The 288,358-nt window shown below is 40.4% G+C and overlaps 1 long non-coding RNA gene across 4 annotated transcripts; it reads right to left on the bottom strand.

Annotated features, from left to right (window-relative positions):
• Nucleotides 1–82,202: 82,202 nt before the first annotated feature.
• LOC138756335 (uncharacterized) lies at nt 82,203–224,866 on the bottom strand. 4 transcript variants are annotated; one of them, XR_011353000.1, is made up of 7 exons: nt 216,176–216,271; nt 207,428–207,507; nt 185,497–185,592; nt 175,748–175,831; nt 173,450–173,677; nt 94,120–94,334; nt 82,203–82,507 (listed from the first exon to the last, which is right to left on the bottom strand). It is a non-coding gene; the product is annotated as an uncharacterized lncRNA (long non-coding RNA). The 4 variants fall into 4 exon arrangements; XR_011352998.1 differs by lacking the exons at nt 94,120–94,334; nt 216,176–216,271 and adding an exon at nt 224,810–224,866; XR_011352997.1 differs by lacking the exon at nt 94,120–94,334.
• Between the last annotated feature and the right edge of the window lie 63,492 nt (nt 224,867–288,358).

Genomic DNA, 288,358 nt, shown 5'->3' with positions numbered 1-288,358 from the left:
TTAAACTCCTTCCTCTTCTTCAGGAGCTCAAAACTTATGTCTGGGTAGAAAATTTTTTTTTGACCTTTGTATTCCAGTGGCTTTTTGTCTTCTCTCATTTTTTTCATTGCCTTCTCCAATATATTTTCTCTTGTATATATCAGGAATTTTACTAGAATGGATCTTGGTTTTTGTTGTGGTTGTCGTTTTGGGGCAAATGTTCTGTGTGCCCTTTCTATTTCCATTCCTTCCTGTATTTCTGGCATTCCTAGGACCCTGGGGATCCATTCTTTTATAAATTCTTTCAAATTTTTGCCTTCTTCATCTTCCTCAAGGCCCACTATCTTTATATTGTTTCTCCTATTATAGTTTTCCATTATATCCATCTTCTGAGCTAACAACTTCTGTGTTTCTTTAACTTTTTTATCAGATTCTTCTAATTTTCTTTTTAAGCGTCCACTTCCATTTCTACCGTGTTTCTCGTTCTTCCACCTTGTCTACTCTTTTCCCTATTTCTGTCATGACCATCTCTAATCTACTCACTTTTTCTTCTGAACCTTTTATTCTTCTTTTTATTTCATTAAATTCTTGTGTCTGCCATTCTTTTACTGCTTCCATATATTCTTCAAAAAAATTTCTATCTATATAGAGCCCATTTCCTTTATCTTCTATTTCTCCCTCCTCTTCCCCTGTGTCCACTCCAGGACCTGTGTCCTCTACCTCTCTTCCTTGTATCTTTGTCTCATCCGACTTTCTTGTTGGGCTGTTTATCTCAGTTTTCAGGGTATTTTTTTATTTAATAATGGTGTCTTGATGTTGGTCCTCTTCCTCTGGGCTGGTCATCTGCTGTGTCTCTGATTTCCTTTTTTCATTCTCCTCCCTCCAATTCCCGTTATTTTCTATATCTTCCCACTGGGAGCCCTGCTGTCGGGTCTTTCTCAGCTGTTCAAGCTGGTCCCCCCTCCTGTCGGTGTGTCTTTATCATGCGCATCGCGCATGTGTGAGGAATCGCGCACGCACGGTTGCGCACCTCTGTTTGGCTCCGTGAGCCATCCTTGTAGTCCTGCGTTCGGTGGGTCGCGACCCTTCAGGATTTCCACCGACCTCAGGGAGTGGTCCCTGCTTCTTCGTACAGGTCAGGCCTTCACCTTTCTCTTCTGGCGTCTTTCCTTCTTTTTTTCTTCCCGTTGTTTTTGGCTTTTCTTTCTTTGGTGCCATTTCCTCCACACCTTTATTTTTTATTTGTTGTGGTTTGTGTGTCTGTGGCTTTGATTTTTCTTTACTTTTTTTCTTCTTTTCTGGAGGGGGCTGGTATTCTCCTACTGGCCACTACTCCAGCACGTGACTCGGTGCTGAAGGTTTCTTGATGGTATCAGACGTTTTGATCTGAACACCCAATTGCCAATGGATTGAACAGGAGTCCTTGTGGCTATAGAGGCTTCAGGACCACTGGAGACAAATCCATGGGCACTCAGTGTCTCTGAAGGGAATCTTGTGAGAGGGGCACCGTGCAATGCTAATGGCGACTCTGCCAATGTTGAAATATATATATATATATATATATATATATATATCTATGTGTGTGTGTGTGTGAGTGCTTTACACTCACACACCATACAGACACATTTATGTATGCATAAAAAAAAACACCAATGCTGGAAAAACTCAGCAGGTCAAACTGTGCCTTTATGTAGCAAAGGTAAAGATACATCACCAACGTTTTGAGCTTGAGCCCCTCATCAAGGTGTGGGGGAACATGAGAGATGTCCGAACAAAAGGGGGAAGGTGGGTGGGGGGGTATGTGGTGAGAGTTGGAAATGATAGGTCGAGGGGGGAGGACCGCAGGAAGTGGGGGGAGTGGGGAAGGGAGTAAGAGTCTAGGCTAGGTGGAGAGAGAAAGGAAGTAGAAACTGGAATAACTAGTTAAAGGGCGGGGTGGAGGGTGGTGGGAAGGGGGGAAAAAGCAAGCTGATTAATGCAATGCAGTGAACTCAATGTTCATGCCCTGAGACATGTATATATCTATCTATGCTTACACACACATGCACATATATATATATATATATATATATATATACCTATATATATCTATCTATATATACACACACTTCAAATTCTGTTTGTAATATTAGATGGTATATTGATTTACTTTGTAACATGTTATTGATTCATGTCACATTAATAGGAATGACACACAAGAAAACTCAGCTACGTGACTTCCAAGCTATAAATATTTTCCAGAAAGGTACTGTGTCCACATTCCAAACTATATATAATGAGTGTTGTCATGCACAAGATCTCAGGAAGTGATGTCATATAGAGGCCACATATTATTGGATGTTTTTTTTTTTGGGGGGGGTGGTTTAGCAGAGGTTACTTAGCTGTCAAAAATTCAGATTATTTTATATTTAAAATGGATGGTGCATTATGCTATGCAGCAATTCAAAACAAGACTATTTTAGCTTGGAAACACTCATTTCCATAATGAATGGTAATTTAATGCTTTCAAAATCCTATAAATAATCAATTTCCTGCTCATGAATCTGTTGAAGTAAAGTGCACAGCCAAAGAGAATAGATGTAAAGTTTTGTGCAAAAGAGAAAATCTACAGCTCTCCCCAAAGGCCTGTGGTCATGAGGCAAGATCTCTCAGGCACTGACATGTACGGGGTGCGGGGGGGGGGGGGGGGAGGGGGGAGGGTGAAGACATTTTAATGAAAAGGAATTTTTCCCAGAGGACAGCTTGGTTCCCAGACTTGAGTTACAAGCAAGTACGTCATATTGTCTTGAAAACCATGTAGTGAAAAGAAGGCATTAATTTCCTTCATTCAGGAAACAGAATGGAGAACAGTCAAAGAGGAGGCCTACTGGGCCTAAGGCAACAGTGACTCCTGATCTGATTTCACTCTGCAAAATATCCAGCATCTAGATTGGAGGAACATGAATGGATTTGAAACAACGTGTTTAAATGTCTAATCTTTCAGGCGGTCTGAATAGAATCTTCAGGGAATTACTTTATTTCTTATCTCTCTTATTTCTTTTGTCAGTCAGAAGGATAAAGAGATAACTCCAACCTGGACATTGGATAGGGAGCATTTCTTCTTTACACCAAACTAATGTCATTGTTCCTTAAAATTAAATAATGTTCTTAAACAGCTGCTAAAGGCTAAAGATCATGACTAACATTTCTTTGTGAACAAATATCTTTAATGATATATATGTAAGGATCAACTGCAGATCAAATTAAATGGCCCCATTAAGTGTACTTCCCGAAGTATAACTTTATATAAGGATCCAGTTTTGTGCAAATAAATTGTTATTCATTCCCTATGGCAAATTATCTCAATTTACTCCATCTAAGAAACTCAGTGACTTTCACAACCAATGCAGTCAAGATTATAAATTTTTCATAATATTCATTCCATCCCATGATTATATTTGGTTACACAGGATATACAGCATAAGGAAAGCCAATCAGACCAAACCATTTATTTATTAAAAGTCTACATCAACTCAGCTGAGCCTCTTTCTATCTTTCTTCAGCTAAAGTAACTCTCCAATCCCCTTACATTCATAAGTTTGTCCAGCCTCCCCATTAATGCATCTGCACATTTCACTTTAGCTACTCCATACTGGGGTGAGATCCACATTCTCACAATTCTTTGATTGAAGGAATTTCTTCTGAATTCTATACATGATTTATTGATACCTTTCTTAAAGACCTCTAGTCATGGCCCCCTTCCCAACTGGGTCAAATATTCTCTTGCATCCACTATTCCAAAAGCCTTCAGAATTTTAGAAACCAGGGGACGTGGCAAGATGGCATAGGGAGTAGATGTGAGATTCTACCTCTCCCCAGTTGAATACTTAATACCCGAATTTTTTAAAACTGTTAAAATATTAAAAATGCTCTTTACAAGATTTTTAAGAGTTCTGACAGTTATGATGAGAGCTATTAAATCTCCCTATCCAGATTTGAGTCAAGATGTGATACGTTGTCGGAAGGAATTCAATCTGGTAAAAGCTGTGTTATTGAAGAAGGGTTATCGGTTTGCTTTTATATATTTGAAGGTATTTTACGGAGATTTTCAGGCTGAGTTTTTTGATGATGAGGCTGATGCTTTGTCTTTTGCTAATTCTTTGCCAAATAATTCTCGGAATTCTGAGTTATAAAAATCAAAAGTAAATGGCTCTCCGAAATGTAATGGTGCCGCGAATGGGAATAGTAAGGAGAATGGTCAGAATCAACATTCGAATCGGAAGGCAAAGGAAGATTCATCTGTTGCTACGGTTGATGTTCAGGGGCAACCTGGTGGAGTTGTAGGGGTGGTAGATTGAATTGAGATTGATTGTTAAAGTGAAAACCTGAGATATATATATATATATATATATCAACTGGGGGGGGGGGGTGGATGGCACTAAAACTTCTGAAGTCATCTGCCACTTGTGTGTTTTTTTTTAGAGGGAAGGTTTTATTTAGAGGGATTTAAGGGGGGAGAGGACCTTTTTGTTTTCTTTTTTTTTTACCAGAGTTTGAGTCTGTTAGTGGGTTGGTTGTTAAGAGTAAATTTTTAAGATAAAATGAGTAAATTGAATTTTGCGATTTTTAATGTTAAAGGGATGAATCATCCAATAAAGCGGAAGAAAGTTTTGGATTACATTAAGAAGATGAAAGTGGAAAAATAGTGTAAAATTAAGTATACAGAGGTGGCATACTGAAATTCAATCATGTTTGTATTTAGAGAAAATTACATATAATTTGAGAAATAACTATCATTTTTTTTAAATATGTGGACTCCATATTTGAAATGTATGAAGTTAAATGTTATGTAAATACCATTTTTATTTGCATTGTAATTCAACCCACTGTATTTATATTTTTCAATACCTTTTTTTGTATGTTAAGCTCTGTGGGGAGGGAGGGATATTAAGGGGTGGGAGGGGAATAGGGGGTTGGAGGGTGGCGGGTAGGGGAAATAATAGTTTTTTTTATGTATGTTATATTTCTTTTGTACTGTTTTGCAAAATTTTAAATAAACTCCAAAAAAAAAAGAATTTTAGAAACCACTGTTAGATCACCTCTTGGCATTCATTTCTCCAGAGGAGAAATCACTTCTTGATAGATTCATATCCCAACATGAATGAATCCAAATCTGTCTCTCTTTTCTGGAATAATCTCCTGACCAGTTTAACCTTTCCCTGTAACTCAGTTTCTGAAGTTCGGACAACATCCTTGTAAATCTTCTCTGCACTCTCTGTCTTATTGATGTTGGGTTAAGATTACTTGTAATACTTCCCATTTCTCTCAAGTAATAAAGATGATCAGGCACTTGTATTCACTGCCTGCAGGTCTCCATACTGAGAAAGAAAAGAGAAAAACTAAAAAGTAAAGAACAAGAATGTAAACTTTCATTTTGCAGTACTTTGGATATAAGGTACATATTGATGTCATCTAAATAAGTAATATAATCCATCATCCAATATTATTTAAGAAGAAATTGAATAATTTTTGGATTTTTTTTAAGGAACAGGAGTACAACACAATCCCCCTCAAGCTTGCCCCACCATTCACTATGCTCCAAGCTAATCTATAACTATCCTATAATCAATTCCCTCTTCTATTACCAGTTCTTCTAATCCTTAATTCAAATATTTATCTATCTCCATTTTAAATATTTCTAATGATTCAGCCTCCACTGCCTTTGGGAGCAGAGAATTTCAGATATTCCTTACTCTCTGGGAGAAAATGTTTCTATACACATCAGTTATAAATAACTGGACCCTTCCTGTGACTTCCCACACTAGTGATGACAACTCAATATCCACCTTATTAAAATACCATTAGGACCTCGAGCTCCAAGATATACAGACAAAAGTTGTTAGGACAACCCTATCATCCCACTTGTTATACTTAAATACTCATTACCGCAGGAGAAAAATTCAAATTCAAAGTGGAAACGTCAAGATTGGTACAAGATTCATCAGATGATGTGACAGGGACTCTAAGGGACCACGCTAAAATTGGCATTCATATATTTAGAAAAACTCCAAAGGAGCCCTTTAGACTCATCAACTTAAAGGAGAGAAAGAGGGGAAATAATAGGATGCCCAGGGAAATAATCCCATGAGTAAAATTTTCCCCTTTATTTTCCCTGTAACATGTAACTTATTTTCCATTGCATGTGCTCACCAAACTTCTACTGACAGGAGGAAGAAACCCACTGGTGCATCAAGAAGGCTTGGCCAGGTGTTGCCATAGTACTTACCCACACCTGGATTTAGTGACTCATGTGATTTTGTGATTGGATAACCATTTTGATATTGTCTTTAAATGGGATGTCAGCTTTTGAAAAAAGGAAACAATACCAGGACTGATCATTCAACACTGACCCACGTCCATCCACACCTTTATGTCAGGATTAAGTTAACGCTTCATGTTCATGAGACTTCAGATTTCAGAAGACTGTTACTGGATCCAGCACACCAAGGAAGCTATGTTGAAGGCACACCAATGCCTCTACTTTCTAAGGAGTCTGGGGACATTTGGAATGTTGTCCAAAACTTTACAAAACTTCTACAAGTGCACTGCAGAAAGTATGCTAATTGGTTGCATCACACATTGGTTTGGTCATTCAAGTGCCCATAAACACAGAAGATTGTAGAAGATTGCAAACATAGGTCCATCACGGACTCTCACCTCCAATCTACTGTAGATATCTATGTGAGGTACTGCCTCAATAAGGCAACAAACATCATAAAGATCCCTTTCACCCTGCTCCCCACCTCTCTGCTCTCTTTGGGGAAAAAGGTACAGAAGCCTGAAGACCAACAACTCCAAGTTCAAAAACAGTTTCTTTCCTACAGCTATCAGACTCTTGAACCTACCTTGGTACACTAATCATGGACTGCTCCGATATCACAAAAGGATTGTCTACACTATTGCAGTCACATTTTGCACTAGAATTACAGTGAATATTTATTGTCTCTTTTAATTCAATTTGTTTACTTTTAAAATTTTCTTAACAAATTACCTCTTTGGCTACAGCAAGTAAGATTTTTGATAGATATGAATGTTGTACTTATGTGCTGTTGTGTGTGGAAGAAATGTGGCCTCTCTGACTGGAATGTATGTATTGCAGGTGGTTATGTGTCCTCTCTGAGTGAAACTTATTTGGAAGTCACATTACCAGTCAATCAAGGTTAGACTCCTGCCACCTTGCACACCTTGCCATTGGCTAATTTAAATTACCTGGGTCATTATGGTCCAAGCCTCAGACATCACTCTATACCAGGTCACTACTGTGGATATCGCTGGATGTGTCACAAGTAAGGTTTGCACTACATTGAAGCTGAGCTGTAATACTGTGATAGATCAGTAATTGTAGAGGTACAGGGAACTGTGTGTATGAGTGAAAGACCTTGTCTATAGAATACGTACTCAAGTGTGTGAGCGTGTAGAGTATAGGCAGCCACTGGCATCAGAGTCCAACCTGGGTCCGATGTGAAGGCCTATATAGTTGTTGAAGTAATATAGAAATCGAGTACCATTTGCATCCTATGGTTAATTAAAGTTACCTGCAATGGTAAACTTGTGTCTAGACTCATCTCTCTGAGAAGCCACTGAACCTGATCTTCCCAACACAACATATGTATGACATAAATTAATTATCATTATAATTCCAGGAATGGCAAGAATGTACTATACATAGATTAAACTCTCATGCTTCTTTTAAGTTTACTCTTAATGAGAGTTATAATGAAATTGTGAAACTGTCTCTTCTGATCACATTTCCCACATTTAATAAGATTCAAGGTTCCTTTGTTTATCGTGTACATAACTGCACAAATGTTATTCACTTTTGCTTACCCATAAAGGCACACAAAGAGGTGGCACTCATACAGTTTCCTACCAAGAAGAAAAGGGGAAAAGAAAGAGAACCTTGAGAGCCATTGAGGGTCCCTGGATCCCGCCACCTCCTCTGATGCTCCTGTCTCCTGTGCTTCGTATCCCCTATAGCATTACAGCCTCCAGTGGTGAACCTGAGCTTCAACATCCAAATCACATTCTTTAGCCCCATGTTCTGAACCCCCAGTAAAATTAGGAAGCTGTTAATGCCTGACGACCTTTGGGAGCTCTGCTCACCATCGGCACCTTCATGAATTCCAGTTCCAATACCTTGCTCCACAAACCAGGCTCCAGCAGCCCACAAACATAATAAATGAGTTAAACGCAGAAGTCAGCATGAGGTAAACAAAAAGCTTCAGTTTTATCTGATTTAATCTCCCTCCACCTTAAAATCCACTCAGTTCAATCCTCCCATTCTTTTCCTATATTTGGAACATTGACATTCTCCATACACTGCACTTTGTCTTTCTATCACTATATTACACCCTGCACTTTAGTGTTATTATTAAGTGTTAAGTATGCTCTATTAAGTACACTGTAGGTTAACATGTCTGAATAGCATGGAGAACAAAGCAACAACTTCCCTTATCACTGTCGTTTTGCATTTTCCATTGGGCTGTTATGCTGGGATATGGCGAGCATAATTTCTGTGTCCCAGTCAATGTGTTTCAAATGTTATTTATTGGATATAAAGTATAATGCTTTGAAAAATCCTCATGACACAACATGAGGCTGTAAAAATACCAATTATTTAATTTCTCACCTTTAACCTTCTTATTCATTCATTTTAGGATTTCTGCTTAGCCAATGACAATGTACAAATATCTGACCACAGAACCAATAAATATAGTCACCTTTGATATTTTGTCTCAAATATTTTGTCTTCATTTTATGATAAATTAAACTGCTGTTGCATTTAACTGGTCCCTTATGCAATGGAATTACCATATCACAACCTCTAAAAGACATTTTCATTGCCCTGTCAATTAAAAATTAGCATTACGTAGAAGATGAACATCAAAGAAGAGAAATATCTGATTAACCTTTCATTGAACTTAATTTTGAAGCATATCTGAGAATAATAGCCTCCGATAGTTCAGTGGTTTGAGCACTGCTCTTGAAAACCAGGGGGTCATGAGTTCTTTCCTGGCTGGAAATATCTGTGAGGGCAATTGACAAAGAGGCAACTCTCTGTCTCTCTTATGGTAGTCAAAGATTTCATGTATGTTACATTCTAAATGTAGTATTATATGAAAATAATGGAACCTTTACCTTTAATTGGCTTGGCTTCGAAACACCACACACTGGTAAAAGTTGCTACAGAAGACTATACTGTCTAATAACTAGTGATGTTCAGTAAAGAACAGGAATAGCTGGATCAGGAACATGGGTCCAAAGTATCTTCGAGAAATACAAAATTAAAAGAGCTTGGCAACTCACACTGTAACTAGGAAATCAACAGAGAGTGAAGTGCATCACAGAGAGGCACGGGTAGTCTAGAGGTAATCTGGTGCTGTCTCCTGTCTCCTGTGCTTCGTATCCCTGATAGCATTACAGCCTCTAGTGGTGAACCTGAGCTTCAACATCCAAATCACATTCTTTAGCCCCATGTTCTGAACCCCCAGTAAAATTAGGAAGCTGTTAACACCTGAGGACCTTTGCGAGCTCTGCATGTTCTCGCCATGTTGGTGTGAGTTTCCTCCAGGCACTCCAGTTTCTTTCCATCCTTCAAAATGTAGGTTAATTGGGATATTTGGATGGCACAGCTTGTGGGAAAGACTGTGCTGTATGTCTATATTTTTTAATGTTGTAGTGGCTACTACAGTAGAGCTACTGAAGTAAATCAAAAACACACGCCAGATTAGTCAACTCAAGACTGATTTATTCAGTTTACAAGCTTCTTTTATATACTGTGTGTCCCAGGCTCCACGGGACAAGGTGGGACGTCACTTCGAGTTTGCTGCTGATCCACGGGACCGGCAGGTTTAAATTAAGCATTGAGTGTCCCATGCCTCCCAGCAGGAGACTCAGCAGCTCAGCATGGTATTCTTCGGCACTCAGTATCTCTCATGTGTGGGCAATTAGGTGAGTATGCAGCCGTCCATATCATGGTTCCGCACGCCCGCAGAACTGCGCCAGCGATAGTTCGTGATACCACACTGTGTGCCCGCTCGGCCCACTGCATGGCCACTACAATGTCTACATTTTTAAAAAATGAATAATTCCATACTTTTATTGTTCAGTTTCTGATTTTCTGAAATATTTCAGATATATTTATCTTTTTTTAATTTGAACAAAGAAAGTAACAACATGAATAACATTAAAGTGGATTAAAAAAACGGTTATTCTACAGTAAGCCTTTCTGCCACAGATTAAAAGCAGTTCATTGGACAGCATTTTCTGTTCTATTTATTTCACCTTGGTTGCTAATTTTCCTTTGTATCAAGTCATAATTATGGTTCCAGTCCCTTAAAGATATTAACAGTTGTTCTAAGTCTCATCGAGAATCCAGAATTTTTATTCCAGTAATGTGAGGGACATTTTGGCCCCTTGGTGGGTGAAACTGTTGCAAATTCCTGGACTGTCAGATGAGGAGAGCTTGAGTTACAAGAACAATGAGAGATCATACTGAAACCTGAAGCATTCTGACAGTTTGGAAAGCAGGGAGGGATGTTTCCTCTGTCTGGTGGGTCAAGAACAAGAGACCACTTTCTCAAGATACACTCAGGATTGAGATGAGAAGAAAAGTCTTCACCCAGAATTTGAGTAACCTGTAGAATTCTCTATCACAGATGGTCATGGAAACAAAGAAATTTATTTTGTTGAAGAAGGAGCTAAATGGATTTTTAGATGGAAAAGGCATCAGGCGGAATAGGGAGAGTGTAGTTACATGGTAATGTAATGGAGGATCACCATGACCAGCTTGAAAGGTGCATCTCAGTGGATCGATTCGGGTCCTATTTTCTATCCTTGTATATTTCCAAACATATATTGGCATAATCTACGATAACACCATGCATTTTAACACATCAATTGTCAATATATCTATCCTGCCCTTTTCACAGTAGTTTACATTTCAATTCACGTTGTAACAGAGCTAAAGGCTTTGAAACAATCTGTGATAAGTCCTCAAAGCCCATTAAATTCACGTACTTCTCTTTAGCTACAGCTTTGTAGTCAGGTATGAAAACCACCTGATGGTCATCATTGTAGTCTTCATCAAACATTGCTGGGAATGTTTCATCTTGAATGTTTCATCTATGTGTGAGTTCTTAGTCAACACATGGATGAAGGAAAAGATTCTTTACTTTAAAGTAGTTGGTAACAGCACCATGAGGCATGTCATGAGGCCGTAAGCCTCCATTATGGATAATATACTGTGTGTCAGACCCCTGCTGGCAGCCAAGTTTAATAAAACAGTAAGGCATTGCTAGTTGCATTGCAAACATGATCACTATCATTACATCTCCCTTTCTTAAAACAAAAGTAGCTTACTTTTAACTAACATGTTTTCTTTGTATGACTGAAATTTTAACTTTAACACCAAGAACTTATATTTTCATTATTATCAACATTGTTGAAATTTTTAACCTTGTTTTGTGCGTTCACATTTACATGCACTAAAACTTGAAGAGCAAATAAGATAGTACTACTTCTTTCTATAACAGGAGTCTTTAAATTTGCTCAGTGAGTCTCTTAGGAGGATTCACGTGTCTTGACGATCTCCAGATTGATTGTCCTTGTATCTGAGTTGTTGCTTCAAACAATGTCTTCTCAGATGTGCTTTCAGTTTGTTCAACAGTATCCGTCTTTCCATCTACTGTGGCTAGTCTAATTTCAAGATCTCAATGATCTCTTTGTAGAACAGCACCTTCATCTGTCGGAATGGTGTATGATCTTGGCTGGACTTCACTAAGGACAGTTCTCTTCAGAGTTCATAAGTTTGTTTTGTCTTTTAGCCTTATATGGTTACCAGTGTAGAGTTCCGGTAGGATTTTTTCTTCCTCTGTCAAAATAATACTTTTTCTTTTCTTTCTGTTGTTCTTTGAACTTCCTCACTTTCTCCCCCTCTTTTGTTTTTAGGAGGTTCTCCTGAATGGGTAGGTTGGATCTTAGCCTACATGCCATAAGGAGTTGTGCTGGTGACATAACGCAATTGAACAGCGTTGTGCAGTATACTAGCATGCTCTGGTAAAAGTCTGTTCCACTGACTTTTGCCTTGTTCATCAGTCTTTTCACTGTCTGTACTGATTTTTCCACTAGACCATTGGACTGTGGAAAATGAGGACTTGACATGGTGTGTACAAAGTCCACTCTTTGGCAAACTGTTGGAACATTAAATTGCAAAACTGGGTCCATTGTCTGTGAAGACCTCACTTGCCATGCCATGTCTGAAGAATATGGCTTTCATATCTGTTACTACCGCATCTGCAGTGGTGGTGTTCAGTTTACACACCTCTGGATACAGGGAGTAATAGTCTGTGACTACCAGATAGTCCTTCCGTTGACATTTGAATAGGTCAGTGCCTACCTTCTAGTAAGGTCTGCATGGTGCTGGGTGTAGCTTGAGTAGTTCTGCAGGATTCCTTGCTTGATATTTCCGGCATATTGTACAGTTTGAAACTTAATTTGTTATATCATTCTTGATTCTTGGCCAGTGCATTACCTCTCATGCTCTTTTCTTACACTTTTTGATTCTGAGATGTCCTCCATGGATCTTTTTAGCATGTCTTTTCTCAGACTCTTTGGGATAAGGTTTTACTTCCTTTGTAGATGATATCTTACTGATAGTTCTGCCCTGCAGTTCCAGTACTCTGAAACATCAGATGAGCAGTCCTGCTTCATGTTGGGCCATCCATCCAAGATGTTTTTTCTCAGTAGTCTCAGTCATTTCAAGATCTTAACAATCTCTTTGCAGAACAGCACCTTCATCTATCTGAATATTTGGTTGTCTTTGACTTTATCAGCTCCACTTTTTCATTTAATACAGGCAGTGCCCTTGTGATCATGTCCACAAAGGCATTCACATCTTCATCCATTTTGGTGTTTGCAAGCTCTCTCATGTCAACAGCTCTAGACAACATGTCTGCTTACCTGGAGGGTACACTACATTCAGTGTATAGCGTTACAGCCTAATCATCATTCTTTGTATTCTAAGTGGACATTCATTTAATGGATTTTGGAACAATGCAAAGGGCTTATGGTCAGTCTCTACATTGATTGCTTGTCCTGACACAAATTTATGAAATCTTTCACAGGTGTATGTGATGCTGAGCAGCTCCTTTTCAATTTAACCATATAACCATATAACCACTTACAGCACAGAACAGGCCAGTTCGGCCCTACTAGTCCATGCCATAGCAAATCCCCACCCTCCTAGTCCCACTGACCAGCACCTGGTCCATACCCCTCTAGTGCCCTCCTATCCATGTAACGATCCAGTCTTTCCTTAAATGTAACCAATGATCCCGCCTCGACCACGTCTGCCGGAAGCTCATTCCACATCCCCACCACCCTCTGCGTAAAGAAATTTCGCCTCATGTTCCCCTTACAATTTTCCCCCTTCAATCTTAAACCATGTCCTCTAGTTTGAATCTCCCCCTTTCTTAATTGAAAAAGCCTATCCACATTTACTCTGTCTGTCCCTTTTAAAATCTTAAACACCTCTATCAAGTCCCCTCTCAATCTTCTACGCTCCAGAGAAAAAAGCCCCAGTCTGCACAACCTTTCCCTGTAACTCAGACCCTGAAATCCTGTCAACATGCTCATGAACCTTCTCTGCATTCTCTCTATTTTGTTTATATCTTTCCTATAATTTGGTGACCAAAACTCTACACAGTACTCTAAATTTGGCCCCACCAATGCCTTGTACAATTTCATCATAACCTCCCTACTCTTGAATTCAATACTCCGATTTATGAAGGCCAACATTCCAAATGCCTTCTTCACCATACCATCTACCTGAGTATCAGCCTTGAGGGTACTATTTACCATAACTCCTAAATCCCTTTGTTGCTCTGCACTCCTCAATTGTCTACCATTCAATGTATATGACCTATTTAAATTTGCCTTTCCAAAATGTAGCACCTCACATTTATCTGTATTAAATTCCATCAGCCATTTCAATTTGAGTGTATCGTGTCTGTCATTGAGTGTGATGCATTCGCAATGGGTTGCCAGTCATCATATTTTTGCAGAAGAACTGCACCGAGCCCACTACGTGATGTGTTTGATGATATCTTGATGGGTGTCAATGGGTCGTAAAACTGGTTCCTCTGTGAGCAGTTTCTTTAGTTCCCTCCATGACTTTTCCTGCTTATAATTCCACTCCCATTCAATGTTCTTTTCTGTTCATCTTCTCAATGGAGCCACCTTTTCTGAGATGTTGGATATGAATTTACCCATATAATTGACCATTCCATTAAACCTCTCTACGTTGTTGAAGATATATAGTTATATTTTAAATAAGATAAATTGGGGCAGGTTTTTTTAGTGCACGTCACATACACACATTTCAAAATAGATCTCATTTAAAATACTGGAGCTCTGCTCAAGCTAGACAGGCCAACTCTGAATGCCTTTTCAAAAGCTTTGGGGAGTGCCCAAGGGACTTCACTAATGGATTGCTGTATTGAAAAGCAACAGATGAAAGAACTTAGAGGAGTAGGTTTGGAGTTGCAGGCTGTCTAGGAGTGCTGCTTGATGTTGTAAGAGGGTTGTGTGGTTTTTTTCAAGCAGAGAGGGAGTCAAACAGGCTTTTCTCTGGGGGAGAGAGAGAGAGAGAGAGAGAGAGAGAGATCAGTTCTACAGTTTTATAGTCGAGAGAGCAACAGCTGAGACTGGAACAGGACAAGCTGGAAAGCTTGTGGAAAAACCCAATTTTGAATACGGGTTGTGAGTGCTTAGTTTAGCCTGGTTAAAGCCCTTGTGGACCATACAAGAGGAGAGGACTGGCTGCCTAATTTTTCACTTGAAATAAGAGAAACAAAAAGAACTCTGTGGTGACCTGAAAGAAATAAATTATGATCTGGAAAGCCCTGATGGGGCAAGCTTCTTCAGCAAAACAATGACGTGGCAAATTAAAAGGGATCAGTTTATGTCCAGGAACAACAAATCTCTCTCTGAAAACAGACAAGAACCTTCTTAAGCGGTAACCATTTACCTTTCAAGCACCAAAGCCTGGTGAACTTCATAAATGTTGAATTCTGTGCACAGTATAAGAATTGCCTGCAACCAGTAAACTTGGAGGAGTGAGATGTGAAATTGGACTGTGAATCAAATAACTTTTCTAAACTTACACATATATTACAAACACGTGCACTTAAAATTAGAAGGGGGTTAAGTTAGGTTAGTTAAGTTAATAGTGATAATTTAAAGTGTGATTCTGTTTTCATGTTTAAAGATAATTAAAAGCAACTTTTGTTTAAGTCACCATTTGTCTTGGTGAATATCTATTTCTGGGTTTGGTGGTCCTCTGGGCCTGTAACAATGTCCTTTTTGCATTGTGGCCTTGACATGTTTGCAATGGTGGACACCTTTCTGGGATCTGGTCTGATGCCTTACTGCCAATAATATCTCCTACAAATGTTAATTCTGTCACCCCAAGCTGGCATTTCTCTCTATTCAGCTTCAGGTTTGCTTTCCTTGTTGCTTCCAGCACTTTCTTTAGTCTCTCATTCTGCTCCATTCTCATGATTCCCCATACTATGATGTCATCCATTGAAACATCAACTCCATCCAGGCACTCAAAGACCATATGGATAGTTTTATGATACACTTCAGGAGCTGAGGGAATTCCAAATGGTAACCTATGTATCTGCCAAATGGACTATTGAACATGCACAGTCTTGAAGTTGCTTCATCCAATTTTAACTGCCAAAATTCTGATGATGCATCTAACTTGCTGAACAACTTTGCATTTGCAAACTGTGGCATGATTTTTTCATGCGTTGGAAACTTAAAAGTGTTCTCTCTTTATTGCTCTGTTTAGATCTCTTGGATCCAAGCAAATTCTAAGCTTTCCATTCTTTTTGTCCACAATGAGTGAACTCACCCACTCCATTGGCTCATCTATCTTCTGAATCATGTCAGACTTTCAATCCTGTCCAACTCTGCTTTTATTTGCTTTTGAAGCACAAATTGAACTTTTCTGCATGGATGTATTATCGGTGGTGTATGTTTATCCATTCTGATCGTGTATTCTCCTGGAAGGCAGCCTAGACCCTGAAATAAGTAATTGTACTCTTTCATGAGTTCATTATAGACTGTCTCTCCTTCACATTCCACCACGAGGACCCTTTTTACCAGGTTCAGTTTCTTACAGGCCTGTATGGCCTGTACATCCTTTGGTACCATGATGAATGCTAGCATGTGCTCTTGTCCTTTTGTTTCACTTTGACCATACATTCTCCTTGCACTCGTGTATTGGTACCTGAATATCCTGTCACCTTCACTTTTGTTCCATACATCTTTGGTCTGGGTCTAATCTTCTTAATATTAGTCTCTGATATTACATTAATTTGTGCTCCAGTATCCAATTTAACTGAAATGTATGAGTCATTCAATTTTAATCTCAACTTCCAGTCTCTGTTTTCTTTCTTGTTTTCAGTCACAACATCTACATAGAATTTCTCCATCTCCCTTTCATCTACTGCATGAACCTTGCATTTTTGCACTTGGTTCCTCCAGCAACAGCCATAATGGTTGCTTTTGCTGCACATATAGCATGTTTTACCATATGCTGGACACTTCTTTGGTAGGTGTTGTGCACTACATCGATTACATGACTTTCAATTGTCCCTATAATCTTTGTTCACTGGCCATGCCTCTCTTTCCACTTTGGTGTGCTTTCTGTTAAACTGTTTATGTCTGTTCTTCCTCACTGCATTGCAGCTAGTTTCACTGAACAGTTCTTTTGTCTGCAATTTTACAGTTTCTGTAGCTCTACGGAGTGCTATGGCTTTTCCCAGATCTAGATTGTGCTCTCTTAGCAGTCTTTCCCTTAGACTATTATCTGAAATACCACACACAAGTTTGTCTTTTAGCAGTGAATTGGTCAGCCCACCAAATTCACACTTTTTTTTTGCTTCTGCTTCTCAATCTAGTTACATACTGATCAATACTTTCTTCAATTTTCTGTATACATGTGAAAAAATTGTGCCACTCAAATGTCACATTACTTTTAGGTATGCAGTATGCCTCAAACTGTTCCATTATTTTTTCCAGTTTCATTTTGTCTCCTTCAGCAGCAAATGTGAAGTTATTAAACACCCCCAGGGCTACATCAACCATGACATGTAAGAAAACTGATGCTTTCACTTTATCACTTTTCTCATCAGCTCTGACTGCCACTAAATACAATCCAAAATTCTGTTTAAATCTGTTCCAATTTTCAGCCACATCACCTGTCAGCTGAAGTTTCATCCTTCCATTTTTCTCTTTCTTAATTTCCTTCACTGACTTTAGATTTTCCTCTCAAAGTATTTCCTTCTAATTTCCTTCACGCCACTTATGAAACTATGGATCATCTTGTACTTGTGAGTTCATAGACAACACATGGATGAAGGAAAGATTACTTTAATTTTTTTGTTAACAGCACCATGAGGATTGCCATGAGCTGCAAGCCTCCATTACAAATAACATACTGTATGTCAGTCCCCTGTTGGCAGCCAAGTCTAATCAAACAGTAAGGCATTGCTAGTTGCATTGCAACCATGATCACTATCATTATAGGGAAAACCACATTTATTGTTATAATTTCCAAATTGATCTTGCATTGACCTTGTTGCTCCATATTTCAGCATCTGCTGTCTCTAAGGTATCAGAAGGAGCTTGCAGGAGTATTTCAACACATAGATAACAATCAATCACACAGCTGTGGGTCTGGACTCCAATAAAGATAAGACTTATAAAGATCTCCAGTCTTCTCTAGAAATTAATGAAACATTTAGGTGTTAATGATCATTGTGGGGTGCCTTTGACGATCCAAGATTTTATTTCCAGATTAAATAATTAATTGAATTCACATTATCCAATTGTCTTGATGTTGATTAAAAGTAGATTTCTGAGTTTATTAGTCCAGATCAGTGGCTTTCAAACTTTTTCCTTAAGTAATCCCTATGCTATAGGTTGTCAAGTCAAGTCAAGTCAGCTTTATTTATCGATCATATCATGATCGCACGGTAGGATGAGATAGCATTTCTCTAGGACCACGGAGCATATTTACATAGATACAAGTTAGGAAAACAGTTAATGCATTAAAATATTGTCCACGGTACACTATCCACATCTGTACTGAGAGTTCAGGAGCCTGATGGCTTGGGGGATAAATTCTTGCCCAATCTAGATGTAAGGGTCCTAGTGCTACGGTACCTCCTTCCAGACATCAGAAGGAAGAAAAGTTTATATGTGGGATGTGTGGAGTCTTTCCCAATATCTATTACTTTCCGCCTGAATTAAGTGTAGGAAGGGGTTCCCCAATGGTCTTTTCCACTGATTTCACTATGCTGTGCAGAGTTTTGTGGTCCAAGGTGATACAACTTCCAAACCAGGTGGTGATACAGTTGCATAGGATGCTCTCAATACAGCCTCTGTAGAATGTCGTGAGGATGGAGGGTGGGAGATGGACTTTCCTCAGCCTTCACAGGCACTGCTAAGCTTTCTTGGCTAAGGACTTGGTGTTAAAGGACCAGGTGAGGTTCTCCACCAGGTGCACACTGAGGAACTTGATACACTTGATGACTTCAACAGTAGAGCTATCAATGGTCAGGGGAATGTGGTTCCCCCTGGCCCGTTCTGAAGTCAACAACAATCTTTTTTTTAAATGTTCAGATGCAGGTTGTTTGCACCAGTTCATTAGTGCCTGCATTTCACCTCTTTATGCTGCCTCCATGTTCTTACTGATAAGGCCGAACACCACTGTTACGTTGTCAGTGAACTTGATTATGTGGTTTGAGCTGTGTTTGGCTGCGCACTTGTGGGTCAGCAGAGTGAACAGCAGTGGTCTAAGCACGGAGCCATGGGGGCCCCCCGTGCTCAGTATGATGGTCTTGGAGGTGCTGTTTCCAATCTGGACTGCTTGAGGTCTCCCCGTTATGAAATCAAGATTCCAAATGCAGTCCCAGCAGGCCTAAATTCCTTATCAGGTGCTGAGGTATGATTGTTTTGAATACTGAACTGAAGTCAATAAATAGCATTCAAACATATATATCTTTTTTTTTCCACATGGGTGAAGCCTAACGAAGGGTGATGGCGATAGCTTCATCCGTAGAGCAGTTGGTTCTATGTGTGAACTGTGAGGATGGGGGCAGCAGGAGTTTAATGTGCCCCATGATGAACCTCTTGAAGCACTTCATGACGATGGACGTGAGTGCAACAGAGCAATAATCATTGAGGCAGGACACAGACAACATCTTTGGCACGGGGAGAATGGTGGTGGCTTTGAAGCATTGTACGGACCACAGCACTACTCAGGGAGATGTTGAAGACGTCAGTGAGAACATTTGCTTGCTGAGCCACACAACCCCTGAGCACTCTGCCGGGAATGTTATCTGGTCCAACAGTGTTTCTTGGGTTGACTTTGCCGAGTTCATTTGGAGGAGGGGTGGTCTTCTCCACTACCACACTGTTTTTCACCTCATGTCACAAGTAGAAGTTGTTCAGTTCATCTAGGAGAGAGAGAGATCACCAGCATAAGCAAATAGTGTAGTCTTGGTTAGTGATCCCTTGGATCCACTTCCACATGTGTCACATCTCTTTACTGTCCAGGAAGTGACTGTGAATGCAATGGGCCTACACACGCTTAGCCTCCCTGATGGTCTTAGACAACTTGGCTCTTGCCTTCACTAGGGCTGCTTTGTCACTTGCTCTGAAGGGTGCATCTTGGTTCCTGAGCAGCACCCACATCTTCTCAGTTGTACATGGCTTCTGATTGGAGTGAGTAGTGATGGACTTAGGCACAGTGATGTTGTCAGTACATTTACAAATGTAACAGGTCACTGTTGTCATGTACTCTTCCAGATTTATGCAGTCACCAATGGTTGCTGCTTCCTTGATGATATACTTAAGGTGGTATGTGAATGGGAAAAAAAGGGTTGAGAATGACTGCTCTAGACTCGTCTTTCTCAACCTTTTTCTTCCCTCTCACATACCACTTTAAGTATTCTCTATGCCATCGGTGCTCTGTGATTAGTAAGGGATTGCTTAAGGTGGGATGTGAATGGGGAAAAAAGGGTTGAGAATGACTGCTCTAGACTCGTCTTTCTCAACCTTTTTCTTTTCACTCAAATATCACTTTAAGTATTCTCTATGCCATTGGTGCTCTGTGATTAGTAAGGGATTGCTTAAGGTGGTATGTGGGTGGGAAGGGAAGGTTGAGAAATACTGCTCTAGACCGAATTGTTACTGAAATATTTTGCTTGAGGAAAATTGTCATTGGCCCATTTCCTTTAGAGTTATGAAATGGTGCACATAATGAGTCAATTAGGTATGATTAAAACAGTAGTTTTCAAACTTTTGCTTTTCACTCACAACCCACCTTAAACAATCCCTTACAAATCACAGAGCACCTATGGCTTATGGATTACTTAAGGTGGGATGTGAGTGGAAAAAAAGTTTGAAAACCACTGTTCTAGACCTTTCTATCACCATCAACTGTGGGCTCAGTTTGTAACTTTTCTCTAAGTTCAATCTATTTCAGTGGTTCTCAACGTTTTATTCCCACCAAGATACCACCTTAAGTAATCTCTTATTAACCACAGAGCATCCTATGCCTTTGGTGCTTAGTAAGGGATTATTTAAGGTGGTGTGTGAGTGGAAACAAAAAGGTTGAGAACCACTGGTCTATTTGGTTCAAGTTGCATTTTAGTGAACTGAGCACATACATTTAGATGAAATACTGAAGGAGTGCTAACATGTCTTTTGGATAAGGAACTTAATCCTTGAAGTTGACAGGAAAATGCTGGGGAAACTCAGCATGACACACAGTGTTCTTTATGTAGCAAAGATAAAGATACTTAACCAACATTTCAGGTCTGACCGTTCCTCAAGGTATAGCAAAAAGCAGGCAGCTACCTGAACAAAATGGTGGAGGGGAGGGGCAGGGAGAAGAACACAGGGCCACAGGCAAGAGGTCATAGGTGGTTAGGAGTAGAAGGGTATATGAGATAAAAGCTGAGGTTATAGGGGAGGGGATATTTCCGAATGGAAAGGAGGGATCAGGCAAGAGGAGACTGGAGGGTTGGGGAAGACGGAGGGGGAGGTGGAGGTCAGAGGAGAGTTGGAAGTAATGAGAGGGTCTGAAGGGTTGGGGTGTGGGGGGAGTGTAAAGAAAGTTAATCCTTGTACTGTATCCATGATTCACTCTCCAATCAACATTTCTAAATCATCATTAGATTGCAGTCTGTGAGAGCATATTATGCAAAAATTTGTTGCATGAATCACAACAAATATCTAATTGGCAGCAGCACATCTATGGCCTTTGCACCTGTCCTTCAATCTAAGTTTAACATAGTGGAGGGCACAGTGATTCACATTACTGGTTCTGAAATGAAGGCCACAGACTCACTTTCTTGCTCCTTGAATTAAGAAAATTGAGGTGATGCAGAGGTGTGCTTGCCTCTGCTACTTGTTTAAGCACTTTAAGGACATCAATATTTCTGGTAGACTTCACTAGCTACAGTTTATCCATTTTTGCTTTTGTCACGCAGAGTAATGGAGAGTTTCCTTGCTGGATCCTGAACCAACCTACAAACATCCATTTAATGTCCTGTCTTTTTCACTCTTGACTCCAAGAAGTTCTTAAAGGTATGATTCCAACTTCCTTAAGAAATAATGCAACAAATGATTAACTGTTGTGAAACCAAAGGGACTGATTGTAGAATCAATCATATAATTGAAGTCTTTGCATGTTTTTAACTTTTTCAAACTGTTTGAGCATTTAAGAATTGAATTTCAGTCAAATTTAAAACACACGTTTTTAATTTAAAACATCTATCAGCAGATTTTCTGTTAACTTTCCAAATCTTCGGGGTACATAATCTTAAATTACAGCGGAACATCCATAAATCATTTGCACTCTTGTGCAGTTTAAAAATATTGATTTCTATAATAAGTTATAAACTCTGAAAATGCTAGATTTTTAACGATAATTCTAAATTGTGCACCTGGGGATTTGTGCGTAAGTTAGGCATTGCCAGCTATATGTAATGTAAATCCAAACAAAAGCTTTGTGGTCCTTAATTAAACATTCTGAATCAGTCCAAGCCAAGAAAACAACTGTAGTTTCTTTGCAAAAACATGTTATCAATTGATAACTTAATTATCTTTCCGGCTCATGTAGCCAACAGAATGTTTGCAGACATTCACATGGCACTGTTAGCAAGTTACCAAAGGATTCTGCAGTCCTCAGTATAAAAGATGAAAATGATGAAATCATTATTTCTTTCCCAATCAATGTTAATTTTTGCCATGGGATTTTAACTGTTTTCTTGTCTTCTTTATGCCCATATTATGATTTTCTTTTTTAAATGCAACACTTGTTTATTGTGAAATGCTCAGATTTTCCACTTAACAGCTCACAGCTCCACTTGAAACCACCCAACAATTACCCATGCAACCAAATGAATGGACAGCTGATTGCACTTAGGCTGGGAAACATGCCTGCTGAACCCATGCCAGGTTAATCCAGAGCAATTTAATGTGCCCATTGATTTTAACTGGAAGAAATGACTATGGACAGATGGGAAGCTTAAAGATTTTTTGTATTTAATTGTGCTGATTTAAATTGTTTCCTAATGTTTATGTGTCTTAATTTTTTTTCTGTTTTTAAATGGCTCTATTTTTAAAATTTGTTAGAAATTGTTTTAAGTTAAATATTTTTGAAGTTTTGAATGCCAGGGACATTAACAGGCATTCAATCCCATTGACAGTTTAGACAGGCCCTTATAATTAGGAACAAGGCTCAACCAGCTCTTAAACCATTTCCAGCAAAAGTTTACCACATACATTGGAAAAGCTCCTGTGCTGTGCTGGGCCTCATTGGTTGGCTTGTTTTACACCAGGAAGATTACATAGATTGACCTCTCTGGGTAAAAGTAGTCTTTGAGAATTAGTGATTGGCTGGTTTTGTGGCTCACGGGTCAGCAGAAGATTATTGCTGGTGTTAATTCTAGGACTGGGCCGTAGAAAAGTGTCTATAGAAGCTTCTGTTGGGTTAATATATGGAGTACACACACCTAAAGGTGGTTATCGCAGAGTCTAACTTGGATTCATTGACCAAACACTGTACATCAACCAGCAGGCTACCTGCAAATGGGTCGGGTCCAGATTCATTAAGGCAAAAGCAGCTTCCAACACATCAGGGATATGGAGCCAGAAGTCTCGGGGGAGAAATTTGCATACCATGAGACAGGGTTCACTGCCGAACAACAGGGCATGTGATTACGGAAGTTACAATGGCGCCAGAAGCAGCAACGTCAGAGGAAGGATGAGATCTATGGTCTCTTGATGTCTCTGAAGGAACTTTTCTGCTTCTCTTTCTTGATTTGATAATGGTGCTGGAATACTTGATGACTTTTTTTGTGTTTGAAGGCCAAAAAAAAGGAAAGATTTTTGTGTATTTTATGCTCATGACAATGAATGTAATTTTGATCTTGATTACATCGCTTTAAACCTGCAATTGAGTTTGCAACAATTGATCTGTCTCATTCAAACAGAATTTTATTTGATTCCAGGCACCATCATCACCCATCTGTTTCCAAATAGCTCACAGACTTTTCCTTGTCAGTGGTGTGGACAATAATCAGATTAGACACACAGACATTTCGGCTCTTTTAAGTCAGATTTTCTCAGTCTCAGCTGAGTTGATCATACAGAAATGTTTTCAGCTTTTGGTGAAACAGATGCTTGTAGTAACACAAAGCCTTTCAGTAGCTCATATCCCCATAGACCTTGCAAAGATACTGAAATTTAAAAAAAACACACAGCATGATCAGGCAGCATCTGTGGAAAGAGAAACTCAGTAAATGTTTCGGGTCAGTACCATGAGATCTTGTTTGTTCCTGACATACAGCGACCAGTAATTGGTATATGTCCCTTTTACTCTCCAGAGGACTCATTTTCCAAACTGATTTTGGAATTAAACAGCTGAAGGGATCTTTGCTGAAACAACTTATGAATAATGATAATGAGTTTATCACCATATGCATAAATACAATGCACATAAGCACTGAAATCCTGACTTGCTATAGCTAAACAGGTATGTAAAATACACCAACTTCAGTAGTATACATTAATATACTCCAATACAGAAATAGATCATAAATTTAAAGGATTGAAAGATAAATGAATATTCACAGTTAAAATTAGTAAAAGAAAAACGTGGCAGAGAGGTCTTTGTTGTGTTCCCGATTAGTTTATGATTTGGTTAATCAGGGGAAGCTGAAGAGCCTGTTAACAATGGGATAAAATTGTCCATAAACCAAAAGGTCCTGGACTTCAGTCTTCCATACCTTCTTTCTGAAGGTATCAGAGAGAAGAGATTGTGACCAGAACACCACCATTTCTCATCATACTTTCTAGATTCATCAGTTGCTCAGTAACTTTTGACACCTTTAAATACAATCAGGAGTAATTAACTGATGTAAATCTACTGTACAGTGACTACACTTCCTGAGAAGACTAAAGTGGGAAAGTCCTCCAGCCACCTTTATTTTTTATATTTTATTTACTATTCTGTACATGCAGTAACTAGAATTATTATAATATGATAAATATAAAAAAGAAAAAATTGATTACATGAATGACAACTCTCACCCCACCCCCAAAAACCCTCCATCCCGCCCAATCACCCCCACTCAAAAAAATATACAAATTGAAAAAAAAATTATAGGTATATCAAAAAAGAAGAGAGATCTTTGGATTACAGAGAGAGATAACATCCAGCACAACTCATCTATCCGAACCTAAACATTCAGAGGAGAATCTCACAGTCCTGGAGGAATAAGATGGATATCACTACAAATTCAATCCCATTATTTGAGTATACAGGTGCCAAATTTGTAAAAAACATGAGTATTTGTTTCCTAAATTATAAGTATCTTTTTTCTAAAGGAATGCAACTTTGAATTTCAGAATGCCACCTTAGTTAAAGATGTATCAGATTTCCAAGTAATTGCAATACACTTTCTTGCTATCACTAATTTAACAAATTTCAATTGATACATTGTAAGTTTCAATTTAGAATTTGTACCTTCAATATTTTCTAATAAAAATAACTCCAGACTTTGCAGAAAAGCAATTTCTATAAGTTATTGCAGAAAGTTACGTAAAGCCGCCTAAAAATGACTTGCATTGGGACAAGACCATATTGAAGGTATAAGAGATCCTACATCTTCACCATACCTAAAAAGTTGGTCTGATAAATCTGATTTCAATCTATTCAACTTCTGTGGTGGAAGACATAATTGCTGTAACAATTTGTATTGAACTAATTTATGTCTTACATTGATATTATTAATCATACAATTCCCACATAAATTTTCCCACATCTGTTGATCTATTATAATATTCAAATCAGTTTCCCATCTCTGTCTAGTTCAATGTATCCTAGTTTAAGAGTTCCTGCTTGTAACAATAAATATATCAAAGAAGTACATTTTTTTAACAACCCCACTCCTAATGAGAAATTTTACCTCACTCAAACTAGATATAAATATGGTTGGTCCTAGTTTATCCCTCAAATATTACATTTTTTTGCTATTTTCAGTTAAGAGCATATACGATATATATTTATTTCTCAATTGCTCAAATGACATTAAATGATCTCTTTCATAACAATCTTGAACATCAACAATCCCTTTATGGTTCCATATATTCAGAACTGATATCTCTTGAAAAAACTAAAAGAGGATTAATCAATGGCATTTGAGGTTATATAGACTATCTACTAATATTATTTATTTTGTTCCAAACATTAAGCAAATGTTTCAATAATGCAACCAGCAAATTTGATTTCCACTTGTATATAAATTTGTGTGCTTTCTTCTCTCCTATTTTATTCAGTTCTCTATTAACCCATGCGAGTTTTTTAAAATTTATTTTCAATAAAAGAGGCCAGGAATCTCATCTGTGCCACTCATTAATAATTTCTAAAATTAGGAAGCTGTAAGCCTCCCAATTAATATTTCCATGTTAGCTTCTCCATAGAAACCCTTGCCATTTAACCTTTCCAAAGGAATATTCTAACTTGTTTATTTAATTCTTGAAAATGTTTTGAGGTATTAATATTGGTAATGTCTGAAGAACATATTGTATCCTTGGAAATATATTCATATTTATACAATTCACCCTTCCCACTAAATTTATAGGTAAATTTATCCATTTTTTAAATCTTCCTCAATCTTTCTAAGTAAAAACAAATAAATCAATTTTCATAAATTCTTCAAATTACTACCTGTACATATTCCTAAATATTTAATACTTTATTTTGGCCATTTAAACTGTATGTGCCTCTGAAATTGAGTATAATTACTTACTGTCAATGGCATAATTTCACTTTTATCCCAATCATAACCCAAAACTTTTCCATATTCTTCCATTTGGGCATCCATTCAGGGTCAGTCAAATATATTAAAATATCATCTGAAAATAAATTAATTTTATGTTCCTCCTGGCCTACCTGAAAGCATTTAGTTTGTAAATAAGAGTAAATTACCCGGGCAAGTTCTATAGCTAAAATAAATAAGGCTGGTGATAAATGACAGCCTTGGCTACTTGATCTCATTAATTTAAATTGCATAGACACCTGTACAATTGTTACTACTTTAGCTTTATGACTACGAGATATAACAGACTCGCCAAGGCAAATAGTGCCTTTGGAAGACTACACAAAAGAGTCTGGAAAAACAACCAACTGAAAAACCTCACAAAGATTGGCGTATACAGAGCCGTTGTCATACCCACACTCCTGTTTGACTCTGAATCATGGGTCCTCTACCGGCATCACCTCCGGCTCCTAGAACGCTTCCACCAGCGTTGTCTCCACTCCATCCTCAACATTCATTGGAGCGACTTCATCCCTAACATCGAAGTACTCAAGGTGGCAGAGGCCAACAGCATCGAATCCACGCTGCTGAAGATCCAACTGCGCTGGGTAGGTCACGTCTCCAGAATGGAGGACCATCGCCTTCCCAAGATCGTGTTATATGGCGAGCTCTCCATTGGCCACTGTGACAGAGGTGCACCAAAGAAGAGGTACAAGGACTGCCTAAAGAAATCTCTTGGTGCCTGCCACATTGACCACCGCCAGTGGGCTGATATCACCTCAAACTGTGCATCTTGGCGCCTCACAGTTCGGCGGGCAGCAACCTCCTTTGAAGAAGACCGCAGAGCCCACCTCACTGACAAAAGACAAAGGAGGAAAAACCCAACACCCAACCCCAACCAACCAATTTTCCCCTGCAACTGCTGCAACCGTGTCTGCCTGTCCCGCATCAGACTTGTCAGCCACAAACGAGCCTGCAGCTGACGTGGACATTACCCCTCCATAAATCTTCGTCCATGAAGCCAAGCCAAAGAAAGAAGCTTTATGACTATTATTTAATGCTCCAATGCAATTTTTAAAATTTTGATCCAAATCCAAACTTTTCTAAAATCTTAAACAAAAAATCCCACTTTAGTCTATCAAATGCTTTTTTTTCTGTATCTCAAGCCACTGCAACACTCAAATATCCTTTTTTTGTGTGTTCTAGATGGGTTATACTAAGCACTATAGCTACATTTTCCAAAAATGGTGTTTTTTTAACAAACTTTGTCTGATCCATATTAATTATATCAGGTAACACAATATTCATTCTATTTGCCAAACATTTTGCTACTATTTTAAAATGGACATTTAATAATGAAATAGGTCTATAAGATTAGGGTTTAGAGGGTCTCTATCATTTTTAGGAATCACAGTAATTATTGCCATTGAGAATAATTCTGGAAGAGTAGAAGTTGGTGAAGCCTGGTCTAGTACTTACATAAATATACAAATTAGTAAATCCTTAAATTCTTTATAAAATTCAGATTGAAAACCTGGATATTTATTACTTTGTAAAGAGCTCATTGCTTCTCTTTCTTCTGCGTCAATAAATGGAACATTGAGTTTATTTATTTATTTTAACTTTGTCTCCTAAATAGTCCGAAATATATAATTTCATACAGAAATTTCTAAAAGATTAATTTATTTCTTGAGGCCAATGTGTAATTACATTAGTATCTTTTTTAAAATTGCATTAATTATTCTTGAAGTTTGTTCTGCTGTTAATTGCCAGGCAAATTCTTTATGCAATCTCTCACCTAATTCACAATATATTTGCCTCTTTCTAATAATAGATTCTCAGTTCCATAAGTTTGTAATGTATTAAAATGAAACTTTTTATTAATCGTTTGTCTACACATCCTCAGAAATACATTCTGAAGGTCCTTTTCCAAATCTGTTATTTCTTTTTCTAATTGATCTACTTCTCCCATATATGTCTTTTTAATTTTAGATGTGAAACATTTAATTCAATCTCGTAGAAATGCCTTTAAAGTTTCCCATATAATAAATTTATCATTTACCGAATACAAATTGGTATCACAAAATGTCCAAATGTGGTTCCTTTTCAACAATAATGCGTTTAATGTCTATCTAAATATTGACTTCTCCTTGTCAGGCATTTCCACAGTTATTAATAAAGGTGAAAGGTCAGATAGAATCCTCTGTTTATAGTCTGCTTCAAGAATCTTTGTTTGTATTTGAGCCGAAACCAAAAATAAATCAATTCTAGAAGAAGAATCAAATCTGCTGGAATAAAATGAATAGTCTTTCTCTCCAGGGTGGATTCTTCTCCATACATCAATTAAATTGAAATCTATCATCAAACCCAATGTAACTTTAGCAGCTTGTGTTCTCGTCCCAATACTTAAACATACATTATGGATTTGTTTTCAATTTTTTAAGTTCTTTGACTTTAATTTTTTTTATTTTATCTAGTATCATTTCTCTTAATTTTTTTTTCAACGGTCTATAATTGATCAAGCCTTCTGTTTTTGGAAAGTAAAAGGAACCATTTCTTTTTCAGATTTGTTTATAGATAGTGTCTTAATTGTGGGTCATTCAGATCTCTTCTGGGGAATGTTTGACCTATACAAAAAGGATGGTCTGCACCTAAACTGGAGGAAGACCAATATTCTGGCAGGAAGGTTTTCTAGAGCTGTTGGGGAGGGTTTAAACTAGCTTTGCATGGGGGTGGGAATCAGAATGTGAGGGTAGAGATTAGGTAGAAGGACAATATCATGATTGAATGTGCTCTGAGTTGGAGAGAAAGGACAGGCAGGGGACAAAATATAAATGTAGCTAGTAAGAGGGTTTGAAATGTGTCTTTCAATGCTAGGAATATTAAGAATAAAGGGGATGAACTTCAGAGCATAGATCAGTACATGAAACTATGTTGTTGTGGCTTTTACTGAAACTTGGCTGGAGAAAGGGGAAGATTGGCTGATGCAGGTGTTTTAAAAAGAATAGGATGTGAGGTAGAAAGGTGGAGGGGGGAGTAGCATTACTGGTCATGGATAGTATCATGACCCTAGAAAGGGCGGGCATGGCAGAGGGAGTGTCCACTAGGTTGGTGTGGGTGGAAATCAAAAATAGGAAGGGAGCTATCACTGTGCTGGGAGTAGTCTATAGGTCTCCAAGTAGCTCCCAGGACACTGAGGAGCAGATAAGCAGGCAGATTTTGGAATGGTGTGGGAAATACAGGATTGTAGTTATTGGTGATTTCAATTTCCCTAATATTGACTGGCACCTCCTGACTGCAAGAGAGATGATGGGGCTGAATTTGTCAGGTGTGTTCAAGAAGGATTCCTGATACAGTATTGGACTGGCCGACCAGAGGAGAGGCCAAACTGGAACTGATTCTGGGGAATGAACCTGGTCAGGTGGCGGATCAATCAATGGGGGAGCATTTTGGTGAGAGTGACCACAACTCCCTGAGCTTCAACATAGCTATGGAAAAGGACATAAACAGTCAAACTAGGGAAGAGCTAATTGTGAAGGGATGAGGCAGGAACTAGCAAAAATAAATTGGAAACATATGTTTGAGGGTGAAAGCACAGATGTAAGGTGGACGAAGTTTAGGGACCACTTGAACAGGGTTCAACATGGAGGGCCAAATGGCCTGTACTGTTCTGCATTGTTCTATGTCTTTTGAACAATTATCTAATAAAATATAATATACCTAAGTCACATTTTTTAGACACTTCCAAATTAGAAATGTTCTGAATTCTTTACTGCCTAACTTTCAAACATCGTACCAACTGGATTTGGTTGATACTTTTTTTTCATTTGAAGCCATCTCATAAGGGTTTAATAGGTAACGTTTATAATAAGTTATTATTGCAATCAAATTCTAATGACAACATTAAAAGGGCCTGGAAAGAGGAACTTCAGTTACATCTTCTAGAGGATTCATGGGAGAAGATTTTTGGATTGGTTTATACCTCTTCAATATGTACTTGTCATTCTTTGATTCAGTTTAAGGTGGTACATTGGGCTGATATGTCGAAAGGAAAATTGACCCATTTTTTTTTTGTAATGTTAGTCCTATTTGTTCTAAGGTTATCCATGCTTTTTTGGTAGCTTGCCAAATAATGGTAGAGTTTGACAAACACATATGTTTTGATCATGCCCTATATTGTTGAGGAGTTTGATGATGGAGGAGCAGCATTTGTTCCTGAATCTGGTGGGAGGAGTCTTGTGGCACCTATATCTCTTTCCTGATGGCAGCAGTGAGAACAGAGCATGTCCTGGATCCTTGATGATTGCTGCTGCTCTCCAATGGCAGTGTTCCATGTAGATTTCCTCAATGGTGTGGAGAGTTTTGCTTATGATGTGCTGGGCTGTGCCAATTACCTTTTCCAGGGCTATCCACTCAGCGGTATTGGTGCCCTCATACCAAGACGTGATGCAGCCGGTTATCACACTGTCCACTGAACATCTGTAAAAATTAGCCAAGGTTTCAGATGTCATGCAAATCCAGAATCAGAATCAGTTTTGTCTTGAACAAGTCATGAAATTCAGTGTTTTGCTGCAGCATCATAGTCCAAAACCTTATACTATGACCCATCTTGCAACAATAAATATTTAAAAAAAATTAAAATAGTTGTGCACAAAAATTAAGGCAGTGTCTTTAGTTCATTGATTATTCAGGAATCTGATGGCAGCAGGGAAGAAGCAGTCCTTGTGTTGTTGCGTGCCTGCCTTTAGGCTCCTGGATGGTGAGCGTCTTTGAGGTTAGAGGCTGTTTTTTAAAGACAGCACCTCATATAGATGTCCTCGATGGAATGAAGTCTGGTGCCTGTAATATCACAGGCCGAGTTAACAACCCTCTGGAGTTTTTTCTGGTCCTGAGAGTTGGTGCCCCTATACCAGGCAGTGATGTAACTGGCCAGAATGCTCTCCACGGTACCCCTGTAGAGGTTTTTTAGAGTATTCAGTGACATACTGAATTTCCTCAAGCACCTCACAAAGTATAGCTGGTGGCAAGCCTTCTTCATGATTGCATCAATGTGGAGGCTCCAGGATAGATCCTTGGAGATGTTGACACCCAGAAATCCATTGCAACCTCCTGAGTAAGTTGAGGCACAGATGTGCTTTCTTCACAGTGCCATTAGTGTGTTGTGTCCAGGAAAGTTCCTCCGAGATAGTGACTCCCAGGAAATTAAATTTCCTCACCCTTTCCACCTCTGATTTCCCCCAATGATCACTGGATTGTATAACTCTAGTTTTACCTTCCTGAAGTCCACAATCACCTTCTTGGTTTTGGTATCATTGAGTGTGGTGTTGCTGGTGCACCATTTAGCAAGATTTTAATCTTTCTCCTGTATGCTGACTTGTTATCCCTTTTTATATAACCTACTCCTGAGGTATTGTCAGCAAATTTAGAGATGTTTTTGTTGCACTTAGTCATATTGCCATTGGTGTAAAGCAAGTCGAACAGGGGGCTAAGTACACATCTATGTGGTGCTACAGTACTGTTGGAGATTTTGGAGGAGATGTTCTTCCCAGTCCTCACTGATTGAGCTCTGGAGTGAGGAAATCCATGTTCCAACTGCACAATAAGATATTCAGATCTTGGAGTATGCTGATTAATTTTGAGGGGATGATGGTGTTAAATGCTGAACTGTAGTCAATAAAAATCATCCTGATGTATGTCTCTTTGCAGCCCAGTGTTCCAGAGCTTTGTGTAGAGTCACTGAGGGAGCATCTGCCATAAACCTGTTGCTGTGATAGGAGAATTGGAATGGATCCATGTCTCCGCTCAGACAGGAGATGATATGCTTCAACAGCAGCTTTTCAAAACACTTCATCACTGTGTACGTGAGGGTTACCAGCTGGTAGTCATTCAGGTAGGTTACCACGCTCTTCTTGGGCACTGGCACAACTGAGTTCTGTTTGAAACAGGTGGTCACAACGCCCTGTCAGAGTGTGATGTTGAAGATATCTGTGAATATATTGGCAAGTTGGCCAGCGCAGGTTTTGGATATTCGACCAAGTAGTCCAACCAGACAGAACGTTTTCCTTGGATTTACTCTCCTGAAGGCCATGTCATCTTCAGATACTGACCGTAGAGGATCATCAGGGGACATGAGGGTGTGCAGTAGTTCTTCCTTATTCTGGTGGTCAAATCGGGTGTAGAAGGCATTGAGTTCATCTAGGATTGATGCTTTGCTGTCTCCTACTGCACCTTTTTGTTTTGTAGCAGGTCATGTCATTTGTGGCCTGCCACGGCTGTCTGGTATCCTTTGTTGTTTCCATTCTCATCCAGAATTTCCACTCCGACCAGGAGATTACTTTTCCTCTCCCTCAGGTTCCTGTAAAACCTTTCCCCTCACATTAAACCTATGTCCTCTGGTCACCAATTCCCTGACTCCAGAGATCACCCCTCAGTCCCTTGTGCTCCAACGAATAAACCCTATGCCTGCTCAGCTTCTTCTTGTAGCTCAAGTCCCAAGTCCTGGCAACATCTTCAGAAATCTTCACTGCACCATCTCCAGCTTGACAACATCTTCCCTGCAGCAGTGACACCAAAATTGATTACACTCCTCCAAGTCGATCCTCAACATCATCTTGTGTAACTGAAACATGACCTCCCAACATTTATACTCAATTCTCTGATTAATGAAGGCTAATGTACTGAAAGCCTTTTTTAACACCCTTTCTAACTGTGATGTCTCGTTCAAGGTACTATGTACATATACTCCTAAATCCTCTGCTTTTCAACACTGCCCAGATCCCTGTCATACACTCTGTAGTTCCTATTCATGTTAGACCTCCCAAAATTCAATCCCTCATTTCTCTGTATTCAATTCCATCAACTGTTCCTCTGCTTGCAATTCCAGCCAATTAAGATCCTGATGCAATATTTGGCAACCATCTTTTCTATCTATGCCTGACAATTAATTATCATGTGTAAACTAGTTAATTATGGCACACACATTTGCATCTAAATTATTGACATAGATGGCATACACCAGTGGGTCCAGCACAGAACTCTATGACACACCACCGTCATAGGCCTCCAGTTCAAAAAGCAATCTTCCACCATCAGCCTCTGATTTCTTCCATGAACCCAATTTTCTATCCCTTCTGCTATCTCCCCTGAGATCCCGAGCAAATTAACATTCCTGAGCAGCCTATCATGCAGAGACTCATTGAATGACTTGCTGAAATTCATATATACAACATCCATAGCTCTCCCCTTATCAACATTCTTGGTTGCATCCTCAAAATACTCAGATTTGTGAGAAATTACTTCCCATTTTCAAAACCGAGCTGACTATCCCTAATCAACCTTTGTTGATCCAAATGCATGTAATGTATATCTTCTCTCAGAATACTCTCTAGTTACTTACCAACGAAAGATGTTAGGTTCACTGGCCTATAGTTCCCACAGATTTCCCCACCACCTTTTGTGATAGAACACAACATTTTCCTTCATATATTTAACCTAATAGAACAATGGTCACTGGTCCCATCCATGAATTCTTCATCCATCTGTCCTTCCCAATTTCCTAAGAGTAGATCAAGTATTGCTGTGACAGATTATTTCATATTTTATATTGTATATATGCATATGTTTTTAAGGAGATAAATTGTGGCAGGTCTTTTAGTTAGGTCATATACAGATACAAACACTTCAAAACAGATTTCATTTAAAATGCCAGAGCTCTGCTCAATCCAGACAGTCCAGGCTCCAGATGCCTTTCCACAAACTTTGAAGAGTACCCATATGGACTTCACAAGTGGTGTTAATTGTACATGCTGTGGAGTAATGGAGTATAGTTTTGAAAAGCAACAGATGAACAAACTCAGAAGATTGGGTCCAGTGCCGCAATCTGTCTGAAAGCAGTTTGTGGTTTTAGGTAGGTCATGTGGTTTTGCAAGCAAAGAGAATTAAACAGGTTTTTCTCTGAGTGTGACACAGAGGAAAGGAGAGAGAGAGAGAGAGTCTGCTGGTTTTCTGTAGTGGCTTTTGGAAACTTGTTTAAAACCCCAATTTGAAGATGGGCTGTGATTTCTTAGTTCAACCAGTTCAAAGCCCTTGTGGTCCATACAAGAGGAGATGGCTGGCTGTATAATGTTTCACCTGAGATAAAGGAAACAGAAAAGGAACTCTGGTGACCTGAAAGAAAAAGGTTATCATCTGGAAAACCCTGATGGAGCAAGTTTCTTCAACAAGACACTGAAGTGGCGGATTGGAAGGAGTCAGTTTGTGTGTGTCCAACAAGCATCAAATCTCTCTCTGAAAACCAACAAGAACCTTCCTGAGTGTTAACCATTTACCTTTCAAGCACCAAAGCCTGGTGAAGATTCATAAATGTTAAATTCTGTGCACAGTATAAGAACTGTCTGATACCAGTGAACTTGGAGGAGTGCGAGTGAGACTGGACTGTGAATCAAAGAACTTTTCTGAACTTACACGCATTACATACATGTGCACTTAAAATTAGAAGGGGATTAAGTTAGATTAAGTTAATAGTAATAAGTTAAAGTACATTTAAAGAAAATTAAAAGTAATTTTTGTTGAAGTAACCATTTGTTTTGATGAATTTCTATTGCTGCTGGTTTTGGGGTCCTCTGGCCCCATCACATTGCCCTCTCCCATGTGGAACCCTCTACATATTGCCAGATGAAACTTTCCTGAACATATTTTACAAATTTCACCCCATCAAAATCTTTCCACTACAATTTTTCCATCCAATATTCAGAAAATTAATACCATGATTATAACAAGCTTATCTGACCTAAAGCTGGCAGCAATCTCCTGGCATATTTGGTCATCTCTGGTTTAAGTTCCTCTTGAACAGATCACATCTCCCCCAGAAGAGATCCCAATGATCCAAAAACCTGAATCCCTGCCTCCTTCACCAGCTTCTCAGCCACAAATTCATCTGGCCAATCTTCCTATTTTTGGAATCACTAGCACATGGCACAGGAAGAATCTAGAGAACATTAACCTCAAGGTCCTGTTTTGCAGTATCTTAACAATCTGCCTGGAATCATTGTGCAGGACCTACTCCCTCTATGCTTTAATGTCCTATCTCAGTCTCTCATCATCAAAACCTCACAAACCAAAGGCCTTAAGCCCCACTCATAGACCTACCACTCCCATAATAGGCATTTAACTTGAGATAATTTCCTTTTATAGGCTACAGGGTCCCACTCACCTTCTCTAAATTTCCCATCTCCAGCAGCAATCACATCACTGAAGTCATGGGTGCAGTGAACCTCAGGAGAACCACACACATTCACCTTTAAATCTCCCACCTCCATGAGCAATCATGTATCCTATTGGCTGCAATGAGCCACTATTACTAGATAACTTTACACATATTTATAAATATTAAGACAATCATACCATCATTGTGGCCTCAGATATCTGTCCACATAACATTGCAGGACTCTTCGCGCCTCCCCCCCCACCCCCCGACCAGCCCACCCCCGCCTTTATACTGTTGATGTGCCTTTATTACCTCTATATTCCAGTCTGATTTCCCCTATACTTTGTATGAACAGGAGTCCATTCCAAACTCTGCTGCCTATGTCCTTATTTGTACCATCACACCAGCTCAACACCCTTATGTTTACTGACCCTTGTTGGGTCCTGTTTAATCCATGGCTCAGTTTTAAAATTCTTATCTGTTCTCAAATTCCCATTTACTCTGTCATTCTTTGCAGATTACCCATGTTTCCTTGACGCTAGCATTAATTTAATAGCCTGACCATTAACAGTAGAACCTTTAGTTGGAAACGCACCAAACTTCTCCATTTCTATTCCTAACTTTCCAACTTTAAGATGTTCCGTAAACCTTATCTCACATCAAACTCTTGATCATCGCCCCAAAAATCCTCTAACGTAGCAGGTTCAGGTGGATAACTTTTCATCAGAACTGTTGTGATGAGAGAATTCTTGAATCAAAATGCTACGTGACCCACTGAGCACTTTCAGCATCGTTTTTTTTTTCCGATTTCCAGCATCTTCAGTTTGCTTGCTGTTAGTTATGTTTGGAAACACTCCAAGAAAGCATCTTAGGATATTCTATGTTAAAATTTCTATAAATTGAAGCAATTAGTGTTGGTACATGTGGTTAGTCTCACACTAGCTGAAACCAAAAATTCCCATATGTACCATTTCTCATATGGAAGAAGTGTAAATTTTATCATAGAACAGGTTATCCAAATATGCGAATGTGAGGTAGAAATTCATCTGAACCCTTCACCTGAAGCAATGGACTTCCAGATTGGCCCTAAGGCTAAGGCCTTAATGACTTTTGAGCTGCCAGCACCTGTTAGATCTCCGCAAAACATCCTGGCCATCTGCCTTGCCGCCAGCAGTCCACATAAAATTGTGGACAGCAGGAGGTGGGGGTGGAGGATGATAGCTCCTTCTTACTCCACATGAATTAAAAGCCACGTCAAACATATTTCCTTTGTTGGCTTCTGTCTGTGAAGCTGCTCTACAGTTAGATAGCCAATTTCCCAGCACAGTGGCATGGTACATCATTTTAGTGGCAATTAAATAGCCAAACAAAAGGTTGTTTGCAGTAAAAAATAACTTTGCTGTCAGTTCCACAGGACTCATATTTGAACCTAACATCACTGATATCCACATGAGTAAACAAGCTTTCATTGTTTAATTTCAAATACACATCTCAAAAATGTATATTTTTAGTAAATCAATAAAAGGTCATCATTATTGCCTTACTAAATGCCTTATTATTCACAACTGAAGCATATGTTTGCATGAGTAAATGTTAAAGAGCTAACTTTCTTTTTAGTATTTTAACATTATAGAGAATACTATTTTAATAGTAATAGATTAAAAAATGCATAATATATTTTCTGGCCACATGAAAAACAAATGAGGGTCATAACTCATAAATGACAGCACATGACACACTGGCTCATTCTAATACCATTGCTGCAGTGTGTGTGTGTGTGGTGTTTGTGTGGTGTTTGTGTGGTGTTTGTGTGGTGTTTGTGTGGTGTTTGTGTGGTGTTTGTGTGGTGTGTGTGTGGTGTGTGTGTGGTGTGTGTGTGGTGTGTGTGTGGTGTGTGTGTGGTGTGTGTGTGGTGTGTGTGTGGGGGGTGTGTGGTGTGTGTGTGTGTGGTGTGTGTGTGGGTGGTGTGGGGTGTGTGTGGTGTGTGGTGTGTATGGTTTGTGGTGTGTGGTGTGTGTGGGGTGTGTGTGTGGGGTGTGGTGTGTGTGGGTGTGTGGGGTGTGGGGGTGTGGTGTGTGTGGGGTGTGGGGGTGTGGTGTGTGTGGGGTGTGTGGGGTGTGTGGGGTGTGTGTGGGGTGTGTGTGGGGTGTGTGTGGGGTGTGTGTGGGGTGGTGTGTGGGTGTGTGGGTGTGTGGGTGTGTGGGTGTGTGGGTGTGTGGGGTGTGTGGGGTGTGTGGGTGTGTGGGGTGTGTGGGTGCAAGAGATATGTTTCCACTATGATTCTAGGGAACTACTTCTCCTAATTCAGTGTGACATGTCAGGCAAAAATATTACAAATGCCAGATGTAAAGCAGTTTCCAATAATATAGTAGCCCTCATATCCACAAGATGTCCCAATGTTCTCCACACCTTATCAATTATTCGTGTGCTTTTTCAGTTTTTTATGCAAAGGAAACCATTTGGTTCCAAACATATGTTTGTAATTATGTTATAACATCTCCCACTGCTCACAAGTAAAATAATTTCTGATAGCAATTTTGATGAAATGTAATATTTTAAATATGCGCTAAAAATTAAGAATGGATTTCATACTCATCCAGTGCACTTCACATTAAGTTACCAAATAAGTTGGTTCAGACACCATTAAGGTGGTTTGCACCTCAAAATTATGTAGTAAAACAGAACCAATATCATACTCAAATGGAGCAGACTTAAGTTTAATGCACCTGTCAGAACAATGACAGAATGGTGCCAAACTTAAAGGTGCGCTCAACATGTTGTCTGCGCACCAACAACACAGTGACTGTGAAGAAGAGGAGGAAGAAAAAGAGGAGGAAGAAGAAGAGGAGGAATAAATATAATAATAAGACGACAATGTGGAGAGGGGAAGGAAGAAAAGTGAGGTTAAAGTGAAAAAAAGCTTCGATATTCATGCAATAATGTTACTCAAGATTTTGCCAAATAGTTGGAAGCCAGAAAGGATGTCTTAGAGTGCCAAGAATTAGAGGTTATCTGCAAGGTCACACTTAGAGGAATCTGGCAGGGGGACTTTTGTGGTTTTAATATGGTCAGCCAGGAATGACAATCCTTGAATAATGAAGCAATGTTCAAAGAACATTTATGAGCTGAACTCTGCTCTCCACCATCAGCAAGATGACAGAAGAAGCCATTGGCTGTGCTGTTAGGAACTCTCCAAAGCTTGTGCTTGATTTCACAGGGACCATTCTGCTCCAAATCTTTTTACATTCTTGGTCCAAAGAGCTGAATACCAGAATTAAGGTGAAAGTGACCGATCTTAACAACATTTGACCAAATATCACAGATAAAACCAACATCAATGGGCATTAACAGGAAAATATTCCAATAATTAGGACATAGCTGTTGGAGGTCAATCATCCCAGACCCATGCCTTTCTTGGGTCCAACCATCATCAGCTAATTAACTTTGTGCTATCGTTTATTGAAGTGTCAGAAACAGGCACGTTCAATGAAGACGCACGTTGTTCAGGTTTGTAATGATAGAGTGCTAGTGATCCTCCTGAACAGCTGAATGGAATCCCCCCAGAGGTCTGGAAGGCTGGCGGCAAAACTCTGCATGCCAAACTGCATGAGTTTTTCAAGCTTTGTTGGGACCAAGGAAAACTGCCTCAGGATCTTCGTGATGCCACCATCATCACCCTGTACAAAAACAAAGGCGAGAAATCAGACTGCTCAAACTACAGGGAAATCACGTTGCTCTCCATTGCAGGCAAAATCTTCGCTAGGATTCTACTAAATAGAATAATACCTAGTGTCGCCGAGAATATTCTCCCAGAATCACAGTGCGGCTTTCGCGCAAACAGAGGAACTACTGACATGGTCTTTACCCTCAGACAGCTCCAAGAAAAGTGCAGAGAACAAAACAAAGGACTCTACATCACCTTTGTTGACCTCACCAAAGCCTTCGACACCGTGAGCAGGAAAGGGCTTTGGCAAATACTAGAGCGCATCGGATGTCCCCCAAAGTTCCTCAACATGATTATCCAACTGCACGAAAACCAACAAGGTCGGGTCAGATACAGCAATGAGCTCTCTGAACCCTTCTCCATTAACAATGGCGTGAAGCAAGGCTGTGTTCTCGCACCAACCCTCTTTTTAATCTTCTTCAGCATGATGCTGAACCAAGCCATGAAAGACCCCAACAATGAAGACGCTGTTTACATCCGGTACCGCACGGATGGCAGTCTCTTCAATCTGAGGCGCCTGCAAGCTCACGCCAAGACACAAGAGAAACTTGTCCGTGAACTACTCTTTGCAGACGATGCCACTTTAGTTGCCCATTCAGAGCCAGCTCTTCAGCGCTTGACGTCCTGCTTTGCGGAAACTGCCAAAATGTTTGGCCTGGAAGTCAGCCTGAAGAAAACTGAGGTCCTCCATCAGCCAGCTCCCCACCATGACTACCAGCCCCCCCACATCTCCATCGGGCACACAAAACTCAAAACGGTCAACCAGTTTACCTATCTCGGCTGCACCATTTCATCAGATGCAAGGATCGACAATGAGATAGATAACAGACTCGCCAAGGCAAATAGCTCCTTTGGAAGACTACACAAAAGAGTCTGGAAAAACAACCAACTGAAAAACCTCACAAAGATAAGCGTATACAGAGCCGTTGTCATACCCACACTCCTGTTCGGCTCCGAATCATGGGTCCTCTACCGGCACCACCTACGGCTCCTAGAACGCTTCCACCAGCGTTGTCTCCGCTCCATCCTCAACATCCATTGGAGCGCTTACATCCCTAACGTCGAAGTACTCGAGATGGCAGAGGTCGACAGCATCGAGTCCACGCTGCTGAAGATCCAGCTGCGCTGGATGGGTCACGTCTCCAGAATGGAGGACCATCGCCTTCCCAAGATCGTGTTATATGGCGAGCTCTCCACTGGCCACCGTGACAGAGGTGCACCAAAGAAAAGGTACAAGGACTGCCTAAAGAAATCTCTTGGTGCCTGCCACATTGACCACCGCTAGTGGGCTGATAACGCCTCAAACCGTGCATCTTGGCGCCTCACAGTTTGGCGGGCAGCAACCTCCTTTGAAGAAGACCGCAGAGCCCACCTCACTGACAAAAGGCAAAGGAGGAAAAACCCAACACCCAATCCCAACCAACCAATTTTCCCCTGCAACCGCTGCAACCGTGTCTGCCTGTCCCGCATCGGATTTGTCAGCCACAAACGAGCCTGCAGCTGACGTGGACTTTTTACCCCCTCCATAAATTTTCGTCCGCGAAGCCAAGCCAAAGAGAGATCCTCCTGGGCACTAGATGGAGACAGAGACTGGGAGGGTTTATGGAATATTCAGTTGGATTCAAGATGGATGGCTCCACATAGTCATGAGTTAGTTCTAATGGTAATAAAGTATAGTTGTTTTAAAAGAACCCAAGTTTCTTTATTACAATAAAAGTAACATCACAAGGTTGTGGTGCACTGTTAGACAGAATCAGACACACACAAGGTAAAGACTGAACAACAGGCTTTAATCCACAAAAACCTCCACAGAGCCAGTCTGCATGTGGGTGCAGCAACTCAGTGTGAGGCCTCGGGAGGCCGGCGCAGGCTTATATCCTGGAGGGTGATTGACACTTGACTGAGTGGGGCTTGATCCATTCAGGCTGACTGATTGGCAGCTGGCCAGATGTTGTCCTGTGCCCTTATACTCCTGCAGGTACAGAGGTTTCCCCCTGCAGTAGGCTGGTGGTTTACCACCACATTCACTCTCTTCTTTAAAATTGTCCCAGATGGGGTGGGGCAGTAACAAGGAATCGCACACACTATGTACATACAATATTTACAGGTTGAGATGATTTGACTGGCTCCTGCTTACCGGTCAGAGGGGAAGTGGGGGGGTGGGGGGCTGGGGTGTGTGTGTGGGTGGTGTGGTGCCATGCGGAGGAGTGGCCAGGGGGGCCAGTGTTGACGTATGCGGGTCGTATTGGATGGGGGGGGTGTCCATCATCTAAGGCTGAAGCGGGCCCCTGGTGGTCAATGAGGCCCTGCATGCCCCATAGCTGCATGGGAACGGGAGTATATGCCCAGTCAACATCATCTTGGGTTGGAGGATGGCGTGGTGTGATGGGTGCTCCTGCTGGTGCCAGGTCCCTGGTTTAGATGGTGTCCTCCCTGCCACTGCCGAACCTAACATAAGCGTAGCTATAGTTTGCATGAGGGAGGAAAACCTGCTCCACCAGGGCCTCAGCCTTGTGTGTTCTTACATGCTTACGCAGATCCACCGGTCCCAGGGATGTGAGCCATGCTGGAAGTGACATTCCAGTCGCCGACCTCCTGCGGAATGAGAACAGATGTTCGTGAGGGGTCTCGTTGCTAACCATCCACAACAGTGACCGAATGGCATGGAGTGCCTCAGGCAGGGCATCGTGCCAGAATTCAACAGCCCACTCTTTTGACCTGAGAGCCAGGAGGACTGCCTTCCAGACCACCCCATTCACGCGTTCCACTTGCCCATTGCCTCTTGAGTTATAGCTTGTCGTGCGAATGGTCATGATACCCCTCGCCATCAGGTACTGGCGCAGCTCGTCACTCATGAAACTAGAACCCTAGACGTTGTGGATGAAGGCGGGGTAGCCAAATATGGTGAAGATCTGCCCCAGGGCCCTGATGACGGTGGCCGTGGAGGTGTCTGGACAAGGGATGGTGCAAGGGAAGCGTGAGTACTCGTCCACTACCATGAGGAAGTAGACATTTTGGTTCGTGGGAGGCAGGGGCTCTTTGAAATTGATGCCAAGACGCTCGAAAGGCAGAGTAGTCTTTACAACGTGGTCCTAGGAGGGACGGAAGAAATGGGGTTTACACTCTGCACAAAATCAATAGGCCTCGGACATGTCCCTGATGTCCCTGATGGGTATGGCAGATTTCGGGACTTAACGAAATGGTACAACCGGGTGACGCCCGGATGGCAGAGGGACTCATGCAATGCCTGCAAGCTGTCATCATGCATAGACGCGCAGGTGTGAGAGAGAGCATCTGGGGAGTCGTTAAACTTCTTGGGGCAGTACTGGATGTCGTGGCTGTAGGATGCTAGCTTGACTCTCCAGCGCAGGATCTTGTTGTTCTTTATCTAGCTCTTGTAGGAAGTGTTAAACATGAATGCCATGGCCCGCTGGTCCGTGAGGAGTGTGAATCTCCTGTCGGCCAGGTAGTGGTGCCAGTGGCATACCGCTTCCACAATTGCCTGGGCCTCCTTTTCATTGGTGGAGTGCCCTTGCTCGGAGCCATGGAGGGACCTGGAAAAGAAGGCAACAGGGCATCCACCTTGATTGAGGGTAGCAGCGAGGGCCACCTTGGAGGCATCGCTCTCCACCTGGAAGGGAAAGTCCTCATCCACAGCCTGCATAGTGGTGTCCGCGATGTCTTGCCTGATGCGGGTGAAGGCTTCCTGCACCTCAGGTGGGAGGAGAAAAGTTGTGGCTTTGGCCAGTGGGTGGATCTTGTCCGAGAAGTGAGGGACCAACTGTGAATAATAAGAGAAGAGGCCCAGGCACCTGCGGAGGGCCTTTAGCATGGGGGGAAGAGGTAACTCCATTAATGGGCTCATCCTTTCTGGATCTGTGCTGACGACTCATGGGCCATGATGTACCCCAGGATGGCGAGATGGGTAGTGCTGAACACACACTTCTCCTTGTTGTAAGTGAGGTTCAGCTCTGTAGCCGTCTGGAGGAATTTTTCCAGGTTAGCATCGTGGTCCTGCTGGTCACGGCCGCAGATAGTGACATTATCCAGATATGGGAACGTCACCTTCAGCTTATGCCGGTCTACCATGCGATCCATCTCCTGCTGGAAGATGGAGATCCCGTTCGTGACCACAAAAGGAACCCAGCGGAACAGGTACAGGCGCCTGTCCACCTCAGAAGGACCTCAGGGCTTGTCCTTCGGGTGGATAGGGATTTGGTGATACACCGACTTCAGGTCAATTGTGGAGAAAACCCAGTAGCGGGCAATTTCATTGACCATGTTGGTGATTCTCAGCAGGGCGTAAGCATCCAGCTGGATGTACTGATTAATGGTCTGGCTGTAATCCATGACTATCCTCGGCTCTCTTCCCCCTTTGACCACCAGAACTTTGGGGCTCCAAGGGCTGTTACTAGGCTCTATAACGCCTTCCGCCAGGAGTCGCCGCACCTCCGCCTTGATGAAGTCCCTGTCTGCAGTGCAATAGCGCCTACTTCTGACGGCGATCGGCTTGCAGCCTAGTCCAAGATGTGGGAAGAGAGCCAGTGCGATGATGGGCAGTGTGGAGAGACCACAGGCTGGCCAGGGCTGGTAGGTTGATGTGCTGTGCAATGTGAATGGAGGTTGAGGCCCCCCGAAGACAAGGGTGACACTCTACAGGTGGCACTGGAAAATCCAGGCCCAGGAAGAATGGTGCACAGTTTGGCAATGACCAGGAGCCTGAATCCTGTGTAAGTCTACCCTCCCACCGTTATATCGACCGAGCAGTGCCCAAGGGTACCAACTGTCTTATCCTTGGTGGTGAGGGCGATCGAGCAGGTGGTGGGGTGGACCTTTAACCTTAGGGAGTGGGCTACACTTGGGTGAATGAAGCTCTCGGTGCTGCCTCTGTCCAACAGGCACTTTGTTACTTGCCCATTGACTTGCACATCCATCATCGAGTGCCTGAGATCGTCAGGAATGTCCCTGGTCAGCGTGGTGTCAGCCAGGACCATCTCGGAGTCAGAGTCATCGCTATCCGGAGAGATGTGGAGTGTCAATAGGGCGGCCTGGACATTGCCCGTGTTGACCACATTGCCATCGGTCACTGGGTGTGGCATGCAGCTGCTGATGGAACCCGGAAGCATGGGGAGCATCGGGTAGAATGGCCTGGTCATCGCCTGTGTTGACCACGTCATTCTCAACGTCGTCAGGGGCCCTCTGTGTCGGCCACTGCCTGGCCCAAGATAGTGACTGCATGTGGGAGACTGCTGCGTGGCTGGCCTCCTTCCCCAGCTGTGTCCACTGCACCAGGGGAAGTGTCATTATCACGGCCAGTGGCAGTGACGTCATTACGTCAGCCGGAAGTGACGTCACACCGTGGGCCGGAAGTGACATCGCTGTAGTTCTCAGCGAGCGGTGAGGGCGAGGGCTGGTGCAGATGCTTGGGGCACACGCTGTGATGATTGCTGGCGGGGCCAGATTTTGCGTGGTTGAAGTCAGGGAAGACGGAAGTCGTTGCAGGACAATGGCGCCATCTGGCACGCACACATGGCGGGGTCTACGGGGGAGGTAGGGAGGTCATAGAGGGCCGCTGAGCTGCCAGCAGGTTTAGAGAGGCACATTTTTGCAAAGTGGCCTTTCTTGCCGCATCAAGAACAATACAGGTTCCTAGCTGGGCAGTTTTGGCGTGATCGTCGATCTGACCCGCACAAGGACCCACAGTACTTACAGGGGCGCAGGGCGCTTGGCATAGCGACATTCTCCTCCCCAGCTTGGCTTGGGACTGCAGCGGCAGTGTGAGAGGGCCATGAGGGAGCCTGGGGAAAACCGAAATTGAAGGCTTCGACGTGCAGGGCTGCTGCTTCCAGGGTTTTGACCACTTCCACAGTCCTGGTTAGATGTTGTCCTCCAGCAGCTTCTGTTGAATAGATCTTGAGCATAGCCCTCGATTTAAGGCATCCTGGATCAGCCTCTCAACCTCCTCTACACCTACCTCTGGTTCAGCCAGACACGGTCAGGCAAACTCTCGCAAGTGTCCCAGGTAAGACTCAGCCGTCTCTCCGGGTTCCTGGGCTCAGGTGTTGAGGAGGTACCTTGCACAGACCACATTCATGGGGGGCTTGTACAAGTTCTCATGAGCTTCCATTGCGTTCTTGTATGTGGTGTAGCCTTTGGTTACCTGGAAGGCTTGGGGACCTAGCTTTGACCGGAGTATGACCAACCTCTTCCGATCGGAGTCCAGAATGTCACCCTCGTGTGCCTTGATGATTGCCTCGACTGCGCATCTTGAAGCTTGTCTGGGCTTCCGAGTGGCATGGGTCGACCTCGAGGCTCCCTGCACACAGGAGTTTTTCCATGGCAGCCGTGGGAAAATTTTGTGGATTAAATTGTGGTGCGCTGTTAGACAGAATCAGACACACACACAAGGTAAAGACTGAACAACAGGCTTTAATCCACAAAAACCTCCACAGAGCCTGGCTGGATGTGGCTGCAGCAACTCAGTGTGAGGCCTCTGGAGGCCAGTGCAGGCTTATAATCCTGGAGGGTGATTGACACCCGACCAGATGGGGCTTGATCCATTCAGGGTGACTGATTGGCGGCCAGCCAGGTGTTGTCCTGTCCCGTTACACTCCTGCAGGTACAGAGGTTGCGTCCTGCAGTTGGCTGGTGGTTCAATCTTATTTCCTAGGCTCATGAACCTGCTCATGATTGCATACAGTATTCAAGCATGGGTTGATAAGATAAATAAAATTTGTGTTCAAAATATGCCAGGGAAAGAACATCTCTAACAAGAGAGTCTAACTTTGACATTGTATAGCATTACCATTGACAGGTCCCCCATCATCAATATCCTGGAAGTCAGTATCAGCCTGAAACTGAACTACACCAGCCTCAGAAATAAGATGGCTATAAGAGTATATCAGGGGCTTGGCATCATATTGAATCATCTCCTGACACATCAAGCATATTCACCAGCTACAAAAAAGAAGACAGGAGTACAAAGGAATACTCTCCACTTGCATAGATAAGTGCAGCTCTGACGTCTCTTAGGAAATTTGAAATTATCTGGGACAAGCAGTCTGGTTATCTGGTATTTGGTACATGAACACCAATACCCCTGACCATAAAGCCCTCCAAAACATAATGGACACAGCCCAGGACATCACAGGCAAAACCCTCCACACTATTGCGTACATCTACAGGGAACACTGGCGACAGGGCAGCAACAATTATCAAAGACCCTCACCACCCAGCACACCCTCTGTTCTTGCTGCTGCCATAGGAAAAACATATAGGGGCCTCAAGACTCACACCATCAGGTTCAGGAACAGCTGCTACCCTCCACCATCAGACTCCTCACCGACAAACTCAATCAAAGACTCATTTAAGGACTTTTACTTTTGCACTTTATTGATTTCTTTTGTTCTCTCTATTGCAGTCAGTGTGTTTATATTTGTTATTTGTTTACAGTTCTTATTTGTTTACATGTTTGGACTGTGTACATTTTACTTTTGCACTACCAGTCAGTGGTAATTCTGCTGCGCCCACAGGTAAAAGGAATCTCAAGGTTGTATGCGATGTCAATAAATCTGAAATCTGAAATTCCAGCAATCATTTAAAATCATTGTTGCCCTCTACCAACGACAAAGTATGGCTCCAATCGGAATCATTCACAGAGTTTGCTGCTTAGGCTATTCTAACAACATCTCTATTGCTAAGATAAATTAAAAAAAAATAAACATTATAAGTACATAGGAACTCCCCATCTTCAAGTTCCACTCAAAATCATACACAATCCTAATTGGGAAATATATCACTGGTATTTCACCTTCATTAAATTCATATCATGGAATTTCTAAAATACCTTCACCAAGCAAATTGGAAGCAATTCAAGAAAGCAACTTGGCACTGTTCCAAGGGACAATTGGAGATTGACAATAAATATTGGGCTTGGCAGCAACCACAAGATCCTGAGAAATTAATAAAATAAAAATGATAAAATATGTCATGGTGAGCCCCAGATGCATATAAATTCTGTTCCTCCCTTTTTTATCCACACACAGAATTTATTACATAAACTGATATTCTATTCCCCTCTCTCATGTTTCTCTATCCTCACATCCACACTATTCCCCACTCTAACACAGAGGCAAAGCCTCCAAAGTAAACATAAAGAGTGGCCTGGTTGGCGTAGCAGTTAGCGCAATGCCTTTACCGCACCAACAATCAGGACTGGGGTTCGAATCCCAAGCTGTCTGTTAGGAGTTTGTACCTTCTCCCCACATTTGTGTAGTTTTCCCTAGGGCTCTGGTTTCATCCAACTGTTCAAAATGTACCTGGGCATGTAGATTAATTGGGTGTAAATTAGGTGGCACAGAATCATGGACTGAAGTGACCTGTTACCGTGCTGTATGTCTAAATTAAAAAAAAAATCCAAGGTCACTCAATGTGCTTCATTGCCTCCATTTGGAGAAAGAAAGAAGGAAAATATGGAAAATGCGGGGCCATCATCTGTGCAGTACCTGCCTCTAAATAGGAAATAATCTGCAATTAATGGACAGAGGGGCCAAAACACCTCAAGGGAAAGTACAATCCACACTCTACCAGATAAGCTCTCAGATAAAGTTTTATTGTGGTGAGTGTATCCCCTTCAATTTAATCAACAGGATGGATCCATTTGTATTGCTGAATTATTATCAGGCTGTTTTGCCTGCCAGGATAAAAGGAGAGGGCACCTGATTCTTTCTCCCCAGAAGAAGCAGAAGGAGAAATGTTAGAGAGGGCAGAGAGGGGGACAAAAAACACACTGCACAATGCATCTTTCCACCTGATACCTTATTGTATAACTTCTGCACAAGAAATAGGCCATTTTTTTTGCCAACCATGGCATTTTCATTTTTAGTTCTTGCTGAGGTTTTAGTGTGATTGTGGCTTCCTGAACAACCTGAGTACACCCCCCCCCCACCCCCTCACCTCTTCCATATCTTCCTGCAGTCAGACCTGCTTGGGGTCTGGTCATGTTCAATTCCAACAGGAATTTGTGTTTCTGCTCTTGTATCAGGGAATATCCAGAAGTGTTGAAGCAAAGTTCTTCAGCACAACTTCCTGTAGACTGAACCAACTATGTGGAATCTACAAAATGTGCATAATTGTAGAAGCAGGCAGAACAGACAAAATAGAGACTAATTTTGAAGTTAATGGCCAGCCCTCAGATCAGCTTTACAATGCTGCTTTTCAATGTAACAATTCATAAAGTGCTGCAGGAACTCAGTGGGTCAGGCATCATCCACGGAAAATAAAAGACAGTCCGTCAAAGTCTGGGCCAGAATCCTTCATCAAGAATACCAAGAATTGGGCAGTGGCCCAAATAAATGGGTGGGGTGGGGGTGGAGGAGAGTAGTACAGGCTGGCAGCTGAATATTGGTGGGAGGGGTATGAGCTATGAGGTGATGGGGGAAGGGGCTAAGGAAGGTGCACTCTGAAAAAAGGAAAGAAGGGAAGGGGATAATGTCTGGAGGAAGGTAAGTGTGAGTAGCGTTAGGTCTGCTTTGTTCATGAATGAGTGAGACAAACACCAGACTGAGTCGAAATCAGGGTTCTTTGTTCTTTATTACCGGATTGTAACACTTGCGACTAACAAAGTTAGTCGGAGAATGCATTCTGCCGTTATCAGCAAAATGGTGTTTTTTTATACCTCAGGATACGTACTTAGTTAATTATCATACCATGACATTGTCCAATGAATAAACTGTTGCTACCCTTCTCTGATAGTCTGCTGCTCATCATTCTTGTTAGTGCAAAGCTTATCTTGAGTGTACAAGGTCACATCTGCATTCTGTTACTCCTTAGTACTGGGTGACTCCTTCTCCGGTCCCATCTCATGATGTTTTTACCTTACAGTAGTGGGCAGGTAAGGTGGGTTGTGGAGGGGAAAGTGAAGGAGAAAGGGGACCACAGAGAAGAGGGAAAGTGAGGGGGGGATCTGGGAGAGCGAGCAACCTATGTTCTGCCATCTGGGATTGAGAGGGGAAAGCCATAGCATGGAATTCCAAAATGATGGTGATGGTACCAAAACAAGAATTTAATCAGAATTTTCCTGTTCTTATCATTCTGCTGATTATTAATTATGCCAATGACTTCAAATAAGGCATCCATAGATTTCTCCTCAGTATGCATGAGTGCCATGTGGAGATATAAGGACCTTGAGCAATAGATGACCTTGGCAACAGTATTCCAGGGCTCTGTTGGTCAAGGTGGTGACACTAGAAAATTCAGCAGTGGGCCTCTCATCCAATTAAATGTGCATTATACCAACCAATTTTCCCCTGCAACCGCTGCAACCGTGTCTGCCTGTCCCGCATCGGACTTGTCAGCCACAAACGAGCCTGCAGCTGACGTGGACATTTACCCCCTCCATAAATCTTCGTCCGCGAAGCCAAGCCAAAGATACATTCTTGTGGCTGAAAGCTGAGGCTGTTGGAGGTAAGTGAGGGGATAGTGGGTTGGCAAAGTGAAGGTCAGCAGATATTAAAGTCAGCAGACCTGGGCTTAGATGACAATTAGTTAAATGCCCAGTGACAGAATGAGATAGAGGAGTCATGAATAGCAATCAGGAGAGGTCAGAGCCTAACAGAGCTAATCAGACAGTCAGTATGATGATCTGCAGTGGGAAGAGATGTCAGGGATTGTGTCAATCAGTCACAAAGTATGGGTTTGGTTCTATGTTTCATAACTGGAAGATAACAAGAGAAATTTAGGATTCATCAGATTGAGTTCCTGAGTGCCAACTGCCTGATCAAATTTTCAGAATAAATATGAAAAGACCTAGAAATAATGTCTATTGCATTTCACTATGTTTCACACTTTCAATCACAGGGCACAAAAATAAACAGCAAATATCTGATCAAATGTCAAGCAGCAAAATGTGAGCACCACTAAGCCCAGTTTCCCCATCAATGAGAAGGCACAGGTGATTCATGCTCCAATTGGAAGTATATTAGAAGGACTCATCCTCAAAGGGAGCACCATATGCATATATATTATAAATAAATGATTTGAAAGTACAGAAGGATACAATAAGATACAAGGAAAAAATCTATTTAGATGAACTTCAATTGGGACAAGAAGATAATCAAAAAAGATGTCCAAAGGAGGGTAGTTTTTAATCATGAGATACAGAATTGTGTTATTGCAAGATTTGGGTATTGATATTAAAAACACTAAAAATTAACAGCTGATGAGAAGAAATGAAGGGGCACAATTTAGAAGCAAAGACACATTGCTTCTTTTGTTCAGAGCCCATTTGGACTGCTCTGTTGAGATATGGATACTGGGAAAGGCCACAAAAGTTACATCCAGAGCTTGATGCTTAAACTGCCCCCTGAGTTCTTTAGACTCCAGCTGAGCTTTCGTACAACCACAACATCTGCACAATTCCATCGAGCTTTTCTGTCTGCACTGAGTTACAATTCCCCAAGCCTGTTAATTTTCATGAATTACCATGTACTTCAGAATCCAAATAGTTTGCAGGTAAATTATATTAACCTTGGAAAGAGTCCAGTGCAAATTGATCAGAATTACACCAGAATTTAAAATATTAAGCCATGAATGTATATTCTATAATCAAAGGCATGTGCTGGACTTAATTTATTGAGGATTACATATACTAAATATAATTGGGTGAATAAATACACGTGTGTTCGAAACCTCAGACAGATTATGAGTGAGGACTGGTAGGATGTGGTCATTAGTGTTTTGGGGCAAGAGCAAAAGTTCATACAAGCATCAAAATGGTCCTACAGAAAAGAATTTCTCTGAATAATCTATTTGCATTTTTTTAGGTGAAGATTGTGTCTGACACATCAAGAATCTTTTAGGCTCATCTAAATCACCACTACACTAAGTCAGTTGAAAGCAGAATCTGGAAGAGCACAAAACTGGCCCTACAATTTTCTAGACAGGGTGAATATGTTAAATTTTAAACACATAAATATGAGCCACTGGAAACAGAACAGCCCAATATATTTTGCATAACAACACTTCACTTCATTTAATTGATAATTCAGAATAATTATTATATCGTGTTAATGTCCTTTGATTCAATACACAAATAAAGCAATTGTTGGCATAAATCTTTTGCATTTGCAGCAATTAAAAAAAACAAGTTGACATGGTTATGAGTTAGTTGATAATGAACTATTTCCAGACTTGTGATCGGGCTAATTTGGCAAAATAAACTTATGATTTTAACACTTGTGAATTGCATCATTGAGCCCTCTGCAGTGTGGTAAGGATTGTGTAACAGCCAAACAATATTAAACTTTCAAAATTGATATTATAGTTGATCGTAGCATGACTGAAAATGAATTAACATGAGCTATGAAGGATATTTCACAAAAGCATGAACAAGACAAATGCACAACGCACAAGGTTAATCAAGACTGCATGCAGTAATACACAAGTTTATTTAAGCTTATATTGTTCATTTTGTGATATCTTTTTATTTTTCATTGAAATAATATGATGATGTGATGGATCAAGGGAAAGATAAAGGATGTGGGATTGTTAATAACTAAAGAATTGGTCTTGAATTTCTTTGAATTGGTTGTTCCTGCACACAGCAGGGCCTGGTGTTTCATACAGGCATCAATTATACCAGAGTCCAAGAAGAATGTTGTAACCTGCCTTAATGACTATTGACACTTACATCAACAGTGACAAAGTGTTTTGAAAAACTGGTGCTGAAGCAGATCAGCTCCTGTCTGAGGGGTGACATGGATACATTCTAATAAGCTTATCGTAGCAACATCTCACTGGCTCTACACAAAGCCCTGGAACACCTGGACACCAAAGGTGCATTCATCAGGATGCTCTTTATCGACTGCAGTTTGGTATTTAACACCATCATTTCCTCAAAACTGATCAGCAAACTCCAAGATCTGGAAGTTAACACCCCACTGTGTAATTGAATCATGGATTTCCTCACCTCCAGATCACAATCAGTGAAGATTGGTAAGAATTTCTCCTCTACAATCTCCTTCAGTACTGGAGCACCACAGGGCTATGTTCTTAGCCCCCTGCTCGACTCGCTTTACACCTACGGCTGTGTGGCTCAGTATCACAATTACGCCATCTACAAATTTGCCGATGATACCACGGTAGTGGGTTGTACAAAGGAAGGGGACGAGTCAGCATATAGAATGGAGATTGAAAACTTGGCTGAATGGTGCAACAACAGCCTTGCCCTCAATGTTTCCAAAACTAAGGAGCTGATTGTTGACTTCACAAAAGGAAAGCCAGAGGTAAATAATCCATTGATCATTAGGGGTTCAGAGGTGGAGAGGGTGAGAAAATTTAGGTTCTTGAAAGTTACCATCTCAGAGGATCTTTCCTGGACCAACACACCAATGGCATCATGAAGAAAATATGTCAGCACATATACTTCCTCAGGAGTTTGTGGAGCTTTGGTATGACAACAGAAACCCTGGCAAATTTCTACAGAGGTGAGGTAGGAAGTGTGCTGACTGGCTGCATCATGGTCTGGTATGGGGACACCAATACCCCTGAGCATAAAGCCCTGCAAAAGGTAGTGGACACAGCCTAAAACTTCACAGGCAAAACTCTCTCCACTATTGAGTACATATGCAAGGAGCACTGGCGTCAGAGAGAAGCCCCAATCATCAAAGAACCACACCACCCAGCACATACTCTGTTCTCACTGCTGCCATCAGGAAACAGGTATAGGTGCCACAAGCCTCGCACCACCAGGTTCAGGAACAGCTGCTACCCCTCCATCATCAGATTCCTAAATGACAAACTCAATCAGAGACCCATTTAAGGACTCTTACTTGTGCATTTCATTGATTTTCTTTTTGTTCTCTCTGTATTGCAGTCAGCTTGTTTTTCAGTCATTATCTGTTTACAGTTATTTTATTTGTTTGCATGTTTACACTGTGAACAGTTTATTTTTCCACTACCAATTAGTAGTAATTCTGCCAAGCCCACAAGAAAAAGGAATCTCAGGAAGTTATGTATGTACTCTGAAAATAAATTTGAAATCTGAAAAGGGTCTAGTTCAGGCCTTCCACTATACATTTTCTGAAACATCTTAAACTTTTGTCCTCCTTTTTAGTTGGCTCATAATCCTGAGGTAATAGTTGATGCAAACCGCTGTTCCCTTCAAATGGCTTTGATGAGTATTATCCATAAGGCTCGTTGTGAACACACTTAACCAAGTAATATGGGGCTGGTCCTCAATTAATGAGGTCATTGATGGGGAAAGCAGATGCAGAGCAGATGAGGTGATCTGGATGCAGATTTTGTCAATATCCCAATGCAATATTTGCATTAATTTTGCATGTTGGCACTTCTTCATATTTTAGCATTGACTTGGCCTTCAGAAAAGCAAAAATCTTTGCTTTAAGCATCATGAACTGCAGAAGAATGTGCAAGATTGCACAGGCAATTAACAGTAGAAATAGATAGGACCAGAAACTGGTATTTAGAAGGTTGCTTACAAGCACAGGTGCAGTGCCTCTCTATGGATCCTAAGGCTATTTTTGCAAATTTATCATTAAAAAAAAATCAAGGAACAGAGCACGCACCTATGTTCAGTCAAGTCAAATTTATTGTTATCTGATTGCACAAGTACAACCCTACAAAACAGCATTTTCCAGTCCTCAATGTAAAATATACAGACCACAGTCAGACAAACAATATATATGCAGGACAAATATTGATATATATATAAATAAATGAATATATATCATTTTATAAATATGAGTCTTTGATGGATAGTGTGAGTAGTTCCTTTGGTCCTCACTGCCCATAGGAAGAATCTGTTCCTCAGCCTGGTGGTGCTGGCTCGGATACTCTTGCATCTCTTTCACAACAGAAGCAGCTGAAAGATGCTGTGTGTGTGGTGAAAGGGGTCCTCAATGACTTGGCTCACCCTTTTCAGATAATTATCATGGTAGATCACCTCAAATCGGGTGAAGGGAGACTCTAGTGATCCTCTCTGCCACTTTATGGTCCTGTGGATCTAGCAACCATACCACACCGTAATGTGGCTGGCCAGAATACTCTCATTAGAGCTCCTGTTGAAGGTTGACATGATGGTGGCCGGTAGCCTTGCCCGCTTCATTCTTCTCAGAAAGTACAGCCTTCCTGACAAGTGAGAAGATGTGTGTCCATGCTAGGTCACTAGTTAAGTGAACTCCAAGGAATTTGGTATTCTCCATTGTTGATGTGCAGTGGAGGGTGGCCATTTCTGGTCCTCCTGACATCCACAATTATCTCCTTCGTCTTGTCCATGTTGAGGCTCAGGTTGTTATTCTCTCACTATATCACAAGATTTTCCACTACTTTGCTCTAGTATAACCCATCGCTGTTGTTGATGAGGCCACCTACTTTTAAATCATCTGCAAATTTGATGGCACTGTTGGACCTGGATCTGGTGATGCAGTTGTGGGGAGAGAACTGAGTACACAGCCCTATGGTGCACCAGTACTCAGCATGACAATGCTCATATATAGTCACCAAGTACAGTCATATATGGAATGGACCATCTATTCCGATCTGTGGGATCATGTTGATGAATGAAGTGGCTTCTGCTTTTGCTACAAAGCACTTTTAATTACAACCCTATCAATCCTCACTGATACTCTGATTAAGGTCTTGAATATGTCCACACTCATTCACCCAATTATATTAAGTATGTGTGCATTAGGTGCCATTATAAAGAGGATGAAACTGCATGCAAAAGGAGGGTAAAACATTGTATTCATATAACCCTGATGAGGTTACAAATGCAGAAATACACCAATTACCATTTAATAAGTCCATCTTCATAATAAATTTAGCCCTTCCAACCTTGTCCACACAATCTTCCACCCTAGGGATAGGATAAGCATCTTATTGCATTAACTTTTCAAACTGTCCTATCATTCTTTAATATAGATTAAATCTCTTGATCTATCAGTCTGCTCTTTTCAACATTCATTCTATATGGATGTTGTTTGATAGGTTTTGCATCTCCAACATCAACATCAACATCATCACAAGTTATTGGGATGGAAGCAGGTTCCTACATTTTAAAAGTAGCTGTTTCATTAGTTCCTTTTCCTGGGACTGAAGATGAGCCAATTTATCATCCAAATTCTCCAAATTACTTAAATTAGACAAACAAACTGGGACAATGTTTTGTTTGCAGTGACCCTCATAAGAGTCAGCCTGACCGTCTTGTGTTCTTTAGACTCATCGCCAAACTCCAAAACATTGTCTAACATGAGTGACTGGGCATCTCCAATATCTTGAATGATTTTCATTGTTACTTGTGGCGACCCTTCCTTCCACAAAACTAAACCCTCTGACACAACATATTTGAATTCATCCTTAAGGTCTAGAACCTTTTTGATTTCTATGTTTTTCATCTCTTTGAATACATGCATCAGGCACTGCCTCCTTATCTTTTTATTTTCTCAGCATGGAACAATTTGCTATCACATGACCAGTTTTCTTGCAATAGAACAAAGGGGACACAAAGGTTTTTTTCTTTTTCTTGCTTCCCTTCATCTTTACCCCTGTCACTACTTCCCAATTTATTTTATAACTTATTTGGATAGACTTTATATTACCCTTTATGAAGGTTCTTGTTGATATAAATTTAATTTTGTGGGTTAAAGCATACTCATCTACTAATTTAGCAGATTCCTGCCAAGTTTCCACACCTTTTTCATCTAAATATGCTTTTATGTCATTAGGACAATAGGACCTTTTAATTTCTTCAACCAACACCAGCTTTCTCAGTCTGTTATAATTATCATTTATATTTTTTGATGTGCACCATTGGTCCAAGCACACAATTCTATCATTTGCAAAATCTACTTAAGACTGGTTCACCAATTTTCTCAAGTTCTTGATTTTTTTCCTATTAGCTTCTGAAACCAATTCATAACCTTTAAGTACTGCTTGATTCATGGTCCCAAAATCAGGAGCTTGTTTGCTTTTAAGAGCAGCGTAAGCATGTTGTACTTTACCTATAATCACACTTTGTAACATGAGGGACCAATGGTCTTGTGGCTACTTTAAATTCTCAGCTACTTTCTCAAAATGCTGAAAGTATTTATCAATCTCAGCCTTACCTAACCTCCCTACTGGTCACAAACCTCTCACTAGGACCAGAAGGTAGAACTTTGGTTCTCATCCTCTCTCTCTCTCTCTCAAACTGCATTTGCTTCTCTACTTCTTGCATTTGCTTATGCTTTCTTCCTTTTGTTCTCTGCTTCGTTGCTTTCAAGTCTATGTGTTTTCTGTTTCTAACTCAAATACACATGGCTCAAACTGCCTTTTCTTCTCTGCTTCCTTCACCTCAAACTTCCTTTGCTTTTCTGCTCCCTTTGCCTCAGAAGTACATACTTTTCTAACTCAATGCTTTCCAACGGTAACCGCTGCTCACAGAATTTACTCTGAGAAAATTTTACTAAATCCCCTCTCCAAATTTCCCCACTTCTATATAGTGTTGTCCTATAATTCTCCTAGTCTCTGTCTTTCTCATAGACAGTTTTATCACATAAAGTCCCAACCTTTTGGCAATATCCACCAATATTTCACCCTCTGCAATGTTTTTTACACACACACACACACACACACACACACACACACACACACACACACACACACACACACACACACACACACACACACACACACAAGTCTTTCAAAAAGGAATTTAAACAATCAAATCAAAAACCAATAAGCTCCAATTTTGGTCATATTGCTGATGAGCTTCCAATTTGTTATGTCACAGAGCAGCAGCAATAGAAACTCACCAAGTGACTGTTATTGTTTTTCTTTTAAAACAATATATTTCAGAATCAGAATCAAAATTTATTGTCATGAACAAGTCATGAAATTTGGTGTTTTGCGGCAGCATCTAGAGCAAACATACATATTATAACCATCTTACAACATTACTATAAATGAAAAAAATTATATGAAAAGTAAAGCAGTGTATTTGGTTCGTTGATTATTCAGGAATCTCATGGCAGTGGGGAAGAAGCTGTCCTTGTGCCACTAGGACTGCTCATCTTTAGGCTCCTGTACTTTTTTTCTGATGGCAACGGAGTGACGAGTGCATGGCCTGAGTGATGGGGGTCTTTAAGGATAGGGGATGCTTTTTTAAGACAGCACCTCATGTAGATGTCCTCGATGGAGTGAAGTCTGGTGCCTGTGATGTTGCAGGCCAAGTTAACAACTCACTGGAGTTTATTCTTGACCTGAGAGTTGGCGCCTGTATACCAGGCAGTGGTGCAGTCATCCAGAATGTTCTCCATGGTACACCTGAAGAAATTTATGAGAGTCTTTGGTGACATACTGAATCTCCTTAGACACCAGGCAAGCCTTTTTATGTGATTTCATCAACATGGAGGCTCCAGGACAGATCCTCGGAGATGTTGACAAGCAGGAATTTGCAGTTCTTGACCCTCTCCACTACTGAACCCTTGATGAGGACTGGGTCATGTTCCCCTGACTTCCTCCTGAAGTCCACAATCATCTCCTTGGTTTTGCTGACGTTGAGCACAAGGTTATTAATCTTCTTCTTTGGCTTGGCTTCGCAGATGAAGATTTATGGAGGGGGTAAATGTCCACATCAGCTGCAGACTCGTTTGTGGCTGACAAGTCCGATGCGGGACAGGCAGAAACGGTTGCAGTGGTTGCAGGGGAAAATTGGTTGGTTGGGGTGTTAATAACTACTAATAATATAACAACTTAGCTAAACTTAAACCCAGCTATGTGCGAATATACCTGTGTGCATGTGTGTGTGTGTGCGTGTGTGTGTGCATGTGTGTGTGTGTGTGTGTGTGTGTGTGTGTGTGTGTGTGTGTGTGTGTGTGTGTGTGTGTGTGTGTGTATGCGTGTGTGCGTGTGTGTGTCACCCAACCATTACAGCTTAGGCACACTTCAGTCTTAGAAGTCTATAGTTAAACACTGACTTTTAAACTGTTGCCCAGAAGTAATCACAAAGGAGGTAGGAGAGATTGAGTGACTGGACTGCTGGTTACTCACCAACCCTTGTCGAGTTTCTTACTGAGAAATCTCCTTTTGTCATAACTCCCCTTTTTCTTGGATATGGGGAATGAAATGAGAGATTTTCATAATGCTTCCAAAATCCAGGCAAGTATCAGTCAAAATGACCATTACTTTTGTCACAATCCAATGCAGCAATTCTTCTGCTTTCAAAACTGGATGAGTGGGCCAAGCTAATTGACCGTTAATAACCACCACGGTGGTTAAATAATTTCCCCTGGCAGGGAGAATCAGCTGAATTGTTCATTTCACACTGAGTCACTCCACCTCCATGTTCATCAGATGACTGGTGGTCAGTAATAAAATCCTGTTTCTTTTAGTCTCCCATTTCCATGAATCTTTGTTTCTTTAAGTGTCCCACTCACATGGCTCTTTCACCACCTGTTTTCCTGGATAAATAACCATTGTTCTTTCTCTTCCTCCAGAGCATCAACTTTGTTTATAGTTTGCAATTGATGGTGCCATCCTGTCTCACCACAACTGTAACAGTCACACTAAATGTAACGGTAGCTCATAATACCTGACTAAATATCGTTTCGATTATACAATTGTTCCTGGTCTGTCACATCCTCTAGCAACTTGTTCCACATGCCCATGATCGTCTGTTCTAAGAAGTCTCCCAGCAGTGGTGGTACAATTGTGAGATAATTGCTTTAAGAATTCTCAACATTGACTGTGGATCCTCGGAAATGTAATGGCAATAGGTTATATTTGTGCAAGGAAATCCCCTGCTGATTACCACCAAACATGCTCCCTCCTTAGGCTGATGGTCAGGCAGAACACAACTTGGAGAAAGCACTGAGAGTGGTATGGGCACAGAATGTGTTTTGGTTGGGGGTCCTCAACCTTCTTCACCAAAAGTGGCTCAGTATTATTTCTATCGACAGAGCTGGCTGGACATTGCTGTTAGGTTGGATCAGGAAATGAGAAATCCAACAAGAAAGAAAAACTTACTTGATCTCGACCTTACCAATCTGCCTGTTGCAGATACATGTGTCAGCAACAATATCAGCAGGAGTAATCACTGGACCATCCTTATGGAGATGAAATTCTGCTCCCCCTCCCCATAGTGAAAATGCACTTTATTGTGTCATGTGGGATTACCATTGGATAATCTATGAACAGATAGAGTAGCCCAGAAATGTGTATCCAAGAGGTGATGCGGGCAATAACATTCAGCAGAATTGTACTCAAATCTCATGGTCTTGTATGTTCCCTTCTCTGTTATCACCATCAAATCATGGGATCAACCAAGAAGGCACATTAGGAACAGCACTAGGACATACGTCAGGATGAGGGATCAAGCTGGTGAAGCTACAAGACAGGATGACATGCATGTCACACATTATGAGCAGCGTGCAAGGTACAGAGCTATGGGATCCTGCAACTGATGCAGCAGATCTAAGCTCATTAGTTCTGGCATATCTAGTTGTGAAAGGGCCAGATAAGCAGGCTCCACAAATATCCTATTCTCAATGATGGAAAAGGTTGGACCATCAGTGCAAAAGAGAAAGCTGACACATTTCCAAAAAACTTCAGCCAGAAGTGCCAAGTGAGTGATCCATCTCAGCATCTCACAGTGGTTCCTCAGCATGTTAGATGCTGGTCTTCAGCTAATTCAAAGGCAACACAAGGAGAATTTATGAACACTAAGAGAAAAACATTAAATAATAGCTTCACGGTTGTTATATAATATGATACAGACAAATTACATTCTTTTAGAAGCATCTATAACTAATAAGTTTTGTTTTGCTGTGAAACATTGCAAACTTAATATCTGGAAAGGCAAATAGTAATTATGTTATCTTTGCCTTTAATGTAAATTATCATTAAATTATATTCTTGAAGGCGGCGGCGGACCCGGTCCGGGCAAAGGGATGGCGGCGGCAGCCCCGATCCGGGCAAAAGCGAGTGGGAGACGGCGGCCCCAGCCTCGGTAGAGCGAAGTAGGTGGAGGCCCCGGTCCAGGAAGAAAGAAGGAGGCGGTGGCCCCAGTTTCGGCACAGGGAAGGCGGCGGCGGCCCCGGCCCCAGTCCGAGCAGAAGGTTGCCCATTCAGAGCCAGCTCTTCAGCGCTTGACGTCCTGTTTTGCGGAAACTGCCAAAATGTTTGGCCTGGAAGTCAGCCTGAAGAAAACTGAGGTCCTCCATCAGCCAGCTCCCCACCATGACTACCAGCCCCCCCTACATCTCCATCAGGCACACAAAACTCGAAACGATCAACCAGTTTACCTATCTCGGCTGCACCATTTCATTGGATGCAAGGATCGACAACGAGATAGACAACAGACTCGCCAAGGCAAATCGCGCCTTTGGAAGACTACACAAAAGAGTCTGGAAAAACAACCAACTGAAAAACCTCACAAAGATTAGCGTATACAGAGCCATTGTCATACCCACGCTCCTGTTCGGCTCCGAATCATGGGTCCTTTACCGGCATCACCTACGGCTCCTAGAACGCTTCCGCCAGCGTTGTCTCCGCTCCATCCTCAACATTCATTGGAGTGACTTCATCTCCAACATCGAAGTACTCGAGATGGCAGAGGCCGACAGCATCGAATCCACGCTGCTGAAGATCAAACTGCGCTGGGTAGGTCACGTCTCCAGAATGGAAGACCATTGCCTTCCCAAGATCGTGCTATATGGCAAGCTCTCCACTGGCCACTGAGACAGAGGTGCACCAAAGAAAAGGTACAAGGACTGCCTAAAGAAATCTCTTGGTGCCTGCCACATTGACCACCGCCAGTGGGCTGATATCGCCTCAAACCGTGCATCTTGGCGCCTCACAGTTCGGCGGGCAGCAACCTCCTTTGAAGAAGACCGCAGAGCCCACCTCACTGTCGAAAGGCAAAGGAGGAAAAACTCCAACCAACCAATTTTACCCTGCATCCACTGCAACCGTGTCTGCCTGTCCCGCATCGGACTTGTCAGCCACAAACAAGCCTGCAGCTGACGTGGACATTACCCCTCCATAAATCTTCGTCAGCGAAGCCAAGCCAAAGAAAGAAGCGATATTCTTGAAGAACTAAACTCCAGTTTAATAATCTTCTGTTCTTCTTACTCAAAAAATGATGGTAATGTAAACAATGCTTAATCCCATAGCAATGCAAACATGCACCTCAAAACATTGCACAGCCAATACAAGAGACAACAATCACTTTCCAACAGCAGAATAACTCCCTTGAGGGTTCGCTGAACCTCTCAGACACACAAGCCACTGGATTCTCATCACCATAATAGCCATCCCCCTGAAATAACACAGCACCAGCTGCATTCCCACTGGCATCAACTACCAAAGCCAATGGCCTCTCAAAATTAAGTGAACTAAGGACAGGTCCATGACTTACCATGTCCTTCAGTCTGTCAGATGCCTCCTGACAAATAGCAGTCCAAACAAACTTCTCATCCCTCTTCAAAACATTAGTCAAGTGAAGAGCAATATCAACAAAGTTTTCACAGAACTTCCCATCCCATCCTATTCCTAAAAATCTCCCAATAACTTTCAAACCCGTGGGCACAGGAAATTCAGAAACCATCTGAATTCCAACCTGAACATGCTCCAATCCTCCCTGGCCAACAACACCTGAGCCTGACAAAATTCATTACCAGCTAATGTAACATTAAAATTGGCTTTCAAAAAGCTACCAAACAGCTGTTCCATAAAATGACTCTCATAAGAGCCCCATGCATTGTCACATCTTTTCCCGAGAGTTTCAACTATGCAGCCAACTTCACCCATCTTAGGTGTTATCTCATTGCACTCAGAAAATCTTGCTCTAAGATAATTAGATATTGTAGAGAACAGAATTAATACTTTATCTCCTATTTTAAAATTTCTCTGACTAGCTTTTCTGTTATTCCAAACTTTCATTTTAACTTGAGCCACTTTTAAATCCTCCTCAGATACCTTACACATTTTTTCCAGTGATCTTTAAACTTTGAAACATAATCCAACAATTTCAACTGCAAATGCTCATCAACCCACTGGTCTTTTAACACCATTAAAGGTCCTCTAACCTGATGTCCAAACACCAACTCAAAAGGGCTGAAGCCTAATGATTCCTGTACAGACTCTCTTACTGCAAAAAGAAGCAAATGGGCACCCTCATCCCAATCCTACTCATTATAACAACAATAGGTCCTCATCATGGGCTTGAATGTCAAATGAAATCTCTCGAAGGCTCCTTGAGTTTCAGGATGATGTGCCGATGCTGAAATTTGTTTAACTCCCAGTTTATAAATAATTTATTGGAAAAATCCTGATATAAAAATACTTCCTTGATCTGATTGAGTTTCCTTAGGCAATCCCACCAATGTAAAAATTTAACCAAAACTTTGGTTATGTATTTAGCTTTTATCTTCCTAAGCTGGTGGAAACCTGGAGGATGCACTCATAACAGTTAACAAGTACTGAGTTCCAGCTTTTCTCTTAGACACAGACCAACACAATCCACAATAACTCTAGAAATAGGTTCTCCACAAACAGATATAGGCCATAATGGTGCCTTTGGCAGCCCCTGATTAAGTTTACCCACAATCTGACAAATGTGGCACATCCTGCAAAAACTCACAACATCCCTCCTTAAACTAGGCCAATAAGACTGTTTTGTTATTTTATCTACAGTCTTCTTTACTACCCAAGGGTGTCCTATGGGCCAAGTTTGGCATTTCATTCCTATATGCTTTAGGAACTACAACCTAAAACTACAATCTAAAAGCTGTTCTGCCTTATCAATAATTTTAACTTCTTTATCAAGTTTCTTTCCAATTGCCCAAATCACTGCACAGGCCGGCTAGATTTCAAAATCTGTACCTCATCAATGTCTGGCTTCTCTGTCAATTTCACCACTTCTGCCAGTCTTTTCCTAAAATTAATGAAACTCCATCAATTGGTAAACTCTCTCAAATCCTTATAGTAACCATTGATTTAATTATTTCTGACTTCAACAATATCCTATACAAAGATACAGGCTCTGTTTCACCTCCCAAACTTCGGATTAAATTTATTTCACCCATGGCAGTGTCATCACCGAACTCCAAAACACTGTTCAACACAAGTGACTGGGCTGCCCCAGTATCTTGAAGTATGTTCACTGGCACTTGCGGTGCCCCTTCCTTTACCAAAAACAAACCCTTTGTCAAAAAATAATTAAACTCATCCCTAATGTTGCCAGAAGATCCGAAACTTTCTTTGTTTTCAGGACTATCGTCTTTTTGAATACAGGCATTTGGGTTTTTTTTCTTCAGTTTATAACAATTTGCCATCACATGACCAGGTTTTCTAAATGATGGCAAAGGGGACTTGAAAGTTTTTCCATTTCTTGTTTCCCTTCATCTTTAATTCTCACATTATTCCCTGATTTATTTTCATTTACTGGGATGAACCACATGAACCATTTGAAAGGTTTTATTAGGTATAAATGTAACCTTGTGAGTCAGAGCATACTCATTGGCTAACTTAGCAGAATCTTGCCAAGTTTCTACCTCTCTTTCATCTAAGTACAAATGTATATCTTTACGAACACATCTTTTGATTTCTTCAACTAACATCAGTTTTCTTAATCTGTTGTAATCATGCTTTATTTCTTTTGATGTGCACCATTGGTCAAAGCACATATATTTTTCATAGGAAAAATCCATATAAGATTGATTCAAAGTACTGAATTTTTATCTGTAAGCTTCAGGAACCAATTCATAAGCTTTAAGCATGACATTCTTTTCTATCTCTTAACCACCAGCTTGTTCTGTAGTAAGTGCTGAATAAGCCTGTTGTGCTTTCCCTTTCATAACACTTTCTAACATGAGGTACCACTGATATCATGGCGATTTAAACTTCCAGCTATCTTTTCAAAGTCCTGAAAGAATTTATTAATTTCACTTTCATCAAATGGAGGAACTAACCTCATCTCTCTTCTGGCTATGAACTTCTCAATTCGATTAGAAGGTATAACGCTGCTTTGTCTCTGTTCTGCCTGGAAATCCCTGTCTCTCTTTTCCTTTGTATCACACTGCATTTGCCTCTATTTTTCCTCTAATTCCATTTACATTCTTTTTAACTCAAACTGTCTTTGCCCTTCTTTTTACTCTACCTCAATTATTTTCAACTCAATCCTTTCGAACATCAACTGCTGCTTAATGGATTTACTCACAGGAAATTTCTCTACCTCCACCTCTTCAAACTTTCCATCTTCTACATATTTCCTTACAATAATTTCCTTAATCTTCTGCTTTCTTAGGGATAATTTTCCTTCAGTAAGTCCCAACAGTTGAGCAATATTCATCAAATTATTCTTTTTGGTCTTCTGCAACTCTGCAGGAGATGGTGATTCCAAACATTGTTCAATATCCATCGTTGTTTTTACACACACATTGACGCCTCTGAATTAGCTTGAAAAAAGGAATTTAACCACCCAATCAAACTTTATCAATTACAAAGCTCCACATTCTGTGCTGCCTTTTGTAGCACATGCAATATAAGCTGCCCATCTTGGTTAAGCTTCAATTATCTCCAAATGTGGTAAAATTCCCCAATTTTGTTACAAACCGTGTGTAACGAGCACCAATACACAATAAACCAGACAGTTTAATTTTAAAACACTAATTTATTTCTAACTCTTAAGCTATCCTTAACACTAAATTATCCCTAGCTATGCACAGGTGTGTGTGTGTGTGTGTGTGTGTGTGTGTGTGTGTGTGTGTGCGTGCGTGCGTGCGTGCGTGCGTGCGTGCGTGCGTGCGTGCGTGCGTGCGTGTGATATTACCAAACCTCCACAGTCCAAGCCAAAATCTAGAAAGTTACCTCAAAGTTCAGTGTTGAAGCGTAGGCCTTTGATGTCCAGAATTAACGATGAACTGATGGAAAAATTGCTACAGACTCACAAATTCTCCTTGCAATGCCTTTAAAAAAATATCCATAACACTCCTGGTTCTTTTGTAGGTGAAACCTGAACTGGGCAACCTCCACGAAGCTTCCAAGACCCTGTCACTGGTCTCTCTCAGTGACCTTCACTTTTAGTCACACTCAAAATGAAGCAATTTGATTCCCAAAAGACTCTCCTGGGACAGGTCCATCCACCAAAAAGACCCAGTCATTCACAAAGCATGCTTTTCTCTGAATTCAACAAAATTGCTGGCCACAAGATCAGCTTCAAAAGCTGTTTTCTCTTCAGCAGTAAGAATGGTTCTCCCTTTGCAAAATCATGATGGCTTTGCAAATATATCGAATTCTGGAACAGACTGTGACAGACCTTCCCTCAGTTCTTCCAATGTATCGAATTGTCACTGGACTGTGACTTGTATTATGATGGTGCTTATGTTAAATGTTAACTGTGACCATTCAGTACTTCCTGTCTGTACTATCCCTTACAGAGATAATCCCATTTTACTTAAATGGGAAGTTGTAATACCACTCACATATCACCTTAAGTAATCCATATGCCATGGGTGCTCTGTGATCAGTAAAGGATTACTTAAAGTGGTATGTGAGTGGCAAATAAAGGTTGAAAACGATTGTTCTAGACCCAATTGTTACTGAAATATTTTGCTCTAGAAAATTTGTCATTAGCCCATTTCCTTTAACATTATGAAACCGTGCACATAATGGGTCAATTAGGTACAATTAAAACAGTGGTTTTCAAACTCACATACTACCTTATTAATCACAGAGCACCTATGGCATTGGAATTACTTAATGTGATACATGAGTGGAAAGAAAAAGTTTGAAAACCACTACTCTAGAAGCTCGACACCATACAGAACATAGCAGGCCATGCAATAGGAATCCCATCTCCAACCATTCATTTGCTCCTCCTCTCTCACACACAGTAGCAGCTGAGTCACCAAGACTCTTTAGACGAACCCACAACTTCTACTAGCTGAAAGGACAAGGCTGATAAATGGATGTGAACAACACCACCCTAAAGTTGCCCTCCAAGCCAGATTGGGAAATGTATCACATTCCCTTTCACTGTCACTGTGTCAGAATCCTGAAACTCTACCCACACTACACAGACTGGTTCAGTTCAAGAAGGCTGCTCCCCACCACCTTCTGAAGGGCATTGAGGAATTGGCAATTAATTGCTCGCTCAGCCTACAAATCCCAGATCCCTAGAATGAATACGAAAAGGGCCATAATATTCTGTTACTATCATTCTCACTTAACCTCTGATGTCCATGCCTGATGCTGGACTACAAGAAGACTGTTCTCTATTCCAATTTAATTGACAGGAGGAAAATTGAAAAAGAGGAGAAATAGTTGAAGGTATAACCTTGAAAGATTAGGGTACTTCATTCAGCATTGGTCTATTGTTCTGCACCTGGGAGAGACATCATCCACTTCCACTTTTAGGTCTTTTGGTTTTGACTTTGAAGATCTCCTGGACCCTTAACGCAAATGACCTTCTTTCATGAGTGATCTCAAATCAGATCATATTTCAGATTTATTGTCAGAATACATATATGACATCACAAACAACCCTGAGTTTTCTTTTCCCTGCAGGCCAGGCAGAATTACCACTCACTGGTATTGAAAGATAGTCGGGGGATCTGCAACCTGCAGGAAGTCTCTGTGACTCACCGGTGACATTTTTTTTCATTCTCATAGGAATCTTCAGATTGTGGTCCATAAACTTACACACATATACTTACTTGCTCAGCAGTTCTCTAAGCCATATTATTTTCCCCATTATGGTGTGGTTTGGTGCTGAATGTCCCTCTCTGAGCTTGAGTGCTTTATTTGAGCTACATATGAAAGTCTTAACAACTGTGGGAACTTGAATTGGTCACCAAGTGGGTCTGTTTCCACAAAGGAAAGTGCTACTGCTTAAAATAAACACTTGGTCTATAACATCAGGATGACAAGTGAAAGCTGTGATCCTAATGTCATCAACCTGGTAGAGTACAAAGGACTGGTGTTGTTGATGTTTCAATGTGTTCACACACTTCAGTACCCTAATGATGTAAATACACCAATAAACCCAAGCCTTTTGATTTTTAAAAACTTGTGTAATTATGCCTCCCTTCAGGGTTACTCGGTGTAACTTTGTTTAAATTCTGTACCACAGAAGGCTATGGAACCCAAAACCAATACCAATAGGTTTTTTTTATATCAACATAAATTAAGGTACATGGGATAGGGCAGGACCAAAATGTTGAGGTAAAAGATCAGCCCTGAATGGCCATTCATCTTCTCCTCTTTCTTAAGTTCTTATATGTTACCAGAATCTCCAGAGAAATTCCATGTGTCTGTGTTTAATTCACCATTTCCCAACAGTCCTGTAATGATGGACAACTTGATGCATTTCCCACATATTCCTAGCAGGTGATGATGTCAAAAATGGTATTGGAATTTATTGCATTTTAAACAGAGGGGGCTGTTTCAGCTTAACATTAACTATATGTTCAGAGTCAATTTCATTACATACTTAAATGAAAACCTATCTCCAAACAGCTGTATAGAAATCATATCCACTGTGTGGCCCAAATTGGAAATCCCATTAATGGATACACATGTTTGTTGCAGAGCCAGTATTGACTTCACATCTGCAGTAACAATAGCACATCCTTCTTCTGAGGAAATGGATGAAGAATGTTTATTGATTATTTCCTTCAATCTTGTTAATGCCAATTCCTTTAATAACCTGAGCATATTGTTAGTGTAGTTAATCTTGGGATTCTGCATGCAGTAAGGTGCCAGGAATTAAAGTGTAGCAATTTACAGTAAAGTGCCATTGAAGCATTTAAGGAGTTTAAATCTCCTACATTCCTTATGATTGTGAGTATTCACTTTATAATTAATCTTTCTGTATTTTCCAAAGTAGGTATGCAGTAAAACTGGCAAATCAAGCTTTTATTTTGCAAACAAGAACACTTGATTATAATTATATCCATCAAATGCAAAATTAGCAAAGTATGATGCAATACTTTAAAAAATCTACGAAAAAGTATTTCTTCATTGTGTCTGAAGCTTCAAAATTGAACTTTAATTGACTTTAATAAGTTTTAGATGAAAGTCAGAGTGTCAATATGACAATATACTTCAAAATACACAATCACGCTCTTTGTAATTATTTAGATAAATACACATTCAATTAAAATGATTGGAAAGACAAATATTCAATGTTTACTCCAAGCATCTATGACATGATTGAACAGATGAACAATGTACTTCAGATTAGCCTGTCAGTGAAATGCTATTTCTGTTACAGTGTAATGAGCTGTCAAATTTTACATTTTATCAGAACCACACAATGGCTGTTTCAATATTCACTAGTGCACAGAATTTGGCTTTTACATTTTTTTAAAATATTCAGGGTATTCATTAATTTGCACAGACATGTGTTACAAGGTAACCAATACTCTAAAAAAGCACCACTCTTGGGAACAAATTCAAAGAGTGCTGACCCTTAGCACACAACTCCATCAGAGTAAACTCTTTTGTCTGAAAATTATACAACCTTCCTTGTCAAGATCTAGAAGTGGATTGTGGGTGAAAAGAAAGGGAGCTTTCAAAATAGGGACAAAACATGAACACATCCCCTTAGAACCACCTGGCAAATGGTACTTGATGGGATGCAGGATTTTTTTTTCTATTCACACCAAGAAATTTTACCTCTGGTTGGTCTAGTAGGATTTGCATATGCCAAAATCAGATGCAGGTCTCTTTGACTTCACATGAGGACCTAAAAATGAGTAGATAATGTTGTGCAGGTAGCAAGGTCAGTCCAGAAGATTGATTCCTCTATCACGGTAGGAAACATGAGACTGAAAATGAGGAATAGAGGGGAGAAGATGAGGTAAGCAGTAATAAAGTTTTCTACTTTTTTTTTAAAGAGACCTTGCATTCTTTCCAAGAATCTTACATGGCAGAACATGTGTTTTCATAAGCAGTGGATACAAGTGACAGTTGATCCTTTTAAAACTGATGATCCTTGACTTACAACCTCTTTCCTTGAACCTAATGATTTAAAAATGCGTAATCAACGAGAATCATTGTCATGTACAACTACTCTACTAGTTGATCCACTGAATTCAATATGAATGGACCTGCATTAAAATTGAATATCCCTTCCTTTACTAAAAAACTTCTCATAGCACTATCCACCTGACCTATGTAACTTTCACTAGCTCTGAACTCTAAAATAAGGTATTTTACATTGTCATGACACATCTCAGTTTCAGCTTTCAGATTTTCAGATATATTGTCAGAGTACATACATGACATCATATACAAACCTGAGATTCTTTTTTTCTTGTTGGTGAGGTAGAATTACCACTTTTTAGCAGTGCCAATAAAATTGATTCGATGTTCAATGCAAACAAATAAAGAAATGTAAACAAATTGTCTGGACAATACAGAGAGAAAAAAAATAAAGTGAAAAAGTAAGTCCTTGATTGAGTTTGTCGATGAGGAGTCTGATGGTGGAGGGGTAACACCTGTTCCTGAACCTGGTGGTGCAAGGCACCTCTTTCCTGATGGTAGCTGAGGGAACAGGGCGTGTCCTGGGTGATGTGGATCCTTGATGATTGCTCCTGCTCTTTGATGGCAGCATTCCCAGTAGATGTTCTCTATGGTCTGGAGGGTTTCCCCCATGAGGGCTTGGACTGCGTTCACTACATTTCACAGGGCTTTTTGCTTGGAGGCATTGGTGTCTCCATACCAGACCATCATGCAGCAAGTCAGCACACATTCCTCACACATCAGTAGAAATTTGCCAAGGTTTCCAATGTCAAACCTTTGCAAATTCCTGAGGAAGTAGAAGCACCAACATGCTTTCTTCACGATACCATTTGTGAGTCCAAGAAAGATCCTCCGAGATAGTGACTTTCAAGAACTTAAATTTGCTCACCCTCTCCACTTCTGATCCCCCATTGATCACTGGATTGTACACCTCTGGTTTTCCTTTCCCTAAGTCAACACTCAGCTCCTTGGTTTTGGTGACATTGAGTGCGAGGTTGTTGCTGGTGTACCATTCAGCCAAGTTTTCAATCTCTCTCCTATATACTGATTCATCGCCCCTTTTTATTCAACCCACTACTGTAGTATAGTCAGCAAATTTGTAGATGATGTTGTCGCACTGAGCAACACAGTCATAGGTGTGAAGTGAGTAGATCAGGGGACTAAGAACACAGAACAGGAGATGTTCTTACCAGTCCTCACTAATCGTGGTCTGGAGGTCACATAGTGGTGTGTTGAATACTAGGAGTTTATTGATCAATTTTGAGGGGATGATGGTGCTAAATACTGAACTGTAGTAATTAAAGAGCATCCTGATGTATGATTCTTTGCTGGTCAGGTATTTCCAGGGCTTTGTGTAGAAACAGTGAGATGGCAACTGTCGTAGACCAGTTACTATGATAAGTGAATTGGAGCAGATCCATGTCACCTCTCAGACAGGAGCTGATATGCTTCAACTCCAGTGTTTGATAAAAAATCATCACTGTTGATGTGAGTGCCACTGGTTGATAGTCATTTAAGCAGGTGGCCATAGTCTTCTTGGGCACCGGTATGACAGATGCCTGCTAGAAACAGGTTCTGTAGTGATTTGAAATTCCAGACTTAAATGGCTGCGATCTGGCTCTCATTAGGTTCTGGATTTCATTGTTCATCCAGGGTTTCTGGTTGGGGAAAACCCTGAACATATTGGTGGATCTCTGTGAATTCGTTGGTAAACTGGTCAGCACTGATTTTTAATACTCAGCCACTACTCCATTTGGAATGATTTTTTCCATTGGATTCACTGTCCTAAAGACATCCCACACATCATCCTTTGTTTTGGAGAGGAGAGAACCATCAGGGGAAATGGGAGTGTGCAGAGATAGCTCTTCCTTGTTCTTATAATTGAAATGGGTGTAGAAGGCATTGAGTTCATCAGGGAGAGAAGCTTTCCTATGCCCTACTGCATTGGATTTGGGCTAATAGCAGGATATGTCATTTAGACCCTGCTCGACTGACAGGTATCCTTTGTTGTTTCCATGTTCACCCTGAAACTCCACTTTGCCCAGGACATGGCTTTCCGAAGGTCATACCTGCTCCTTCTGTAGTGATTTGAAATTCCAGACTTAAATGGCTGTGATCTGGCTCTCAGAAGGTTCATTGTTCATCCAGGGTTTCTGGTTGGGGAAAACCCAACAAGTTGGTGGGGACACAATCAGTCACAGCTGTTTTGATAAAGTCTGTGATAGCCCTGGTGTAATCATTCAGATCCTCAGTGAATATGTGAACACCCTCCAAATCTGCTGATTTGAGGAAGTCCTGTAACTGTTCTTCATCCTCCTGCAACCACCTTCTAGATGTCCTGATATCCAGAGCTTCTCTTTTTGGGTCTGTCTATATGAAGGCAGAAGGAGCACCTGCCACGTTACCCATCTCGCCAAAATGCGATCTCGGAAAAGAACAGTAGGCCTTTCTTATCCTAGTGTATCAGTGATCAAGTGTGCTGGGACTTCTGGTACAACAGGTTACATGCTGGTAGCACTTGGGCAGGGTTTTCTTGACACAGGCCAAGTTAATGTTTATTGTCTTTTACAGAAATACAATATACAGATCCATCAAGATCTTTATTTGTTATGGCCACACAGGTACGTAAGATACACCAACTACAATGGTCTATATTAACTTCCCATAATGCTCCATTGAGACAGAAAAAAAAATTATAATTATACAAGTTTAGATAAATACCCATTTACTGTCACAGTTGGTTGAAAAAATGTTTTAACAGAGCAGACAGATATTTTATTGGTCTTAGAGTGGTTTAAATTAAGGGAAGTTTGGGAACGTTCAAGATCCTGATTGATGCTGGAAAAAAAACTGTTCACAAACCTAGAGGTGCTGGTCTTCAGGCTTCTGTGTCTCCTCCCTGAAGGTAGTACCAAGAAGTTCAATCACTCTGATTAGTTAAAATCTAGATTTTTACACAAAAATTCTGCAATATTGTTGAAAGGAAGACCCAGCATGAAGCCAGCTTTGGTCATTTTGGTTGAACCAACCAAAGTCGGAATAATGTTCGATCAGTGTGTCTTTTTACACAGCAAGTCGGCATTCTGGGAGCAAAAGAGGTGGGATGTATAACACAACAGCATTGGCATCGGGGTCTAGTGTCAGGTATAACATAGCATATTTGACGGCATGTTAGACCCACTTTTTTTTTCCCAAAAAATGGCTCAAAAATTTTCCCCCAGTCAAAGTTGAAATTAGGGTGATAATGGTGAGTGACGGCAAAAGTGACCATTGTCACTGCATGGCTCACTAGCATCACCACCATCTATCATTGGGGGCTGGTGGCGGTCTGTTGGTGGGGGGAGCGGGGTTTAGTGCAGGGGCTGGTGGCGGGCTTTCGGGAGACTTTCCCGGCAGACCACTGTCGGTCCACACACTGGTCATTGTTGTGTTGTGAAAGTGTCAGGTTCAGGAGAGATGAGTCTGCACACAAGGGCTTGCAATTAAACATTTTTTAAAAACACATAATTGATAGAAAAGCAGGGGAAAATCATAGCAGGAATAAAACACACATGTAGAATTTATAAAATAGTGTGGGGAAAATACGTGTAAAATTTAATAAAACATATGCACACAATTTATGGGAAATGTGGGAAAATCCATTGCAAGTATTGATTTATAGCTGTGGATTTTAAACTTTTTCTTTCCATGCACATTCCATCTTAAGTAATCCTTATGCCATAGGTGCTCCGTGATTAATAAGGGATTGTTTAAGGTGGTATGTGAGTGGGGAAAAAAGGTTGAGAACCACTGCTCTAGACCCAATTGTTACTGAAATATTTTGCTTGAGAAAAATGGTCATTGGCCCATTATGAACCTGTGCACATTACGAGTCAATGAGATACGATTAAAACAGTTGTTTTCAAACTTTTTCTTTCCACTCACATACCACCTTAAGCAATCCCTTACTAATTACAGAGCACCTATGGCATAGGGAATACTTATAGTGGAATGTGAGTTTAGGGTAGTAGTATGAAAACCACTATTGTAGATTGTTCAACCAGGGAAACGTTAATTGGGTAATGCCCGTGGCCAAGGGATCAAGATTTCAGTTAGAATCAGAATCAGAATTTATTGCCATGAACAAGTCATGAAATTTAGAGATTTGCGCCAGTATCGTAGTGCAAACATTCATATTATAAACCATCTTACAGCGATACTATAAAAAAAATTAAATAATAGTGCACAAAAAGTAAGGCAGTGTCTTCGAGGACTGGATCGTGTTCCCCTGACTTCCGTCTAAAGTCTACAATCATCTCCTTCGTTTTGCTGATGTGGAGCACAAGGTTCTTGTCATTACACCATTCAATGAGGTCATCTATCTCCTTCCTGTACACGTCCTCATTGTCGTTTGTGATCAAACAGACTGGTGGGTAATGGTAGAAGTAAATATGGTAGTCACTCTAATAGGCTTCCAACATGAATACATGAATATGCAGAGTACCATGTGAAAGCAGCAAATTTCCAGTTTAATTTGGCATCATTCAGGGCAGACATCATTGGACAGAGAACCTGTTCTTGTCTTGATTTTTTCTGTTTCTATGTTTTATATTGTTACCCAAATAAACCATAGGACAGCAATTTGCAGATGTTCTTCCAGCATCCTCATAACCTCTGCCTCAATTCTACCCAAACCTTCAGCTATATTACCAGTCCCATTGCACTTAGATAACAATAAGTATATTTTCTAAGCAGCAGGAAATGCATGAGGAAATCTTACATAGAAGTAGAAAGCCTGCAAAAAGTATTTTCTGAATTTTTAAGATAAAAATATACAAAACTGCATTTGTCCGCTGGTTACATATTAAATCTCAATGTTTCCAATGTAACTTTCCGATTTGTGTATTGTGAATTATGAAGGCTTCCTAATCATGTCAGAGGGTCAGATCTGAAGCTCAGTTTTCTGACAGTTTGGACTGAAGTCTGTCTGGCTGTAGAGTCTGCAGGAGCACTGGAGGTGAATCCGCAGACACTCGGTGACTCTGAAGTGACTCTTTTTTGCTTTTCTTTCAAGACAAGTCAAGTTTATTGTCACCTGATTTTACAAGAACAATATGATGAAACAGTATTCTCAGGTGCTCATGCAAAACATGCAGACACACAACTAGACATAACACACATACAGACAAACAATGCATATGCAGGACAAGTATTTCATCTATACAAATCTGAATTCAAATATTAAGAGTGTGTTTCCATGCAGGACTACATAAGGCAAAAATTCCCAAGGCCTTTAAATGCTGGGCTACCATTTTATGAATGGGCTTATAGTTACAGTGACTCAAAATATAATGATTTAGCCTTCACTACCAGTGGTTGGAGGCCTTGTACTGGTGAGGTACGTACCTGAAATGCTGCAGGTAGTTCTAGTTTCCTTACTTGAGAGAAGATATTCTGGCATTAGATGCAGTGCAAAAGAGGTTTATCAGGTCAATTCGGGAGATGTGCGGGGGGGTGGAGGGGTGGGGGGGTTAGCTTGTGAAGAGAGATTGAGTCACCTGGAACTATACCTGCTGGAATTCAGAAGGATGAGAGGGAATCTTGTAGAAATATACAAAATTATGAAAGAGATAATTAAGATTTAGAAAATAATTAAGATTTAGATAGGAAAGTTGTTTATAGTGGTAGGTGCAACTAGAACTCAGGACATAGTGTAGCTACACTGATTTATAACAACTTACAAACAAATAAAGAATACACTCACTCATTTCTTCCAGCACACCATGCAGTCAATTTTTTTATTAACCACTAGACACAACAATGCATTCTTTTCCTTTCTAAAACACCGCCCAGCCAAACATCTCTGACCTTCTCATTGGATCATTGCCACACGAGTGATCCTGATGCTATCAATCTGCTCTTCCTGCTTCCCAACCATCTCCATCAACAGATTAAAGCCAGTGTATATCGACGGTCCATATTCTGCATCAGAACCAGAGTCAGAGGACCAGTTGAGCCCTTGCCAGTCAGACTGTGCATTGCCTGTCTTGCACTATCGTACGAGGATGGGCTGAACTGTCAGCCCTCTGGACTGTTACATAGCAGGACAGTTTCAATTAGTCATTTCCTTGCATGGTTTGGAAGTGGGGGGGGGGGGGTTTGCAGGAGGAGCAGACCGATAGCATCAGAATCACTCGTGTGGTAGTGATCCAGTGAGCAGATCAGAAATGTTTGGCTGGGCAGTGTTTTGGAAGGGAAGAGAATGCATTGTTGTGTCTAGTGGTTAATAAAGAAAGTTGTCTTCATGGTGTGCTGGAAGAAATGAATGAGTTTATTCTTTATTTGCTTGTAAGCTGTTGTAAATCAGTGCAGCTACAACAGCCTCAATATTCAGGGGAGTAGAATTAGAATCAGAATCAGGTTTATTGTCATGAACATGTGCCACAAAATTTGTTGTTTTGCGGCAGCAGTATTGTGCAGAACAAGTTGCAAAATTACTAGAAATGATAATTCTGTAAATACAAGATTTAAAATAATAAATAACCAATGCAAAAAACTGAAAAAGTGAGGTAGTGTCCATAAGTTCACTGTCCATTCAATCTGATGTAACCAGTCAGCACACTTTCCACACCTTTAGAAGTTCAATAGAGTATTTGGTGATATGACAAATCTCCTCAGTCTTAGAAAGTAGGAGGGGACAGATTTAAAGTCATGGCTAAAATATGTGGAGAATTTCAGGAAAATATTTCATATAAAAGTGGTTGTGATATGGGCTCAATTCCTGGAAGCTTGATGGAAATGGTCAGAGTTTTTAAACAAACATTATTTTATGGAGAATAACTCACAGGGAGGGCTGCAGTAAACTGGGATTCACTGGTAGTGTGTTGTGTTGATGATTGGATCCGCCTCTACCTGCTCACATATAACCCTGGTTTCTCGCCTAAATGCAGAATCCTTCTGAAAACAACCGTGAAACCCTATCCATAGTTATAAGCTAATAAGGGCATTCGTTCTCCCTCCAGTCGTGAGAGCTTTTATTTGCACTCCAAGGGCAACGAATAAAGAGGGGGGAAATGGATGAACATCAATGAGGAGGCACAGGCTCAATGAGAGTCTTTGCAACATTCTTATCAACTCATCGCACCTTTGGCCCTTAAACTGGAGATGGAATACTCAGAAAGCTCATCATTTTGAGTCATCTTAATGTGGAAGCCAAGAAAAGGCAGAATACGGAATGCAGAGCTTGATGGCTTTCCAAGATCATCAAGCATGTGGTGCTCCACCAGTTGCAGTCATGGAGTCATATAGCATAGAGCAGGCCCTTCAGCCCCATTCATTCATGCCAACTAAGTTGGCATTCTAGGCTAACCCTATTTGCATGCAAGTTGTCCTTTTAAAACTTTCCAATCCATATATTTATCCCAACTGTCCTTTGAAAGTCATAACCATACCTCCTTTTATAGCTTCCTCTGGCAGCTCCTGCCAGGTATGGGCCACCCTCTGAGTGAAAAAGTTCCCCCTCTGGTCCCTCTTAAATCTCTCTCCTGTGGATTCCATCAGTCACCTCAAGACCCACGGATTAGGAGAAAAGTAGAGAACCTACAGGGGACAGTACTCAGCCCCCTACTATATTCCCTCTGTACCTATTAATGCATGGCCAAGCACCAATCCAACTCCCTCTATAAAGTCACATATGACACCACTCTTGTAGACAGGATCTCTAACAATGATGACTCAGAAGTGAGAGGTGAATGGCTTGGTGCCAGGACAATCTCTCCTTCAATCTCAGCAAGATCAAGGAGGTATTTATTGACTTTCAGAGGAGGGAGGCAGCTCACTCACCATTGCATATCAATAGTGATGAGGTGGAGACAATAAACAATTGTAAGTATCTCCAGTACTTGCACTGATCCACCCACATTGATCCAATGGCCAAGAAAGCACACAGGTACCTCCATTTCCTGAGAAGCCTGAGGAAATTTGGCAATCCTCTAAATAATCATTGTAAATATCCTGTCAAGATGCATCACTGCATAGTACAGGAACTACTCTAACATAGACTGCAATAAACTACAGAAGGTTGTGAATGCAACTTCGACCATCACACATACCAGCCTTCCCTCCATGAACTCCAACTGCCTTGGAAAAGCAACCATCATAATGAAAGACTCATCCCACCCTGGCCACACTCTTTTCATCCCCCTTGTGCTGGGAAGAAGATTTACAGGTGTGAGATCACCACGCGACCATATTCAAGGATAGTCTCACTCTCTTTGAAATCAGACTCCCAAATAAACCTCAGAATAGTAAAACTATGCTGCCTTTGCTTCATGCCATCTGATCTCCCACTCTATTCTTAACTCAAAAGTCATCTATGGAAGAAAAGTCATCTGCATATGAGAAAGGCTGGAAGCAAAGTTTAAAACCTAACCCCAGCCCAAAACTGAATTTACCTATCTACTCACCTTATGATTTTGTTCACTTCAATAAAGTTTTGACAAAAGCACCAGGCAATCTAGCCTCCCTTTATAATTAAGTCCACCAGTCCCAGTGACATTCTTGTGAAGGTATTCTGCACTCTTTCCACTTATCTTTTTCATATCTGCTGCCTTAGTTACTGACAGCACCTCAAAGCATAGATAGTGGTAAACTGAAAATGTCATTAATCATGCAGTTTGTATTCTATTATTGTTAACTGGACTCTTTCTACCTTGTTTACTGACAGAAGAAATAATTATTAATTTTCAATTGGGTAAAATAATTAATGTAATGATAGTGATCATGGTTGCAATGCAACTAGCAATGCCTTAAGGATTATAGCTCCCATTTGATTAGACTTGGCTGCCAGCAGGGGTCTGATACAGAATGGAAGATCTGTAATGAAGGCTTGCAGTCTCATGTGCTGTATAATTCAACTTTAGAATAAAGAACCTTTTCCTTCATCCATGTGTTGTCTAAGAACTCACACATACAAAAATAAGATGAAATAATTAATATGAGGGAACAACTTCTTCATGCAGCAGAATTAAAAGCCCAGCATTAGAAATCATTGGATACTTCTGAGTTATTCAGATGTAATCACATTTTTTTCAACAGTGAAGAGTTTCCTGTTGGTGAAAATAAATGGCATAACATCAAGACCCTGTTGTAATGTTAACTTTGGCAGTCACAGAATGAAGTAAAAAATTATATTAGACAATATCTGCAAAGAGAGTAAAGGTTAATATTTAAAGTTGATTTCCTGTCCTCAACCACTGCTAGCATTTTGTTTTCTTTTCAGATTTGCATCATCTTCAGTACTTCTTTTAATTTAAATTCAAGTCGACTGTTTATAAAATAATCAATTCCAACTGAGGAATAATTTAATGATGGTCATTTTGATTGTAAAGAACAGTCAGTGAAACATGAAAACTTGCCAACTAACTATTTTGGACTGTTATTTGACCAATATATTTTGCATTCTAGAAATTTAACTTAAAGATGGAAAATGCTAGGAATGCATATTATCTGAAATTGATGAAAACCATTTAAGGTGCAGAAAGTTATAATACGCTTGATTGAAAATTAAGATTTGTTATGCCAGCTTATGTTGAGCTTCACTGGAGCAGCACAGGGGGCAATGAGAAGCGAGAATAAAAAAGATGAATGAAGATGACAGGTATCCAGAAGCTGGATCCACACTTGCTAGAACAGAGAAGTTCTATAATATGGTCACCTGATCATTGTCTGGGCAGCAGGCTGCTGGAGACTGGCCCGTGGGGATCAGGTATTGGGATAGGATTTGAGAGGATGCCATAGGCAAGAAGGACTCCCAAAGGGGCCTCAGGCACTGAAAGCAAAAATAAAATGTTAGTCCTGCCAGAGCTGCTGTAACAGCAGCACTGCAGCTGGTACAGATCCACGGAGAGCAGGGTGAAGAGACTCAGTGGTTCCCCACAGGGTCAAAATGCCCAATCTGACTGTGGTCAGCTCTGTACAGGCTTTAAATTGCTTGTTAAAGGAGCTGATGGTGGTTTATCTTAAAATCCTGCAACCATAGGCAGTGCCTATGATCAGCAATGGCCAGGAGAGGTTGCAGACTCCAGGGAAGCAGAGGGCTCTAGAGAATGGGAGACCACACCTCCCTCCACCCCATTTGAGAAGATGCAGAGGAGATGATTCATAAGCTTGTGACTATGGCAATGAATCAGCGAGGGGCTCTGAGACTGAGGAACACACAGGTGGCAGCGAGCTATTGATAGCCTGAGGTGAGGAATCCATGCAGGCCGTAGTTAAAGGACTGACATCAGGCTGCTGACTGCTGGAGCCTAGCTTGAGAATGATTGAATGGGGATCAGGATGCGTGAGTGTGCCGAGGGTGTTGGAGGGTTCCTGATCATGTCAGAGCTTTGGATGTGGAGCTCAGGTTGCTGATGGTTTGGTCTATGTGGCTACAGAGGCAGCAGGGGCACTGGAGGGGAGTCCATGGAGGGGAGTGCCTCTGGAGGATTTTCATTTCCTTCTTTTACAGTCTGTGACTGAAAAGGGGTGCTGGACAATTTCTGCTGATAGTGAATCTTTGCCTTAGAGTAGACTAAAGGAAATTTCATGGAATATCACTTTTTTTGGTTTTATTAAATGACAATAAAATAATCTTGAACCTTGAATTGTATGAGTGGTTTGGATATGGAGTGTCAGGTATGCCAATGGATCGAACAGGGGCCGTGCAACCTTAGAGATTGCAGAAGTGCTGAAGGCGAATTTACAGACACTCAGTGTTTCTGGAGGGACTCTTCATTTGCTTCTTTGCCTTATTGTTGCGGCACCATGCAATGCAAGTGGTGCCTTTAGAGCAGGCAAAAATTGACAAATTTTGTGCAATATTACACTTCTTCTTTGGCTTGGCTTCGCGGATGAAGATTAATGGAGGGGTAACTTGATGCATCAGTATATGACAATAAAGGAATCTTGAATGTTAAATCTCCTCTGCATCCTCTGTAAATCTTCCACATCCTTCCTATAATGAGATGACCAGAACTGAAGACAATAATCTTAGTGCGGTCTGTAGAGCTGCAATTACCTCATTTTTTGAACTCACTCCCTCAATTAATGAAGGCCATCACACCATACACATTCTTGACCACTCTGTCAACTTACACAGCAATCCTGAGGACCTATGTACTTGCAGGGGATTAATAGTTTAATTGATCACATCAGTGTATTTTGGCAACACGGTCCTATTACTGCGCTGTATCTCTAAATTTTAAAATATTATAACATTGCAGTATGTTGCAGATTCAGGCTGAGATGTGAAATTCTGGCCATTTCAGCCTCTTGGGTTTATAAGGTCTCTAAAGGCAACCCATTGCTGGTAGAGCAGGTGCCCCTTATTACTGGGATCACTACTGAATGTCTTCATGTCATCAGAACATTGTGAAGATCAGAGTAGAATCTTATTGATGCATCCAAGCACTTCCATTGGTACATCCCTTTCCCTATCTATAAGGCAAGAAATTAACAGCAGGCTGTCATCTTTGTGATATTAAGCTCTTCATTTCTGAAGACCAGTTTTCCTTATGAGTTCAGTGAAATTGATCATATTCAATGTTAAATATCGGAGTTGACTCCTGTTTTCCTTTGCAAAACAAATAGCATTTGTATCCTTGGATTATCAGAAAAAGAATAAAAGAATAATACGGTGCTTATATTGCAATGGGAAAGGTTAATCGATTAGCGTCATCAGGACTCTCAAATATCCACTGTACAAAATCAATATTGTTGGAGCCATTGTGTGAACACATAAAAGTTAAAATACTTAATTTACAAAACCGCTGCAGTGTAAAATGGCACACTTTCTTTCCAATTAAAATTTGTCGCTGTGAAAGTATTTACCAAGATTTAGATATCACCAGTTGAACAAAGAATACAGTAAGACCTGAGGGTCCCCAGGTAATTACAATATCTAGACATGCTGCCACACCTGTCATCTTGTTCATTTTAGCTGTTGTCAGAAGTTGAGATTACAATATATAATATCAACAAAGCTCTTCTCAAATCTGGAATACTTTTGAAATTTTAATAATTAATTTAGAGTTCTTGAATGAAAAATTAAAGAAGGATAATTTACACTGACATGTCTGGAAGGACTGCCCCTACAGCAGTAAAGTAATAATCTCTATTGCCACTCTCTAATTTATAGCATATCATTTTCAGAGGGGGACACACAGGAGTCTGCAGTCTGAATTTAAACACACTCTGCTGGAACAACTCAGTGGGTCATTTAGCATCAGTGAGAGAAAACTAATGGTTGACATTGCGAGCAAAGCCATTATTGATACTGTCTGACCCGCTGAGTTCCTGCAGCAGAATTTGCTTAGCTTCATCTTCAGAAGGGCCCACTAGTCGGTGTTGTGCATGTACCAATCTGGTTTTCTTGCCACTTGAGACAAAAAAAAAAAGAGCCTTAAGGGGCAGTTCATTAGTTTTGAGGGAAGGTCTTGTACTTCTCCCAGAGGCTCCATAAAAGTAACATGAGCTGGAACTACACAAAGCTCTTCCCCCCTCCCAGGTGGCATTCCTTCTAGCCAATCCGCTCTCCAAACACCGTGACCCTGCAGCTCCAATCCTAACAGTGCACACAAACTCATTGGCAATGTGGATGTCTGCAATACTCAGTACATGCAAACTGGAGCAAGTGAGCTACAGCTGGAGCCCATTTGCCACCAGTCATATATATAACAGAGCAGGCATCTCACCAGTTAAGTATCAGATTAGACTACAGTGCTCTCCATAATGTTTGGGACAAAGACAGTTTTTTGTTCCTTTATTTGCCCCTGTACAATTTGTAATCAAACAATTCATGTGATTTAAGTGCACATTCTGATTTTATTCAATGTTATTCGTGTACATTTTTGTTTGGCCATGTAGATAATACAGTGCTTTTCTCATAGAAAATACATTGCTCCCCATTTCAGGGCACCACATTATTTTGGACATTTGGCTTCATTTGTATTTGTGATTACTCAGGCATGTTTAATTGCTTCATTGGTGCAGGAATAAGAGAACTAGGCTTTCTTTTAAGCTTTTGATCACTTTTGGAGTCTGTAGTTGCCATTTTTCCACATTAGGACCAGAGTTGTGCCAATGAAAGTCAAAGAAGCAATGATGTGGCTGAAAAACAAGAATAAAACAGTAAGAGACATCACCCAAACTTTGGGATTACCAAAATCAACTGTTTGGAACATCATTCAGAAGAAAGAGTGTACTGGTGAGCTCAGTAATCACAAGGGACTAGTTGACCAAAGAAGACCTCCACTGCTGATGAGAGAAGAATATTCATCATAATGAAGAAAAATCCTCAAGCATCCATCCAACAGATCAAAAACACTCTTCAGGAGGCAGGTGTGGATACGTCAATGACTAGTGTCTGCAGAAGACTTCATGAACAGAAATACAAAGGCAACACTGCAAGATGAAAACCACTAGTTAGCTACAGAAATAGGATGGCCAGATTAGAGTTTGCTAAGAAGTATTTAAAACAGCCTGCAGAATTCTGGAAAAAGATATTGTAGACAGATGAGACCAAGATTAAACTGTATCAGAATGATGGCAAGAGCAAAGTGTGGAAGCATAAAGGCACTGTCCAAGATCCAAAGCATACTAAAATAAGACATGGTCCCAAATATTCTGCTGAAGCAACAAAGAAGGTCTTTTTTTCAAAGCTAAAAACTGGAAAATTCTTGAAAGGCCAAGTCAATGGCTAAATCCAGTTGAGTATGCCTTCAATATGCTGAAGAGAAAACTCGAGGGGATAAGCTCCCAAACAAGCAGGAGCTGAAGATGGGTGCAGTAGAGGTCTGGCAGAGCACCTCCAGTGAAGATACTCAGAAACTGGTGATGCTTGTGAATCATAGACTTCAAGCAGTCATTGCATGCAAGGAACGTGCAACAAAATACTAAACATGGCTACTTTAGTATACATACCCATGCTCTATCCCAAATATTATGGTGCACTGAAATGGGGGCATTATGTATAAAAAGTGCTGTAATTTCTACATGCTCAAATCAAAATATACACATATACCCTGCAATGTGTACTTAAATCACATGTGAATTGTTTGATTATGAATTGAAAATACATGGGCAAATACAGTTAAAAAAAAGTGTCTTTGTCCCAAGCCTTATGGAGGGTACCGTATATCTGTCTTTCTGTGGGATATGTGAAGCATTCCTTATTTCAGCTCTACTAAAGCGTATCCCTCACCACTTTCTCCAATATATTGCTATGTTTCTTGGTACTTCTTTTTGCTCTCATAGAGAATTTTAAATATCTTGGTACCAACTTCTACTTAACACTCTTCCCCTTTTTTCTCAATTTCTCTCCATTTCAGGGGATAGTTTACAGACCAACATAGATGACAAACCCATGTCTCTCACAACGTTTTTGACTAACCAACCCTTCTAGATGAAGCAGTAATTAATTTGAAGGTAAATACATTGCATTTGGTAGTCACAATAAGGTCTCCGGTACATTGTTAAAACAAAGAACAGATGACATGATTGCTTTGCATTACACCTCAGTACAGCTCACCAGCTGGAATTTGATTCCCAGTTACTTGTCACCATAATTTGCCATTCCACTCCTACCCTTGCCTCCTATATTCTTCCTACCAAGCTCAATGTAAACATTGGGATAGCTCCTAACTTGACACATTCAAAGCTCACAAACCAAATAATACAGCTTGAGATAATCAACAATTCCAGTCATGTATTGCACATTTCCCTCATTTCTTATTTTTTAATCTCCTCTCCTGGTATTTCAGATTGAATTTACCCCATAATTATTTTCACTTTTTCTTTATTTAACTTTACCACCTTTTTTTCAACCTGTATCACACCTCACATCTTTTCATCTTTCCTGGTCTCCACACTGTTATCCATTTTTCTTTTTCATTTTTCCCCTGCTTTATTTCTCACTTGTCTAATTTCTGATGAAAGGTTATCAACCTACATTAGAACTAATGCATTAGAGCCTCTTGAATAGGCCTTCAAGCATCCGCTAGTTTGTATCAAAATTCTGGTTAATCCTCAACCTCAATGCCATTTACCTGAATCATCCTTATATCCCTTCATTCCCTTAATGTCCTGAATTTTATTGAGCACTGTTTTGAGTGGTCTCCACTGCCTCACTAGGTATAGAATTTTTTTTTCTCTACATGAAGAGATGCCTCCTCATCAATTGCCTATACCGTATTCTGAGACTGTGACTCATGGTTACACTCCCCAGCCTGGATAAAACAACTTTGTTACATCTAGCCTATCAAGCAATACAAATTTTGAATATTTGTTGAAATATTAAATTTTCCTTTTCTCTCTCCATAAATACTGCCTCACCCACTTAGTGTTTTCACCACTTTCTGTTTTTATTTCTTAGTTCAATTTAATTTAGTAAATATATTATAATTTGCTCACATACCAAGCAAAACTATAACCAAGCAATCTACAAAATGGATGGATGGAAATAGTTCTTCAATGTAATTTGCGTATCAGTAACTCTGCCACGCTAAATCTAAGTCCTGAATCTCAACCTCAAAAACAGACTTTTTCTTTTGCCAGGAGAAGTATTAACTTCAAATATATCAAACCTGATCCTAGAAAACTGACCTCTGGGTTTTTTAGAAGTAGATTAAGAGAAAACCAGCCAACCAACTCCCAGGACTCAGGTGAGATCACAAATAGTTAATGTGATGAGAAGCCTTGGATTAAAGATACATGTTTAACTCCACATAACCCAGCACTGACAGCTCAAGAAAAGTTATGATTTCCTCAGGGGATAGGGCTGGGTGGGGGGGGGGGGGGCAACAGGGTGATTGAATCCTCTCCATGACAATAGAAATGTACAGATTTTTATTAAATAAACAATCCAGGGAGTGTATTAATGCTGTAATATCACAATGAAGAGGACAGGCTGGCTTGACACAGACAGAAAAGATGAATTAACTTAAGTAGGCTTACATCTTAAGAAAACAATGTCCATAGATTATGGCATGAGAGGGGACTTCTGACTTCTCACTTCACTATTTGTCTTATCGTGATATTTGTTTCCTGACAAATTCTCAAGTCATGAAAAATACAAAGAATTTGCCCTGTGAGGCTATGATTTCTGGTTTGACTAAGGGAGCACTATTCAAAGGCAACAGTTTGTGATAACACTTACATGTCAATGCTATGGTATAATATGGTCACAGGGTGCAATAGTTATAGTACGTTCTACAATAGACCACTGTGCTTCATGGGGTGCCATGGTTGTGATATTTTGTGGTTCGATCTATCAAAGCCATGATATACCATAGGTGTGATGTGCAGTGTTATCATTTTGGTGTGCCATCGCTGTTGAACTCCATGGCTGCACATACAATACTATATAGCATGGCTGCATTGAACAATGGCTGCAGTGTGCCTTGGTTATAAAGTACCATGATTGTCATACACACCAAATGATGTGTGCCATAATTGTGGATGGCCATAGCTGGTATGTAATAGTTGCAGTATACAAGGACTGGTTTGACGAAAACAGCTAGGAAATCCAGGAGCTGCTGGCAAAGAAGCGAGCTGCCCACCAGGCTCACCTTACAAAGCCGTCCTGTCCAGAGAAGAAACAAGCCTTCCGTCGCGCATGCAGCCATCTTCAGCGCAAACTCCGGGAGATCCAAAATGAGTGGTGGACTAGCCTCGCCAAACAAACCCAGCTCAGCGCGGACATTGGCGACTTCAGGGGTTTCTACGAGGCTCTAAAGGCTGTGTACGGCCCCTCACCCCAAGTCCAAAGCCCGCTGCGCAGCTCAGACGGCAAAGTCCTCCTCAGCAACAAGATCTCCATCCTCAACCGATGGTCAGAACACTTCCAATCTCTTTTCAGTGCCAACCGCTCAGTCCAAGATTCCGCCCTGCTCCAGCTCCCTCAACATCCCCTAAGGCTAGAGCTGGATGAGGTCCTCACCCTGGATGAGACATATAAGGCAATCGAAAAACTGAAAAGTGGCAAAGCAGCAGGTATGGATGGAATCCCCCCCAGAGGTCTGGAAGGCTGGCGGCAAAACTCTGCATGCCAAACTGCATGAGTTTTTCAAGCTTTGTTGGGACCAAGGAAAACTGCCTCAGAATCTTCGTGATGCCACCATCATCACCCTGTACAAAAACAAAGGCGAGAAATCAGACTGCTCAAACTACAGGGGAATCACGCTGCTCTCCATTGCAGGCAAAATCTTCGCTAGGATTCTACTAAATAGAATAATACCTAGTGTCGCCGAGAATATTCTCCCAGAATCACAGTGCGGCTTTCGCGCAAACAGAGGAACTACTGACATGGTCTTTGCCCTCAGACAGCTCCAAGAAAAGTGCAGAGAACAAAACAAAGGACTCTACATCACCTTTGTTGACCTCACCAAAGCCTTCGACACAGTGAGCAGGAAAGGGCTTTGGCAAATACTAGAGCGCATCGGATGTCCCCCAAAGTTCCTCAAGGTGGGGGGGGGGGGGTGAGGGGGTGGCTTGGGAGGAGGGGGGGGGGGAGAAAAAGTCACTGTATATGTGTGAAAAAGAAAAAGTGTGTAGCATGGCTAATGTGATTTATGGTGTGAAAAATAAAAAAAAAACATGATTATCCAACTGCACGAAAACCAACAAGGTCGGGTCAGATACAGCAATGAGCTCTCTGAACCCTTCTCCATTAACAATGGCGTGAAGCAAGGCTGTGTTCTCGCACCAACCCTCTTTTCAATCTTCTTCAGCATGATGCTGAACCAAGCCATGAAAGACCCCAACAATGAAGACGCTGTTTACATCCAGTACCGCACGGATGGCAGTCTCTTCAATCTGAGGCGCCTGCAAGCTCACACCAAGACACAAGAGAAACTTGTCCGTGAACTACTCTTTGCAGACGATGCCGCTTTAGTTGCCCATTCAGAGCCAGCTCTTCAGCGCTTGACGTCCTGCTTTGCGGAAACTGCCAAAATGTTTGGCCTGGAAGTCAGCCTGAAGAAAACTGAGGTCCTCCATCAGCCAGTTCCCCACCATGACTACCAGCCCCCCCCACATCTCCATCGGGCACACAAAACTCAAAACGGTCAACCAGTTTACCTATCTCGGCTGCACCATTTCATCAGATGCAAGGATCGACAATGAGATAGACAACAGACTCGCCAAGGCAAATAGCGCCTTTGGAAGACTACACAAAAGTGTCTGGAAAAACAACCAACTGAAAAACCTCACAAAGATAAGCGTATACAGAGCCGTTGTCATACCCACACTCCTGTTCGGCTCCGAATCATGGGTCCTCTACCGGCATCACCTACGGCTCCTAGAACGCTTCCACCAGCGTTGTCTCCGCTCCATCCTCAACATCCATTGGAGCGCTTTCATCCCTAACGTCGAAGTACTCGAGATGGCAGAGGTCGACAGCATCGAGTCCACGCTGCTGAAGATCCAGCTGCGCTGGGTGGGTCACGTCTCCAGAATGGAGGACCATCGCCTTCCCAAGATTGTGTTATATGGCGAGCTCTCCACTGGCCACCGTGACAGAGGTGCACCAAAGAAAAGGTACAAGGACTGCCTAAAGAAATCTCTTGGTGCCTGCCACATTGACCACCGCCAGTGGGCTGATATCGCCTCAAACCGTGCATCTTGGCACCTCACAGTTTGGCGGGCAGCAACCTCCTTTGAAGAAGACTGCAGAGCCCACCTCACTGACAAAAGGCAAAGGAGGAAAAACCCAACACCCAACCCCAACCAACCAATTTTCCCCTGCAGCCGCTGCAACCGTGTCTGCCTGTCCCGCATCGGACTTGTCAGCCACAAACGAGCCTGCAGCTGACGTGGACTTTTACCCCCTCCATAAATCTTCGTCCGCGAAGCCAAGCCAAAGAAAGAAGATACTGTAGTAGTGCTGTACCATGGCTGCAGTACCCTGTGGATGTGGTTTGACTTGGTTATAATATGCTATGTTTATGAAATTCCTTGACTGCTATGTGCTATGGCTACATGATACAACACCTGAAGTGTGCAATAAAGTGCTTTTACTGTATTTGGTCAGGAGACAGCTGTTTACATTGCCTATTGACTAGAGGGATAATGAAGCCGAGGGTAACACGTAGATTTTATGATTACAGTATACAGATCAAAGTTCAAAAGTAGGCTGGTGGATGTTGTGGCGGTACACCATCGGCCTACTGCAGGGGGAAACCTCTGTACCTGCAGGAAAGTAAGGGGACAGGACAACACCTGGCCGGCTGTCAATCAGTCGGCCTAAATGGATCAAGCCCCATCCGGTCGGGTGTCAATCACCCTCCGGGATATAAGCCTGCGCTGGCCTCCCGAGGCCTCACACAGAGTTGCTGCAGTCACAGACAGACTGGCTCTGTGGAAGTCTTTGTGGATTAAAGTCTGTTGTACAGTCTTTACCTTGTGTGTGTCTGATTCTGTCGAACAGCGCGCCACAATTTAATCCACAAAATTTTCCCATGGCTGCCGTGGAAAAATTCCTGAGAGCAGGGAACCTCGAGGTCAACCCACGCCGCCAGGAAGCCCAGAAATGCTTTGAGATCTGGTGGCACACGATCGAGGCAATCATCGAAGCACACGAGGGCGACATCCTGGACTCCAATTGGAAGAGGTTGGTCCTACTCCGATCAAAGTTGGGTCACCGCGCCTTCCAGGTAACCAAAGGCTGCTCCACGAACAAGAGTGCAATGGACACTCTTGAGAACTTCTACAAGCCCCCCATGAATGTAGTCTGTGCAAGGTACTTCCTCAACACCCGAGCCCAGCAACCTGGGGAGATGGCTAAGTCTTACTTGGGACACATGAGAGTTGGCCCCACCGTGTCTGGCTGAACCCAGGGTAGGTGCAGAGGAGGTTGAGGGGCTGATCTGGGACATCTTCGTCCAAGGGCTACGCTCAAGGGCCATCTGGCAAAAGCTGCTGGAAGACCACATCTATGCCTTAACCAGGGCTGCGGAAGTGGTCCAAACCCTGGAAGCAGCAGCCCTGCACGTCAAAGCCTTCAATTCGAGGTTCCCCCAGGCTCTCTCATGGCCCTCTCACACTGCAGCTGGGGAGGAGAACGTCACTGCAGCAGGCACCCAGCGCCCCTTTAAGTACTTTGGGTCCTGGTGTGGGTCAGTTGATCGATCACGCCACAACTGCCCAGCTCGGAACCAGTATTGTTCCCAATGCGGCAAGAAAGGCCACTTTGCAGAAGTGTGCCTCTCTAAACCTGCTGGCAGCTCAGTGGACCTCTATGGCCACCCTGCCTCCCCCGTGGACCCTCCCACGTGTGCATGCTGGGCGGTGCATTGTCCTCCTTCCTCCTTCCCCGACTTCAACCGCACAACATCTGGCCCCACCAACGACCATCACAGGGTGTGCCAAGAGCATCTGCACCATCCCCCATCCTCGCCAGCACCGCTCGCTGAGAACTACAGTGACATCACTTCCGGCTCACAGTGTGACATCACTTCTGGCTGATGTAACGACATCATTGCCATTGACTGTAATTACATCACTTCCCCCGGCGCACCAGACATGGCTGGGGAAGGAGGCCAGCCATGCAGCGGCTCCCCACATTCCGCCACCATCTTGGGCCAGGCAGCGCCTGACACAGAGGGCTCCTGATGATGTCGAGAATGACGTGGTCAACACAGGAAATGACCAGGCCGCGTTACCGACTCTCCCCATGCCTCCAGGTGCCATCAGCTGCCACACGCCACCCCCAATTTGGTCAATACGGACGATGACCAGGCCGCCCCACCCCTTTGGAGGTCATTGGCTACCGCATGCTGCACCTCACGACCGATGTCGATGTGGTCAACATAGACGATGACCAGGCCGCCCTATAGACGCTCACCATCCTTCTGAATAGCGACGACTCCGACTCTGAGATGATCCTGGCCGCCACCATGCTGATCAGGGACATCCCCCATGATCTCGGGTGCTCAATGATGGACGTTGAAGTCAACGGGCAGGTAACAAAGGGCCTATTGGACAGTGGCAGCACCGAAAGCATCATACACCTGAGCGTGGCCCACTCCCTAAGGTTAAAAGTCCACCCAACCACCTGCTCGATCGCCCTCGCCACTACAGATAAGACTGTTGGTACCCTTGGGCACTGCTTGGTTGATATAATGGTGGGATGGGAGACTTATACAGGCTCCTTGTCATGCCCAATCTCTGTGCACCACTCCTCCTGGGCCTGGATTTTCCAGTGCCACCTGCAGAGTGTCACCCTTGCATTCAGGGGGCCTCAACCTCCACTCACATTCCACAGCACACAGACCTACCAGCCCCGGCCAACCTGTGGCCTTTCCACACTGCGCATCACCCCACTGGAGCTCTTCCCATATCTTGCACAAGGCTGCAAGCCAATCGCTGCCAGATGTAGGCACTATTGTGCTGCAGATAGGGATTTCATCAAGCTGGTGGTGCGGCGACTCCTGGCAGAAGGCGTTATAGAGCCCAGTAACAGCCCTTGAAGAGCCCAAGTCCTGATGGTCAAAGGGGGAAGTAAGTTGAGGATGGTTGTGGATTAAAGCCAGACAATTAATCGGTACACCCAGCTGGATGCCTATCCCCTGCCGAGGATCGCCAACATGGTCAATGAGATAGCCCGCTACCGAGTTTTCTCCATGATTGACATGAAGTCAGCGTATCACCAAATCCCTATCCACCCGAAGGACAAGCCCTACACTACCACCTTTGAGGTGGACGGGAGCCTGTACCAGTTCCGTCGGGTTCCTTCTGAGGTCACGAACGGGGTGTCCATCTTCCAGCGGGAGATGGATCACATGGTAGACCGACACAAGCTGAAGGTGACGTTCCCATATCTGGATAACGTCACTATCTGCGGCTGTGACCAGGAAGACCACAATGCTAATCTGGAAAAATTCCTCCAGATGGCAGAAGAGCTGGACCTCACTTACAACAAGGAGAATTGTATGTTCAGCACCACCCACCTCGCCATCCTGGGGTACATCGTGGCCCATGGAGTCGTCAGCCCAGATCCAGAAAGGATGCGCCCATTAATGGAGTTACCCCTCCCCCCACGCTAAACGCCCTCCGCAGGTGCCTGGGCCTGTTCTCTTATTACTCGCAGTGGGCCCCTCGGTTTTTGGACAAGGTCCGCCCATTGGCCCAAGCCACAACTTTTCCACTCCCATCTAAGGCACAGGCAGCCTTCACCTGCATCGCAGACGCCACGATGCAGGCTGTGGATGTGGACTTCCCCTTCCAGGTGGAGAGCAATGCTTTCTGCCATTGAAAAGGAGACCCAGGCAGTTGTGGAAGCGGTCCACCACTGGCGCCACTACCTGTGCAGAGTGTAAACCCCATTTCTTCCATCCCTCCTAGGACCACGTTGTAATGGCTACTCGGCCTTTCAAGCGTCTTGGCATCGATTTCAAAGAGCCCCTGCCTCCCATGAACCAAAATGTCTACTTCCTCATGGCAGTGGACGAGTACTCACGCTTCCCTTGCACCATCCCTTGTCCAGACACCTCCACGGCCACCGTCATCAGGGCCCTGGGGCAGATCTTCACCATGTTTGGCTACCCCGCCTTCATCCACAACGACTGGGGGTCTAGTTTCATAAGTGACGAGCTGCGCCAGTACCTGATGGCGAGGGGTATCGCCACCATTCGCACGACAAGCTATAACCCAAGAGGGCAATGGGCAAGTGGAACGCGTGAATGGGGTGGTCTGGAAGGCAGTCCTCCTGGCTCTCTGGTCAAAAGAGTGGGCTGTTGAATTCTGGCATGACGCCCTGCCTGAGGCACTCCATGCCATTCGGTCACTGCTGTGCAGGCTAGCAACGAGACCCCTCACGAACACCTGTTCTCATTCCCCAGGAGGCCGGTGACTGGAATGTGACTCCCAGCATGGCTCACGTCCCAGGGACCAGTGCCTCTGCATAAGTATGTTCGGACACACAAGGCTGAAGCCCTGATAGAGCAGGTTTTCCTCCTTCATGCAAACCATAATTATGCTTACGTTAGGTTCGGCAGTGGCAGGGATGTCTCAACCAAGGACCTGTCACCAGCAGGAGCACCCACCACACCACAGTACCCTCCAACCCAGGACGACACTGACCAGGCATACGTCCCTGTCCCCAGGCAGCTATGGGGCATGCAGGGCTTCCTTGACCACCAGGGGCCCGCTTCAGCCTTAGGAGATGAACCCGCCCCCCCCACCCATACAATACGACCCGCAAACATCGAACCTGGCCACCCTTCCGCGCGACACCACACCAGCCAAACACACCCCTGCAGCCAACCCCCCCCCTCCACTTCCCCTCTGACCAGTGACCAGGAGCCAGTCCTACAACGGTCACAGAGACCCTGGCAGCTGCCGAATCATCTCACCCTGTAAATATTGTATGTACATAGTGGGTGTGATTCCTTATTTGCCCCTCCCCCCTCCGGGACAATTTTAAAGAAGGGGGTGAATGTGGTGATACACCACCGGTCTACAGCAGGAGGCAACCTCTGTACCTGCAGGAGAGTAAGGGGACAGGACAACACCTGGCCAGCTGCCAATCAGTCGGCCTGAATGGATCAAGCCCCACCCGGTTGGGTGTCAATCACCCTCCAGGATATAAGCCTGCGCCGGCCTGCCGAGGCCACACACAGAGTTGCTGCAGCCACAGCCAGCCTGGTTCTGTGGAAGTCTTTGTGGATTAAAGTCTGTTGTACGTCTCTACCTTGTGTGTGTCTGATTCTGTCTAACAGCGCACCACAGATATAGAAAGTAATATTGGGAGGTTACGGGTGTGAGTAAAAGTAACCAAATATTTATAACCTGGTAAGAGGATGTTTTGCCCATCAAGTATAACTCTAAGTAAGAACAAACCTTTATAGTCCTATTCGCTGCCCTAACTCTTAGCCATGGAAATTCTTTCCTTACAGAATGCTATGACTGAATCTACCTCCACTGCTACTCCTGGCAAAGTATTTGAGACTCTAACTACTTTCTGAATAAAAACATTTTTCCTCATGCTTTTTTTGGTTCCCTTGTCAATCACCTTCATTCTTCTTCCATCGTTTTTGACCCCTCCATGGGGGGCACGGTTCGCGTAGCAGTTAGCGCCACACCTTTACAGCGCCAGCGATCAGGACTAGAGATTGAATCCTGCACTGTCTGTAAGGAATTTGCATGTTCTCCCTATGTCTGTGTGGGTGTTCCCCCATGGGCTCCAGTTTCCTCCACCATTTGAAACATACTGGAGGTGTAGGTTAATTGGATGTAAATTGGGTGGCACAGACTCGTGGGCTGAATTGGCCTGTAACCATGCTGTATGAGTAATTTAAAAAAAAATAGATGGATATATAAACAAATAAATAAATGGATAAAACTACTTCCATCTCTCCACTCTGTCCCTTCTGGCAGATCTAAATTCATGCAGGAAAATTGGATTAGTTTAGGTATACAATTTGGCTGGCATGGACAGGTTAAACTGAAAGCCCTCCTTCCGTGTGGTAAAACTCTACTACTCTCTACGACCTATGCATTCACAATCACTTCTATTCTAAGTGGAATAACCCCAACTTCACCAGTCTAATTATATAATTAAAGTCACTCAGGCATGCAATCATTTTAATAAATCTCTACTGCACCGTCCATAAAGTCTTTTTTATCTTTTCCAAGGTATGGTATGCAGAACTAAAAACAATACTCCAGCTGTGATTGAATCAGTGTTTTACAAAGGTTCAGTTTGACTTCTTTGACTTTGGTACCTTAAAGAAGGGCTCAGGCCTGAAACGTTGGTAATATTCTTTAGCTCCAGTCGACACTGCGAGGCCTCCTGATCTCCTCCAGCATTTCAGTGTTTTCACTGACTTCCTTGCTCTTGTATTTTCTGTTTTCTTTATATTTACAGTGATTTTTTTTTTAATCACTTGCTACTTTACTCTCAGATCTGTCTGTTCCAACAACTCCCATGTCAGCCTCTCTGGACAGTAATTGAAATAAAATGGAGAAATATTGGAATCAATAACTCTTGTGAACCATGGAGGCAATCACATCACAATTGTTTCGAGCAGCTGAAAAAGGAATTTGAGCATTAACTGTTTGTTGATCAATGTTCCTTTCAAGATGCACAGTGAAGTGAATTAAAGCTCTTTGGGCTTTCTTCCCATGAACACGTGAACATAGTCAGAACCAGCTACACTTATTTATATATTTTTTTCTGTGCCGGTTTAGAAGAGATACATTCTTTACTTCCCAACATCATAATTTTACGACTTTATGATTTTCAATCCATTAAATGGAAATCAGCTTTGTATTTTCAGTCCAAACAAATTGCTTTGAGAAACTCTTAAATTCATTTGTCCAGACAATTTCACACATTGTTACTGCTTCATATTTCTGGCTGAGTTGGTGACAGTCTTTGTTCAGGCTCAGTAAATTAGGAGTTCAAGTCCCAGTTGGAGAGCCTGAGCACAAAAGCTTAGCAATTGTTCAATGCTGAGAGAGTTTTAGAGTTGGATGAGGTGTTAAACCAAGTCTACTCTTTTAGGTTGATGGAAATGAACTCAGAGAGATATTTTTAAAAATGCGACACTTTCTTATTATTCAGGTTAATATTTCCACTATTATTAATTTTGCAAAAAATTTTTAATTATCAAATTGTTGCTTTGAGGTCTCGCTGTAAACAAATTGTACCTGTGTCTCTTCTGCTGGATAGGAATTAAAACTCTAAAGTACCTTGATGGCCATAAAAATGCTTTGATGCTCTGATAAATGTACACAGTTCTTTTTTTTGTACAAAGAAATAATGTTTCTCTCTTTGTTTGGGCTGATTTATAGCACTAAAAACTCTGAATACTTTAAAAATAAAATCTTTTTTTAATTATTAATTGCTTCCAGTTTTCTTTTAAAAACATTTTTATTGATTTTTTTTACAATAAAAAGTTGAACAATGCAATTATGAAGTGTGCTATAAGACCAGAAAATAAATTATAAAAATGATTATAAGTATAAGTTCCAAAACACAAACATGATAATAAAATAGAACATAACAAAAGAAAGAAAATAAATAAAAATATATCTAATTTAAAAACCCCTTCTCCTAAACAAGGTGGAAGATTAATGTTAATAAATCAAAGTGGCATAAGCTTAGAGAGGAGCTACACAATGCCAAGATTCCAGATTAACAATAATGGTAAGGTTATGATAGTAGTCTTGCAAAGAAGGTTGAAAAGAGTGATTGGATATAATAGGGATAGCAGAAGAAAAACTCTGAAATCCAAAAAACCCTTCTAAATTTTGCCCATATTTTCAATCTGTGTTTAATGACTAGATTGTCAGTTTATTTGTATATTGAAGAGGAGAGAAAAAACCCAAGAATTGCCAACATAGAAGTATTTTTAATAAAATTTAGTTCAATTTCTACCATTGTGGGGCAGTCAGATCATAACAAAGTTGTAACAAAAGAATCAAGTTATGTATATTGACTGCCCAGTAATAAAATCGGAAATTAGGAAACCCTAAACCACCATTCCTTTTAGATTTTTGAAGATGAACTTTATTCAATCAGGGGCATTTTCCTTGCCATATGTAAGACGATATAAATGAGTCAAGTGAATCAAAAAAAGATTTAGGAATAAAAATTGATATTGGAATAAAATTTAGGAATAAAATTTAGGAATAAGATTTAGGAATAAAAATTGGAAAATATACAAAAATTAGGTTAAATGTTCATTTTAATAGAGTAAATATGATCATTTGTCAAAATAGATAAAGGTGACCCTCTCAATAAGGATAATTTAACATGTTTAAGTAAAGTAAATTTATCTCTCACAATCTTAGATGAAAAATTAAAATACCTTGGTATAGGAGCATTTAAATGTAAAAGTTTACACTTATGCAGATTCAACTTATACCTGAAAACTGGCTAAATTGAGATAGTATGAATGGCAAAGAAGTTTTGGATTAGATATATAAAAGCAAAAGATCATCTGCATATAGGGAAACTTTATGTTCAATGCCCTTCCTGTAAATCCCTGAAAAAGCTCTGCACTCATGAAAGGCAATTGCTAATGGTTATAAAACTAAATAAAAAAGTAGTGGACTTACAGAACAGCCTTGATGTGAAACCCATTGAAGATTAAATGGGTTTGACAGTTGTAAATTATTAAGAATTGAAGCAGTAGAACATAAATATAACTTAATCCATTTAATAAAACATGATCCAAGATTATTTTTTTTCCAGTATTACATATAAATAACCCCACTCCACCCAATCAAAAAGCTTTCTCTGCATCTAACAAAAGGACATTCAGGGACAGGAGTGGAGGGGCATGGGGTAAATATAAAATGTTCAATAAATGAAGTATATTAAAATAAAAATAATGTTTTTTTAATGAAGCCAGTCTGATCTTCAGAAATAATTAATATTCTCCAATTTGTGGCCTGGCACTTTAGCAAAGATCTTCATATCAACATTCAGTAAAGCAATTGGCCTATAACAAGAGCATTCAAGACGATTATTCCCCTTTTTTGCTATAAGAGAAATGTAAGCTTTATTAAAGGATGATAGAAGATTGCCCTGTTTAAATGAGTCATTCAACACAGAACTAAATTTGAGCACAAACAATTCAGAAAAAAAAATTCCACAGGATACCCATCAGGTCCTGGAGATGTACCATATTGTAGTGAAGAAATAGCAAGAAGTATTTCCTTTTGTGAAATAGGCTCCTCCAGACTTTCATGATTATTCTGAGAAAGGATAAGAATATTTAAGCAGTCCAAAAATTCCATCAATAAGCTATTATCATTATCAGATACAGTCTAGAATAAAATTCTCTAAATGTATCATTTATTTTAGAATGATCTGTGGTAACATTACCATCAGAGCAATTTTTCAGTTAGCAGCAATTCCTTTCAATTGGTTGGTCAAAAGCTTTCCAGATTTTTTACCGTGAATGTAAAATTGGCTTTTACTCCACAAAAGTTATTGTTCAATAGGATAAGTAGAAAGAAAATCAAATATAGTCTTAAGTTCAACTATCTTTTTATATAATTCAGCATTTTAAAAAACTTGTACATATTGTAAATCAATTTGTTTAATCAGATTAATTAAATCTAATCTTTATTAGTCTTCTTTATACTAGCTGTATGAAATAATTAACCCTCTAAGATATGCTTTCATTGTCTCCCAAACAATCAAGCTAGAAATTGTGAAGAACTTGTATTAAAGAAGAAGTTAATTTGCTGCTCCATAAATTTCAATAAATCAATTTATGAAGAAAAGTAAAATTAAAATGCCAATTCCTCTTTATAGAAGGAAAATTTATACGCAGAATGATAGGAGCATGGTCAGATATCACTATACCATAATATTCACATGATTTTGTCAATGAAATTAATTGATTATCTATTAAAAAATGTAAATCCAATTAACATTAGAAATAAATGACTATTCTCTTCCATTTGGGTGAAAAAAAACCCTTAACATCTGAAATATCTAATCTTTTTAGAAAATACTTAAATCTTGTAGGGATAATAAAAAAATCTTTCATGAAATCCTGCCTTATCAGTGTTAGGGGCATATATATTTACAAAAACTATCAATTTATCATGTTGTTGCCTGTAACAATAATTTATCAATCATATTTATCTGACATAATATTGTGATGTACTAAAAGGAATATTCTGATTGACTAAAATAGAGAATCCCTTAAATTGAACATGAGAAGAAGAATGGAAACATTGCCCTTTCCACTTTGACATAAGTCACGCATTATCACAGTTCCAGATATGAGCTTCTTGTAAAAAAAAATCTCATCTTTTAGATGTGTGATATACGTAAACACATTCCTGCATTTAATAGGGCTATTTAAACCTTTGGCATTCCAAAAGATAACTTTGATAAGAATAATCATAATTTTAAATTAGTCATATGAAAAAAATCAGGCACAGTCCTTCATCAGCCTCCAATTGGCCACCTTGAATCCATACCATAACACAGATTACACAAAACTTGAAGTCATAACAAACTTGTAAGCCCACCTCTTTAGACCCAAACATCCACCCTCCCTCCCTAACACCCCAACTCCAAATGTTGCTGAATAAGACAGCAACAGGCTCAAAAAATTAATTTAAAATCCTTTATTCTTCTGCTGGATTCTAAATATAGCTTCTTATTTTAAAAGTATAAACAATAATATTTTTCCAGACAATAAAATCTGTACAAAAGAATACAACCAAAGTGAAAGAAAGAATTTGCAGACAAGATACACAATCCATGCATGTAAAATTCACACCTAATTTTCCCACAGTCAGCAATAAAGAAAAAAATAAACAAACACTTCTAGACAACAAGCATTCAAAATAATACTAAACCATTAATAGTAAAAAAAACATAGAGACCAACAGACATTCCCCATTTAACTTTGCAGTTTTGGTAGAGCAAGTATCCAAAACCTATACCTGATTAATTTTAAAATTTCCCGCACTTAAAATGGACTATGCATGTGTGCATTATTTTAGTATTAACCCTATTTTCCCATGGTTATATAATAAACTAAGTGCAAAACACTACTTGTGCTATTGAGAAATGTCACAAAACTAGGAAATTAATATCCACATTAATAAGGTAAAATTAATAAATTCCACTTAAATCTTTCATGCAAAAAATGAAACTAAACTAAAATAGAAAGAATAAAGAAAACACAGCTTACTAAACCATAAACCAAACAAGGACATTACCCCATCATTAACACGAAAGAAAAAAACAGCCAAACTTCACCCAATCAAAACAAAATGAAAAACTTCAGCAATAGAAAACCTTCAGACATTAACTAATCATTCTTATGAGATTTAATGATAAGGGAGACTCACTCACTCATCAGTGGTTCTCAACCTTTTTCTTTCCACTCATACACAACTTTAAGAATTCTCTATGCTATCGGTGCTCTGTGATTAATAAGGGATTGCTTAAGGTTATATGTGGGTGGGAAGGGGAGGTGGAGAATCACTGCTCCAGACCCAATTGTTACTGAAATATTTTGCATGAGAAAAAATTGTCATTGGCTCATTTCCTTAGGAGTTATGAAACCGTGCACACAACAAGTCAATTAGGTACGATTAAAACAGTGGATTTCACACTTTTTCTTTTCACACATATACCACCTTAAGCAATCCCTTACTAATCACTGAGCACCTATGGCATATGGAATAAAGTGGCATGTGAGTGGAAAGATAAAAGTTGAGAACCATTGTTTTACATGCCTCTTCCACCGATTTCAGAATTCCTTGTGACCATCATTGAAAGTAATCCAAAGGTGAGCAGAATATACCAATGTGGGCTTGAATCCTTTCTTATACAGCTCAGGCATGACATCATTATATTCTCTGTGCAGATTCATAACTTCAGGGCAAAATCATTCCACGAGTCTAATTTGTTGCCCCTGATAATGAAGATTTCTTCTCTGACGATCCTCACAGATTACATGATCCTTTACATGATATTGGTGAAACCAGCGTATTACCGAACTCAGGCGGTGTCCTGAAGCTGGTTTGGGAGCCAAAGAATGAAGTGCTTTGGCAAGCTCAGGCTTAGTGGAAAATAACTCATTTCCAAAACATCCCAAAAGTAGATAGATCTGAAAATAAGTTAGTCAGCTGGCCAGTTTCATGTCTTCTGCTAAGCCCAAGATTATATTTTGATGTTTGTTTCTGCCCTCCAAATCAACCAATTTTGAAGTTAATTTGAAATTTTTGGCAGACAAATCAGAACAAAAAATATCTAATTTGTTGACATGATCATTAATTGTGTTCAAGCCTTCCTCCATAAATCCAAGGGACTCATCAATTGCTGATATTAACTGCAAAACCTTTTTGAGTGCAGATTTAATTTCCCACTGAGTCTCCTTTTTTTAATTATTTTGGTTATTTCTCATGTGTGTCTATTGAGAAGGTCAGAAATGGACCTGCTGTCAGAATGGCTGTCTCTTCCTCCTTTTTGCCTTTTTTTTGCCGCCTTACCACTCCTTGTAGCTATTTTGAAATAATCATCAATATTAATTAATAAAGGGGTAAAGTATAATGCATTTTGGTTGAAAAGTTAAAGGTGAATGGATGGAAAAAGTTTAAAAAAGAACAGGATCACCTAACTACTGCTGCTATTCCACACAGTGGCCACCCGGAAGTCCCAGTGTATGATATTTTAAGCATCTCTGTGAGATATAGGAATGACCTAGTGTCAACAAAGGTTTCACCAAGGCACCTAATGACTGCAGTCAGGCAAACAAAAACCATCCACTTAAAACTAACTTAATTGTGTAGACTCATTGATAAAACTAATGACAGAAACCATATGCTCAAGGACTCCCTTGGAATTAAATATAGTTTGCTCAGAGCCTGTTAATAATGTGAAAAGCAATTAACTAATTGAAAAGAAAGATTTTTAAAAAATCTTTTCATTCAATCACAGTCTAATTTGTACATGAATCATTTGCAGTTCCTCTAGTTGCAGGCGAAATTGAGACAAATCCCTCAGATGATGAAAGCAACTTCTCCATATGAAAAAAACTACATTTTTTCTGCAAAACTGAAAATTCTTTTGAGCAAAGTAATTTTTTTTTTGCCCAAGCATTCACGTTTGGAGGCATAGTCCCATCTAGTGCAATGGAGGGAGCATTGGGAACAATGTCTGGGACTTGAAAAAAGGGTGGGATGGTAAGCTTGAAAGGAGATTGAGATGGGTGGAAGAAGTGATGAGAAGGTTACAACATGCAAAAAAAAATATATAATTTTCTTTTTCATCATTTTGTTGTATTTGCCAGTGTCATATTTCATCAGTTGGAGCATTCACAAGAGAAAACATGGTTCTTCAAAATTAGTCAGATTTAGATTTCAGATTTATTGTAACAGTACATACATGGCATCGCATAAAACCCTAAGATTCCTTTTACTGCGGGTGAGGCAGAACCACCACTTATTGGTTGTGCAAAAAAAAACTGTACTCATTGTGCACATTTAAACAAATTAAGAAATGTAAACAAACTGACTGTGCAATACAGAGAGAAATAAAAAATAATGAAGTGCAAAAGAATGAGTCCTTAAATGAGCCCCTAATTGAGTTTGTTGCTGAGGAGTCTGATGGTGGGGGGGGGGGGGGGGGGTAGCAGCTGCTTCTGAACCTGGTGGTGCAAGTCTCTTTCCTGATGGTAGCAGTGAGAACAGAGCATGTGTGGGTGGTGCAGATCCTAGATGACCATTGCTGCTCTCCAGCCACAGTGTTCCCATAGATGTTCTCAGTGGTGGGGAGAGTTTTGCCTGTGATGTCCTGAGCTGTGTCCACTACCTGCTGCAGACCTTTACACACAGTGATATTGGTATCCCCATACAGCTGAGCCCACCTTTCACCACACATCTGTAGAAATTTGTCAGGGTTTCCAATGTCATACCAAACCTCCTCAAACTCCTGAGGAAATGTAGGCTCTGTCATTCTTTTTTCATAATGCCATTTGCGTGTTGGGTCCAGGAAAAATCGTCTCCCAACTACTTAAATGCGCTTACCCTCTCCACCTCTGATCCCCAATGATCATTGGATCGTACACATCTGATTTCTATTCCTGAAGTCAACAATCAGATCCTCCGTTTTGGTGACATTGAGGGTGAGGTTGTTGTTGGTGCACCATTCAGCCAAGTTTTCCATCTTCCTCCTATATGCTGATTCATCTCCCCTTTTTATACAATTCACTGCCATGGTATCATCATAGAATTTGCAGATGGTGTTGTTGCCATCCTAAGCCACACAGGGATAGGTGTGTAGCAAAACAGAGCAGAGGGCTAATAATGCAGCCTCGTGTTGTGCTAGTATTGATGGAGATTTTGGAGGAGATGTTCTGAACAATTCTCACTGATTGTGGTCTGAAGATCAGGAAATCAAGGATCCAATTACACAGTGGGGTGTTGACTCCCAGGTCTTGGAGTTTGCTGATCAATTTTGAGGGATGATGGTGTTGAATGCTGAATGTAATTGATAAAGAGCATCCTAATGTATGATTCTTTGCTGTCTGGGTATTCCAGGGATTGGTGTAGAGCCAGTGAGATGCCATCTGCCATTGACCTGTTGCAATGGTAGGTGAATTGGAATGGATCCATGTCACCACTCAGACAGGAGTTGATATGCTTCAACACCAGCCTTTCAAAACATTTCATCACTGTTGATGTGAGACTCACTGGTGGGTTGTCATTTTAGTAAGCTACCACTCTCTTCTTGGGCACAGATATTATTAAGTCTGTTTGAAACTGCCAGAGTGAGACAGTAAAGATATCCATGAATACCTTGACAAGTTGGTCAGCTCAGGTTTTTAAAACTCGGCCAGGTACTCCATCTGGACCTGATACTTTCCTCGATTTCACTGTCATGAAGGCAGCCCACACTCAATCCTCAGATACGGACAGGAGAGGATCATCAAGGGACATGGAGGTGTGCAGTGGTGGTTCTTCGTGGTTCTTATTGTGTTGTGTAAAGTTTGCAACATATGAAAAATAATTTTCTTGTCAATCTATTTGTTGACTTTGCCAACGTCATATTTAATCAGTTGCTCCATTCAGAGGAGAAAGCATAGCACTTCTTCAAAATTACAGCTGAGTAGTTAGTGCTATTTTTCATTAATTAAATAATCTATTAGAGTATGTTCATCAACCTTCCGTTGACACTTAAATGTCATTTAAGCAGATATCATTGAAATATGTCTACCATTTTTTTACTAGGCTGAGGACCTTACTTGAACAAAAGCACCTATAAACTTATATCTTTCACTTTACACGACCAGCTAAAGGCATGCACATTATTTGCTTTCAGTGCATTAATAAACTTTGACACTTAACCCTTCTCTTTACAAAGTAAATTTCAAAACAGCCTTCTTATTTTCAATTTTATGAATAGTGTTGACAGTGGTTCAGTCATGACATTTTTACACAACTGATCACCTCAAATTTCAGAATGCATTTCAGTAATTTCAATTTTGCAGAATGCCACAACCATTTTCTTTTATCTTGGGGCCCTCAAAATCTCTTCTCTCAACATTTGACCATATGTCTGTGCCTTTCTCTTTTTGTCTTCTTTTTGTATAATGGTCAGAAAAATTCCTGCTCTCAGGCTCCTTTCAGATCAAATTTCTGAAAGCATGACAATTACTGTGAGCTTTAAAATATCGACTTTTGTTTCTGTGGTGTACCTTTGACAGGATTTACAGAACACTGGTGGAGATACAGGATGCTGACCAGTCTGAACAGTGTCTCTCCAGGATGGCTTGCAGCATGAATGAAGTGAAATCAAAACTGTTCTAATCAACGATAGAATATGACTTTGAGATCATGATGAAATGTTATCTTGACATATGGATCAATCACCTTTGAACAAAAGAGATGGCTCATAAATAATGTCAGGGAGGAAGGTTTCTTCATCTGTAGCCCCTCACAATTGATAATGATATCCAGCAGGCTTGTTAGGTCTTCAGATGACTGAGGAGCTTTGCATCTGGAAGTGCATATTTCTTCAGCAGTGGGGTTATGTTTCTTGCTTGGGGGGGGGTGGACTTGCAAGCGTGGATTGGTCCCTATCTACTTTCTATACTCCATCACTCATCTGTCTCAGCATTGAGGCTTGGGCCACAAAGTGATATACATCTTTTCAGTGACAATCTGAAAAGTAGATAGCATAAAGTCCTTCCCAATGATTGTTGTCAATGCCTCAATGTTTGAAGGCAATTTGGACAGTGTCTGAACCAGATTTGTTTGGGTGGCTTTGGAGAATTATCAGTGGAAAGCTGGAAAAATGGTACCTGGTGGAAGGAGGTGATACTCATATATCCCATCATGGCAGTCAATTCATTGGTGTTTTATCCTCAAGAGAAAGTCTCCAGTTGCCAGAGCATCATGGAGAATGTTTACATTTCCTATTGTGTCCCTAATATTCAACACAAGCACAACAGCTCAAAGCTCTCAAGGAATATAATGTCGTACAAATGATGGCCCCAGGTTTATCAGCAATGCAGCCCTTTAAACCAGGACATTCATTGAGCTGTCTCATGTTCTCACAGCTAGAAAAAAGCTCCATTGGTGCAATTTACTTGACAGTAAACTTGTTCAATGATGGTAGCGCATTTAAAGGTGTGAATGTCAAGTTATGGAAAGACCTCCACGATCCCCAAAGGAAGCTATCTACACTGTATGTGCATGGGACATGGAATGCTCAACTGGCTTGGGAGAGGTTGGCATTGGTCCTTTATCTTGGTGACTTCCAAGTAAAGGCAAAATCTCTAATTTGAAGCATTAAAGCATTCTAGTGTTGCTTACTGGTCCTGCACTGAGTGAGCTAACATGCAGGAGTCCTTTGCAAATTGAGGCCATGCATGTCCTGCTAATGAAAAATCAGTTCAATTTTCTGAGCTGAAAGTGAAAGGAACTGAAAAGTTATTTATGCAGGATTCATTCCTTAAGAGGAGGGATAGCACTTTAATGTTTTAGATTGCACATTGCCCACCTGTTACTAAGGTGTGGAACATTACAAATTAGGTCGAAAATACATATGGGAGGGAGTGGGAAAAGCCACTCACTATGGTGTGTCAGAATCAGCAACAAATGAATGACAAATAAGAGGTCATATTGAGTGAATACCTTGAGATAGGAATTATTTATAAAATAGGACCTCAAGATTTATAACAGAATTATTGTTCAAGCCATGTCTAAATTGATTTAGTGATATGCAGTTTCAGGCAGGGGAATATTAATTGTGTGTCTGAATGTGGAATCTACCTCTAAGCAAATGGATTCAATTAGATTTTTCTTTAGTAAAGTGTGAATTAATTTTTTTTCAGGATATTTCTTCACATTTTTCTTGTATTCATGTGAATGGGGGCAGAGTTGTGGAGGGATGTGGTAGAGATGAAGTCGATTGCTAACAATCCCACCTTCTTCCAAAACACACATGCGCACGCCCACACACACACACACACACACACACACACACACACACACACACACACACACACACACACACACACACACACACACACACACACACACACACACACACACACTTGCATGTAAATTCCATTTTGTTGGATATTGGAAGCACCACTGAGATAGGGAGGAGGTGTTGGACAAATTAAACTGAACTAAGTTGAGGTTATCTTCCTCGTAGAAAGAAGAATAGAACGGGCAGACTTAATAAACATCAATAGATGCTGGAAGATGTGTTCCTAAAAATTGTTATAGATATTATTGCAATTGAAAAGTCACAGAATTTTGGTCAAAATTAAGAGAAGTGAGATATTTGCCAGGAATTGCACAAACTGGGAAATCTTTGCAGGCATTTCTGCTCACAATGCCAGTTTTTTTGGCAAGTGGAATGCGGATGGAGTCATCATTGCAATGAGACATTTAAGAATGTATTGGCTATTCATAAAATTGTATCTATATAACATTCCATCCATGGAAACAGGGTTTGGTAGCTGTTAAAGAATTTTTGCAGGTGTGTCAAGCCATTAACAGCCCAGCTCAGTAAATGGGTACTAGATTATCTGTTTCAGGAAAGTGTGGATTTTGAAGGTGGGCAGCAACACATTTGGACATTCCAGCTGCATTATTTGAGCAAAACATCCAAAATATCCAAAATGGAGAATTTATTGTCAATGCATAGATACATATAAAAATCTTACTTGTTGCATCTTCCCTGGAAAATAAAACATGTTAACAATAACTGAATTCACAATAATTAACACATAAGAAGTGAAAAAAGAAAATAAATGTAAAGTAAGAAAAACAAATAATAAACATTCATGACAGGACTTCTAAATGTTCAGTCAGCCTTCAGTTCCTTTCATTCGCGATGCAACTAATATCTATGTTTGATTTCCAATGAAGGCCTTGATAAGGGGCTGCAGCAGAGAGTCACAGATCACATGCTTCTTCAAAGTGATGTAAATATACAACTGCTGACAGAATATGTTGAAGAGCAAGTTTTATTAATTGAGGAGACCCAATAATCAGAATAAGTAGCAATGGAACAGCTCGGTCATGTGGTTCAACTTTCATACAAGCATCAAATGATTTACAAATCTCATCTCTCTGATGAAGAGGAATGAAAATTTGTCTGCGAAATTCTTTGAAATGATGGATTGCAGGGGTCGCTACAGACTGGAAAAGTATGGATAAAGCTAAAGGGAAGGAGACGTGGCTGAAGGAGAATCACAGCTGGGAGCTAAACATCCATGGATACACATCCTAATGAAAATACAGACAGTTGGGTAGAGGAGGTGGTATATAAAATGAAATCAAATCCTCAGCAAGAGGGGACATAGGATCAGAAGATATAAAATCCTTGTAGGTAGAGTTGAGAAATGGCCAAGGTTAAAAAGTCCCTGATGGGAGTTAGAGGAAAGTCTGCAGATACTGTGATTGTAGTGAAAACTGAGAAGTTCTGGAGCAACTCAGCAGATCTCACAACATCCACATGAAATAAAGATACAGAACCAGCGTTTTGGGCCTGTGCCCTTCATCAAAAGGCAAGCAGGTACCTGAATAAAAAAGGCTGGCAAGAACAATGTTACGCATGATATAATATAATTGGTTATATATCACGTCCCAAAAGTTAAATAAATGGGACCCACCAGTATCAAATAGATATTTTCGCTGTAAGAAGGAAATGGGAACAACAGTACATGGAATCTGGGCATGTGAGAATGTGCAAAAGTTTTGGGAAGATCTAAATCAGGTATTAAATAAAATCACAAAAACAACATACCAAAAAATCCAGAGATCTTTTTTTTCTAAGTAATATAAGAAGTAAAGAATTAGGCCTCAAACTGGAAGAAGCACAAAAAATTATGATAGTCTTAGCTGTAGCAAAAAATGTATAATGTCAACTTGGAAATCAGAAGATAGCCTGAGAGTGCAGCAATGGTACATGGAAATGAATAAATGTATTCCATTGGAAAAAATAACATATAATTTAAAAAATAAAGTCACATTATTTGAACAAATTTGGGAACCGTACATGGAACACAACAGAGAGGGCTTGCCTTGGACCTCCACCCCCTAAAATGATAAGAAGACAAAATGACTTGATCCAGTGTGTAAAAGTAGATGACACAATTTTCTTGTTTATTTTCATTGTGTGATGACATTGTATAATGGGTTTATTGTATCGTATATGTTGAACATTTAATGGGTTTGGAGGGGGTGGGAAGGGGGGAGGGAAGTTGGGGGGGAAAGGGGAGAAAATGTCACTGTGTATATTTAAGAGGGAAATGTTTGTATGTATTTTGATTGATATGGTTCATAGTGTGAAAAATAAAAAAAAGGCTGGCAAGAAAGAAATAAAGTGCAGGTGGAAGAGCACAGACCAACAGACAGAAGGACATAATTGGATATGGATAGAGCAGGAGAGGTATGATGAGGATTGATAGGGGGTGGGGTGGCTCTATGAATTCAGATCTGGAGGAAAGGAGATGGAGGGGAAAACAAAGAGAGAGAGAGAGACAGAGAGACAGAGAGACAGAGACAGAGAGACAGAGACAGAGAGAGAGAGAAAGACACAAACACAGATAGAGCGAGAGGACAAAGAGAGAGAGAGAGGGACAGAGAGAGAGAGAGAGACACACACAGAGATAGAGCGAGAGGAAAGGAGAATTGGGGATGGATGAAAAAGGGGGGCTGCAAATGGAAACCAGAGGTCAGTGCTATACCATCCAGAAGAAGGGTGCCCAGACTGAAGATGAGCTATTGGTCCTCCAATCTCCCCTTCCCCTATCTCTTTTTCTCCTACCCTTTAGTTTAGTCTCTCTCTCTTCCACTTTCCCACTGTTTCTTTTCCTCCAGCTCTCTCTTCACGAAGGCATCCCCTCCACTGATTAATTCTCAACTTTCCTCACCTAACTTTCTATCGATGTTTAATTGTCGTCATTTGTCTGCTGGCCTGAGCTTCTTCCTGTCTCCCTCCTTTCCTTCCTTCACCCTCAGCCTTTTTTAATTCAGGCACCAGGCACATCCCTGTTTTTTTTTAACTCATACCATGGAAAATGGCTCAGGCCTGAAATGATGGTTCTATAACTTTACCTCGTATGGATGCTGCAAGACCTGCTGAGTTCCTCCATCATTTCTGTGCTTTCACTGATGGGAGTTACATATAAGCCAACAAATAACAGCCAGGATGTGGGAAACAAATTAAAGAGTTTTAATTTGTATCATTTTATCCCAAAGAAGAAATATTCTAAAGGGAAGGCAAGGTAACCGTGGCGACAAGAGAAGTCAGAGACAGCATGAAAGCAAAAGAGAGGGCAATTGGTATTGCAAAAATTTAGTGGGTAACCCAAAGAGCGAGGTAACTCTTAAAAATCAATAGAAGGCAACAAAGAAAGTGATAAGGGGAGAAAAGATGAAATATGAAAGTAAGCTGGCCAATAATATAAAAGAGGATAGCAAGTTTTTTTTTTCAGATACAAAAACAGTAAAAAGAGAGGCAAAAGTGGACAATGAACTTTTGGAAAATTATGATGGAAAGGTGGTATTTTGCATAAGTCTTTACAATGGAAGATGCCAGTGCTGAGCCAGAAATTCGAGAGTCAGGGGGTAGAAGTGAGTGTATTCACTGTTATGAAGGAGAAGGTGCTTGACAAGCTGAAAGAGCAAAAGGTGGATAAGTCACCTGGATCAGTTGGACTACACTCCAGGATTCTGAAAAAGATAGCTGAAGAGATTGTGAATGTATTTAGTAGTGATCTTTTAAGAATCGTTTGAGTTAGGATTGGTTCCTAAGGACAGGAAAATGGTAAATGTGACTCAAGTCTTTAAGAAGATTCAATCCATATTACATACAAGGTTAAATAAAAGTCAGGAAATTCTGGGCTGGTTAGCCTAACTTCAGTTGTTGGTAAGATTCATTATTAATGATTAGACTTCTGGAAACTTGAATATATATAAAATAAGCCAACGTCAGGCATTGTTTCCTTCAGGGAAAGTAATGAGCAGGGCAGACAAAATAAAAGTTAGTGGGTGTTGTTTACATGGATTTTTCTGAAGGCCTTTGGCAAGGTGGCGTTCATGAAGCTGCTAAAAAAGATAAGAGCCCAGAGTATTAAAGTATTAGCATGGAGAGGAGATTGGCTGGCTGGCAGAAAACAAAGAGTGGAAATAAACAGGATCTTTTCTGGCTGTGACTGACTAGTGGGGCCGTTGAGTCTGCTACTTTTTAAATTATATGTTAATGCTTTAGAAGATGGAATTGATGGCTTTGCAGCCAAGTTTTCAGATGATACAAACATAGGTAGAGGGATGGGTAATGTTGAGGAAGCAGAGATCTGCAGAGGGACTTGACAGGTTTAAGAATGGGCAAGGGGCAGATGAGTACATAGGGAAAGATATGGACAAGCATTTTGGTAGAAGGAATAAAGAAGTGGAGTATTTTATAAATGGGGAGAAAATTCAGAAAGCAGAGGCCCAAAGGTGCTTAGAAGCCCTGGTGCAGAATTCTATTAAGTTTAACTTGCAGCTGAATTTGTAGCAAAAAAGGCAAATATTATCTTAGCATTCATTTCAAGAGCATGAGACTATAAAAGGAAGGATGTAAAACTAAGGTTATAGAAGTAATTAGTCAGACCACAAATGGAGTATCGTGAGCAGTTCTGGACCACATATTTAAGGATGTGTTGGCATTGGAGAGTCCAGAAGACATTTACGAGAATGATTCCAGGGATAAGAGGGTTAAAATATGAGGAGCATTTGATGCCTGTGACAGTATTCATTAGAGTTTAGAAGGATGAGGGGAGATCTCTTCAAAGAATACTGAATATTGAATTGCCACCCGGGACAACTGCGGCCCATGCCCACTTTTAAGTGGCACAGGTTGAACTTTAAAAATAAAATTGAATATGGCCCATTAGAGCATAGTTTCTGACAATAAATTGCACTGTATGTACATTGCAATTCTTAGTTTCAACACTGGGTGCCACTGCCATTTTGAACAACTATTAGGCTACCATTGCATTTCTTGGTTTCAACAGATGTCCCTTCCATTTTGAACATCTACTAGACCAACTGTTGAAATGTTACTCTTCGATGAAAATGTTTACCTCAGTTAAAACAAAATCATTTACCTCAGTTGATAGAATATCTTTGGCTTGGCTTCGCGGATGAAGATTTATGGAGGGGTAAAGTCCACGTCAGCTGCAGGCTCGTTGGTGGCTGACAAGACCGATGCGGGACAGGCAGACACGGTTGCAGTGGTTGCAAGGGAAAATTGGTGGGTTGGGGTTGGGTGTTGGGTTTTTCCTCCTTTGTCTTTTGACAGTGAAGTGGGCTCTGCGGTCTTCTTCAAAGGAGGTTGCTGCCCGCCGAACTGTGAGGTGCCAAGATGCACGGTTTGAGGCGATATCAGCCTACTGGCGGTGGTCAATGTGGCAGGCACCAAGAGATTTCTTTAGGCAGTCCTTGTACCTCTTCTTTGGTGCACCTCTGTCTCGGTGGCCAGTGGAGAGCTCGCCATATAACACGATCTGGAGACGTGACCTACCCAGCGCAGTTTGATCTTCAGCAGCGTGGATTCGATGCTGTCAGCCTCTGCCATCTCGAGTACTTCAATGTTGGAGATGAAGTCGCTCCAATGAATGTTGAGGATGGAGCGGAGACAACGCTGGTGGAAGCGTTCTAGGAGTCGTAGGTGATGCCAGTAGAGGACCCATGATTCGGAGCCGAACAGGAGTGTGGGTATGACAACGGCTCAGTATACGCTAATCTTTGTGAGGTTTTTCAGTTGGTTGTTTTTCCAGACTTTTGTGTAGTCTTCCAAAGCCGCGATTTGCCTTGGCGAGTCTGTTGTCTATCTCGTTGTCGATCCTTGCATCCGATGAAAAGGTGCAGCCGAGATAGGTAAACTGGTTGACCGTTTTGAGTTTTGTGTGCCCGATGGAGATGTGGGGGGGGGGCTGGTAGTCATGGTGGGGAGCTGGCTGATGGAGGACCTCAGTTTTTTTCAGGCTGACTTCCAGGCTAAACATTTTGGCAGTTTCCGCAAAACAGGACGTCAAGCGCTGAAGAGCTGGCTCTGAATGGGCAACTAAAGCGGCATCATCTGCAAAGAGTAGTTCACGGACAAGTTGCTCTTGTGTCTTGGTGTGAGTTTGCAGGCGCCTCAGATTGAAGAAACTGCCATCCGTGCGGTACCGGATGTAAACAGCGTCTTCATTGTTGGGGTCTTTCATGGCTTGTTTCAGCATCATGCTGAAGAAGATTGAAAAGAGGGTTGGAGCGAAAACGCAGCCTTGCTTCACGCCATTGTTAATGGAGAAGGGTTCAGAGAGCTTATTGAAATGTTACCCTTCCATGAAAATGTTTACCTCAGTTAAAACAAAATCATTTACCTCAGTTGATAGAATATAGCAGAACTGAAAAGATGGAAAATAGCAAGGGAATGCTGAAAATTTCAGACATAATGGTAAAATTAATATTTTTTTTCACAGAAGTTAAGGGGAAGTGTGCTTGCTTGATTTGGAAGGAACCTGTTAACTTTAATAGCCTGTCTTTAATAGCTTATCTACAGATTTACACTTTGCATCATGGATTGTATTCACAGTGAGTTGAGGAATGTTGGAGACTGCCTTGTCCCCTTTTTGATCTTTTCCCCTGTTCTTATTTTACATGCAACTTTTTATTTTGCATTGTGTTTTGAATGAGAGTTTTAAAGAGTTTTATTGTATTCATTTAAATTAAATTTAAGAGCAGCAGATACAGAAATACTCACTGTTCTAAGTAACCTCATCAATAAACTACTTTAATGCTAACTGTTAAATTGCTCAGTGGTGTTGTATGGTTATTTTAATAGAAAATTAATTTTTGATGGCACAGTTGTTTTCTGATCTAAAAAAACTGTTTTCCTTCCAGTGGAACTGATTGAAAACTGCTGAGCTTAATTTTGTTTGGCCCATGACTTCTTATTTTTTTCTGTTTGTGACCCACAACCAAAAAGGTTTGGCCACTCCTTGGCTACCTAGAGTGGACATGAAGATGTTTCCAGTAATAGAATACTGAGGGTAGAGATTCAGAATAAAAGAACATCCCTTAAGAACAGAGATGAGGAGAGATATTTCCTCAGCCAGAGATTTCAGATTTCAGATTTATTGTTAGAGTACATACATGGCATCACATACAACCCTGAGATTATTTTTCCTGTGGGTCAGGCAGCATTAGTAGTGCAAAAATAACTGTACACAATATACACATGTAAATAAATCAGACAAATGTAACAAATGACTGCAATACAGAGAGGAGAAAAACAAACAAACAATAAAGGTCAAAAGTAAGACTCCTTAAAGGAGTCCCTGATTGAGTTTATTGTTGAGGAGTCTGATGGTGGAGGGGTAGCAGCTGTTCCTCAACCTGGAGGTACAAGTTTTGTGGCACCTATACAGAGTATTTGCTGAGTGGTGTAGATTCTTGATGATTGCTGCTACACTCAAATAGCAGCATTCACCATAAATGCCCTTGATAGTGAGAAACGGCTTGCCTTTGATGTTCTGGGCTGTGTCCATTACATTTTGCAGGACTTTACGGTTTTGCAGGGTGGCATGGTTAGTGTGATGGTTAGCACAATATTTTTGCAGTGCTAATGATCAGGACGAGACTGGGGTTTGAATTTTGCACTGTCTATAAGGAGTTTGTATGTTTTCCCTGTGTCTGCATAGGTTTTCTCTGGGGGCTCTTGTTACATCCCATTGTTCAAAACGTACTGAGGGTGTAGGTTAATAGGGAGTAAATTTGTCAGCACATACTCGTGTGTCAAAATAACCTCTTACCATACTGAATGCTTAGTTTTTTTTCATTTAAATTTAAAAAAATTACGCTTGGGTGTGTTGGTGTTCCCATACCAGACTATGACTATGTGCTGGTCAACACACTTTCCACCACACATCTGTAGAAATTTTCCAGGGTTTCCAATGTCACACCAAACCGCCACAAATTCCTGAGGAAGTAGAGGTGCTGATGTGTTTTCTTCATGATGCCATTGGTAGTGTTGGCGTTGTTAGGTCTGCTTTGTTCATGAATGAGTGAGACAAACACCAGGCTGAGTCGAAATCAGGGTTCTTTGTTCTTTATTACCGGATTGTAACACTTGCGACTAAACATGTTAGTCGGAGAATGCATTCTGCCGTTATCAGCAAAATGGTGATTTTTTATACCCTTGGATACATGCTTAGAACATCATCATATCATTACTTGTCCAATGACTAAAACTGTTGCTATCCTTTCCCTGCTAGCTTCCTGCCTCTCAATCCATCAATGTCTCTCTTATCTTGTAAGTACAAGGATGCATTTACATCTTGTTACAGCCCTGTACATTCCCATCTCATGATGTTTTACCTAACAGGAGTACAAGGACACCTCCCCTTCTTGTTACTGCCCTGTACAGGGTAACTCCCTACACATTCCCATCTCATGATGTTTTACCTTACAGCGTGTTGAGTCCAGGAAATGTCCTCCGAGGCAGTGACTCCCAAAAACTTAAATTTACTCACCCTCTCAACCTCTGATCCCCCAAGGATCACTAGATTATACACCTCAGCTTTTCACTTCCTGAAGTCAACAATGTTTTGGTGAAATTGACTGAGAGTTTATTGTTGGTGCACCATTTGACCAAGTTTTCAATCTCTCTCCCGTATGCTGACTCATTACCTCTTTTTATACAACCTACTACCATGGTATCATCATCAAATTTGTAGATGGTGTTATTGTCATACCGAGCCACACAGTAATAGGTGTAAGGTGAGTAGAGCAGGGGGCTAAGAACACAGTCCTGTGGTGCTCTAGTATTGATGGAGATTGTGGAGGAGAAGTTCTTACCAATTTTATTTCTAGATTTAAAACCACAAAAAAGATTCACCTATTTCACAGTAATACAAGTCTATTTCAAATATATATATATGAAAAAGAAAAGAATGAAAGAGAAAGAATACCCCTGCCCAAAAGCTCCCACCCTCACCCCAACCCTCTACAAAGCAAAAAAGAATGGGAAAATATAGGAGCACTCCTAAGTATGTTTTCACCTAATAAACAGAGACTTTTAGGAGAAAGGGAATGTCTGAGATTCATTCAAATATTCATATGGTTTGTATATATGAGCTCAATATTTTCCAAAATATATGATATTTGTCTATTAAATTATATATTTTTTATAGTAGTATACAACTCTGAACTTCCACATGCCATCTGTCCATTCCCAAGTCTGTATCCGACTTCCAAATTATAGTAATACATCTTCTAGCTATTTTGTTTTGAATTATTAACCCCTACTTTCTGAGCTTTTTTTTGTAACAACCTATACATTACTGAAATAAATTACTTCACATCACCGTTACACAGCCATGATTCCACTTTTGTCCCTGCTGCCATTAACAGACCTTGATCAAAATTTTCACGCAAGAATCTCATAACCTGATAATAACAAAATCTGGTACTCTCATATATCATATAACCATATAATAATTACAGAATGGATACAGGCCATTTTGGTCCTTCTAGTCCGCACCAAACTAAGTACTCTCCTCTAGTCCCACTTACCCGCACCCTGCCCATAACCCTCCATTCCCCTCCCATCCATACACATCCAATTTTTCCTTCAATGACAAAATTGATCCTGCCACTACTACTTCTCCCAGAAGCCTATTCCTCACAGCCACCACAGTCTGAATAAAGAAGTTCCCACTCATGTTACTTCTAAACTTTTGCCCACTAACTCTTAACTCATGACCTCTTGTTTCAATCTCTCCCTCCCTCAAAGGAAAAGGCCTATCCACATTAATTCTATCTATCCTCCTCATAATCTTAAATACCTCTATCAAATCCCCTCTTAACCTTCTATGCTCCAAAGAATGAAGACCTAATCTACTAAAAGTAATAAATTACCCGACTTCGAAACAATCCTCAATCTTCTTAATTCCACGACGTTTCCAAATCTTTAGAAATTGGTTTCCCATTGAAAATGAAATGTCTATTTTGACATAATTTATTTCCTCTTGACATCACCCTCCTCCTCCAAAAGCTTTAACAAACCTATTCCAAAGCTCAATTAAATGTTTCAATATAAATTTTCTCTATTTTCTCTTAACAATCTTGAATTCCATTTATAAATAAATTCATGTGGGTTTGTTTCCCCTATTTTATTAAATTCTATATTTAACCAAACTGGTATTACAATCTAAGAGCATAATTTTATTTTTTCCCAATTAATTTTATAACAAGATACCTCCCTATATTCTTTTAATCTAACTTTTAGATGGTGCAAGGAATTTAAAGGATCTGTTAAATTGATCAAAATATCAACTGTAAATAATCTTATTTTGTATTCTTCCTGATTCACCTTAATGCCAATTATCTTTGAATCCTGTCTACTAATTTAGCTAAAGATTCAACTGCTGAAATAAATGAAGCCTGATGACAATGGACAATCTTGTTTACTGGATCTAGTTAACTGAAAAGTTGCTGAGACTTAACCATTAGTCATTACTTTTGCACTAGGATTCTTATATAACACTTTAACCCAACCAATAATATTGATTGTAACCTACATTTTTCCAAAATTTGAAAGAGGAACTCCCATTCTAATCTATTAAATGCATTTTCTGTATCTAAAGCCACTGCAACACTCAAATCTCCCATCTTTTGAGCTAACTGTGTTAAACTAATCAACCTTGCCATGTTATCTGCCGATTTCCAATCTTTAAAAAATCCAGTTTGATTTTCATGTATTAACTTCAGTAAATATTTTGCCTTTCTATTTGCTAACACTTTAGCTATTATAATCAACATTTAATAATGAAATTGATCTATTTGTGTGATAGTACAGGTCTATCACCAATGTACATAGTGTATATAGTTACTGTATCTAGACTGTGGTTACAGCGATTGGCTGAGAGCTAAGCCACACCTATTGTCTGGGCCTTAAAGGGTTGTGTCCCTAGCCAGGTCGGATCATTCCGGACTGGTCGGCCACCTGTGAAGAGCTCCGGTCTTTTGCTAATAAAAGCCTTGGTTTGGATCAACAAGTCTTTGGTTCTTTCGACGAGCTCTACAATTTTATTAGCAAAAAGAATTTTTTTTGAAAGGGATGGAGCGTTTAACTCGGCCAGAAAAACTTGATATCGACCCACAGTCAGCTACAGCCTTCAAAGCCTTTAACTTCTGGCTGCTGAACTTTGAAAACTTCCTGAGACTCATTGAGGTGGAGGAGGATAACCAGCATCTAACAGCATTGCTGTCTATGGTGTCCTTGAGAGTCTACGAGAACATCCAGGATGAGACCACTTACACCGCAGCCATAAAGGTACTGAAAGGACTGTATGATCAACCGGTGAACCAGATCGCCCAGTACCGCATTTTCTCCACTATTGACCTATGTTCGGCCTACCACCAGCTCCCGATCCGCTGCGAGGACCGACCATTCACGGCCTTTGAAGCAAATGGGCGGCTATATCAATTTCTCAGGGTACCATTCGGGGTCACGAATGGTGTCGCGGTCTTCCAGCGGAAAATGGACAGGATGGTGGACCAGAACGGGCTAACCGCGACCTTCCCGTATCTGGACAATATCACCGTCTGCGGCCACGACGTGCAGGACCACGACGCCAACCTAGACAAATTTCTTCAAACTGCCCATCAGCTAAACCTGACTTACAATTTGGACAAGTGTGTCTTCCGGACCACACGACTCGCTATTCTAGGTTGTGTGGTGGAGAACGGGATAGTCATGCCAGATCCTGACTACATGCGTCCCCTAATGGACTTACCCCCCCCACATACCCAGAAAGCTCTCAAACGTTGCCTGGGCCTTTTCTCGTATTACGCCCAATGGGTTCCAAACTACGCCGACAAATCGCGTCCTCTTATCAAGACCACCTCTTTTCCCCTCTTGACCGAAGCCACAGTGGCTTTCGATCGAATCAAATCTGACATCGCTGCTGCGACGCTGCACGCGATCGATGAGTCTGTCCCATTTCAAGTCGAGAGCGATGCATCCGACTTCGCCCTGGCAGCCACCTTGAACCAGGCCGGTCGGCCTGTAGCCTTCTTCTCCAGAACCCTCCAGGGTCCGAAGAGTAGACATTCCTCGATCGAGAAGGAGGCCCAGGCCATAGTTGAAGCGGTGCGTCGTTGGAGACATTACCTCGCTGGGAGGCGCTTTACACTGTTGACTGATCAACGCGCGGTCTCCTTCATGTTCAGCAACACCCAGCGTGGTAAGATAAAAAACGACAAAATCGCCAGATGGAGAATCGAACTCTCCACCTTTAACTATGACATCCTGTACCGGCCTGGTAAGCTCAACGACCCGCTGACGCGCTCTCCAGGGGTCGTGCGCCAGCATACAGATGGACAGACTACGGAAACTCCATGAGGCGCTCTATCATCCAGGGGTCACTAGGTTTGCTCACTTTGTCAAGGCGCGCAACTTACCCTACACAGTCGAGGAGATCCGCTCCATGACCCGAGCCTGTTCGGTGTGCGCTGAATGCAAGCCCCACTTCTTCCGTCCGGATAACTCCCACGTTATCAAAGCCACCCGCCCCTTCGAGCGTCTTAGCGTAGACTTTAAGGGGCCCCTACCGTCGACCAACCGTAATACCTACATCCTTACGGCCATCGACGAGTACTCCCGCTTCCCATTCGCTGTGGCCTGCCCAGACACCACTGCCACCTCAGTGATACAGGCCCTTCACAGTATTTTCACCATCTTCGGGTACCCTAATTCCATCCACAGTGATAGGGGGTCCTCATTCATGAGTGCAGAACTGCAACAGTACCTTCTGGAGTGTGGTATTGCTTCAAGCAGGACCACGAGCTATAACCCACGCGGTAATGGCCAGGTCGAGAGGGAGAATGCCACCATATGGAGAGCGGTTACACTGGCTCTCCGGTCTAAAGGTCTCCCCACCTCTCGCTGGCAGGAGGTTCTCACTAGTGCTTTACACTCCATCCGCTCCCTCCTATGTTCTGCAACAAATGCCACCCCCCATGAAAGGATGTTCCTTTTCCCGAGGAAATCCGAATCGGGAACCACTGTACCAGCATGGCTCACCGTCCCTGGCCCCGTCCTTTTGCGACGCCACGTCCGGCACTCAAAGAACGACCCCTTGGTCGACCGAGTGACTCTACTCCACGCGAACCCACATTACGCATACGTGGAGTTCCCAGACGGGCGGGAGGACACTGTTTCGGTGCGGGACCTAGCTCAGGACGCGGTAGACCCAGCAAACCCCCCAACTCCTTCTCCAGGCCCCGTGCCGCAACAGAAGGACCAACAGCACCCCAATGACCCGGGCCAGCCTGCCGACAAAACGACTGGGGAATTGAGCGACGGAGCAGTCGCACCCGACGAGCCCGCTGGCAACACCACTCCAGCGACCCCAATCCCGGCACCACGGCGGTCACGCCGGATGGTCAGACCCCCTGACCGCTACAGTCCTTGACCTACCCCTTCCTTTCATTCTCTCCCTCGTTTTTGTTTTTTTTTCCCAGGGTCAATTCTCCAAGAATGGGTGAATGTGATAGTACAGGTCTATCACCAATGTACATAGTGTACATAGTTACTGTATCTAGACTGTGGTTACAGCGATTGGCTGAGAGCTAAGCCACACCTATTGTCTGGGCCTTAAAGGGTTGTGTCCCTAGCCAGGTCGGATCATTCCGGACTGGTCGGCCACCTGTGAAGAGCTCCGGTCTTTTGCTAATAAAAGCCTTGGTTTGGATCAACAAGTCTTTGGTTCTTTCGACGAGCTCTACAATTTGATGCTGGTTTCAATGGATCTCTATCCTTCTTTGGTATCACAATAATAATTTCAGTTGAAAAGGAATCTGGCAAAGAATGTACCTTTATTGCTTGATTTAACACTTCCATAAATGGGAGTATCAAAGGTCTTTAAATTCAAATCTCTTTGCTCCTGACCATTTAAACTATGTAGGTTTATTTGAGATAAAAAAATATTAATCTTGATCTCATCATGAACTGATTCCTATTGATATAATTCAGAATAAAAGTCCTTAAATGAATCATTTATTTCTTGCAGTTTATACATAATGATCCCTGAACTATTTTTAACTGCATTAATTGTTCTTGATGCCTGTTCTGCTTTCATTTGCCATGCATGAACTTATGTGCTCAGTTCATACCAATTTTAATTGATTGTGGTCTAGAGGTGAGGAAATCCATTTACACATTGGGATGTTAACTCCCCAGCTTTGGAGTTTGTTAATCAGTTTTTGGGGGCATGATGGTATTAAATACTGAACTGTAGTCAATAAATTGCATCCTGATGTATGCATCTTTGCTGTCCAGGTGTTTCAGGGCTTTGTGTAGAGCCAGTGAGATGGCTTCTGCCATAGAGCTGTTACTACGATGAATCCATGTCACTGCTCAGACAGGAGTTGATAAGCTTCATCACCAGCCTTTCAAAACACTTCATCACTGTTGGTGTAAGTGCTACTGGTCGATAGTCATTAAGGCAGGGTACTACATTCTTCTTAGGCACCGGTATGATTGGCGCCTGTTTGAAACAGGTGAACACCACACCCTTCTGGAGTGAGATATTGAAAGTATTGAATGTGTCAAAGAGTAAGAAGGAAGGAGAATGGGGTTGAGAGGAAAAATACATCAGTCATGATTTAAGTGGTGGACCAGACTTGATGGGTTGAATGGCTTAATTCTGTTTTATATCTGTGAATACACACACCAATTGTTCAGTGCAGGCTGTCAGGATATGACCAGAAACTCGACCTTTTCACAGGTTCACCTGATCGGCCCACCTGACTTGAGCAGCAGTGAATGTGGGTGCAGGAGTGGACTAAGTAGTTTAGGTGGATTTCTTTACCTCACTAGACCATTGTTTGAATCGAGAGTAGAATTCATTAAGCATATTTTGTGGAAGAGTAGAACACACAGCAACTATGGCAGGGTATTCATCCTATTAAAGTGTGCAAACCAAAGCCAAACACACAGCATGCAAGGGCATGAACATGTTTACACTCGCTTTGAATGGAGAGCCAGCAGGGAGGTGACATCCTTATCAATTATGCAGAGGATGGGTGGAGGTATGGAATGAACTTCCAGCAGAAGTGGTAGAAGTGATATTGATGTTAATATTCAAGGAAAGGTTGGATAGGTATATGGACAGGAGAGGTGTGGAGGGTTATGGGACAAATGCAGGTCAGTAGGACTAGGTGGGAGATGAGGTTCAGCACAGACTAGTAGGGCCAAACTGACCTGTTTCTCTGCTGTAAGGTTATATTTTTTTTTCTTTGGCTTGGCTTCACGGACGAAGATTTATGGAGGGGGTAAAAAGTCCACGTCAGCTGCAGGCTCGTTTGTGGCTGACCAGTCCGATGCGGGACAGGCAGACACGATTGCAGCGGTTGCAAGGGAAAATTGGTTGGTTGGGGTTGGGTGTTGGGTTTTTCCTCCTTTGCCTTTTGTCAGTGAGGTGGGCTCTGCGGTCTTCTTCAAAGGAGGCTGCTGCTTTATATGGTTATTTACTACAAGCAATGTCACACCCTCCATGAACACTACTGCTGAAGTCAGGGTGGCCTTCCAATGGTTGAACTCACAGACAGTGACCAGCCCAGATGGAATATCCGGATGTGTCCTGAGAGCGTGTGTGGATCAACTGGCAGACGTATTTACAGGCATCTTTAATCTCTCCCAACAACAGGCCAAAATCATACTTGGTTCTAGAAGTAAGCCATCATACCATCACTAAAGAAAAATATAACTACTGGCTGAAATTTCCATGTCACCGACCAGCGACTCTGAGATCCACCGTCATGAAATGCTTTGAGATGCTACTCATGGCTCACATCAACTCTAGCCCAGATGTGGCTCATTTCAATTTACCTACTGGCAAAACAGATTGATGGCAGATATCATCTTCCTAGCTCTCCACTCAGCCATGCAACACCTGAATGCTGAGGACCCATGTGTTAGACAACTGTTCATAAACTGCAGTAGCACAGTCCCGAGCAAACTCATTCCTAAACTTCAGAATCTAGGCTTCAGCGCCACCCCCACCACCTGCCAACCTCCTCTGCAACTGGATCCTTGACTTCCTATCCAACAGACCACAGTCAGTGAAGAAAGATAACATCTCCTCCATGATCACACTAAACACCAGCACTCCTCAGGATGTTTATTCAGTCCCCAACTATGTTCCTTCTACACCCACCACTGTACAGCTAAATACCATTCCAACTCCATCAGCAAATTTGTTGATGACTCCACAGTAGTAAGCCAACTATAATAATCAGTTGGAATACAGGAAAGAGATTGAAAGTCCAGAGATGATGCCAAGATAAAAACATCTCTCAATGTAGGTAAGATGAAGAAAATGATAAATGACTTCAGGAGAGGGGGCAGAATCCATACCCCTATCCACATTAATAGTGCTGAAGTTGAAAGAGTAGATTGCTTCAATTTCTTTGGGATCTCCAGTGACCTGAACATCAAGTCAAATCAAGTTTATTGTCATCTGATTGTACAAGTACAAGTACAACCGGATGAACAGTGTTTTCTGTTACACAAATGAGAGTTTTGAATGGTTAGTGTGAGCAGTTCCTTTGGTCATTCAATGGGAAGAAGCTATTCTTCAGCTTGGTGGTGCTGGCTCTGATACTCCTGTATTTATTAACCTCCAATCCATTTCTCTGCAGCAACCATTCCACGCTGTGAAGCAGCTGGCTAGGACGCTCTCGATAGAGCTCCTATAGAAGGTTGACATAATATTGGCCAGTAGCCTTGCCCACTCTAGTCGTCTCAGTAGTACAGTTACTGATGCACCTTCCTGACAAGTGAGGAAAGGTTGAGGATCCATGATAGGTCACTAGTTAAGTGAACTCCAAGGAACATGGTCCTCTGCTCTCTCTCTACTACTGTTCATGTGTAGTGAAGGATGGTCACTTGAAGCATTTCATAATGGTGAAGGTCGATTTGACAGTAAAGAAAACACAGCAATTCTTCAATATTTTTTGGGAGACAAAGTAAGTTTGACATATCTCCCTTGTTCCTCAACAACTTCTATAGGTGCACCATGAAAAACATACTTGCTAGATGCATCACAGTGTGGCGTGGGAACTGCTCTGCTCAAGGTCAGAAGAAGATACAGAAAGTTATGAATGTAGTTCAGAACATAATGCAAACTTCCCTCCCAACTATGGACTCTAATAGTTCCTTCAGAGAATGTACTGAATGTCCCATTATAACTTGGGCAAAATCTCTTCTGCCTCATCTCACTGGGGAGAAAGTTGAAGAGTGTGATAGCATGCACCAAAAGGCTTCAATGCAGTTTCTTCCCCACAGCTATCAGGCTCCTGTATGAATCCTATAACAATATTGCCATGCTGCCGTTCCTTGGAACAAATTGATTTTTTTCCATTGCTTTCTTGGATGTTAGAGAAAATCTGTTGGTCTGAAAATAGCATGCATAGCGTATTAGCATGCATGTTCTGTCATAGTTGCCAGGTGTCCATGCTGTTCTTGTGGACTAAAGCTTAATATTTTCTGCCTCTTGGCTTCTCTGTTAGCCTTGCAAACATCATACCTGGATATCCTATAAAGGCCAGGCATCTAACTTGAATGGATCTTAACTGTTCTTCAGTAGTGATTAGACCAAGTGGTTCACCCATGACTTCCAACTGAGGACAACCATATTGTCCTCTTAATTACACCTATTATCCATGCATTTACAATGAAGCTGATGATGACAGTGGTATTTTCATCAAGATGTATTCATCAAGCTTTCTGTTTATATCTGATCTTGAATTAAACCTGATGCTTCAATGTCATGGAGGCAGAATGTAGTACTTTCCGAGGAACCATTCATCTCATAAGATAACAGGTTGACGCCATGGATCTACTTAAGCAGGGAAATTTGCTCAGTATCCTGGCCAATATTTTCTTTGCAATCAACATGACTGAAGTGTGTTATTTTGTCATCTATCTTATTATATTTGCTTGCAGATCTTTGTTTTGCTCTGCCACATTTCTCCACTTTACAAATATCTTAATACTTAATTAATTAATAGTTTGTGATTCTAAGTGTTGTGAAGGCTGCTTTAAAAATGGAAGTACATCCTTTGCCGTTTGTTTACCTCGGAGCAGTATATACCATTCATATTAAAGGTCTATATAACACATTGAATACTTCTTTACTTATTAACCTTCATCTGTTTTGTAAAATGATACTCATTAGAGTGATGTACAGTCAGACCTGCTGTTACACAATACCACAGTACTCATTCTCTGTAGAGTTAATGCTCTATCATTAGCTGGTTCAAAGGTTAATTCAACCTAAATTTCTTGCTTATGATCTTTAAGATGGTACCAGGATGGTAAAGAGATTGACACAGTTAAGATACATGGAGGTAATTACCTGACAATAAACCTTGTGCATTGTGCATTGGTGTTCCAACAGGCTCCAAAGACAATGGAAGGAATTGATGGAAACAGCTTTAAATGCCTGTTTCACATCACAGTGGGAAGAGCTGTCAGACTGGATCATTACATACTCTAGGTTTTCTTTGGTCCTGTAATCCAGCCATATTTAGAAAAAAACCTTTTTAGCTTCTTGAGTTCTTGCCACTTTTTGTTAATTCTCAGAGAATAACATTTGGTATGATAGTTAATAGGAAGTGACAAGTGACTCATTTGATGGTTTGTTTTGATTTGCTTTGAATCCCTCTCAGTTTTTGGCCACCTTCGGAGAAATATATTGATATCTAAATGCACAAAATAATACAAATATATTTAATAAGGGATTGATTTCTTTTGTATAGGTCAAAAGCTGGAGCTAAGGTCACCTAAGCACCCAATCACTGACAAAACTGTGATGGAAACTCTGCTATTGACATTCTTCAGCGAGATATTTTAATTCATTTTCAGGTTCTGGACATTGCTGTAAAAGGAACCTTTTATTGTCCATTCCTAACTACTCTTAACGTGGTAGTAGTGTGATTCCTTCTTCAATCACTGCAGTCCTTTGGGTCAGGTTTCTCCTATAATGCAATTGTGCAGGGGGTTCCAGGAATGATGAAGAGCTAGCTATATATTTCCAAGTCAGCTTGGTGCATTTGGTGATAAACAAGAAAATCTCCAAATACTGGGTCTAGTGCAGTACAGAAAACTGCTGGAGAAATGCATCCACAGAAAGTTAACATTTAGGGCCTGAGCCCATCCCCAGAACTGCCCAAAAAATAGGTGCATTAATTGTAGGCAACTTGCAGGTCTTGTCCTTGTTGCTCTTAGTAGTTGAGTGCAGGGATATAGGAGGTGCTATAGGACTAGCAAGGATGAATAACAGAATACTATTTTGTCAATAATGCACACTCCAGCCATTGGAAGACAATTTTCAAAGGAAGGAATGTTAGGGTGATGAGTGAACTATCAGTAGGCAGGTTGCTTTGATCTGCATGGTGTCAAAAGTTTCTCATGAATTCTTGGAGCTGCGCTAATCCAGGTTGGTGGAGATTATTCCATTACTAATTTGACCTGAGCTTGTAGTTGGTAGAAAGCTATTGGTGTGTCAGGAGGTGAATCAATTGTCACAGGGTACCCAGCATATGACCTGTGCTTGTAACCACTATATGTGAGGGGTGATTGATGTCATTTTCTAGTCAACTCTCCTTCTATTCCCCCAGGATATTGTCGGTGGGGCCTCACTGTTGGCAATTTCTTGTGAATGAATGGTAAATGGTTAAACCTCTGTCAACAATGTTCTTTGACTGGGACATTAGTGCTACCAATGCTGCTTTCTTTCTTCTTTCTTTGGCTTGGCTTCGCGGATGAAGATTTATGGAGGGCGTAAATGTCCACGTCAGCTGCAGGCTCGTTTGTGGCTGACAAGTCCGATGCGGGACAGACAGACACGGTTGCAGCGGTTGCAGGGGAAAATTGGTTGGTTGGGGTTGGGTGTTGGGTTTTTCCTCCTTTGTCTTTTGTCAGTGAGGTGGGCTCTGCGGTCTTCTTCAAAGGAGGTTGCTGCCCGCCGAACTGTGAAGCGCCAAGATGCACGGTTTGAGGCGATATCAGCCCACTGGCGGTGGTCAATGTGGCAGGCACCAAGAGATTTCTTTAGGCAGTCCTTGTACCTCTTCTTTGGTGCACCTCTGTCACGGTGGCCAGTGGCGAGCTCGCCATATAACACGATCTTGAGAAGGTGATGGTCCTCCATTCTGGAGACGTGACCCACCCAGCACAGCTGGATCTTCAGCAGCGTGGACTCGATGCTGTCAGCCTCTGCCATTTTGAGTACTTCGATGTTAGGGATGAAGGCGCTCCAATGAATGTTGAGGATGGAGCGGAGACAACGCTGGTGAAAGCGTTCTAGGAGCCGTAGGTGATGCCGGTAGAGGACCCATGATTCGGAGCCGAACAGGAGTGTGGGTATGACAACGGCTCTGTATACGGTTATCTTTGTGAGGTTTTTCAGTTGGTTGTTTTTCCAGACTCTTTTGTGTAGTCTTCCAAAGGCGCGATTTGCCTTGGCGAGTCTGTTGTCTATCTCGTTGTCGATCCTTGCATCTGCTGAAATGGTGCAGCCGAGATAGGTAAACTGGTTGACCGTTTTGAGTTTTGTGTGCCCGATGGAGATGTGGGGGGGCTGGTAGTCAAGGTGGGGAGCTGGCTGATGGAGGACCTCCGTTTTCTTCAGGCTGACTTCCAGGCCAAACATTTTGGCAGTTTCTGCAAAACAGGACGTCAAGCGCTGAAGAGTTGGCTCTGAATGGGCAACTAAAGTGGCATCGTCTGCAAAGAGTAGTTCACGGACAAGTTTCGCGCAAACAGAGGAAATACTGACATGGTCTTTGCCCTCAGACAGCTCCAAGAAAAGTGCAGAGAACAAAACAAAGGACTCTACATCACCTTTGTTGACCTCACCAAAGCTTTCGACACCGTGAGCAGGAAAGGGCTTTGGCAAATACTAGAGTGCATCTGATGCCCCCCAAAATTCCTCAACATGGTTATCCAACTGCACGAAAACCAACAAGGTTGGGTCAGATACAGCAATGAGCTCTCTGAACCCTCCTCCATTAACAATGCCGTGAAGCAAGGCTGTGTTCTCGCACCAACCCTCTTTTCAATCTTCTTCAGCATGATGCTGAACCAAGCCATGAAAGACCTTAACAATGAAGACGCTGTTTACATCCGGTACCGCACGGATGGCAGTCTCTTCAATCTGCAAGTTCACCAATGCTGCTTTATACATCAGGCAATAACATAATGTTTGAATCTTTCTGCAAATAGTCATGGACTACTTCATTTGCTGAAGAGTTGTAAATGGAATTGAATGTGCAAACAACAACAAACATAACTAGTTATCTCACAATGGAAGGAAGGCCATTGATAATGAAGTTGTAAATGTTTGGGCCTAGAATTCTGCGCTGGGCTCCACTTACAGTGATGTCTTGAGGTTAGGATAATTAACCTCCAACAACTATATCCATCTTCATTTCTATGAGCTGTGTGTGGAATGTACCATCTTCCCTTCAATGCTTAATGATTTTGGTCTTACCAGGATGTCTTGAACACAAGAACACAAATAAATGGGAGCAGGACCAAATTCCTCAAACCGCTTCAACATTCAATATGATCAGAGCTGATCTGTGCTGATGTCAGCTCCACTTCTATGTCAGTTCCCCCATAGCCCTCAATTCCTCAATCTTTCAAATGTGTACTTGCCTCCAAATTAAATATATCTAATAATCCAGGCTCCACTACCTGCATGGGTTGATAATTCTAGAGAAAAGTTTCTGCACACCTATGTAGATATATCCCTTGTTTGTGAAACCCCTAGCACCCCCCCCCACACACACACATACACACACACACACACACACACACACACACACACACACACACACACACACACACACACACACACACGCGCGCGCATGCGCGAGCGCCACTCAATCATTTGCAACCATTTTTTTGGAAAATTTTATTTCATAGTTTCATAAAATTAAACATAAAATACAAAAAAAAACAAAGTACAAAATACCACTCCCCCTCCCCTTAACTAAACTAAACTACCTCCTCCACCACCCCACCCCCCACCCCCAGAGCCTTAAACATACAATAGATGGGTATTAAATAGTAATTGTTTGGTGTGGCAACTCCACACAAATCATTGACTTAAGATCTATAGCCACATATTTTAAATATGAACTCCACATTTCAACAAAAAAAGAATAATTATTTTGTAAATTATAAGTTATTTTTTTCTGAATTGTAATTCATTATGCCATTTTCGTACACTTAATTCTACATCACTTTTCCATGTAACAGCTATACATTTTCTCGCTACTACTAACCCTAATTGTATAAAAGCTAAATATGGTTATTCATCTGTAACCTTACATTTAATGCATTCATATAACCCAATAAACACATCATTGGCTCCAATTGCAAATCTATTTTGAACAAATCTCTCAAAAACTTTACAACTTTCTCCCAAAAGAAATGAACTTTTCCACATAACCAATCTGAATGTATAAAAATACCTTTCTGTTCCCCACATCTAAAGCACAAGTCAAACAAACTAAATCTATATCTCTTCAATTTTTCAGGAGTTAAATATAATTGATGTATAAAATTATAATTATCCATATTATACCTGACATTAAGTAATTTTGTAACACTATCAGTACACATATTCAACCATTCTTCCCATGACAAAACAATGTTTAAATCTTTCTCCCATTTCTACGTCATCTTATATATATCAACTTTCACCATTTTTTTTTACTGTAACAGCCTATACATATCCAAAATAAACCCCTTACCTTTATCTGCAAATAATCACTCAAACTTTGTTTGACTTAGCAAAACCAAATCCTGTCCAAATTTTATCTTAAAAAAATTTCAAACTTGATAATAAGCAAATAAAGAATTTGGCAAAATACCATACTTCTCCCTTAATCTATTAAATGTAGAGAATCTTCCTGCCTCAAAACAATCCTTTATCATACCAATTCCTTTCATTTCCCAATCTTTCAAATAGGGATTATGTAAAAAAAAAGAATTAATTAATTTTGATATAATGGTGATTTTATAGATATTTTTCATTTAGAACCTATAAATTGATTTCGTTTGTACCAAATATTCATTATATGTTGTAACACAGGTAATCTAAAAATTTGTAACAATGAAGGATTCCATTTATAAATAAAATATTATTTTCAGAAATCTGATTCATCTCAATTTTTGCCCATCTTGGGGGTTGCTCAGTATCAAAGAACCTATTAATGAATTTCAATTGCGCAGCTTTATAATAATTTTGAAAATTTGGTAATTGTAAACCACCTAATTCATAACGCCAGGTTAATTTTTGCATGGAAACCCTTGACAATTTACCTTTCCACAAAAATAACCTAATTACTTCATTTATTTCCTTTAAAAAATTCTTTGATATTGCACTCAGTATAGATTGAAAAAGATATTGTATCCATGGATAAATATTCTTGTTAATACAATTAACTCTCCCAATTAAAGTCAATGGTAAATCTTTCCACCTACATAAATCAGCTTTAATCTTATTCAATAATGGTATATAATTTAAATTATATAAATCTTGATATTCTTTATTCACCACAACTTCCAAATATTTGATTTTACTAGACCATTTAAATCTAGTAATTTGCCTACATTCTATATAGTCCTCATCAGATATAGATAACATCTCACTTTTTTCCCAATTAACTTTATACCCTGATAACATTCCTTATCAATTTAACAAATTTTGCAAAGATTTTAACAAATCTTTAGGATACATCATATATATCAACACATAAAACAAACTAATTTTATATTCTTGTTCTCCTACTATAATTCCTTTAATACTAAAATTCTGCCGAATAGCTTGAGCCAAAGGTTCTATTACCAAAGTAAACAAAGTGGGAGAAAGAGGACAATCCTGTCTAGTTGAATGAGACAAATTTAAGGATTTTGAAATTTGTCATCACTCTTGCTGTGGGACCAGTATATAAAGCTTTAACCCAACCAATAATCAATGGACCAAAATTAAAATTTTCTAATACTTTAAACAAAAAGTTCCATTCAACTCGATCAAATGCTTTTTCCACTTCTAATGCTACCACCATTGTCTTGCCATATATACTAATGAAATCAATTTAACAATATTATCCACACAATATATTCCTCTAATAAAACCTACATGATCAATATGTACCAGTTTTGGCAAAATATTTGCTAACTTATTAGCTAATACCTTCGCCACAATCTTATAATCCATATTTAACAATGATATTGGTCTATATGAAGCACTTTTAAAGGATCTCTATCATTTTTTGGAATAACAGTAATCAATACTCTTGAAAAAGATTCTGGAAACAACCCAGTTTCAGTTGCTTTTTTCAATACTTATATATAAAATGGAAATAATAAATCATTAAATTCTTTATAAAATACTGTTGTAAATCCTTCTTACATAGTTAAAGGAATTAAATTATCTAAATCTTTAATATCCATCTCACTTAATAATGGCAAATTTAATTTAGATAAAAAAGAATCAGTCTGATACATTTCTTGATTACCTCTCATGTATATAAACTTTGACAAAATTTACTCATTAATTTCCTCTCATTTATGTAATCTCTGTATACTTTTTAATTCCATTAATCATTCTCTATACTTGCTCAGTTTTCAATTGCCATGCTGAAATTTTATGCTCTCTCTCCCCCAATTCATAATAACATTGTTTAGATCACAAAATCATTTTTTCATATTTATAAGTTTGCAAAGTATTGTAGCATAACTTCAGTTTAGATAATTGTATATTATATTCAGTAGAATTTTTCTGAAATTTCTTCTCTAACCTTTCAATTTCCTCCTCCAGATTTTGACTGTCTAATTAATATTGCTTCTTAATCTTTGCAGTATAACTAATAATCTGACCCCTCAAGTATGCTTTCAAAGCATTCCCATAAAACAAATTTATTCTGTTATGAACCTTCATTCATTTGTAAATAAAAAATAATTTGATCTCATAAATTTAACAAAATCAGATCTTTTTAACAACATTTCATTAAATCTCCAATGATAAACAGTCTCAATTACTTCAGTACCTGAACATGTAGCTAATAATAAAGAATGATCAGACAATAGTCTACTTTTATATTCAGCACAAATAAGTCAACCTTGTAATTGAGCAGAAACCAAAAATAGATCAATTCTAGAAAAAGAATTATGGCAAGCTGAATTTAACTTAGATTTAACTTCCTCCATATCTCAACTAAATTCAAATCTCTCATCACTTTAAGCATTCTTTTTGCCACCTTAGTTCTTTTCACAGTTTTTGGAGATTTGTCCAACAATGGATCTAAACAACAATTAAAATCTCCCCCAACCACAACATTTTCATTTGATTGATTCAAACTTTAAAAAAACTTCAGTAATAAATACTTCATCATCTTCATTTGGTGCATCTGCATTCATTAATGTCCAGCTTTCAGACAAAACTTTACAATTTACCATCAAAACTCTTCCTGCATTGGCAGAGAAAGAAACTAAACAAAAGGCACTTTTTTATTTACCAAGATTGCAACCCCTCTAGCTTTTAAATTAAAAGAAGAAGCAATAATATGTCCTACCCAATCCCTCTTCAATTTCAAATATTCTTTCTCTGTCAAATGAGTTTCCTGCAAAAATACAATATCCACCTTCAACTTATTAATATAATTCAAAAAACGTTTCTGCTTTTTTGTATGATTTAATCCCTTAACATTAAAAGTCACAAAATTTGAATTATTCATTATATCGGAGGTTGACCAGCTGAGGGTGTTCTTCTTAAAGCTTAATCGACTCTTTCCAGTACCAATCCCCCAGAGAAAAATTCTTGCCCTAATATTTGCGGAATCCAGTCAGCCCTTATACTAAATATGGCTCCTTTCTAACACTAACACTAAAAAAAGTAAAGAAAAACCCTCCCAGAAAAAACTGCAGTAGCAGTACTTCCCCTCTATTAACTGGGGTGCAGTTAATACCAACAGTGGCACATGACTTCAGATTCAACTGGGTTGTCATCTTCTCCCCAACCAGACAGCTCTACATCAAAATACATAGGGTTGGATGTGACTGGAAGTTCCACTTGCATATCTGCCAACTGTTCAGATTCCAGTTTTATACTTCCCTGTCCATTTCCAGCTTTATTTATGGTCACCAGCGGTTTAGTAGAAGGATCTTGAGTCAACTTGGAATCCGGTGGGGGGCGTGGCAAGATGGCGTAGAGTCTAGACATGCAATCTCGACCTCTCTGGCCAGACTTTTAAATACCTGTTTTTTAACCCTTGGTTTTCAAGTTTAAACTTTTTAAATTTTAGTTTAAAGTATTAAGGAATTATTATGGCCACTAATGGTAAAAAGACTAAACCTCAAGTTCAGAAGAAGTTACATTTTCAAGGTGTTGAAGATTTGGGGCCAAGACGACTTGATACTGCCCCAGGCTCAATCTCTTCATTGTCTAAACTTCAAAGATTGCCTGTGGGGGATGAAAAAAAATCTATTGCTCACCAAATGAAGGATGGCGCTGGAATTACCCGTTCTCTGGAAGAAGGTGCGTGTTCCCAAGAAGTGGACCCTGATTTGGAAAGCCTTTTGATTTCAATGGAGGGAGCACGCAGAAAGATGACTCCATTGTTGGAAATGCATCAGGTAGTATTTCAATCTGAATAAATCGTTTTTCTTCGTGAATTGATGAAAAAACAACGAGATGCAGGGGAGACCAGCGCCGACCCCCTGAGGAAGTCAGGGTGCCATCGCTGGGAGTCCAGACCCACAGTAAAACTTTTTAAATGCCTTCTGTTGCGTTGCAGCAGGAGCTGCAGTTATCTTGTTCTACCACTATGTCAGAGAGAGCAGAGCTGAGCTTTACTGAATCACAGTGTATGCAATTGAATGCTATTGTTTCAGCTGTTATAAAACCTTTGTTGACATCTCAAATGAATGAAATGGTTCAAATGAATGCTGGTATAAGTTCAGAATTAAATATGGTTAAGACACGTGTAGATGCATCTTATGAAGAATTTTTTTTAATTCAGACTGCTTTTTTGGACTGTAAACAACAAGTGACTTCTAACACAGAAAAAGTGTGAAGGTGGAAAAATCAATCATAGAACGAGGAGAACGTGAGAAGGAGCTAGAAAGAAAAATAGATTACTTGGAGAATCAAAGCAGAAAGAATAATGTGAAAATTGTTGGTTTGCCAGAAGGTATAGAAGGACAAGATCCTCTTTGTTTATTTAAAGACTGGATTCCGCAAATATTAGGGCAAGAATTTTTCTCTGGGGGATTGGTACTGGAAAGAGTCGATTAAGCTTTAAGAAGAACACCCTCAGCTGGTCAACCACCGAGTCCGGTAATAAATTGATGTTTGAATTATTTGGACAGAGAAGCAATACTTCGACTTGCAGTACAAAATGCGAGACAACGACAAACCCCATTATTGATTCAAAATAGGAGAGTCTTTTTTTATCCTGATTTGAGTCAAGAGGTCATTCAACGTCGATGTCGATTCAATCCAGTTAAAGAAGTTTTGTGGCGTAAAGGTTATAAGTCTACTTTTCGTTACCTTGCAGTGTTGAAGGTGTTTTATGGAGACTATCAATTTCAGTTTTTTGAAACTGATCGTGAAGCAATGATTTTTGCTGATTGATTGCCAGATATAAGAGGACAAAGATGTAGTCCACCATTATCTCCTAAAGAAAAATCTGATTGCTCTGGAAACGGAAGAAATGGCATAAATGGGAAAAACGGGGATGGGAAGAGTATACCTCCTTCTGAAATGGGATCTTCGAGATTGAAATCTTCTGGATGAAAAGAAGAATTTTCTTATTCTATTTTTTTCTTTTGTTATTATGATATTTTGATGTTATCAACTGTTTGGCTGGGGAGGGAGAGGTTTGCATTAAGTTCTTTACTAGTCATCAGCCACTGGTGGGTGACCCACAACCAATTTTTGTTTAGGGGATTTTTTTTAGTTTTTAATTTGTGATTTTTTTCTATTGGAGGGCCTATATACGTTAATTTGAATTTTTATATAAAGATATTATTGGTATTTAGTAATAATAGTAGATATGTCAAAGTTGTGGTTTGCTGCTTTTAATATTTGAGGATTAAATAGTACGATTAAGCGTAAGTGAGTCTTGGTGTATATTAAGAAAATGAAAATTGATATTGCCTTTTTACAAGAAACACATTTGAATGTGAAGGAAAGCATGAAATTAAAAAAAGGACTGTGTTGGGCATGTATATTCTTCTTCATTTAATTCTAGAGTTAAAGGTGTAGCAATTTTGATACACAAAAATTTATCTTTTGAATTACAATCAATGGAGGAAAAGGCAGGATGTATTCTTAAATTGAATTGTAAGATTTTTAGTGAATTTTGGACTTTACTTAATATTTATGCCCCAAATGCAGATGATGAAATATTTATTTCAGATGCATTTTTATGTTTGGGTCAGGCTAATGATAATATTTTAATTGGTGGTGATTTTAATTGTGTTTTGGAACCTTTATTAGATAAATCTCTGAAGAAAGTTAAAAAATCCAAGATGGCAATTCAGGTCCAAGCGCTGATGAAAGATCTTAAGTTAGTAGATATTTGGAGATGTCTCAATCCGACAGAGAAAGATTTTTTCTTTTATTCATATAGACATGAATCATTTTCAAAGAGTGACTTCTTTTTAATATCGACACATTTACAAGGGAAAATACAACAAGTGGAATATAAAAGTAGGGTGATTTTAGATCATTCTCTGTTATATTTTACATATGAAATTTATGAGAAAACTCAAATAGCTTATTGTTGGAGATTTAATACAATGTTGTTAAAAATATGGAATTTATTGATTTTTTTGAAAAAAAAATAATTTTTTTGAAAGAAAATTCTAATTCTGTTCAAAGTAAGTTTGTATTATTGGATGCTATGAAAGCCTATTTGAGAGGAGAAATAATTAGTTATACTTCTAAAATAAAAAAAGAATAAATTAAATCAGAGTCTTGAATTACAGAAACAGATCGATGAGTTAGAAAAAGAATTTCAGAAAGATGCTACAGAAGATCAGAAAATAGAACTATCTAGGCTGAAATTGAAATATAATACTTTGAAATCTTATCAATTTGAATGTGTGATTAATAGGACTAAACAACAATATTACGAATGGGGAAAGAAAGCACATAAGGTATTGGCGTGGCAATTAAAGAAATAACAGATATCGGGGACTATTAATGCTGTTAGATGGAATTCTCTTATTACATAAACCTCGTGAGATTAATGATGAATTTTATTCATTTTATAAAACATCTGAAGGAAAACAAGAAACTGGATCGATTGATTTTTTTTAATCACAGTTGAATTTACCGATATTAGAGGATGGATATATACAGGAATTAGAAGAACTATTTACTGATTCAGAAATTAAAATGGCTATGCTGGAAATGCCAAATGATAAATCACCTGGTGATGATGGATTTTCAGTTGAATTTTATAAATTTTTTTATGATGATTTCTCTACAGTGTTTGGAGATATATTACATCAATCTGGAGAACATTATGAATTACCTGAGTCTTGTTCTAGTGCTTTAATTACAGTAATTCCTAAAAAAGATAGAGATCCTTTGAAAGTATCTTCATATAGACCAATTTCATTGTTAAATGTAGAGTATAAAATAATAGCTAAAATATTAGCGAATAGATTGGCTAAATTTTTGCCAAAATTGATTCATATTGATCAAACAGGTTTTATAAAGAAAAGATATGCTTCAGATAACATTTTGTGCGTGATTAGTTGATTAATAGATTTCGACAATCTTCAGATCTCCCAATGGTGATATCCTTCGATGCAGAAAAACATTTGATAGAGTTGAATGGAATTTTTTGTGTAAGGTTTTGGAGAAATTTAAGTTTGGTCCTTTTTTTATTGGTTGGATTAGGGCTCTATATAGTAAACTGGTAGCTAGAGTATTGATGAATGGTTTGATGTCGGAATCCTTTAAGTTAACTCGATCAACTCGTCAAGGTTGTCCTTTATCATCAGCTTTGTTTGCGTTAGTGATTGAACCTTTAGCACAGCTGATAAGACAAAATACACAGATACAAGGTATGAAAGTTTTAGATGAGGAGTATAAAATTAATTTATTTGCTGATGATGTATTGGTGTATTTAATAAACCCAGCTCAATCACTTTTCACTTGAAGGAATGTTTAATACAATATGGATGTCTTTCTCAATATAAAGTTAATTGGGAAAAAAGTGAAATATTACCAGTAAGTGAAGGAGATTATTCAGTTTATTAGAATATTATTAATTTGAAGTGACTGATTGAATTAAATATCTGTGTATAATTTTGAATGTTAATTATCAATCTTTATATAAATTAAATTATGCTCCGTTAATGAAAAAAATTAAAACTGATTTGATTAAATGGAAAGATTTACCTATTAATTTAATGAGAACGATAAGTACAATTAAGGTGAATATCTTTCCGTGTATACAATATTTGTTTCAATCTATTCCGTATTTACTTGATAATTTTTTTTTGAGATTTGAATAAAATGGTTAGGGAGTCTTTATGGAGGGGTAAATTTTCGAGAGTAGCTTTGAATGAATTAACTTGGAAATATGAGTTAGGTGGACTATGTTTACCACATTTTCAAAATTATTATGAAGCAGCCCAACTTAAATTTATTGGTTCATTGATGGATTTGGTACGGCCTCCTAGTTGGGCTAAAATTGAGATGGCAAGTATTTCTGAATTTGAAATACATCAATTTTTGTTTAGGTGGAATATAAATTTGTTACAACAATATAATGTGCCTATACTAAAACATTTAATGAAGTTATGGATAAAGAAAATTAAAATGATAGGCTCTAGGGTAAATTATTGGCTTTAGCTCCATTGTATAATAATCAACTTTATTTCTTTATTATCAAATTCGATCTTTGGTAAAATGTATGTTTGGTAGAGATATGATTTTACCTAAAATGACTAAATTTGAGACTTTTCTTATGAAGGTACCAGAGAAGAGTTATATTTCATCTATGTATCAAATATTACAGGATGATATGGATAAAAAGGGTTGGGATAGATCTAAAATTAAATGGGAAGCGGATATTGGTTTTATTTTTTCTGAAGATGATTGGTTAGATATCTGTTATGATAGTGTAACTAGATTGATAAATGCATGATATGCAATGATTAATTACAATTTTTTACATCAATTATATTTGACACCTGAAAAATTAAAAATATATAGTTTTAATGAATCAGATTTGTGTTTTAGATGTGGTGATATGGTTGGAACTTTTTTTCATGCTGTTTGGTTATGTATACATATACAATCTTTTTGGAAGAAAATTCAATCATTTTTAGAATACTTGTATAAGATTAAAATTGTTTTAGATCCAACAGTATTTTTATTGGGTAGTTTACCACCTCTGAAAGGTTTGGGATTAGATAAGTTCCAGCTTGCTTTCGTATATTTAGCTTTATCCGTAGTGAAAAAATGTATTGCTAGTATGTGGAAAGATACAAATATGACTGATATTAATGGATGGCATAATGAGATGAAATATTGTTTAATAATGGAAAAAATTACATACGTTTTGCATGCTAATATTTTTTTATTAATAAGTGGCTGTTATATTGGGAATATTTACATTTCAATTTATATTGACTAGATTTTAATATGTATATTCAACTTTTTCTTTAATATTCTTTTTTTTTATGGCTCTCCTTAGGAGAGTTGGCTGAGGGGGGTCTTTTTCTTTTCTTTTTTTCTATATAAAAAAAACATTCATGTTCATGTTTAATTTGACATATGACATATATTATTTATAATATATGACATATATTATTTGTTTTTTGAATGAATAAAAAATGTTTAAAAAAAATGGAATCTGGCAAAGAATTAGCAAAAAATTAATGCATCTTGTGCTCTTTCAAAAAATTGTGACTGGTACTGCCCAGAAAATACCTTTAGAAATGCTGGATACCTTAAAGTAGATCTATAATCCTTCTTCCACAGCACTGCTTTAGCCGCGTTGAACTCTTTCTGTCTCACCTCCTGACTCAAATCAGCATTAAAAAAAGACGTTACTATTCTGTATTATCATCAGACCTTGAATCATACGAGCTTGCAAAACTGCTGCACGTAAAATCATCCCTCGATCCTGATACATTAGACATCTAACCAAGACTGCCCATGGTGATTGACCTGGTAAAGGTTTTTTTTTCTTAGCGCACAATGAGCTCTCTCCAATTCCAAGCCTTCAGGAAAATATTCTGGACCCAAAACTTCAACAATCCAATCTTTAAAAAACTTTGTAGGATTTGTTCCCTCAAAACCCTCTAGTAACCCAACTATTTTAACATAATTACAACGACTTTGATTTTCCAATGAATCTTCTACAAAAATTTTTCTTTTCCATTTGCTATACAGCAACAGCTTCTTCAACATTCTTCATTCTATCTTCAACCACATCACCTGCTGCCAAGCATTTATTAATATCCAACTTCATTGAAGCAATTTCCCCAGACATGTCAGTTATTCTAAGTCTAATGTCAGCAAATTGTTCATCAACATTCTGAAAACTACAAGTCATATATTCCATCATACTTATTGTTTCCAACATAATCATATCAAGACCAGGCGTAAGGCTCATTGTACTGGGGACTTATATGGTGAAGGTAATTTTAAAGTTGTAGGTGTACCTTCCACTTTAGCAGCAGCCATTAGAAGTTCAGTATCTTCTTCCTCCATATATTAATCTAATCCTTCCTCCACTTCTTGTAGCAGATTGACCTCCCTGGCAACCTGGCTGTGGGTTTGTACAACTCTCTACGTCAAGCCGACATCGTCAGCCCGATGTTGAGAGGGTCCCCCCGCAGCATTGGCTCGTTCCAAAGTTTTGCCCATACGCGCTGCAGCGACGGCGTGAGGGTAAGTATCCTGATACACCGCTTCAGCACGCTGCATCTGAGATGTACTAGCTCCCGTTATTGTGTCCCCCAACCACCCCCCCCACCCGCACTCAGCCACGCTACCTGAGGAGCACAACGCAGCACCACCATGCAACTCCGGAACCATGTGAGAGGTTGCGGGGGCGCCATCTTGTGTTGCCGCACGCACAGAGGACGCCGCCACTACATTCAACCTTGCTGGAGAAGTACATTGAGGCTTCGGATCCACTTGTAATCGATGTTGAGGCTTCAAATCGTCAGTAGGCCTAGAATCTTCACTTTTTTCAAGTACTTTAAAATGTAATATTTTTGATTGTTTAATTATCCCTCTTCTCACCACTTTCATTCTCATATCATAAACACTTTTTCCTTGAAGTTTTCAGACATTCATCAAATCATTAAATTCGGGTTTTAAACTATCCAGTTGGGGAGAGATGAGTTTCCACATCTTCACCCTATGCCATCTTGCCAACCATGATGTCAACGTCTGTCATGTCACCCTCACTGCATCTTATGACAATAAACTTGAAATTCATCACTTGGCCTAAGTCTATGGTGTGGCCTGGAAAAAATCAATATAAGCATTAATAAGCATTGGAGAGTAGGTGTTGTCTGCTAGTAAAGTTGATGACACCTTTTATTACTTTGCAAATAATCAACCCCCAGATACTCAGTTCCCAGTGTCAGTAACTTAGAGGAAAAATATTTTAACACACAATCACCATGTAGTTTCAACAAAACAATAAATATGAATTATACTTGTTAAAATAAACAATCCATTCTGCTTCACTTATTCTTTTAATGAAGATATGTAAGCATATTAATTTGGATGGAATTGCTGCTTCAAAATACTGAGAGGCCAAATATAAAATGCACCCCTTTGCTCAATAAAATAACAGAGTCCCCCTGAACTCAGTGGTGAATCCATCTATGGAATACAAGGTTAAATCCACTGGCATCTGACCACCAACACATTCGATAGGCTTTGTGTGCTAGCATAGAAGTTTCAAAGTATGATGACATGCTCATTGCAGCTGATCAAACGTTCCGGATGGGACTGTTGGCTAGCAATCAGTGTGATCCTGTTCAATATTATTATTGGCTGAACTGTAGTTTTCCATTGCTTACTGTTTGGAAACATACGGTTTGCAACAAGTAAAAGGAAGTGGAGACTATCATTTGAATTCTAACATGGCACATGGATTATGGAGCACTATGTATCTTTTGTACAATTTGTATAAATGTGCACAGTTGAAGCAAATCTACTAATATTGAAAAAACATTTTCTTTTACTCATTCTCAATGTTTGTTATGATTCAATATTTTGAAAGGATTTAATATCAATCTTTATCAAAAAAAATATTTTTCTCTGTTCTTATGTTTTAAATCCCATTTTGTATTTCGGTGACAATGGCTGTAAATATTGCCTGTTGGATTGAATTAGAAAGAATTCAGTGTATTCATGAAATATTGGACCAATTTCTCAGTCTAGGGATTAAGCCACAACTTTAAAAAGAACATTCAGGTCACACTCCAAACTCCAATTTTGGTCAACTTCCCAAATATGCATATGTAAAAATCATAATTTCAGATGTTCTCTTTTCTTGAAATAAATTGATGACATCTTTTTTTTCCTTCTGAGGCAACAGAAATTTTTTTCCCCATATCATGATATATCAATTATTTTCTTTCCTTTATTAGTTGTGGGGTGAATAAGCATAGCCTGGAATTATAGTCCATGGCTACCATTTTAGAGTTGTAGGTCATACAGCATGGAAAAAGGCCCTTGCTCCCAACTTACTCAGGCTGATCAAAATGTCCGACTGACACTAATCCCATCTGCCTGCATTTGGCCCATATCACTCCAAACCCATTCTATCCATGTATCTATCCAATTTGTTCTCAAACACCTCCCTTGGCAGCCTATTCCATACACCCACCACACTCTATGCAAAAAAAGTTATCCCTCAAGTTGTGTTAAATTCCTCCCCCTTCATCTTAAACCGTGGAGGTTCTGTTACTGATTCACCTACTCTGGGCAAAAGACTCTGCATTCATCTGAAATATTCCTCTAATTTTTAAAAGAAATTTAAGTAAAAGCTTTGGTCATTGACAATGTAAGAGCTCCAGGCAAGTGGTCCTCTTACAATCTACTTGTTAGTCCAGTAAGTAAGAATTACAAGTGAAAATGAATGGACTTTCATAGCAGAAAATGTCAGATAAATAATGCACTAGGCTGCAGCTGCATTGCAACCCTCTAATATTGACCTAACTTTTCAAATCTTCCAAATGTTTCCTCTCTTTCTGTCTCACAATATGGTGATTGAGCTTTGCAGTACAGTTTGCATCATGGGTTGCTTTATTTTTTTTTCATCACCAGAGAGCCACACATATGAAGGGAGGCAGGGGTTGAAACAAATTAACAATGTATAGAGCGCGTCGAAAGAATCAAAGGCTTGTTGATCCAAACCAAGGTTTTTATTAACTAGAAGACTGGAGTGTATCACATGTAGGTCGACCAATCCAAAGTGACCTGGTCTGGCTCAGAGCAACCCTTTAAGACCTGCCAGTAGGCATGGCTACGCTCTCAGCCAATCACAATCATCCTACACTACAATCTATACATATACACATTGGTGATAGAATCTGTACTATCACATTCATCACTTCTTTCAGAACTGACCCTGGGGTGGATGGAGGGCTGTAAAAAAAAAAAGAAAAAAAGGGGCCCGATGGAGGTTAGGGGCTGTACTGGTCAGGGGGCCTGACCATCCAGTGTGACCACCGTGGTGCCGGGATTGGGGTCGCTGGAGTCGTGTCGCCGGCAGGCTTGTCGGGTGTGGCCACTGATGCACTCAATTCCCTAACGGCGTTGTCAACAGTCTGGCCTGAGCTGGTGGGGTGAGCTGGTCCCTCTGTTCGAGCACATGACCTGGGGGAGAAAGATTTGGGGGAGGTTGGGTTGGAAGCACTGCTGGGCCTTATCTAGCTTAGGCTAGATCCCTTACTGAGACTGTGTCCTCCCGCCCGTCTGGGTACTCAATGTAGGCATAATGCGGGTTTGCATAGAGCAGATTCACTCGGTCAACCAAGGGGTCATTCTTTGAGTACCAGACATGGCGTCGCAGGAGGACCTGCCCAGGAACCGTGAGCCACGCCGATAAGGTTGTTCCCAATTTGGATTTCCTTGGGAAAGAGGACATCCTTTCATGGGGGGTGGCATTGGTCGCGGTGCATAGGAGGGAGCAGATGGAGTGTAGGGCACTAGTGAGCACGTCCAGCCAGCAAGAAGTGGGGAGACCTTTGGACCGGAGGGCAAGTGTAACCGCTTTCCAGTTGGTGCCATTCCCTCTTTCGACCTGCTCACTACCTGTGGGTTGTAGCTGGTGGTCCTGCTTGAAGCAATACCACACTCCAGAAGGTACTGCCGCAGCTCCGCGCTCATAAACTAGGACCCCCTGTCAGTGTGGATGTAACTGGGCTACCCGAAGATGGCAAAGGGGCTGTGCAGGGCCTCTATGACTGAGGAGGCGGTCATGTCCGAGCAGGGCACAATGAACGGGAAGCGGGAGTACTCGTCAATGGCCGTAAGGATGTAGGTATTACGGTTGGTCGACGGTAGGGCCTCCTTGAAGTCCACACTGAGATGCTCAAAGGGGCGGGTGGCTTTGATGACGTGGGTGTTCTCTGGACGGAAGAAGTGGGGCTTGCACTCAGCGCACACCGGGCAGGCTCAGGTCATGGAGTGAATCTCCTCGACCGCGTAGGGCAGGTTGCGAGCTTTGACAAAGTGCGCGAACCTAGTGACCCCTGGATGACAGAGCTCCTCGTGGAGTCTCTGCGGCCTGTCCAGTTGTATGTTGACGCAAATCGCCCTGGAGAGCGCATCTTGCGGGTCATTGAGTTTACCAGGCCGATACAGTATGTCATGATTAAAGGCGGAGAGCTCGATTCTCCACCTGGTGATTTTGTCATTCTTGATCTTACCTCGCTGGGTATTGCTAAATATGAAGGAGACCCCACATTGGTCAGTCAGCAGTGTAAAGCGCCTGCAAGTGAGGTAGTGTCTCCAATGACGTACTGCTTTGACTATGGCCTAGGCCTCCTTCTCAACAGAGGAGTGTCGGCTCTCCGGACCCTGGACGGTTCTTGAGAAGAAGGCTACTGGCCGGCTGGCCTGGTTCAAAGTGGCTGCCAGTGCAAAGTTAGATGCATTGCTTTCGACTTGGAAAGGAATGGACTCGTCCATGGCGTGCAGTGTTGCAGCAGCGATGTCCAATTTGATGCATTCAAAGGCCGCTCTGGCTTCGGTTGACAGGGGGAAGGAGGTGGTCTTGATGAGTGGCCGTGCCTTGTCGGCATAGTGTGGAACCCATTGGGCACAGTAAGGGAAAAAACCTAGGCAGTGTCTGAGTGCCTTCTGGGTGTAGCGGTGGGGGAGGGGGTGGGGGCAAGTCCATGAGGGGACGCATGCATTACCACCCAGTTCTCCACCACGCAACCTAGAATTGCGAGCCGAGTGGTCCGGAAGACACACTTGTTGAAATTGTAGGTCAAGTTCAGCCGAATTGCAGTCTTAAAAAATTTCTCAAGGTTGATATCATGATCCTCGGTGTCACGGCAGCAGATGGTGACATTGTCCAGATACAGGAAAGTAGCAGTTAATCCATTCTGGTCCATTATCCGGTCCATTTCCTGCTGGAAGACTCCAAAGGGTACCCTGAGGAATTGATACAGCCACCCATTCGCTCCGAAGGCCGTGAAAGGTCGGTCTTCTTGACGGATCGGGAGCTGGTGATAGGCCGAATGTAAGTCAATGGTGGAGAACATGTGATCTGATTCATCACATCCGTGATCCGTGGGAGGGGGTATGCATTGATTGTTGAAGCAGTTGATTGTCTGTCTGTGGTCAACCACCATCTGCAGCTTCGCCCCGTTTTTAAAAAACACCACCTGGGCCCTCCAGGGACTCGAGCTAGGTTCGATAATGCCCTCGTCCAGCAGTCTGCGCACTTCGTTTGTGATGTATTTCCTGTCTTCATAACTATATTGCCGTCTTTTGGTGCCAACATGCTTCCAGCCAGGGGTAAGGTTTGCAAAGAGCGCTGGCTACAGATGAGGCCCCGGGGCATGGGGACAGGTGGCTCGGGCTGCCATTGGCAGGAGGATTCCGGGGTCGAGTGGTTACATACAGAGAGTGGAGCGTGAGGCCCCCCAAAGTGCAGGGAAATGGTTTGGATCTGGCAGTACAGGGGCACACAGTTGGGGAAGGACTGAAGTCTGTGAACGTGATGCCCTGGGCTTTCAGGATCACCACACAATACCCCTTTACTGTGGTTAAGAGCAATCTGGTCACCAATTAAATCCTCTGGGAAGTGGGGAGAATAGCCAGTTCGCAACGGCGGGCCAGGTCTGGGCGGATAAAACTGTCAGTTGACCCCGAGTCAAATAAGCAAATGGTACGGTGTCCATGCACTTTAATCAGTTCAGTTGCTTTTGTGAGGGGATGGGGGCAGTCCTGGCCAAGGGTTACTGATGCAGTGACTTGTAATGGGGACAGTGGAGTCCTACGTGATGACGTCAGGCAACGTGTGTGTGGTGACATCACAGAAACTGTCGACCCGGAGCAGTCAGCGTCAAGGAGTTGGTGCTGTTGCCTACAGCCTGTTGGGGGTGTCGGCCAGCCAACGGTAAGTGCTGGAGGTTGCTGCTTACTGTTGGCAGTGGGGCAGTCAGTCGGGCGGTCATCAGCAGTCGCGGCGGTGGGTACTGGGTCGGTAGCGTCGGTTGCGGTGGCGTGTCCCTGGTCGGCAGTGTCAGTAGCGGCGGTGGGTACCAGGTCAGTAGCGTCGGTTGTGGTGGCGGATATGGCATGTCCTTTGTCGGCAGCAGCAGCAGTGGGCTTAGTGGGGATGGCGGCGATGGGCTCAGTGGTGATGGCGGTGGTGGGTCCCTGGCAAACAGCAGTGGCGGCCATTGAAATTGGGGCTGCAGCCTGGTCAGACATTGCTTCATGAGGGAGGGTGAAGCAAGCCAACATCATTGCGGTGAGGGTGGGTTGTACCTTCCATGCTCGGCGTCTGCCCCATGACATCAGGCGCTGCCGCGTGGTGGAGCCCTCGTTTTCATTGGATGAAAGCTCTGAGGAAGAGATGTTTGAATGGGAGGGTGGTGGTTGGGCTTCACGCGAGGCACTGTGTTTGACGGTGGCCATTTTGGAGCAACAGACTATAGTAAAGTGGCCATTTTTAAGGCACTTCTGGCACCTGGGTTTTCTTGCTGGGCACTGGAACCTGCTATGCTTGTCCCTCCCGCAAAAATAACACTTCGGGGTCGCATCGGGCAGCGTAGTGGCAGCCAACAGGCTGTCGGTGTTCCAGGGGATAGTAGGTTTGAGGGAGGACATCCTGCTCACATCAGAGCATGGGGTCCAGCCCTGAGAGTACATGTCCATACTTAAGACCGCATCCTCCATTGTTTCTGCAATCCGGATCACTTCCTCTAGGTTTTATCCCCCCGTGCTCTAGCAGGTGCTGCCTCACCTCATTCGACTTCGGCTATGTAGGCATCCCGAATGAGATCCCCTGTGGTCTCCGCAGCAGTTCTTTTTGTGTAGACACAGTCCCTGCCCCTTGCCCTTAGTGCTTGAATATAAGCTCTACAGGACTCACCGGGCTGTTGCTTTTTTGTCACTAGTTTGTACCGAGCGTAGACCCTGTTCACCGGTCACTCGTAGAGCCCTTTCAGCACCTTCATGGCTGCGGCATAAGTGGTCATGTCCTGGATGCTCTGGTAGACTCTCGGGGATACCATAATCATCAATATTAGTAGTCGATGTCCGACCTCTATCACGGCAGGGTCAGAGAGTTGTAAGTATGTTTCGAAGCACCTCACCCAGTGCTTAAAGTCATTCGAGGCTGTAGCTGACTGTGGGTCGATGTCGAGGCATTCCAGCCATAGAATATGCTCCATCCCTTTAAAACTTTCTAGTTAATAAAATTGTAGAGCGTGATGAAAGAATCAAAGGTTTGTTGATTCAAACCAAGGCTTTTATTAACTAGAAGACTGTAGGTCGACCAGTCCAGAATGACCTGGTCTGGCTAGGAGCAACCCTTTAAGACCTGCCAGTAGATGTGGCTATGCTCTCAGCCAATCACAATCATCCTACACTACAATCTATACATATACACATTGGTGATAGAATCTGTACTATCACACAATGTGCCACCAAATATAATGAGATAACAATAAAGGGCTCCATCTCTTCTGGAAAATGACAAAGGATTGATAGCCCAACAATATAACTGTTCAAAATCCCAATGATCCGCTGTCCATATCTGAGCAAGACCTGCGGGCTGCCTTCAGGAGAGCAAATTCAAGGAAAGTAACCAGTCTGGTTGGAACACCCGGCCACAAATTAAAAGTACCAAATGTATTCACAGATATTTTCAATATCTCACTCCAGCGGGGAATTGTACCCTACCTGTTTCAAACTGGCATCAATCATACTGGTGCCCAAGAAGAGTATGGTAACCTTCCTAAATGAGTATTGACCATCAACAGTGATGAAGTGTTTTGAAAGACTTGTCCTGAAGCATAATAGTTCCTGAATGAGTGGCGACATGGATCCATTCCAATTCAATTACCATAGCAACATCTCACTGGCTCTACAAAAAAACCTGGAAAACCTGGACAGCAAAGTCTCATAGATCAGGATGCTCTTTTTTGACTACACTTCAGCATTCAACCCCATCATCTCCACAAAATTAATCAGGAAATTCCAGGACCTGGGATTCAACCCACCAATTGGATCCTGGATTTCCTCACCTCCAAACCACAATCAGTGAGGATTGGTAAGAACACCACCTCCACAATTTCCATCATTCCCAGTGCTTCCCGGTGCTCCATTCTTAGTCCCCTGCTCAACTCACTATACACCTATGACTGTGCGGCTCGGTATGATAACATTATCTACAAATTCTTTAATGATACTACAGTCATGGGTTGTATAAAAAGGGGAGATGAGTCAGCAAGGTAGTTGAAAACTTGGCCAGATGGTCTACCGACAACAACCTTGCACTCAATGACACCAATTCCAAAGAGCTAAATGTTGACTTCAGGAAGGGTGTGATCAAGTGATGATTGGGGTATTAGAGATGGAGAGGGTGAATAACTTCTTAGGAGTGGCTATCACAGAGGACTTTTACTGGATCCAACACACTAATGGCATTGCGAAGAAAGCACATTGCTGCCTCTACTTCCTACAAATTTCTACAGATGGGTGGTGGGAAATGTGCTGACTGGGTGCATCATGGTCTGCTATGGGGACACCAATACCCCAGAGTGTAAAGCCCTGCAAAAGGTAGTGGACACAGCCCAGCACATCACAGTCAAAGCCCTCTCCCCACAATTGAGAACATCTCAGGGAATGCTGCCGTGGGAGAGCCGCAAAAATCATCAAGGATTCACATCACCCAGCATATGCTCTGTTCTCACTGCTACCACCAGGAAAGAAGTATAGGTGCCACAAGATTCATACCAGCAGGTTCAGAAACAACTGCTACTCCTCCACCATCAGACTTCTCAACAACAAACTCAATCAGGGACTCATTTAAGGACTCTCATTTTTGTACTTTATTGGTTTTTTTCTCTCTGTATTGCAGTCAGTTTGTTTACATTTCTTCATTTATTTACATATGTATGTTGAGTAGATTTGTTTTTGCACTTCCAATAAGTTGAAATCATGCCTCACCTGAAGGAAAAAGAATCTCAGAGTTGTATATGATGTTATGTATGAACTCTGACAATAAATCTGAATTAGTAATCTTATTTATACACTTAGTCAGTGATGAAAAAGTCATTTCATCTGGATTCTTTCAAATAAAGACATGAATACAGCATGCATGTTTTTTATTAATTTAACAACAGGTTAAGTTACTCAGTTGTCAATGAAGTAGAACGACTGACAAACAGGAACTAGAGGAAAATGCATTAAGGACAGAGTAGAATTAATTAAGGGCTTTGACTCAAATGATGAAAAGGTTCTGACTATCAACATTGCTTCTGCACAATATGGAACAGTGGCTGCAACTTGTCAACAAATCAAAGAACAATAGAATTTCAATTCCTCCTCTCTTTACCTTTCCTTCTCTCTACTTTTCTCTGATCTTTACTTTCTTGATAAAAGGTACATCTTAATTGGAAGGTTTCACATTCTTCAGCAGCACCTAAAAGACTTGGTGCACTCAAAGCCATGGTTAAGAATTGAGAAGAGATGGTTGAAGAACAGGGTTTTGATGTTTATGTCATTCTAGCACAACACAAGAAGCAATAACTGTTGTTGAAAGTTTAGCAACTGCAACAAACAATCTCATGATCCAGAATAGCAGGAATTTTTTGTCGATAATGAGGTTAGAAAAAGAACACCATCACATTTACTGACCGCTGAGATGGCAACTGTCCTGAAATGAGACATTGGACAACAACCAGGAAAAACAGTGGAACACTCATAAGGAAAATAAACTGGGTGTTCCTTTTTTTTGGAAAACTTGATTTCAAGACTTGTTCGAGACAAGAGACAGATGTCTGATAGCTTTGGGAGTAAGGATGTGGGAATGGGAATTAATGTAGGTATATTTCCATGGGGAAATGTGGTATACAGAAGATCAAACAACAAGTTATTTACCAAGTGAAAAGTTGATTTGGATGAAAGTCCTGTCACTCTTTGACATAATTAGATTTTCTTTGTATGGTTCCCTGTCTGCTCCTGAGAACTTAAAACCAGACCCAACTTTTCCTCCTTTCTTCATCTCCACATCTCTCTGCTTTTCTTTAAAAATAGGTACGTATATCTCTAATTTTGTACCTGTTTTGATCCATGCTCATAGATCAGAGCCATTAACCCTATTCCTCTGTTAGAAATGCCACCAGTGAATATCTCCCACATTTTCTCTTCGTCCAACATTCATAATTCCCACTTTTGCTCAAAAGCAATTTATTAACTGGGAACACCTGTGTGTCTAATGAAATAAGTTTGTGAAAAGTATCCTAAAAGTACAATTTCTTTGCTCCATTCAAATTTTGGAAGTCACAACCATGAAATCAAATAATATTGGTAGTTGATAAAATATTTTCTGATGACCATGAGTTATTCAAATTGGTTCAAACTTCATCCACAGAACATCTGTCGAGCTCATCGAAAGAATCAAAGACTTGTTGATCCAAACCAAGGCTTTTATTAGCAAAAGACAGGAGCTCCTCACAGGTGGCTGACCAGTCCGAAATGATCCGATCTGGCTAGGGACACAATCCTTTAAGGCCCAGACAATAGGCGTGGCTTAGCTCTCAGCCACTCGCTGTAAGCACAGTCTATATACAGTAACTATATACACTATATACATTGGTGATAGATCTGTACTATCACAACATCCAACTATGAAATTGGCACACATAATCATTTAATTTTCAAACTTTAATTTCAAAATCAGATTATGATCAATATAAGTATAGAAAAAAATTGCAATAAATTACATAAGAAAGGCATGTTGGTAAATGAACTTACTATCCTGTGACAGAAGAATCCAATACAACTACTTGTACAGTTATGTGTTTTTTTTAATTATTGGTGAGCTATTTGTAGGGGAATATTATTTGGGAGCCTTTCAGAACTCCCTGGTCATCTTCACATATTTCCAATGGGATTATTAACAAGTTAAATCACCTTTATTTATCATTCATACCATGCTGACAAGGTAAAAACGAGATAGCATTTCTCCAGGACCTCAGAGCATATTTACATAAATACAAGTTAGAATACAAGTTAAACACATTGAAAATATTAAGACATATACAGTAAAAGGTCCACAGTACACTATCCACATATGTTCTGGGAATTCAGGAGCCTGATGGCTTGGGGGAATAAAAACTGTTTTCCAATCTGGACATAGGGACCCAAGTGCCATGGTATCTCCTACCAGATGGCAGAAAGGAGAACAGTTTACATGATGGGTGTGTGGTGCCCTTCATAATGTTTATTGCCTTTCATCTGCATGGAATGTTGTAGATGTCCTTCATCATAGGAAGAGAGTCCCAAGTGATCTTCTCTGCTGACTTCACTATCCTCTTGCAGTTCAAGGTGATACAGCTTCCAAACAAGGCTGTGATGCAATTGCACATGATGCACTCAATATATCCTCTGTAGAATGTTGTGAGGGTGGGAGATGAACTTTCCTCAGCCTTTGCAGGAGACAAAGGCACTGCTGGGTTTTCTTGGCTATGGACCTGGTGTTAAGGGACCAGGTGAGGTTCTCCATCAAGTGCATTCCAAGGAACTTGATATTCTTGACAACTTCAATAGTCAAGCCATCAATTGTCAGTGTAGCATTGTCCCCCTGGGCTCTCCTGAAGTTCACAACCTCTTTTGTTTTATTAATGTTCAGATACAGGTTACTGGCTCTGCACCATTCTGCTGGTAACTGCACCTCATCTCTGTACACTGACTCTTCATTCTTACTAATATGCTCCACCATGGACATGAACTTGATGATGTAGTTCAAGCTGTCTTTAGCTGGTCAGTCATGAGTCAGTAGAGTGAACAGCAGTGGACTAAGCAGGGGGTGGCCTCTGCTCAGTGTGATGGTCTTGGAAGTGCTGTTACTGATCCAGACTGCTTGAGGTTTCTCTGACAGGAAGCGAAGAATCCATTTGCAGAGGAAGGTGTTTATACTCAGCAGGCTCAACTTCTCTATCAGTTACTGAGGTATGTTTGCATTACATGCCAAACTGAAGTCAATAAACAGCAATAAACAACATCTACTTGAACCACCAGAATAAACATTAATCTCTTTCATTGTTATTTGATAGATGTCATTTGAGGTCATGAGCAACTAATTTGACACCCACATCACTGAAGGAGGCCATTTGGACCTTTATGGGCAGACAGCCAAAAGCATTTATCTTGTTCCTTCATTTTATATTTTGGTCCAAACCTCTATGGACTGTAACTTTTCAACTGCTGATCCAGGTACTTAATGTAGCAAAGGTTTCTGATACCATTTCATACAGTGAGTTGCAGATCACTGCCATTTCTCAGGGGAATATTTATCCTCAAATCCGCTCCTCCAATATCAGATGAATTATAACAAGGGAAAATACAAGATTTTACTCTTTGATCGAAAATATAAGAAAGCAGAAAATTATTTATATCACATAATACTATTAACTGGTATTCATTCTAGTATTTGCATAAGAAAAACACAAAATGAGTCAGGAGATGCAAATGTAATCTTAGCTTTCTTTGCAATGGGGATGTAATACAAAAACAGATAGGCCTTCAGGGATATGGGAGATCAAGTCTGGATTGTTACTTCTCCTTATTCAGGGAATGAAATAATAGCAGCACAGCAAAGGTTCACTGGATTCATTCTTGAGATTTGGAGTTACTTTATAAAGTCTTAACTCCTATCCCTGATGACCCACCCCTCTGCCCTAAACCTAAGCAAAGACCTTAATTTGATTTCTAACACCCAACTGGGAATTTGGTGCAGCTTAGATGACCAGATGGGATCCCAGTTCCAATCCCAAGCCCAATCCCAGTCTTGGGTTTCTCTGAGATTTTGCACAATTTCTCAGAGCCTTAAGCCTCAAGTACTGCAAATTTTGTGGGGTCAGAAATTTTATTTTAGAGATTTAGATACTTATTGACCAAACACAAGCAAATGTGATTAGACTGGAACACCATTTTTGGTAAGCATGGACCAATTGGGCCAAAGGGCCTGTTCCATGCTGCATGACTTTACGAGTCTATTAGACTGTGAAAGGAATAACAAAATGGCTGGAATAGAATTGGAGAGCAAAGTTATGATCTGTTTCTTAGTTCATATAACTATGTGTTTTGGTGGTGTTTATGAATGGAGAGCTTACCTCCAGCTGGAAGATTTCTTTGGGACATTATAAATATTTTTGAATTATCTGCAAAATTCTATTGAAGATTACCAGCTGCTCCAAATAAATGTAGCACTTCGATTCCAATATGGAAATGACGTTCTTGCTTTGAGTGCAGTACAACCCTTCTAAAGAGAGGTCTAGTCAAAAATCTGATTGAATGTGTCCAAGGCAAAACTGAGTGGTGAATTTTTCCCTGAGTTCCACCCTATTAATGTTAAAAAAAACCAGAATGACGAGAAATTTATATTTTAACCCCCCCCCCCTTTATGTCCCACCCAAGTAAATGAGAAGCAGACCTCAGAAAATCTGCTGATCTTCAAGCTAGCACCACACTGTCCAATCTTCCAGGCTGGCCCAGAGCCCCAGAAGGTTCTTTTGTTGTTTGTGCTAAAAACAATTTGGAGGCTGAATTCTAACATTCTCTTTCAATAGTCAAGCTAGCTTCAGTTCTATAGAAGACACCCCTTCCCCACCCCCACTTCCCTTCACCCCAGCTGTTGAATGAACTAAGTGTAGGAAACTTGACAAATCATGAATAGTGGCTTGAAACAATGCTTGTTTGCATGCCATGGTCCACAGTGTGAATTACTCAGAGCTTCCCATTTTCTTCCTTTTGATCCTTACCAATAATTTCTTATCTTGATAAATCTAACTGTTCTACCTCCTATCCTCACTAGTATTGCAATTGTAATTTGAATCAACAGTTTTGAGATTCAGGATCTTCTGCATCTGAACCCTGGCTTCTGAGACAAACTAATGAGGCAGGGGGACAGGAATCGAAGCTGATAGACAGAGGGAAGCGATGCTGAGACCAAAGTAAAAGTTAGAAAACAAAGTAAGAGTAGAGTACAGAAATGTCAAACACAGAAGACACTAGATTCTAAAAGGGTGGATGACCATCGTATTCAAAGCAAAGTCAGTGCACTTGCAGCACAAATCAGTACAGGGGGGGGGGGTATCCATTTGGATATACATTAGGAATAGTGAAGGGAAAAGATCACTGGTGGGAATTGTCCATAGGCTATAAAATAATAACATTACCGTGTCACAGGCAATAAACCAAGAAATATCTTATTCATGTAAGAATTGAATGGCAGTTGCCATGCGGGACTTAAACTTGCACATAGTTTGGGAGAATTAATTTGGTTGAGGTAATTCTGGATCCTTTCTCAATTCCTCAAAATAAGCCTTTCTCCAGTTTATAACCCAAGGCCCAGACCTATTTTTCTCCTTAATTTACAAGACTAATTGTATTTTGATCACTGGACCCAAAATGTTTCCCTACACATACTTCTGTCACCTGTCCTATCTCATTCCCTAAAAGGAAATTCATTGCTTCATTCTCTCTAGTTGGAAAACTTTCCTGAACACATTTGACAAATTCCAAGCCTCTGTTTGAACTATTCTTTGCTGCTGTTCTTCAGGATGCAACATCAGACCTGAAGTTGGGGGTCTTTGAACAAATGAGGTCTGAAGGCGGGCTCCTTAACCTCCCAAGGCCGAGAGCAAAAACAAAAGTCAAGACCATATGGCACACAAGCTACAGTTTTCTGATGACTGCGCATTGGTTGCCCACCCGATCGAAGATTTACAGGAGATCACCAGTCATTTTTCCAGAGCTGCTAAGACCTACAGATTAACAATCAGCCTGAAAAAGATGGAAGTTTTGTACGAACGCTCAAGCCTGAAGAACCAACTGTCCTCATTGATGACACTCGTCTCAATGGTGCCAACAAGTTTTGCTACCTGGGTAGCACAATAGCATCCTCTGCTTCTCTAGATGTAGAGAATGAGTCAAGAACCAGAAAGGCCTGCTTTGGCTTTGGTCAGCTGAAAGATCAGGTTTGGTCACAGAACATCAAGTTGGCCACCCAGTGCAAGGTATGCCAGCCTTGCTAAATGGATGTGAGATGTGGTGACCATATCAGAGTCAATTACATCAGTTTGACAAAATGCAGCAGCATCACCTATGTTCTCTGATGAAGATCACCTGGTGAGACAAGGTCTCTAATACTGAGGTCCTCTCTTGAGCCTGAATGCCAGCAGTTCCCATGGATGTCAGCCCTACTGTGCTGGGCAGAATATGTTGTCCGAATGCCTGACAGAAAATTTCCCAAGGACATCCTGTACGGCCAACTGTCCAGTGGTACCCGAAAATGGCAATAACTATGGTACAAAGATGTTTTGCACAGAAGCCTCAAGAAAGCTGACATTGCCCCATCAACATGGGAGGATCTGGTTCAAGATCACTCATAGTAGAGGGACGCCATCAAAAAGGTTGTGGATGATGCTGATAAAAAGTTCAAAGAGGCAACAGAGGAAGGACCAAAGAAATGCTACAAAAGTGTTTTTGCCCCTCCAGGCCTCACCTGCCAAGTGTGTGGCAAGCGATGTCTATCAAGGATTTGCCTGTATAGCCACTCCAGGATACACATATCAAACCCCACAAATTGTCTGAAAGGACTTATCATCATCCTCCAGGATGGATAGCCAGAAGAAGAAGTTGATTCAGAAAACTTTCCTGAACACATATAACAAACTCCAATCCATCCACCCCTTTTACCGAATGGGAGTCCAGTCAATATGTGGAAAAGTAAAGTCTCACTATCTTATGTTTCCCACAGCTGTCTGCTATCTCTCTACAGATGTGCTCCTCCAATTCTCATTGACTATTGGGCAGTCTCTATTACAACCCCATGAGTGTGGTCATACCTTTCCCATTCCTCAGCTCCACCTATATACCCTCTGTAGACAAGCCCTCTTGTCTGTCCTGCCTGACCACACCTGTGACATTTTCCCTGATAAGCAATGCCACACCACACCCTTTCATCCACCCTGTTCTATCACGTCGAAAGCAACGGAAGCCCAGAACATTGAGCTACCAGTCCTGACCTTCCTGCAACCAAGTTTCATTAATGGCCACAATATTATAATTCCATGCTTTAAACTTGTTTGCTTTTCCTACAGTACTTCTTTCACTGAAATAGATGCACCTGAAAACATTTCCACCACATGTAACTGGTTGACTTTGAAGGGTGCATGCAATTTTCACATCATCTTTTCCCTCCTCCACTCTATCTCCTCTGGCACTCTAGTTCCCATCCGCCAGCAAATCTACTTTAAACCCACCAGAGGAGCACAGTTATACCTTCCTACAAGGATATTAGTTCCCCTCCAATCCCATTGGAACAGGTCCAACCTTCCCTGGAAGAGGGCCCAATGATCCATAAACCTGAAGCCCTCCCTCCTTCACCATGTCTTTAGCCACGTGTTAAGCTGCATTATCCTCCTATTTCTATCCTTACTAGTATGTGGTATGATTAACAATCCTGAGATCACAAACTTGGAGGTCCTGCCCTTCAACCTAGCATCTAACTCACTGAATTCTCCTTGCAGGACCTCCTCACCCTTTGTACCCACATCATTGGTCCTGATATGAACCATGACATTTGGCTGCTCACCCTCCACTAGAGAATGCCATGAACTCGAACTGAGATAACTCAGACCCTGGCACCAGGGAGGCAACAGGCCATCTGCGATGCTCGATCTCGTCCATGGAACCTCTTATCTGTCCCCCTAACTATGGAATCCCCTAATATTAAACCTCACCTCTTCTCCTCCCTTCCCTTCTTAGCCACAGGACCAGACTCTATGCCAGAGACCTGATTGCTATGGCTTCTCCCTGGTAGGTCATTATAACCTAATGACACCCCCCCCAACAATATCCAAAATGATATACAGTTATTCCCCGACTTACCACCTTTGCAACTTACGGCCATCCGTACGTACAAATGATTTTTTAAAAAGAAAAAATATAAATATTGTGCGTTTATGGGTGAAATAGAGAATCGTTAAAGATTTACCCCAATGTACCTTAGGTATGAATTCCATATTCTTGAAAATAGATCATACCTCTTCCTGAGATTATAGATGATCTTCTCCAGGGGAACATAGTTTTGCATTTCTATATTCCAGCAGGCTAAATCTAGTTGGGAATCAGATTTCCATGTAACTGCTCTGCATTTCCTGGCCACTGCTAAAGCAAGCTTAACAAATTTTAGTTTATATTTTTACTGCCTCATCTTAGGTCTTACATCTTCTAAATTCCCCAATAAAAATAATTCAGGTGCCTGAGGGCATTGAATTTCAGTAATTTTTTTTCCCCCAGGAGATTACCCAAATCTTCCCAGAAAGGCCTAGGGCATGACCAGGTTGAATGCAATCTTCGAAAACCTTGGACTGATATTTCTGATTTTAATTTATGTAACATTTGTGGAGTAAGGTATAGCTGATGCAATAAGTTATATTGCAGCAGCCAATACCTTACATTAATCATGTTAATCATGCTCTTATTAACCCTTGTTTAGGTGTTCCTGCATGAAGTAGGGAATACATTCTTCAAGTAATTTTTTTGTGCTCTCCTTTGAACCAGAGTCTCTATTTCGCTACACTGCAGTAAGGTTAGTGCTGGACCTAATTTGTCCCTTAAATAAGATCTTAACTAAAGATAGCAGAAAAAAATGATGCATTTAAATCTCCATATTTATTCTTACTTGCTCAAATGTCATAAATTGTCCCTACAATTATCAGTACACTTGACTCCTCTCTGGGACCAAGTGTCCAGGATTTTACTATTAATCATTAATGGAATTAACACATTTTGATCCAAGGGTGTATTAGGATAAAGACCCCCCACCACCACCACCATCCCCAATTTGACCATTAATTTTATTCCATATTTTAATCATATGCTTTAATAGGGGAGCTTCTTAGGGTCAGATAATAATTTAGAATTCCATTCATATATATATAAAGTTTTCTGCTATCCTCTCAATCCTCTCACTAACCTTATGCAACTCCATTGTTACCCATGGAGTCTTTTCTCCTCCATCAAAGAGGGAGATGACAAACTTCAATTGGATTGTGCAAATCCGGGAGTGTTAATCCTCCCAATTCATAATTCATAGTTAATTTATCAATAGAGACACTGGATGGCTTACCTTTCCACAGAAACTTCCTGATGCTTTTATTAAGGTTTTGAAAGAGTCTCTGAGGTACAGGAACAGGCAAGCTTGAAAAAGAAAATTGTACTCTAGGCAGCACATTCATTTTAATACAGTTAACCTTCCAATAAAAGGTATTGGGAGGGTCAACCATTTATTAAGGTCATCCTCAATATTCTGAAGCAAGGGAAGATAATTCAACTTATACAAGTTCTGCAGGTTGTTATCGACCTTAATACCTAAATATTGAATCCCATTGAGTGGCCATTTAAATGGAGAATTTCTCATAATTTGTTCATAAATCTGACCCATAAGTGGCATAACTTCACTCTTGTCCCAATTGACTTTATAACCTGATATAATCCCAAAATCTTCCAATTTAGACTGAGTTAACTGGTTCTGTAAGATATATCAGAGCATGATTAGCAAATAAATTGAATTTATGATCTTCCTGATTGATCCAGAAACCCTTTGTGTCTGGATCTAGACAGATAGATCTGGCTAATGGTTCAATAGCCTAAAGGAAAAGAGCTAGAGATAATGGACAACCTTGTCTTCAAGATCTCACCAGTGGGAATGCTGATGAAACTTGACCATTAGTTTAACTTTAGGTTCAGAATTAATAAACGTTTGTCCTAATCCAAATTGTTCCAGCACTTTGAATATAAAGTCCAACTCCAGTTTGTCAAAGGCTTTCTCCAAATCAAGAGCAACACCAACACTCAAGCCATCTCTTGTTTGTGCTAAATCTATAATACTGATTGCCTCCCCTGCACAAAGCCAGACTGATTAGTATTTAGGCCAATAAGTTGCCAATCCTTTTGCCAAGGCTTTGTCTATAATCTTCTAGTCCGTATTCAAAAGTGATATGGGCCTATCAGATGATGGTTTTAATGGATCCCTATCTTTTTTAGGAATTACCATAATAACTGTTGTCAAAAATGACTCTAGGAGAGAATGTGTCACCACTGCCTGAACTCATACCTCCATTAATTGATCCATGCTCAAAATTCATCTCCCTTATTCCTAATAGATCTTGTATTGAAATAAACACATTTCAAACCCTGCAACTTACTATATTTATGCTCCCCTGCCCACTGCCTGTCCTTCCTCACAACTTACTACACATTGCAGCAAACTTTTTAACATCTACTCTTATTTCTGCTCCATCGTTCTGGTTCCCATCCCTCTGCCAAACTAGTTTAAAACCTCCCTAACAGTTGTAGCAAACCTGCCTGCAAAGATATTGCTCCACCTCAAGTTCAGGTGCAGTCTGTCCTTTTTGTACAGGTCATACCTTCCCCAGAAGAGATCCCAAAGATCCACAAATCTGAATCCCTGCTCCCTGCACTAACTCATCTGCCATAACTTCCTATTCCTATCCTCACTGGCCCATGACTCAGGTAGCAATCTAGAGATTATCACCCTTGAGGTCCTACTTTTTAGCTTCTTTCCTAAATCTTTATACACCCTTTTCAGGACCTCATCCTTTTTCCTATCTATGTGATTGGTACCAATGTGGACCACGGCATCTGGCAACCTAACCTCCCACTTGAGAATTAAGAGACGATGATCTAAGATATCCCAGATCCGGCACTTGGGAGGGAATGTACCATCTGGAAGTTTTAATGTCATCCACAGAACCAACATGTGTTCCCCTATCAGATTCCCAGTCAGTGTAGCTCTCACCTTTTAATCCCTTCCCTTCTGACCCAAAGTGCTAAACTCCTGCTAGAGACCTGGCCACTGCAACTTGTCCCTGGTAGATCATCACTCCCAACAGTATCCAAAGCAGTATACCTATTACTGAGGGCACCAGCCTCAGGGATGCTCTGCACTAACTGCCCATTCCCCTTCCCTCTCATTAGTCACCCAGTTACCTCCCTCTTACATCTTGTGTGTGCCTGGTTTGCAGAATTTGCAGGTACAAAAGTTAATTAAGAATGTAACTGGAATGTTTACCTTCATTGCTGGAGGGATTGAATTCAAGTGGATTAAAACAAGAGGACATGAGTTAAGAATTAGGGGGCAGAGGTTTAGAGGTAACATGAGGGGGAACTTCTTTACTCAGAGAGTGGTAGCTGTGTGGAATCATCTTCCGGGAGAAATAGTGGCGGCGGAGTCAATTGCATTATTTAAGAAAAGGTTGGACAAGTATATGGATGAGAAGAAGATGGAGGGTTATGGGCATTGTGCAGGGAGGTGGGACTAGAAAGGGGTGTTTGGTTCGGTGCGGACTAGAAGGGCCTAATGGCCTGTTTCCGTGCTGTAATTGTTATGTTATGTTATGTTATGTTATGTTAAACTGTACCAGGTACTGGTGAAGCCTGCTCCTGAAGCTTCAGGCAGTTTGTGTCTACTTACTTGAGAAAAGATATATTGGGGGGGACGTGGCAAGATGGCGTAGAAGACAGATGTGCAATTCCACCCTTCACCAGCTAGTTTTTTAAAAACCCGTTTTTTTTTTAATTTATAAAAGTGATTAAAAGTAGTATTTACAATTATTGGAATACTAGAGAGGACTACAATGGCTACGAATGTGAAAAAAATTGAAAGCTCAATTACAGAAGAAACTACCATACAAGAGCGTCGAAGAATTAAGGCCTACCTGTTAAGTTGAAACCATGGAGTCGTCGATGGGAATCCCCAAAGCTCAGAGGACGCCTGCCTGGTTAAGTATGACACCGGCGCCCATCCTGCCTCCGCAAGGTGGTGCCAGCTTGATGACAAGCTCGGCCGGCATCGTACCGCATGCCTGTGAAGTTGGGCGCACGGGTGGCTCATCCGAGAAAGGGGCCCTTGATCCTGTGATGTTGTCGGTGTCACATTTGTGGTCCGAAATGTGAAATTGATAGCACCATCAGCACATGATTTACCCGTTGAACATCGGCGTGTATTTATTTCTCTGCTTCCATTATTTCACCATTCCGCGCCTGCATGCCTCGCGCGCATGCACTCTGACCTCCGGTCAGGTTAATAGCTCAACCTCTATCTACATACATCTCATGCATATTCATTATCATGACATCCCTCCTTTCACCGGAAATAAACTTTATATCTTTATGTGTCTTAACCTTTTAATCTAAGTGTATATCTTGTATGAATATCACCGAACATAATACATTGCTGTGTTTCTTTCTGTTTAAATGCAAACACTTTAACACTATCAATAGCATTTTTCTGCCTTCCAAACCAACAAAAACAACATTATATTCCCTCTTCACAAAATATAACGTAACCATGTTATAACCAAATGTAATATAATGGCTCAACATTTCTCCTATAGTTATACTAATACAATGGTCACCTCATATGCAAAATGTAAACGTTTAAAATTATATGCCCCACTATAATATATACACCATTCTATAAAACCACATATTTAAATTCCAATGCTTTTGGGTTTTTTTTCATTTAATACCAAATAGTCGACCAAAACAAAAAATGCAATTCTTACAGCACTCATACATGTACTTTATGATGTATTTATCAAAATCACTGTCCAAATGTTCCCATTATCATTCCTCTTCCTGCATCAAAATACTTCTGATTGTTGGTTACTGCTACTGATGGTCCAAAGTCAAACCACGTCAAGTATAAAATAAATGTTCTAATAATGCTAAACACAACAAATCAGCGATGATCCAGGTAATCATAGCACAACTTCGCAAAGGTCTCTTTCTCGGAGTTCGCGATGGTTTCCTTCCTGACATCCACATATATGCATTCACTGCGTGTTTCACAAGGGCAGCGTTCGGCGTACACCCTTTACATTATTTCTCTTTTTTTTTCACAATCACCACACATTTCCACTTTTCCTTGGTGTGTATCATTATTGCACTTTCACTGAATCATTGCACTTTTTTGTCTTCATTGAAACTCATTTCAACTATCACAAACTTTCACTTTCGTGATAATGCGGGCACGATTAGAAATATGGCACAAAATCTTCATATCGCTTAGGTGGTTTCCTTTCCCGTCTCAGCCTTCCTTCAATGCTACTGTCGCGACTTGGTTGCTCACCCTCAGCACCAGAAACATTGCTCGCTACGGCTTCTGGTGTTTCTGGTACTCTGGCCACTTCATCGGGAAAACTGGTAACTACCTCTGGAACGTCGTCTGGTCCCTCAGATTGAGCAACTCGTACTGGATTTCCAACCACTTCACTCGGTGCCGCTCTGGATTGGTACTTTTTGACACCAGACACATTTCTTTTGTAGAGGACTCCAGCTGGAGACCTGATGGTCACCGTACTGCTGCTTCTGGATACAACAGTGTAGGGTTGATGGTAATAAGGTGTGTCTAGCTTACCACCACTCTCTTGCCTCACAAGAACATTATCTCCAGGCATGAGGTCTGAGTACCTGGCCCCATGCCTCGAGTCTGCATCCAGCTTTGCTGCCCCCTTCTTTTCAGCATCGTGGTCCCTCATCTCCTGGTCGTCCCTGATTTCCTTCAGTTTGGGCATTTTTGTGCGGATTTTCCTCCTGAAGAGTACTTCTGCTGGACGTTTTCCTGTGGTTGCTTGAGGGGTTGCCCAATAGACAGCTACATAGGATAGCAATGCTTCTCTCCAGTTCTGTCCTTCTGCATGAGCGATCCGTAGTCATTTTTCGATGGACTGATTTTGTCTCTCTACTTCTCCGTTGGCTTGCGGCCATTTAGGAGTTACTTTGTGATGGTGGATGCCTGTGGTCCTCATATATTGAGCAAATGTCTCTGAGATGAACTGTGGACTATTGTCAGAGTATAGCGTAACAGGCAATCAATGTCTCGCGAATATCTCTGCCAATGCTTGTATCATTTTTTCAGTGGTCCTCATCACAGAGTACTCATAGTATCTGCTGTAGTAGTTCACCTCTACCATGATTGACTCGCCAGTTGGTAAAGGTCTGAGAAAGTCAACAGCTACATCGATCCACGGTCCTGTCGGGAGTTGCGTACTCCGGATCGGCTCTGGGGGATTACTCCTACTTGTGAGTTGACACCCATGACAGGTTTTGATGAATTTCTCCCCGTCTTTATCACAACCTGGACACCATACTTTACTCCTGAGGTTTTGCTTGGTACCAACAATACCTAGGTGTCCTTCATGGGCTAATGATATGATCTTCGGTCTCAACCTCTGTGGTATCACCAATCTACAACCCCTCAACACACACAGCCCGATGCAACAAAGTTCGTCTCTAATGGGAACATATGCCTTGTGAGTGCACTTGTTCCATTGTCCACTTTGGATACATTCTCTAACTTCCATGAGTTCTGGGTCATGTTCGGACTCTCTCTCGACTTCCCTCGTTGTCACAGCTCCCGGTGTCGACTGGATAGCTATGAAGCTTACAAAGCTCTCTGCTTCTGTCCCCAGTTCTGACTTGGATTGTGGGCATCCATCTTTCAACAATCTGGACAGCGGATCAGCAATGTTTGCTTTCCCAGCAATGTGGACTACTCTGTACTTGTACGGTTGGAGTCTGAGCACCCATCGTTCTATCCTGGCACATGGTTTGGACCTGGCAGCGTAGATCACCTCCAATGGTTTATGGTCCATGATGAGTTCAATTTCAATGACATACAAATATGCATGGAATCTCTCGCAGGCCCATACAAGTCCAAGTGCTTCTTTCTCTGTCTGAGAATATCTCCTTTCAACATCTGTCAAAGATCTGCTGGCATAGGCAATGATTCTTGGTCCTTCATCATGCGTCTGGACCAACACGGCTCCTAAACCAACAGGGCTAGTATCCACTATGACTTTGGTTGGTCCATCCGGATCATAATACCCAAGAGTATTGGCATTCGTCAGACTTTGTTTCAGAGCTGTGAATGCTTCCTTCTGCTCGGGGCCAAAATGGAATGGTACACCTTTCCTGGTTAGTTTCCTCAGTGGTTCTGCCAGTGTAGCAAAGTTAGGGATGAACTTTGCGTAATAATTGACCAATCCCAAGAAACTCCTCATCTCCGTTGCATTCTGGGGTTCACGTGCATCGGCAACAGCTTTCACCTTGGCATCAACTAGGTTCAGTCCTTCCCGTGTAAGCCTATGTCCCATGAAGTCCATCTCTGAGACACCGAACTGGCACTTGTCTCCATTCACAGTAAGGCCTGCCCTCTGTAGTCTGGATAGCACAAGCCTCAAAAGTCTGTCATGCTCTTCCTGTGTAGCCGCATGGACTATGATGTCATCAGAAATGTTGGCGACTCCAGGAATGCCTTGAATCACTCGATGGATTTTGTACTGGTAGATCTCAGGAGCTGCATTGATGCTGAACGATAGCCTCTTGTACCGGTACAATCCACAGTGAGTCACAAATGTTGTCACGTCTCTGGATTCTGGGTCCAGCTCTAGTTGATGATAGCCCCATTTTAAATCGATTTTTTAGAACACCTGACTGGTTGTTAACTCCTGGAGTACTTCTTCTACTGTTGGTATGGGGTCTCGCTCTCGAATTATAGCTTCATTGGTCATCCTCATATCAACACACAGTCTCATGTCACCATTTGGTTTGGGCACGATCACTACTGGGCTGACCCATTGCTTTGAGTGTTCTACAGGTTCAATAATGTCTTGCTCAATCAACTCTTTGATTTTGGCCTCGATTTTCCCACGAAGTCCAAATGTGGTTCTGTGCACTGGTTGCACCTTGGGTTTGACCGTTTTGTCCACTGCTAGCTTTAGTTGTCGAGCTGGAAACTGCGGGGAATTCTTGCTTCATATCCTCGTATGACTGAACTGAATTGACACGAGCTCCAATATGAAGTATTGCCAGGTCTTGCGCTGTGCATTTACTAAGCAATGGTTCTCCCCTCTCGTCTATGACAACAAACTCTGCTTCGGTGTGCTTGTCACCAGCTTCAACTGTCGCAGTGAAACATGCAATGGTCTGCAATGGCTTGGTTGCTGTGTATGGATACAGTTTCTTTGTACACTTCTTTGATGTACAAATGATCTTTTTTTAAAATTTCTCCCATAAGTGTTGGTCAATTACATTACTGTCACTGCCTGAGTATACAATGACTGGAACTGTCACACCACCAATTATCACTGGGACTTTCTCATGATGGTCATCATTCAATGTAAACTGATAGTATTTCTGCCCATCCTGGTTGTCGTCATCATCGTCACTTTCTGGGTCACCTTCTATATGGTGAATAGTGCCTTGCTTTCTCTGTCCATAATTGCCTTTCTTTCCAGGAGACTTTCCTTTCCCCCAAGCTTTGCCCTTAGAAGCTGTACTCTTCCCATTCTGGTTTGCATTTGACTTGCTTTTGCACTTTGCAAAGTGGTCTTTACCTCCACACTTTCTACAAACTTTGCCTTTTGCTGGGCACCATGGGTCTTTTCCAAAATGACATCTGTCTCCAAATCTGTAACACTCCAAATCACGTGTCGGCATATTTCTTGGCTGGCTATGGCTATGCAAGAGCCTATTTACTTGTTGACCAACTTTGTCTTTACTGGGCTGGCTTGAGTTGTCTTTCAATTTCATGGTATGAAATTGCCCCTCAACAGCTTCTAATGCAGCAGCAATTGTTAAAGCATTGGTAAGTTTCAACTCACCCCCTTTTTCCAGCAGTCGCCTTCTGAGTTTGTCTGATCTGCAGTGCTGCACGCCTTGATCCAATAACTGGTTGTCCAAATCAGCTGCCACGTAATTGCATCCAACAGCCAGTTGTCGCAATCTCATCACGTACTGGGCGGTCGTTTCCCCATCTTCCTGTTTTGTTTTGCGAAACAAATGGCGTTGAAATGTGGCATTCGGTTTCACCACATAGTGTGCATTCAGTGCATCTACAGCTTTCTGGTATTCCTCCTTCCTTCCAGTATTCGAAAGCATCTTAAAAGTTTCCCGAACTGCAGGTCCTACAGTGAAGAGAAGTAAAGCCCTCCGCTGCACTTTCTGCTCCGCCATACTCCCATCGATAAATAGGCCACGACTGTCAGCGTAAGCTTCGAACTCTTCAAGCCATGCCTTCCACTTCACACTCACAGTGCTTGCATCGCCCGTCAGGTCAAAATGAGGAACACTGCAAAGTGCTAGAAATTCAGTTCCAGTGACTGCCATGATGAAACATTCCAGCTCAAAGCTACGGATTCAAAATCCAAAATGTTTCTCCTCGTCGCCAATGTCACATTTGTGACCCAAAATGTGAAATTGATAGCACCATCAACACATGATTTACCCGTTGAACATCGGCGTGTATTTATTTCTCTGCTTCCATTATTCCACTATTCCGCGCCTGCATATCTCGCGTGCATGCACTCTGACCTCCGGTCAGGTTAATAGTTCAACCTCTATCTACATACATCTCATGCATATTCATTATTATGACAGTCGGGTGGGCCAGGGATGCACAGTGTTGTGTCGGAGGACGCACCTGCACAGTCGTTGGTCCTACCGGGCATGCACGGTGCTTCGAGGGTTCAGGATTTATTAGAACAGGTGTGGGCTCTGGGGGGACCTGAGTGGCGGTGCCCCGACAAAGTTGGGGTGCCGTCGTCGGGTGTTCAGACGCGCAGCCGCACCGGAAGAGGACCAGCAGTGCCTGAAGAAGAAGAATACTTACCTTCACTGGGCAGCACACAAGGACAAATGGAGGTGGAGACCAGGGAAGGTAGGCCTCAAAGGGAAGTGATGGAATGCAGAATGGATTCTATGTGTTCTGGATTGAATATATTTACTGTATTTCATTATGTTTAATTGGATAATCTATGTATATCTGGCTGGGGGGGGGGGGGTGGTGGGTGGATGGCACTGAAATCTTTGACAGTCATCTGCTGCTAGTGGAGTTTACAACACCCAGATTTTTAGGGTGTTACTACCTTTGGTGGTTTTTTTAGGGGTGATTTTTTTTTAAATTTTTCTTGACACTTTATAGGGGAGGGATTGTGATTTTAAGGATTTATAAGGGGAGCAATATTTAGTAGTGTGTGATCATATTGTTAGTTTGTAGAAATGTCTAATTTGAAATTTGCAACTTTTAATGTTCAATTAAAATAATTGAATAATCCAATTAAGCGGAAACAAGTTTTGGCTCATATTAAAAAAATGAAAGTTGATATTGCTTTTTTGCAAGAAACACACCTTACTGAAAAATAACACTTGAAATTGAAGAGAGATTGGATCGGTCATGTGTTTTCTTCTTCTTTTAATTCTAAGGCGAGGGGTGTAGCAATTTTAATTCATAAGAGTTTTCCTTTTGAATTACAATCTTTGGAGGGAAATGCTGGGAGAGTTTTGAGGGTGAATTGTAAAGTTTTTGCTGAATCTTGGACTTTACTTAATGTTTATGCACCTAATATAGATGATGAATGTTTTATTTTAGAAGCTTTTTTGATGTTAAATCAGGCTAATAAAAATATCTCAGTTGGGGGAGACTTCAATTGTGTTTTGGACCCTTTATTAGATAAATATCCAAAACGTATAAGGAAATAAAAGATGGTGATACAAATCGGGGCTTTGATTAAAGATTTAAATTTGGTGGATATTTAGAGAAGATTTAATCCTACGGAGAATTTTTTTTTATTTTTATTTATCTCGGCATGATTCATTTTCCAGAATAGGGTTTATTTTTGGATCGGCACATTTACAGGGTAGAGTACTACAGGCTGAGTATAAAAGTAAGCTTATATCTCAGATAATTCTTTATTGTTTTTATCTTGTATAAAGTTGGAAGTGGTACGTTCATCTTATAGATGGAGGTTTAACATAATGTTACTGATAAAACTGGGATTTATTACTTTTGTTAAAGAACAGATCACTTTGTTTTTGGCTGAGAATGTTAATTCTGTAGATAGTCATTTTTTATTATGGGATGCACTGAAAGCTTATTTAAGAGGGCAGATTATTAGTTATTAGAGTTAAGAAACAGTATGGCAGAGAGTTTAGAATTGGAGAAGCAAATTGCTGAGTTAGAGAAGGAATTTCAGAAAGATGTGACAGAAGATTTTAAAAAGTGGGTCTGGAAAACTTGAAATTACATTATAATACATTGTAAACTTATCAATTTGAGTGTTTAATTAATTGATTTAAGCAGCGTTATTATGAATTGGGTGAGAGGGCAGATAAGGTACTCACATGGCAATCAAAAATGGAACAGGTTTCTCTGACTATTAATGGTGTTAAAAAGAATTCAATAGTTACCTATAAACCTAAGGAAATCAATGACCAGTTTTATTCATTTTATCAAAAATTATATACTTCTGAGGAGAAACAGGATAAGAGATCTATTGGATCTTATTTATCTAAATTAATGTTACCAGTATTAGGGGAGGAAGATGTTTTGGAATTGGAATCTCCATTTACAGATTTTGAGATTAAGGAGGTAAAACAGGAGATGCCAAATAGAAAGTCACCAGGGGATGATGGATTCTCGGTGGAATTTTATAATTTTTTTCTGAAGACTTATCTTCTGTATTTGGGGATGCATTACATCAAATAACTGAAGAACAGGTGCTACTGGAATCTTGTTCGAGTGCTTTAATTACTGTAATTCTGAAAAAAAGATTGAGATCCATTGAAAGTGTCTTCGTATTGACCTATTTCTTTATTGAATGTAGATTATAAAATTATAGCAAAAGTGTTAGCAAATTGGCTTGCCAAGAACTTACCTAAGTTGATACATATTGATCAAACAGGTTTTATTAAGAAAAGGCTTGTATTTCTGAAGTTGAGGTGCATCAATTTGTATTTCAATGGAGTATGAATTTGTTGCCGGTATTAAAACATTTGTTAAAGGTATGGACTAGAAGAAATAAGGTTCGAGGATCAAAATGTAAATTATATAATAATCAGCTTATTCCTTTTTCAATGTTTAATAATCATTTAAAGAGTTGGGATTCTAAGGGTATAAAGATATTGCAGGATTATTTTGAGGAAGGACAACTTCTTTCTTTTAATCAATTGAGGGAACAATTTGATATCTCTGAAAATCTGTTTGTTTATTACCAACTTAGAGCTTTGGTAAAAAGATATTTATGGTAAAGAGATAATTCCACCTGTATTGACAAAATTTGAATATTTGATTTCCTCTATAGCACAAAAGGGTTATATTTCAGTTATATATCAAGTGTTACAAGATAGTATGGATAAACCGAACTGGGATAAGTCTAAGCTTAAATGGGAAAATTATTTAACTTTTATTTTGCCGGAAGATTCTTTCTTTGGCTTGGCTTTGCGGACGAAGATTTATGGAGGGGGTAAATTTCCACGTCAGCTGCAGGCTCGTTTGTGGCTGATAAGTCCGATGCGGGACAGGCAGACACGGTTGCAGCGGTTGCAGGGGAAAATTGGTGGGTTGGGGTTGGGTGTTGGGTTTTTCCTCCTTTGCCTTTTGTCAGTGAGGTGGGCTCTGCAGTCTTCTTCAAAGGAGGTTGCTGCCCGCCAAGCTGTGAGGCGCCAAGATGCACGGTTTGAGGCGATATCAGCCCACTTGAGGTGGTCAATGTGGCAGGCACCAAGAGATTTCTTTAGGCAGTCCTTGTACCTTTTCTTTGGTGCACCTCTGTTACGGTGGCCAGTGGAGAGCTCGCCATATAACACGATCTTGGGAAGGCGATGGTCCTCCATTCTGGAGATGTGACCCACCCAGCGCAGCTGGATCTTCAGCAGCGTGGACTTGATGCTGTCGACCTCTGCCATCTCGAGTACTTCGACGTTAGGGATGAAAGCGCTCCAATGAATGTTGAGGATGGAGCGGAGACAACGCTGGTGGAAGAGTTCTAGGAGCCGTAGGTGATGCCGGTAGGGGACCCATGATTCGGAGCCGAACAGGAGTGTGGGTATGATAACGGCTCTGTATACGCTTATCTTTGTGAGGTTTTTCAGTTGGTTGTTTTTCCAGACTCTTTTGTGTAGTCTTCCAAAGGCGCTATTTGCCTTGGCGAGTCTGTTGTCTATCTCGTTGTCGATCCTTGCATCTGATGAAATGGTGCAGCCGAGATAGGTAAACTGGTTGACCGTTTTGAGTTTTGTGTGACCGATGGAGATGTGGGGTGGCTGGTAGTCATGGTGGGGAGCTGGCTGATGGAGGACCTCAGTTTTCTTCAGGCTGACTTCCAGGCCAAACATTTTGGCAGTTTCCGCAAAACAGGACGTCAAGCGCTGAAGAGCTGGCTCTGAATGGGCAACTAAAGCGGCATCATCTGCAAAGAGTAGTTCACGGACAAGTTTCTCTTGTGTCTTGGTGTGAGCTTGCAGGCGCCTCAGATTGAAGAGACTGCCATCCGTGCGGTATCGGATTACTGGGTGGATAATGTGCTATGATAATGTAACTAAATTGATGAAGGTACAATATGGAATGGTTAATTATAATTTTTAATATCAGTTATATTTAACTCCAGAGAAATTGAAAAAATATGGTTTTAGTAATTTTGATTCTTGTTTTAGATGTGATTTATGTATTGAAACTTTTTTACATCCTGTTTGGTCCTGTGTTAAAAAACAACCATTTTGGGAAGAAATTAGGTAAGTTTTGGAAAAAAAAATATAATATTAAGTTACCATTAGACCCACTTATTTTTCTAATGGGCTACATGGTTCCTTTAAGGGGATTAGGGTTGGATAAGTTTCAAATTGCATTTATACGATTAGTGTTGTCTGTGGCATGAAAATGTGTAGCTAGTACATGGAAAGATTACTAACGTATAATATGTTGGCATAGTAAATTGAAAGCTTGTATTATTATGGAAAAAATTACATATAATTTGCATGATTTTTTTTGTTAATAAGTGTCTACCTTATTTGGAATATATGCATTTGGATGTACTTTGATTTATTAAATATTTTTAGTTTTTTTTCCTTTATATTCTTGGCTCTCCTTATGAGAGCTGGCTGATGGGGTGGGAGGGTGGGGGGGGGGTGTTTTTATTTTGGCTTTTTTGTGTTTTCTTTTATATATATATATATATATATATATATATACTTATACAAAATTGTTCTTACTGAATTGTATACAGTTTTTTTCTTAATGATCTTTTAAATAAATAAAGATTTTTTTTTTAAAAAGAAAGATATATTGGTTTTGGAGGCAGTTCATCAATTTGATTCTAACTGTACAGCCTATGTAAGAGCATTTTTTTGGGTCTTTACTCATTGGAATTTAGAAGAATATGAGGGCATCTTATAGGAACACATAAAAGAGATAGAAAAAATAGATCAGTAACTTTTTTTAAAAAAGAATGTTATGTGAGACGAGAACTAGGCAACATAGCCTCAAGATTTGGGGGTGTAGACTTAGGACAGAGGTGAGGAGGAAATACTTTTCCCAGAGAGATTTGGATCTGTGGAATTCTTTGCCCGAGGAAATAATTGAGGCGGCATGATTAAATATATGCAAGACAGATTTTTGCATATTACAGAAATTAATGATTTTGGGGAAAAGGCACGCAGATGGAGCAGAGCCCACAGACCGATGAACCACGATCTTCTAAAATAGTGGAGCAGGCTTGATGGACCAGATGGTCTACCCCTGTTCCTCTTTCTTATGTTCTTGTTAAGAATGCCAACTGTCTGCAGTACAATATTTGGAGAATTGCAATGTCAGAAATATTATCTTTTTGACGAGACAATAAATTGAGATCCCACTTATTCTGTCTGGACCATGCAAAAGATATGTATCATCATTTTGATGATTGTCAGAGAAGTTATCCCCTATGTCCTGTAAAATATATATCTCAAGCAACCTTCCCTTATTACTCTAATCAAAACTTCTCCGGGACCATTAATTTCTGCTGGATTTAAACATCACCTTTATTCTTGCACTAACTATAACTGTAAATATATTTTTTTCTGTCCTCTATGTTTATTATCTATTTACATACTGGGGTATTAAATGTTTGCCATCATAGTTGGTGATTTTTTAACATACCTGTTTGGCTGCAGCAATTAAGAGTTTCAGGCATATGTTCATTGCAATTTAGTCCATGATAATAAACTCAACCTCAATACAAAAAAAAATCAGATCATTATCACATTAATGTTTGTGGCAGTTTCCTGCGTACAACTGTAAGTCACAAAAAAATTCACTGACTAAAGAGAACATTTGGAGGAAATGAAATACAGAATGTAAATCCAGTCCTATCTTTTGTGACTTTAAACCCTTAATTCTATCTTTTAAGTTGAACTCTTCATCCCAGAGACTTTTCATCTAATTTCATGACAGAAAAAGCTACCGGATTGTTAAAGACAGACATTAATTTGCATTTCACTATCATGCTTGAGGTACAGTCCTCTCATTATGGAGCTGCTTTTCTAAAATCATTGTGGATCTGGGTGAACTTGTACAACGAAAAGACCATTTAGATGATAGCAGGGAGGAAGCAAGAGTGTGTACTTTAATTTATTATGAGCAACACCATGGTATGACATGCCTTTGGTTTTGTGGAATTTTGAAGAAAATCTAAATGTTGTAAATTAAACTGAACAGCAAACTACTGTTATCAGATGAAGTAAATTCAGATAATAAAAAGAATTTTGTAAAACTATTATTCTTGAAAATATCTCACTCAAGTCACTGAAGTAACTTATGCAAATATGTTGAATCCCCACAGGTGTTCAGTGTGGTAAATTCTAATATAATCATATAGAATAGTTTGTAGTTCATCATTAAAAAATCTTTAAAAATAAACTTTGAATTTTGGTAGCAACTTTTAATGACTGAAGGATATTCCAAAAGGCTTATGCCAATTAAAGCATTCCTGCTAGAAAGTTAATAGAAATCACAATAGGACATATATTTACCATTTTGCTGACATGTATCATATCAAATGAAAATGTCCTCATGTTTATTACATCTGAGATATCTATGCATTCTTCAATACAAAATACCTGAGGCAGCAATTTAACAACCTGAATCTGTAACTAATATATTAACAAACATTTAGGCAATTGGCCTATTTATAACTTGCCTACCATGACAATCGCTCCACACCAGATTGGCTCTCCACTCAGCTCTGGATCACCTCAAAAACAGCAATACATATATACAGGTGCTCTTCATAGATTACAGCTCAGCCTTCAATACTATTATTCCCTCAGTGCTGGTCAAGAAGCTACAAACTCTAGGCCTTTGTATCCCACTCTGAAATTGGATCCTTGGCTTTCTTATTGGAAGACCACAGTCAGTACGAATTGAAAACAAACTCTCCTTCTCACAGATCATCAACACAGGGGCACCCCAAGGATGTGTGGTTAGCCCATTACTCTCCTCATTATACACCCATGATTGTGTGACCAGGCAATTCGTCAATGTCACCAGAATCAAAAACAGAAATGAGGAAGCGTACAGGAGGGAGATATATCAGCTTATTGAATGGTGTAATGACAACATCTTTGTGCTCAGAGTCAGCCTAACCAAGGAGATGAATCAAGGAAGTCAGAGGAACACAACCCAGTCCCTCATCAAGGGCTCAGTAGTGGAAATGGTCAAGAACTTCACATTTCTGGGTGTGAACATTTGCCAGGATCTGTCCTGGAATCTCCACATTGATGCAATCACAAAGGCCATTCGCCAGCAGATAAACTTTATGAGGTGTCACCCAAGACACTCGTAAACTTCTACAGGAGTACTGTGGAGAGCATTTTGGTCGGTTGCATCACTGCTAGGTATAGAGGTCCCAACTCTCAGCACAAGAATAAACTCCAGAGGGTTGTTAACAGCCTGGGACATCACAGGCACCCGACTTCACTCCATCGAGGATATCTACATGAAACAGTGTCTTAAAAAAAAAAGCAGTCTCCATCCTCAAAGGCCACCATCTAGGCCATGCCATTTTCACTCTGCTACCATAAGGGAAAAGGCACAGGAGCCTAAAGACGAGCCCTCAGTGGCACAAGGACAGCTTCTTCCCCACTGCCATCAGATTCCTGAATAATCAATGAATCAAAGACACTGCCTTACTTTTCATGCCCTATTAATGCTATTTTTATTTTTATTGTAGTGTCATAAGATGGTTATAATATGAATGTTTGCTCTACGACGCTGCCGCAAAAACACCGAATTTCATGACTTGTTCATGACAATAAATCCTGATTCTGATTAGACTTCTAATTAGAACTGTTCAGTGAGTTTGAGTTGGAAAAATAATACAAATGTTTAAAAAAACTCAAAGAACATAAAATTAGCAACATCTTGGTAACAAAGATTATTTACATTTTTATTCATTTTGGTAAAAAACTATATTGTAGCCTCTGAGTGTTGTTTGATACTCTGTGACAATAACTTGCAAACCAAAAGCATTTGGCCTGCTAAGTTTGACCAATCTATTAAATGGTTGGATGGAGTAAATCAAAAATAGCTTCTGGCTAATGCGACATTTGAGACCAACGAGTACCTCAAGTGTGCCACTTTAGTTTGATAATTGCAAGATTGAGCAAATCTTGATCTGAGTTACATGATGAAGTGGTAAGATTTTCCAGAGTATTATCAGTAAATTTTGTGCTCTCCCATCACTGATGCTGCAAACATAACCAGATTATTTATCTTGCGTCAGGATCCTCCAAAAGAAGTCAGGAACAAAGATGAATTATTTTGTCAATGTTGAATCACTGGAGAACAGCATGTCCTGTCTTAGTTTTCAGTTGGGAGGATAATATATGAAACACATTTAATGATATGCTCATAAACACAAGCTTTGTAACATGTTTATTCAAAATACAACTTACATGGATTCTATTTCAATTAAACTGTCATTGGTTTGGTCATCCAAGTAAACTTAAAAGATTTCAATAACCTGGTAACTTGGACTCAGGACATGAAAGTGATATTTTGCCATGTGTCACAGAAAGAACACATATGGCAGTTAAAGGATCAAATTGCACCAGTGGACAGCCAAAATCCTCACTCACAGCAATTTTAGTTAAGAGGGTTATTATGATTGGAAAATGTTACTTGTTCATACAATGAACAGTCTGTTTAAAATGCCTAGTTGAATTGACTGATATATTGTTCTGCTGTCATGGTGAGTAAGCAGACAAAGTACACGCTATTTATTGTGGAAATGAGAAAACAGATGAGCAAGCAATCTCGAATCAACTCAGAAAGGTTGAAAATAAATGGACGGATTCTGAAAAAAATACAAATGCAAGCAATACTTACAATTGAGAAAGGCCATTTTTTTCCCCTGATAATGATATTTGTAACTGCTTTGTTGGGTTTCTTCTGTTCCAAATTAATTTTGATGTTTCGGCAGGATCTCTTTTCTGAAGGTGCTTCCAGTCAGTCCAAATGAAAGGAATCATGAAGACAGCAATTGCGGTTTATCTTTTGTCGATGAGCATTGTCTGTGCTGAGGAACTCTTTGGACAACATGTGGAACTGAAACTCCTGGGTAGAAAAGAAGGGTCATGGCCATTATTAAAGTAAAATGGTCAGCAGATGAAGAAACATTTTTAGTCTTTTTTTTTCCTTCTGACAAAATGCAATCTCAATGTGCCAGAATGTCCATCGGGGGTTATCAACTGCATCCCTTTTGGTTAAATGTTGCTGCACTGTAGTCAAAGGGGTGACATTTCTGCTCCTTAACTAAAACCAACTTCTCAGTTTTCCACTTTTCATGGAATGTTCTGCTGAAGTTGCCTATGCCATGGAAAAACATAGCATGTGGGCACCAATGTATAATGTTGGAAACAAAATTTTATCTCCATTGAGTTAAAAAGTAGTTGCTGGGACAGCATTGCACCTTTTCATATAGCAAAGAATAATTGCCATTGAAAGATTCTGTGCCCTTGGTAAACTCTTCCTGTGCTAGCCACTTGAAAAAAAACTCACAAGTCTGTCTACATTTTATCCTTTTCTCTCGATCGGCTGCATTGTAAAAGTGGAACTGGGCATCACAAACAGAGCTAAGGAAATGTCCTCAAAGTGAGGACAGTTGTTGAATTGTTAACATTTTATTCCATGTTTACTTTTCCAAATAGGCTTAATAGACACTCTCAAAAGTGCACATTTTACATTAAAGTGGGACGTCCTAGGGCATGATGCTGCAGAGGGTGTCTCATTAACATAAAGCTTAACCTATGGGTGGAATGTAGCTTTAAAGATTATTAGAGTGAATATATTTACTCATGCATATATAAACTGGATTAAGAAGGTCCATCTCAGCAATGTTAGCATCAGAGCTACTCTGGCATCAAAATGTGCCTAGTCTTCATTTGTCTGGTCTGGTGGGTTCATGTTTTCTGATCTTTTTACAAAATGAGGACATCCATTTTGTGTCAGAATTCTGCATGGACACAATTTTTACTCTAGGGCCCAGGGCCCAATGAATACACAAAATACAGAAGCTAAGTACCCTAGTTAGGCTTCTAGTAACTTTCAGAATTCAAATTATGTTAAATATAAAATACTTCATGAAGAAATTTATAAAATATCAATGCTTTTCTAAGGTGATTTTTTACCCCCCTCTGGTAAAATAGGAAACCAAATTTGTTCTTTGGCTTGGCTTCGCGGACGAAGATTTATGGAGGGGTGTGTCAACGTCTGCTGCAGGCTTGTTTGTGACTGACAAGTCCGATGTGGGACAGGCAGGCATGGTTGCAGTGGTTACAAGGGAAAATTGGTTGGTTGAGGTTGGGTTTTTCCTCCTTTGTCTTTTGTCAGTGAGGTGGGCTCTGCGGTCTTCTTCAAAGGAGGTTGCTGCCCACCGAACTGTGAGGCGCCAAGATGCACGGTTGGATGCGATATCAGCCCACTGGTGGTGGTCAATGGGGCAGGCTCCAAGAGATTTCTTTAAGCAGTCCTTGTACCTCTTCTTTGGTGCACCTCTGTCTCAGTGGCCAGTGGAGAGCTCACCATAGAACACGATCTTGGGAAGGCGATCGTCCTCCATTCAGGAGACGTGACCCACCCAGCGCAGTTAGGTCTTCAGCAGCATGGATTCGATGCTTGCGGACTCTGCCAGCTCGAGTACTTCGATGTTGGTGATGAAGTCATTCCAATGAATGTTGAGGATGGGAGCGAAGACAGCGCTGATGGAAGCGTTCTAGGAGCCATAGGTATGACCCTTATAAAGAGCATGCCAATGGGAAACAACACCAAGGGGATCAAGACCATTAATTTCCATGGAGCCCGAGAGATACTGAAGGAATCTGCCCTGCACCTGCATGAATTTGGCAAAATATTGGGAGGAAAGATGTGACAGCTCTGAAAAACAAGAAACCTCATGTTCAAGGCCCAAAAAAGAGAAGTAGCCAAAGTGAGGGAAAAAGTTCATGACATTTCAAACATCATAAACTTTTCTTATACAGCAGCCAAAGATGCATTCATCACTCTTAACCATACCTTCGAGGTTGGTGAATTCAATGAAGCACAGCATCAAGGACATAGGATTGAATTAGGTCATTCATCACTGAAGGTTGAATGTGTTGAAGATACTCTCTCCTATTATACTCCTACCTCCTTTAAGAGCAGATTCAAAGGCAAAGGCAGAACTTCTCTCCTCTCCACTTCTCCTCTCCCATCAGCATTTCAGCCACATATCTTGGAACAGAAATGAGAAGTAGATTGATCAGCATAAAATTATGAAACTAAATGAATATTTGGTTGCAATTTCCCCAGAGCAGCATGACAACAATCTTATGGTTCATAAACAAAAATTAATCTACATGTCTTGAATTAATAAAATTAGAGCGCTGCTGCCTTTCTTTTATATGCACATTTTTGTTCTTTTTTTTTCTGTCACCTGCACCATGTCAATGAATCGCAAACACAATGGAACATACTAAGACCCTTCCTTTATCTAAAATGCCTTCAATTAGATTATTTAAATCAATCAATTTTTTAAAAAATCAGACCACAGACAAAAATTATTTTGTTTCTCATTCATAAATCTTCCTGATTGAATTTTTTCTATGGTTTATACAAATTTGAAATAACTTTTAGCAGATATTTTGTCTCCCAGTTTGCTCTCTGCATTCTTGAAAGTTGAAATGATTGGTTGCTCAGTAAATCTATCAATTTACTTATTGGAAATGGTAACAATTATTGTACTTAACTATGTACTTTGAAAATAAATACTCTTGTACCAACTGCTGAAAGAAAAATCACTACAAGCCTGCTCATTAAGGAATGGCTTTTAAACCCATCTAATCTGTCTACCAACCTGCAGGCTGTAACCCCCCATACATGGCCTTGTAAAACTTCCTTTGCTTTGAACACTTAATAAAATTACATCTGTTTCAATATAAGTTAAACATTTCAGTTGACTTGTTTTCCTTTTTTACCTAAAGGTCTGAAGATTATGACAAATTAGATTAAACCCCCTGACCCTAAATGAGTGTGTTGGTCACATGGGTGCCTACATTCAAACTCACAACCATCAATCATAACTGATAATAATTTCATCACGTTGAATCAATTAGGTCACACAAGTTCAGATGCGATCATTCATTTTTCCCACTTGCGTAGGAGGATGTCGTTAAACCTTTCTGTTAAGACAATGGACTTCTGAGAACTGCGCAGTTTCAAACCACAGATTAGTTTACAAATTAATGCTTTCAATCTACTTAATACCTCACAGAATTGAGCATTAGAGAGATGCTGTTGAAGTTGTTTTGGCTGAAACTCAGGCAACTTGTAGAAGAAGGGTAATGTTCCACTGTTTTTGCCAGTCTACATCAAATGATAAGTAATTGGAATATAATGATGCAAGTTAATTAACTGAAAATGCATTTTGTCCATTTAGCTTTTTCATCATTAGGAGGTACTTTGTACAAATTGAAGAAACGCAGGTGAATAAGTGCATTGGTGGCAGCAAATCTTTATATTGCTTGGTTAGTTCATATTTCAAAAACTCATCAAAGCCCCCAAATCTAGATGCAAAGACTTTGGCTGAAAACTATCTTGACTCTATCGGTAGCTCTTATTTATGAAGATCAGTTTCCAGTAGAGTTCTTGGAATTAGAAACACATTCAAATTTGCCTTCTGTTATACGTGCTAGCATTTATATATGGAACTGTTATTGAAGTAGAATTCCACGAAAGTCAACAGAATCATGTAGATCTGGGTTTACAGACAAAAGATCACCCAGGAAGTGGTTTCAAGCAAGCAAAATGAAGTCAAACACATATTCACCCTATATTATTTGTCTGTAATGATGCTGAGTATCATTTTCTTCAGCTGCAGTTGTCAGAAAACTAATTACAAAGTTAAAGGAATCATGAGTTGTCCAGCATGAATCAGTCCCTTTAGCCCAAAGTTTCCATGCCAACCGAGTTGACATTCTGGGTTAGTCTCATTTTCCCCCATTTGGTTAATGTCCTTCTCAATCCTTCTTATCCATGCATCAGTCCAAATGTCTTTACAATTCCTTCTGCAGCTCATTCCAGATTTATCTGAGTAAAAAAACATCCCTCAGGACCCTCTTAATACTTCCCTGTCAATTTAAACCTACAGTCTTGAGTTCCAGAATCATCTTCACTGAGTAAAAAGACTGACAATTCATGTTATCCATGTCCCTCATGATTTCATAAACATCTGAGCTTCCTATCTTCCAGGGAATAAAGACCCATCCTATCCAACCTCTCCCTGTAATTTACCGTAAATATTTGCGTATAATGCAAAAAAATTCCCCCTTTTTCCCCTCAAAAATAGGGTGGGACACATTATACACAAGAGTAATTTTAAAAAAAAATCTTTCCACAGGTGGGCGGGCAAGCGGTAGTCGGCAGCACGACTCGGGCAGCTGGCTGGGTGAACTGTAGTCAGCAGTGCGACTCAGGAGGCCGGGCGGGTGGGCAGGTGAGCGGAGAGATGTGAGCATGACTCAGGAGGCCGGATGGTTGAGCAGGCGAGTGGTGAGACACTAACGCAACTCAGGCGGCAGGGAGGGTGGGCGGGTGAAGGGGCAAGCGGGCAAGCGGAGGGATGCCAGTGTGACTCAGGCAGGTGAGGAGATGGGGTCATATTATAAACAGGGGTAAATTTTTTTCCCTCAAAAATGGGGGGGTGGGTCACATTATACACAGAACGCATTATACACAAATATTTACGGTAATCCTTTCAGTCCTAGCAACCTCCTTGTACTTCTCCTCTGCACATTTTGTAACATTGGTATGCCTTCTTTTGGTATTTATTACATCACTGAAGAAGGCCATTCTGCCCATCAATCCCATGCTGGCTATCAGAAGAACAATCCTATCGGAACAAGTGTACCGATAGCATTTTCTCTCAATGTTCATCAATTCCCCTTTGACTCTTTTAGCCACTTAACTGCACTTAAGGATAACTTGCACCATCTAATTAACCTCCTAGCATATCGTAGGAATGTGCGAGGAAACCAGAGCACCCTGTAAAAAACGCTTGTTCACAAGGAGAATGAGAAATTTCCACCCAAGGCCAGGATGAAGTCTGGGTTCCTGGGGCAATGAAACAGCAGCACTCACCACCTACCACTCTGACACCTATTGCTCCAGAGGCTTAGGCCATAACTTTGAATGATTGATCCAATATCACAGTATTTAGGCGATAGATTAAAACATGGTTTGGGGATTTGTCAGCCCTTAGCCCCCTTAGATTTTTAGTACTTTATTTGTGGTGACATATTGTTTGTTTTAGCCTCCTAACATTTTTGGCATATTTTCAATACACTATATTGAACTGAGAAAATTATACAAAGTACCATATATGCTATTGTATCAGATGACTCACTCATGTCAAAGACAAGCCCTGAATTTCCACCTAAAATGTAGGTTTTGAGCTATACTCTCTGTATAAGATTACCCCATGTCTGACTGCCCCAATAATTCTTTACCAACCATCCCACTGACTAGTGGAATGATGCTGTCACAATATTTTAAAAGCAAATTACCCAGTAGAGGTTTAAATTTTCTTAGCATATTTTAAAATAAACCACCGTCATCTCCATTAACAGGCTATTTAAACCCTATACAGAGTTGGACTGGGTGGATGAACCCTGTGGGGCAGCACTGAGACATCGCTGTTAAGGTTCGACTTTTATACCTGGTGTGGGGCAGCACTGAGACATCGCTGTTAAGGTTCAACTTTTATACCTGGTGTGGGGCAGCACTGAGACATCGCTGTTAAGATTCGACTTTTATACCTGGTGTGGGGGAGCACTGAGACATCGCTGTTAAGGTTCGACTTTTATACCTGGTGTGGGGGAGCACTGAGACATCGCTGTTAAGGTTAGGATTTTCTACTTGGTGTGGAGGCGCACTGAGACTTCGCTGTTAAGGATCAGATTTTATATTTGCTTTATAAGGTGATTCCTGATTTTGGAGTGAAATTTTTGAAATTCATATCATCTTATACACTGGTACTTACGGCGGTTGCTTAATATCTTCAATGTTTCCTATTCCCTATTTTAATTCTCTGATTTTAAATTCTTTTTGTGTGTCTATTCCTCTTTCTATGCTCAGATAAACTTTTAATGTATTTTACTAATTAACTTTTATATTCCATTTTCATATGCTTTAATTATAAATTATTTTTTTCTGAAATCATCCCAAACTTCAAGTTTATACAGTTTTTTTTTTTAATTTTTTTCTTAATTCCGAAGAGACAGGGGTTTTTATAGGAATTTATAAAAATAAAAGGGAATCTCATAAAAATATATAAAGTTCTGATGTAGGGTAAGTTCAGGACGTGGAGTACTGTGCAAGGATAAGGAGTAACCATTTTGGTCTGTGATGAGGAGAGAGTTCTTCACTCAGAGTGAATTAGTGGAACGTCCTGGCACAGAAGGCTGGTGAGGTTGTTGAGGCCAGTTCATCAGATATATTGTAAGGTAAAACATCATGAGATGGGAATGTGTAAGGAGTTACCCTGTACAGGGCTGTAACAAGATGTGAATGCATCCTTGTACTTACAAGATAAGAGAGACATTGATGGATTGAGAGGCAGGAAGCTAGCAGGGAAAGGATAGCAACAGTTTTAGTCATTGGACAAGTAATGATATGATGATGTTCTAAGCACGTATCCAAGGGTATAAAAAATCACCATTTTGCTGATAACGGCAGAATGCATTCTCCGACTAACATGGTTAGTTGCAAGTGTTACAATCCGGTAATAAAGAACAAAGAACCCTGATTTCGACTCAGTCTGGTGTTTGTCTCACTCATTCATGAACAAAGCAGACCTAACAATTTTCAATTGAGAGTTGAGTGTGGCCCTTCCAGGCCCCCAATGGGCTCAAGGGTGATGAAGTGCAACTAGGAATAGGCTACCTAGAAGCCATGATCATATTAAATAAATATGCAGATTCAAATGACTGAATGGGTTACACCTGCACCTATTTCTATGAGACTATGAGTCTATCTCAATCCTAGCACCATTATGGATCACTTTGCCAATAAATATTAATTTCTCAATAGAATGCATATTCTCTGGGGATTCGCAAATATTAATTTAGATGCCTGACACAGCTTATCTATCATTATACATTTTAATCCATTTCCTAATCTGTTTTGTCTTAATTTGCCATTCATATCTTTGTATTCAGCTTTAGTTAAGGTTAAAGCCCTAGTTCTGAGCTTACATAAGCAACTTTCAAACTGAATGTGAAATATTACTCTTCCCTAGAAAATAATATGAGATTGTCAATGAATCTCCACATACCCAAACTTAAAAAAAAATAGCTGGTTCCCTGATTGATTTCTTTATTAGTCTAGGAAATTATCTGTATTCCATGACCTCATCCATAGACATAACATTGCAAGAATGATTTTCCCAGACATGATGATTATTGCTGCAAACTGCCATTATTTCTCAATTGATTATCTGTTCAACAGTTTGGCTACAATTAAGGGGCCCATGTATCACTCCCTTCAGTGCTTTCTACCCTATGTGATTCTTTCCCTTCGCCCAAACTAATTCTAGCTCCTAATCTTCTAGGTCAACATAATTTCTCACTATTTTCTTAATGTCATATTTTATTATCAGATATTCCCATACTTTTCCATCCAACCTATCTTGGCAAAACATTGTCATCAGTGCAATGAGTAACTGGTGTCCTAATAAATAATGGATATTCCTGGAGGTTCAGTGTATCCTGCAGATGCTATCCTGAAGAAGTACACAAAATATTTGCATTTATATATCAGATATGCATGTGTCCTTGGCTTTTGAAATGTAATCAATTTTATTTTGTAGAGATCTGTGCATTGTAAAGATGCATCAAAACAACTGGTAAGTGAACAATTAGTTTATGTCTGGTCTATAAGTGTATGAGAGTCTCGCTACTATAATATATGATCTTTCCTTCTTTGTAGGATCTTCTATTCTAGACAAACAAACCACTGAAATATGTCCGAAAGATTAAAATTAGCAGGAATCACAGACATTGGAATGGAAAGGGAATAAAACTGAATTACTTCTAGACAGTTTCTAACCAGTGTTGAACAATCACTGTGAAAACAATACAGAAAAATTGTCACAGATTGATTCATTTTTATAAGTGTTTTGCTTGTCAAAGCATTTTATTTCTCTTCTCAAAGTAACCTGTTGTCATCATATTGCCAAGATACTTATGCTTATGCAAGATTATAAAAGTGACCTCATTCCCAATAATCCCTGCATTGCAGTACAGAAAACAAAGTTCAACTTTTTCCAAAAAAATTTGAGTACAGAATTCTTATTTAAACATACAGCTAATGCATTATGAAATTATTATCATGTGATTTGTAGGATGAACTACCAGTAGCAAGACTACATAAAGAGTTTATGCCTCAGAAAAATTATGTTCAAAGGTATATTGAAATTTTTAAAATGGCTTAAATATTTTCATGTAACTAACACAATATAAATGAGATTTTGTTTATTGTTAGCAGTTTTACATGAGGTTAATGTTTTTTCCTAAAAAATATCATTTTAAAATATGATCCTTTTGAGCTTACTGTTGGTGCCAAATGGTGGTAGCTGTGAAGGAAGTGCTGCTCGTTCTCTTAGATCTTGCCCTCTGCTGTGACACTTACCTTCTTCTATTGCATCCATTATTGTCTCCAGGTTACTGTGGAGCTCTGCACAGTACATCGCAATGTACCCATAGTCATTGATGGCAGGTCAAAGAAGTCCCTGAATTCACCAGTCTAACTGCCCTGGGATAATCTTGGGTGCTTCAAAGCATTCGGCGATAGAGTAATTAGAACTAATAGTCACTTCAGGCAATAGCCTGTGAAACAAGCTAGGTAATTCAAGCTTTGGGCATGGCAACAACATGCCTGGTGGTCCTGCAAATCGGCTAACATCAGAAGGAAAAAAACCCTACAAAGCTTCCCAACCAATTCACAATGCATTGATCAACAGTGAATTATATTAAATAAACTTTAGAAGCTGAACTATCTGAAGAGCAAACGAAACAAAAAAGCTACTCTAACTCTAAAGCAGCAATGAGGCATGCATTTACATATTTCCATAACTAATTTTCTTTAATCTTTGAATTATTTTAGATTAGAAATAGGTTTTATTGGAATATTAACATGTGGAAAAATGTTGATGATTCTGTTGATCAGATGGGAATTAGAAATTCCTAGCAGAACCAACTGCATAAATCTCCATAAAAACTGTATAAACCTTTTTATTCGGGTGCCTGCCTGTTTCTGTTTATACCTACACTGTGTAACCAGCTGAGTTTATCCGGCACATTTGTGTATTGCAATCAAACCCAGCATCTGCAGATTTTCTTGTTTAAATCTCACATTGCCATCCTTCCAATTTTGTTCTTATTAATTTTGCAGGGAGAAATACTACATATAGCAGGCATTTTTGATGTATCAGTGAGAGATCAAGGAAGCAGACAGCTTAATTTCACTATTTCATGAAAGCTGGGTTTGTATTTATTTCTTCTTCTATTTTCAGCTCATTTTAACACATCTCTATGAAATATCATTCCATGCCCAGAGGGAAAAGCAAAGAACCTTCTTATTGTTCTCCATTCTTTTAAAATGGATGAGGAGTGAGGATCTGTTGTCCTAAATGAATCACCTTCAGTTCTCTGCCCTTTTCCTGATAAACTCCACATTCACCACCTTTGCCTGCAGTCATACTAATTCTGTCTTAAAAATGTCAGTCACTTCATACAAGACCAATCTCGATTTTAGTTAAAACCAATTGACTGACACTTTTATGGTTAAACAATTATTTTGCATTTTTATCAGCAGGAATTTCTAAAAATATATTTTTGAAAAATAAGATCTGAAATGAGGTTCAAAATAGCACAAAGTTCAATTAAAAAAAATATCTGTGCCCATAGCCTCATAACACAATTGTGGTTCAATATAAAAATCATTACTAATCTACAAAAAAAAACAGTGTCATCAGGAAAATTATTTTTCTAAATGCAAGTTTTTCTTTCAAATGTGATTTTTTTTTAATTGAATCATACAGGATAGTAACTGCAGATATTTTCAATAGCAGTATGTGAATCTAATAAGACATATTCAATAAAGAGCTTGAAACCACAGATGGAATAGCAGTTGAATTATAGGTCAATTTGATATTGCTGTGGTAAACACTGTGGTTGTTGAACTTCCCATCATGATAAACTTCATGGAGCAGAAGTTACTGTGCGGCATAACAGCTATTCTGTTTGATTAATGCATAACGTCCCAAATATTGCAGCAAACTTCAGTGACAAAATCAATGCCACTTTTTTATTCCTTCTTGTGCTCTGAATGGAAGTATGGTATCCAGGCCTGTGACATGGTGCAGGCTGTTTGAGTAGCTGGCGGCGCGATTAAGACAGGCTCTTTGGATGTAGAGGATTGAGTTAGACATTGAGGACATATTGGGCCCAAGGTCAGGTGAAGGGAGGGATAGGAACCATTCCTGATATTGCTAGAGAAGTTGCTGGAGAATGAATATAAAGGAGGATGAATGGAGATTGGAACCGCCATAGGGGATGTTGAGTAGTTGCTCTTTTTGTAGAATAGTTTGATGAGGTCATTAGTCTTTCAAAATAATCAAATTAGATTTTTTTTAAAAATGACAGCTTTGTTATAATAGCAAAAGGCTTTCTCAATTTTTTACACATAATTAAATACTATGGAAGCTTGTGAGGAGTGAAGCCTGAGACACTGATAATATGGAAAATATTACATGTACGTATTTGAGTCAAAATTATTTAATCAAGCAACAGATGGAAGTTCTCCATGCAGGGCTATTTATTTGACAAAATCAATTTATTTTTACTTTTCAGTGCAATTTTGTGTACTCTCAGTATGAAACAAAGATATGTCTCAGATCATCCACTACAATATTTGAAGTATTATGTAATTTTGGTCACCTAACTACAAGAAAGATATCAATAAGATAGAAAGAGTGCAGAGAATATTTACTAGGATGTTCCCCAGACTTCAGGAACTAAGTTACAGGGAAAGGATAAACAGGTTTGGACTTTATTCCCTGGAGCATAGAAGAATGGGGGGAGATTTGATAAAGGTACTTAAAATTATGAAGAGGATCAACAGAATAAATATAGATAGGCTTTTTTTTTCCACTGAGAGTAGGTGAGATTCAAACCAGAGGACATGGGTTAAGAGTGAAATACAAATGGTTTAGTGAGAACACGAGGGGGAACTTATTCACACAGAGAATGTTGGGAGGGTGGAATTAGCTAAGATGGTGAATGCAGGCTCAATTTTGACATTTAAGAAGAATTTGGACAGGTACATGGATAGGATAGGTATGGAGGGCTATGGACTTAGTGCAGTTCAGTGGGAGTAGGCAAAATAAATGATCCAGCACAGACATGAAGGGCCGAAGGAGCCAGTAACACTAAGGATACCACATAAGGAATATTCATCTGGTCATTTTCTCTGTAAATTAGTTATGCATTTTTAAAAAGTTAATAATTCAATACAACTATCAAAAAGAAGAGTTCCTCATGGACAGTTTAATGATCATTACTCATTCAGAGAAATGATTGCTTTAATACAGAATATTAAAATATCAGATTACAAATGGAGTTCACCAAAGTTCTTAATTGCAGAAGTGTTATAAGGCAGTAAAGTAAGTAGAACTAGAGTATTTTTTTCTTTTTGTTCTGTTTAGTACTGTTTTCAATATTAAATTGAAAAACAAGTCATCTTACTTTCATTTTTAAAAATTTGAAAACATTTAAATGACAATAAATTTAACAAGGGTGCAGTGAATTTTAGTCATTCAACCATAGTTCTATGATCCTTACCTTACATAGCTTGCTTCTCATAAATCATTGTCAAGGAAAAGAATTATGTTGTACCAGGTTCACCTTCTTTGCCCAGATGCAGTATCGGAATGACACCTATTTAATCATCGGTTCATTATCAGTCACTCACATCAGAGAGGAAATTTGAGAAAAATTACCTCACATCTAAATCATGTGCTTTGAGATTTAAATTTAAAAAGCAGTAGATTATTAACTATTGCAAAAACCAATAATGAACGTTGCCTGACATGTCGATAGATACAAAAATTGAATTAAAAATTTCTAATATAAAATGTGGAGTCCTTAGTGTCTGGCATTTTGTTTCTACAAATTCTATTGCTCTTGGTTCTTTCCTTTCTAATCATGGATAAAATAAAGAAGTCCATTTTTTTAAGTAACAGTTTATTTGATTATCTTCAAATACAATAATATGATAGAGGGGTACGTATTCTGCCCCAGCTATGTTTATTTTGGAAATTGGGCAGTGAATCCTTTGGCAGAAATTACTATTTAAAAAATTGTAGATGGTTTTCACAACAATACATAACCACATCTGTCTTGTTCTTTATGTTTTATCCTGGAATGCTTGAAAATAAATTTGGTGATGCAAAAGTTCATTTAAAGATAAAATCCAATACAAGTAATTTATTATTTTATTGTTAATAAAATGAAATGATATGAAGTTAAATTATATGCAGTGCTCCAAGTGATATTCTAATATTTAGCATGGACACAACACTAAAGTTCAAAATATTGAAGAAATCATAGACTTTTTGCCAATGTTGGAATGTTGAAAGTGGTCACATGGATAATTTCACTCGAATACATTAATAAACAACTTTTATATATATATATTACAATTACAGTAAATGTAAAATGTATGAAAGCACTTAAAGGGAGCAATGACCTGAATAAGTCAAGTCTTAACCTTTTTTTAGGTTATACCTTGGGATGTGAATACTGTACTGTCAGCTTGACTCACCTGGTGGTAGATATTTAGCAGAAGTCTGTGAATTCAAATTCTTGATCATTTAATTTAGAAAGGGAATAGCTTATAGATGGAGTTCAAGTAAAATATTAAATTTTACCTTAAATGTAGAAGATTCCAAAGTATTTTTGGAGGAAATATTAATAATTTTTTTTAATATATTGGCCAATCACATAGAAATAGCATGCTTATTTGTTTAAATGTGAATTATGGGATCTAGCTGTGCACAAGCTGCCAACAGGTTTGCCTCCAGAATATTAACCACATTTCAGAATGTGGCTCTAAAGAGTTTTGGCATCTCTCGTGAATAGTAACTTGCATGCAAATGCAATTAACTAAATTTATAAAATACGCAGATTGTTTAAGAGAAAAATGGTTATTCTTTATCTATTTATATTTGCATCTATGTGATGTTAGTAACAGGCAGATCAATGGAAATATAGGAAACTATTCTGTAGGGTATTTTAACAAAATGTAAACTTGAATTGTTAAAATGTTCAATGGGAGATTACATATAAATTTGCTAATGTTTTCAGTTAATATTGAACAATAGATTTCAACACAGCTATATTTGAAACTATCAGCTGCAGATGTTGCATATATGTTTAGCTGCATTTTCTTACAAGCCCATAGTTGCATGTAAAACCCCAGCAATATTTTTGAAAGTTAAGGAAAAGTAAAAGACAAAATGCAACTTATCCGATGAGGAGAAAAATCTAATGAAATTGTATATTTTGTTAAACTTTCAACCAACTGTTCTCTCCTCAGGCAGAATCAGGCATGCAGGGAATCAGCTAATATTGCCTTTCATTTACTTTAATTTTTCTTCTGTTGTTGTCAGTTGGTTTCAAGAGGCACAAAGAAGCACAAAGTTGTTACAGCAGAAAAGGAGGCTGCAGAGCTTAAACCGGCACCATGCAGGAGGAGCACAGCCAACCATCCATCCCGCCTTTCTCCAAGGCCCTGAGAATTTCAGATATTTATTTGGTTCCCTTTTGGAATTGTTAGCTAAAATGACATGGAAAAAAAAAACATTTCAAAAGCATGTTACCAATCAGACATGAAGCAGATTTAGAGAACTCTTAGCAGATTTATGTTGATTATTTCTGGAGTGAAATTATGCTGAGGTATGTTCAGTGAAATTCTCAGAACAGCCTGGAAGGCGCAGAAGTGCGAAAACAATCAGTGGAACTTTGCTCTAAGATTTTATGTTGGAAGTATATATTATCTGAAGCCTAACAGCCTGCACATATAAAATCTTCACTAATTAACGGGCCCAAGTCTCTAACAGAGCAGACTCACGATAACCAGCACCAGGACCTTAAAAATTATCCAACCTTTTGCACCCAAATGGTTCTGCAGTGCAGCCTTGTAAACCAAAGGGAATGAGAACATTTGTAAGTGAGCTTTAATAGTGCAATATCAGATTTTGAAATGGAACATTTGCTGCAGCCTGATGATTTTTGTTGTAAAGTCCTGGAGTGGGAAATAAATATGACGCTATTAGTGAATGTGATCACCAACATTGCCATCAGAACAAGCAAAGGCCTTGTAAGACCTTTCTGATTGCCATGGGCTCTTGGGCATCTGTCCTGAAATCAATCACCAAGCTGTGTGAAGAAGAGCAGAGCTGAAACAATGGCACCAGAGGAAAGTGGTACTAATGAAAGCCATTTGCTGATCCACACCTAACCTGTCTAGACAGCACCTCCTGTGCTTTGATCACATTTAAAGATCCTGAATGTTGCCAAGTGACCTCTTCTGTTTGCAGCCAACTGCTGGGCCTCTGGCCATCGCCTCCATTTCAAAGTTCCTTTCTTCATCTGAAATCCATTGCAATCACAGAGCGAGAGAGAGAGAGAGAGAGAGAGAGAGAGAGAGAGAGAGAGAGAGAGAGAGAAAGAGAGAGAGCGAGAGAGAGAGAGAGAGAGAGAGAGATGGACAATCCTCACACAAGATGCTTGTTTTCTTTTAATTACACTGAATGGGAAAAAAAAAACAGAAATGTATATGTTTTGACAGACACTAAGCTGAAATCAACAGAATGAAATTTCAGTGATTTTTTTAAATAATTCTTGCATGAGTATATTAATTTATTTTAATTTTGGAAATGATCTGTGTAGGAAACAATGTTCTTAATAAATATCTTGTATTACAAATTGGAAACATTATGTTATAAAGTTAAAGATCCACAACAATTTGCAAATGTACAGTTTCCACCATGATTTATGAATGTTTTAATAGTGTTTTAAAATGAAAGAATAAAACTTCTGAAAATAGCAACAAAAATTTGGAGTCTAATTTTTGAAAATGGAAAATTAAAAAGATAAATTAAATTAAATGAACACTGCTGTACCTCCAAAAGACCAATACATCTGGAAAATATGTCCACTATATAAAAATTCATGGGAGGTTTTTTTCTAATTAACCATTCATAAGAACAGGATACAAATCAAAAAATAGAAAAATAACTCAGATAACTTACTTATCTGGAAGTGATGACAGATGTTATAGATGGTCATGCATTCTGTCTGATTACTGGACCTTTTGAGGTAATTTATTATTTTTAAAGGTGTTTTCATTTTTCATAACTTCTGAGGAACTCTAAAATTTTGTGTTACTTGTTTCTGAGTTTATGTTTTTCCTGTCATTGATATATTAGAATTGATGTAATTTCACCTTTAGCATAAGGTAGTATGTGTTGATTTACTGGGATAGAATGCAAAATAAAGTTTTCATAGTGTCTCAGTACACATGACAATGATAAATAAACAATTCAATATTTCTTTATAAATCAGAATGAAACAAATTTATTTTGTTAAGAACAGATTGTATTTCCAAAAATTCCATGTAACTTTCCAAAAGTGACCCTTGAATTTATACTTTGAACTTTCATGGATTCTCAATCCAATCAAAATTTTCCTCATTGCTTTTATTTCTGTCATGGTGGTTAGCACAATGCCTTTACAGTGCCACCTATCAGGACAGGTGTTCAAATCCAATGCTGTCTGTAAGGAGTTTGTAATTTCTCCCTATGTCTGTGTGGGTTTTCCCTGGGGGCTCCAATTTCTTCCCACTATTCAAAAATGTACCGGTGGGAGGTTCACTCAAGTGTCAAGGGCCCGAAATGGCCTTCATTGTGCTTTATGTCTAAAATTATATCATTATAAAAAAATTTATTTCAATTCTATACATAATAATTTGAAAGTTCTTGATAATCCATTGACATAACATCTCTCATGTTCAAAACACCAGTAATGCAGAATCAATTATATGATCATCCATTTTTTTTCTGTCAGATCAGATGACATTATTCATTGATAAATGTATTCATTTGGTTCTGACATGAGCTTCCGTCCACATATGTACTTAATAATTTTGAACTGTTCCACCTTCCACCACATCTCAACTCATCTAATTCCATAAATTATATTCACGTGAGTTTTTTTACTCCTAGATTTAATTCTTCCAGAACATTGTCAGCCAGCCTCCAATCTCCCTCCATTGCTAATATCATCTGATATATATATATATATACATCAGACTGCTCAAACTACAGGGGAATCACGCTGCTCTCCATTGCAGACAAAATCTTCGCTAGTATTCTCCTAAATAGAATAATACCTAGAGTCGCCGAGAATGTTCTCCCAGAATTACAGTGCGGCTTTCGCGCAAACAGAGGAACTACTGACATGGTCTTTGCCCTCAGACAGCTCCAAGAAAAGTGCAGAGAACAAAACAAAGGACTCTACATCATCTTTGTTGACCTCACCAAAGCCTTCGACACCATGAGCAGGAAAGGGCTTTGGCAAATACTAGAGCGCATCGGATGCCCCCCAAAGTTCCTCAACATGGTTATCCAACTGCACGAAAACCAACAAGGTCGGGTCAGATACAGCAATGAGCTCTCTGAACCCTTCTCCATTAATAATGGCGTGAAGCAAGGCTGCATTCTCGCACCAACGCTCTTTTCAATCTTCTTCAGCATGATGCTGAACCAAGCCATGAAAGACGTCAACAATGAAGACGCTGTTTACATCCGGTACCGCACGGATGGCAGTCTCTTCAATCTGAGGTGCCTGCAAGCTCACACCAAGACACAAGAGCAACTTGTCCGTGAACTACTCTTTGCAGATGATGCCGCTTTAGTTGCCCATTCAGAGCCAGCTCTTCAGCGCTTGACGTCCTGTTTTGCAGAAACTGCCAAAATGTTTGGCCTGGAAGTCAGCCTGAAGAAAACTGAGGTCCTCCATCAGCCAGCTCCCCACCATGACTACCAGCACCCCCACATCTCCATTGGGCACACAAAACTCAAAACGGTCAACCAGTTTACCTATCTCAGCTGCACCATTTCATAGATGCAAGGATCGACAACGAGATAGACAACAGACTCGCCAAGGCAAATAGCGCCTTTGGAAGACTACACAAAAGTGTCTGGAAAAACAACCAACTGAAAAACCTCACAAAGATAAGTGTATACAGAGCCGTTGTCATACCCACACTCCTGTTCGGCTCCAAATCATGGGTCCTCTACCGGCATCACCTACGGCTCCTAGAACGCTTCCACCAGCGTTGTCTCCGCTCCATCCTCAACATTCATTGGAGCGACTTCATCCCTAACATCGAAGTACTCGAGATGGCAGAGGCCGACAGCATCGAATCCACGCTGTTGAAGATCCAACTGCGCTGGGTGGGTCATGTCTCCAGAATGGAGGACCATCGCCTTCCCAAGATTGTGTTATATGGCGAGCTCTCCACTGGCCATCATGTCAGAGGTGCACCAAAGAAGAGGTACAAGGACTGCCTAAAGAAATCTCTTGGTGCCTGCTACATTGACCACTGCCAGTGGGCTGATATCGCCTCAAACCGTGCATCTTGGCGCCTCACAGTTCGGCGGGCAGCAACCTCCTTTGAAGAAGACCGCAGAGCCCACCTCACTGACAAAAGACAAAGGAGGAAAAACCCAACACCCAACCCCAACCAAATAATTTTCCCCTGCAACCGCTGCAACCGTGTCTGCCTGTCCCGCATCGGACTTGTCAGCCACAAACGAGCCTGCAGCTGACGTGGACATTTACCCCCTCCATAAATCTTCGTCCGCGAAGCCAAGCCAAAGAAAAAAAATATATATATATATATATATATATATAGTTCACACATCAGCTTAGATCACACTAGCTCCCAATTTCCCATCACGTTCATTTTAAAATCCTGATCTTTGTTTACAAATTCCTTCTTGGTTTTTACTGCCAAAATGTTTTACTTCTATAAATTATTTGGTGCTATAACTGATTGAAATGTCTTTATTTCTCTAATTCTGGCTCCTTTTATACTGAGTATTTTCCCACCATGTGGGTGGTCACCTGGGACGAAGGTAGTTTGCGCCTCATTTGTTGGCTATTTTGTGTACCGGGTTGCTACAGTACTAATGCACAACCATTGCCAATTCCAAGTTAACAGTAAATCCAATGTGATATTTATTTTTGTTACTTTCTCAGTGCAATCTATGACAACATATATTGTAAGATTTAGGCCCATAGCTACTGAGATTGCAAAATCGTAAATGCATTTTGATAAATAATTAACCATAATTTTTGACACGAGGATTTTTTTTCTCTCTGATTACAGGTGCTGTTAACTCGTTAAAAAGCTAGGCAAAGTTCTGTCACTGGAATTTGAAAGATTCCAAGTGACACAAAGCCACACTGAATGAGTAAGTTACCTTATCCACAATGGGTGGAGCTCAGGCACATTTCATAATAAAACTTATGTCCTTGAGTATATGAGGTAACTTAAACATAATAGAAATAAAGCAAATATCATTGAAAAATGACTATCAACTGAAAATATTCACTTTTTTTTATATCGGAAGAGCATGATGTTAAGCAACATCTGCCCTCTTTATTGTTACACCCAAGATGTTCAGAACTACATATTTTTAAAGAGAAAATAAACACAGTGATAAGGGAAAATCACCATAACTGCCTCAAAATAATACTTAAAAATATTACAATTACAAGGGAGAAAACTGGCTAATAATTGATTTCCCATACCTTTGGATGACCAAAGTGAACTCATATTGTTTATAGGACAGGGTTATCTTCTACTGTGATAAATTCTATTTTATATTGAGTTATTTTTGTTAGAAACAATTCTAAATACAAAAACTGTTTATCATTTGCATGTCACAGATTAGAAACACAAAAATCATTCTTGACAGTGCAGCAATCACCATAAATGTAGCAAGAAATGTTCTTCAGTCAATTCTAGGAAAAGTTCAAAGTAAATGTGGAAGCAAGTCTACATTTAATGGGGTTAAAGAGGAGTGTCTGCAGACACTGTGATTATGATGAGTGCATGTTCACATTTAATGCTCCTTTGCATAATATTGTGAAAAAATATTGAATAGGGTTCCAAGGCTTATTCTAAGGGATGTGAAACTACTGAATCCTAGTGCAATTAGATAATTTAAAGATGTCACTATCTGTTCATCACAGAGGATAAGTGTCAAACATTTATACAGTTTAATTGGCACACAGAATAAATGTTCTAAAGCATTTCACAGAGTTGTAGTCCAGTTGAAAAACAGGAATCTAAGAATTAAACCCACAAGCTTTGGAACATAGTTTGGATCTACATGCATATTTTGATTTATTCATAAAGGAATTATAAAGGAACAATTTTCTGAGGAATACAAATAGTTTAAATTATTCGTGAGTAGACCAATCTTGAAGGTTCAAGATTACTTCACTGTCATGTACACAAATACACCAAATTTGTTTACTTTGGATTGTCTGTAATGGCACACAAACAAGTGCCGCTAGTCATGCCCCTGACCAAGAAGAGACAGAGAAATAATAGGGTCCCATCAACTATTGCACCTCAATAACCTCCATAATTGCAATAAAACACAAAAGCCTGCAGATAGCATGGTTGAAGTAAAAACACAATGCGGGAGAAACTCAGCAAGTCAAACAAGTGTACTTTATGTAGCAAAGATAAAAGATACATAACTATCATTCTTGAGCCCTTCATCAGGGTATGGACAAAATGTAGACAGGCATCTGAACAAAATGGTGGGATTGAAGGGGCAGGGGGAGGAGCACAGTCCCACAGGCAGGAGGTAATAGGGCTATCGTTCAGTGAACATTAAATAGAATGATAGAACTAGTCCATGGCAATGCAGTTTCTATTTTCTTGTCTGAATTCTAAAAGCATTTCAAATCTTTATCCTTGGTTTAATTGTGTGTGTAGTGAACTTGGAATTCACTACTGATGTGATGTCCGAAGGACTAGCTCCTTTCCTGACTCCGCCCCCCGCATATCCCAATATAAACCCTGGATCCCCGTCAAAATCCCAGTTCAGTCCAAAGACTGAACTTTTATTCTTACTGAATAAAAGTGTGTTGTACTCCCTTTGGTCTTGAGTGCTTTCAGTCACGTTACAATTTTATTCAGTATAGAAGAGGATGGAAGCCCTGTTGAAACCAGTAATGCTCTCATCGACCCTCTGTTCCCAGATGCCCCAGAGGAATTCACATACTGGCTGGAGTGCTTCCAAATGTACCTGGCAGCCATATAAATGGTCTACTCCATGGATAAACTCAAAAGGTCAGCGTTCCTCTCACGCATCAGACCTAAAGGATTCCCGATCATCAGGGACTGCACTACTTACGAGTCGGCCATCGAAAGTCTGAAGGCTTGCTACATGAGGCCACAAAATGTCATCATTGTGAGGCATCAGCTCTCGCAATGGAAGCAGCGGCCTGGTGAGTCCATTGAAGATTTTGTCCTCATTCTATGAGCACTCATGAGGAACTCCAGGTACAAAGAAGGAATAGCCCAGGAATGGAAGATGAGTAGATTCAGGACAGCCGTGTCTGTGGTGTGAGGTCCAAGTACATAAGGCAACAGTTGCTGGAACAGGGCAGTGCGGTGCTTTCTGAAAATGTGTGACTGGCCAAGTCACTGAAGATGGTCCAACTGGGAGCTGATAACCTGGAAGGCAGCAGCAACCTCCAGGATGATCTGGTCCCCTGAGCAGCTCACACGTGACATCAGCCCTGATGGCAGCGGCGTCCGGCACTAAGTGATGATTCTTCTGTAGTCAGCAGCAGCACCCAAGAACTCGAGGTCCTGCTAAAGATTCCATTTGGCTCTGGTTGTGGTAAGAAGGGGCACTAGGTGAAGGTCTGCAGGGTGAAGGGTAGAACTGAGAGGTCCTACGTGTGCACAACCTCCACTGGGCTAACTGAGATGAGTCCAAAGCCCAATCCCACAAGCTCCCAATGCCACCGTGGTGCACCATGGCCTTCCTGTGGGGCTACACAGGGAGGGCAGGAAGCTGGAAACCCCATAGCCATCTTGCTGCATTCCAAAATTGATTCCATCTTCATCAGACAAGGAAGGGGAGCGGCCATATTGACACACCATGTGGTCTCTGCCATCTTGGCGGTTTTCAAAATCGGTGCCAACAGATGAAGAAGGAAGGCACCATCTTGCTGCACCTCATGGCCTCCGCTATCTTGCCTATCCAAAAATCTGCAAGGGGGAAACGATTCCAGCGAGGGGAACAGCTGCATCTATGGAGTCCTGGCAGCGATGGTTTTGGACCAGGTGATATCATACCAACTGAACAATTCCATGATCAAGGTAGGGGTTTTCGGACATAAACTGGAATGTTTAATTGAATGTGGCTCAACTGAGAGCTTCATAAATGCAGAGACAGTCCAAAAACTTAATCTTAAAATGTAACCTTCTAATTATCATATTATTTTAGCATCCCATATGCAGTCTGTAAATATTCAAGAACATTGTTCATTTATCTTTGTCGGAGGGGGATTTCTGTAATTTCAGAATATTTGTACTTAAGAATTTATGTGCACCGGTCTTGTTGTGTCTCGACTTCTTGTGTTGCTTTAAAAACGTGACCCTGGAGTATTCAGGTCCTCTTCTTCCCATTACGGTTCAGAATGGAAAGCCCCAAAACTCTGATGCCTCCTTTTGACTCTCCACACTGAATATAGATCCACCTCTGCTGTTCCCGAATCTGAGTACTGATTGCAGACCAATTGCTATGAAAAGCAGGTGCTACAGTGCAGAGGACCCCACATTCATCAAGGCTGAGACACAATATCTGCTTGATGAGAACATTATCGACCACAGTACCAGCCCATGGAGAGCTCAGGTGGTAATGGCAAAGAGGGAAGAAAAGTCCAGACTAGTAATTGACTATAGCCAAACCATTAGTCGTTTTACACTCCTGTGACCAATGTGACTCCTCATGAGCAGATGTTTTCTTTCGAGAGAAAGTTCAACATCAGGGGCCACCTCCAAATGGCTTACGGCACCAGTTCCAGTGCTGCTTCAAAAGCGTGTGAGGAAGAGTAAACTGGCCCCTGGTCGAGAAGGTGCACTTACTCCATGCCAACCCCACTTATGCCTATATGGCATACCAAGATGGCAGGGAGTGCACTGACTTGATCAGGGACCTGGCACCCACTGCAACTGAGGGTCCATCAGCTCAAGAGAGTCAGGACCTACCCATGGTTCCCTGGAAAACACCAAAGGGCTCAGGTGAGACGACTCAGGAAGTGGTTCCAACCACCCCTCAACTGGAGCCAGATCACCCACTCCCCGAAGTCCCGGAACCACAGGAGCATCAGGAGCAACTCCAGTGCCCGCCTACATTACCGTGATCTTCCCACATCTCCAGACCTCCTGACAGGTTGAATTTGTAAATATTGTAAAAAAAAAAATTCTATGACTATACTATATTCTCAGTTTCACCCGCAGGCTTCATTCTAAGGAAGGGGTGAATGTAGTGAACTGGGAATTCACTACTGATGTGATGTCCTAAGGACTAGCTCCTCCCTGATTCCACCCCCATATATCTGAATATAAATCTAGGATCCCTGCCAAAGCACAGTTCAGTCCAAAGATTATTGTGTGTTATTCTTACTGAATAAAAGCATGTTGTACTCTTTCTGGTCTTGAGTGCCCTTTGTCGCACTACAGTGTGGAAATGTACAGATTTCTCAGCAGAGATCTTACATTCCAGTACATCCAAGATATCCTCTTTATAAAAACATGGCTTCCCTTCTACTACCATCAACCCAGTCCTTCCCCACACCTCCTCTATTTTCTGCACATCTGCCGAGGCCCCTTTGCTACAAGATGCAAGAAGGTCCTCATCTACCATCCCACCATCCTCCTCATCCAACATATTATCCTTCTCAATTTATACCAACTACAATGAGATACCACCACCAGACACATCTTCTCCTCCCCATAGGATTTGTTTCCACTGTGGCTTCCTCATCTACTCACCCCTTCTTAATCGTCACAGTACCTCATGTGAGTGCAAAACATGCTACATTTGTGCCTACATCTCCTCCCTCACCACCATTCAGGGTCCCAAACTGTACTGTTGCATCTGTCCTCCTCAACATTGGAGACACTTGACGCAGACCAGAAAATCATTTCATTGAGCACCTTCATTCTATCCACTGCAATAGTGGGGACCTCCCAGTAGCCAACCATTTTAATTCCCACACCGACACACCTCATGAACTGCCAGACCAAGGCTACCTGCATGTTCCATTTCAGCACACTCTCCAACCAAATGGCATTACCATCGACTTCTCTACTTTCCTTTAGCATGCCCCACACACCCTCCCATTTCTTCCTTTCCCCTATCATTATTTCTCCTTTCCTCTTGCACTCTCTCTCTCTCTTTCCCTTTCCTCCTGTTGTCCAGCTCTGCATTCAGAGAGCCATCCCCTTCCCTGATCAATTCTCCCCTTTCCTCTCCTGTCCTCCTATACGTGTCCAAGTATCATCTTTTTTCTGTTGGCCTGTGCTCCTCCCCTGCCCTTTCATCCCTTCTCCCCCAGCTGTTTTATTCAGTTGCCTGACTGCTTTTTGCTCCTACCTTGAATAAGGGCTCAGGCCCCAAACATTAGTTATGTATCTTACTCCTGTGGACGCTGTAAGACATGCTGAGTTCCTCTAGCATTTGTGTGCTTTTACTACAACCATAGTGCCTGCAGAATTTCATGATTCACTTTATTATTTGAAGAAATCACATGATGTAACTGAGCATGGAAGAGAAGAGTTTGAAACTATATTTGGTGTTAGGGATTCAGAAAAATGAAATGAGTGATGGATTTCAAAATGAATCATTGTGATTGACAAATAGTGACAAGTGAAGCTAAGAGACTTTTTATCCTTTTATAAAATATTATATCAATACCTTAATTAATAACATGGTTTCTAAATGAGTATTATTTTTATTATTTATATGTAATATTAATATTCAGAAGGAACCCATGGGTGCCTACACTGAAATTACTGAAAGGCCAGAGCACCCGTGGTCAGGTTCAAATCCAGGTCCCAGAAGTCAGGAAGCTGCTGTCATGCCACAAGTAATTTGGATTTCAAGTTCAAAATTCAAGATTCATTTTATTGCCTTGTACACAAAATGCACAAATTTCTTTTTTTCCTTTGTTTGTCCTGTAAACTGGGTCAGGAGCAGGATGTCGAGTACCGTCACACTGAGCCCTTGTGCACCTCAAGCTATGTGTTCAGCCCGCTCCTGTTCATGCTACTGACACCCACAACTGCTTTGCCAGATCCAGCTCTAACAGTGTCATCAACAGTAGATGGCCTAATCAGCAACAATGATAAGTTGCACTTTAGAGAAGCTGTGAAATGGTGCGAGAGTAACAACCTGAGTATCAACCTGGGCAAGATGAAGGAGATGATCGTGGACTTCAGGAGGACAAGAAAAGACCACCCTCATTACACATCAACAAATCTGTAGTAGAGAGAGTGGAGAGCACCAAGTTTCGTTGAGTTCATTTAACTAGTGTCCTATCGTGGACACTAAACATCTCCTCACTTGTCAGGAAGATGCAGCAGCGACTACTCTTCTCGCGAAAACTGAAGTGGGCAAGGCTACCTGCCACCATGATGTAAACCTTCTATAGGATCTCTACTGCATCACAGTGTGGTATGGTTTCTGCAGAGAAATGGATCATAGGACAATCACAGGACCATATGAGTGACAAAGAGAATCACTGGGATCTCCCTCTCCCTCATAAACATAATATATTCGAATCATTGTCTGAAGGTTGCACGCAAAATCATTGAAGACCTCTTCCACCTTGCTAGAGATACAGGAGTATCAGATCCAGCACTACCAAGCTGAGGAATAGCTTCTTCCCATGGGTGGTAAGAATGCTAAACGACCAAAGGAACTACTCACATTAAGCATCTGAGACTCTCATATTCATGAAACAACATTTATTTATTTGTCCAGATCACATATTTGCCCCGCATGTGTATTGTTTGTCTGTATGTGTGTTATGTCCTGTTGCACGTCTGCATGTTTTTCACCAAGGACCAGAGAACATTTTGTCATCAGATTGTACTTGTACAATCAGATGACTATAAACTTGACTTAAAACACATGATATTGGCCTTTATTGCAAAAGGATATGAATACTAATGACTTTCCACAGTAACATCCAGGAGGTGAATATGAAGTGTGAGCCTACTCAAGCGTCACCTAATGCCTGGTCTTCAATCCAACCCCCAATCGTTGCATCCCCTCCTTAGTAACTCTCTGAGACTGAACCCAATCATTTGTAAACGGTTATATGGTTATATGGTTATATGGTTATTGGCAACATTTGTGTTATATTTTACTTTAATGTAACCTTTCGACTATTTTTATATTAAATTACCAAGAATGCAACATCCATATCCAGTACATTGCTTGACTCCATTACTATCTGACCTCATGTGGTGAATCACACTATTGCTATATCTAGCCCTGATTATTTTGGGCTGTTCTCTCTTTTTTCAGCTGAAATAAACTTGGGCTCATCCCACACCCAGCTGCTCACATTCCCATTCTTCCAAATGCTAATCACCGCTTTGTTCGCTGACTTATGTTGGCACCAGATCTGACTGAAGTGCCATTGTAAAATTTCTCAAACTTTACAAACATCTCCACTTCATTGTTTCTCTTGGTTATTCTTAAATTTAAACACTCTTTTATTGGCATCTCTGTCTTCAACCTAAACCCCAGAAACCCTTTCCAAACCTCTGTGCCTTCCTTTCTGGGTTCTACTTATCTTTCAGTTCCCCAAATCCAAAGAATATTCCATGCTGATATTATGTCCTGGATGATTCTCAAATTCTTCCAGTTCAGAAATCAACACTATTTCTTCCCTACCACTTTAGCCCTTGTTCAATCTTGCCCAATAGCCAGATCTGTCAGGAAATTGACTGTGCAATACCAGGGTTGTTTTTATCTTTCTAATGAATGGTTGAAATATTTAAGTGCCTGTCTTACTTTCCAAGCCAGAATTCCACCAAGCACAGGTTATCTTGCAATCTTTTGGGGGAAGGGGGGGTGGGGTAAATTACTCTCTAAATTTGGATTTTAAAATGTTCTGCTTGGAACAGGAAAGAATGCTTCCACATTTTCGCTGAAAGAAGTAATGCAGGAGAAACTGCAATGGATCTTGATGGACAACTTTAATTGCCTGTTGTAGTTACTCTAAGTGTTAAATTTTCAAGCAAAACATTACAGAAAAATATAAAGTATGCCTCTCACTACAACTAATTGAAAAAGCCTTCAGCAACTCTTTAAGGTTGTCCATCAATTCAATGAATATATTTTTGCAATATATGGGTGTCACATAATGTGTGCCATAAACAGCTTTTAATGATGAATTATTATCCAGATGTTTTGAATTAATCAAGTTATATTATTTTCTTTTCTTTTCAGATTTTCAAAAATAATCATTTTATAAGTTTTCTGGCCATTAAATTGTTTTATCTGGAAAAAGAATAACATAATTTCACTATGTTAAAAAATGTTTCATTTTTTTTGCATAATATTCCAATTTGCCTATTGTAAGTCCATGCCAAGGTTTTGTCAGAGACATAAAATGGAATAAACTTTCAAGGAGAGAGAGAATGCATTTCAGTGTCCTACTTCACACTTCTTAATTTCTGCACCTCATTCTATTCCATTGTCTCTCACATGCTCATTTAGTTTGTCCTTATCTACATCAGCACACTTTGTCTCAGCTTCTCCTTTTCATAACATGTTCTCTGGCCCCTAATTGGGTCAAATTTTCCCCCTGAATTCATCATTAGACATTAAATTGACCATTTTACTTTCACAAACTCTAGCTCTGATTTTACCCCAAAGTAAATTGTATATCCCTGCAGTAAAAACTCAAATCTGGAGAAACTCAGCAGGTCACAGTGTACCTTATTCTTTCTTTCTTTGGATTGGCTTCGCAGACGAAGATTTATGGAGGGGTATGTCCACGTCAGCTGCAGGCTCGTTGGTGATTGACAAGCCCGATGCGGGACAGGCAGGCACGGTTGCAGCGGTTGCAAGGGAAATTGGTGGGTTGGGGTTGGGTGTTGGGTTTTTCCTCCTTTGTCTTTTGTCAGTGAGGTGGACTCTGCGGTCTTCTTCAAAGGAGGTTGCTGCCCGCCGAACTGTGAGGCGCCAAGATGCACGGTTTGAGGCGAGATCAGCCCACTGGCGGTGGTCAATGGGGCAGGCACCAAGAGATTTCTTTAGGCAGTCCTTGTACCTCTTCTTTGGTGCACCTCTGTCACGGTGGCCAGTGGAGAGCTCGCCATAGAACACGATCTTGGGATGGCAATGGTCCTCCATTCTGGAGACGTGACCCACCCAGCGCAGTTTGATCTTCAGCAGCTTGGATTCGATAGCTTAAGTAAAGATACAGTACATAACCAGCATTTTGGGCTTGAGGCCTTCATCATTCTACTTATGTCTGTGAAATATCTGTGAAAAGTATTTTAATACAGCCACTGGAATAGTTCATTATTTTCTAACCAGTTGAGTGTCTGAGTATGATGACAAAGCTAAAGCATCCATTTCAATCCCACCATTGAAAAATTATTGTAAAAAGGATTTTCACTGATTCCAGAATTGCAATCAAATATTGGTGACAGGATGGACAGCTGAGGCTCAACGGTTTGAAGTAAAGCACAAAAGTCTCCAGACACAGTGACTGAAGTAGAAACACAATGCTGGAGAAACTCATCAGGTCACTCAGCATATTTTATATAATAAAGATAAAGATACATATGAAATTTTTTGGGCTTAAGCCATTCATCAACGTAGAAGCAAAAAGTAGGCAAGGGCCTGAATAAAATGGTGCTGGGTAGGGGCATGTGGAGGAGCACAGGCAATAGGAAATAGGTGGATAAGGGAGGTACTCAGCTCCTTTGCAAAATTCTGAGACTCCCTCTTGATAACCCTCCATAAAAAGTCCCACCCATCACTTTGTTTCAGGCATTATTTTTGCTCACCTCTCTTTTGCGCCCACAGAAGAAGTCACTATAGAACATAGAACACTACAGCACAGTACAGGACCTTTGGCCCTCGATGTTGTGCCAAACCATATATTGCTTAAAACAAAACAAATCCTCCCATTCGTGTAACCCTCTATTTTTCTTCCCTCCATGTGTCTGTCTAGGAGTCTTTTAAATGCCCCATAATGTTTCAGCCTCCACCACCATCCCTGGCAAGGCATTCCAGGCACCCACAACTCTCTGCGTAAAAAAACCTACCCTTGATGTCTTCCCGAAACTTCCCTCCCTTCACTTTGTACTCATGTCCGTTGGTTTTTGTTATTCCTGTCTTGGGAAACAGACACTGGCTGTCCAACCTATCTATACTTCTCATAATCTTGTAGAGCACTATTCTACATTCCAAAGAGAAAAGTCCCAGCTCTACTAACCTTGCCTCATTTTCCAGTCCAGGTAACATCCTGGTAAATCACCTCTGCACCCTCTCCATAGGTTCCACATCCTTCCTATAATAAGGTGACCAGGAATGAACACAATACTTTAAGTGTGGTCTCACCAAAGATTTATGAAATTGCAACATGACCTCTCTACTCTTTTTTTAAATTTAAAAAAAAATTTCACACTATGAAGCATATTAATCAAAATACACACAAACATTTCCCTCTTGAATATACACAATGTAATTTTCTCCCCTTTTCCCCTCCCTTCCCTTCCTCCTTCCCACCCCCTCCAAACCCATTAAACATTCAACATATACAATACAATAAACCCATTAAACAATGTCATCACACAATGAAAATAATCAAGAAAATTGTGTCATCTACTTTTACACACTGGGTCAGTTCATTTTGTCTTCTTCTCATTCTATCATTTTAGGGGGTGGAGGTCTGCGGTAGGCCCTCTCTGTTGTGATCCATGTATGGTTCCCAAATTTGTTCAAATAATGTGACTTTATTTTTTAAAATTGCATGTTATATATCACGCCTCAAAAGTTAAATAAATGGGACCCACCAGTATCAGATAGATGTTTTTGATGTAAGAAGAAAATGGGAACAACAGTACTTGCAATTTGGGCATGTGAGAAAGTGGAAAAGTTTTGGAAAGATCTAAATCAGGTATTAAATAAAATCACAAAAAGCAACATACCAAAAAATCCAGAGATCTTTCTTCTAAGTAAATCAAGAAGTAAAGAATTAGGCCTCAAACTGGATGAAGTGCAAAAAAGATTTATTATGATAGCCTTAGCTGTAGCAAAAAAATGTATAATGTCAACCTGGAAATCAGAAGAGAGCCTGAGAGTACAGCAATGGTACTTGGAAATGAATAAATGTATTCCATTGACCTCTCCACTCTTGAACTCAATCCCCCTATTAATGAAGCCCAGCATCCCATAGTCCTTCTTAACTATCTTATCAACCTATAATTCCCAAGCCTCTCAGCAAAGTCACCTGCAAAGGAAATAAGTGGAATATCAGAGCACACAACAATTAGAGACAGAGAAATGAGAACCTTACTGATGACAAGAACTCAATATCAACCCACGAGGCATATGAATCTCATATGGACTTAAAGCCAGAAGCTACTGAAATATGATCATGTGCATAATCATAACCCAAAACATTCTTACATTGACAGCTTTGATTCATTTCTTTAATCATCCACATGCTGTTCAAGAAACCTGTGGGAGATGTGTCAGAAAGATAATAATTCTGGTTGCACAATCACATGAATCTTGAGGTACATTTGCCAGCCCAGGTGTTTATGCTTCAATGGCATTGGAAAAAGAGAGAGGACTGAGTTTTCACACAGTGCCTCGCATATCAATTGAACAAGAGCAAATGAGGCAATAGTGTCCATGTCAGAGGGCACACATCTGCATACAGATTCTGTATCTGAGTGGAATTCATTGAAAATGATTCCACGAAACCAACAATTGAGCATGTGATGTAGTGGAGAAGTCTGGCTCAAGCATTAGAATAATTTTCCCACACCCCTCCCCTAGCTCAGAGAACATCAATCCCCTTAGAGAATAGAGCCTGCTTAGTATAAAGCTCTCTTTGAACTGGATGTGATATATTCATCTTAATTGATTATTACCCCAGTAATTTGCAAAAAAAGTTGAATGGTCACTGAGGGCAAGGAAAGTTCTAAGAGGAATAATGTTACTGTCTCCCTCTTTCAAGTCAGAGTTCTTCATACTCTCTCTCAGTGATAGTTGAAGTAGTTTATGCCAGGTTTCCCCAAATACATCAGAAGACAGAGGATTTTAGCCAGGAGCATCCCAATAATTTGGACACACTGCCTGCTGATGCTCTGGTTACAGGTTAAAAAAAAATTGTGCTTGTAAAATTTTTGTTCTGTCTCCACTGGAACTTTAACTCTGTAAACATTTGTTTCTATCTCTTTCTTGACTTGCAGATTTCTTGACTTTCTCTGCCCCATGCACAGAAAGACAGGAAATAATGCTGAATAATGAGTGGGCATGGAGCCACACAGAGCTGTTTGCAGACCTTTCAGTGAGTGGCATTCTAACATAATACCCTTTCCAACAGAGACTAGCAGGAACCTGAACCTAAATATTAATATCTGTGTAGCAGCTCAGAGACATTCCGACTGAGGAATTCAATGTCATGCAATATCACATGGTAAAGCACAAGTGAAGAAGGCAGAGCAGAAGCATCAAATGATTAGTATTTCCAGAAGACTGAAAGATTCAACTGCAGGTTCTATGGATTGCACCTTCAGAAGTAGGAATCCAAATTCACAAACCATCAGAAGAGTTCTGTGCATGCCATTGAAAATTGATCATTTCCTGCTATGTATGTGAGAGTCTCTGAAAGAGTACATCTCCAGCAGTGAGAGGATTTTTGAATTCCACCATTGAATATTATAATCCCGTGGCCATCCCCAGAGGAGTCCATGCAGATAGAGGTCAACATGTAGGTTTGTTTTGTTACTTAATATAGTACTGCTCCAGCTACATCCTTTTCCTTTCCACTCACATACCACTTTAAGTCATCCCTATGCCGTAGGTGCTCGATGATTAGTAAGGGATTGCTTAAGGTGATATGTGGGTGGGAAGAAAATGTTTGAAAACCACTATTTGAATCGTATCTAATTGACTTGTTACGTGCACGGTTTCATAACTTCCAAGGAAATGGGCTAATGACAATTTTTCTCAAAGCAAAATATTTCAGTAACAATTGGGTCTAAAGCAGCGATTCTCAACCTTCCCTTCCCACTCACCCTTACTAATCACAGAGCACCGATGGCATAGGGAATACTGAAAGTGGTATGTGAGTGGAAAGAGAAAGGTCGAGAACCAATGCTCTAGACTTTCCCTGCTGTTTAGGCAATTTATGAAAGTTATTGACTGATGGTCACAATTTTACCAGATTTCTCTGGATAATAGGCAAGATATTCCCACTATACTCTTTTGTTGTCCCCATTGCATGGAAAAATGGCAAGATAAAATCAAGGGTTTTATCACCTGTTCAATGTAATTACTCGACTGTAGTCTGACTATTATGGATTTTTAATTTGATTGTGACCAGAGAGCAACCAATTTTTTGAAAGTTTTATCTACAAGAGGTGGTGTCTGAAGAAGGCAGCCTTCATCCTCAAGGGCCCCCACCACCCAGGCCATGCCCTCTTCACACTGCTATCATCAGGAAGGAGGTACAGGAGCCTGAATGTGAATACGCAATGGCACAAGGGCAGCTTCTAACCCTCTGCCATCGTATTTCTGAATGGACAATGAAATATCTCACTTTGTCCTATTTTCTTGCACTATTTATTCTTGAAATGTAATTTACAGCGATATTTGCACTGCAAAACAACAATTTCGATGGCATGTTCAAGGCAACAAATTCTGATTCTGTTTCTTGTGGTGACCATCGTTTCAAAAGCACCCTGTCTGTGGGTTTGGTTCCAATGTATTGCACAACAATATCACAAACACTTTGTCAGGTGTGGCTCAAAATATAAAACCACAGAAATGCTGGAGAAACTTAATGCACCAGTCCCTTTACTTCTTCAGAGTTCTGAAGAAATTTGGCATCCACCTGCGTCCCTTGGTGACTTCTGCAGATGCACCATTGAAAATATCCCATCAGGATACATCGCTCAATGGTATCAGAACTCCTCTGCCCAAGATCATCACAAACTGCAGAGAGTTGTGAACACAGTGCATACCATCATATGTACCCCCTCTCCTCTATTAATTCTCTCTGTATTTCCCATTGCCTTGTAAAAGCAGCCAAAATATTAAAAGTTTAATCTTACCTTGCCATTCTCTTTACACTCTCTCTTCAGGAAGAAGATTCACAAGTGTGATGTTATGAACTACCAGATTCAAGGATAGTTTCCTTCCTGCTGTCATCAGACTCCTCAATGAACCACAAACTAATAAAAATGTTGCCTTTTACTTTGTACTAACTATTTCTTACTGCAACTCTGCACATCTGTACTGTGTTTTATTTGTTGTACTATGCACAGACCTGGACTGGTAGCAAAAACAAACATTCTCCCTGCACCATGTTTCGAGTGACAACAAATTTGATCTTGAACTTGATGGGATAAACTGCGAATAGATTTAGCTGCTTAAAACTGAGTATACCTGAGGTGTTATCAACCACAGTAGAGATGTTCACCACCGCAATCTGTATCATCACAGCCTGGGAAGAATCACCCATTATTATCTGGCGCAAGATTTAACTCTGAATTAATGTGCCGTGCAGAAGTAAATGCTGAGAGTAGCATCATACATATCTATAAAAGTTGTGTAAATCTGGAGAAGTTGCCACATGCACAACCAACAGATTAGATCAGTGGTCTTGACACATATAGGCAGGTTGTGGGCAATAAAACTGCCAGTGGAGGAAAAGCAAGAATATTCTCACCCATTTATTTAATTTTTTGGGTGTGATATATAGCCTGTGTAACCAATTATATTATATCATGCATAACCTCATGTTTATTGTATTTCTCAAAGTTCTGGAGCATAACTTTTTCCATATTTCATTTATTATCTTTATGTATAGATCTTGTTCCCACTTTTGTTTGGGTTTACAGCTTATTTCATCACTTTCTTTCTCTTGCAGCTTGATGTACATGTTTGTTATAAATCTTTTAATTATCATTGTGTCTGTAATCACATATTCAAAGCTGCTTCCTTCTGGTAACCTCAGTCTGCTTCCCAATTTGTCCTTTAAGTCAGTTTTCAGTCGGTGGTATGCAAACATTGTACCGTGAGTTATTCCATATTTGTACTTCAATTGTTCAAATGATAATAAATTATTTCACAAAAATCAATTTTCTATTCTTTTAATCCCTTTTCTCTCCCATTCTCTAAAGGAAAGGTTATCTATTGTGAAAGGGATTAGTTTATTTTGCATCAATAATAATTTTGGTAGTTGGTAAATAAATGGGACCCACCAGTATCAGATAGATGTTTTTGCTGTAAGAAGGAAATGGGAACAACAGTACATGCAATTTTGACATGTGAGAAAGTGGAAAAGTTTTGGGAAGATCTAAATCAGGTATTAAATAAAATAACAGAAAGCAACATACCAAAAAATATCCACATTGGTGATAGAATCTGTACTGTCACACTGTACTTCTGGACAATCTGTTCCAGTGTCATCATAATGCTGGAAATGCAGAAAAAGATCCAGGTTTGTATTGATCACAAAAAGCAAGACATTTGCAATTGGGTTAATTATCACTAATCAGTCAACTTTCAGTCAACACAGACATAAAGAAAGGTGTAATTGACGAACCTAGCAAGTGACATTTATTCTCTAATAACCTGTTCCCTGATACTACTTTGAGTATTGCTAGGACCACTTTGTTCCAGACTTAATCATAGCTTTTGATCAAACATGGGACTAAAGCAGCCACGCAGGACTGTGTGCACCTAAACACCAAAAGTTCCAGAGGTGATAGGAATGTGACTGCTCAAGGTCAGCCATTTTCACTGGGGGCCCTTGGACCACAGCATATTTAAGTAAATGCCTCGATTTCTTTTCACCTCACATAACATAAATATTTTGAATTTTGTTTAAAAAATATAGTTAGTCAGAGGAAGAAACCAAAAATTTAAGCCGAGTCCAATGGGTGCCATAGCCACAAAAAAAAGGTTAAGAATGGCTATTCTAGATATCAAGGCAGCATTTGATTGAATGAAATATCAAGGACCCCTGGTAGAACCAAAGTCAATGACTATCATAGGGAAAATAATTCAATGGTGGCATTTGCATAATTGATCTGAGCCTTTGTTAATTGACAATCAAACATGACTACATTTCCTCAGCACCGTGTCTTAGACCCATCCACCCTTTCATCAAATTGTCAGAAATGGAGATATTCATTAATAATGCACTATATTCAATTCCGTTTAAAACTCTTAAACAAATAAAGCAAGTCATATTTGCATGTACCAAGACCTAAATAAATTTCAATGGCATTATCATTAGTGAATTTCCTGTCAATGCCCAAGTCTGACAAAAAATTCAATGGAATCGGTTGCATAAATCCTGTCGCTATATTAACAGGACAGAAGCTGGAATCTTTTGGCAAGTGACTTAATTCATGATATCGAAAGCCTTTCTACCATTGACATATACTGATCAGAAGTGTCATGAGTTGCAGGTGGAGAGAGGAATGACTGATGGAATTTAATACAGAGAAATGTGAGGTGTTGCATTTTGGGAGGTTTAACATGAATAGGACTGACATAGTGAATGTAGGGTTCTGGGGAGTGCTATAGTGCAGAGGATCTAGGAGTACGGTACATTGTACCTTGAAAGTGGAGTCACAGGTAGAAAGGGTAGTCATAAAGGCTTTCAGCACATTGACCTTCATCATTCAGAGTATTAAAATGTTGGGAGGTTATGCTGCAGTTGTATAAGATGCTGGCGAGGCCCTATTTGGAGTATTATGTTCAGTTTTGGTCATCATGCTACAGGAAAGAAGCATCAGGGTAGTATAGTTAGTAAAGCAGTTTGCTCAACATTGTTAGAGTGCCAGCAACCAGGTTTGAATTCAGCGCTGCAGTAAGGAGTTTCTACATTCTCCTCGTGTCTGAGTGGGTTTCCTTCGGGTGTTGAAAGGATATGAACAACATGTATTCTCTCTTGGGGACCTCATTGTTCATCATCAAGAGTGGTTTGGTGGCACCATCATGATTCCAACAGCCCAAGTTCTCAAGGAATTAAATGCCACAATGCCTCAGTGGCAGATAGTAAATGGACTAAAACATGGGATAAACCTTGACCTCCTCTCCCCTAAAATGAATCTGTCATTTGAAGTGATCACCACCTTGGGTGTCCTTATGAAGGAAACATCCCATCTTCACACTGAGGGTATGGTCCTTCATGTGTATACAATGGAATATCTCTCATCAGTGTACCAGTGCTTCTAGTGTGTGTGCCCTTATGAAGGTAACATCCCATTTTCACACTGAGGGTATGGTCTTTCATGTGCGTGCAATGGAACACCACTCACCAGTGTGTGTGTGTGTGTATGTGTGTGTGTGTGTGTGTGTGTGTGTGTGTGTGTGTGTGTGTGTGTGTGTGTGTGTGTGTGTGTGTGTGTGTGTCTGTGTGTGTGTGTGTGTGTGCTTGTTGGAGGAAGGTGGAATGTATGAGGGGAAGGTCACCAAGGATGGAACCACAAGATCAGAAACATCATTGAAAGTAACTGTAAGCATTCCACCCTATCTCTACTTCTTTTGCTTACATCCCTTCACAGCTATGCTCCACATACACATACAATACAAATATAATGAAATATTATGAAAAAATTATTGCATATCTTTTAAAGAATAATACCATCCAATCCATATACTAAGTGATAGATTCCTCCATATCATTCAACCAGACCGACAATTAACATGAACATTTTAGTTTTAAAGTTGAAGTATTAATGCTCACTGTAAAAGAAAACATAAAAGAAAATTCTTCCATGGCACCAATTATGCTCTTCCTATTACTGAAATTAACTCAACATATCAAAGTTGTCACTTGTCATTATCAGTCCATTAGAAAGATTTACATAAATTCCATGCTGAATGATTTCAAACATCATGAAGGTCAGTTAGAATGATCATTATCATTATCCGTCATCACTTCCAATGAGAAATTCCACTAGCATTGTTCAGGACCTTCCAAATGTCTCACCGATTTTTACTTATTTCCTTAAGGTTTCTTTTCTGCAGCATTACAATTCCATTTATTTTTGAACAATGTTTTTGAACTGCTCCTTAGCAAAGTGTGACAAGGATCAAACAAAATTCTAAACATTTAACCAAAACAGTTGCAAAAGCTCATTTTGTTATCCTATTTTGAAGTCTTGCTAAGAATAAAGAAACAAATGGGTAAAGCTTTGTTTATTCCTGGGGATATTTGGTCAAAGGAAATGATGCCTGTATTTGGATAAATACAGGTTGCATGCAACCTACTAGGACATGAGCCATAAATATCAATTAAGTGCAGGGAAAGTTTAGTTTAGGTATTGGGTTTCATTTTTTTTATATTTTATTGAAATTTTATATGCCAAACATGGAACCAACAAGAACAATAAAGAGTAAAAAGAATAATCTTTGATACGTCATGGCTATAATCCACATCGCCCCTGTCCCCCCTCCCCCGCCCTCCCATGAAAAGTAAATAAGGTAAAGAAAATAAATAAGCCCTAAAGAAAGAAATGAAGAGATGAAGAAGGAGAAAATAATGGATGCTGCGTCGATATATTTATCAGAACCAATATTGGGCCTAATTGTCATCAAACAATCAAGCCTGACACAACATCTGAATGGTCAGGAGATTGCACACACAATTTTAGCAGGAGGAATGATCAGGAGAAGCAGATGATTTGGAGGGAGCGCAAACAGTCCACAAAGCCATAGGGTCAGAATTAGTCCACTGGTTTTCTTCACATTTTTATTACATCATTTCAGGACATTGAGACCTTCTGATGTGTTCCTGAAATAAACGTGAGAACCTGGCTTACATTCAATCTTAAATAGTTTCCATTTTCCAGATGTAGGAACAAGAGATGGGTTTCACCTCAAACCTCTCACAAAGAAAATTACATTTGACCAAAGCTTGGAGAATATGCCCAACATATGTGCAGGTTGAACATCCAGTTCTTGTTATCCATGAAGGAAAACACTTTTTTTTTGATTTGTTGATATTGGCTCAATATTTGCTGGAAAAATAACATCATTTGATGCACATGCTGTGTTTACTACATTTGCTAGAATACAGTTTATGATGAGGAAGAGATGTTATGAATCGACTTAAGTTTCTGGACAAATTGAATCATTCCATTGTCACCCTTTCAAAATGCAATCTCCCTATTAATCTTCCCATATGTGTGAGGAATTTTCTGGACATGAGCCATAAATATCAATTAAGTGCCAGGGAAAGTTTAGTTTAGTATTTCTTTATGAAACGGCTCTGTTAATTGGTTGATTTATTGCCTTGACTTGGCACTTAACCTTGAGAAGAGGCATTTTAGATTGTTGAACTTTAATTCCAGCAAGTGCTAAATTGTTCCTATGATTTTTCAAATGTTCTTATCTTAACTTTATTTATTTTTGTTTTCATTCTCACTATCTCTTAATTCATTAATTTCCTCAATATCTTTAATCTGATGAAAGCACCCTATTCCCTCCTCTTTGAATAACTTGCTTAATTATTCAGTTTTTAAATTCCATTGGTTCAAATAAATAGTTTGTCCCATCTTTCACCCAGATGTTCCTGTGACCTTGCTGTTCTGTTATCAATTCACAACTCCAGCAATTTGCACAGGAGAAATTATTGATGTTGAAAGTCTAGGAGAAAAATCATATCAATGGTAGACATAAGGCAGCCATTCCAGCTAAAAATGTAACCATTTTCACACTGGCTAACTTGTAAATTGGCTGCTCAATGAACCAGTTAAAGAAGCTGTTTTTGCCATTCACACTGGACTATGGTTAATCGGTTCTCTGTGTCCCTTTATACTCAGCACCACGCATCCCCAGGCAGAGGGATGCCTATCCTCCACCAGTGACGTCTGAGTGACACATTGAGCAATGGCGGTCCTGCCCTCCCCGAATTCCATGTGGCAAGAAATACCTTTCCATGAGTGCTCCATGCATACAACCCTTTCTCTACCACACAGAATTCCATTTGCCATTGCTCTCTCTCTCTCTCTCTCTCTCTCTCTCTCTCTCTCTCTCTCTCTCTCTCTCTCTCTCTCTCTCTCACTCTCCCCTTCCCTCTATCTCTCACAGACATATCTATCTATCTATCTATCTATTTAACCTTGATTGTAGTATGTATCCACTTTGTTTTGTGTGTGTGTGTGTGTGTGTGTGCGTGTGTGTGTGTGTGTGTGTGTGTGTGTGTGTGTGGGTGGGGGGATGATATGTGTTTTATTGCTGCTACCACTTTTCCATGGTCCTTTATAAATTTATAAAGATTTATATAGGTCAGCTCAACAACAGGGGGTGAATGGCTCATACTGTGCTGTACATAATGCTTAATTATGTTATAATTAGGCATGACTAATTTTATTTAAATACAAGATCATAATACATTGATCAGGATTTAGTAAATTGAATACAAAGTTTATACCTTCTTTTTAATCTTTTGTTTCCTTCATGTTCCTGCACTCACGCAAATACATCATCAATGTGTCACTTCTTTGATCCTGGATAGTCCATGTCCCTTTCACATTGGGCTAATCAGCATGCAGGCATCTGATGACCCCAGCGATGATAAACCCTCCCTAGGTAGTCCACCCTCATAGAAATTTGACGGCTTCCTGCCATTTTGTGAGAGTTCACACCAGCCCTTTAACTGGTATATTGGCCATTAATTACTAGGATAAGGTGTCAGTGTGATAGCTAATAGCCATTTTTGCACTGGCTAATCCAATGGTTCTCAACCTTTTTCTTTTCTCTTACATACCACTTTAATAATCCCTATGCCATCAGTGCTCTATGATTAGTAAGGGATTGCTTAAGATGGCATGTGAGTGGGAACGGAAGGTTGAGAATCACTGCTCTAGGCCCAATTGTTACTGAAATATTTTGCTTGAGAAAAATTGTCATTGGCCCATTTCCATTGGAATTATGAAACCGTGCACATAATGAGTCAATTAGGTACGATTAAAACAGTGGTTTTCAACCTTTTTCTTTCTACCCACATACCACCTTAAGCAATCCCTTACTAATCATAGAGCACCTATGGCATAGGGAATACTTAAAGTGATATGTGAATGGAAAGAAAAAGGTTGAGAACCACTGGGCATTTTGGTCATTCAGTGAACTAGTTAAAGAAACCATTTTTGTTGTTTACATTGGATCACTGTTAACTGATTCTCTTCATCCTTTCATACTCATCACAAGGCATCTCTGGGGATAGGGAATTCCATCCTCCACTGCTGACATCTGAGTGGTACATCGAGTGATGGTGGACCTGCCCTAAATCCTGATCAATGTATTATGATCTTGTATTTAAGCAAAATTAGTCATGCCTAATTATAACATGATTAAGCATTATATACAGCATGGTATAAGCCCTTCAGCCCCTGTTGTTGTGCCAACCCATATAAATCTTTATAAATTTTTAAAAGACTGTGAGAAAATAGTATCAGCAATAGTGGACAATTTATAGACTGTGGGAAAGTAGTAGTGGCAATAGCACACAATTTATAAAGACCATGGGAAAGAGCAATGGCGGACCTGCCCTCCCAGAATTCTGTGCAGAGAGAAAGGGCTGTACACATGGAGCACTCACGGAAGAGTTTCTCTGCTGCACAGGATTCTGGGAGGGCAGGTCCACTATTCTATCTCTCTCTCTCTCTCTCTCTCTCTCTCTCTCTCCCCCCCCCCCCCCCCTCTGTGATTTTCCCACGGTCATGGTCCTTTAGAAATTTGTAAAGGTTTATTTAGGTCAGCAAAGTTTATATCTTTTTAATCTTTTGTTTCCTTCACGTTCCATCTGTCATTCCCAGATTCATCCTTCTTAAATTGGTTAACAGAAATTGATCAGATATCATCTTGACCCCACAAGTCCAAATGGATCATATGTTTAGTGGTGTGCCTCGTCCTCCATTTACTTGAGCTTCTTGTATCCTCTCAACGCATGGACCCAAGGTTAACAGTTTGATCCTATCTGGTGTTGGGCATATGAGTACAACCAGGTCCTCGGTGCTGGAGACATGAGACAATAGCGGACATGTCCACTGAATTTGGAAGATTTTGTAGAGATAGAGTTATTGGTATTTTTCTCTTGAATTGAGATGTCTCCTAGCAGTAACAAAATCTCAAAAGTATATCGAAGAGAAGAAATTACAAGTTTGTGCTTTCTTGAATTAAATATGGAATAACTGTTGGACCACTACAATAGAAGAGTGTTGAGCACTGTTTACAAAAATGAAGAGGCAGAAATCTAAAAAGATTATAATTATCAGAAATAGTGCTGTTTTCTCTGGGAAAAGGAAGATCAAGGGAATTCAAATTATGAAGGGGTTTGATAAGAAAGACATAAAGAAGCCATTAGAAAATTATCCTTACTCATTTATTCTAAATTAATGATCAAAATAGAATTTCAACCTCACTTCCAAAAGTTGGTTCCATTGAAATGGGTTTCAACCTGAAAATGTTTCATTTTGTGGAATAATCGAAAACCAAGGGCCATGCATATAAAATGTTTATGTATCAATTCAGTTAGGAAATCAAGAGAAGTTCTTTTACCCCAAATATACATAGAATGTTGAACTTGCTATGCCATATCTCTCAATTAAATGCCATTGATGTATTCAGAAGGAAGTTTCAGAAAACATCAGGGAAAAGGAGCTGTAGAGTATGTTTGGTCTGTGGAGACCAAAAACACAAACCCAAGAAACTGAGCCAGTGCCCACAGAACACAATGCAAGTGGATTTCAAAAGAGTAGAACAGGAATCAATAAGGAACAAGAAGAATTACATTTGGGCAAAGCAGTTGTTGCAAAAAAAACTTCTGTGATTATCTACATCATTTAATAGCAATAGCTTAATTCATAATTTAAGATTGACACTATTAAAAGAAATACATGTATTACAAAAATGGGCATTTTCTATACTCTAGCATGTTACTTATATGACTTGTTAATTTTTAATTGCAAAAATCACGAAGAGAGCAGCTGTTGAAATCAAGGCTTTTATTTTTTTTAATCTGCAGCACTTTTAAATATCAGAAATTATCAGTCATGCCACAGAAATTCAAGCTTTATATTGAGGTGAGGAAAGTATTATGCAACATAATACCCATACTGTTATTAAAATTTAATTAAAGTTTGATCATATCAAGAAAATATTTTCCACGTCCTTTCAAAATGGGACAAAATGCTTTTGCGATTGTAAGCTCAAAGGGTTCTGCCTCAGTACATGCGACAAAGAGACTAAAGCTGTATTGTGCAGCCTTATCTGGATCTACCTCATCTGTCGTATAGTTCTGTTAAAAAGTAGGACGGCATTTCAGTTCAAGGGTCTGTCCAACAAAAACTCTTCATTGTCCACATAACAGAGTTATCAGTTCATCTTGGACATTTTATAACTTTCATAACAAAAGACCTGTTTACGTGAAGTCAAATTGATTCAATCCACATGATTTCATTTCAATGCACGTTAGTTAATGTAACATCTTTGTAGTTACAAACCACAATAATATTACTTCTATTTTCCTAACATAAAAAATGTTGCTTAAGTAGACACTATACACACCCATTTTGTTATAATTGTAACTTTGGAAAATGCTTTCCAAATTGTGAATATACTTATTTTACATTTTGTAGTGAATGAACAGTAATTTATTCCACTAAATATTACAAAGACTGGAGGGATTAGCAATTACAAACACCACTGCCTGGCCACCAGCTCACTCATTCTACCTGGAAACTCACTGAAATTAAATAGTTCACTTGTTTTTAATTCTGGGATGAGATTCCATCTGTGCGTCCATACTAAGAATAAAGCTCATTTCATCAATAATCCTGCCTTATCCCACCTCCTGAAATTCTTATCCATGCATTTGCTACTTCTAAATTTAACTGCTTCAATGCATGCCTGATGATCTTCTGACCTCTGAGCAAAGTTTCTTCAAAGCATTGCTCTCATGTCCTTCACTAAGTTCTGTTCAACCATCAATTCCATGCCTTTCACCATGGTGACTTTTTCTTAGGCAGTGGATTCATCTTCAAATTACAATCCTCATTTTCAAATTTTCCATCACATTATTTCTCTAATTTCTTTCAGCTCTTCAACTTTCTGGGATATCTACACACCTGATAGTGAAGTCGTCAGAATCCTGAGTTTCATCCTTTCAAAACAGATTACTATGCATTCATCTGCAAAGGCTCTGAGCCCTGAAATTTCCTCAGTGTCTCTCTAACTCTCCTTCTTTCTCTTTTAAACCTGCTTCTTGAACCAACCCTTCAGTTATTTGCATCGTATCTCTTCTTACAGCTTTGTGTCAAACTTTATTGGTAACACTCCTGGGAACTAAGGCTTTGAAACAATGTATAATGTAAAAAGTTGAATTTTTTATTGTTGAAACTGCTGTGGAAACATCTCATTTTTAATACAAATTTCACAAATAGACATCTCTCCAAATCCGCATGCACATGTGTACTCCTATCCCGACTCTTCTATTGGAAGAGAAAAGGAGCAGTATAACTTGGAGATACAACAAGCAAGTGAGCTCATGAGCCCATGCTACACTAAATACAGCCATGTGACCAATTAACCTGAAAAAGTGGGAAGAAACTGAAGCACCTGGAGGAACCTTTCGCAGACTCGGAGGGAACGTACAAACTCCTTATAGAAAATGCTCAATTCAAACTCAGGTTGCTAATGGTTTAATAGCATTGCTCTTGCAAATCTGATCTCACCCATCTTATGACATTCCCACTGTTGTAATTACCCACTATATCCTTACTAAACTTTGGTCTGAGATACTGTCTGAAACAATATGGAAATCTGAAAATATTCAATGATAACAAATTTCAAATGTGTCATTGCTTCTTTTTAAAAGCTCTTAACTCAGTCATTGCCAAATGGAATGATCCAAGGGGGTGGTGAGAAAAAAGGTGGCACACCATGTCATAGCCCTTGGCTTCCAGTGTCTTCTTGAGTCCTGGGGTTCTCAGCCATGGTAAGTCCTTCTCTCTGTCTGTCTCCTCCTCATTTGCTCTTCTCTCCGCCACAGCCAAAATCAGTGAGAACTGGAGGAGCAAGCGAGCCCCTTTATACACAGGAAGTAGACGGATCGGAGAAAACCTTCACTCTCGCACCTTGGCCACCCAACTCATTTTGTGTTTCTCACCTCTGCTAAACCCTACGGAACACCAGTAAACCTGCCCTCCCTGACCCAACAAACCCGCTGCTTGCCAACCTGTGGAGTGCAGAGCATCTGAACCACATTTGCCTGAACTCACCCCAATCTCCATCCAGTTCCAAAAACTCTTCTGGTACCTTAACGTTTTATCAATTCTTCAGCAGAAATTGGGCATTGTACTCGATGCTTGTGAAATGCATATGCTTGTTTATTGTGTTAGATTAGCTGTTGTTTTAAATTTGCAGTAGACCTAATACCAAGAAAGAGGTGTGTGTTCATTGTATGTGAGTGTGGTGGAGTGGGGGTGCTCTAGGGATGTGTCCTGGGAGCCAAGGGTTGGCAGCCTGAATAAGTTTGGGAACCACTGCTCTAACTGAACTCCTCCCAAGTCTCTTTTCTTTAAAGTCAATCTATGTTAAAGAAAATTAGCAAATCAAATCAGAGCTTTAGATGCAGAGTTGTGAAACTTTATCAAACCATTTTACAAAATTCTGAACAGAAGTGTCATGGGTCGAATGTTGCTCAATAAGGTGTTCGGAAACACAGTGCCCTGGAGATATTACAAAGACTGTTACTTGATAGGCTGTGAAAATGAAAACTATCAAAGAATAGACTGCCTAATATTAAAGGTCATAAAGTTCCTGCAACATGTACCAATGTTACTTGAACTTCTGATTGAAATTCCCAAGAGAGGTTCAGTCTCACAGATCTCCAGAGCTGCATGGGTTTGTGTTCAGATTAAGTCTATATTCGCGACAGATTTAGATCACCAGTTATCAGTAAATCCTTTTCAAACAATTTAGATCTTATTTAGTTCTTTGAGGGCAAATCCTTTGAAGTATTAGTCTTTGTTCTTTTTTGCTGTTTTGCATTTTTTTTAAAAACAAATGTGATGATATTTTTCATCACAGGGCAGTATGGGCATTTTGTTGGAACTTTCATGAGGATAAGCAGATAAAAATAGTGAAGAATTTTTTTTTCCTTTTGTCCGTTTCAATGTGCATCAGCTTTACACTCATGTTGCAGTTAATCATGTAGGTTCAAGCTTCTACTTGTTGCTAAGCGAAGACACAATTTTAAATATTGATGATTAAAAAAAAAGGAAATTCTCAATAACAAATAAATACTGCTCCATTTTGCATTATTTTAACAAATAAAAATAATTTGAAGTGGAAATAACAACATTTTCTGATGTTCAATTTGATGCAAATTTAACAATTTTAAAGGTGAATATTTTCTTTCCAACTCAGAAAAATACTTTTACCTTTTAATAAATTACCAAGCTACGACTGCTCATAAGAAACGCTGAGTTTTAATTACTGCAGGTCTAGTGGACGGCATGGTTAGTGTAGTGGTTTGTTATTACAGTGCCAGCAACCAGCTTCAAATCTGGCACTGTCTGTAAGGAGTTTGCACATTCTCCCTGTGTCTGTATAGGTTTCCCCCAGACACTCTGATTTCCTCCCACCTTCCAAAAACTTACGGGGGTTGTAGGTTAATTGGGGTATTTGGGCAACACAGGCTCGTGGTCTGGAAAGGCCTGTTATTGTGCTGTTATGTCTAAATTTAAATTTAAAGATTCAGCCATTAATTTTTTCCACTTTTACATCCAATTCTGCAGGAAGCTCTGAAATTTTGAACAAGCAGTATTTAAATAAATGTGAACAAGTATTTCATTTTTTTCTTCAGAATGTTAACTTCTAAGATATTGTCGCATTATACTCAAGTCTTAATGCACTTTCAAACCCAAGAGAAGAATATTTTTAGAAAATGATTTTAAATGTGTCTTCCTTGAGACAATAAAAAGAGTGCAAATTGAGATGTTCCCATTTTCAAGTTTCTGTAATTTCTATACTCCAACTCAAACATTTTGCAATAATATAACAAGGTAACTATAAAAATGTACCATGCATTTAGAATGAGAACACATTTGGTTTCTGGTTTCTAGAAACAAACCATCCAAATGACTTCCAACTTATTGATACACGCCACAATCTCACAAGAGTCACAGAGTCATGCAGCATGGAAACAGGCCGTACAGCCCATCATTCCTGCTAATTAGTCTAACCTCAATTTTCATTCCTCAATCACATCCATATATTATTCTTCTATTTTTGAACAAGAAATAACATCAGTATTTAAATCTGACTCATGGAAGGCTTGAAATAATTGAAGCACGGGAATAAAAATAATGTAACATTTGTCGTCATTGGGAATTTAAGCATTTAAAAGTCACCATTACTGTAATGGAATGACAGCAGTACTTGCTAAAGAAAATATACTGTCCTGGATTCAATCTAATTTAGGTGTTGTACAAAATATGTGACTTACTATTTAACAGATTTAACTTAACCTTTTCAATATCTGAGAGTGAGGTTTGTAAATCAGCCTCCTGCCAAATTATGAATGGACTTGCATTTAAATAATGCTTTTCACAACCTCAACATATCCTGAAGGGCTTCATATGAAAAGATTTTCTTTATATAATGTAATTGTTGCTGTTATGAGGCTATAGAAAATGAACATTTTTTTAATGTTAATTGAGAAATAAATATTGGCCAGGACTACCCTGCTCCTCAGGAAAATAAAATGGTACAATTCCCTAAGTGAAGTCGGGCAGAATAGCAGGCAACAATACATGAGATCAAGACATTCTGTGCTAATTTTGAACAGAAGTTCACTGAGTTGATGCCATCCATCATAAGAGTCTCAAGCATGCTTGTATCCATGGGTTGCAACTGCACCTGCCAGATCAGTCTTCCTGAGAGTGAGCCTGTGGGAAGCAACTGGCTGGGATGGAGTAACTTACTTTGAACCTATGTGGACCAGCTGGTGGGAGTATTCATGGGCATCTTTAGCCTTTCCATCACACAGACTGTAGTCCCCACCTGCTTTAAGGAGACAATTATCATCCCAGTACCAAAGCAAAACAAGATAACATGCTTCAATGACCATTGCTTAGTGGTCATGTGATTCTAGAACAGGGGTGGCCAAACCTGCTTAACATGAGAGCCTCATACCATAAACTTCAGATGTTTGAGAGCCGTAGCAATCACGCAATCTCAAGACCCACCCACTACCCCTTTCAGGTGGCCATAATACCCAAATGTAAAGCTGCCTAAAATACCCGAATGCAGTTGTTGGGAGGCCACCTGAAAGCGGAGAACCCGTCCCCAAGGTGTACCTACTCAACCCACCTCGGGGAGGTATATTCTCTGCTTCCGAGCACTCCCCCTAGGCACCTGAAACCAGTAGCCTGAAAGCGGATAGCAGCATTCAGATGCCTAGCAAGGGGCGGGCTGATGATAATCAGCCAGCGACCTAACTCCCTGCTTCTGACAGCCCCCCTCCCCGCTGCCCGGCCACCCAACTCCCCACTACCTGACAGCCCTCACCCCCCACCCCCAGCACGGGACATCAGGGTTGGGGTGCCCGGCACAGGAGGTTGCCCATCCCTGGTACAGTTTTGTTGGGGAAAGTATTTTCCAATCCCTGTCTTGCAAGTCATCGATTTGCAGAGAGTGAAGAAGCATTGTTTCAAAGGGAGCAATTTTGCCAAAGACTTTTTTCTAATCAAGTCTACACATGAAAAGTAAAGTTATTCTCTATTACTCCTTTAGTTGCTTTCAGGTGCTTGGATACAGATAATGCACCTGTAGAGCCCGTTTCAGGTGGTTTTGCCTAGGAAATGCAGCTGTGGAGCCTTGTAGGTGTGGACCTTTCAGGTGGCAGTGCTGAAAGTTCTGCAGTGGGGAGAGGTGCCGCAGAGCAAACGCCAGCTCCTGGGGCTGGGGCGGCCGGTGTGGGACATCGCGGCATGGGCGGGTCACACCGCTACGCCAGCCTTGATGTCTCGCACTGGCTGCTCCAGCCCCAACGTCCCACACCAGCTGTCCCTGCCCCGACATACTGTTAAAGGGCAGAGGGTTAATGCGAGAGGGGTAAAGTTTAAAGGAAATTTGCAAGACTTTTTGTTTACACAGAGTGGTGGGTCCCTGCAACACACCATGAGGGGAGAGGGTGGAAGCTGATAAAACAGTGACAATTAAAAGGCAGGTACATGGAACAGGGACTGCAGGCCACATGCAAGCAGATGTGATAGTTTAGTCTGGCATCAGAGTCAATTTGGTCCATGAGTTGAAGGGCCTGTTCCTTTCTATATTTTTATGTTTATCCCCAACGAATCTCGATTGGTGCCTGGTGCAGTATGTGTGCAGTTTGAATGTTCTACCTGCAGAAGTGGTGTTCCCTCAGGTGCTCTGGTTTCCTCCATGTCCGATGGATTAACTGACCTCTGTAAGCAAACCCTAATGGTGACTCAGGGCGAGAGGGGGCACTATTAGGCAAAGTGGCTAGCAGTTTTAAGGTGCCTAGCAGCAGGCAGGCTGTTGACAGTCAGCTGGCGACCCGCTGGTGAGAGCTACCCTCCCTGCTGCCGACACCTACCCTCCCTGCAGCCGACACCTACCCTCCCTACATGTAAGGTATTGCCGTGAGCCGCTCATTACACGTCAAAGAGTCGCATGTTGCTCACGAGCCGCGGTTTGGCTATCCCGTTCTAGGAACTGATCATGAATCACATTGACTACTGGCTCTCTGCTTAAGAACATAAGAGCATAAGAAATAGGAGCAGGAGTTGGCCATCTTGCCCATCAAACCTGCTTCACCATTCATGAGATCATGGCTGATCTGATCATTGACTCAACTCCATCTTTCTGCCTTTTCCCCATATCCCTTAATTCCCTTTTTTTAAATGTAAAAATCTATCTAACTGAACCTTAAATATGTTTAATGAAATAGCCTCAACTGCTTCACTGGGCAGAGAATTCCACAGATTCACTTCTCTCTGAGAAAAACAGTTTTTCCTCATCTCTGTCTTAAATCTCCCCTGAATCTTGAGGCTGTGTCCCCTAGTTCTGGTCTGATCTACCAGTGAAAACAATTTTTCTACCTCTATCTATCCCTTTCATAATTTTTTATGTTTCTATAAGATCTCCTCTCATTCTTCTGAACTTGAGTGAATATAATCACAGGCGATTTAGTCTCTCCTCATAGGTCAACCCCCCTATCTTCGGGATCAAACTGAAAACTCAATCCACAACAATTTTCCTACCACCACAACAGGCCCACAGTAGGCACCATATTTTTGGCCCTACACACTACCCTGGAACACCAAGATAATGACACCTATGTCAAACTCCTATTTATCAACTACAGCTCTGTCTTCAACAATATAATCCTGAGCAAAGTAATCTTCAAACTCCTAGGCCTTGGTCTCAGAAACCCTCTCTGAAAATGGATGCTTGATTTCCTATTCAGTGACAACACCTCTTTCATAATAATCCTGAGCACCAGTACCCATCAGTTCCTTACTATCTGTCGCATTCACTCATGTCTGTGTGGTCAAATACTGCTCTAACTCCAGTGAAACGTTTGCAGATGATCTCACTGTTGTAGGCCAGATCTTAAACAATGATGAAAATGAGTAAAGGAAGAGAGATAGGGTCAAGTAGCATGACATCAGAACAACAACCTCTACCTCAATGTCAACAAATGGAAGAGTTGGTCATCAATTTCAGGAAACAGAGTTCAGCACCCACCCAGTCTGTATCCAAGGTGCTGAGGTGTGGATAGTAGAGAGCTTTAAATGTTTAGAACAGTAGTTTTCAACCTTTTTCTTTCCATTCACATACTACTTTAAGTAAGCCCTATGTCATCGATGCTCTGTGATTAGTAAGGGATTGCTTAAGGTGGGATGTGAGTGGGAAGGGAAGGTTGAGAATCAACTGTTCTAGATGCAATTGTTACTGAAATATTTTGCTTGTGAAAAATTGTCAATGGCCTATTTCATTTGGAGTTATGAAACCATGCATATAACGAGTCAATTAGGTATGGTTAAAATAGTGGTTTTCAAACTTTTTCTTTCCAAGCACATACCACCTTAAGCAATCCCTTACTAATCACAGAGCACCTATGGCATAGGGAATAGTGAAAGTGGTCTATGAGTAGAAAGAAAAAGGTTGAGAACCGCTAGTTTAGATGCAAATATTTGCCAACAGTCTATCCTGATCCAATCCAGACCAGAAGAAATTGAAAAGAGCTGTGAAATCAGTTCAGATCAGATCAGTCAATATTTATTGTCATGTAATAAAACAGAAAAGTAATATTACATGAAATTGTTGTTTATCTGCCATTAGCATTGCCTGGTGCCAGTCAGAGAAAGAGAATCCTCCCCCAGAGTAACCAAGTGCCCGTGATTTCACCTCCAGTGCTCCTGTAGCCTTTGTAGCCACATACGACTTCAGTTCAGTTCAAACCATCAGCAATCTGAGTCCAGATCAAAGCCTCTGTTACGATGATGAAGCCTTCAGCTTCCGGGGCCCTTTGAGAGCCCTCCTTGCCCTCAGCACTCTCTTGAATCCCAGTTCTGATAACATGAGCCAGAATCCAGCAGCCCACAGCCTGGTTTGAGTCCTTTGACCTCAAGTAGCCAGCCTGTGTGAGTTCGTCACCCATAAGTCATGAACAGCTCAGAGTCTGTGTGTATTCTTCATCCACAGTGCCCCTTGCTGCTCTACCTCTGTTGTCACTGTTCCTTGGGTTGTCTGCTCTGCTTCTCCTTCTCAACAGGGGGTGTTCTCCCCATTACTGGGGCTCTGCCATTCAAGCCATTATGAAAACCAACCTCCTCTCCAACAATTCCAGTTACTCCTCCCGTTGTATCAGGAAAACAGCCAAAATATTGGATATGCAAACAGAAAAGATTTATTTTGGCATCATGTTTGGTACTTGGACCAAAGGTATATTTCTGACTTTGCACTGTTCTTTGTGGAAGCAAAAAAGAATAGGAGTCCCCCAAACCAGCTCCAGAATTCAATGAAATCATGGCTGATCATACAATTTCAGTACCCTATTCCTGCTTTTCCCCCTACATTTTAATCCCTTTGACTAAAAGAGATCCATCCCTTTTGAATATATTTAAAAACCAGCCTCAAAAACTTTCTGTGGTTGGGAGTTTCACAGGTTCACAATTCTATAAGTGAAGAAATTTCTCCTCATCTGAGTCCAAAATGGCTTACCCCTTGGTCCTTAGACTGTAACCCCTGTGTTCTGGACTTGCCCAGCATAGGGAAAATTCTTCCTCCAGCTCCCACATTAGGAAAATTCTTCCTGCAAATCTTCTGAAAATTATTATTTCCTCTAAAAAGCCATGCTACAGCATATAAAAGGCCAACAGTTAAACCTTTCTTGCATCCTGATCAAAACACATAGTACAGTATCTTAAGTATTGTGATTCTGGAAATTAGGGTTGTAGATACTCTCATATTTCTACCATGATCATTCCCGGTTACCACGATTGATGTTTGCCACATTCATATATGTTGTCCATTGATTGCTATATTGGGAAGGCACACAAGCATCACAAACAAGAAGAGAAGACTTCATTGACAGTTTCATCAGGCCACAAAGGCAGACAAGGTGGCCACAGACATTAGACTGTTCAACAATCTTCTGGCACCCAGACGCCACATCAATGTCCTAAAATGGACATCACCTGCATCATCCAACCAAGAGCACCTACCTGCAGTCCAGAAGAGTTTCTGACATCCTTTTGTAGGAAGAACAAGCCTCCTGTGGGAACTTTTATCATCACAGGATATTATTACCTCATCTAGAAAAAAATGAAATAAATTAGGTCTCATTGCATTCTTGATCATGTGCAGTTTGTTTGAAAAAAATGACTTTTGATATGGATATAAATCAATTCCAAAACTAAATGCTCACAATACTCATTCAAAGGAAAAATTGTTAAGTATATGGAAACTAAACATTTTTAGAAAATTAATGAAGTTTAAAGAACTAGATTATGACAACAAATGCATTTTCATTGTCTTGTTATTGGCAGTCGAATTTCTCACTATTTGTGAATACAAATGTATCAAATATTCACGTGTGGAATACTTACAAAGTAAATCAGGATCCATTCTTTTGAAATATGATCATTTTGGTTAAATTACTCAATTATCTCACATTTCCTCAGAATACCACATGTGGTCTTTGAAAACTGAAGAGTTTAGCTTGGAGCAGTAACACAATACAGCATTTATTAGTTACACTTTCATTCTTTTGTTTCCCAAATATTCTATTTGAAATTATTAGCAGTAATAACAAGGAGAGGATTGAAAAGCATCATGTTCATTTATTTGTTAATAGCAGAGAAAAACTACAGCTGCTTGCCAAAGAAAACAAAAGTTTTAAAATAAAGTGTATCACAAAAGTAAAAGACATCTTTTCTTACCATTGTCAAAATCTGGAGAAGATGACAGCTGCCATATAATGTAATCATTTCCATAGCCAGAGGAATACTAGCAAAGCGGATGAAAATATGGCCTGGCACCAGAGAGAAAATATGCCAGGTCATTTTGAAAATCATGTTTGTATTTCAAAGGAACATGCACACTCAGTCTAGAAACACTGGTATGTAAATTAAGGGAGGAGGATAGGTGTCCTCGACAAATTCAAAATTATAAAACTATTTCAAAATAAAGGTGCAGAATTTCTATTCAGATTGTCGAATATCATGCATTACTTTGTTCAGATATTGGCTGAACCCTCTAAGAAATAGCACAAGGGAAAAACAGAATATTGGGACGAAATATACAGAAAATTTAGGATCAATGGGATTTTGATTTTGCTTTCCAGCACATGGATTAAAACCTCTGTCAAAGTGTTCATAGATAGAGAACACAATTTTTGTTTGTTAATTGTGCTGCATCAAAACTAAATGAAATCACAGTTCATCAATGTTGTCTCTTGCAAATGTGCAGGACTCTTCAATTTCATTGCCTTTGTCAGCCTCCAATTCACTTGGATTAGCTTGGTCCCTTCTCTTCCTTCTCCATCTCAGAAGACAGACATGGCACTGGCATCTTTCATAAATCCAGTGATTCCCATAGATATCTAAATTCTGCCTCCTCCCACCTTGCCTCCTGTAATGATGTCATCTCTTTTCCTCAATTTTCCCATCTCTGATGAGGCCTCTCTTGGGCCTCTAAAAGGTCTTTCTTATGGAAACTTGGCTTGTCCACTGCCGTAGCTGATGGAGCCTTCATTCTCATTTCTTCCATTTCTCACACACTGGCTCTCTATTTCCCAGATGCCTGTTCTCACCACTCCCTCTTCCCAGACAGAACAGCAAATGTCTCATTGCTCCTCACCTATCACACCCACCAGCTTCAGCATCCAATGCATCATTTTCACCATCTGCCACTTCATCCCACCAAAAGCCAGGTATTTCACCTTCTCCCTTTTTGCTTCTACGAAGACCCCTCTGTTTGTGACTTTCAAGTCCACTCATCCCTTCCCACCCATCCGTCCTATAACTGGGTGCTTTACCTGATAAACATAGGAGATTTAACACATGAACTTTCACCTCCTCCCTCATCACCATCCAAGGAGATAAATAGCCCTTCCAGATGAGGCAGATATTCACCTGCACCTATTGAGCTGGCTTCCTCTACACTGGTGAAACCAAGTATAGACGAAGTGACTATTTTACAGAACTTACACTCTGTTCACAATGGGCCTCTCAAGCTTCTAATTGCACTTAATTTTAACTATCCTTACCACGCCAACACTGACCTGTCTACTTAGCTTTCTCCATTGCTTCAGATGGCCTGATCACAGATTGGAAGAATAAAACATATTCCACTTTTTGCCCAATGCAATAAATGTTTCACAAATTCAGGTAATCCATGCTCTAAGTCAGAATCAGAATCAGAATTTATTGTCATGAACAAGTCATGAAATTCGGTGTTTGCAGCAACGTCATAGAGCAAACATTCATATTATAACCATCTTACAACATGACTAGAAAAAAAATAAAAATTATAGTGTGCAAAAAGTAAGGCAATGTCTTTGATTCATTGATTATTCAGGAACCCGTTGGCACCAGGGAAGAAGCTGTCCTTTTGCTGTTGACTGCTTGTCTTTAGACTCCTGTACCTTTTTCTCAATAGTAGCAAAGTGAAGAGGCCATGACCTGCAGAGTGGGGGTCTTTGAAGATAGACACCGCCTCATGTAGATGTTCTCAATGGAGTGAAGTCTGGGGCCTGTGATGTTCCAGGCCAAGTCAACAACCTTCTGGAATTTATTCTTGACCTGAGAGTCAGCACCTCTATACCAGGCAGTGATACAACCAGCCAGAATGCTCTCCATGGTATATTTGTAGAAATTTACAAGAGTCTTCGATGATATACTAAATCTCCTCAGACACTTCACATTGTAAATCCACTGGTGAGTCTTTGTGATCGCATTAACATGGAGGCTTCAAGACAGATCCTCGGAGATGTTGATACCCAGATTTGAAGTTCTTGAGCCTCTCCATTACTAAGCCCTCGATGAGGACTGGGTTATGTTCCCCTGACTTCCTCCTGATGTCCACAATCATCTCTTTGATTTTGTTGATGTTAAGTGCACCATTCAACTAGCTGATATATCTCCCTCCTGAATGTTTCCTCATTGCCGTTTGCAATGCTGCTGACAACTGTGATGTCATTGGCAAACTTGTAGATAGCATTGGAATTGTGCCTGGCCGCACAGTCATGGGTATATGATGAGTAAAGCAGTGGACTAAGCACACATCCTTGGGGTGCGCCTGTGTTGATAATCAGTGAGGAAGAGATGTTGTTTCCAATTTGTACTGACTGTAGTCTTCCGATGAGAAAGTCAAGGATCCAGTTACAGAGTAGGATACCTACACCTAAAGTTTGTAGTTTCTTGACCAGCACCGAGGAAATAATGGTATTGAAGCCCGAGCTGTAGTCTAAGAGCAGTGTATTTATGTGGTGATCCAGAGCTGAGGGTTTTCCTCTCTCAAATATTTCTGTCCATCTAGTTTTTCTTTTGATCACGTTTTCTGTTCTAATCCCCCAGTTCCATTTGCCCATCATCCCCTCCCCATCTGCTTCCACCTACCACCTACCAACCTCTGTTCCACTTCCCCTCACCCTGACCTGATTCCTTCTGCCCAGCAGCTATCTGCTTCCACATTCACCTAGCAGTCTCTAACCCATCACCTTGCCCTTGTACTGCTACATACTGTCAATATTTCCTGTTCCCTCTCAGTTCTGATGCAGGGCCTCGAGCTGAAATGTCATCTTACACCATTTACCTCCACAAATGCAGCTTGTATTCCTCCAGCCTATTTTGTCTTGTCATAACTATTAAAAGGTGCTTTCATTTGTTATCTTTTTTCACTTTATTAATGTAAAGAGCTCCATTTTTATTTTTAATCCACAACGTTTTCCACAGCTTTACCCTATAACATTTTCATAAATAACAGGTAATTTGGGATTTTCTCATTTTCTTAATCACCTGAACAACCTATTTATGTTATTATTGTTTTTATTTTTGGAAATTAAGTTAAAAAAAATCTGGAAATGGGCATAACATCAGGTTATTTCTATAATAGAAAATGTGATACAGGGATACTGATTTATTTTTTTCAACTTGTTCTAGCTTTTTACTTGCTAAATTAATTGTAAAATTTCTCAAAACATCTCCCTTTTCCATATGTTTTTAAAATGAATCATTAGTCAAGATTTCCCAGTGATTTCACATTTTAGAAAAACATTCTCATATTTTCCTGATATCTTCAGCGACAGTAGTGTTCGCAATGAAAATTGTTTTCTTAAAGTTATTGAGTCAAATCACTGTTTGACTGCAGGATATACCAGAAAAGCAGTCCTTCAAACACAGCACTCTTTCAAAGTCACAATTCAAATTATTAACCACACTTTTTTTACACATCATTGTGTAATATAATGCTCTATTTAGTGGAGATTTGATTTTTTCCTGAGTGCATAAATTGAACACAAATGAGTTTGATAAGAAGGGTATTCAGTATAGCTTTTCCTGTGTTTTATTGTTCTTGACACATCCATTCACAAAATGCATAGAAGGGTACTGAAATTGGACAGCATATAGATGTGATTTAATTAGTGATTCTTGTTGGGATCTGTAATCCCTGCAAACCTCACACTTGAACCAAGGGAAGTGCAGAATTAGAGCATCATAAGACCTTGCAGAGGACATACAGATTGCCTCTCCACAGAGAAGGCATCCAATCAAGGAATCACCTCTGCAGGTTTGTGGGGTGAACTGAACTCAATTTGAGCTCCATACAGAAACACCACTCATTAACTGATGTTTGGCACATTCATGAACTCTGTGCCTGTGCATTACATCTGACTTCCAGCCCCATTATTTTGAGTGTGGATGAAGGTTTAGATCATAACCACAATATTAAAAAAAAAATGGCAGATGCTTGAAGTCTGAAATAAATACAGAAAATCAACTTTCAGGCAGCTGTGGAAAAAACAACAGATTGACAATCCTTTATGAATGGAGTCCCATCCAGGTTGAAGATAGTTATGAAGGATCTTTGACCTGAAACCTTTACTCTTTGCAAAGATTCTGCCTGGCTTCCTGCATCATACCAAGCTAAGATGCAGGGCAGACATCATACCCTGCTGTTCACTACCACTATCACAGTGAACAAGAAATAAAGCCATTCATTTTTGAAGGGAGTCACTAGGGTGGCCATGGTGAGCTCAGTGGTTAACGCAATATTATTACTGTGCAAATGACCAAGACTGGGGTTCAAATCCCATGCTGTCTGTAAGATGTTGTACTTTCTCCCCATGTCTGCGTGAGTTTCCTCCGGGTGCACCAGTTTCCTTCCACCCTTCAAAATGTACCAGGGAGTTGTAGGTCAATTGGGTGGCAGGGGCTCATGGATCAAAGGTGCCTGTTACTGTGCTGTATGTCTAAAAAAATAAATTAATCACTATTAAAAAGTAAAATTTAGATCATTTCTGAAGTTGTTCTTCTTTATATTAAAATAAATCTAATTGCATGGCAGGTTCAGAAGCTTTAAAGAAAGGAGGGAGGGAAAGAGTGATACAGACTGCTTCTTCCAATTAAAAAACTTTTGGCCCATCCCACTTCTAACCCTGTTACAATTAACCCAGGAATTCGTGATCTCTGAGAAAGTGCCCAGTACATATGTGGCCGAACTTCAAAACTAGCCCAATTTTGTGTGAAAATCGCCCATGCCAACTTTATGTGCGGGTTTTAACAGAGGGGACGCAATTTCAGTGCTTGCCACAGGTGCTTTTTTTACCTAGATACGCCACTGTTCCCACCCTGACCCCTGTAGGATTCCATTCCATTCTCTCAATTCCTATCACTCCATCACATCTGCACCCAGGATGAGGACTTCCATGCCAGATCATCAGAGATGTTCTCCTTCTTCAAACAATATGGCTTTCCCTCGAACACCATCAACTTGGCACTCACATGTATATCCTCCATTGCCTGCACATCTGCCCTGGCCCTCTTCATCCCCCGTGTGCAACAAGGACAGGATTCTTCTTATCCTCATCTACTACCCCACTAGCCTCTGCATCCAACCATAGAACCATAGAAAACTACATCACAGAAAACAGGCCATTTGGCCCTTCTAGTCTGTGCTGAAACATCTTTCTTCTAGTCCCACTGACCTATTCCATAACCCTCCAGACCACTCCCATTTGTGTATCTATATTCTTATAACTTAAGAGAGAGCCCAAATTTACTATGTCAAATGGCAGCTCGTTCCAAACTCCAACCACTCGCTGATTGAGGTACCCCCCCAATGCTCCCTTGTCATGCACCATTGACTGACCTTTTGGACTGTGGACTATCATTACAAAGGATGGAATTCTGCTAAGAACTCTGTGCAAATGCTGGTACAGCTGAGCTGCCTCACCAATTGCTTGAAACCTTTGAGAACAAAGGGAGAATCCAGCTGTGAAGCAGAGGGCAGCAGTTGGAGCAGAAGAGGGCAGCTGGAGAGCTGTGTGAAAACACACACCTCATAAGTGAGGATTTGTAAGACTACTGCAATGCAACATCAGTCATTTCTCTCTCCAACGTTCAATACGACGTCCTTTGTTATCAGTTAAAGAACTGAACTTGGACATTGAACTTTGAGATTGAATTCTGTGGACTGTGTTTTTTGGACTGACGTATGTGACTGACTTGGGGTTGTTTGGGGGGTAATTTGCCTTTTTGAATATTGGGCACAGACTGTAATGGTCTGGGTTTTTCACATACATATCTGTATATTTGTGAGAGATACTTATAGTGGGGTTAATTATGTTCAGACATTATATTGTTAATAGTCATTAGTAATTAGATGTAAAATGTAACATTTTGAATTGTATTTTCTGTTGCTGCTGGTTTGAGATGTAGCACCCCCTAAACCTTCCATCTGTTGCCCTAAAGCCATGTCCTCTCATATTAATCTCTCCCAATCTAAATGCAGAGTTGACTTGGACTTCCTCTGTCTATTCCACTCATAATTTTGTAAACTTCTATCAAATCTCCCCTCATTCTTCTACACTCTAAGGAATAAAGTCCCAACTTGTTTAATCTTTCCCTGTAACCTGGCAACATCTTAGTAAATCTTCTCTGCACTATTTCGATTTTACTGATATCCCTCCTATAGTTTGGCGACCAGAACTGCACACAATACTCCAACTTTGACCTCACCAATGTCTTATACAACTTCACCATATCATCCCAACTCCTGCACTCAATACTTGGATTTATGATGGCCAAGATGCCAGAAGTTTTCTTTACAACCCTGTCTACATATGACACAACTTTCAGTGAATTATGTATCTGTATTCCCAGATCCCTTTGTTCTTCCACACTTCTCAGTGCCCTACCATTTATTACGTACGTCCTACCTTGGCTAGTCCTTCCAAAGTGCAACACCTCACACTTGTCTGCATTAAATTCCATCTGCCATTTTCTGTCCCATTTTTTTCAATTGGTCCAGATCTGCCAGGTTTGAAAACCTTCCTTACTGTCCACAAAGCCTCCATTGTTAGTGTCATTTGCAAATTTACTGATACAATTTCCCACATTTCATCCAGATCATTGATAGAGACATCAAACAACAATGGTGCCAGCAATGATCCCTGAGGCACACCAGTAATCATAGGCCTCAAGTCTGCAAAACATTCATCCACTATCACTCTACTACTCTCTGTCTTCTCCCATACAGTTAATTTTGAATCAATTTTACAACCTCTCATGGATTCCAAGTTTCTGAACCTTCTGAACTAACTTCCCATGTGGAACTTTGTCAAAGGCTTACTAAAGTCCATGTGGAGATCATCCACAGCCTTTCCTTTATGTTCTTTCTTGGTAACCTCCTCAAAAAAACTCTATAAGATATGTTAAACGTGACCTACCACGCACAAAGCCATGCAGCTTATCCTTAATCAGCCCTTGGCTGTCCAAATACTTGTATATCCTAACTTTCAAACACCCTCCAATAATTTACCCACCTCTGACATCAGGCTCACCGATATGTAATTTTCAGGTTTACTTTTGAAGCCTTTTTTAAACAATGGAACATCATCAACTATCCTCCAGCCCTCTGACACCTCACCCATGGCTAAAGACATTTTAAATATTTCTTCCAGGGCCCCTGTAATTTCTACACTAGTCTCCCTCAAGGTCTAATGGAATATCATGTCAGGCCTGGGGATTTATCAACCTTTATTCGCTGTAGGGCAGCAAGCTCCTCCTCCTCTTTAATCTCTATATGTTTCATGCCACTACTGCATGTTTCCATTCCCTTATTATGCTCTATGGCAGTTTCCTGAATAAATACTGATGTTAAAAAACTGTCTAGAAGGATCAATTTTGACACTTACTATCTATGGTGACTTCGATCCAATAAATAATCACTTGGAAATTAGGTGAGACATTCTATTTGTGGTATGTTTTCAATTAGTTCCAATACAAGTCCAGATGTATTTAAATCCTTTATTTAAAAACAAAAACTTGTAATTACCATATTTTCTTTAATGTTCAATGAAATATCCATAAATAACATCCATATAAACTTCCAATAACATCTGAATCAAACTCTGTGAATACCATGAAACTGGTCAACAAAAATTATGAGCCTTGTCACACTAACCCTCCTATAGCCCCCATGCTATATAATATAATATATTCTATAGCTCCTGCAGCCCCACCGCTCCAACCGACACTCTAAAATACAAACACACCTCACATGCTCCAGCTGGCACTCTAATATACTAACACTCTGCGTATGCTCCTGGTACTCTTTTACCTTCACATTATCTGCCAAAGCAACCTCGTCTGCTTTTTGCCTTACTGATTCCCTTCTTAAGTAATGTCATACATTTTCTCTACTTTTCTAGTACCTCATTTGCTCCTTGTTGTCTATACCTGCTTATACACCTCTTTCTTCCCATTTACCAGATTACTAATATCCCTTGGAAACCAAAGTTCCCTATATCAGTTAACTTTGCCTTTAATCTCAACAGAAAATTTCACCTTTGAAGACCTTCCACTTACTGAATACATCCTTGCCAGAAAATAACTTATCCCAATCCACTCTTCCTAGATCCATTCTCATTTCCACAAAATTGGCCTTTCTCCAATTTAGAATCACAACTCGAGGACCAGACCTATCCTTATCCATTATTAACTTGAAACTAATGACATCATGGTCACTGGAACCAAAATGTTCACCCTCACATACTGTCTGGTTCCCTCATAGGAGATCAAGTATTGCATCCTCTCTCATTGGTACCTCTATATATTGATTTAGAAAACTTTCTTAGAATTATTTGACAAACTCCAAGTCATCCAGCCCTTTTAAGTATGGGAATCCCGGTCAATTTGTGGATAGTTAAAATTTCCTACTATCTCAGCTTTCTATTTCTTTCATCTCTACAGATTTGCTCCTCCATCAATATGGCCTCTGTGGACAAGCCTGTCTAAGCACAGCTGTGAAATTTTCTCTAACTAGCAATTCCATCCCTCCTTCATCCCTCCCCCTTTATTTCGTCTGAAACAATGGGACCCCAGTACATTGAGCTGCCAGTTCTGCTCCTCCTGCAACCAAGTCTCACTAATAGCAATAATTTCTTAACCCCATGTGTCAATCCATGCCCTAAGATTGTCTGCCTTTCTGACAATACTCCTTATATGGAATAAATACACATGAGAGTATTTCTGTCATGTACAAGCCTTTGATTTCTACTTATATATGCAGTCCTCAATGACCTTTATCCTCCTCCACCTCACTACCCATTCTAACACTCTGGTTCCAATCCCCCTGCCAATCTAGTTTAATCCCCCCACCCCCCCAGAACAGCACTAGTAAACCCATCCACAAGGATGTTAGTTCTCCTCCAGTTCAGATGCGAACCATCCTGTTGGAACAGATCCCTCCTTCCCTGGAATAGAGCCCAATTGTCCAGAAACATGAAGCCCTCCCGTGTGACCCATCTTTTTAGCCACATATTTAGCTGCATTAACTTCCTCTTTCTAGCCTCATTAGCATGTGGCACAGGTAGCACTCCTGAGATTGCAACCCTGGAGGTCCTGTCCATCAACTTTGCACCTAACTCCCTCCAGGGGATCGTCGGTTTTGGATTGGGTGATGTGTAATGAACCTGAGGTGATTAGGGAATTAAAGGTAATGGAACCCTTAGAAAATAGTGATCATAACATGATAGAGTTCAGTTTCAAATTTGAAAAGCTGATATCAGGTGTGTCAATATTTCAGTGGAACAAAGGGAATTACAGTGGTATGAGATAGGAACTGCCCCAAGTTGACTGGAAAAGTAAGTTAGATGGAGGGACAGCAGAGCAGAATTGGATGATATTTCCAAAAGAATTTTTTTTTAAACTGCATGATAGATATATTCCAAGAAAAAAAGGAAAATGATGAATGGAATAAATGTGGCAAACAAGAGAGGTTGATTTCCCCCCCACTAGACTCATCTTCCCCTCTCTGCCTTCTGCAGGGGCTACTTCCTCCATAACTCCCTTGTTCACTCCTGCCTCTACACCAATTGACCACTTGAGACCTACTCTTGTGACCGCAGGAAATGTTCCACTTGTGCCCACACCTCCTCCCTCACCACCATCTGAGGCCCCAAACAGTCCTTCCAAGTGAAGCCATATCTCACTTGTAAATCTTCAGGTATCATCTACTGCATCTGGTGGTCCTGCTGTGGTCTCCTCTACATTGGAAAGTCTGAACGCAGACTGGGAGATCACTTGGTTGAGCACCTCAGCTCTGTCCGCCACAATAACGTGGATCTCCCAGTATCCACCCATTTCAATTCTCCATCCCATTCCTTTGCTGACATATTTGTCCATGGACCCTTATGCTTAGAATCTTATCACATCAAATTAACACCTTTTGTTGGTCTGGACTCCTCCCCCATTGTTTGAATTCTGAGACTTCCTGATAAATCCTGTTTCTACCTTTTTTTCGTTTTTCCTTGAAAAAGGATTCAGGCTTGAAATGTCAGCAATATATCTTTGTCTCCTATAGATGCTGTGTTCCTCCAGCATTTCAGTGTTTTTACTACAATCACAGCATCTGTGGCCTATTGAGTTTCTCTCTCTTCTTTATATGCATATGTTGATACATTTGCAACTATTCAATTTAATTAAATTCATTTTTGCCTTTAGGGTTATTATTTTTGATCATCTTAAGGGTAGGCAGCATCGCGGGTTGCACCCTGAGGCTTCTACACCACTCTGGAACCACTCCCAGCTAATTTTAATTTAGACATAATTTGACCTTCTGGCCCATGAGCCTATTCTCCCCAAATACCCCAATCAGTCCACAACCCCCATACGTTTGAAAGAGTGGGAGGAATTTATTTTTAATGTAACGATACAACTTGGTAGAAGCCAACTCCAGCCATTGAACACCATGCTGAACAATTAGAACCAATTAACCTATCAGCCCTGAATGTTTTTTTAGTGAGGGTGGAAACCAGAAAACCCTGAGGAAACCTACAGGACCCTGAGAGAATGTGACAGATTCAAACCTGTGTTGTTTGCGCTGTGATAGCATTACATTAACCACTATGCTAGCTGGGCCTAATGAATGGAAGGCAGAGTGGCATGAAGGAAGGAAGACTGAAGTTGGTCCCACTAGGCTGCAAAAGATTAGTGTGGCCACAGGATGATATACAGAGTAGACACAAGATGCAGATGCAGTCAAATATGATCCACCTCATTCTCTGAAGCAAAGGACTAAACAAATAATGTCTAATATCAAAAGGTGGTTGTGATAGTACAGACCTATCACCAATGTATATAGTTACAGTATCTAGAGTATGTAATGACTGTGCTTACAGTGATTGGCTGAGAGCTTAGCCACACCTACTGTCTGGGCCTTAAAGGGTTGTGTCCCTAGCCAGGTCGGATCATTCCGGACTGGTCGGCCACTTGTGAAGAGCTCCTGTCTTTTGCTAATAAAAGCCTTGGTTTGGATCAACAAGTCTTTGGTTCTTTCGACGAGCTCTACAGTGGTCTGTTGTGTTACAGAGAAAAAGAGATGGACAGTACAGGAAAAAGGATCTTCAACACAAATTCAGTTGCCCGTAATGCCAATGCTGGTCAAACTTGTTTGTATTAAGCTCAAATCTATCAACTCCTATCTTAACAAAGTACCTGTCTAAATGATATTTGAATGTTGTAATTGAATTTGCCACTCCCACATCCTTTGGCAACTCATTCTTCCTTTTCTTTGAAAATCGCCTTCAAATGTCTCCCCTCTCAGCTTAAACATATGCTCACTAATTATGGACTCCCCTGCCTTGAAAATAGAATGAGATCATTGGCCCTAACTATGCCCCGACAACAATTTCTGCCTATTCAATCTCTACTTATAACTAAAGCTTTCTATTCCAGGAAATGTTCTGTTAATTTTCCCCTGTCTTCCCACTGTTATCACATCCTTCCTGCAGTGTGGTGACCAGAACTGTGCACAATACTCCGAGTGTGACTGACACGCTATCAATAACTCCAAAAGACTGGAAGTTACTAGACAACAGGCTTTTATTCCCATAATTCTGCATGTGCCACTCATGTTGCTGGCCCAATTCCAGGGTTCATACTGGAGGAGGGACTTCGGCGAAACTGTCGTCATTAGGGAATTCCAAGAGGGAGGACACACAGTGTTCGTCAGCAGGGAAGGAGACCAGCCATATACACAGAGACAGTGTCTTTGGCTTGGCTTCGCGGACGAAGATTTATGGAGGGGGTAAAAGTCCACGTCAGCTGCAGGCTCGTTTGTGGCTGACAAGTCCGATGCGGGACAGGCAGACATGGTTGCAGCGGCTGCAGGGGAAAATTGGTTGGTTGGGGTTGGGTGTTGGGTTTTTCCTCTTTTGCCTTTTGTCAGTGAGGTGGGCTCTGCGGTCTTCTTCAAAGGAGGTTGCTGCCTGCCAAACTGTGAGGCACCAAGATGCACGGTTTGAGGCGTTATCAGCCCACTGGCGGTGGTCAATGTGGCAGGCACCAAGAGATTTCTTTAGGCAGTCCTTGTACCTTTTCTTTGGTGCACCTCTGTCACGGTGGCCAGTGGAGAGCTCGCCATATAACACGATCTTTGGAAGGCGATGGTCCTCCATTCTGGAGACGTGACCCATCCAGCGCAGCTGGATCTTCAGCAGCGTGGACTCGATGCTGTCGACCTCTGCCATCTCGAGTACTTCGACGTTAGGGATGAAAGCGCTCCAATGGATGTTGAGGATGGAGCGGAAACAACGCTGGTGGAAGCGTTCTAGGAGCCGTAGGTGGTGCCGGTAGAGGACCCATGATTCGGAGCCGAACAGGAGTGTGGGTATGACAACGGCTCTGTATACGCTTATCTTTGTGAGGTTTTTCAGTTGGTTGTTTTTCCAGACTCTTTTGTGTAGTCTTCCAAAGGCGCTATTTGCCTTGGCGAGTCTGTTGTCTATCTCATTGTCGATCCTTGCATCTGATGAAATGGTGCAGCCGAGATAGGTAAACTGGTTGACCGTTTTGAGTTTTGTGTGCCCGATGGAGATGTGGGGGGGCTGGTAGTCATGGTGGGGAGCTGGCTGATGGAGGACCTCAGTTTTCTTCAGAGACAGTACAAATGGAACAAATAGCATTATCATGGTATCACCACATTCACCCCCTCTTTTAAAAGAAAGTCGAGCGGGGTTTGGTGGGTTCCATGTCCAGTACAAGTTCAGCCGGTCTAGTAGTCTTTTCTGTCTCTGGGACTGCCGTAGTGCCGGCTATGGCTCAGCTGCTAGTACCTAGGCAATGAGGTACACGTCAGCAGTTTTCATGTCTGGTGAATGGGGTGGGGAAGCTGGGGGAGGGCTAGGGTACTGGGGTATATGGTGGTTGGTTGTGGTGGTAGGAGCATCTGGGGCAAGGGTCAGGGACGGTTGCTCGGATATGTAGTGGTCAATCATGGTGGTGGTGCTCACTGGGTGGTCAGTGGCAGTCTCGGGATCTCCCACATGTGCCTGGTCCCGGACGGAGACAGGTCCTCATGCCCATCCAGGTACGGCACATAGGCATATGGGGGTTGGAGTGGAGGAGGTGGACTTTCTTGACCAGTGGGTCAATCTTATAGCATCGCCCATGCCTCTGAAGCAGGACTGGTCCTTGAGACATCAACCAGGATGGCAGCATGGGCCCCAATGCAGACTTCCTTGGGAAGGAAAACATATATTCATATGGCATTGATGGCCATATGCAGTAGGGACCTAATCGTGTGGAGCACCTCGGGGAGGACCTCTTGCCAATGGAAAATGAGCAGGCCTTTTGATTTGGAGGACTGCCTTCCAAATAGTGGCATTCTCCCTTTCTGCCTGGCTGTTCCCCTGGGGGTTGTAATTGGTTGTTCTGCTAGTCACGATGCCCTGCACCAACAGGTACTGACGCAACTCGTCACTCATTTAGGACGACCCACGGTCGCTGTAAATGTAGCTCAGGTTCCCGGATAGGGTAAATATGTTGCACAGTTCCTTTATGACTGTGACCATGGTCATATCTGGGCAGGGGATAGTGAATGGGAACCAGGAGTACTCATCAACAACATTGAGAAAGTACACATTTCAGTTCAAGGAGGGCAGGGGCCCATTGAAATTCATGCTTAGGTATTTGAAGGGGTGGGTAACCTTGATTAGGTGTGATGTCAGGCCAGCACAGACCCAGCAGTATCTGGTCAATGTCCTGATGTCATCGATGGAGTAGGGGAGGTTTTGGGCTTGGACAAAGTGAAAAAGCCTGGTGACTCTGGGATGGCAGGGATCATTGTGGAGGGCTTGGAGTCAGTTGGACTGACTCGTTGAGCTTCCTGGGCCAATACATGATGTCATAGTTGTAGGTGGAGAGTTTGATTCTCCACCTCAAAATCTTGTCATTCTTGATTTTACCTTCCTGCTTATTATTAAACATAAAAGTGACTGCACGTTGGTCAGTCAGCAGGGTAAATAATTTGCTGAACTGGTTGGGCCTCCAGTGCCGCACTGCCTCAACAAAGGCCTGGACCTCCTTCCCGATGGAGGAGTGCCAGATCTTGGGATCATGGACAGTTCAGGAGAAAAATACCATGCTTCTGCCTGATTGGTTAAGGGTGGTGGCTAGGGCAAAGGCATCGTTCTCCACCTGGAACAGGGTGGATTAATCCATGGCATGCATCATGCCTTGGCGATGTTCCCTTTGAAGTGGGTGAAGACCACCTGAGCCTCTGCCGACAGGGGGAATGTGGTGGTTTTCACTAGAGGGTGGGCCTTGTCCATGTAGTTAGGGACCCTCGGAGAATAATACAAAAAGAACCCTAGGCTTTTTAAGGGCCTTTAGGCTGTGGGGAAGTGGGAATTCCAAAAGCGACACATACTGTCAGGGTCAGGGCCAATGACTCCATGTTCCACAACACAGCTAAGGATGGCCAGACATGATGTCTGAAATACACATTTGTTTTCGTTATAGGTGAGGTTGAGTGCCTTGGCAATTTGGAGGAATTTTTCTAACTTTGTGTTGTGTCCTGCAAGTCATGGCCACAGATGATGACATTATCCAAACAGGGGAACATGGCCTTGAGCCTATGTTAGTCCACCACTTGGTCCATCTCCCTCTGAAACATGGAGACTCCTTTGGTGACTCCGAAAGCAACCCATAGGAAGTGGTAGAGGCAGCTGTCTGACTTGAAAGTGATGTATTGGCACCAGTGGATAGGGAGCTGGTAGTACGCCAACTTTATGGCAGTGGTAGAGAATACACAGTATTGGGCTATCTGATTCACCATGTCAGCAAAGCGTGGAAGGGGGTATGCATCCAGCTGTATGAAAGGAGTTGATAGTTGACTGTAGACAATCACCATGCAGAGTTTTCCCCTGCTTTTGACCACCATGACCTGGACTCTCCAAGGGCGAATACTAGGTTCAATGATCCCCTCATCCAGAAGCCGTTTCACTTCTGACCTGATAAATACCCTGTATCCCATGCTGTTTCTCCTGCTCTTAGTAGCAGCAGGAGGTGAGATTAGCGAACAGGGGCAGGGGAAATATCCGGAGGGTGGACAGCCTGCAGATCGGGTGCAGTGGGCAGAGTGCAGTTTACTGTGAGGGTGTGTGCAGAGGGGAGGGTGGGAGGTTTAAAAACTGATGGTTTCAGACTGTAAAGGGAGGATGGGGCCCTTCGAATGACGCTCTTGAGATGGCACTGAAAGTCCAACCCCAGTATCATGGGCGCGCAGATCTGTGGCATTACAAGCAGCATAAAGTTTTTATGCTTCAAGCCACGTATGGTCAATATCACTATGCAGTAGCCACAGATCTCGGATGCTGAGTGCATGCCTGGACTGACTAAAACAGCTTGCCTTGTGGGCAATATACTAGTAGACTTAATATGTCAGGAAAACACAAAAATAGATTATATCTAAAAAAGGTACATTATAGGAAAATGATAGTGATTTTTCTTATCAGCTCCCTAAAATCCATAAAATACACCCAAAAGTCTTCAGGAAGCAAAATCCTTGTTGTCCAGTGTTATTGGCGGATGTGTGCTTTTATGGCTGTACATTTGTAAAAAATGGGATCAGTACTTCAACTTTTGTTGTTTATTCTTCTTTCTTCTTTTCTTTGGCTTGGCTTCGCGGACGAAGATTTATGGAGGGGGTAAAAAGTCCACGTCAGCTGCAGGCTCGTTTGTGGCTGACAAGTCCGATGCGGGACAGGCAGACACGATTGCAGCGGTTGCAAGGGAAAATTGGTTGGTTGGGGTTGGGTGTTGTTTATAATCAATATAAAATATATGGATGAGAATTTAAGAGCTGGCACGCATAATTTCTATGATTCTCCACCATACTGAATAATCTTATTATACACTCACTGACTGCATTCAAGGAATATGTCATCCTGTTGATTGATTCTAACATTGCATGGAATGATTCCCTTATTGTTGACAAATATTCTATCCCAGTACTGAATCATTTTAAAGCATATTTAATGTCTCTACTGCTGCATTTAGCAAATGTTTCCCCAATATCATTGATAATAGCCTGGATCAAACTGGTTGATCATTGTATTGAATTGCAATTGAATTTCCTTGAATGATTCATTCACTATATTGAATGATTTTATCATCATACTAAATGATTCCATTGCCATAATCAATCACTCAGGTTAGTTATTGTATCACTTCATTTAATTTTCATTTCACTGAATGGTTCCCTCACAACATTGAATGATTTTGTCACTGCATTCAAAAGTTCTATCACGTTTGTGAATCACTCATTCACTGTACTAAATGGTCCCCACAGTTCAATGAATATTTCATTTTGTGCTTCGATTGATTTAGTCACTTGGAATGATCCTAGTATTGAATAATTCTGATACTGCACCAATAACTTCATCAAATGACTCTATAGCTGCAATAAATGTTTGATTCACTGCATCCATTATCACCTTGTTAAATGATTCTATGTCAGTATTAAATTATTTGATGGTAACATCAATTAATATCTCTGCATTGAAAGATTCTATCACCTTATTTAAATTTATTTTCCTGGGTGAATGACTCTTACCACCCAATTGAATGATTCTACCTCGCCATTGAACAATTTCATCCATGCATTGCATGATCCCATCATTGAGATAAATAATTCTATCAATCTATTAAATAATTTAGTCACTGGACATGATGATTCAACCACTATGTAGAATTGTTTTATGAATGCATTGAATAATCCTATCCTTGCAATGAATGGCTCAATCATCAAATTGAACGATTCAATTGCAGCACTGAAGGAATCTACCTACAGATTGAATTATATCATTGCATTGAACTATACTTTCACAGCTGACTCAGTGCTGCATTAAATAATTCTTCCGCTGCATTTAATAATTCTATCCATTAACTCAATGGCTCTTTGACTCTATTGAATGTTTCTTTCACAGCAATGAGTGATTTCATCTTTTATTTCCTATTCTATCACTATTTTAAATAATTCTATCTACATGTTTAATGGCTCAATAAAACCATTCAGTAATTCTGTCTCTGCAGTGAATTATACTATCACTTTCAGTGTGTTAAAGTCTGCACTGAGGATGGTGCTGAATTCAATTCTGCTGATTGCACTAATACATCATCCTCTAATGCACTGTTAGGATTATTCAACAGGTCTATCCGGAAGCGACTGTCCTATCTGCTTCCAACACAACACAACACCTTGCAGCCCATTCCAGAAAACTTACTCTCTCTATGTAAAAAAAATTTCTAGGCATATCTCCTTTTACTTTATTCCATTCCCCTTAAGCACGTGTCCTCTGCCATGATACTAATTGATTTTAACACTTCATTAAATGATCTTCTCATTGAAATAAACAATTCTATCACTGAATTGAAAGAATGTACAATTGATGACTATACACTGAATGATGCTGTCATTTAGTTGTTACTAATTCTTATGCAGCAGTATTATTTCAGCATACCTTGCAGGAACATTTCTTTATTATTCAGGAGTGGTGACATTTAAGATGCATTTAAACAGGCACATGCACATTCAGGGAAAGAGGAGATATGGATCATGGACAGACAAATGGGATTAGCTTAACTTGGCATTATTATCAGAATAGACATTGTGGGCTGAAGGGACTTCTCTGCACTGTTCTATGTACAATTGAGTGATTCTGTTGTTCTACTGATGGTAGTGATCAGCCATGATCTGTAAAATGGCGGTGCTGGCTCGACGGGCCGAAGGGCCTACTCCAGCTCCTATTGTCTATTGTCTAACACTTTTATCAATGGCCTGAATACTTCTGTCCCTGCACTATCAACAATGTGCTGTGATTCGATGGCTGCATTCAATAAACATATCAACCATTTTAGAATGCATTGAATGATTTTGTTCCTCCATTGAATGATTCTGTCATTGCAGTAAATGCTTCAATAAATAAATTGGTTCTATAATGGCAGTAAAAGATGCCAATGATCCCTTCACCTCGGTAAATGATTCTACTGTTGCATCAAATGATTTTATTGCAATGTGACATGTTCCTACCTTTGAAATCAACGATTCTATCATTGCATTGAATAATTCTATCACAACAATGTATGATTACATCTGAATACAGAATGATTCTGTTCATTCATTGAATTATTCAATCATTACATTGAATTAATTATTCTATTGTGGCGGCACACAGTCTAATGGTGAACCGGCCCCACTTGTATTGCCACGTGGCAGGGAAGCCATTAGGAGATGTCGTCGTCAGAGGTTTCTTTTTGACTCCAGCATCCCTTCCAGTGCACTCCCTAGGCAGCGATTATGACGTCACAATGCACCAGGTGACTGAGCTCATGCTGCCCTTATAATGGGATCGTTAACGATCTTCAACGTGGTGGCTGTGTTTCTTCACTGCTCACACCGCCACAGCGGTGACCCCGACGAGCCCAGACGACCTTCTGGACCCAACCAATGATGGACATGGCAGAGGTTAATGCGGTAGCCCTCAAGCTTCTCCCATTCTGGCCACATCGCCCACGGACGTAGATCAGCCAAGCAGAGGCACAATTCCACCTCCGCAACATCATGGCTGATACCACCAGATGTTACCATGTCGTGGGCGCCCTCGATCAGGACACGGTGGCGAGGGTGGATGATATCATCCATCAGCCACCAGCGACTGAAAAGTACACAGCCCTCAAGAATCTGCTCCTGGGTAAGTTTGGCCTCTCACCCCAGCAGCGTGCATCCAGACTCTTACATCTAGTTGGGTTGGGGGACTGCAGCCCCTCAGCCCTCATGGATGAGATGCTAGCCCTCGCAGAGAAACACAAGCTGTGCTTCCTCTTCAGACAGATCTTTCTAGAACAGATGCCAGAGGTCATTCGGCTCCATCTGTCTGAAGAGGACTTCTCCAACCCCCGCAAGGCAGCAACCCAGGCGAATACCCTCTGGCAAGCTAAGCAAGAGAATGAGGCAACACTCAGCCAGGTCTCCAAGCCGACGCCCCGTCATCAGCAAGATTCCCCCAAGGGAAAGCCCGAAGAAGCCCAATCATCATGGTGCTTCTACCATCAGCACTGGGGGTCTAAAGCCCGCAAGTGCCGCCAGCCCTGCGATTACCAAGGAAATGGCCAGGCCAACCGTCATTGATGGCTGCGGCAGTTGGCCACGTGAACTGCCTCCTCTACATCGAAGACAGATCAACAAGGCGCCGGTTCCTAGTCTACACAGGGGCTGAGCTGAGCCACCTTCCCCCCACAGTGCTGGAAACACAGAGTCAAACCCCCAGTCCAACCCTACGGGCTGCCAATGGCTCTACAATCAAAACTTTTAGCACTCGTAGGGCACAGATACAGATCGGGGAAGAGAAGTTCACTTGGAGATTCGTCCTGGCCTCGGTGAGCACAGTGTTGTTGGGGCCTGACTACCTAAGAGCTCACAGCCTGTTGGTGGACGTGAGGGGCAGGAGGCTGCACCTGGGGATGACAGATGATGCCAGGTCAGAGATTGCCACAGTCGCTGCCGCCGAAGACGAATTCGTCGGGATCCTCAGTGAGTTCCATACCATCCTGGAGCCTCACTTTGACATCTCCTCCCCATGACACAGAGTATTCCGTCACGTCTCCACACAAGGCCCCCCGATCCACATCAGGGCTAGACGGCTGCTGCCGGAGAAACTGAATCAAGCCAAAGAGGAATTCTCTAGACTCCAGGAGTTGGGCATAATTGGCGATCGAACAGCATTTGGTCGGCGCCGCTACACATGGTCCCAAAGTCATCGGGAGGTTGGAGGCCCTGCGGATACTACAGATGGCTGAATGGTGTGACGTCTCCAGACAGGTACCCAGTGCCCCATATCCAAGACTTCACAGTCAATCTCCATGGTGCATGGTTCTTTTCAAAGGTCGATCTGGTCCGCGGATACAACCAGATCCCAGTCCACCCCAAGGACGTTGGAAAAACCGTCATTATAACCCCCTTCAGCCTGTTCGAGTTTCTCCACATGCCATTCGGCCTGAAGAACGTCGCCCAGACATTACTGAGCCACATGGATGCAGTGGGTAGGGATTTGGACTTTGTCTTTATCTACCTAGACAACATCCTGGTAGCTAGCCGCACTCACAAAAAGCACAAGGCCCATCTCCGTACCCTTTTCGCCTGGCTGGCAGAATTCGGCCTCACGGCCAACAAGACCAAATGTCAGTTCGGGTAACAAATTTTGCAGTTCCTGGGCACACCATCACAGCATCTGAGGCAGCTCCAGCCCCAGAGAAGATGGTAGCCGTCCATCATTTCCCCAAGCCCTCCTCCCTCAAAGGGTTATAGGAATTTGTGGGAATGATGAACTTTTACCATCGATTTATCCCCAACACTACCCGCATCATGCACCCTCTGTTTGCACTGATATCGACAAAGGAGAATACCTTGACCTGGTCAGGGGAGGCAGCCGAGGCTTTTGCAGCGACGAAGCACCCGTGCCCGGAAGCACATACGGCGCTATCGGTCGATGGTTCCACCACGGCGGTCGGAGGGGTGCTCGAGCAGTGGCTGGATGGACAGTGGTGCCTGCTAGCCTTTTTCAGCAGGCAGTTGCAGCCTCCTGAACTCAAATACCGTGCTTTCGACTGGGAGCTCCTAGCGCTGTACCTGGCCATCCGCAATTTTCAATATTTCCTAGAGGGCAGGACTTTTACCATCTTTACCATCCACAAGACCCTTACCCAAACACTAATGATGGCCAGGCAACAGCGCCACCTACCCTGTCTTGGAATTCACAACAGACATCCAGTACTGGGCGGGTAAGGATAATGTAGTCCCTGATGCGCTCTCCCGCCTGGCTATCAGCAAGCTAGGTCCCGGTCTCAAGTACAGCTCACACAGGCCCAACAGGGCGACGCCAAAAACCAGGCTCTCCACACTACAGTATCATGGCTCCAGCTTGAACATATCTGCCTCCCCGATTCTGCCCAGCCACTGCTCTGTGATACCTCCACCACCTCACCACACCCGGTAGTTCCACAGGATTGGAGGGCTAAGGTTGTCAGTTCCATCCACAATCTCGCCCACCCCTCAGTAAAGACTACTGTCTGCATGGTGGTTCAGTGATTTGTCTGGCACGGCCTCAAGAAGGAGGTCACAACACTAGCCCGCAACTGTGTCCGATGACAGACCTCCAAAGTCCACAGGCACATGCAGGCCCCCATCCAACATTTCGACCTGACACTCCAAAGATTCCAACATAATCGCGTAAATGTCATGGGCCCCTTGCCAGTGTCTAGGGAGTCGCAGTACCTATTCACCATAGTGGACAGAGCTACCAGGTGGCCGAAAGCCATCCCGGTCCCAGAAACATCAGCAGAGACATGCGCTAGAGCCCTGGTTTCGGTGTGCCGGCGCGTATTATGAGTGACAGGGGCACTCAATTTTTCTCCGCTCCATGGTTGCTGCTGGCGAGGCTTTTAGGGATAACACTGCACCACATTATGGCCTACCACCTGGAGTCTAAAGGGTTGGTAGAGAGGATCCATCACCACTTAAAGTCCACCTTGATTGCTAGGCTTTCTGGCCCTGACTGGGTGGATGAGTTGCCCTGGGTCCTCCTCGGAATCAGAACGGTGCCCAAGGAGGACGTGCAAGCCTCGTCAGCTGCAATGGTCTACAGCGTACCACTCTCCCTGCCAGGGGAATTCTTCGGCCCACAAGCGGAGGCCACGCACAGTGAAGGTGAGCGGCTCACCGACCTCCGTAAATGCCTGGGCAATCTGACCCCACCACCCGACCATCTCATCGGCCCAAAGAACTCAATGTGGCGCAATTCATCTTTGTCAGAAGGGGACCGCAGAGAGCACCGCTGCAGCAGCCTTACGAGGGGCCGTACAAGGTTCTCCGGCGATCGGGCAGAACTTTTACTTTGGACGTGGGAGGAACTGTTTACTGTGAACCACTTGAAAGCCGCCCACCTATACTTATCTCATACAGTCTCTGGGGGGGGGGGGTGTGTTTGGTGGTGCACAGCCTAATGGCAAACCAGCCCCACTTGCATCGCCACATGGCGGGGCAGCTATTAGGAGATGGCATCATCAGGAGTTTCTTCTTGACTCCAGCATCCCTTCCAGCGCACGCCCCGGGCAGCAATTATGACGTCACAATGCACCAGTTGACTGAGCTCATTCTGCCCTTAAAGGGACGCGCTGAGTTTGAATAAAAACAGTCGTTAAAGACCATTGGTGAGGTGGCAGTGGTTTATTTCAGCTCCTCAGAGTGCCACACTATCACTGTAAGATGGCTTTATCAATGCCTTTGTAATGGGTTATATTATATTTTATATTATATATAAATATGTTTTTAAAAGAGATATATTGTGGGGGTTTAGTGTTTAGGTCACTTCACAAACAGTAACACTTCACAAAAGGGATCACATTTAAAATGCAAGAACTTTCCTCATGGCACCAGTACTTTTGCAAAGACAATGAGACTGCTTTGCTGAATAATTTCAAAAGCAGGTACTAATGGAAGAGTCCAGGCTTAAGAGGCTGATAAGATCTTTCAAAGATTGGGTCTGGAGTCTTGGGATCATGTGGGTTTGCAAGCAGAGAGAGAGAGGAAAACATTGTGATAGTACAGATTCTATCACCAATGTGTATATGTACAGATTGTAGTGTAGGATGACTGTGATTGGCTGAGAGCATAGCCACACCTACTGGCAGGTATTAAACTGTTGCTCCTAGCCAGGCCAGGTCATTCTGGACTGGTCGACCTACATGTGATACGCTCCAGTCTTCTAGTTAATAAAAGCCTTGGTTTGGATCAACAAGTCTTTGGTTCTTTCAACGCGGTCTACAAACATGTAATTCTTTGGAGAGAGAGATTCAGTTCTGCAGTGGCTTTTGAGTCTGCAACATTACAAGCTGGCAAGTTGTTGAAACCCCATTTTGAAGACGGGTTGTGAGTTCTGAGTTCAGCCTGGTGAAAACCCTTGTGGTCCTTACAAGAGGAAATGGCTGGCTAAAGTGTTTCACCTGAAATAAGGGAATCAAGACAAACTCAGTGGTGATCTGGAAGAAGAGTCTATCATTTGGAAAACCCTGATGGGGCAAGTTTTTTCAGAAAGACACTGAAGTGACTGATGGAAATAAATCAGTTTGTGTGTGTCCAATGAGCAATGAATCTCTCTCTGAAACCAACAAAAACCTTCCTGAGCAGTAACCATTTACCTTAAGGCACCAGACTTTGGTGAAAATTCACAAATGTTAAATTCTGTACACAATATAGTAGAATTGTCTGATACCAGTGAACTTGGAGGAGTGAGAAGTGAGATTGGACTGTGAATCAACGAACTTTCCTGAACATATACACCCAGTACATAAATGTGCACTTAGAATTAGAAGGGGATTAAATCAGGCTAAGTTAATAGTAATAAGTTAAAGTTTGATTCTGTTTTTATGTTTTAAGAAAATTAAAGGCAACTTTTGTTTAAGTAACCATTTGTCTTGGTGAATTTCTATTGCTGCTGGGATTTGGGGTCCTCTGGACCTGTAACACCTTCAATAATTCGATTCAATTGATAGAATGATCTTTTCACTACATTGAATGGGCATCTTTCTGCTTGAGGCTCTTTCATTGTATTAAATGATCCAATCACTGGATTGAATAATGCTCCCATTCCATTGAATAGTTTCACCAGGCACTAATTAAATTCATAACCATATTGACTGATTCTATAACTGCATTTAATCACCTTATCCCCTACCCACTGTGCTGTATTCTGTGCTGATTTCAAATTATCAGCTCCCTGAATTATGCGATCACTATAGTAAAGAATCGTTCAGTGCAGCGATGAAATTGTTCAGAGCAGTGATAGAATCATTCAATGTAGTTATGAAATCATCCACTGCAATGAAGGCATCATTCAATAGTGATGAAATATTTAGTGCACTGAGAAAATCAAAGTAGAGATGAAATCCTTCAATGCAGTGATGGAATCACTCAGAGCATTGAGAGACTCATTCAGTCCAGTGAGGGACAAATTCAATGCAATCATTTAATTCAGGAAAAGAATAATCGAATGCGATGATAGAAGCTTTTAATGGGGTAGTAAATATTTTTGTGTTATAAGTTTTTTCTCACTGCATTGAATTGACGGACTAAATTATTTTATTGACGTATTAAATAATTCCAACATGGCTTTGAATGATTCTATAAATGCATGTATGATTCAATTACAGATTTAAATGATGTTATCACCTACTAATTTATTCCATCACTGCATTCAGTAATTTTATCCTTGCAGTAAATTTTGCACTGAGTGATTCTATCACTGTTCTGAATGATTCTCCCATTGCAGTGATTCTAATTTTGTATCCCACGATCAGGTACACTTTCAGCCTTCTCCACAAGAAGGAAAACAAACCCAGTCCACAGTATCTGCTCACAGCTGAAACACTCAATCCTAGGCAGGGCCAATGACAGACTATTTTGAGCCCTAGGCAAGGCCAGCTACTTGCACACACCGTAAAAAATTAAAGCCTTATCTGTAATTGTTCAAGGGATTGCCGCAGGAATTGGAACCATCCACCCAAGGTTTAACATTAAGCAGGTCGTCTGGGGGGAAGTGGGGAGGGGGGACAGGAGGAACGGAAATGGGGTGTGGGAATGGAGGAATGGAGTGGGGGACAGGAGAAGCGAAGAATGGGAAGTAGGAAGGAGGGAACAGGGAATCGGAAAATGGGGACAGAAGTGGGGGGAGACTGGGAGGGAGAGGAGAATGGGGACTGGGGAGAGGGCAGGGAAGCAGAGACCACGGGGGTGGGGTGAAGCAGAGAGACCAGGGAAGGGGGCAGCAGCAGATACCAGGGAAGGATGGGGAGCGAGGTGAGAGGGATGAATGTGCTGGGCAAAACTGAGCCAATGTGGCCAGGGATGAGCAAGGGCATTTGCACACCTACCCCACCCCCTTCCCTTCAGGGACTGCTGCTTGCCCTCCCCGAGCCTCGCACTACTGGACAGCACCTCGATCACCCTGATTGTCTCGTGTTGGTTGGGGCACTCCATGAACCTGTAGCCGCACTTGAGCTGAACTTGTCCGACAACTTGGCACAAGTAAAGAACACCAAGGTTTTGTAAACATTCCAGTGCGTTCAAAGCCTGCATGTTGGAATTCAGATCCAAAACAGCAGCCTGGACTGAGGAGCTGAGCACACTTGCATCCCAGTCCAAGAGGCAACTTCAAACTAGAGTCGGTCTCTGGCAGTGAAACTGTAGCATCGTTAGAGGTCAAGGAGTCACCTGGCCCCAACATCACTGAACCACTTCACTTGTGCCCAATGCAGAAACATGCAGACTCCGGGATGCCTCAAAGTCAAAAGTCAGACATCTGGCCCCCCTGACTGCACTCCTCCGAGATCTGTGCCCTAAGTGACTGCCTAGTTCACCTAATGGTAGTTCCAGCCTGATCTCAGGCAATATCTGTTGAGTCTCCTATATGGGACATTTTCCACATGGACAACATAAAGCACAGTTCCTCTGTCAGTATATTTAATTACCTCCTTGAAAAATTGTTACTTCAAATGATTCTATTATCCCTGCAAATAATTCTATTGTGCATTGAATGACTGATTAGAGCATCCTATTTAATGATAATGCCAATCCATTAAATTATTCCATTAATTCATTGAACGATGCTGTTAGCTAATCGAACAATTCAACATTAATTGGTTCACCCAGAGCATTAAATGGTTCCATCATGGTAATCAGTACGTCTTTCATTGCAGTGTTATAATGTCATGGTTCGTTCACTGCATTGAAAAATGCTATTATCACCTGGCTCCAACTCTGCATTGAACCCATTCTTTTTCTGCAATCATTATTATCATATTGAAAGTGGACAAAATATTTCAAATAGAGTGATTCTGACCTGCATTAAATCTTGCCACCACCACTTTGAATGATTGCACTACATTCAATGAATGTATGGTTTTCTGTCGCTGAATTGACTGATAATATCAATGCATTGAAGGATTCTTGTGCTGCAATATGTGATTCCGTCAACCCTTGAATGATTCTATGGAGGTACTGAATAACCTTATAATTTCATTGAATCATTCTATGGCAACAGTGAATTATTTTATCATTGCACCAAATGATTCTGTCATTACATGGACATATTTCTCCACAGAATTGACTGATTCTATAGATGCATTTAAATCAGTCTAACACTACAGTGAATGATTCCATCACCACATTGAATTATTCCATTGCTGCATTTTGATTCTATCACTGAAACTGATGATTCTATCAATGCACTTAATATTTATGTCACATCACCAAAAGATTGTATTGCCACATGGAATCATTCTAACTCTGCACTGATTTTGCTGTTATGGCCTTCAGTACAGGATAAAATTCTATTTCTGCATTAAATAAATCTACCATTGCATTAAAAGATTCTATCACCTAAATGAATGATTTTACCACTACATTGAATTATGACATGTCCATATTCAGTGATTTTTAATTGCTCAGAATGATTCAGTGACTGAACTGAATCATTCTGTTACTCAACAGTGTAATGTTATCACTACACTGATTGCTTGTATCACCTCATGAATGATTCGATCAGTGCAAAGAATAGAACAATAGCTTGATTGAATGGCTGTATTATTGCATTGAATTATTCTTTTGTAATATTAAATGATTCTTTCAAAGATGACCTCATCAACTAAAGTGAACTTCTTTGGCTTGGCTTCACGGACGAAGATTTATGGAGGGGGTAAAAAGTCCACGTCAGCTGCAGGCTCGTTTGTGGCTGACAAGTCCGATGCGGGACAGGCAGACATGGTTGCAGCGGTTGCAGGGGAAAATTGGTTGGTTGGGGTTGGGTGTTGGGTTTTTCCTCCTTTGCCTTTTGTCAGTGAAGTGGGCTCTGCGGTCTTCTTCAAAGGAGGTTGCTGCCCGCCAAACTGTGAGGCGCCAAGATGCACGGTTTGAGGCGTTATCAGCCCACTGGCGGTGGTCAATGTGGCAGGCACCAAGAGATTTTTTAGGCAGTCCTTGTACCTTTTCTTTGGTGCACCTCTGTCATGGTGGCCAGTGGAGAGCTCGCCATATGACACGATCTTGGGAAGGCGATGGTCCTCCATTCTGGAGACGTGACCCATCAAGCGCAGCTGGATCTTCAGCAGCGTGGACTCGATGCTGTCGACCTCTGCCATCTCGAGTACTTCGACGTTAGGGATGAAAGCGCTCCAATGGATGTTGAGGATGGAGCGAACTATCACTGCACTAAATAAATCTAGCATTGATCAAATATTCCCATCAATACATATAATGAAGTAAAACATGAAAATCTGCAGATACCGTGGTTGAAGTAAAAACACACAATGCTGGAGAAACTCAGGTGAAGCAGTGATCTTTATATACCAAAAGTAAAAATACATAACCAATGTTTTTAGGCTTGATCCCTTCATCCAGGTAATTTTGTTTGGATGCCTACTGACATTTTCCCATACCTTGATGGCCCAAAGTGTCAGTTACATATTTTTACTTTTACTGCGCTGGGTGGGTCACGTCTCCAGAATGGAGGACCATCGCCTTCCCAAGATCATGCTCTATGGCGAACTCTCCACTGGCCACCGAGACAGAGGTGCACCAAAGAAGAGGTACAAGGACTGCTTAAAGAAATCTCTTGGTGCCTGCCACATTGACCACCGCCAGTGGGCTGATCTCGCCTCCAACCGTGCATCTTGGCGCCTCACAGTTGGGCGGGCACCAACCTCCTTTGAAGAAGACTGCAGAGCCCACCTCACTGACAAAAGACAAAGGAGGAAAAACCCAACACCCAACCCACCAATTTTCCCTTGCAACCGCTGCAACCGTGCCTGCCTGTCCCTCATCGGACTTGTCAGTCACCAACGAGCCTGCAGCAGACGTGGACATACCCCTCCATAAATCTTTTTCCGCGAAGCCAAGCCAAAGAAGAAAAGACATAAAGGAAACTGCTTGACCTGCTGGGTTTCTCCAGCTTTGTGTCTTTTTAATACATATAATGATACTTTCTCTGCTTGAATGATATATGGTTCTGATAATACATTGTACAATGTACAAAGGCATCAACATTCTTATTTTCTGTAGCTGAATAAGGACCATAAAAAACTTCAATAGTATGCATTAAATTACATTGAAAAAATGGATAATAAATATAAAAGAAAGATAGATAATAAATATTCACAGTTACCATTTTATGAGAAATATTGGTGTTGCAACAGCATGGAGAGTCCTCTTGTGGTGTGTGAGCATTGTACTTTAAGATTGATTCACTGCACTGAACATTCTGCACTGCATCAAATGCTTCCATAATTGCTTTGAATGATCCTTTCACAGCAGGCCACTCATTCAACCAATGTAATGAATGATTCCATCATTGCTCTAAATGATTATGAATGAATTGAATGAGTCTTTTATTGCACTCAATAATTCTGCATCTGGACTTATTGATTCTGTATCACTGCACGGAAAACTCCATTGCTATACTGAATGCTTGTACCTTCGACCATTGAAAGAGATCATCATCGCATTTAATGATTCTAATATTGAATTATTCTGACACATAACATGATGAATATGTTATTGCATTGGATGATATTTTCCCCCCATTAAATAATCCCATCCACAAATTTAATGATTCCATCATGGCAAGACTGTTTCTATTGCTGCACTGAATGATTCTTCATCGATATTGAACGATCCTAACACAGCACTACAAAGCTCTATTGTCGATTCTATCACCACACTTAAGATTCTATGCTGATATTGAATGATTCTAGCTATGCGTTAAATTATTGCCGTGCTGAATGCTTTTTATTTCAAATGAATATTTTATGCCCCCATTTAGATATTCCACAGCTAAATTCACTGATTGTATCATCACATGGACTGACACCATCACCAAATTCAATGTTTCTATTACTGCTTTGAATTATTCCATCACCCCATTGAATTAACCTTGATTCTGATATCACATGGAATTACACTGCAATGCATGGCTCTATTAACACATTTAATGATGACAGACTGCAAAGTAATTCTATCATTATAGTCAATCTTTTAATCATTATATTTAATAATTATATTGCTACATTAAATGATTCTAACAAAACATAAGCTTTGGTTAGCTTGTTGACCAATTTTAACACACATTAAAGATTCCATCAATGTACTGAATGATTACTGTATTGAATAAATATATTTCAATATTGAATGATTTTCTCATTGCATTACTTGATTGCTTCAGGACCTTGGGACTCCGGCGGCGGCAGCAACAGGACCTCGGGCCTCCAGCGGCGGCAGCAACAGGACCTCGGGCCTCCGGCGGCGGCAGCAACAGGACCTCGGGCCTCCGGCGGCGGCAGCAACAGGACCTCGGGCCTCCGGCGGCGGCAGCAACAGGACCTCGGGCCCAACTGCGCTGGGTGGGTCACGTCTCCAGAATGGAGGACCATCGCCTTCCCAAGATCGTGTTCTATGGCGAGCTCTCCACTGGCCACCGAGACAGAGGTGCACCAAAGAAGAGGTACAAGGACTGCTTAAAGAAATCTCTTGGTGCCTGCCACATTGACCACCGCCAGTGGGCTGATATCGCCTCAAACCGTGCATCTTGGCGCCTCACAGTTCGGTGGGCAGCAACCTCCTTTGAAGAAGACCACAGAGCCCACCTCACTGACAAAAGACAAAGGAGGAAAATCCCAACACCCAACCCCAACCAACCAATTTTCCCTTGAAACCGCATCGGATTTGTCAGTCACCAACGATCCTGCAGCAGACGTGGACATACCCCTCCATAAATCTTCGTCCGCAAAGCCAAGCCAAAGGAAGGAACATGACTGCTTCACTACTCTGAAAAGATGTATCACTGCACTGTACTATTCTATTATGGTACTGAATTATATTTTTCACCTCCAAACTAAGTAAGTGATTTAATGTGATCCAAAGGATGACTGTATAGAAAGATTATATCACTGCACTGAATTATTTTTATCACAGCACTGGGTGAACTTTCACTGTTTTCAATGATTCCATTACCGACAAAATAACACTATCAGTGCATTAAATAATTCTATTGTCCAATAAAATGAATTTGTCACTGCATCAAATGATTTTCCACTGTTCTTACTAAATCTATCACTGCACCAAATATTATTACAAATCTATTAATAAAACATAGAACATTACAGCACAGTACAGGCCCTTCGACCCACAATATGGTGCTGACAGAAAAAATAAAAACTAGACCTTCTCTACCTCATAACCCTCTATTCTTCTTTGAACCATGGTCTAAGAGTCTCCACCCCTGACAATGCATTCCAGGCAACACAACACTCTATGTGAAAAACCTACCCCTTTCCTCCCTTCATTTTATATAGATGTGCTCTGGTGTTTGCTATTCCCACCTTGGGGAAAAGGTGCCAAATGTCTTACTTATCTATGCCTCTCTTCTTTCTATGCTCCAAAGAGAAAAGCCCTCGCTCTGCTAACCTTGCCTCATAAGACATATTTTCCAATCCAGGCAACATCCTGGCAAATCTTCTCTTCACCCTCTCCATAGGGTCCACATCTTTCCTGTAATGACATGAACAAAACTGAACACAATATTCTAAATGTTGTCTAACTAGAGTTTTATAGAATTGCAACACTACCTGACAACTCCCGAACTTAGTCCCTCGATTAATAAAGCCCAGCATACCATAGGGCTCTTAACTGTCCTATCAACCTGTGCAGTGACCTTGAGAGATCTATGGATTTGGACTTCAAGGTCCCTCTATTCCTCCACTCTGTTAAGTATCCTACAATTAACCAGTACCCTGAATTCTAGTTGAACCTTCCGAAATGCATCAGCTCACACATGCCCTGATTGATCTCCATCTGCCATTTTTATACCCAACTCTGTATCCTGTTCTATTCACAATACCTACAGCAAACCTACAGACACAAACCTTTACTTCTTCATCCAGGACATTTACAAAAATCTCAAAGAACAGGGGTCCAAGTACAGATCACTGACCTCCAGGCAGAATACTTTCTGTCCACCTTTACTCTTTGCTTTCTAAAGGCAAGCCAATTGTGTATCAATAGAGCCAAGTTCCATGGAGCCCATGTCTCATGACTTTCTGAACAAATCTCCCATGAAGGACCTCATATACACCTCTTCATCATGCCCTTTCAACAATTTCTTGTAACTTTCTCATAAAGCTCATTGAGGGTTTTGAGGCATGACCTTCCCCTGATAAAGCCATGCTGACCATCCCTGAGAAGACTGTACTTCTCTATATGCTCATAAATCAAGTCCTTAAGCATCCCATCCCATTGTTCGCCCACCAATTCCCTGAATATTCCCTATTATTTTTTAAACAAGAGGACCACATTTGTTATTCTTCAATCCCTGGTGCCAAGAAAGAGCAAAGATCATCACCAATGCCCCTGAAATATTTTCCTTCCCTTTCCAAAGCAACCTAGGCAAGGGCATAGCTAAGGGGAACACATTTTGCTTGATGCCGCTGACAAATCAGTACAGCCCACCATTCAGCCATTTACTCACCATCTGGTATGTACTCACTCCCCTGGCTATGCCCTTGAGTATATTATGTTCATCCCCAGGATTTAAAAATAAGATGATCTAACACTTCTTCTTTCTTAATTTCAACATGGTCCAGTAGAAAAGCTTGTTCTATTCTGACCTCACCTTGACCAAGGTCCTCTTCTCTGATGAAAACTGAAGCAAATATTCATTTAGACCACCCCAACCTCCTCCATCTCCAGACACATGTTGCCTCATTTATCCTTAAGTGGCCTTACCTTCACTCTTGTCACCTTTCTGTTCTTCACATACACAAAGAAGGTTATAGGGATTTCCCTAATCCCAATTCCCAAAGCCTTCTCATATCCCCTTCTAGCTCTCCATTGCCCTAACTTAATTTCCTTTTTGGCTACCATATAATTCTCATGAGCTCTTCCTGATTTTTTGCTTCCTAAATCTAACATAAGCTTGCTTCTTCCTCTTAAATACTGTAGCTGCCTCTCCTGTTGTGTCAACCACAGTTCCATTTTCCTACCATCTTTTTCCTGTCTCATTGAAATAAATCTATCCAGAACCCCATGCAAGTGGTCCCTAAACAACTTTCACATTTCTTCTGTGCTTTCTCCCAACATCAGTTCCCAATTTATTCTCCCTAGTTCCTGCCTCATCCCATCATAATTATCCCTTCATCAGCTAAATACTTTCCCATTTTGTCTACTTTTATCCTTATCCATAAGGCTTAAGGAGTTATGGTCACTAATCATCAAAATGCTCCCCTACTGAGATGTCTATCACCTGACCAGGTCTATTATGCACCACTAGATCCAATATGGCCTCTCCTCTAGTCTGCTGGTCAACATACTTTGTCAGGAATCCTTCTTGGACACACCTGATAAATTCTATCTCATCTATTCCACGCAGTAAAGAGGTGGCAGTCAATATTTGGGAAGATGAAGTCTCCCATAACAACAACCCTGTTATTTCAGCTCCATTCAAAATCTGCCTAATAATTCTGTTCCTTGCTCTCCTGAGGGCTATTTGGAGGCACATAGATTACTCTCAATATAGTAATTGCTCCTTTCCTATTTCTGACTTCCCCTCACCAAGTCAGTAGACACTCTCTCGACAGTGTCCTCCCTTTCTGCAGCTGTGTTACTCCATCCAACTTTTAATCCCGCCCCCCCCCCGCCATCGTATCCCATTTAAAACACCTAATCCCCGATACCTGCATTAGCCAATCCTGTCCTTGCATCAGCCAAATCTCTGTAATTACCACAAAATTGTAATTCCACATACTAATCTAGGTTCATCTCCTTTATTCCTAATACTCCTAGCATTAAAATAGATATATTTCAAACCCTTCACTGGACAAGATTTATACTGTCTCCCTTGCCTGTCCTTCTCACAAACCCATAATGCATTGCATCAGCCTTTCCAACTTCAGCTCTATTTTCTGCACTCACATTCTAGTTCCCATCCCCCACCAAACTAGTTTAAATTCTCCCCAACAGTTCTAACAAACCTACCTGCCAGGATATTGGTCCCTCTCCTGTTCAGGTGCAGCCCATCCATTTTGTACAGGTCATACCTTCCCCAGAATGGATCCCAATGATGCACAAATCTGAACCCCTGCCCCAACATTCATCTGCCACAACTTCCTTGTCCTACCCTCATTGGGGTGTGGTACAGGCAGCAATCCCTGGATTACCACCTTTGACGTCCTGCTTTTCAGCTTCCTTCTCTCATTCCCTATATTCACACTTCAGGACCTCATCCCTACTCCTATCTATGTCTTTAGTACAAACATGGAACATAATATCTGTCTGTTCACCCTTGATCTTGAGAATGTTGTGCACTTGATCTGAGATGTCCCTGGGAAGCAACATAGAGTGCCCTCCAGAACATTTGGGAGAGAGACATTTCTTTTTTCTTTATTTGCCCCTGTGCTGCACAATTTTAAATTTGTAATCAAACAATTCACATGTGATTAAAGTGTATATTGTGGCATCGTCTGCAAAGAGTAGTTCACGGACAAGTTGCTCTTGTGTCTTGGTGTGAGCTTGCAGGCGCCTCAGATTGAAGAGACTGCCATCCGTGCGGTACCGGATGTAAACAGCGTCTTCAATGTTGAGGTCTTTCATGGCTTGGTTCAGCATCATGCTGAAGAAGATTGAAAAGAGGGTTGGTGCGAGAGCGCAGCCTTGCTTCACGCCATTGTTAATGGAGAAGGGTTCAGAGAGCTCATTGCTGTATCTGACCCGACCTTGTTGGTTTTCGTGCAGTTGGATAACCATGTTGAGGAACTTTGGGGGGCATCCGATGCGCTCTAGTATTTGCCAAAGCCTTTTCTGAGTTGCCCATTCAGAGCCAGCTCTTCAACGCTTGACGTCCTGTTTTGCGGTAACTGCCAAAATGTTTGGCCTGGAAGTCAGCCTGAAGAAAACTGAGGTCCTCCATCAGCCAGCTCCCCACCATGACTACCAGCCCCCCCACATCTCCATCGGGCACACAAAACTCAAAACGGTCAACCAGTTTATCTATCTCGGCTGCACCATTTCATCAGATGCAAGGATCGACAACGAGATAGACAACAGACTCGCCAAGGCAAATAGCACCTTTGGAAGACTACACAAAAAAGTCTGGAAAAACAACCAACTGAAAAACCTCACAAAGATAAGCGTATACAGAGCCGTTGTCATACCCACACTCCTGTTCGGCTCCGAATCATGGGTCCTCTACCGGCACCACCTATGGCTCCTAGAACGCTTCCACCAGCGTAGTCTCCGCTCCATCCTCAACATTCATTGGAGCGACTTCATCCCTAACATCGAAGTACTTGAGATGGCAGAGGCTGACAGCATCGAATCCACGCTGCTGAAGATCCAACTGCGCTGGGTAGGTCACGTCTCCAGAATGGAGGACCATCGCCTTCCGAAGATCATGTTATATGGCGAGCCCTCCACTGGCCACCGTGACAGAGGTGCACCAAAGAAGAGGTACAAGGACTGCCTAAAGAAATCTCTTGGTGCCTGCCACATTGACCACCGCCAGTGGGCTGATATCGCCTCAAACCGTGCATCTTGGCGCCTCACAGTTTGGCGGGCAGCAACCTCCTTTGAAGAAGACCGCAGAGCCCACCTCACTGACAAAAGACAAAGGAGGAAAAACCCAACACCCAACCCCAACCAACCAATTTTCCCCTGCAACCGCTGCAACCATGTCTGCCTGTCCCGCATCGGACTTGTCAGCCACAAACGAGCCTGCAGCTGACGTGGACATTTACCCCCTCCATAAATCTTCGTCCGCGAAGCCAAGCCAAAGAAGAAAGAAAAGTGCATATTCCATATTTTAATCAAGTTTATTTGTGTGCTTTTTGTTTTTACCATGTAGAAATTACAGCACTTTTTATAAATAGACCCTTCATTTCAGGGCACCATAATATTTGAGACATAGCACTGGAATGTATATTGAAGTAATTGTGTATTGAACTTTGCTGTATATCCCTTGCATGCAATAAATGCTTGAAGTCTGTGATTCATTGATATCACCAGGGTCTGAGTATCTTCTCCGGTGATGTTCTGCCAAGCCTCTGTTTTGGGATTTGTTCCCTTAGGTTTTCTCTTTAGCATATCGAAAGCATGCTCAAATGGATTTAGATCGAGTGAATGACTTGGCCATTCAAGAATGTTTAGCTTTGGAAAACTCCTTTGTTGCTTTAGCAGTATGTTTGGGATCTTTGTCTTGATGTTGGAAGAAGCACCATCCAATGAGTTTGGAGGCATTTGCTCGAAGAGAAGATAAGATGCTTCTATACACCTCAGAATTCATTTTGCTATGACCATCAGCAGTTACATCATTAATGAGGATAAGTGCTCCAATACCTGTGGTAGCCATACATGCCCAGGCCATAACACCCCACCACCATGTTTCACAAAAAGGTGTTGAATGTTGGGAAGTTCCTTTACGCCTCCTCACTTTTCTCTTCCCATCACTTTGATACAGGTTAATCTTGGTCTCATCTGTCCACAAAAGCATTTTCCAGAATTCTAGCTTCTATATTTCTATTCATGAGGTTTTCTATGGACAATAGTCATCAATACATCTACACCTTCCTCCTGAAGAGTGTTCTTGATCTGTCAGACAGACGTTTGGGTTTTTTCTTCATTATGATGAGAATTTCTCTCTCATCAGCAGTGAAGGTTTTCCTTGGCCTACCAGTCCCTTTCCGATTACTGAGCTCACCAGTACGCTCTTTCTTCTTAATGATGTTCCAAACTGTTGTTTTTGGAAATCCTAACGTTTGGGCAATGCCTCTAACTATTTTCTTCTTGTTTTTCAGCCTCATAATAGTTTTTTTTTAGCCTACATTGGCACAACTTGGCTCCTCATGTTGAAAATTTTCAACTACGGACTCCAAAGGCTAGAAGCAAGCCTATCTTTCTTATACCTGCAACAATGAAGCAATTAAATATACCTGAGTACTCACAAACACCTTTAAAGCCAAATGTCCCAAACATTATGGTGCTCTGAAATGGAGGAACTATGTATAAAAAGTGCTTTAATTTCTAAATGGTCCAAGCAAAATGTACACTTAATAAAATCTGGAATGTGCACTTTAATCGGGTGAATTTTATTTCATTTCAAGTTTAAAACTACGGAACATAGAGGCAAATAAAATAAAAAAAAATGTCTGTTTCAAAGATTATGAAGGGCACTGTATATGAATAATTCTATTATTGGACGGAATAACCTTGTTGTTGCGTTAAATGATTTGATCACTGTAGGGAGTTGTTTTATTGCTGCACTGAATTATTCTTCTGCTGTATTAAGTGATTCATCAATACATTGATTCTATCGGCACAGCAACTGATACTATCACCAGATTGAATGTTGCACTGACTGTTTTCAATTATTTCATCATTCTATTTAATAACTCTTCAAATGTTACTGGCATGAGATTCAAATGTTGTTTCAATGCTCATAAAGGGTCAATTCTATCACTGATGGAAACATTGAATTTTATTTTATTGCATTGAATAATTCTATCACTTTATTGAAGCTTTCTTTTTCACCATATTTAATAATTCTATCCCTGCACTGAATTATTCTTTGGCAGTATTGAATAATTGTATTACCACATTGATAAATTCCATCACTGTACCAATTGATTCTATTATTGCATCACATTTTCTAACACAACATAACATGTTTTGATCACTCTATTGTTGTCCTGTGATTCATTCACTGTTTAATTATTTAAACATTACCTTTTTTTGAAATTTTATTTAAATGTTCACATATGCATTAAAAAATATACATTAATTGTCTTATTCAAAATAATAAAGATTAATACATAGTGATTTAAAGCCCTCCCTCCCCAACCTCCCCCTAAATAATAATTCAGCCCCAAAGAAAAGAAAGAAAAAAAATGAAAGAAGGAAGAATACATTGGATATTATTAAAACAAAGATTAAAAAAATAAAACTATCATCAAAGCATATCTTACTTTTAAGGAGTCGGAAGATTTAGGTTGGGTGATTACAACCTAATCCCTGCAATTTGAAGATATGATTCACCAGTGTTTCCCAATCATTTTCAGTACATAATGGGTTGGGGATTTCCCCATTGTAAAGACCCGAAGTGGCTGCTGCAAACTTGTGTGCCACCATCTTGAATACTACAAAGGTTTGAACCTTATTATTCAGCTGCTCCACGTGTTGGTGAGACAACACTTAGAATATTGTTTGCCGTTCTGGTTGCCCAGCTGTAGAGAGAGTTAGAAGGGGTGCAGAGGATATTCATCGAGATTTTGCCAGGAGTGGAGAGGTTGAACTATTTAGAGAGGTTGGCTAGTCTGAATCATTAATCCTCAGACTATAGGAAGTGAGGGATGACCTCATTGAAAAATCATGAGGGGCATGGATAAGAATACTCAGTCTATTTCCGAGGGTAGATGATTCTAGAAATAGAGAGCATAGGTTTAAGATGAGAGGGGAGAGATTTCAGATATGAGGGGTAACGTTTTCACTCAGAAGGTAGTCTGTATCTGGAACAAGGAGTTTACAGACACAGGTAGAATTGCAATGTTCAAAGGACACTTGGACAGATATGAATAAGAAGAGATGAGAAGTATATGAACCAAATGCAGATAAATTCAGTCTGGAATCCCATGGATAGGTTGAGTTGAAGGGCTTGTCTCTTGCTGTATGACTTTATGACTGAATGACTCTTCATCAAATTTGTATTTTGGCTTTGGGAGCATGATAGAACATCTCAAGTTCAATAATGGTGAACTTGCACACAGAAAGGTAAATTTCCAACATTATAATCCTTGCAATGAGGTGAACTCAGAAAGTGGATGAAAGAATTACTATACACCTCATTTTCCTGCAATTTTCCATGCCTGATTCGCATTATGAATGTGAGACTCAATGCTAAAACTCACAAGTTAAATGTGCCAAGAATAAAAGGGAAATATCACTCTTTCATTTTTTTCTAATGCTGCATTATTTAACTATTGCCCTTTTATCAAAAAATAATAACAAATCCAGTATTACTGTTTAGCAAGAGTTTACAGACTGAGGACACAAGTCAAACAGCAAATATTTATATCTGCTTCCATTATGCTTATTTTCTCCTGTATGGCCTGCTTTGCTATTACAGTAATTATTCGTATATTATGGTGCCAGTTTAGCTCACTAGTTACTCAGCTGGTTGTTGACTCAGGTTGATTTCTGGAAACTGGAGTCAAAATCTAGACAAACATTCCGGTTCCATTACTGAAGGTCCACTGAACAGTTGGAGTTGCTTTTTTGGATGAAATATCTTTCTGGTAGGTCATGTGTGTGAAAGGCAGAGATATCCTTCCCTTTGTTCTGGATAACATTCATCACTTACTCACACTAAATTAAATGCGAGCTCATAATGTATCACTTTAAGGCCTAGTATCATCTGCAACAATTGACAGCTGTGGAGATACTGAGTAGCAACAACTAGTACAGACTGGACCCAACTTCGTAACTTTGGAGAGGAGAAGCAATATATGTTGCTTTTTCCAAGGACACAAGTGGTGAGAGAGTAATGTGGGTGAGACTGAAGAAACAGAACATTATTGACCAACAGCCATCTCATGGAACACTGGAGTGAATCTGTGTGAAATGGACAATTCAAGCTGATTCTCCCTATTATTGAACCTCACAGTGGAAAGGTCGCCTTCATTGACACATTCCTGGATTTTGGACACATTGTAGAAGTCACTTGTTCGTTTCCCCTATGCAAGGAAATGGGGAGCTGTGACCACTATTCGTATGAAAGGATCTTTTCTCTGGAATAAACTCGACGAGGATTTGTGAGTTTCGTTGTGTAAAGTTTTAAAGGTTTTTTGTTAAACTTAATAAAAATATTTTAAAAAGAAAGGATTTGTGAGTTTTCAACAGTCTGGTCCCTCAGTCTCTCCCACCTCCTTCGTAATTACTTCTATGCATAAGTTTAAAAGCCTGGGATTTGACAAGGGATTTCTAAGATTGAAATTTGGAATGACTAAGCTGTAATAGTTTGGGTATCCCATATAAAAACTTAAACATACACACACACACACAAACACACACACACACACACACACACACAAACACACACACACACACACACACACACACACACACACACACACACACACACACACACACACACACACACACACACACACACACACACACACACTCATTCATGCACAGTAGGTGTTAATTTGATTAATGTTATATTGTTAGTAGTTTTTAATAAAAATAGTGTTTTAAAAGACAAATAACATTGCCCCGGTGAATTTCTATTGCTGCTGTTCTGCGATGTAACAAATTTGGGGCTCATCCGAGATCTGACCAAAATTGGAGCTTATTGATCAATTGATTTACAATTTGATTGCTTGAATTCCTTTTTGAAAGTCAATTAAAAGGCATGAGAGTGTGGGAAAAAAAGCAGCAATGGATATTGATGTGTTTTTGAAATTGCCATCCTCTGTGGGTTTGCAGAAGGCAAAAAAGTTTGAGTTGGTGGTTAATGCCTAAAAGTTGGGACATGATGTGAAAAAAACACCTATGAAAAAGGATGAAAACTTGAGAATTCTAATAAAAACTTGTATAGCAGTGGGGAATTTTGGAGGGGAGGAGTTAGAACAGTTTCCTGAGAATAAATCCCTTGAGCAGTGGTTACCACTGGAACAGATTGAATTAGATTTGAGGTGGAGAGAAACAAAGACTATTTGAGCTAGATGTATTTGATTTAGAGGTAGAAAAACATAGATTTGAGTTGAAGGAAGCAGAGAACTGGAGGCAGTTAGAGAGCAAAAGCAGGTTGAGGTGGAGGAAGCAGGGAAGCAAAGGGAGGAAGCAGTTTGAGAGAGAGAGAGGATGAGAAATGGTGTTTGTGGCCAGTAGAGAGGTTAGATTAGTTCCTCCATTTGATGAAACTGAGATTGATAAATACTTCCAGCATTTTGAGAAAGTTGCTGAGTGTTTAAAGTGGCTAAAAGACCATTGGTCCCTCATGTTATGAAGTGTGATTAAAGAGAAGGCCCAGCAGGCTTACACTGCCCTTACAAAACTGAACAAGCTGGTGATTATGAGACTATAAAGCAAGCCATGCTTAAAGTTTATGAATTAGTACCAGAAGCTTAATAGGCTTACATTCAGGAATTTTAGGAAATCAGTGAAACAGCCTTATATGGATTTTGCATATGTCAAGACTGTGTGCTTTGATCAATGGTGCACAAATAAAATGATGATTATAACAGCCTGAGAGAACTGGTATTAATTTAGAAAATTAAAAGATGAACACATAAGACATAAAAGCATATTTAGTCAAAAAGTGAATGGAAACTTGGCAGGAATCTGCTAAATTAGCCGATGAGTGTACTTAACCCACAAGGTTAAGTTTGTACCAGGTTGAACCATCCAAAAGGGTAATATAGACTATCCAAATAAATTAGAAAATCGATCAGGAAGTAGTGCTAGGGCTAAGGATGAAGGGAAGCAAGGAAAGGAAAAAACCTTCAGATCCCCTTTGCCACTATTGTAAGAAACCTAGTCAACATGATAACAAATTGTTCCATGCTGAGAAAAAAGAAAAGAAAAGAAGGCAGTGCTAGATGCATGTACTCAAAAATATGAAAAAGCATAGAAATTAACAAGGTTCCAGACCTTTTGATAATATTATTGATGAATTCAAATATTTTGTGTCAGAGGGTTTAGTTTCAGTAAAGGAAGGGTCACCATAAATGACAGTGAAAATCCTTCAATATACTGGGGCTGCCCAGTCACTCATGTTGGACAATGTTTAGGAGTTTGGCGATAAGACTGTCACAGGTGAAATAAATTTGATTTAAGGTCTGGAAGGTGATCCAGAGTCGATACCTCTGCATAGAATAATGTTGAAATCAGGATTAGTTGATGAACCTGTTATGATAGGGATCTGATCAAGTTTACCAGTCGAGGGAGTTTCATTGTTATTAGGAAATTACCTTGCAGAAGGAAAAGTTGTCCCTGTGGTGTGGTTGACAGCTAATTCTGTCATTGATGAGACAAAGACAGAGTCTGATATATATCTTGCCTGCACAGTGACTAGGGCTATTGCTAAAAAGCTTGACAATGCACAGTCCTGTGTAGACTGATTTCACAGGGAATGGAATCTGTGATAGTACAAAACAGCACTCAGGCTGCCATGACCTGAGTTCCATGAGATAGCTGTTGGTCAATAATATTCTGTTTCTTCAGTGTCTCACCCACATTACTCTCTCACCACCTGTGTCCTTGGAAAAAGACTTTATCTCCTTTATTGGATCAGACTTCTGGTGTTAAACCTGAGTATAAAGATGTGTCATTATCCCAAAAATAATTTATAGTGGGGCAGAACAGAGATTCCAAACGTTCTGAACTGAGAGATAATATTCATTTTAATATGATTCACTCTGCCTATTAAGGTAATAGGTAAGTCGTTCCATCTATTTAAATCATCTTTAATTTTATTAAATAATGGAACATTCAGATTGTCTAAATTTCTATCAATTCTAATACCTAAATATTTAATTGAATTATATGTCCACTTAAATTGAACTACATGTTTACAATGATCATAATCTCCTTCTACAGCATAACTTCATTTTTATCCCAATTAATTTTATAACCAGATATTTCCCATAATCTTGTAACTTTTTATATAAAGAAATTAAAGAATTTTCAGGATCTATTATATAAATCAATACATCATCTGCATATAAACAAATTTTATAGTCTTCCTTATTCATTTTAATTCCTTTAATACAAAAATCTTTCCTTATTGATTGAGCAAATGGTTCAATTGCAAAAAACAAATAATGCAGGAGATAAGGGACATCCTTGTCTAGCCAATCTAGTTAATGAAAAAGAAGAAGAAAGATGTGCATTAGTAACTATTCTAGCCAAAAGATTTCTATATAAAATTTTAATCCAATTTATAAATATTGGCCCAAATTGAAATTTGTGTAAAACCTTAAATAAATAATTCCATTCTAATCTGTCAAAAGCCTTTTCAGCATCTAACTATAAAACTAGTGCTAAATTTGATTGTCTCTGAGAACAATGAATGAGACTAATTAATTTAGCTATATTATCAGTAGAATATCTTTTCTTAATAAATTCAGATTTATCTAAATGAAACAACTCAGGTAAATATTCATTCACTCTATTAGCCAAAACTTTAGCAACAATCTTATAATCAACATTTAATAATGATATAGGCCTATGAGACTCACATTTTAATAAATCTTTATCTTTCTTAGGTATTAATGTTATTACAGCATTTGAAAAAGATTCTGGTAATGAAGAAGTTATAGCAACATTGTAATACTTCCATTAATAAAGGCATCAATAAGTCTTTACATTTTTTATAAAATTCAGATGTAAACCCAACTTCACCAGAAGATTCACAATTTTGCATAGAATTTACAGCCTTAATAACTTTTTTTCAGCATAAATGGAGAATCTAAATGCTTCTGAACTTGGCAATTCAAAGAGGGAAGTTGAAGCTTCTATAAAAAAATAATAAATTTCTTCTTCATTGTTCAATGATTGAATTTAAATAAATATAACTTACTATAATTTTCTCTAAAAGAATCATTTATTTAATTTTTGAATTCTTCTTGACAGCATTAATAATCCTTGATGCTTGCTCCATTTTCAATTGCCAAGCTAATACTTTAAGTGCTTGTTCTCCTAATTCATAATATTTTTGTTTAGTTCTATCAATTAATTTCTCAATCCTATAATTCCAAATTGAATTAGAATGGATTTTTTTTATTTATCAATTCTAACTTCTTTATCCAGATGGATTTTTTGTAATTTTTTTTTCAAAATTACAATTTCCTTCTCTAATTTATTTACTTCCTTAAGATAATTTTTCTTAATTTTAGTCAAATAACTTATTATTTAGTCTCTTAAATAAGCTTTTAATGCATCCCATAAAACAAATTTATTATCAACTGAATTAATATTTGTATCTAAATACATCTGCATTTGACCTCATAAAATCACAAATTTCTAACAATGACAAATTAAATCTCCATCTATAAATTGTTTCAATTCTATCAGAATTTAAGCATGATATACATAATGGTGAATGGTCTGATGCAATTCTAGATTTATATTGTACATACTCAATCTTTCCTTGAAGATGAGCCAATTTTTAAAAAAAATCTATTCTAGAATAAGAATCAAACTGATTAGAATAAAATGAATAATCTCTCTCTTTAGGATTCAATTTCCTCCAAATATCCACCAAATTTAAATCTTCTATTAATGTCATGTCAATATTCTTTTAGCCATTTTCATTTTCATTAAAGATTTTGTAGATTTATCTAAAACTGGGTCAAAACAGCAATTAAAATCTCCACCAATTATTATATTTCCATTTACTTGTGCCAAATTAAGAAAAACATCTTGAATATTTTTTTCATCATCTCTATTAGGAGCATACACATTCATAAAAATCCAAAATTCTGAATAAATTTGACAATTTACCAATGCAAATCTACCAACAGGATTTAAATGGCAAGGTTTTATTAATTAAAATAGCCACTCTTCATGCTTTAGAATTAAAAGACAAAGCTATAACCTGACCAACCCATTTTCTCTTTAACTTTTTATGTTCTTTCTCAGTTAGATAAATTTCCTGCAATAAAGCAATATCTACTTTCAACTTCTTAATATGGGCTAAAACTCCCTTTCTTTTAATTGGATTATTGAGCCTGTTCACATTAAACATTATATAATTCAAACCATGTGTTACCATAAGTTAATTTAATAAATACTCAACTCTCCTCTCCACCCTGGGTCATCCCAGCTCCACAGCCAACTTCCAAAACCTATCATCTCCAAAGGTAGAAAGCAAGAAACCCAAAAATTAATAAAATAATAAAAGAAAAAGAAGAAATAAAAACCCCAAAAGCACTGATTAGGTCAGCATTAACTCCCTTAATTACGAGAAGTATTTCTCGCCACTAGTGGCATGAGGCCTCGGAAGAGAAAAGCAGTTAAAAAAAAGGGAATTCACTTACTCCAGACAGGATATCACAATTTAATTTTATTCAAACAAGTATGATAAGCTTCTTCAAGGTCTCTATTAACTTGATCATCATTGATTTCAACTTGAACCTCAGTTGGCTGTCTTCCTGGTGAAATCACTCCTTTAGATTTATTTTGATCCCCTTCCATTTGTTGAGATGCATAAGATTGTCTTCCATTCTGCTTATTATTAGGCAGTGAATTGACAAATTCCAAAGCTTCATATTCATTAGCAAAAATTTGTGCTTGAAATTGTCCATAAAAAAACTTTAAGAACTACCGGATATCGAAAAGCAAATCTATATCCCTTCTTACACAAAATTGACTTGCTGTATTAAATACTTTTTTTCTTTTGACAATTTCATTACTCAAATCTGCATAGAAGAATACTCTATTATTCTGGATCATTAAAGGGGTTTGTTATTCCCTGGCTTTTTGAACTGCCATTTTCAAAATCATTTCTCTATCTTGGTAACATAAACGTTTAATCAAAATAGAGCATGGCGGTTATCCCGGATATGTTTTTTTCCTAAGAGCTCTATGTGCTCTATCAAGTTCCAAACCATTTGGAATATTCTCTGATCCAAAAATTTCAGTCAGCCAATTTTGAAAAAATTGTACTGGATTATTGCCCTCAAAATCCTCAGGCAGAGCAACAATTTTTACATTATTTTTTCTACTCTGATTTTCCAACATATCAACTTTTTGCAATAAGTCTTTCTTCTGAATTTCCCATGCCGTAAAAGTATCTCTTATCTTGTTAACTGTATCTTTACATTCTTCATCCTCCATATGACATTCCTGAAAATCTTCAAAATTTTGAACTTTAATTTTAATTTTGTCAACAATTTTATTACACTTTGCTACATCGGTCTTCATTACAGTAATTTCTTCTCTAATAGGTCCCAACTGAGTGGTGAAATCTGCTTTCACTTCAGCAAAATTTGCATCCATTTTTACACTAATTGAATAAATTTTTTCAAAAATCTGTGGATCAAGAGGTTTTGGGGTAACATAATATGCACCCATTTTTACCTTGAATATATTAATCGCCTCCTTCTTCTGATTCCTCTCCCTGTGATTGTGGCACAAGACTTTCTTCTTCCATTCCTACCTCTTTTTCTTCTTCTGTGGAAGTCGCCAATGGTTGAAATTACAGGTGGGCTTTTTGTTTATCCCTTGCTTGACCTGCAACCACAGAGGAAGTCAGGTCCACAGACCCCCGACTCAATCACGTCCGCAGTGCGCATGCGTGAAGTTCCGCGAATGCATGTTGTTTCCACAGTCAGTTCTGTAGTTTTCTTCCATGCTCCAGTGCCATCTTCTCCGGCTCCATGAGAAGGTGGTGCTGGAGTTTGGATACTTACCTGTGGAGCCTTTGAAGAACAAAGCTGGAGAGGAACCAAGATCGAAGGCTGAGTCTTCAAGGTAGGCCCAGTTTCTTCCATCACAATAGCTTCAGTTATAGCTGGGGTTTTTTTGCAGTTTGTGTTCTAGATTTTTTTGCAGCCATCTTTTAAGACCTCTAGAAGTTATTCAATACTTCTTAAAAATTTTAAATGTCAGCTATTAATTAATTCTGGCAGGAGAGGCATTTTCTACGTCTTCTCCCTAAGCCATCACACTATGTACCCCACAAGCTGACTCATGATGATGACTTCAAACAAAACATTGTCCCAGTTCATCTGTCTAATTTGATAGTTTTGCAGAATTTGGATGATAAATTGGCTCCTCTTCAGCCCCAGGAAAAGGAGCACATGAAACAGCTACTTTTAAAATGTAGGAACTTGTTTCCAGATGTGCTTAAGAGACCCTGACTTGCTTGTCATAATGTTGATTTTGGAGATGCAAAGCCTATCAAACAACATCCATATCGAATGAATGTTGAAATGTGCAAACTGGTAGATCAAGAGATTGAATATATGTTAAAGAATGATATTATTAGATGTTCTACCTCAGATTGGAGTTCACCTTGTGTCCTGGTGCCTAAACCAGATGGGACGGTTAAATTTTGCACTGATTATTGAAAAGTTAATGCGGTAGCAAAGACAGATGTTTATCCTATTTCTAGGGTGGATGATTGTGTGGAAAGGTTGGAAAGGATAAGTTTCTACAAAGGTGGAATTATTAAAAGGTTACTGGTGGGTTCCCTTAACAGATATAGGTAGGGAAATTTCTGCATTTGTGACCTCATCAGGGGTATTGCTTTACCATTTGGAATGAAAAGATGCTTTAGGGTCATTCCAAAGAGTGATTAATTCTGTGATTTTAGGTTTAGACCATATGGTTGTTTACATTGATGCTTACATTGGTAACAGGGAATGACATCTGAGAAGCGCATATTTCTGAGTTAATTTAGCTAAAAGTGAATTTAACTACTGTGACTTATCTTGGTTATGTTGTTGGTCAAGGCAAGTTGGCGCCTGTTCAGCAAAAACTCAGACGATTTATGAGTTTCCCATTCCCATGGGTAAGAAAGTCGATGAATGATTCAAAATAGAGAAGTTATGTACCTCTTCTGTTTTTTTCCCCCAAATGAGAAACGGTTATCTAACTACAAAAATATTGCCATCATCATCTGATTTTGATAATGTACAGTGGCTTTGTAATCAGCTTAGTTGCACTGTTCACTGCTTGTCTTGGTAAAGTTGACCAATAATAAAGGGTCAATGTAGAAGTGCAGATAATTATCAAAGTAAAATAACTGTAAGGTTAAACTTTTTGTGCAAGTTCTGCTTTTTTTCCCCTCATGATTTTCTAACCTATGCCCTAGCTTTTACTTAATAGTTCCTCATAAAATATGTTCTCTAATTCAGGCAGCATTCTGATAAATCTCTGAATCCTCTTTAAAGCTTCCATATCCTTCCTCTCATTAAACAACCAAAACTGAACTCTATACAATAAGAGAAACTCAAGGGAAGGGAGGAGGGAAGAAGGGGGAAGGGCACACAATAACAGGAAAGAGATGGATTCAGATGGAAAGGGAGAAGAAGCTGGAAAGAGAAGGGGCAGGGGGCTAAATAGGCTAACACTGATAGAAGTAAGAGTAGGGATGGAGGAAGTGAAAGAGAGGGATAAAGGAAAAAGAGAGAGATGGAGGGAGGGATATTAACAGAAATTGGAGGTCGATATTGATGTCATGAGAATGAACGCTGAAATTCCCCTTTTCTACCCAGCAGAAGATGCTTGCAGCCGCCAAAATATTCAATCCCTTCTGTCCTCTCAAACAAACATTTCTGTGCAAGGGATTTGCATCAATTGGCCATTCATTAACTGGGGTGGATTTGTATCAACAATAACACCAATTTTGTGTAATTTTTAGGCTTATTATAATGATAATAAAATGAGTTTATTGTCATACATGTTATTCAAGGCACATATGCACCAAAATTCTTAGTTGCTGCAGCCAAATAGGTACATGTAAAAAAAAACTACATTGGTAAACTAATTGAATTATGTTAAAACAGTCAATAAATAAATAAGATTGGATTGATTACAAATATTCACAATAATTCTAGTGCAAAAAAAGTGAGTTTACAATAGTGCAGACAAACCTTTTTTGCTGTAGGTGCTTGTTAATATACAGAGTGCAGTATATTAATTATATTTCTGACATTCCAATCTAAGTTATTAATGTAGGAAATGGAAAATTTAAAAAGGTAAAGGTCTAGGTTTTGGCAGTGGTGTGGGGGATCTCGGTGAAGTTTTTGGATATCAACCAGAAGATTATGCAGACTTGAAATTCGAATTTCCTCCCTCACAGCAGGTTATGGAGTAAGCTGATACTAAATGAGTTGTGATGGAAAGAGCAGACTAACTGAATGCCAAAAAGACACTTTCATGATGGACAATCTTTGCTTGACAAGGTGGATTAACAGAGAAAAAAGTTGCTTTCTTTCTCTCACTTCATCCTGCCATTTTTAACTTCTGAGTCTGCCATCAACATACAGTATCATAAAATGTTGAATGCAACATATTTGTTTGCAAAATAAATTTTGGGTAATGGGTTCAATAATCACTTGACCTGATAGTTGCCAGCTGTTGAATGTCGTGCTTTGAATAATCTTGTTGCTGATTTTGCAATATACGCTTCAGTCCAACTCGACTTGTCTCACGTTCCTTTTTACAGATATTGTTCTCATTTTAAGTGACTGGTGTAAATTATTTCCATTTCCAGCATGTTTTTGAACACAACTCTGGCACATATTCCATCCACAGTGCATTTAGGATTGATTTCCCACTTCTGATAAAACATCTAATAGTGCAACAGAGCTTCCACAAATCTCTGAAGGTTTTCATGGACAATGACTTTTCAAGTTCATTAACTATAGTTACATAAAAACATATGACAGCTATTATATGCAAAGTATAATACTGCGACTATCTTGAGATGAATAACTAGTAAAAACAATTGTAATTGTGAACATAGAGGCACAAATTATCGGTGGCTTAGAGACATACAGGAGATTGTAGATGCTGGAGTCTAGGGCAAAAATCAATCTACTGGAGAAATTCAATGAGTCATATAGCATCAGTGGGATAAAAGAAATGGCTGATGTTTCAAAACCGAGCAGGCAGTAGGGTGATACCCAGTATAATGAGGACAGGGTTGGTGAGGGAGCATTGAGTAAGTGATTGGTGAACCAGGGAAGGCAAGGATGATGGTCATATAGGGAAACAGAGGTAGTTAATTTGGCAGTTACCAGACAAAGGGAGAGAGACAAAGAAATAGAAAAAAGAAAGAAAACTAGCCAAGTGGAGGAAAATGAATCAAATTGTGAAGTTGAAGAAAGATGGAGAGGGGAGGTGGTGGGGTGATGTGGAGACATTGGCTGTCAGTGCTGGAAACTAATGTACAGAAGGTGATAATGGTGATATAATGGAAGACATACCTGGCATAGGGAAAATTGGAGTTAAACAAGAAAGTCTGCAAATGCTGGGATCATCTGCTCAACTGCAATACACAAATGTGCTGGAGAAACTCAACAAGTCATGCAGCATCCACCGAAGTAAAGGATAACCAATATTTCGGGCCTGGACCCCAACTGCATCCACCTATTACCTCTTACCTGTTAGTCTGTGCTTCTTCCCCTTCACCTTCCTCGCTCCTTTCCTTTCATCCTGACCCCTCCTACCCCCCCCCCCCCCCCCACTTTTTTTATTCAGATGCATGCCTGCATCTCAGATTTTCTTGTTTAACATCAGTTTTTATTAATTTTGCTCCTTCAAGGCTCAGGTTGCAGATCTACATCAAATTATAAGATTGTCATTAACCAATTGCAAACATTTATCCCACCAAATAAATATGGTTGAGAATTTAAACCTAATGTTCTTAAATTGTGCAGACTTTGACAAGGAATAGTAAATAGATCAGATCTGCCTCTTAGTTCAATGGCCTAGGGTCAATTCAAATCAAACTAAATCAAAATGGACAGTTTATTGATCCTAGCTTTAAATGAATATTTAAATGCTCAAACACGAACAATGAAAATATTCAACATAGATTTGTCAGGATTGATGACTCAAATGTATTCACGTGTTTGTACATGTAAAAGCAGAAATACATACAAATATAAAGGACAGTGGGTGTCAAGGAAGCAAGCAGCTGTATGGCATGGATCTTTGTCCTGGAGTTAAACAGGAGAAATGGAGAAGTTGATGAACTTGTGATATCTGTCTCTGAAGCCCCTTTTCCACTGGCATCCCAGTTAATTGGCTGTGGAGTGTCCCGGGATAGGAAGCCCTTTGTGCGTTTCCACTGGGCCACCCTTAACTGGGACTAATTGCTTTTCCACTGAACACAACTCATCCCCGGGGCTCAGGGTATTCTACTTTCAACAGAAATGGGTGACTTTCTGCTGTCCCTTCTCCACTGATTTTATCAGCACACCGGCGTCAGCAAATGTTGGGGATATGAATAGGGGTAGGGGTGATTAATTTCTGTTGTGAAGTGTCGTCATTTGACCAGTGTTCGGACCCTGTCCTAATAAATTCCAGTTAAGGGGCTTGAGGCTAATGTCAGAACATCGTTCAAGAGGGTAAACCCTCACAAGGCATCAGGCTCTGCTTGCATACCTGACAGCGTACTGAAAATCTGTGCTAATCAAGTAGCCGGAGAGTTCATGGATATTTTCAAACTCTCATTGCTGCAGTCAGAGATTGCCACTTGCTTCAACAGGGAGTGAACTGCCTCAATGACCATCAACCAGCAGCACTCACATCTACTGTGATGAAATGCTTTGAGAGGTTGTTCATGGACAGAATTAACTCATTCCTAAGTAAAGATCTCGACCCACTGAAAATTGCCTACCAACACAATCATTACACAGCAGATGCAATCTCACTGGCTCTCCACTCAGCTCTGGATTATCTAGACTACATGTACTACAGGCAATTTTTCACTTACAGCTCAGCTTTTAACACCATCATACTCTCAATACCAGTCAACAAACTTTAAAACATGGGCCTCTGCCACTCCCTCTGCAATTGGATCCTTGAGTTCCTCATCATAAGTCAGTATGAATTGGAAGCGCACCTTAAAGATGCATGCTTAGCCAACTGATCTACTCGCTGTGTGCCTAGCCACCATTCAAATGCCATCTACAAATTTGCCAATGAAAACATGGTTGTTGGCAGAATCATAGACGGCAACAAGGCATACAGGAGGGAGATAGATCAACTGGTTGAGTGGTGTCACAGCAACAACCTTTCAGTCAACATTATTAAAACTAAAGAAATGATTGTGGGCTTCAGGAGGAGGAAGTCAGGAGAACAAAACTAGTCCTCATCAAGGGGTCAGCAGTGGAAAGGGTTAAGAACTTCATATTCCTGGGTGTCAACATCTCTAAATATCCTGGGGTCTCTGTGTCTATGCAATCACAAAGAAGTCTCACCAGTGGCTGTGCTTCATGAGAAGTTTGAGGAGGTTTGGTATGTTACCAAAGACTCACAAATTTCTACAGGTAAACTGCAGAGAGCATTCTGACTAGTTGCATCACTGTCTGGCATGGAGGTGCCAATGCCCAGGACATGAAAAGACTACAGAGAGTTGTGAACTTGGGCATCAGACTTCACTCCATTGAGGACATCTACCAAGAGGCAATATCTCGAGAAAGTAGTCTTTATCCTAAGGACCCACATCACACAGGCCATGCCCTCGTCACGGTACTACTTTCCAGAAGGAGGTCCAGGAGCCTAAAGATGAACACTCAATGGCACAAAAACAGTTTCTTCCCATCTGCCATCAGATTTATGAATGGACAATAAACCACAGACACTAACTCATTTACTCTTCATTTTACACTAATTTATTTTTTAAATTAATTCATAGCAATATTTGCACCTACTGTGCCGCTGCAAAACAACAACAATTTTTGTGACATGTTCATGACAATAAATTCTATTTCTGAGCTGTGATTGTAGAGCAATACACAAAAGTACTGGATAAACTCAGCATGTCAAATAGCATCTATAGGAATCACAGGGTAACCAATGTTTTGGCCCTGACCCCCACAAACAATATTCAGTCATTCCAATGGAAGTAAGTCCTGGGCTTACTGAGCCATTTGAGTGACCAATTCTTACTTGAACAGCACTTACTTGACTATTGGCACTGCACTAACCTTAACCCTAATGTGTCCCTCATTGATGCTTTATCAGAAGTACAAAGGCAAGTGATTTTAATGGCAAGTCTGAACCCAGGATTTGAAGCAAAAGTAAGGCAAGACGTATTTTTCTGAAACAAATATTTTAATTTAATAGAATCATGGACTCCAACAGTATGGAAGTGGGACTTTCTGTCCACCTTGTTGATGCCAGCCATCAATATTTCCTCTCACATCTTTGGGACTTCTTTATCCCCCATTAATCATTTCCAGTGGCACAGTTAGTATAGCAGTTAGCACAATGCTGTTACAGCACCAGCATCCCTGAATTGAATCAGCCACATTCTATAAAGAGTTTGTATGTTCTCCCCGTGTCCGTGTGGGTTTCCTTTGGGTGCTCTGGTTTCCTCCCATCCTTCAAAAAATGTGCGGGGGGTTAAAGGGGATTGTGGGCCAAAAGGGCCTGCTACCATGATGTAGGTCTAAACAAAAGTCATTAAAAATTTAAATGATCAGCCCCTTATCTTGTAACTACACGCCATGCCCTAGTTTGAGATTCTCCCACCAGTGAAAATGTTTATCCTGTCATTCCCTCTTAGGATCATATATATTTCAATAAGTTTACTTTTCTAAACATCAAAGAATACAGATTTAAGGACTACAGTTTAGACCATAGGATTAAACTGTTATCCAATGTATATCAGAGGGTCAGTGGCTTAAAAGCTTCACGTTCCTAGGCATCCACATATTGGAGGCCTTCTCTTGGGGCAGACACACGAAAAGGCTTACCTCCACTTTCCAAGCAGTATGAGAAGATTTGGCATGTTGTCAAATACTCTATTAAACATCTTTATGGTACCTTGGTAATTCTCTTTTCATGCTGTTAGTTCTAGATTTAGGAACAGATTTTTCCGCCAAGAGTTATTATGCTCTCGAAACTCATTATGTAACCTAAACCAAAGCCAGACTCAAAGGCTGCCAAAGATCTGTCTGCACTACTGACTCAGTACATTTTTTACATTACAGTCAGCCTTAAGAATGTACTGTATCGATCTGTTTTCTCCTCATTTTCACATTATCTTTTATATCTCCATGGCTTCTTAAATTGCTGTTAGTGTATTTTATGTCCCAGGGAAGCTGCACCAAGCAAGACTTGCATTGTATTTGTATATTGTACTTTTATGTATAACTCTCAGCTTTTCTTTCATTCATTTATTCAGCCAATCCAAAATTACCTTCAGCTATTTTAGCCAAGTATGATGACCATAAATTTTAAGTTCTGAGCATGCTCACATTGTTTAATTTCAGATTTAATTTTGTTTTCCTTCTTTAGCCCAGTCTCGCTATGCTACCTAAGGAATATAAATAGCAAGCTAGAGGGACATATCCATCTGAAGAATACAACTTGCTGATTTGTCCGGCATTCTGAACACAGTCTCTAAAGGCACAATTTCAGTTAATGTGTGCTTCATCTTTGTGTCATTCAGGCAAGAAGTGATTTCTCACATTGTTTATGTTTTGTCTCATAACTGTCAGCACAGCTTTTATTTCCCTTGAAGAAATCACACATGAAGAATAATAAGACCCATTTTTAAACAATTTAGTTGCCAACCTTAATAAATTGTATATAGGGGCAGTACTCAGAGGAAGACACATTGAAGGGTCAGGCAATTATTTATTTCCAAGTTCACAGAAATGCCTAAATTAATATTTTAATACAGAACTAAACCCAAACTTATTGCATGAATGTTAAATAATAAAAAGGCAATATTGTTATTATTTTATTAATTGCCACTTCACATTCCCACCTTGTTCCTTCAGAAATTTTTAGTCCAAAAATTGCATATCCTGGTAGAGAAATCAACAGCACCGAGCAGTTCCAATGAATTCTAAGTGATTTAAAGTGATCTGACAGGCAATGGCTGCAAACCCCAGAGTCATGTAAAATGCAAAAGAATCACTCTGCTAAAAATGGTGTAGAAAAGACAGGAGAAAAAGAATTCAACCTCAATAATGGAAAGTATACATGCAAACAATATTTCTCAAGATTGCACCTAATAGAAAATTACAATGCCATATTTGAAATAAGGCTTTGCAGTTTTATCATTTTAGTTATTTGAATGATAGTAAAAAAATCAAATATTTTCAAATTAAAATTTAATTGTTTGCTATGTCTGCACAAATGACATGAAAACCCATTTTCTCATCCAACGAATGCTGTGGTGGAAAAAATATGAAGCCATTCCTGAAAACTCTTAACACTTATCAAAAATTTATGTGCAAGATTGAATATCGAAACTGCTCCAACACAATCTTTATGACTCTTCTATTAATAATGAAAAATGGGCAATAAGCTCTTTACCTGAATAGTATTTTTTTTAAAATTGCTGAACTACACTAAATGTCTTGTGAAGAATATTTTAGAAATTTTCAAAAATATATTTATGCACCAGCATTGTGAGTTGCAAATTAAGGAAGCAACTGGGGAAAATTGCTACGTGTACTACATGCTAGATAAATATTGAATTAAATTCTAATTATTCATGAGTTGCAGAAGTAGATCTTGACATTGGGTGATGGTGTAAAATGGGCAATATCATGTTGGCAGTCAGTTTTAAAACATCTATTTCACTCAGCAATATCTATTCTATTTGTTCTTTTGCACCAGATATTTACATTATACATTTAAGCAGGTCAGCTTCCTATTTTACACAAATAGCTGGTTTAATAGTGTAGAATGAGGTGTGTTATATCAGGTGGTAAATTCCATCAACAAAAATATGGCTCTGCTTATATTATCCTGTATTGGAGTCACAAATGCAGCAAAAAGAAATATAAATTCACGATTAATATAAATCAGTGTAAACTGAGGCAGACAAATATTCGCTCTCAGCAGAAATTGCTCAGTGTCCCTTACAGAGAAAGAGAAGCAAAAGAGATTCACTTCAGAGTCACTCAATGTCCATGGATTTGCCTCCAGAGTTCTGCAATGACACAGACCAGTCCAGATCATCGACAACCTGAGTTCCACATCCAAACCTCCAAAACATTCAGGGAGCCTTCAGCGCCCGAGGCCCCTTGGGAGCCCCTCTCACCCTCGGTGTCATCTTTCATCCTAGCTCTAATATCCAGTACCCTTTCAGCTAGTCTTGAGCAAGACTCCAGCAGCCTGGAGCCTGGTGTGAGTCATTTGATTGCAAGTTGCAAGCACCCCATAGCCTGCATGGGTTCCTAACCTTGAATCACCAATAGCCCACTGCCTGTGTGTTCCTTGGCCACAGAGTCCCTTACTAGTCCACTCTCATGATCATTGACCTGTTGGGTTGTCTCCTCTGCTTCTTCTCAATCAGAGGTGTTGTCCTCCCTGTTTTCTAGTGCCTTGCACCAGTTCCCTGGTTCCTGGAGTCTCCAATCCTTCAAGGCTGCTTTTTAAGTGTGCAGTTGTTTTTCTTTTAGAGATTCAGTCTACCAGGTGCTTTGATAAGTTGTGCAGATCTCCTTAGCACAAATGCTTGTGTCAGCTGTGCTGGTCCACTACTGTCTAGCACTGGTAGTGTTTCCTCTGTTGCTGTGCAGGCTGGATCTTCTGCATTTGTCTGTTCCTGCAGTGTCTCTTGCGTTTTCAGCAGGCTCTTTCAATTCCTTCTCAGTATTTGACAGTGTGGGATCTTGGATTTACTTCCTCCAGAACAGTGGCCTTTTTGTAACAAGTGTGGCAATCTCTGAGTCTCACTGTGTCATGTTGTGCCAGTGGCTCTAAGCTTCTTGCTGACTTGTCATAGTTTGTTTTTTGTCTCCAATACGGACACTTTTGTTTCCATTTGGCATTTCTGTTCTTATTTGGGTCTGCAGAGTACGTTAAGTTTTGTATGTAGTCTACGTCCCATCATAAGCACAGCTGTGACATACCATGTTCAAATGGTGAGGCTCTGTAACTCATTAGAGCTAGATACGGATCTGAGCCACTGTCTAGTGCCTTCTTGAGCAATTCTTTAACTATATGAACTCCTTTCTCTGCTTTACTGTTTGACTGTGAATGCGGAGGACTTGAAGTCACATGTTGAAAAATCATACTCTTCTGCAAAGTTCTTGAATTCTCTACAGCTGTAGCATGGGTCCTTTGTCACTGTAGACAATTTGAGGAATTCCATGTCTTTCAAAGATTTATTTCATATATTTGATCACACAAGCAACAGACATGCTAGGAAGCAGTACAATCTCCAGATAATTTGATAGATAGCCCAAAAGTAATTCTTTCCATCCACGTGGAACAGATCAGTCCCAACTTTCTGCAATGGTTCTGCTGGGAAGTCAGTTATGATCATGAATTCTTTTACCTGCTTTGCGTGATGTTTCAAATAGGTCTCACAGCTGAAAACCATCCTGCCCAATGTCGGTATTTATCCCTGGCCAATAAATAGCAGTTCTGGCCCTCCTCTTGCATTTTTTTTCCCATTCCAAGGTGTCCCTCATGCACCCTTTTCAGCATCTCTTGTCACAGTGATTGAGGAATGATAATTCTGCTCTGTCTGAGTAGAAGCCCATTGACAACACTCAGCTTAGCTCTGATGTTGTAGTATTGCTGACATTCACCTCTAGGTCATCATTCAGATTCTCGATGACCTTCTGTAGAACTGTGTTCTTTTCTGTTTCAGCTACAATCTGCTTGGATTTTGTGTCGGATACAGATTCAGGGATCATATTCACGTGGATATTCACATCTATCTCTGTGATTCACTCTGCGTCGCTGCCCTGGATAACACATCAGCTATTGCAATAGGTTTTCCTGGTGTGTACACCCTCTTGATAGGCTTAGGTTTTCACATGCTTTGTCACCAAGCAGTGATTTATGTCCATCTGGGACTACTGTGAACATGAGTTGCTGCTCTTTATCTTTAACTTTCACCTTTAGTTTATGTGCACCTTTTGTGACGATGCTCTCTCCATTGTAGGCTTTGAGCTGTTAAGGATTTATACAGTTATATGGCTTTATCTTCATGCCCTGATGTCACACTCACAGATCAAATTGACCTTTGCCCCAGTGTCCAGCTGGAAAAGAATATTTGCTCCATTTGTATGCAATGACATAGTCGACTTGTCCTGTTCAACTCTGTTCACACTTGGTTGTTCAGTGTCTGTTGGTTTAGAATCTTCCTGCATTACCATGTCAGCAAAAAGCGTATCAATGAGGGCAGTTTCTTCTATAGTATTTGTAGTGTGCACGCTTTCACTTCTGTTTTGTTTCCTTTCAGAAAAACATTGGTTTACATCATGATTCTGCCCTTTGCACTTATTAGACTTTTCCATAGGTGGGGTATTGTTTTGGTGCATGTTGAGCACTACATCATTTGCACTTGAATGTCTTTCCATTTTTTTGTTTTTTCTTGCATCTCATCTTTTTTGTTTGTGTGTGTGTCCCAATACTATGGCTAAGATTATGCCTTTATTTTTACTGGTTTTTGAATTCTCACTGAACTTTTTCACGTGCTGCAGAGCTAATCACTGGTGTGGCATATCTTCACAGCTCCAGCTAATATATACTCTGTCTCTCATAGCAACCTCACTCTCACTTTCTTATCAATAATCCCAAACACAATGTGACCATGAATCATTGAATCTTCAAGTCCATTAAAAGAGCATCAAGGTTCTTTCCCTACAGCTGTGTACGCAAGCAAATCATGTACTTCACGAATGTTTCATTTTTCTTTGGTGAACAGTGTTCATCAAACATCTCGATAACCTTGTCGAACTTAGCCTGGTCTTCTGCTTCAGCAAAGAAAAATATGTTGAAAACCTCTAGTGGTTGAGTTCCCGCTAGGGTAAGTAGCAGCCCAATCTTCCGTGCATCAGGTTTGCTATTGAGTCTAATGGTTTGCAGGTTCAGCATGAATCTTTGAACAACTTCCACTGTGGTCGACATTTCCAGTCAACTTACAGCTTCAGGAGCCTTTACATCCTCCATATCTCTGCTGATAATGACTGATACACACTCTCAAAATTCCTGGTGTTTCTTCCATTACCATATGATGTTTCTTTTTATTGTAAAAAAGAAATGTATGTTCTTTTAAAACTATATTATCCAAAGAACTCATTCACGAATGTGTGGAGGCATCCATCTTGAATCCAACCAAAGCTACAGCAAACTAGTCTCCAACTCCCTCTAGTGATCAAGAGGATAGTACTCTATCCTCTATCAATGATAGAGGACAGGGTACTATCAATGATAGTACTCTATCATTACATAACCCAGCAGAGAGCTGTGTCTCAGCTTCCCACTCTCCCTGGGTCGGCACCAGTGGCAGAGCTGCCATTGACAGCAGCACCGCCATTTATTTTATAGTTATCCAACATTCTGGGTGGGGATAGTCTCCAGCCTTTCTATGTTCAAAGATTCCAGCATCTGCCATTCTTGTGTTTCTCTCCTGACATGCCAGCAGTAAGCTGGCTAAACAGTGAGTAACCTATGTTGACAAACTAATAGTATGGTTATATCCCAACAACTTATCAGATAGAAATATGCAGGGACATTCCATCACCAACTTGATGATAAATTTGAATACTCAAGGTCTTGGTATTTTCACATCTGCGACTGTACACAAAATACTTCTACTTTTTGCTGGACTTTATTCACCAGCTTTTTCCTAACTCACTGTAATGCTGAACTCCTCGTGAAATCTACACCAGGAACTCAAAGGTTGCAATCCACCAGCACCTCATCAGCATTTACACTGGACTATCTATCTACAAATCCTTAAATTTTCCCCAACTGTATTCTCCATTTTTTTGAATATGAAGGAATGGCTACATGGGACTTTTATAAATCTGATGTAATGAGCCTAGTTTGAATTAATTTAGCTTAATTCACTATTCTAATTGTTTTTAAATATTTTAGCTTTGTCCCTTTTTTTAAGATATCAAGATGTTTTATTTGTTTGAACTCCAACGGTCTTGAAATGTTTCTGAAGATTAGAAACTTTTAAATGGGTGTGGGGGAGTGGGGTTTGTGGGTTGGCCAGCTGTCTCTGTTTTGTCAGTTGCTTCAAGCAGTTCTTTTTCAGGCCTCTCAAGTGTTTCAGGCTCCATCCACACCTTACTGTTTAAAATCAAGTGACTATCCACTGGATATCTTTGGCAAAAACAAATATTTCCTATTAATTGCATTGGTCAGGAAGTTGGCACCATAGAGGCAGATTAGTTCATGTTTAACCAGGTGACAACTGTGATTAACTCATCATTCACTATTCACTGTTTCAGGAAATTCCAGACTATTCTTTAACAGGCAATAATGCAACAGCCATTTTCACCAAGAACAGATATAGAACATTACAGCACAGTATAGGCCCTTCAGCCCTTGATGTTGTGCGACCAATATATTCCTACAAAAAAAAGAAAATAATAAATCCTTCTTACCTCATAACCCTTTATTTTTCCTCAATCCATGTGCCTAAGAGGCTCTTAATTGTCCCTAATATTTCAGCCACCACCATCATCCCTGGCAAGGCATTCACAACTCTGTGTAAAAAAACCTTAGCTCTGATGCCTCCCCTAAACTTTCCTCCCTTCACTTTGTTGAGATGTCCCCTGGTATTCACTATTCCTGCCCTCAGAAAAAGCCACTGGCTGTTCACCTTATCTGTGCCTCTCAGAATCTTGTAGACCTCAATAAAGTTTCCTCTCATACTTCTTTGCTCCAAAGAGGAAAGTCCAGCCCTACTAACCTTGCATCATAAGACTTATTTTCCAAGCCAGGCAACATCCTTGTAAATCACTCTTGTACCCTCTCCACACCCTTCCTATACTGAGGTGATTAGAACTGAGCACAACTCTAAGTGTGGTCCCACCAGGGATTTGTAGAGTTGCAACATGATCTCTCAACTCTTGAACTCAATCTCCCTATTAATGAAGCCCAGCATCCCATAAGCCTTCTTAACTATCCTATCAAACATTGTTAAGTATTTGACCATTAACCCTGTACTCAGCCTTCTGGTTTGTCTTTCCAAAATGCATCACCTCATACTTATCTGGATTGAACTCCATCTGCCACTTTTCTGCCCAACTCTGCATCCTGTCTATATCCTTTTGTAACCAACAGCAAACTTCAGTGCTATCCAAAACTATGTCAACTTTTGAATCATCCGCAAACTCTGGGAGTAATAGCACAATAATAAGCTACCACTTTATCCAAGTTAATTTGCTAGATACCAGTGACTTAATATCACAAAGCAATTAGTTTCACTATTCAATCAAAAGTTGTCAATTTCCAACCAAAAATCACTCATTACATGTTAAGTTTAATGACTTATTTACATTATTATAACTTTTCTGTCAAGAAATCTTATACATTTTTGTAGATTAAGATGATATGAACATAAATAATCAGAGATGCCTTCATATTTTGGAAAATAAATATTACTCTATTCATGTGGAGAACATGCGAATAATGATATATATGCTCCACAATAAAATTAGCAGGCTTGGAATATTCTATTCATTAATTAATGTCACTATATGAAATTTAAACAGTCACTGTTAATTTAATTCTGTCAATGCATCAGGGACAATTTTTTTTAAGTTCTGATACAAAAGGAGCAATATCAGAGCAGTAGTCACTTACAAATCTCTCTCCAATTTCATTTTATCAAATGTCTCAGATCCAGAGTCTCCTCCAATGCTCCAAGCTCGTCTGCCTCTCTGACACTATTTCTTTCATTGAAATTCTATTTCAAGCAAGAAATATTGCGGGAAAGGCAGATGAGCTTAGAGCATTGATTGGCATGTGGAATTATGGGATTGTGGCCATCAGTGAAACTTGGTTACAGGAGGGGCAGGACTGACAACTCAATGTTCCTGGCTTCCTTTGTTTTAGACGTGATAGAACGGGGGGGGGGGGGGGGAGGAGAATGGAAAGTGGAGGAGTGACATTGCTCATCAGGGAAAATATCATAGCTGTGGTCAGATAGGGCAGACTAGAGGGCTTGCTACTGAGCCTATATGGGTAGAACTGGGGAACAAGGAAAGTATGACCACGCTCATGAGTTTGTATTATAGACTGTTGAATAGTCAATGAGAATTGGAGGAGTTAATCTGTACAGAGATAGAAAACATCTACAGGAAACATAAAGTTGTGATAGTAGATTTAAATGTTCATATATTGCTTGAGAATCCCATGCTATATAAGGTGTGGATGGCTTGGAGTTTGTTCAGGAAAATTTTCTAAATCAATATATAGAGGTACCAATGGTACCAACAAGAGAGATCCAGATAGGGCAAGATACAGAAGTATGTGTAAGGAACATTTTGGTTCCCATGACCATAATTTCAATAGTTTCAAGGTAATTATGGAGAAGGATATGTCTGAGCCTCAAGTTGAGATTCTAAATTAGAGAAAGGCCAATTTTGAAGAAATGAGAAAGGATCTAGAATGCATGGATTGGGAGAAGTTATTTTCTGGAAAGAATGTGCTATGTAAGTGGAGGGACTTCAAAGGTGAAATTTTGAGAGTACAAAGTTTGTATGTTTTTGTTAGGATTAAAGGCAGAGTAAAGAAGCATGGGGAGCCTTGGTTTTTGAGGGATATTAGGCATCTGGTTCAGAATGAGAGAGCAGGGCCATAGCCAGGTTCTGAAGTCAGGGGGAGTGAGAGCATGTGAAAAAGGCGCCACATGGCAAGCACGGCCCAGGGGCAGGAAGGGGAATGATGGTGAAAGGCACTGTCCAGTGTTAGTGTGGACAGCACAGGCAAAACCTAATGCTAAGGCAGTGATGCAATCCTGGAAACCGAGATTGACTGTGGCCGTGGTAACCATTCTGACCCAGTGCCAGGCGTACAGCCCTTAGCCACAGGTGTGGGAGGCATGTGGCTCCCTGACCCACGCCCACAGGTGCATGGCTCCCTGACCCCGACTTGCAGCCACAGAAGATTACAATGGTAATTGCTCATTATAGATTCTAAGCAAGTCATCACTCATTTCTTTGAAAAGGCTTTTCTCTTTCATCTTCCAAAACTCTCCAGAGTTCCCACATTGCAGAAAGAAAATTGTTTTGAAAAAAGAAGGCCTTAAATTTGAACTGAAATCACTTTCCTGTTCATATTTTGCTTCCATGCATGTTTTCAAAAAATATAGTGCATGCAAATTCTAATAGAAATCCATCATTGAATACATTGAATATTTTCCATTGAAATAAGCTTTTAAACATCTTTCATATCTAATTATATACGTATCAGGAAGACCTAGAAATAAGTACTGTTACGAGCCCAAAGGACCCCAAAACTCAGCAGCAATAGACATTCACCAAGACAAGTAGCTACTTAAACAAAGTTGTTTTAATTATATTTAAACATGAAAACAGAATCAAACTTTAACTTATCTCTATTAACTTAACTAAACCCAACTTAACCCCCTTCTAATTCTAAGTACACGTGCATATAATATGTGTGAAAATTTAAGAAAAGTTCTTTGGTTCACAGTTCAATCTCACTTCTCCTTCTTCCAAGTTCTCTGGTTGCAGGTAATTCTTATACTGTGCACAGAATTTAACATGCATAAAGTTCACTAGGCTTTGGTGCTGGAAGGGTAAATGTTTACTGCTCAGGAAGCTTCTCATAGGGTTTGCAAAGAGAGATTTGTTGTTCCAGGATTTCCACAACTGAGGTACCACCATTAGTCACCTCAATGTCTTGCTGATTAAACTTGCCCCATCAGGGTTCTCCAGATGGTAACCTCTTTCTTTCAGGCTCTCACAGAATTCCTTTCTGTTTCTATTATTCCAAGAGAAACATCAGACAGATAGCACTTCCAGGCATCCGCCTCTCTGGAGCTGTCTGTTTCAATTCCAACAAACCTCCTGGCTTGCACTGTTCAGCTGTCTTTCAGTGTCACTCACACATTGGCTGAGAGAGCTTGTTTTCCCTTTCTTTCCCTCTCTCTCTCTCTTTCTCTCTCCAACTGCCAGAAAGCCCATGTGACT

This window comes from Narcine bancroftii, chromosome 3, assembly GCF_036971445.1.
Source record: "Narcine bancroftii isolate sNarBan1 chromosome 3, sNarBan1.hap1, whole genome shotgun sequence".
Lineage (NCBI taxonomy): Eukaryota > Metazoa > Chordata > Chondrichthyes > Torpediniformes > Narcinidae > Narcine > Narcine bancroftii.
Note: the sequence above shows the minus strand (reverse complement) of the source record. Positions and strands in the feature narration are given on the sequence as shown.